This window comes from Phocoena sinus, chromosome 9 (genome assembly GCF_008692025.1).
Source record: "Phocoena sinus isolate mPhoSin1 chromosome 9, mPhoSin1.pri, whole genome shotgun sequence".
NCBI lineage: Eukaryota > Metazoa > Chordata > Mammalia > Artiodactyla > Phocoenidae > Phocoena > Phocoena sinus.
The window spans coordinates 77388412-77676769 of record NC_045771.1 but is presented as its reverse complement, the minus strand read 5'-3'; the positions used below and the strand labels follow the sequence as shown (position 1 = coordinate 77676769).

Below are 288358 nucleotides of genomic sequence, written 5' to 3'. Positions count from 1 at the left end.
TTTTTAAGCCAATACTAATGTACTGACAATTCTGAGGTCTGAAAAAGTATCTGAATTATTTCAGGTCTTAATTTATAAACTAAGAATTTGTTGATTCACGAAATTTCATTTTGGCCATATTTTCTTTTTAAAATTACAAATCAGTAATGTTACAGGAAAACAAAAATCATCAAGATGTGTTTGTGTATCAGAGTTACTTAAATAATAAACACTAATAGAGAAAATGCAAGAATCAAGCATAATTACTAGGTTATTTTCAAGAGCTCATCGAATTGAGATCATAATTATAGTGCTGTTTTAAGGCATAAATTTAGCATTCTTAATAAAGATGCAAGTTTTAAATGGTAACAGTTATTACTTACTTTAGATACAAATTTTTATGGTCTCATTCACTTTCTAAGCAGTGAAAAATTTCTATCTTTTTAAAGGATATCTCTCTGTGTCTCTTTTCCTCTCTCTCAATATAAGAAATAAAAGAGACCTTTGCTGTAGGCAAAAGCAAAGACTAATAATTAAATCAGATAACATTTAGGGATTTTCATTTGTTTTCCAAATTTCTTCAGGTAGTTCTTTATTTATTGTTGAAAAGAAAACTTGTGTATGTATTAACAAAAAGAAGGTAGAAATAACATGACTCCCCATCACCTCTTTCTGACGTTATGTCTCTTGCCCCGGGAATGAAGACTATCATGGGCTTGGTGGTTCTTCTTCTTTGAGTATGTATGGCTTTTGGTAGGACACTTGGTTAATGACTCTTCTTAGGCAAAGGATCTCCTCTGAGAATTCTTGCCCAAAAAGGAACTGAAAGAATAGACTGGGGTATCAAGGTGTTATCAAAAAAGAAGAGATATAGGACACTCACAGCCAGAAAACTCCTATAACAGAAACTCAGATCTTGTACGTCTCTACTTCTTCTCAGTCACATCTTATTTCTCATTGTTCCATTTCAGTCTAGGACTAGCAAATAGAGCAGGAAAGGGCGGTTTGTCCTACTACTATCAGCTCAATTAGTTGATTTTTCTTTGAGATATGTTCTTAATAGTAAATTGTCTCTTCCCTGGGTGAGACATTTTGACCATGATAGATACCTTTTATTTATGTTTTTTGGCCCAAATTTCAAAATCTGATTATTTATGAACATTAAGAACGTTTTAAATTTTAAACAAGGAAAAATAAAAGCATCTTGTGAGATATCCCTATGATACAGGCCACTTCCCTCATTAATCCCAATACCAAGATTAAGTCATCACAACTGCATTAAATACACATTACAAATTTTAATGATATTTTAAAGGCAAAGTCCAATTTAAACAAATCAAATATTATTAACACATCATGTGTGAAGCAAATTAATATGAACAATTTAGTGGGGCAAATGTTTCTTCATAAATATAGTTATCCCTGAGTTATAAGGGATCTTATTGTTATTGATAATAAATTGTACATTATTTAGTACCTGGAGTGCTCTGCACTGACTTTTGCATCCTTCTGACATATTTTCTCATACACATTTAAAATGTAAAGCATCCTAACTCTTTTGTATAAAATTATATATAAAAGCCATAGTCTAGTATATTTTAAGATTATATTGGTAAAGAAATGGTATGGTTAGCCTTTCCTACAGTAAAGGGAAAACAGCATTTATCTACATGTTACCAAAGTAATCATTTGAAAACTGAAAAAGATTTTTAATTTTATTAGCATTTTTAAATGGTTTTTATATATGAAGTTGCTCAATTTAAAATACCAAGATATTGGTAATATTGCATAGGATATCATCTACTTGGTATGGTTTCAGAATGGCTCCACTAGCATGTGTATTAGCTAAATGAAAATGGAACTTGTGTACTAGCTCTATTTCTAAAGGAAGGATGGAAGGCACTTTTCAAACACATCTCTCTTCCTGGCTCTATAGTAGGCTTTCACTTAAATGATCTAATTTAAACTTCATGATGCCTCTACCCTAATACACTGAAATAATTATCCACATTTTTCAGATTAGGAAACAATATTTAGAGAGACCAAGTTATTTCTTTGTGGTAATATTTATTATAGCTCTTGATTTGTTACTTATAGGCTAATGTTCCAACAAATTTAACCTATCTTACAAGAATGTATACGTATGATAAGCTAAAATAAATTTACAGTAAGTGAGGTTGAGGTATAGTAAAACTAAATGAAGTTATATACTCCAGACTCTAGAATTAGGATATACCTTCATCCAGGCCTTCAAGCAGGCAAGATTTAAAATATAGTCATTTATAGGACATAGAGTATCTACAAGTTAATAATAAGCAGTTGCTTAGAAAAGACACATCTAATCAGAGACTAAAGAGCAATTACCTTATTTTTGTAATCTCCTGGCATGATCACTATTTCTTACAACTCATTTAGTCTTATGATATTATACTGCCCTGGAACAAAGAATGGATATTTCAGCAGCAATCTATTAGTCGATGGAGAAAGAAGATGCTCTTCCTTTAGGGAAATCCTATATATACACTGAAAATAATGTTTTTGAAAAATATTTACTACCATAGAGAATGGTCAGAATAAATTGTTAAGTGGGAGATATATATTTCACAATCAAATGTTAAAGTGGGAGAATATAAAATGTATATTCTCCTACACTGATCATATGTAAGGTTTCCTATAAACTCCTTCCCAGATCTACCATAAATGCTTCTAATTTGCTCCTACTAGAAACCGAAGTAATGTCATTAAATAAGTAGTTAGATCATAGCTGTGTCCACCTGCAGCCATCAAGGGTTAAGTAACATTTGAATAGCATAACAAATAATCAAAATATATTAAGGTAAGATAAGCATGCTTAACAATTCTTTTTCAAATATAAGTCTTCTGTACTTTTTATTTCACCAAAAGAATGAGTTGGTAATTAACCTATGGTCCGAAGAGCTAAATTCCAATTTACCATAGTTCTCCATGACCTTAAGATGCACAAAAGCATAGCGCTTCTCAAGATAACGCATGTGTGCATAGATAAAAATAGAAATTAAAGTGTCATATGGAACATACCCTTCTTCCATTGATTGCCACTTGCCTGACAGGTCAGCTAGCTTCAGGCCCAAATAATTCATTTCAGGTCACTAGGCTAACAATTTCCAGTTTACAGTTCTCTAGTAAAAAGAATTCTAACACATTCCAGAAAATAGAGTACTACCTTCAAAACATTTTGGAAACCTGCAAAGTATAAACCAGACTTTTCATTAGTGCTGTAAAATTTAATGACACTTCCACTTATAATTGACTTTTTTTTTTTTTATTCAGGATTACAGTATCTGGCATCTATGTCTTTCACAACTTTTATCCCTTTATCACAGCTCATTAGGCACGGAAAAGGGGAGGTATGAAACATGAATTAAATGGCTTTACTGTTGGCCCTTTAGGCAAAAAAGACAACTCTATTCCCTAGAGAATTATCTAGACCCAAAGGTCAGTAGGAATTCTTTAGTTGTTTTTTATTCTACAGTATACTTAATATTTCCTACTGTCCTTGATAATTCTTCCTTGAATAAATATTATAGGACTTCAGCCTCATTAAATAGTCATGGCAGAAAAGCTGACGAACAAAAAAAGGACAAAGTAAAAAAATTACCACTGCTAAAATTTAATGTATGTCATTTTTTTCTAGCAGGCAAAACCGTATATATTTTTGCAGTTATACTGTAGATTTTTTTAGCATTTCCTCAGCTCTAGCAATATATTCTTCAATACAGATTTTAGAAGCTAAATATTATTTTGTTATATGGATGTATTGTTATTAAATAACTGAGGTTATTTCCATTTTTTGCTATTAAAAATAAAGCTACAGTGTGCACCCTTGTGAACATATCTTTACACACAACTGAATTTTCTCATAAATTCCAAGAATTTTAATATTTAAGTCAAAGCATGAAAAATTTTTTAAATTTGATTTCCAAAAGACAATTTTATATAGTTCCATCATTCCCTACTCAGAATGGCAGTATGAGAGCACCCTTTTTCAAGAAGTCCACCAAACAATAGACTTTTCTTTACTTTTGCCAATTTCATTGATAAATATTACTTCTCATGAAGTCATTTTCAGAAAGTGAAAACCTGTAAGAATTAATCTCCACCACAAGAAACACTAAAAGAATTTCTATAGGCTAAAGGACAAGGATATCAGATAGAAACTTGGCTTTACAAGAAGGAATGAAGAACACCAGAAAAAAATAACAACAGCCAGTAAATATTACAGGCCATTGAAATTATTATTCCTATACTTACACATACTTTTTGTTGTCTCCTTAAAGACATTTAGCCATTTAAAGTAAAAATAATAACAAAAATGCATTTTACAGAATATTTAGAAGTAAATGACAATTGAAAATATATTGTTATAAATTTCTTAAATTGTTCCTTAAGTAATAGAATTTTTAGTGCTGTATGAGAGGAGAGGATAGTAACAGAATTTTTAATGTATGCTGTAATAAATTAAATATGCATATTTTATTATCTAAAGAAACACCCCCCAAAAGTACAAAACAGAATAACTAAAATGCAACAAGATGAGATAAAGTAGAACACTAAAAATACATTTATATACCTCCAAAAAAAGACAAAAAGGAAACAACTGGAGGACAATGAATGGATGAAACCAAAACCAAAAATCAAATACCAATATGAAATTCAAGCGTGTCAATAATTACATTAAATTTTACAAACAAAACACTTCCCTTGAAAGACAGACTATAAAGTGGGATTTAAAAAGCAAACAAGACTCAACCATGGTTACTTATGAAAAATAAGTATACTTTAAACAGAAAAATATGACAAATTTGAAAGTTAAAAGACTTTTTAAAAAGATTTACCATGCAAGCAATGATCATAAGAAACCTGTTATACTATACTAATGTCTACCAAAAAGACTTGAAGATGAATAGTATTACCAGGAAATTAGAAAATATATTCAATGGGATGATAATAAAAGTACACAAATCAAAATTTATGAAACTCAGCTAATTCATCCTTAAAGAAAATGTAGTTTTCTTCTCCAATTTTTAAAATTGTGGTGAAATACACATAGCATAAAATACACCATCTTAATCATTTCAACTGTACAGTTCAGTGTTATTAAATATATTCATGATGTGCAATCATCACCACTATCCATCTCCATAACTTTTCATTTTGTAAAACTGAAACAGTGTACCCATTAAACAATAATTCCCCATTCTCCCTGCTGCCCCGCCTCTGGCGGCCACCAATCTACTTTCTGTCTCTGTGATTCTGACTACTCATATAAGTGGAATCATACAGTATTTGTCTTTTCGTGACTAGCTTATTTTACTCAGCATAATGTCCTTAAGGTTCACCTATTTGGTAGCATATGTCAGAATTGCCTTTTCTTTTTAAGGCTGAATAATATTCCATTGTATGCATAAACCACATTTTAGTTATCCGTTCATCTAGCAATGGATACTTGGGTTCCAACCATGTTTTAGTTATTGTGAATAATGCTGCTATGAATATGAATGTATGAATACCTCTTTGAGACCCTGCTTTCAGTTCTTTGTATTCCTTTTATTTCTTGCCTAACTGCTCTAGCCAGAACTTTAAGTACTATGTTGACTGGAAGTGCCAAAAGCCAGCATCCTTTCCTTGTTCCTGATCTTAAAGGGCAAGTTTTCAATTTTTCACTATTGAGTATGATGTTCATTGTGAGTTTTTCATATATGACTTATGTTACGTTGAGGTAGTCTCTGTCTATTCCTCATTTGTTGAGTGTTTTTATCATGAAAGGGTGGTGAATTTTGTCACATGCTTCTTCTGTAACAATTGAAATGATCACGTGGGTTTCTTTTCCTTCATTTTGTCAATGTGTTGCATTACATTGACCAATTTTCATATATTGAATCATCCTTGCATTCCAGGAATAAATTCCACTTGGTCATTTTGTATAATCCTTTAATACGCAGTTGAATTTTGTTTGCTATTATTTCATTGAACATTTTTGCATCAATGTTCATAAGGGATATTGGTCTCTAGTTTTCTTGTAGTGCCTTTGTCTGGCTTTGGTATCAGGGTAACATTCTTCAATAAATCTCTAGTTAAATACATTTTGATTTAAGTAATGCAGTAGAATATTTCTAGACATTAGAAAAACAAAGTTGACCTTTTCTTTCAGCCAAGATGGAGTAACAGTGACCAGATCTACCCTACCTGAATCACCAAAAAAAATACAAAGGCTTTCAAAACATCAGACATTAGGCAATGAAGACAATGAGATGACCTTTATGATTGTTCCAGCTTACTGCCAGGTATAAGTTTGCATGCAGTGACTCAGGGAGAAAAACCTGACAGTGTCCCTAGTGGGAGACAGAGCTGAGTGGCAAAGGAAGCTCGAGTCTGCAAATCAGAATAATGGAGGGGAGAGATGCACAGAGAGAGAACCCCGAAGATGTGCAGAGAATCCCTCAAATAACTCATTAAACTACTGTTCAGTGCATGAGTGTAAGAAAACTACCCACATCTGTGAGGAGGAGTAGGGAATCACCTGAAAGGATTACAGTAAACAGTGCTTGGAGCTCCCATAGGGTTGGGAATAATGCCTGTTGGCAACGACCAGAGTAGAAAACCTCATAATGCACAGAGCATGTAGTACTAACAAGGGTATTGCTTCTGCAGTGTGGGAAAATTAATTATAGACATTTAAAGCAAGACCCAAAGAGATCAACCTGTTTACATGTAACTGTACTCCAGAATAAAACCCAAGAATATTTTTAGAAATACAAAAATACCCCAAAAGGTAAATTTCACAAGGCCTGGCACAATGAAAAATCACATACAAAGACATCAAAGAAGCAGGAAAACACAACCAATAATGAAAAGAAGAAGCAATCATTTGCAACTGACCAAAAAATAATACAGATGATACAATTAGTAGATAAGAGCATAAAGTAGTTATTCTAACTCCATGCCTACATTCAGGACACATGAAGAAAGACTGAATACCTTTCCTCAAGAAAAGCAAAGGAGGTATAAAAAAAAGAACCAAACCGAACTTCTAAATATGAAAACATAAATGCCTGAGATAAAAATATACTGATCGGCTATAATCGCAGATTAGACATTGAAGAAGAAATACTGCATGAACTTAAAATAAAAATAAAATTATCCAAAGTCAAACCCAGAAGAAAAAGAAGAAAAGAAAGAAAAAATGAGGGAATTGTAAAATAACATTAAGCACTTAAAAATATATATAGAATTAGAATCCTCAAAGAGAGGAGGACTGAAGACTTATCTGAAGAAATAATGACCAAAACTTTTCCAAATGTGATGAAAACTATAAACACAGATTCAAGAACCATAACAAATAAAAATCATGAGAAACATGAAGAAAATTACACAAAAGCATATCATGATCAAACTGCTTCAAACCATCAATAAAGACAATGTCTTAAAAGGAATCAGAGAAAAAGCCACACAGAAAAAAAAGGTAACAATGACAGATTTCTCATCAGGGAAAAAAAAAAGCAAACTAGGAGACAGTGTTAAAGCAACATCTTTAAAGAACTAAAAGAGAAAAAAGTCAAGTTATAATTCTTAAACCAATGAAAATCTCTTTAATAAAGTTAAAATACAAACTTGTTCAGACATACAAAACCTGACAGAGTTCATCACCAGCAGACCTGTATCACAAGAAATATTAAAGTAAGGTCTTAAAGCAAAATAAAATTAAAAACATACACATTTTTAAAACTTCGGTCAAACAAAGCTTAAAGCAAGATCCAAAGAGGTCAACCTATTTACAAGTAACTGTATTCCAGAATAAAGCCCAAGAATATTTTTAGAAATACAAAAATACCACAAAAGGCAAATTACACAAGGCCTGGCATCCAATGAAAAACCACCAGGCATGCAAGGAAGCAGGAAAACAAAACCAATAATAGAAAAAATAATACAAAATATTCCAAAAGGTGGTAAACAGTGAAATACACTGATAACTATTTTAGAAAATCCTTTGACAGCTTCTTTAAAATTCATACATTTACCTAACACATGACCCAGATATTCTACTTCCAGGTGCTTACTCAAGAGGAATGAAAAAAGCACATGGCCACACAAAGACTTGAACCAAATGTGCACAGCTGCTTCATCAGTAACAGCCCAAAACTGGAAATAACCCAAATGTCCAACACCAGATGAATGGATAAACAAATTGTGGTATATCCATATAATGGAACACTATTCATCAATAAAAAGCAATGCCCATTGATATGCATATCAACATTTAAGAATATTAAAATAATTATACTGAGTGAAAAAGTCAGACCAAAACAAAGTTTGTACTATACGATTCCGTTTCTATAAAGTTCTAGAAAATGTAAATGAATCTGCAGGGAACAAAAGCAGTTAAGTGGCTGCCTGCAGGTATTGATTATGGAGAGCTATAGGAGGGAAGGATCACAAAGTAAAATAAGGAAACTTTTCAGTGAATGATATGTTCAGTTTCTTGATTGTAGTGATGCTTCCACAGGAAGACACATCTTACCAAACTGTTTACTTCAGATATGTACAATTTATCATATGTTATACCTCAATAAGATGGTTAAAAACCAAAAGACGGTCCATAGGTACTAATATGAGAAAATGTTTACTATAAATCAATGTTTTAAGTCTGTGAAACAAGATATATTTTATCATCTTGATTTTGTACAAAAATATAGATACATATACATGTCTGTATAAACATAGAAAATATCTGGAAATAAAGGTTTATGTTCACAGCAGGGCACACAAGGAAAGTAAAGAAGGATTCAGAAATAGTAGTAGATTGTTGCTTTATACATATCATATTTTTAAAAGGAAACTATTAATTTGACATTTAATTTGTAAAAATAAATGGCCTTAGAGAAATTAGGACTGTCTCATAAATTTTTTTAAACATCTGTATTGGAGTATAATTGCTTTACAATCGTGTGTTAGTTTCTGCATTATAACAAAGTGAATCAGCTATACATATACATATATCCCCATATCCCCTCCCTCTTGCATCTCCCTCCCACCCTCCATATCCCACCCCTCTAGGTGGTCACAAAGCACTGAGCTGATCTCCCTGTGCCATGCAGCTGCTTCCCACTAGCTATCTATTTTACATTTGGTAGTGTATTTGTGTTCATGCCATTTTCTCACTTCATCCCAGCTTACCCTTCCCCCTCCCTGTGTCCTCAACTCTTCTCTACAACTGCATCTTTATTCCTGTCCTGCCCCTAGGTTCTTCAGAACCTTTTTTTTTTTTTAGATTCCATATATATGTGTTAGCATACGGTATTTGCCTTTCTCTTTCTCACCTACTTCACTCTGTATGAGAGACACTAGTTCCATCTACCTCACTACAAAAAACTCAATTTCATTTCTTTTTATGGCTCAGTAATATTCCATTGTACATATATGCCACATCTTCTTTATCCATTCATCTGATGATGGACAGTTAGGTTGCTTCCATGTCCTGGATATTGAAAATAGAGCTGCAATGAACACTGTGGTACATGACTCTTTCTGAATTATGGTTTTCTCAGGGTATATGCCCAGTAGTGGGATTGCTGGGTCATATGGTAGTTCTATTTTTAGTTGTTTAAGGAACACCAAGAGTGCAAGAGGGTTCCCTTTTCTCCACACCCTCTCCAGCATTTATTGTTTGTAGAAAATTTTTGAGGATGGCCATTCTGACCGGTGTGAGGTGATACCTCATTGTAGTTTTGATTTGCATTTCTCTAAGGATAAATGATGTTGAGCATTCTTTCAGGTGTTTGTTGACAATCTGTATATCTTCTTTGGAGAAGTATCTATTTAGGTGTTCTGCCCATTTTTGGATTGGGTTGTTTGTTGTTTTGATATTGAGCTGCATGAGCTGCCTGTAAATTTTGGAGATTAATCCTTTGTCAGCTGCTTCGTTAGCAAATATTTTTTCTCATCCTGAGGGTTGTATTTTCATCTTGTTTATAGTTTCCTTTGCTGTGCAAAAGCTTTGAAGTTTCATTAGGTCCCATTTGTTTATTTTTGTTTTTATTTCCATTTCTCTAGGAGGTGGGTCAAAAAGGATCTTGCTGTGATTTATGTCATAGACTGTTCTATGTTTTCCTCTAAGAGTTTGATAGTGTCTGGCCTTACATTTAGGTCTTTAATCCATTTTGAGTGTATTTTTGTGTATGGTGTTAGGGAGTGTTCTAGTTTCATTCTTTTACATGTAGCTGTCCAGTTTTCCCAGCACCACTTATTGAAGAGGCTGTCTTTTCTTCTCTGTATATTCTTGCCTCCTTTATCAAAGATAAGGTGACCACATGTGCGTGGGTTTATCTCTGGGCTTTCTATCCTGTTCCATTGATCTATATTTCTGTTCTTGTGCCAGTACCATATTGTCTTGATTACTGTAGCTTTGTAGTATTGTCTGAAGTGCAGGAGCCTGATTCCTCCAGCTCCATTGTTCTTTCTCAAGATTGCTTTGGCTATTCGGGGTCTTTTCTGTTTCCATACAGATTGTGAAATTTTTTGTTCTAGTTCCGTGAAAAATGCCATTGGCAGTTTCATAAGGATTGCATTGAATCTGTAGATTGTTTTGGGTAGTATAGTCATTTTCACAATATGAGTCTTCCAATCCAAGAACATGGTATATCTCTCCATCTGTTCGTATCATCTTTAATTTCTTTCATCAGTGTCTTACAGTTTTCTGCATACAGGTCTTTTGTCTCCTTTGGTAGGTTTATTCCTAGGTATTTTATTCTTTTTGTTGCAATGGTAAATGGGAGTGTTTCCTTAATTTCTCTTTCAGAGTTTTCATCATTAGTGTATAGGAATGCAAGAGATTTCTGTACATTTATTTTGTATCCTGCTACCTTACCAAATTCATTGATTAGCTCTAGAAGTTTTCTGGCAGCATCTTTAGGATTCCCTATGTATAGTATCATATTATCTGCAAACAGTGACAGCTTTATTTCTTCTTTTCCCATTTGGATTCCTCTTATTTCTTTTTCTTCTCTGAGTGCTGCTGCTAAAACTTCCAAAACTATGTTGAATAATAGTGGTGAGAGTGGACAACCTTGTCTTCTTCTAACTTTGGGATTTTTTTGTTCTTCTTTCTCTAATTACTTTAGATGTGATGTTAGGTTGTTTATTTGAGATGTTTCTTATTTCTTGAGGTAGGATTGTATTGCTATAAACTTTCCTCTTAGAACTGCTTTTGCTGCATCCCATCGGTTTTGGGTCATCGTGTTTTCACTGTCATTTGTTTCTAGGTATTTCTTGATTTCCTCTTTGATTTCTTCAGTGATCTCTTGTTTATTTAGTAGTGTATTGTTTAGCCTCCATGTGTTTGTATTTTTTACAGATTTTTTCCTGTAATTCATATCTAGTCTCATAGCATTGTGGTCTGAAAGGATACTTGATATGATTTCAATTTTCTTAAATTTACCAAGGCTCGATTTGTGACCCAAGATATGATCTATCCAGGAGAATGTTCCATGAGGACTTGGAGAAAAGTGTATTCTGTTGTTTTTGGATGGAATGTCCCATAAATATCAATTAAGTCCATCTAGTTTAATGTATCATATAAAGCTTGTGTTTCCTTATTTACTTTCATTTTGGATGATCTGTCCATTGGTGCAAGTGGGGTGTTAAAGTCCCCTACTATGATTGTGTTACTGTCGATTTCCCCTTTCATGGTTGTTAGCATTTGCCTTATGTATTGAGGTGCTCCTATGTTGGGTGCATAAATATTTACAATTGTTATATCTTCTTCTTGGATTGATCCCTTGATCATTATGTAGTGTCCTTTTTTGTCTCTTGTAATAGTCTTTGTTTTAAAGTCTATTTTGTCTGATATGAGCATTGCTACTCCAGCTTTCTTTTGATTTCCACTTGCATGGAATATCTTTTTCCATCCCTTCACTTTCAGTCTGTATGTGTCTCTAGGTCTGAAGTGGGTGTCTTGTAGATAGCATATATACGTGTCTTGTTTTTGTATCCATTCAGCCAGTCTATGTCTTTTGGTTGGAGCATTTAATGCATTACATTTAAGGTAGTTATCAATATGTATGTTCCTATTACCATTTTCTTAATTGTTTTGGGTTTGTTATTGTAGGTCTTTTCCTTCTCTTGTGTTTCCTGCCTAGAGAAGTTCCTTTAGCATTTGTTGTAAAACTGGTTTGTTGGTGCTGAATTCTCTTAGCTTGTGCTTGTCTGTAAAGTTTTTAATTTCTCCATCGAATCTGAATGAGATTCTTGATGGGTAGAGTAATCTTGGTTGTAGGTTTTTCCCTTTCATCCCTTTAAATATGTCCTACCACTCCCTTCTGCCTTGCAGAGTTTTTTCTGAAAGTTCAGCTGTTAACCTTATGGGGATTCCCTTGTATGTTAATTGTTGCTTTTTCCTTGTTGTTTTTAATATTTTTTCTTTGTATTTAATTTTTGATACCTTGATTAATATGTGTCTTGGCGTATTTCTCCTTGGATTTATCTTGTATGGGACTCTGCGCTTCCTGGACTTGAGTATTTCCTTTCCCATATTTGGCAAGTTTTCAACCATAATCTCTTCAAATATTTTCTGAGTCCCTTTCTTTTTCTCTTCTTCTTCTGGGACCCCTATAATTCGAACGTTGATGTGTTTAATGTTGTTCCACAAGTCTCTACGACTGTCCTCAATTCTTTTCATTATTTTTTCTTTATTCTGCGCTGTCATAGATATTTCCAGTATTATATCTTCCAGGTCACTTATCCATTCTTCTGCCTCAGTTATTCTGCTATTGGTCCCTTCTAGAGAATTTTTAATTTCATTTATTGTGTTGCTCATCATTGTTTGTTTGCTCTTTATTTCTTCTATGTCCTAGTTAAATGTCTTTTGTATTTTCTCCATTCTATTTCCAAGAGTTTGGATCTTCTTTACTATTATTACTCTGAATTCTTTTTCAGATAGGTAGACTGCCTATTTCCTCTTCATTTGTTTGGTCTAGTGGGTTTTTGCATTGTTCCTTCATCTGCTGTGTGTTTCTCTCTCATTTTGCTTAACTTACTGTTTTAAGTGTCTCCTTTTTTCAGGTTGCAGCCTCATAGTTCCCATTGTTTTTGGTATTTGCCCTCAGTGGCTAAGGTTGGTTCAGTGGGTTGCGTAGGATTTCTGGTGGAGGGGACTAGTGCCTGTGTTCTGTTGGATGAGGCTGGATCTTTTCTTTCTCGTGGGCACGATGGCATCCAGTGGTGTGTTTTGAGGTGTCTGTGACCTTATTATGATTTTAGGCAGCCTCTCTGCTAATGGGTGGGGTTGTGTTCCTGTCTTGCTAGTTGTTTGGCATAGGGTGTCCAACACTCTACCTTGCTCGTCATTGAGTGGAGCTGTGTCTTAGTGTTGAGAAGGAGATCCCTGGGGGAGCTTTCACCGTTTGATATTACGTGGAACCAGGAGGTCTCTGGTGGACCAATGTCCTGAACTTGGCTATCCCACCCAATAGGCACAGGCCTGACACCCGGCCGGGGCACCAAGACCCTGTCAGCCACACGGCTGAGAAGAAAAGGGAGAAAAAAAGAAAGAAAAATAAAATAAAAAAGTTATTAAAATAAAAAAACAAAAAATTATTAAATATTAAAATGTAATAAAAGAAAGAAAGAGGAGAGCAACCAAACCAAAAACCAAATCCACCAATGATAACAAGTGCTAAAACCTATACTAAAAAAAAAAAAAGAAAAAAAGGGACAGACAGAAGGCTAGGAGAAATGGTAAAAGCAAAGCTATACAGACAAAAGCACACAAAGAAGCATACACACTCACAAAAAGAGAAAAGGGAACAACATATATATATATATATATATATATATATATATATATATATATATATATATATATAAAATAGGAAGAGAGAACCAATTCAATAAACAAATCTACCAATGATAATAAACTCTGAATACTAAACTAAGATAAACATAAAACCAGAAACAAATTAGATGCAGAAAGCAAACCCAAGTCTACAGTTGCTCCCACAGTCCACCGCCTCAATTTTGGGATGATTCGTTGTCTATTCAGGTATTCCACACATGCAGGGTACATCAAGTTGATTGTGGAGACTTAATCCACTGCTCCCGAGGCTACCGGGAGAGATTTCCCTTTCTCTTCTTTTTTGCACAGCTCCTGAGGTTCAGCTTTGGATTTGGCCCCGCCTCTGCATGTAGGTCACCTGAGGGCATCTGTTCCCTGCCCAGACAGGACAGGGTTAAAGCAGCAGCTGATTACGGGGCTCTGGCTCACTCAGGCCTGGGGGAGGGATGGGTACAGAATGCAGGGCAAGCCTGCAGCGCAGAGGCCGGCGTGACGTTGTAACAGCCTGAGGCGCGCGGTGTGTTCTCCTGGGAAAGTTGTCCCTGGATCACAGGACGCTGGCAGTGGCGGGCTGCACAGGCTCCTGGGAGGGGATGTGTGGACAGTGACCTGTGCTTGCACACAGGCTTCTTGGCAGCAGCAACAGCATTAGTGTTTCATGTCTGTCTCTGGTGTCCGCGCTGAAAGCTGTGGCTCGTGCCCATCTCTGGAGCTCGTTTAGGTGATGTGCTGAATCCCCTCTCCTCATGCACCCCGAAAAAATGGTTTCTTAACTCTTCGGCAGCTCCAGACATTTTCCCAGACTCCCTCCCAGCTAGCTGTGGAGCACTAGCCCCCTTTAGTCTGTTTTCACGCCGCCAACCCCAGTCCTCTCCCTGGGTTCTGACCTCTGAAGCCTGAGCCTCAGCTCCCAGCCCCGCCCGCCCCAGCGGGTGAGCAGACAAGCCTCTCAGGCTGGTGAGTGCTGGTTGGCACTGATCCTCTGTGCGGGAATCTCTCCACTTTGCCCTCCACACCCCTGTTGCTGCGCTCTCCTCCGCGGCTCCGAAGCTTCCCCTCCGCCACCTGCAGTCTCCGCCCACGAAGGGGCTTCCTAGTGTGTGGAAACCTTTCCTCCTTCACAGCTCCATTCCACTGGTGCAGGTCCCTTCCCTATCCTTTTGTCTCTATTTATTCTTTTTTCTTTTGCCCTACCCAGGTATGTGGGGAGTTTCTTGCCTTTTGGGAGGTCTGAGGTCTTCTGCCAGCGTTCAGTAGGTGTTCTGTAGTAGTTGCTCCACATGTAGATGTATTTTTCATGTATTTGTGGGGAGGAAGGTGATCTCTACATCTTACTCCTCCACCATCTTGAAGGTCTCTCTCTCATAAATGTTTTAACTCATTCCTTCTCATTCCTCATTTGAATTTCAACAAGTATAACAATTATTTTTTATTCCAAGGTTTGTAGTAATAAGGGGTATTAGTGATAAGTGTTTGCTTTTGCTAAGGTTATTGTTTAATTTTTACAGTTTAGTCTTGTAGTCTTGGCTACACTATATTCCTTAGATTCACAAAATCTTCTGAACATGAGGTAAATAAAAACAAAAGTAAAAATAATCATAAACTAAAACTGCCTAGAAATATAGCTTTTCATTTCAACTAGTAGTAAATTAAAATCTTAGTTAAATATTTAGACCCCGGTATATACAGATGGATTCCCTGTGTGAGTGAAATCTGAAATAAACAGAACAAAATAGCTAAAACAGCCAAAGTGTCAAATTTAAGGCTCAGAAATCTGGCTGCCTCTAGGGTATAATTGCATTTCTTTCCAGGGAACCTCACACCTTGAATTACTGAGAACATTGGATATGGTTTTTTTACCTTTATCTCCTTTTGATATGTAACAGACCAAAAAAAGAAGGAACTACAAAAAATGGTTCTATGACTCTTTACCAAAAACAACCCTAGGCTGACATTTATAGTATATAGGTCAACTTAAGGACACAAGAGATTCCTTATATATTGAAATAGCCAACATTTCAAAAGGCTTACACCCTGACAATGTTATATAATTCTTATAAATTAATAATGATTTTTAAGTGCCAAATCACCTATAGGTAACAAAAGAAACCTATGATTTCTGCCTAAAAAATCATTTTTCATTTACAATAACTTTGCAAAGTAATCAATTGCCAACTTAACCAATGAGTTGTAACAAATAGGTTTTGTTTTAAAAGTTCACTTGCAAATCTTACTGTTTGAAACCTGGAATACATTATTTTCTCTGCTTAAAAATAATGCTAGATTTAGCTCTAGCCAGGCCACTAAAGCCTACTTAGTGCCTAATTTAATACATATAGCATATTCTACAAGTACTAAAGAAGAGAAACACCATTTTAAATACTGATTTTCATAAATAAATAAATGACGAAGCTTTAACGTGGAACTTGAGAAATGCATCATCCCCTGCTAAAGTGATAGGTAGAACTTCCCACTTCCTATATATCCTCTCCCTAATACAAAGTAGAATCAGTACATAAAACTATGAAATGCCTTTATCTTGTTGATCACCTTTCTCTCCCAATAGAATGTTAGCTCCAGGAGGCCAGGGAACATACTAAAGGGACAGTTCTCAACAACAACAAAAAAAAAGGTGGGGAGAAGGGGTGACTGTGTGGAGTCAATGTTATGATTGAGAGTTTGAGCAGGAAATGATGATACAAAAGATAAAACTAAAGGAAAATTAGAAACTCCAGAAGCAAGAATCTATATAGAAGCCACAGTTCAATTATAAGGTAATGACTTCAAATTAGATTAAGTGAGCTTTAAGAAAAATAGAATGTACTCCAATACAGAGGCAAAAATGATTAACAAGCTGAAAGATAACAAGGGAACAGTAATGAAGACAAATGTGTGTCCTGTCCACAGGAAAAAAAAAAGGCAATCATAAACTCTAGGAGATAAAAACTGTGTAAGAAGACTGCTTTCAGCATATCATGCAAACTAAAATGTGGCATGCTTTTCAGCAATGGGTAGAATTCAAAAAGGAAAAATATATTTCAATTGGATATTAGACATAGGGATATACCTTTGGAATTCAGAAAACAGGATATAAGTTTAGCAAATTAATTTTCTCTTCCCTGAACAAAATTTGTACAACCATAAGCAAATTTTTGTGAGTTGTCAACGTTTAGAATTAACCTATAGACAAAACATCATGTTTAAAAAATAAAAAGAATCTGCTTTAACAATGTAGAAGTAAAGACATGTCTGACAAAAGTTAGTAGATAGGAATGGGGAAATTAGGAAGTCAAAATAACAGGAGAACTAATCACATATATATAAACCTATATATAAATCTCATGGTAACCACAAACAAAAAATCTGTAATAAATACAAACACAAAAAAGAGAAAGGAATCCAAACATAACACTTAGGATAGTCATCAAATCTCAAGGGAAGTAAACAAAACATGCTAAGTGAAATAAGTCAGAGAAAGACAAACACCATATGATTTCACTTATATATGGAATCTAAAAAACAAACAAATGAACAAATATAACGAAACAGAAACAGAGTTATAAATACAGGGAACAAACAGCTGGTTGCCAAACTGAGGAGAAAAGAAATAGGTGAGGGAGATTAAGAGGTATAAACTTCTAGCTGCAAAATAAATGAGTCACAGGTATGAAATGTACAGCGTGGGGAAGGTAGTCAATACGTGATAGCTTTGGATGGTGACATATTATAACTAGACTCATGGTGGCGATAAGTTTGAAATGTATAGCAAAAACGAATCACTGTGTTGTGTAACAGCAACTAACACAGTGTTGTAGATCAACTATACTTCAAAAACAAACAAATAAACAAATTCATAGAAAAAGACATCAGATTTGTGGTTACCAGAGGACAAGGGTGGGGAGGGGAGGAACTGGATAATGGCAGTCAAAACGTACAAATTTCCAATTATAAAATAAATAAGTGCTAGGGATGTACCGTACAACGTGATAAAGATAATTAACGCTGCTGTGAGTTACGTACGAAAGTTGTTAAGAGAGTAAATCATTAGAGTTATCATCACAAGGAAAAGATGCTTTCTATTTCTTTTACTTTGTATCTATATGCGATAGTGGATGTTCACCAAACTTATTGTAGTGATTACCTCATGGTGTATATAAATCAAATCATTATGCTGTACACCTTAAACTTATGCAGTGCTCTATGTCAATATTTTCTCAACAAAACTGCAAGAAAAAAATTTAATTCAAAATATTTTTCAAAGAACAGGAGCACTAATAGTCTCATAAAATGTACAGAGCCAAGAGGTACTGCCTACAATTGAAAGAATATATATATATATAATTATAGATACTCTTTATATTATACTGTTAGAAATTTCATAAAGAAAGAAACTTAGAAAATGATGGAATAACTACATTGGGGAGTTGGCAGGTAGAAAATGATAGAAGTGAATTAATCCTCTTCTACCATAACAGAAAAGAAATAATCATTTCTAGAACTGATAAATCAAGAAAGAGCAGTATAAGCAAACTGTTTCAAGATACCAAAACAAGGAAACAATTATAAGAGGTTGCCCGGCTTAGCATTTGATGTTTCTGTGCCATTTGATTTTTAACCATTTGTGTACAATATTTTAAAGAATATTTTATGTGATAAAGCAGAGATAACTAGTCCACATATACCCTCAATAACACATGCAGCAGGCTCAGTATGAGTTCTGCACAGGACTGTATGAGCCAAACTGTGATTTGCAATTCCAGGAAATCATAGTTATTTAGGTGCAAAGAATCACAGAGTCAGGGAGAGAGAAATGTTCTCTCGTATCCACAGAATCCAGTCCCCATTGATGAGCTGAGCACCTTTTTCAAGTATTTACCTCCCAATTATGGGATAGACACCTCTTCAGACTTTAAAGCCACAAGCAGCTGGTCAAACCTCTGAAGATCAGCCTCGCCCAGTCCCCGCCATAAAAGCGTTCTCTCTGGTTAACTGTTTCTCCATCAGTGTAATCTGAGCAGCTCTGTAGGGACTTTCAACTATGAAAATCAGGCTTGCTTCAGAGATGAGACAAACACGCGTTGTCTAGTTTTTCTAAAAGTAGAAAAATTTTTGGCCTTCACAAATATTTTTTAAAGAAACTATATATATATATATATATATATATGTTAGATAACTGGAAATATTAAAAAGGAAAAAAGTAGAGTAAGAGATAATGTGTTGACATGTTAGATGCATGTCTGGGGACTTTGGGGTAAAGGATGAAGGAAGTGAAGCAACTGGTCATGGAGGATCTGGAGAGAAACGGAATAACAGGGGCAGAGACCCTGAGGATAGAAGATGCCTGGTAGGCTTAGTACAGCTGGAGTAGAGTGGTGGTGAGGGGCAGTAATTAGAGACCAGGTGAGAGACATAATATGGGGGGTAGTGTGACTGGAGAGATAGGAACAGGTCATACTGAGCCTTGTGGGACAGAGTTAAGACTTAGGGTTTTACTCCAATGTTTAACCATAGTAAAAATTTGAGTGAATCCAAATATTCTTCTCTTTTTTAGGTAAATGGAAACATGACCATTTTCATATTTCTAATGTTACTGAAAGTATCCATTTTTAGAGTTGTTTACTAGGCTCATCTATGGAGTCCTCCTCTCCTGTCCCAAATCCGTATTGCAGGAAAATCGACCTGGAACACAGCAATTAAGCATTCAGATGAACAGCTCATTTATTTTGGCCCTGGGAAAATATCATTAATCAAATTTATGAATGCAATGAAATCACTTCTTCCATGTTTATTAAAAGTCATTATGAAAATGCTATCTCTGGGTTCAGCTGACAGTTTTCAACTTAATGTAGCTTTTAATCAATGGCAACAAAATCAATTATGTCACCATTGGGCACCTTAAGGAAGGTAAATTACTGCCAGTCAGAAAGTATTTTCCTTTGGATTTATATCCTCACAGATATAATTTTTTTTAAAAAGAAACTATAACCACAAAAAAGAGAGCAGAATCATGTTTTCCAGAGAGGTAGCGCTGTGTAAGGGAAAGCGCCCTTATTTAGGAGGAAAAAAAGCAGTCTGAGTTCCATGGTCTGCTATGTACCAGCAGTGTGACCTATGGGGAGGGGGAAGGGTAAGCTGTGACAAAGCGAGAGAGAGGCATGGACATATATACACTACCAAACATAAGGTAGATAGCTAGTGGGAAGCAGCCGCATAGCACAGGGAGATCAGCTCGGTGCTTTGTGACCACCTGGAGGGGTGGGATAGGGAGAGTGGAAGGGAGGGAGACGCAAGAGGGAAGAGATATGGGAACATATGTATATATATAACTGATTCATTGTGTTGTAAAGCAGAAACTAACACACCATTGTAAAGCAATTATACTCCAATAAAGATGTAAAAAAAAAAACAAAAAACCAAACAGTTTTGGCAGCAATAGAAAAAAAAAGTCACCTGATGTTGGTTAGCACCAGATTCTCATTCTTTCGAATAACTTCTTAAAGTTTTACTATACAATATAAATGTAAAATGGTATTAATCATAAATTACATATAAGTGTTTTTATAAGTATAGGCAATTATATTTTTATCACAGAACCTATTCATTTCCTCATTCAAATATTATTGCTCGCTTAGTGCCAATCAAACTTTGAAGTAAAGATCTTCATTTGCTTGGGAAATATACAGGTATATGTTCAAGGCAGGTGAAGGATGGGTGGGTAGATGAATGGACAGACAGATGAATTAATCAAATGATAGTGTGCATGAAACTGCTTCATAAAATTTAAGTGCTATTCCAATGTTGATTTTGAGTACTCACGTAAAGTATCCACCTGCCCCCACAATATACTTTTCTTTCTCCACAATAATGGGAGATAATAGATTTTAGATTTTTAAGGTGTCTTGACAATGCATTAATTAAATTAATGTTAAGCTACACTGCCGTCTTTTGAGGAAAGTTGATATGCTTTTCTATTACCCATCCCATTGTATTCAGTACTTTCCATCAGAGATATGATTAAATGACATTAAGATTCTCCAACTCTAAAATAGAAATAAAGATATGTCCCAATCTAAATATAACCCTCATGAACATTTCTTAGGAAAAAAAATTACAGTTAAAAAAAAAAAAAGAAACTCTCTTGTAATTTACAGGCAACAGAAATTAAATCTTATTGGCCTTATGCGTTAAAAGCCCTAAGAAATTAGTAGTCCAAAATCAATCCTCCTCAATTTCTTATTCCACTCAACCTCAACAGGGTGAATTCTCGATACTGGAGAGAAGCAGCCTTCAGAGGCCACAGCCTTGGTAATTCTTGTGGATACTCAAGACTGAATATATTTATCACTAAGTCTCTCATGAGATGCCTTTTTAAAGGGTCTAAAAAGTTAATAGGACATACAATATTATCACGGTATCTGTCCCATATCCATGAAATTTAGGGAAAAAAGCATTACCCATCTCTTAAAAGTTATCACACTCAATATTATGCTTCTAAATTCAGTACTCAATAATGCCAAGTATCACAGTAGAGCATCAGTGGTATCAAGAGAGGCAAGGTGGATAGAGAGAATTTTGGTGTCAGTCTGGTCAAAATACCAGTCAGTTTATCAGAGATGCTCAGAATCCACAGGCTGTGAGATTAAACTCAGTTCCACCAACGGGGTAATGATAGCAATAAGTCTATCAGGGGAAAATCATCCAACTATGCCATCTCCATCCTCAAGTTGCTTTTTCTGTATGTTTGTTTTTGCATTGTTTGGAAAATTGCAATATCAGCAGGCTCAGTCTTTTGAAGCCCTTTTTGTCCTATTCAATATACTTGAACCCTCTTAAAATTCGTTTCTCCTCTCACTTCTGTATTTCTCGCACCCCCGTGATGAATCAGCAGCAGCGTTTAATGATGCCACCTCCATAATAACTTGTAATGGATATTTTCATTCTTGTGCCTCATTAGCTATTACTACTGTCTCTTATAGAAAACTTAGGTTTTAAATCTGCCTAAGAAAGCATTCTTCTTCTTCCCCACAGATGACTCAGATAACTAATCATCAATAGATTTTTGTATTAAGTTTGGTGTTGATAATTGTGCCCTGCTCTTGGCAGCCAGTGAGGACGAGCAGTGCTTCTCAAAACAGTCATTTACATCACACCTGTTAGAATGGTTATTAGCAAAAAGACAGGTGCTGGCAAGGATGTGGAAAAAAGGGAACCCCTGGGCATTGTTGGTTGGAATGCAAACTGGTGCAGCCACTATTAAAAACAGTATGGAGGTTCCTCAAAAAATTAAAACTAGAACTACCATATGATTCATCAATTCTACTTCTGGGTATTTATCTGAAGAAAATGAAAACACTAATTTGAAAAGACATAAGCATCCTAATGATCATTGCAGCATTATTTACAATAGTAAATAATTTACAGTAGAAACAATATTGTAAACAAGTATTCAGAATAGTAAATAATTTACAACAGAAACAACCTAAGTGTCCATCAATGGTTAAAGAAGATATGGTATACATATGCAAAGAGATGCTATTCAGCCACAAAAAGGACTGGAATCTTGCTATTTGTGACAACTGGATGGATCTTGAGGGCCTTATGCTAAGTCAAAAGAGGAAGAGAGAGAAAGACAAATACCATATGATCTCACTTATATGTGGAATCTAAAAAATAAAACAAACAAACAAAAAAAACAAAACATCAAGTTCATAGATACAAAGAAGTGATTGCCAGAGGGGAGGGGATTGGGGATGGATGAAATGGGTGAAAAGGGTCAAAAGGTAAAAATTTCCAGTTATAAAATAAATAAGTCATGGGGATGTAATGTATATCATGATGACTAGAGTTAATAATACTGTACTGCACATTTCAAAGTTGCTAAGAGAATAAATCTTAAAAGTCCTCATCATAAGAAAAGAGTTTTTGTAACTATGTGTGGTGACATGATAACAAAATGTTTGTGGTGATCATTTCACAGGGTATACGAGTATAGAATCATTATGTTGTACACCTAAAATTAATATAATGTTACACGTCAATTATATCTCAGTAAGAAAAAACACTGTCTTTCCTAGTATTTCCCTTTGCAATTGCCTGCAACCACAAAAAGGCTCTTCAGACATTCTAACAATTCAATTTTTTAAAATAAACTTTATTATTCTAGAATAGTTTTAGATTTAAAGAAAAGTTGCAAAGATAGTACAGAGTTCCCATATACTCACACCCAGTTTCTTCTATTATTAACATCTTACTTTTTTTTTTTCAACCAATTGCCACACCTTTTCTTGGCCCCAAACTCTCGGAGCGCTCATCATCCTCCCTATAGCTGGATTTTCCTGGCACACGTTGAGTCTCGACCTTGGATCTGGCTGGATTCTTACATCATTTGTGCTTTCGCACGCACGGAGGAGGCTGCTCACATATACTACCTTTTAGGAGTGGGTAGAGATTTGCACACTGAGCCGCACGTGCTTAGAATGAATGAAACTGGAACATTCTCTAACACCATACACAAAAATAAACTCAAAATGAATTAAAGACCTAACTGTAAGACCAGATACTATAAAACCCTTAGAGGAATACATAGGCAGAACACTCTCTGACATAAATTGCAGCAAGATCTTTTTTGATCCATCTCCTAGAGTAATGAAAATAAAAACAAAAATAAACAAACGGGACCTAATTAAATGTAAAAGCTTTTGCACAGCAAAAGAAACCATAAACAAAACAAAAAGACAACCCACAGAATGGGAGAAAATATTTGCAAACAATGCAAACAACAAGGAATTAAAACCCAACATATACCAATAGCTCATGCAGCTCAATATCAAAAAAACAAACAACCTGATAGAAAAATGGACAGATCTAAATAGACATTTCTCCAAACAAGACACACATATGGCCAAAAAGCACATGAAAAAATGCTCAACATCACTAATTATTAGAGAAATGCAAATCAAAACTACAATAAGGTATCACCGCACACCAGTCAGAATGGCCATCATCAAAACGTCTACAAACAATAAATGCTAGAGACGGTGTGGAGAAAAGGGAACCTTCCTACACAGCTGGTGGGAATGTAAATTGGTACAGCCACTCTGTAGAACACTATGGAGGTTCCTTGCAAAGCTAAAACGAGAGACGAACTTCAAGATGGCGGAAGAGTAAGACTTGGAGATCATCTTCCTCCCCACAAATACATTAGAAATACATCTACACGTGGAACAGCTCCTACAGAACACCTACTAAAAGCTGGCAGAAGGCCTCAGACATACCAAAAGGCAAGGAACTCCCCACGTACCTGGGTAGGGCAAAAGAAAAAACACAGACAAAAGAATAGGGACAGGACCTGCACCAGTGGGAGGGAGCTGTGAAGGAGGAAAGGTTTCCACACACTAGGAAGCCCCTTCGTGGGCGGAGAATTTGGGTGGTGAAGGGGGGGAGCTTCAGAGCCATGGAGGAGAGCGCAGCCACAGGGGTGCAGAGGGCAAAGCGGAGAGATTCCCGCACAGAGGATCTGTGCCGACCAGAACTCACCAGCCCGAGAGGCTTGTCTGCTCACCCGCCAGGGCGAGCGGGGCTGGGAGCTGAGGCTCGGGCTTCAGAGGTCAGATCCCAGGGTGAGGACAGGGGTTGGCTCTGTGAACACAGCCTGCAGGGGGTTAATGCACTACAGCTAGCCAGGAGGGAGTCCAGGAAAAGGTCTGGAGCTGCCGAAGAAGCAAGAGACTTTTTCTTGCCTCTTTGTTTCCTGGTGCGCGAGGCAAGGGGATTAAGAGCGCCACTTAAAGGAGCTCCAGAGACCGGCGCGAGCCGTGGCTATCAGCGCGGACCCCATAGATGGGCATGAGATGCTAAGGCTGCTGCTGCTGCCACCAAGAAGCCTCTGTGCAAGCACAGGTCACTCTCCACACCTCCACTCCCGGGAGCCTGTGAAGCCCGCCACTGCCATGGTCCCGTGATCCAGGGACAACTTCCGGGGGAGAACGCACGGCACGCCTCAGGCTGGTGCAACGTCACGCTGGCCTCTACCACTGCAGGCTCGCCCGGCATCCGTACCCCTCCCTCCCCCCGGCCTGAGTGAGCCAGAGCCCCAGAATCAGCTGCTCCTTTAACCCCGTCCTGTCTGAGCTAAGAACAGATGCCCTCAGGCGACCTACACGCAGAGGCGGGGCGAAATCCAAAGCTGAAACTCAGGAGCAGTGTGAACAAAGAAGAGAAAGGGAAATCTCTCCCAGCAGCCTCCGAAGCAGCGGATTAAATCTCCACAGTCAACTTGATGTACCCTGCATCTGTGGAATACCTGAATAGACAACAAATCATCCCAAATTGAGGAGGTGGACTTTGGGAGCAACGATATATAGATATATATATATATTTCCACTTTTCCACTTTTTGTGAGTGTGTATGTGTATGCTTCTGTATGTGATTTTGTCTGTATAGCTTTGCTTTTACCATTTGTCCTAGAGTTCTTTCTGTCTGTTTTTTTTGTTTGTTAGTTTGGTTTGAAATACTTTTCAGGGCTTCTTATCATTGGTGGATTTGTTTTCTGGTTTGGTTGTTTTTTCTTTTTTTATTACTTTAAAGAAATTTTTTTTTTTTTTGCGGTACGCGGGCCTCTCACTGTTGTGGCCTCTCCCACTGCGGAGCACAGGCTCCGGACGCGCAGGCTCAGTGGCCATGGCTCACGGGCCCAGCCGCTCCGCGGCATGTGGGATCTTCCCGGATCGGGGCACGAACCCGTGTCCCCTGCATCGGCAGGCGGACTCTCAACCACTGCGCCACCAGGGAAGCCCTAAAGAAATTTTTTAATAATTATTTTTGTTCTTTATTTTAACAACTTTTTGATTTTATCTTTTTCTTTCTTTTTTTTCTCCCTTCTATTCTGAGCTGTGTGGATGACAGGATCTTGGAGCTCCAGCCAGGTATCCGGGCTGTGCCTCTGAGGTGGGAGAGCCAAGTTCAGGACATTGGTCCACCAGAGACCTCCCAGCTCCACATAATGTAAAACAGCGAAAGCTCCCCCAGAGATATCCATCTCAACGCCAAGACCCAGCTCCACTCAACGACCAGCAAGCTACAGTGCTGGACACCCTATGCCAAACAACTAGCAAGACAGGAACACAACCTCACCCATTAGCAGAGAGGCTGCCTAAAATCATAATAAGGTCACAAACACTGCAAAACATACCACCAGACATGGACCTGCCCACCAGAAAGACAAGATCCAGCCTCATCCACCAGAATACAAGCACTAGTCCCCTCCACCAGAAAGCCTACACAACCCAGTGAACCAACCTTAGCCACTGGGGGCAGATACCAAAAACAACAGGAACTATGAACCTGCAGCCTGCAAAAAGAAGACCCCAAACATAGTAAGTCAAGCAAAATAAGAAGACAAAGAAACACACAGCAGATGAAGGAGCAAGGTAAAAACCCACCAGACCAAACAAATGAAGAGGAAATGCAGAATAATGATAGTAAAGATGATCCAAAATCTTGGAAATAGAATGGAGAAAATACAAGAAATGTTTAACAAGGACCTAGAAGAACTAAAGAACAATCAAACAATCATGAACAACACAATAAATGAAATTAAAAATTCTCTAGAAGGGATCAATAGCAGAATAACTGTTAACTTCTGAGGCAGAAGAACGGGTAAGTGACCTGGAAGAAAAAATAGTGGAAATAACTACTGCAGAGCAGAATAAAGATAAAAGAATGAAAAGAACTGAGAACAGTCTCAGAGACCTCTGGGACAATATGAAACACACCAACATTCGAATTATAGGGATCCCAGAAGAAGAAGAGAAAAAGAAAGGGACTCAGAAAATATTTGAAGAGATTATAGTCGAAAACTTCCCTAATATTGGTAAGGAAATAGTTAATCAAGTCCAGGAAGCACAGAGATTCCCATACAGGAAAAATCCAAGAAGAAACACATCAAGACACATATTAATCAAACTATCAAAAATTAAATGGAAAGAAAAAATATTAAAAGCAGCAATGGAAAAACAACAAAAAACATAAAAGGGAATCCCCATAAGGTTAACAGGCGATCTTTCAGCAGAAACTCTGAAAGCCAGAAGGGAGTGGTAGGACGTATTTAAAGTGATGAAAGGGAAAAAACTACAACCATGATTACTCTATCCAGCAAGGATCTCATTCAGATTTGACTGAGAAATTAAAAACTTTACAGACAAACAAAAGCTAAGAGAATTCAGCACAACAAAACCAGCTTTAAAACAAATGCTAAAGGAACTTCTCTAGGCAGGAAACACAAGAGAAGGAAAAGACCTACAATAACAAACCTAAAACAATTAAGAAAATGGTAATAGGAACATACATATCGATAATTACCTTAAATATAAATGGATTAAATGCTCCAACCAAAAGACATAGACTGCCTGAATGGATACAAAAACAGGACCCATATATATGCTGCCTACAAGAGACCCACTTCAGACCTAGGGACACATTCAGACTGAAAGTGAGGGAATGGAAAAAGATATTCCATGCAAATGGCAATCAAAAGAAAGCTGGAGTAGCAATTCTCATAGCAGACAAAAGACACTTTAAAACAAAGACTATTACAAGAGACAAAGAAGGACACTACATAATGATCAAGGGATCAATCCAAGAAGAAGATATAACAATTGTAAATATTTATGCACCCAACATAGGAGCACCTCAATACATAAGGCAAATGCTAACAGCCATGAAAGGGGAAATCGACAGTAACACAATCATAGTAGGGGACTTTAACACCCCACTTTCACTAATGGACAGATCATCCAAAATGAAAATAAATAAGGAAACAAGCTTTAAATAATACATTAAACAAGATGGACTTAATTGATATTTATAGGACATTCCGTCCAAAAACAACAGAATACACATTTTTCTCAAGTGCTCATGGAACATTCTCCAGGATGGATCATATCTTCGGTCACAAGTCAAGCCTTGGTAAATTTAAGAAAACTGAAATCATATCAAGTATCTTTTATGACCACAACGCTATGAGACTAGATATGAATTACAGGAAAAAATCTGTAAAAAATACAAACACATGGAGGCTAAACAATACACTACTTAATAACCAGCAGATCGCTGAAGAAATAAAAGAGGAGATCAAAAAATACCTAGAAACAAATGAAAATGAAAACACAATGACCCAAAACCTATGGGATGCAGCAAAACAGTTCTAAGAGGGAAGTTTATAGCAATACAACCCTACTTTAAGAAACAAGGAACATCTCAAATAAACAACATAACCTTACAGCTAAAGCAATTAGAGAAAGAAGAACAAAAAAACCCCAAAGTTAGCAGAAGAAAAGAAATCATAAAGATCAGATCAGAAATAAATGAAAAAGGAATGAAGGAAACAATAGCAAAGATCAATTAAACTAAAAGCTGGTTCTTTGAGAAGATAAACAAAATTGATAAACCATGAGACTCATCAAGAAAAAAAGGGAGAAAACTCAAATCAATAGAGTTAGAAATGAAAAAGGAGAAGTAACAACTGACACTGCTGAAATGCAAAGGATCATGAGAGACTACTACAAGCACCTATATGCCCATAAAATGGATAACCTGGAAGAAATGGACAAATTCTTAGAAATGCACAACCTTCGGAGACTGAACCAGGAAGAAATAGAAATTAGGAACAGACCAATCACAAGCACTGAAATTGAAACTGTGATTAAAAATCTTCCCACAAACAAAAGTTCAGGACCAGATGGCTTTCTTCTCAAACTCTTCCAAAATATAGCAGAGGGAGGAACACTCCCAAACTCATTCTACGAGGCCACCATCACCCTGATACCAAAACCAGACAAAGATGTCAAAAAAAAGAAAGCTGCAGGCCAATATCACAGATGAACATAGATGCAAAAAATCCTCAACAAAATACTAGCAAACAGAATCCAACAGCACATTAAAAGGATCATACACCATGACCAAGTGGGGTTTATTGCAGGAATGCAAGGGTTCTTCAGTATACACAAATCAATCAATGTGATACACTATATTAACGAATTGAAGGATAAAATCCATATGATCATTTCAATAGATGCAAAAAAAACTTTCAACAAAATTCAACACCCATTTATGATAAAAACTCTTCAGAGTAGGCATAGAGGGAACCTACCTCAACAAAATAAGGCCATATATGACCAATCCACAGCCAACATGGTTCTCAATAGTGAAAAACTGAAACCATTTCCTCTAAGATCAGAAACAAGACAAGGTTGTCCAATCTCACCATTATTATTCAACATAGTTTTGGAAGTTTTAGCCACATCAATCGGAGAAGAAAAAGAAGTAAAAGGAATCCAAATCAGAAAAGAAGAAGTAAAGCTGTCACTGTTTGCAGATGACATGCTACTATACATAGAGAATCCTAAAGATGCTACCAGAAAACTATTAGAGCTAATCAATGAATTTGGTAGAGCAGCAAGATACAGAATTAATACACAGAAATCTCTTGCATTTCTACACACTAATGATGAAAAATCTGAAAGAGAAATTAAGGAAACTCTTCCATTTACCACTGCAAGAAAAAGAATAAACTACCTAGGAATAAACCTACCAAAGGAGACAAAAGACCTGTATGCAGAAAACTGTAAGACACTAATGAAAGAAATTAAAGATGATACGAACAGATGGAGAGATATACCATGTTCTTGGATTGGAAGAATCAACATTTAGAAAATGACTGTACTACCCAAAACAATCTACAGATTCAATGCAATCCCTATCAAACTACCAATGGCATTTTTCACAGAACTAGGACAAAAAATTTCACAACTTGTATGGAAACAGAAAAGACCCCGAATAGCCAAAGCAATCTTGAGAAAGAAAAACAGAGCTGGAGGAATCAGGCTCCCGCACTTCAGACTATACTACAAAGTTACAGTAATCAAGGCAATATGGTACCGGCACAAAAACAGAAATATAGATCAATGGAACAGGATAGAAAGCCCAGATATAAACCCATGAGCCTATGGTCACCTTATCTTTGATAAAGAAGGCAAGAATATACAGTGAAGAAAAGACAGCCTCTTCAATAAGTGGTGCTGGGAAAACTGGACAGCTACATATAAAAGAATGAAATTAGAACACTCCCTAACACCATACACAAAAATAAGCTCAAAATGGATTAAAGACCTAAATGTAAGGCCAGACACTATAAAACTCTTAGAGGAAAACATAGGCAGATCACTCTATGACATAAATCACAGCAAGATCCTTTTTGACCCATCTCCTAGAGAAATGGAAATAAAGTCAAAAATAAACAAATGGGACCTAATGAAACTTAAAAGATTTTGCACAACAGAGGAAACCATAAACAAGACGAAAAGACAACGCTCAGAATGGGAGAAAATGTTTGCAAAAGAAGCAACTGACAAAGATTAATCTCCAAAATTTATAAGCAGCTCATGCAGCTCAATATCAGAAAAACAAACAACCCAATCCAAAAATGGGCAGAAGACCTAAAGAGACATTTCTCCAAAGAAGATATACAGATCGCCAACAAACACATGAAAGAATGCTCAACATCATTAATCATCAGAGAAATGCAAATCAAAACTGCAACGCAATATCATCTCACACCAGTCATAATGGCCATCATCAAAGAATCTACAAACAATAAATGATGGAGATGGTGTGGAGAAAAGGGAACCCTCATACACTGTTGGTGGGAATGTAAATTGGTACAGCCACTATGGAGAATAGTATGGAGGTTCCTTAAAAAACTAAAAATAGAACTACCATATGACCCAGCAATCCCACTACTGGGCATATACCCTGAGAAAACCGTAATTCAGAAAGAGTCATGTACCAAAATGTTCATTGCAGCTCTATTTACAATCGCCAGGACACGGAAGCAACCTAAGTGTCCATGAACAGATGAATGGATAAAGAAGATGTGGCACATATGTACAATGGAATATTACTCAGCCATAAAAAGAAACGAAATTGAGTTATTTGTAGTGAGGTGGATGGACCTAGCATCTGTCATACAGAGGGAAGTAAGTCAGAAAGAGAAAAACAAATACCGTATGCTAACACATATATATGGAATCTAAAAAAAAAAAAAAAATGATCATGAAGAACCTAGGGGCAAGGTGGGAATAAAGACGCAGACCTACTAGAGAATGGAGTTAAGGACACAGGTAGGGAAAAGGGTAAGCTGGGACAAAGAGAGAGAGTGGTAGTATATATATGGACATATAAACACTGTAAATGTAAAATAGATAGCTAGTGGGAAGCAGTCGCATAGCACAGGGAGATCAGCTTGGTGCTTTGTGACCAGCTAGAAGGGTGGGATAAGGAGGGTGGGAGGGAGGGAGACACAAGAGGGAAGACATATGGGGATATACATATATGTATAACTGATTCACATCGTTATATAGCAGAAACTAACACACCATTGTAAAGCAATTATACTCCAATAAAAAACATTGAAAGTAAATAAATAAATAAAAGCTAAAATGAGAACTACCATATGATCCACCAATTCCACTCCTGGGCATATACCTGGAGAAAACCACAATTTGAAAAGATACATGCACCCCAGTGTTCACTGCAGCACTATGTTTACAATAGCCAAAACGTGGAAGCAACCTAAGTGTCCATCGACAGATGAATGGATAAACCAGATGTGGTACATATATACAATGAAATGTTACTCAGCCATAAAAAGAATGTAATGCCATTTATAGCAACATGGATGGACCTAGGGATTATCTTACTAAGTGAAGTGAGTCAGAAAGAGAAAGACAAATGTCACATTATATCACTTATACGCACAATCTAGAAAATGACACAAATGAACTTATTTACAAAACAGAAATAGACTCACAGACTTAGAAAACAAACTTATGGTTACCAAAGGGGAAAGGTAGGGGGGAGAGATAAATTGGGAGTTTGGGATTGACATATACACACTATAAGATATACACACTATATATAAAATAGATAATCAACAAGGACCTACTGTATATATAGCACAGGGGATTCTACTGAATACTCTGCAATAACCTATATGGGAAAAGAATCTGAAAAACAACAGATAAATGTATATGTACAACTGAATCACTTTGCTGTACGCCTGAAACTAACACAACAAATCAACTATACTCTAATATAAAATAATTTTTTTTAAAAAATCCTATAATAGTACCGTACATTTGTCACAAATAATTAACCAATATTAATATATTATCTAAAGTCCTTTCTTTATTCAGATGTCTTTAATTGGTACCTAACGTCCTTTTTCTATTCCATGCTCCCATGCCACATTACATTTAGTCTCATGTGTCCTTAGGCTCCTCTTGGCTGTGATAATTTCTGAAATTCCTTGTTTCTGTTCATCTTGACTGCTGTAAGGAGTACTGGTAACGATTCAACTATTACTTGAGTTGGTTTCTTTCTTTCTCTATCTGATGTCCTAGTAGAGTTTGCTGAGTTTGACTTCTCTCCATTGACTTTCCATGGGTCTTTCTAGTCAAGAAGCTTGTTTTTCTCACTTCTCTAGATTTTCTCTTCTGCAGCTACCCATAGTAAGAGATATAAAATCAGTGAGTCTGGGTCTGTCCAAATTATTTTGTCCATTTTCTCTTCTTTTGTTGGGTAATTCCCACCATTAGAACATTCCTCTTTAGACTGACATGTAGTCAAAGCCCCAATCTATTGTTGTTCTATCTGTGTCATCTTTGTTGTGCCTTCCTACAGAATATGAATTCCATAAATCTCAAGCATGTTCCCTCAGGACAAAGGGAACACCTGACTTCTGCTTGTAATTATCCACCAACTAATGGTATGAATATTTTGCACTCATATTCCTAAATTCCTCCTCATACATGTATCCAAATTTCCTTGTAACCAAATGGCATAGCCATCCCAGTCCTCCAGGCATATTGACGCGAGTATTCTTACAAGGAATTCTCCATCTTAAGCTTTTTTTTTTTTTTTTTTTTTTTTTTTTTTGCGGTACGCGGGCCTCTCACCATTGTGGCCTCTCCCGTTGCGGAGCACAGGCTCCGGACGCGCAGGCTCAGCGGCCATGGCTCACGGGCCCAGCCGCTCCGCGGCATGTGGGATCTTCCCGGACCGGGGCACGAACCCACGTCCCCTGCATCGGCAGGCGGACTCTCAACCACTGCGCCACCAGGGAAGCCCTCCATCTTCAGCTTTAAGAAGTTTTTCTCCACAGCCATTTGGATCCTGGTTCCTTAAAGCACAGTTATGTAATCCTGCTATTCTCTTTCTGTCAGAATTCTTTGAGTCCCAGTCATCTTTTCTGTCCTAGTAACAACTAAACCAATATTTCCCCTTTATGTTCTTTAGAGCAATTAGGCTCAGGTTCAATTCTTTCCTTTTTATATCTGACTCTCCTGGCCTTTAAGATCTCATTTTCCCCTTTACATTTGTCTAGTCTGTGAGCTAAAATATCAACTTTTCTAATAAGCAACTCTCTTTCTCCAACTCACTAAGCCAGTCTTCCTTTATTTTGTTTTCAGCTAATCATTCCAGTTGCTTTTTAATTGGCTGAAAAATCTTAATTTTTCTAGAGTTAAAAGCTACAACTTTTAATTGCCTTTTTAGACAGTGGGTTTGCAACAACGTAACTTTGAGCTATGATATTATCTTATCCCAAGAGGATAACATATTCTGTTCATTAAAAGAGCTTCCATTCATTTTTAGGTATTCATTCATAAAAATCTACCACATTTTCCTGGGAAAACCCATAGTTTGGGTCTGTGAAATCAGGATCCACAGCGAAAGTTTATTCAGCTAACAAGTCTCCAGTCAGCTTGAGACCACATAGTTTATTCCTACTATAGTTTTATTTCTTGGCCTTGAAAGCGGGTGACGTGCCATAGGGATGAGTAGAATGTTGGTCAGCTGGTCTAGCACTGCCCACAGCAGCCCTGGTACAAACAGCACAAAGCTAGAACCTCACTAGTATCCTGTAGAAAACGCAAAATTCAGATGCCTTGCAGTTTTAAAGCAACAAATATTGTTACTCCTGGCAAGGTCAGAAAGGACTAACCTTCGCTCCACCTGAAATACCAGGCCAAGCTGTGCCTATGAATCTCAGGGTCTTACTATAACAGTCTTACCTACAGGCATCTACATCCAGGAAGGCTGAAGTCACCTGCACAGCCCGAGTGCCTCTAAGGCACAGGTGCCTGTAGTCTTGCCTGAATAAAAACTGTCACTTTCCTGGGACAAAGTTATTATAGGTTTCGGTGACCCATCAAAGTCAAAATCCCACCTGGCCAATTTACTAAAGCCTGAGGCCTAATGTCACCCACCAAGGGAGCATGAGTTAAAAGCCAATAATAAAATTATAAAAAAAACCAGCCATATGGCATGCTGTACAGAGTTGCCACCTACCAAAGTCAAAAAACCATGACTCCCACATCTACTACTGCTTGGTAAACCAAAACCCTCTTGGATCATTTAGGGTCTCGCTTTGGTAATGTACCTCTATCTCCACAGTTCTCTTTCTTCCCAGCTTCTACTCCTTACCTATTTATTGCCAAGGTATCTGATCTAATGCACAAGATTCAGAGGCTTGCATATTTAGTATATAACACTCTTCCCCCCTTACTGAAGTTCAGAACCAACTGAGAGCTGATCCAAAGGTTAGGAGAATGGAGATGCCCCCTTTATTACTGAGGAAAACTGTTGGGGTAGGCAGTAACTTACACATGCAGCCACAGTGAACTCCTACTACTGCACCTCACGGTCGGGCTAGCTACCATGTGTTAGGGAGAAAAACAGGATACCATCTTCATCTAACTTAAAAAATGGGGTTTGTAAGGTGTGCCGTTATTTTACGCACCACTAAGAAAGAAATGAACCCTGCTTGTCATTTAAACTAGGACGTACCATTAGTCATAAGATATATGTTTATTCAGAGATGCTAAGCTATTTTAAAGATGTGTCTTAGCATAGAGAACAGACTTGTGGTTGCCAATGGGGAGAGGGGGGTGGGGGAGGGATGGATCAGAGGTTGGGATCAGCAGATGCAAACGATTATATATAGGATGGATAAACAACGAGGTCCTACTGCATAGCATGGGGACCTCTATTCAATATCCCGTGATAAACCATAATGCAGAAGAATATGAAAAGAATATATATAACTGCATCACTTTGCTGTACAGCAGAAACTGTATAACATTGTAAACCAACTATACTTCAATAAAAGTATTTTTTTTCAATGTGTCTTGGAATTGAAGAAATAGAAACAGGACCTGTACAAGCCGGCAGACCCCACACTCAATAAGGAGAAGCAGTCAGGCTGCATGAGCCCTTATCATCCCCCTGACGTGAATATAATGATGGACTCCTCTGCTGAGGAGCAGTGAGACAGGGCAGAAAGCGGGGCAGAGCTATCCTAATTCTTAAATGCTTGGCAGTATGAAGCAAGGAGAAAAGAGATGCCCTCACTCAACCAAAAACTAATGCTCTGTTTCAGAGAATTTGCAATAGTTACTAGACATGATGCCAAAAGTAATCTCGAAAACTTTTCATATGGGAAAAAGAAAAAACTTGTCCTTCATAGAAGAAAAGTTCTACAGGAAAAAAGAATCTAAATATGAAGTTAATATTTAGTTTTAAGGATTGGAAACAATATTACTACGTGGCAATTTCAATTTTAAGAGAATAATGAGAGCACAGTAAATACTTTGGAGCTGTTATTTGCAATTTTCAAGCACTGAACCAGCATTTTAAGCAATCAGTGGAAATAGGACCTAGAACTTGATTTTATCAGGACAACATCATTTCATGTTTTGTCTAATAAGTTTAATCAGTCCTGACTGTTCATTTATCTGAATGGTCTCATGGTAACTCTCCTTTTAAATCAGACATATTACAGTCTTAGTCTCTATAGCAAGAACAGATCGCTGATTTTCAGCTTTCAGTTGACTAAAAGCATGCTAGCTCAGTATTACAGATAAAGGGACACTCAGGAGCCTGATGAGAATGACCAGCAAAAGCAAATAAATTGCCGAATGATGATGGAGCCTGAAGGCGTCAGAGGTATTATATAAAGGCAATAGGGCTTCCCTGGTGGCGCAGTGGCTGAGAGTCCGCCTGCCGATGCAGGGGACACAGGTTCGTGCCCCGGTCCGGGAGGATCCCACATGCCGCGGAGCGGCTGGGCCCGTGAGCCATGGCCGCTGAGCCTGTGCGTCCGGAGCCTGTGCTCCGCAACGGGAGAGGCCACAACAGTGCGAGGCCCGCGTAACAGAAAAAAAGAAAAGCAATATTGCATGGTTGTCAAGCTCATCGCCTTTGGAGTCAGACAGACCTGACCTCTAACATTAACCCTACCACTTACTAAGTGGGCAAACCTCTTAAGCTCACTTCACTTCAGTTTCTTCACCTTTATAAAGTAATAACAGGTCCCCCGTCTCGTGATTGTTGTATGAATTAGAAGGCAATGTATGTAAACCACTAGCACAGTGCCTGACCCATACAAAATGCTCAAAAAAACAGAAATACTTAAAGAATATGAAAAGGAATATATATGTGTGTATTTATGTGTATATACATATATATTATATATATAACTGAATATATATTATATATATTATAATATATATGAATATGTATTATATACGTAACTGAATCAGTTTGCTGTACAGCAGAAACTAACACGACATTGTAAACCAATGAGATTCACAAATTCACCACAACTATTTCTGCAGGAGAGAAATATATAGCTCACACACGAGATGAAGAGTGTTTTCCAGTGTGGTAGTTATTAATGCAGTTCAACAGGTGTTTGAGGTCCTCTGCCTTCTAGACACGGGACAGAACTGCATCTCTGGCCCCCTTATAGTTTCTGGGATTACTTCTGCCCAGTGAGCTGTAAGTAGAATTTATGTGTGTCTCTTGCTGGTCAGTGCAATTAAATATTGATGTGGGACCCTAGAGATCTTTCTTTCCCTTTGCCACACTGGCAATGTTCCATATGGTGAGTGGGGGCTCCATCAGCCTGGATCCCAGAGCGAGGACAGCATAAAACAGAGCTCCTCGGCGGCTTCCCTGGTGGCGCAGTGGTTGAGAATCTGCCTGCCGATGCAGGGGACACGGGTTCGAGCCCTGGTCTGGGAATATCCCACATGCCGCAGAGCAACTAGGCCCGTGAGCCACAACTACCGAGCCTGCGCGTCTGCAGCCTGTGCTCCGCAACAGGAGAGGCCGCCATAGCGAGAGGCCCCCACTTGCCACAACTAGAGAAAGCCCTCGCACAGAAATGAAGACCCAACACAGCCAAAATAAATTAATTAATTAATAAACTCCTACCCCCAACATCATCTTTAAAAACAAACAAACAAAACAGAGCTCCTAGCTAGCCAGCCCTCAATCAACATGTACTGTGAGTGCTGTCTTAAACCAGTGAGGCTCGGGGATTGTTATTAGCGCAGCATAATTTAGTCAGCCCTGACAAACACACCTAATTAATCTCACCTCTAATAATCACATGTTTTTATAATTACACTGTCACAATATCAACCTTTACATGTCCTACATCATCCTTCTATGGTTATCAGGCCAAGCAGGATGTTGGCAATTTTGTTGAAGTTCATTCATTCAACAAATATGTTCCAGACACTGTGCTAGGTTCCAGGCAGAGACCACTGAACAAGGAGACACGGTACCTTTCCTCATAGTTCATTATGAAGTTGACTGACTCATGGGGGAAGCAGGAGATCATAGATATTAACCAAAAAGTTCTCTTAAAGTTTTGGCTTATTTAATTTTAAATTACATAGAGATCTATCATCACATACTCCCAATCATTACAGTCACAGTAGGTCTAGAATCTTATTAATTTCCGAAGTATCTGAAAATCTCATTCTATCACTCCTTAAAGCTAAAACTTACCTGGGAGAGGAAATCATTACCTGGTTAAGCCCTTAGTAGGGACGGTTTATTTGATTACACATTTTACACATGGCAAAGCTACTAAAGATAGAAGCCCTGTGAAAGACAGAAACTCAGCAGAATTTTGAAGGGGATTAAAGGTTAGGCATACAAGGAACAACCTAAATGTAGAGTATCCATAAGCACAGGGTGATTTGTGGTGAAATCGGTGAAGCAGAAAAGCATCATTCAGTGAATAAGGAGTAATGAGAGGCAGGCTAGGATCTCAGAATACATACTGAATTTAAAACCCATTCGCTTGACGGAAGTTCTGGTTTTACTACTCATTTGCTATACGACCTAGAATAAGTCACTTAACTTTTCTCTGCCTTAGATTCCTCATCTAGAAAATACGGACAGAGTTTTTTTAAGATAAAAAACTCAAAGAGTTTAAATCTAGGTAAAATCTAGATGAGAAAGCATTGTGAAAAAACAGAAGTGTTAGCCAAAGGAAAAATGTTAATATTTGGGAGTTTGGGATTAGCAGATGCAAACTATTATTTACAGAATGGATAAACACCAAGGTCCTACTGTGTAGCACAGGGAACTATATTCAATATCCTGTAATAAACCATAATGGAAAAGAATATGAAAAGGAATATATATGTGTGTATTTATGTGTATATATATATATAACTGAATATATATTATATGTATTATAATATATATGAATATATATTATATATATAACTGAATCAGTTTGCTGTACAGCAGAAACTAACACAACATTGTAAATCAGTGAGATTCACAAATTCACCACAACTATTTCTGCAGGAGAGAAAGTAAGGCAGGTCAATAGTTTCTATTCTATGATAAAGTGACAAGGCTCTTGAATGTTTTACTCTGCCGGAATGTTTTACTTTCTATGTCAACTAGCAGGGATACAAGGGCACTCCTAGAACCGTCACTCTTACTCACCTGCTTCCAATAATTCATTCCAATATCCATTATTGGAGTATTCCAAATATTCAATAATTCATTCCAACACTCACCTGCATTCCAGTAGTTCTTCAGTGGAAGAAAAAGGAATTGAGTTACAGCAGACAACAGAATTCAGAATAACTTGAGATGCACCTTCGAGAAGGACAACCAGCTGGAACATCATCTTGGGATCTGGGCAGAAAAAAAAACTTTGAGAAGCGCTCCATCAGCTGACTTCTCGGTAAGCCAAGAAGTAAGCTGTTCTTATTCAGCTGTTCTCTGATCTACATGTGTTCCTGGAACATCAGTTTACGAAATCATACTCTTAGAGTATAGATGGGCAAGAGCAATTTCATTATTGGAGCAATACCCGAAGGAATAAAAATAATTCATTTAAGGCAGAAAACGGGATTTGCACTTTCTTCTCTGCAAACCTTAAGAACCACAACTTTTCACTACGTTCTAATCATTGCAACTAATAAGAGCACATTAATTCTACAACTTTGGGAATCAAAATAATTATGCTTTAAGAAAAATAATGAATCACAAAAGTAAAGAATTGTGACTCACACATAATTTTATAAACATTTCCTCCAAAACTTTAATCCAACCTTTCTTTTCAGTCTGAGAGATTCTAATTTGAACAGTATGGACTTTAGATGCTACTACTAATTAGACATTCCATCTAATTGAAATGTCATGCCCTCAGTGACTGAGTCTCCACTACCAAACTAAACCAGACGATAAAAACAGCTGCCTAATTAAGGTTTTGACTCAATAACTGCAGCAAACTATGTTTTGCCTGAGAACAAACTTTCCTGAAATCTTGAATTAATTTTTTTAAATTCTGGACTAGAAATGACAGCAAATCTTAACATCTTACACTGACGTTTGTGTGGTATCTCCACCTAGAATCTTTCTTCTCTTAAGCTGTCTTCCCACTAGATCAGACAGAAAAAATTCTTTATTATACAGGAACATGATTTTCCTTATGGAAAAGGTTTCCCTAGTAGGTCCACTGACTTTCACATTAAAAAAAGAATGTGCTTATAAACCTGAAGTCATTGTTGTTCAAACATATAAAAGGTTAAAGGAGGAAATATAGAGATAGGGGAAGAAAGTTTTTGTTTGTTTGCTTTTGTTTTTAATGAAAAGGATATTTCCAAAGTAGCAAGGTAAAATAAATGTAAAAGCAGAATACTGTGGATCAAAGTAAAATAACCTGAAATATGATACTGAGAGCTTGTAACATCTCCCATGATCATAAGGGCCATGGTTGGAACTTTCCTAAAAATAAAGCTTATATTGATTGAAAGTATTTTTCTGGCTATATGCTCCCTAACATCCACAGCTATATTGAACTAATCTATCCTAACACCCAGCACAGAGCACACTGCCTGGCACAGAGCAGGCCCTCGATAAATATTTATTATTGAATGAATCCCCAAAACAGAACCACTGGAGGTATATCTCAGTGCACAACATTCATGCTTCAGGATTCAACACAACTTTTTTTTTCGCATACTTAAAATGCATTTAATATTTACTGAACATTCTCACAGATAGCTCTAATGGGCATCATTGTTTGGAATTTGTACGTATACCTATCAATACAAATAGTTTGCATTGAAAGTTAGGATTTTCTTTAAAAGGAAACATACTATTAGGCCCTAAAATCTTAATTGATCTATATTGCTTTCAGACAAAGAATGAGCCAGGTACTAAGATAGTTAGTAACAGGAAGTACAGTTGACCTTGACCCTAAAAAGTCACTTGGCCACAGGCTATAGAAGACCAAACAGTGAATGCCCTCAATAGGTAACCACAAAAATGTTCCCTTCCATAGATCTATTCGTGTCTCCCGGTTTCAAGTCAAAAGTTAGACTTGAATGATTGGGAATGATTGGGAGTTTGGGATTAGCAGAGGCAAACTATTATTTATAGGTTGGATAAACAGCAAGGTCCTACTGTATAGAACAGGGAACTATATACAATATCCTGTGTTAAACCATAATGGAAAAGAATATGAAAAAGTATATGTATATATATATGAATCACTTTCCTGTACAGCAGAAATTAACACAACACTGTAAATCAACTATACTTCGATAAAATTAAAAGAAAATTAGACTATGGGCTAGAACACTATCTCCAGCATAGAAATGGTTTAAGAGGGAAGCAGTGAGATTATTCCCAGAGTCAGACACTGTTGGCTGGCTGACCCAACTGCCAATTCCATTCACCCTCTTTCTCGATGCCTTACACTAAAGAGGCTGGAGAAGTGAATTACACACTTTTCCAACCCAATATGTAGCTAGGGGCAGTCACATGAAAAGGTCTGGCCACTTAGACATAAATGATAATATTACTACGTGGTTTTGAGAAAGATCGTGCATCCTATACACCCAGGGTGAATATAGCTACTCTGCTGTCCTGCTTATTCTTGCCTCCTGAGTAAGTGATGTGACAGCTGGAGCTGGAGCAGCAATATTGCAACATGAAGGAAAAAACAGAATGCTGGATCTGACAACACTGAGTCACTAAAGCAATACCAAAGCTGCCCATTTCCATAGTCTTGATATGTGAAAATAAACAAACTAGAAAAGCACTATTTGTTTAATCCATTGTTTGTTAGGCAATGTGTTAATTGCAACCAAAAAGCATTTCTAACTGATATGCTCCCCTTTCTCACACTTATGTATTTCAAAGTTTAGCCTTGAAGTGGAGAACGTGTGGAACAGTAGGCTCTTGTTGTGAGTCATTATATTCAAAGGCCATGAGCTCAGGATTTTCATTTTGATTAATATATAGTGGCCACTTCCACTAGGTCACTCTTGCTCCTAAAGGACATCTCTTTCATATTCCATCACGTATTTTTAATGATTTGTTGACATTTCTGTTCACCATTATCAGAAGTGAAATCTGCAAGGGCAGAGTCCCTCCCTTCTATCTTTGGTATCCTAGGCACTTGGCTTGGTGTCTGGCTCACGAAAGTTTCCAGTGAACGTTACTTGATTACATACATATGTACATACATAACTAATTGGAGCCTGCTCTGAACTGAATGGCTGACTTAGGGATGACCTACTCAGAATATCATCGCTTCCAGGTATGAAAAATAGATTTCAATTTTCAGGAAGGAAATAATCAACACAAGACCAAAATAAATAATACCACCAAAGATTTACACTGCTACCCTTCGCCAGAATCTCTGCGATTAAATTTATAGGTGATAAGGTAAACCCAGTTCACATGTTTTTCCTTCTTCTGAACTCCTTTTAGCATTTGCACTCTGAATCATTTATTGAGACTGGAGTCATGAGTCCAGAGTAAAAGCGGTGATTCTAACCACAAATAATCTGTATAAATTAACTCCCCCAAGCTGTGGCTATGCCAAGAGGCTTTCATTAACCTATAAAGCTCATAACCTTCATCAGATTCCATTATCCCTGCTCACCCCCAAAAACTTACTTTTAAAAAGACCTAAAACTAAAAGCGATTTGCTTGTCATGAAAATACAGAATTCAGACAAAACCCCTAGGAAGGAATTCCAACCATTTAATCTTTTATTGATCAGGGGCCTATTAAGCTTTATAACATGTCAGGAAATTTTAGGAATTTGAGACAGATAAGTGATTGCACACACATCCACTCCCCTCATAAAGTGGGTGAACCAAGTTAACAATCAATGAACCAGATAAATGAACCAGATTAACAATTGTAAACTCCTCTTACACAGAAATTTGGGAACACATGCTATATCCAGGACTCAGTTTACTCAGTTCTAAAAGTCGATATGATATTTTAATCTTTAAAGGTTAATTCATTCATTCAACAAACGTCTACTAAGCAAGTCTTCTCCAAGCCCCCCGTCGTCCACACACGCATCATCTCCATAAGTTCCAGCACACAGTGGTAAACACACAGCCATAGCGAAGCTTCCAGTTTAATAAGGAAGACAAAGAAACAAGTATCTGAATTTCTTGTGATGAGTATCTTCAAAGAATCTACTATTTTTAATATTTATTTTTGTTTTAAAATTTACTTTATTTTTATTAATACGTATTCTAATAATTAAAAATAAAAAACTTCCAAAGAAGCTACTTGTGGTTGATGGGTATTTTAATATTTGAACATTCAAGTTTAGAACCTTAATTCAGCTATTAACTATACAATATGCAGGACAAAAACGAAACACATAATAAACATCCAAGGATTCTTTTTTTTTTCCCTTGTGAAAATCAGGGGGAAATGCAAAAGAATCCAGAGTGCTGATCATATCATTTATACACCTAACAAATGAGTTTCATCATGCACCACAAAAACAATTTTATTCTTTTCTCACCACCGCCCTTGCCTTTCTTGCCTATGGAGCATGTTCGTCTCTATCCCCTTGGATGTCATTGAAAGCCAGAGCTCTGACTTTTAGATTGTTCCCAGATAAAAATTCCTTCCTTCTCTTTAGTACCAAAAGAAAAAACAGAAACAAAACAAAACAAACCCCACTAAACTCACATAGAATTAGGTTCCACGTCATGATCAAAATTCCAATGTCCATCTGAGTTAAAGTTTCTCCCCTCCTCCAGCACTGGAGAGGGGCAGGAGGGAAGCCTGCAGTGGGACCTGGCAGGCTGTCTCTTGTCCGCTCAGCCAGCTCTGCATCCTCAGCCTCCCTCCACCTCAATCAGGATATGAGTCCAACAGGTCAGAGACAGAAGACACGGCAGGACAAGAAAGGTCCTATTTGACCAGCGCTCATTTAGCACTGCTTTTTCCTGGGTTTAGTAAGTGTTCAAAGCTGTCTTTTCTTTCTTTTATTTATCTGTTTGTTTATTTATGGCTGCGTTGGGTCTTCGTTGCTGGGTGCGGGTTTTCTCTAGTTGCGGCAAGCAGGGGCTACTCTTCGCTGCAGTGCACGGGCTTCTCACTGCAGTGGCTTCTCTTGTTGCAGAGCTCGGGCTCTAGTCACGCGGGCTTCAGGAGTTGCGGCGCGCGGGCTCAGGAGTTGCGGCGCGCGGGCTCAGCAGTTGTGGCTCGTGGGCTCTAGAGCGCAGGCTCAGTAGTTGTGGCGCACGGGCTTAGTTGCTCTGCGGCATGTGGGATCTTCCCAGACCAGGGCTCGAACCCATGTCCCTTACATTGGCAGGCGTATTCTTAACCACTGAGCCACCAGGGAAGCCCTAAAGCTGTCTTTTCTAATCCTATTTTAATCAGTTCTTTGAAGACCCTTGGGCTCTGGGGGGATTTCTCATTGCAGAGTGTGACCTGATTCTGGTGAGGCTTTCGTGACTGGACACTTACTACCCTACTTAAAGCCCCTGGGTGTCTGTACATCACCTTCAGATTTCGCCCAGCCCCTCGTATATGAATTAGGAAAAGGTGCCTCCTCCAGACTGCTGAATTGCAGAAAGCACCCTCCCACCAGGTTGATGCAGCCCTGCACATAAGCGCTAGGCAAGCAGTTCTTTCTCACCCTTCAGCTGGGCGCTTTTCTGCAGAGCACAACCCCACAGTCACATAGCCGCAGCCCTGTGCCCTCCGCAGACTGTCTACAGGGCATTCAAAGTTTCTCCACCAAGCCCTTCTGGTTAGGATCTAAGCAAACACATCTGCTCTGTGTGCTCATTCCCCCCATACATAGTGCATAGAAAACCCGGCCCTTCTACCTGTCACAGGTGGCAGTGCAGTTGCCTGCCAAGTTCAGCCTTTTCTTTCAACCCTCGGGGAGACAGATCTACACCCAGCCTCTTGCATTGTATATTTTTCTGCTGTGAATTAAAAAGCAATCTATTACATCACCCTAATTCCAGGGGAACATAGCAACGGTTTCCATGAAGCAGCAGCACCCCTCACTGGAGCTGAAGTGAGGAGACAGTACATAACCTCACACACACACACACACACACATCCTCTACCTGCACATCCAGAGCACACCAAAAACTCTCTCGACTCCAATGTCCTACCTCTCTCAGCTTCTTGGACTTTAACTGTTTTATAATCCACATGGTTTAAAGAGACTTTGTTCAAATCCAGCACAGGGCATCTGGCAACTCTTGCTTTGGAATCTGGGGTAGTTGGCGCCCTTTGCCTTAGAGCTTCAGTCAAAATTAAGACTAGAATGTTTTCATTTTTATATTGTGTAACAGTAATTAAAATCCGAATTTACAGAAGATCCCAGGAGAAACATTTTGAAAGAAGTTGAAAAAAGGAATATTTATAAGCAAATTAAATGTAAATTTTAATATTTTAAATATGTGTATTATGTAGTTATAGAGATATGTGTATTAGGCCTCCAGAACTGATCAGTCCTATTCTGGAAAAAGGGTCATACAGAGGAATTTAACAGTCACATGGCAGATGAGCAAGCGAAGTCCGAGGCAACAGATACCTCCCAGATGATTAGAGGGTTCAGGTAGCCATATAATTTAATACCCAAACCTGACACTTTGGGGAAACAAAGTGAGCGCTGTGAAAACACCGAGCTGACAGATGTAAACCAGAACTGTTCCAGACAAACTGGACACCCCGTATACGAATCAAAATAACTGCACACTGCTGACTGGTAGTAGAAACCAGCAATGAAATTGATTTCTAAATTGAGCCAATCAGTGGACATTCACTCCAAGAGGAACATTAGTGAGAGTGATCAGAATGGGGACATGGAAGGCATTTTAATTTGTAATTAATGATGACAGCACGTCAACTCTCAATGTTCTTTCTGAGTGAAGGATGGTATGCTTTATGGGCCATATTCAAAAGGCATTATACCAGAAGTCAGGACACGAGCTGTAAAGGAACCTAAGAAGAAATATCATGATTAATCGTTCAAATAAATACAGTTGGATTAGTAAAAATTAATTAAACTAATAAAAAATATAAACTAGAAAGAGTGGTCTAGATGTCCAAACACGTGTGTTTGACTCGAAAAAATCTGATAAACATGCTATACCAAGGTACTTAAAACAGGGGACTAGAATTGTTTAGAACTGGAGCCCAGCTGGAATACTTAAGGGAGGATGGGGGAAAGGGAGAGATTTCATTTCCCAACTGGCATGCCCTTTAGCCAAAAGTGGTACTTTGGTTCCATCCCTTGAAGCTTTTAAAAGGAACTTGGAAACATACACACACACGTGCACAAACACACACACACACACACACACATCAAATAAACATTAAAATTAAAGCTATGTTCCCAGTTGATGATGAATTTAAGTTAAATTAAAAGGAAGAATTAAAGTACAAGACTAACTGCCTTCAATTAAACATTATACGCGGCTCAACAATTAAGATACCATTGATTAACTATAAACTAGAGACCAATAATAGTAACTAATAGTTAGCTGCATGCAGCTTACATGGTATTACTCCTCAGAATAACTCTGAGGGATGAGAAATTATCATTCACATTTTACAGATGATGAAACCCAGATATTGTGAGGTTAAGTAAACCTGTCCGAGGTCACAAAGCTAGGAAGTGATAGCAATTAGAGATTCAAATTCAGGGAGCATGCTTCCACCGGGCTGAAAAGCCCTTACGTTCATCAATTCTTTGTGCATGTGTGGGAGAGGAAAGAGGGAAAGTGTCCCATAAAGGGGAGATCTGGTCACAGAATGATAATTTGCTTCAGGATTTCAGCCTCTACACATCACCAACCTTAGTGTATTAAACAGCCTAGACAGAGGTTATGGCAATGCAGTTCAGCATATACATCAGTGCTTTCTTTTGTGTGAACACAGCTACTTTTCTTTTTCAGTGAGATCAAAAAATCAGATCTCTCAATTTCAGCTGCTTCTGATAAACTCTTGGAAAGGCAAAAGGGTATCTTCTGGAACATCCCGGGGGGCGGGGGGAAGCTGCCAACGTGGCTCCGTGTGGGTATCCGAAGCCCTTGCAGTGTATACACCTTTATCTTCTCCATTGTTGTGTCATTGCTCCTTGACGTACAGCTGTCTATTGGAAAGACACTGTGAAATCCTCTCTTATGAAAGTCAAATGTGTTTGTGGTAAGATAATAGTAATGAAATACAAAGGAAGAGTGACTTTGCTTCTACTTGGGCACTCCTATTGCATTCCACAAAGAATGGTGTCGGAAGGGGAACTTCTAGCATTTTTAGAGTTTCACTATTTAATAACATTTTAGTTTTTAATACATTCAAGTTTCTACTTTTAGTGACATTCACAATGGAATATACAAGCACACATGTCTTCTAAATAGCCTTGGCTCTGTAAAAGAATCACTGGTAAAACTGTTTCTGTAGTTTAGATGTTCTGGCTGGGTTACAAAAGCAAGCAGTTGTTTAACAAGTTAACATTAAATATTAAAGAATAAATGTAGCATGAAAGCATTAAGTTTAATTGTCTCTGGCTACATATAACTCAGTCTTTGGTGAACACAAAGTTAGTATATCAGGGTGGAAAAATTAATGACAGTGAAGTTTTGATTTTGAAATTAAACACAATGTATTTCTAAACATAGAAAGATGCCTGGAATTTTACCTTTAGGATTTTATCTGCAGCTCGGAGCCTATTAAGGCTATTTCCGTGTGCCTTTTTCTCTTTTGTGCCTACGTCACCGATTTAAGCTTTTTATTTATTTAATTTTAAGAAGAAAGAAGATGTTCTGTAGAAAGCATTGTGCCTGCTAACCACAAGTAGGACTAGAAAAGGACTAATGGGGGGGGGAGGGGCGGTAGGGTCGTTGCAAGCGGGCGGTGTGGCAACATCGGATGATAAGAGGGAAGATTATACAGCACTCCCCTGTAATCTTATTCCACCCAAGAAATTTGGGAGAATGCGAAAAAGCAGCAGCCCAGCATTCTTGAAGGGGCGTGGCTCCCCTCCAGGGGCTGTCCAATCGAATTCCTTCAGAGGGAGATACCCCGAGAAGATTGATGAGGGTTGCTAGGAAACAGGAGCGTCCCCCTCCCGCCTGACCCAGAGATTGTTCTGCACAAGCCCTCTCCAGGGGCTCGCAATGTGCAGCTGAGCAGCGTGCGGGGCAGAGCTGCACATCGGCCTCGCAGGCTCGCTCCCTCTTTCTCCTCCAGCATGCGGTCCTCCGGTTGCTCGGGGACCACAGGAGAGTTCTTCCAGGGCTGACAGTCCAGGTTCCCCCGCAGGCCAAGGGCTCTAGCAGAGCTTCAAAGTTAGAGCCGACGACCTCCCTGCCGCCCCACTCCCCTCCACCCAACCCCTCCGAAATTCACCAACCTTTGCAGGCACTGCCTAAGGCTTTCAAACAGACGTGAAGCCGCCAGCAAAACCGCCCTGGCTTTCTGTATAATAATCTGCTCGTCTAGGTACCCTGGCTCACTGAAGACTCTGCAGATACACCCCTGTTAAGGGAGGGAGGAAGAGGGAAAGGGAGGAAAGGAGAAAGAGAAAATGAGGAGAGAATGCCAGAAGGTCCGTGCCTCTGCCGAGAGTCCCAATTAGATGCGAAGAATTCAGCCTGGCCAAGGTGAAGGAAAGTTGCTTCCAAGCCTGGGAAGTGGGTTTGCCTGTACAGAGGAGAGGCACTCAGCTGGGAACTGCTCCCCTCCCCTCCTCGGAAGACCACTGGGTCCCCCCTTTTCCCAACCTCCTGCCTCTCTTCCCCTCCCACCCTCCCTTTTCCCACTCCCCACTGACTCGGAAGCCTGGATGCTCTACCACCAGGCAGTGGTCCAGCACGCAGCCTGGAGGGGGCGGGGGCAGGGGGCACTGTGACAGGAAGCGGCGCGCACAAGTTGGCCATTTCGGGGGCAAAATAAGTTCTCCCTTGGATTGGGAAAGGACAAAGCCAGCAAGCTACCTCTTTTGTGTCGAATGAGGAGGACCAACCATGAGCCAGAGCCCGGGTGCAGGCTCGGCCGCCGCCGCTGCCACCACGGTCAGCTCCAGTCCCTGCCGGGAGTTGGCGGTTCGAGGTAAGGGGCCCAGAGGAGGACGTGCCCCTCTGGAGGGCGCCCACTGAGGGCGCGGAGGCTCGGGTGCCGCGTGGCGCAGGCTCAGCCGGGAAAGTTGAGGCAGAGCCCGGACCAGTCCCTACCGTTCTGCCGGGGGTGGGAAGGATGGGGGCCAGAGGCAAGGTGGGTGTGCGTGAGTGAGAGTTTGTGTGTGCGCGCGCTCGTCTGTGTCTCCGGGAGGGAGGCAGAGCTCAGGGCACAGATCTGCGGTCAGGGTGCCCAGGGCTGGAGAGGTGGAGGGACTAACTAGCGCTCGCAGACGCCCAGGGAGAGCAGTCTCATGAGCCAACCACCTCCAGCCCTGCCCTGGGCTCAGGATAGGTTTCTAATCGGGGATTCCGTACGCTTTGTGCACTGGAAACCGTGCGACGACTGGCTGCCTCAAGGGCGGTTTCCTGTGGGTGCGAGGTTGCCAGGCGAGGTGGGCAGCGGTCAGTGGGACCTGGTCCTCGCCGTTTCTGGGAGGCGCTCTGCTGCCAGAGGCGGCCAGAGGTTTGCTCTCCTGCAAGCAGGTTTGGCAAAGATCCCTAACTCGATGTCCTTTGCTCCTTTTGGCTTGAGCGAAAAAATCGAAAAGCCAGACGGGGAGCCTATCTCTTCATCGATCCTGTTCCAGTTTCTTATCTGACAGTGAGATAACACAGAGAGGGCGGGAGATTCGCGATCCAGAAATAGACCAGGAAATAGATCCAATAAACTGGTTTCTTAAGGATTTCATTTAGATTTCCTTCTAGTTCCTTCCCTGGATTAGCAAACGTAGATTCCCAAAGGTGTAGCACTCTCAGGTAGATATCTTAAGGGGACATGCCCCTGCCTTTTAAGTATTTCAAAGCATTGTGAATTTTAACAACAAACAATAAAACTGTATACTTCTAATGGTCTGTGCTCAAGTGCTCAGCTAATTTACTAATAAAATTATTTATACTGTTATTTGAATAGTGATATGTTTGACCTACACAGCGAGATGGTTACATATCAGTATAGTCAAAGCTGAGATTACTGTGAGTTAAGGATCTCAGAAGCACTTCATTACTTTAAGTTTCTTGCCTTAAATTTATCTGTGCTACATGATCTCAGAAGTGTTCATTAGCGCTATGTTGTGTTTCTTTGGAAGAAAACAAAGCATCGATTTGTAGAGAAATATTATTCATTTTCCTAAATTTAAGTCTGCTTTGGATTATCTGATCACATATTTTAAGGCTGTTACCTGGACTCTAATTGTTCATGTAAATATATGTAATATAGGCAGGACAAAACCATTTAGACTGCCAATACCCTAAACTCAGGTAGATGACACACTTCCTACCAAAGGTGTTTAGGATACTCTATTTGTTAATACTTCTATAGTGCTATGCACATTTTCCTCAAAACAGCCCAAAAGAATTTGAATAGATTTTGGAAGTATTATACACCAGACTTTAATAAACTGATCTATTCCCTTCCATCATGTGAGTGTCTGGTATTTACAAAGATTTCTCACACCTGTAGGTTTTAGCTGTTCATCCTTTCAAGTTCTGATCACCCAGCGGGAGGTACCTGGGTATTTTGAATAGACCTGCCCTAAGGCTGCCTTGATTTCTGTTCAGAGTAACACAGGTGCTCAGGATGCAAACAGGAGAAGTCTTGAAATTTATATTTTCACAAATAAGACAATGAAAATTTCATAGTATCTACATTCATTGGGCTAAAGAGAATGATAAATGGTATAAATAACTTGTAGAATTGATAAGCCCCTCCTCCCAAAAAACAAAACCCTACTCATAAAACCTCTTGTTCTGTGAGCTAGATCCACGCCAAGGAAATGTGAAACTCAACTTGCAGAAAAGTATGCCAACACAAGGAACAGATTAAATTTGGAGACAGGGAGAGAGAGTCATCCCTTGATTTAATTGAATGGAATTTGTCAGACTTCAGAAATATCTAATCAATACATTGAGAAAAGGTATGGAAGGCTACCAAAAAAAGAAGATATTATAAATAATGAAAATATATCCTATGGTCTTTTTTAAAAGTTGCAGTGTACACATGAAAAGAAACGAGGGTAAGTCAGATGATTTACCCCTACAATTACCAAACATCAAAATGAGCCCACCTCTGATTTTATGTCACTGCAATTAAAATTGCTAAGTTAAACAAATGCAAAGATAGCATAAAATGCAGTGATCTTTATTTTTTATCAAACTTAAATTAATATTTTTATTGAATGAAAGAACTAGGATAATTGGCAAAAGGTCACCTGTCTCACTTCTCTACTTCATGACAGGTGATCAACCAGAACCACACAGAGTGAGGACAGTCTTATCTTGAAAGATTCCCAGCAATCACATTTTTACAACTTCCCTGGGTAACTTTTTCTCTTTCTCCTTTTATGTCAAGCTCTTTTTATCAAATTAAACCATTTTCTCTTTCTTGTCCATTCTAATAGATATCAGTCACAATATGGTCCTTGATTTCTTTCTCCAGGCTTGTAGCTACCTCCTGCCAAAATATAGTCCGTTATCTTGAGGATGAAATGTTTCATTTTGTTGTCCTGCACTCAACATGGTCCCAAGATACCATTAAACAAAAGCAAATTACTACCTAATCTCAGTATGCATTTATGCATGTTTGAATACGGCCCGAGTTCCAGGGTAAGACTTGTTTTCTCCAGGGTTTACTCCCCAAGGAAGTAGTAATGTTTACCCATAGTTGTCTCACTTTGCTATTTTACACTCAGTTTAGTGTGCATTTTTGTCTCTCCAGAGACTCTGCTAAATTCTGCATTACATGAATTTGTTGAAATTGCTCCCAAGAAGTAGCATAAAATTGTAGAAGATTATCCACCAAGACTGTACACATAAAATGAGTACAATCATAGTCGTCATGGAGAAGGTAGAAACTATTAGGTCATCCCCCTCCTTCTTCTTCTAATGTAGGCTTGGTCCCCATAGCACACCGTATTTTGGAGTACTTTACGGCAGTCTGATTTTAAATGGCTCACGTAATGACTTCTTCTAGCACCCTTGAAAGACTATTTCACAGTCTAATAGTTTTCCCTATCAAAAACTTTGTTGTGATATTCAGCCTAATGTTCCTCTGGTCCCATTTGATCTTGTTGCTTATCCCCTATTATGACCCCTCTGGACCAGTCCATTCTCTTGCCTGATTTACAGTCTTCATCCACCCTTTATACAGGACTTGTAAAATACAAAAGCATTATAGAGTTACAGGAGAGAACCCAAAGGTGACAGTTTTATATCTGGACATCTTTTCTAAATATTTAAGACACATCTTTCAGGTCATTCATATGTATGTGTGTGATTATATATTCCCAATAATTTATTTTAGTAATGTAAGTGTGAGGGAACTTTTCATCTCTGACATTCATGACCTATGTGAATACTGAAATAAGTAATGTTCTATGTGGGTGCACATTTATGAGACATTTTCATTGCAAATGTGATGTCAACAGAACCCTGTCAACGCCCACACTACAAGGGAGTTCTGTGACATGCTGGTCTGATGCTCCACTGAGCCCCAGAAGCTGCTGGCATGTAAATTCCAGTATGGAAATGAAAGTGATTTCCATAATTAATAGAATGTGCTAGGAATATAATAGTGTATATACTGATAGTTAAATGCATACATTAACATGATAGAGCAATTCTGTTAGAATATAGTAGCCCCTTCCTGCTAAAACAATCTGAAAAGCCAGCAGAATTAAGCGTGAATTTATCACTATGCTGTATCATGAAAAGTAAGCTCAAATCATGCATACATCAATATGGAATCTATTTAGATTTATATGGAGGTACCATATGTGAAGGTTACTTTAAAAATAGAAAAGGCTGAAATAACCACAAGAGAGGAACAGGTTTTCACTTTGTTCACTTACAATCTGGTTCCAAGACATCCTTGTGTAGGATTCCTTAAGAGTCTCGAGCAAGTATCTTGGTAGACTCACCATCCCACTCAAATGTTTCTTCAAGTCCCAAGCGTTGAAAGGCAAGTTCTGCCAGACAGTAGAAGAGTGATAGGAATCAGGAAACCAGCTCCTGGGTTACACTTGGCAAGTCCAGAAAATACAGAATCAAGAGTGAGGTGAATCAGCAGCTAAAAACACAACTTACTGCTGTTCCTTTACCGCTTGGTGATCATTAAGCTCGTATGTAGAAACATTTACATGGATTGTTAGGGAAACAAAAAGCAGAAGTGGCATTCCAAAACTGAATATAGCTTTAGAGGGATAAACTTAGACAGCATGGAACAAATAACTTTAAAACCAGTGTTCTCTCTTCTGAAGCCCCGAAGTGTTTTTATAGTGCCACTTACCACATAGTGGTGAGTACCCTCAAAATGATCTTCCTTAGAAACAAAGGGGAAATTGATTCTCTTGGTAGAGGAAAAGTAGGCCATTAATATTCTTGTGACTTCTCCCTGGGACCGAGGCATTCTAAGAAGTGTGAGTCTACACAGAATGTATTATGTCTCCACCAAATGAGTAACCTTTTTATTGAGCTGGAAATCGTACACTGAACTTTTAGGAACAGAAGAGAGAAAAAGATCTTGAAAACGTTCAAACAGAATCTCTACAAGCATAGACGAAAGCATCATATTTGGAAATAAGATCATATATAGTGAGGTATCTCCACAGAAAGCTCACGTTTTTATTCCTTATTAGAATTTACTTCACTATCATTGCCTCTGCACAATACTGCCTTTGCCAACCCGCCACACACACGCGACATTTCAGTAAATTCAGTTGGAAGAATATAAGTGTGCACCAGACGGAGAGAAAATTTCAAAGCCGTGATACTAGACACATAGTTTGAAAAAAAATTACAACTCGCGTATATGTAGCATGGGAGTAGTATCAAGAGTATAACGTTTTGATTAGATTACCCTAAAAAGAGATTAAAGAAAAGGTAGCTAATAGGGAAGCAACCAGTGAGTAAATATTATTAAGCACCTAGTATAAGCAAAACAAGATTCAGGACACACAAATGGGGACACATACAAAAAAATGTTAAAACACACGCGAACTCTCATAAACATGTTGAAGGTACTCCAAAAATCAAACTTGAAACTCTAGAGAAGACGTTACAGGAATTGTCAACTGAACAAAAAAGTCTGTTCCTTCATTTAAAAGATGGATTTAGATTTTAAATTCCATATATACATACTCTATCACCCTATGGAGACACTGTGCCGGACGCTGTAAGGTGATGAAACTCTCATAATGTCATAATAATAGATAATTATTGACAAATTGCCATGTTCTGAGACCTCTGCGGAAACATTGCATTACCTGATTTAATACTCACAAAAACCCTATGAGGTAGGCGCTATGACCCCCACTTAACAGAAGAGGAAATGGAGGCCCAGAGATACATTTTCTGCAGCTCGGATAGTTAACAAGGCAAGAACTAGAATTCAAAACTTACTTTCTTATCCCAGGTCCTATTCTGTTTACTACTAAGCTACCTTGCCTCCCAATTTATGTTTTATGCGGGACTTCATTTCATTCACCAAATATTTTCTGAGCTCCAAGGAGAGGGACATACTTTGGTTAAAAAAGAGAGACAGACGGACAGACATGGTGAGAGAAATGGAATCCGGAACAGAATTCAACAGGCTCAGCCTCTCTCCTCCCCCAGAGAGACACAATCTCTTCTGAAGGGTGAAGAAACACAAACAGAAGAAATAAACTAAGAAATTATTTACAGTTAATTAGAACGAAGGGGGAAAAAATGAGAATCAGAAAAGTCTGTGAAGAGGGTAGGTTTATTAACAAGCTGAGAAATAAACATTAGGTGTGAAAATGTGAGAGAAATATACTTCCTAGGGCCTGATTTCAGTCAATATTGCAATCTGCAAGACTAAATCCAGGGGGCAACAATACAGTCTCATAAACAGCCAGCCAGGAGGTGAATAGCATTTCGGCTCGTTAAGGCTAAAATGATGTTATTTCTCTCTTTATGACCTAACTACTTGCCACCAAGAAAATGAGCTGGTAAAAATGTTTTGTAGACTAGTACAAATTTGAAATTTCTTTACCCAGCTGAAATAGTCATTCATCTGTATCTAAGAAACTCTCAGCATTTCACACATTTGGGCGTTTATTCATAATATAGACAACAGCTTGAAAAAGGAAGGGCTCGAGGGTTTCAAATTTTAAACACACTAAGAACAAGAGACGCGAAGCGACCTGCCAGAGATTCCAAAGGCTCAGTCAGTAGGGTGGCCCTGGGAAAACCCACAGACCTCCTGATTCTCTGACCTGGGTGCTTTCCCACAGGCAGAAAACCTGATGTCTTGGTTGCATGAATTTGTATTTCATTTCAGACAACCAAAGAGCTGAAATAGGAGTCTTTACCTGAAAGTCTTTCTCTGATTTGGGATTTACCCTAGAGTATTTTATGGACATAAATCATAAATGGATATCACATATCTGTCCCTCCATCTGGTGGAAACAGTTTCTTTTGATTGTTAATAATACATAGCACATAGATTATTAGTAATATTGTGTATTTTGCTTAACAGTTTCCATGCACCATGTGTTGGTGAATATAACACAGCACAAACTGCTTTCACAAAATATGTCGAAATACATGCCAATTTGGGAGATGCCACTACAAGGTCAGAAATGGAATTTTTATGTCTCAAGGAGAAAAGGAGATCTGGAGAATATAATTAACAGTTTCTATTTTGAAGCATCTTATTTTTCCTAAAAAAGCAAAGACCCTCTACATGCTAATGCATTAATCCCAGTGATTTCTGTCAAGTCCAGATATACTGGTGACCAGACCATACCTCACTTCAGAATAATAAGGAGTCAAGTCATGGGACTTAGATCCTAACACATATCCTCCACAGACTTTGCTCAAGGCCTGCCCTTGGGAAAGATGTTTTAAAGAATGCTGGATCTCCAACTCCCTCCAAAAGAATCTCTTCCACTACCTGTCTTGGTTCCTTAAGTTCTCTGAATTTTACCTAAAGTATTTCACCCGAGAAATACAAATGACTATATATTTATAGGTCCATGTAGTTCACCAAACCTCCAGCACACTGGATTTAAAGGTTCATTTTTTTTTTCAGGAAAGCTAACTTCTTCCAGTTTGGTGTGGAGTGGCAGAAAGAACAATTATAATTTTTACGGATTTTACAAATTTGCCTAAGTAAAGCCCTTCGATGGCTATGATCTCCTGAACAAACATGACGCAGAAATTTGAGAGGAAAACAATCTTTCCTATAGTTATTGAACAAATGACTCCCTGCTAGGAAAGCCATTGAGGTGTTACAGAGTGCTCACCCTACCCACTTTTTTTCCTTCTAAACTTCTAAATGTGTATTTGTTGCTACGTGGTGTAGGTAGGGAATCTAATGATGATAAGTATGGTCCGCAGAGGGAAAGGGTTGGGATGTATGAACTAGGAGAGAAAGAACCCTGAGAGACCCAGGGCACTTCCCCTTCGCCCTTCCCTTCCCACCCTCACAGTTGGTGCACAAACAACAATCATCCACTCCCCTCCCTGTAAATAGTGTTTAGCAAATTATTGCCCAGAAGAGCCTACCTCAGAATCACCTTGAAGTCTACTTAAAATGAAGAATACTGGGACAGATGCATTCCGGACTAATTTCCTTTAGGTTGGGGTTCAGGAATGCATGTATCAAATATGTGCCCAGGTTGCTCTTATGTATACTCAAGTTTGAGAAACACTACTGTTTCTGTCAGCTCGGGCTGCTATAATATCACATCCATAGACTGGGTGTCTTAAACAACAGACATGGACTTCCCAATTCTTCACGTGGTGAAGAAAGAGAGCAAGCTCTGGTTTCCCTTCCTCTTCTTACAAAGATACTAATCCCATCATGGGAGCCCGCATCCTCATGACGTCACCTAAACCTAATTACCTCCCAAAGGTCCCATCTCCAAATGCCATCACGTTGGGGGTAGGGCTTCAACTTATGAATCTGGTGCACAGGGGTGTGGGGAATCATGGTACAAAATTATTCCCCACAGCACGTCCACTCTAATTAGATTGACCAGTGGCCTCAAATAAATTCTGTGAGCCTGAGAATTAATTAATTAATCAAGTTCAGCTAATAAAGCACAATCTCCATGACTTGGGGGAATAGATTCATTTTTTGGAAAACTCACACTGTTGTCGCTGCAAAGGAATTTTTCTTCTATTACCTAAAGGAAATTCCACTAAGAGAACGCAAACACGTACAATACGTATCTTTTGGATATTCTTATTAGGAAACTTCCTCATTTTTGACCTTTTATGCTGTATTTTGTAAAGGCAATACTGAGATGTTAGAAAGGGAAGTTACTGGTGTTGGAAGCGGATCATCGAGGAGAACATTATTTCTATCTCTGAGAATAGAAATGCTTCTAGTTTGGTAACTGCACCCTTAAAACTCAAATTGTCTTTGGAACTAGATCGTTGTGAGCTAGGGGATGTGGTGAAACGTTGTTTGGTCACAGTTATCCCTTTTGCCCTCCGGATCCGCAGAGCAGTAGCGAATGAAACAAAACAAAACTTCACTTGGCAACTTCTTAAACATTCTCCGCTCAGCTTCTACTTCATTCAAGTGACTGGTTGCTTAGCTGAAGCTAGCAAGCCTCACAAATACTGCCAAAGATAGTTTCCTAAGCAGCGTTCAGAGCCACATGGGAAAAATGCTGGAGAGTGGAAGGAGGGGCGGGCAGCAGGGGGGAGGGGGACGCTTAGGCGGGACCACCAGCTTTACTTCCTAGGGGGTCTAGGCCAACTTTTTGTTCATTGTTTTTCCACACTTAACAGATTTGCTGAAGAGAAAAGCAATAAAAAATAGACCACACCACCCCCCATTCTCCCAAACATTAAAAAAATTTTGAATTTTTAAAACATAGACTGTGGCAGGTACAAAAATGTCCAACTGCTGAAAGCTACACTGTGTCCCTTGCAGAGCCTGGCTCCCTCACCCCCTGTGATGGTTACAGTGTTTATACCTGATAATGGCACCTCCCCGGGACTCTTCCACTGACACAATAAATCTAGCTAAAGCTAAAAACCCATCACTACCCTACATTTCCAGATTCTAGAAGGGACACCATCATTTTCCCAGAAAGACGGTTCCAAGTCTTGGAATTGCCTATGACGTTTCCATTCTGTCTGGTTCTCTGTTAACTCCACCTTCATAATTCATCGGTACACTGTGTTCTTTTCTCTCCTACTACTGTCAAAACCTTAACCCAGGTTATCAGCACTTGCCTCTCAAACTTCTCTAACAGGTTATCTCCTCCAATCTCTCCCTCTTCACGTATTATTTACTTATCAGATATTTAATGAGTGCCTATTACGTGTCCACTCTCTATCCTACAGATGTTACAGCAGCAGTAAACAACCCCAAAAAAACAATTTAGAAGGATTTTTGTTTTCATTCAGCTTCCACTAAATAGTGAGAGTCAGGCAATAAAGAAGGGAACTAAGGTGCTACGGAGAAAATATAATGACGTGATGTAAGAAAAGGGGGAAAGTTGGAAAAGGCAACGTTACTACCAGATCTTGATGAATAACTGACTTTGCCATTCCATTCCTTGGTTTAAAAGGCATTAAAGATAAACTCCTTACTTAAAAAGGAAGTCAGAGCTTCCTAGCTTGGCCCTCAAGATCTTTTACAAGCAAAGATCTTGTCCTAATGTGTATTTCCAACCTTCCTTCCTCAATATGACCCTCTCCTTTCCTCAGATTTTACTCGGATTTCTTTACTCAGATTTCTCCCACAAAAGAGAACTTTGAGTATCTTTGTTAAGTCAGAACTTCATATAGAATGCACTTTCTTCTTCCTTTCTACAAACCGAAACTCTAAGGCCAATTAAAAATCTCACCTCATCTAAGTTCATACTAATGATGTTTGCATGTGTCTTACCAAGGCAATTTTTTTCCAAAATATTCATGTGATACTCATCAGCTGGGGGCTTGAATCATGAAATCCTGTTCTGTCCTGAGTCATAGGTAGATAGAACAGCAATTTGTAGGATAAAATCAGAAGGCGAATTAATTCTGTTTCACATTGCACCTTTTAAATGCATTCAGTGAGCTACATTACACGCTGATGTAATAAAACAAGAAACCTTAATTGCAAAGGAGTCTCCATTTGCAAACTTAGTATGCCTGAACGAATATAATAAATAAAACTTTGAACGTTAGAGTTGGATCTCCTCTTTGTCCCCAGAAGGAGCCTATTTCAGGTCAGAAGTTCAGAAAGAAAGCACAAATGCTCCTAAGGTTCTCTTCCACCCTTTCTTGTCCCTCTTACCAATGCAAATTCTGACTCTTCCAAAGATCGAGGGGGAAGGGTGGCCATAGGCAGGAGACATGGGAAACAAGTTCTTATCTAACAAGCTCCACAATCTCTGGGTGCCCAGATTTTTAAGGCTTACTCTCTCTTTCATAGTGTGTGTGTGTGTGTGTGTGTGTGTGTGTGTGTGTGTGTGTGTGTGTGGTGAGACTTTTTTCCCCTCACTGGGTATCTTCCATGCTGAAATATTAACATTAATTTCTCCCCTTCATATCTCACACTTTAAAAATAAGAATTACTGTTAAAATATTAATTTTAATCCATAAATTATACCATTTTCCTAAAGGCACTCTGCATCCCAAACAAAATAATGCCATATAAAAATTTTAAATTTTGGCATGAAAAGTGACATCAATTGAATTAAATACATCCTTACTGAATGTCCACTGTTTTCAAGGCACTGGGCAAGGTACTGAGGAGGATACAGAGGAGAAAAGGTTACCGTGTCTTCCTAAGAATGTATAATCTTATGAAAGAGATGAGCTATGCATATATTTAACTAAAGTAACAGGAAAATTCAGGAGCTCACCCGTGAAACCCTTGAGTGAGTAATAATACTTGTGGTTGGCATAACTATGGAAAGTACCATGAGAAAAATTTGCTTCTGTCCTGGACCTTGAAAAATGGTTAAGATTTCAGAAAATGGAGACAGCCACTGTAGACCTATGCAAGGGTAGAGAGATGGGGAAGGGGGAGCTCTTGGGGGAGCAGTGTGTGACCTGACTGAGTTGAAGAGTAGGGTGTATGCAGGCCAGGGGAAGGTAAAGCTCTGAGAGCATATGGAACAATGGCTAACATTTCTCCTGTAGGCCAAGGAAAGCCTCTGAAAGCATTTGAGCAGGGGAATCAAAGCACAATGTGAAGATAAATATGAGAAAATAAAGGTTTGGGAGTCAGGGAGATGAGTTGGGTCGTTATGAGAACAGTTCAGGTAATGATGGCCTAAACTAGGGCAGCGGCAACTGGAATAGAAAACACAGAATGAATCTGACACAAAGATAAATAGTGCCTCGTAGGTAAGAATTACCTGTTGGGTGAAAAAGTCCAGCCAAAACAATTAAGCTCGTCGTCTTTCTCCTTCTACAATAGAAAGGGGGTCATGCAATATCAAAGCCCTGGTTTAATAAAGGGAAAGGCGGGGAGGGTTAAAAGGCTATTTTTCAGGAACTTGGCTGGAAAAAAATGTAATATTCAAAGTACTGACGATTTAAAATCAAGACTTAGAAATGAAATCAGTACCTTCTACATGGTTATGATTTGATAGCATTTATCCACAGACTGCACGTTAAGCCACCACAGTCTCTCACCAGCCTCCTTGACTTTTGTCTTCCCCTTCTAAATCCATCCACCAGGCTAGAGCTGGAAATACCTTAATACAAATCTGAGCATGTTTCCCTCTGCTTAAAACTCTCCAAAAATGTTCCATTGCCCTCAGGCTAATCAAAACATGCTTTACCTGGCCCACTAGGATCTGCGTACGTCTCCAGCTTTCTGTCCCCTCCCTTTCAACTCACTCTTCTTTCCATCAAACTGAATGGCTTCAGTGCCTTGCCCTCTCTCTCCTCAGGCCTTCCCATAGCTGGGCAACTTCCCAGAGCCTGGGCACACTCAATTTGAATTTTCAGGGCTTAATTAGAATTCTATATCACTTCTGACCACCTATAGTATAATAGGTTAGTACTTGCTGCTGTGCACTCCGCAAGTTCCCTGTACTCCTCTTCATCATGCTTTACGATAATTGTCTATTTCCCCACTGGGGTCTGTAAGTACTAAAAAGACAAAGACCACGCCTGCTTATTCACAGCTGTCTCTCTGTTACCCAGCAGAGCAAATCACACATAGTAGAAGATCAATAAATATTTATTGAATCAACGGAGGAGGGGTTTAATTAAATCACTCTGGAGCTCATTTTCCTCATTTTAAAAATCGGATATTGATCTTTAAAATTCCTTTGAGTCATATAGTTCCTGCAAGTAACCTTTGTCAATAAAGAGGACGGAATTCAGCATCCCAAGTCAGAATCAGTATCCTACTATACTCAAAAAATCAGTGGGTCCTATTTATAAATTTATATTTTAATTGCTGTTTAAATAGGAAAGTCATTGGAGGGATGAACTGGGAGTTTGGGGTTAGTAGATGCAAACTATTACATATAGAATGGATGGATAACAAGGTCCTACTGTAGAGCACAGGGAACTATATTCAATGTCCTGGGATAAACCATAATGGAGAAGAATATAAAAAAGAATGTATTAAAAAAAAAAAGAATGTATATATATATATATATATATATATATATATATATGTATATGTCTAACTCAGTCACTGTGCTGTCCAGCAGAAATTAACATAACATTGTAATTCAACTATACGTCAATTAAAAAATAAATAAGTAGCAAATCATTAATAACAATGCTAGTGAGATGTTTCCCTATTCCTCAACCTGTCCTCATTCTGCAAACCTTTCTCCTCTTTACTGCACCTTAAACAGTGAGATCTGGGTGAAAAAGAGATAGAGAAAAATAACCATAAAAACTGAGAGTTGAGTAAACTTCCCAAGAAAGTCACCTTCCAGGCAGATTTCCTTGTCCCTAGAATTCTCATAAATGGAAACACATTTCAGACATTTTCATAAAAGAGGATGCAGAAATCTCATTTGGTAATACTAATTTCCACCAGCTCCAGTGAATAACACCTCAAGGTGTTCCATCTAATGCAATCTCGCTCACAATACTTCTCAAAAATAAAATAAATGTGGCTCACACACATATTCTCTACAGCATTTTTAGGAGAATTAGAAGCCAACTGTGAATAACAATAACTTTTATTGAATTCTTACTATATGCTAGGTACTGCTTATTTGCTTTAGTTATATTAACTCATTTAATCTGCAGAATAGCCATCCATATGAGGTAGGTACTATTATTATTCCCATTTTACAGAGGAGGAAACTGAGGTACTAACACAAGTTTACATAGTAACAACATAGGTAGGATGTGGACCCAGCAGGGTTAGCTCATGAATTTGACCAGTTGACTATACTGCTTCTTTAGTGAAATCATCCCCAAACTAAAATGTATAATATGCAAAAAACATTTGGAATAACTATCTTCTATTCCTTGATTTGAAAAACAATACAAAACCTGGTAACATTCTGAGCTCTTTGTGAGAAATAAAAATCAGTAGTATAGTCAGATATTGGCCCAATTTGCTAACACTATTAACAGAATATGTTTAACTGTTTACATTTATTATTTTCACGTAAAACCTTCTAATTCCAGTAGCTTGAGAGTCAGCTAAAACTAAAAGAACCACTTCTAAGGCCTTATTTCTTTACAGAAAATTTGTTCTTTTGATTTCTAGAATTTGCCCGCTCCTTGAAAAGGCAGAGTGACAATGCTTTTAATCTTTTTATTAGCGAGAGAGAATTTAAAGAAAAAAATCACTTCTCTTATTTTGGGGAGAAAGAAAAGATCTCAGATTCTTTTGTGTAAAACAAAAATAATTGATACATGGGTGAAACCAGTGGTCAAGAAAAGGCAACTGTCCTACTTTATTCCTTTTCCTGTCCATCCAGCTCTCAGAGTAGGTATCTTTACACGTATCTAATCCTTGAATTGATTTATTAAGCTGAGTTTACAAGCTAAAGAGGAAGAGGTCCAGAGGAGATAATTACAGAAACACAGATCAAGGGAGACAGCTTTGAAAGAATAGTAATTTTGCTTCTTGCAACTGACCTTAAATCCCTAGGAGGAGAACAGAACAGCTTAAAGCAACCTTTTCTCTCTATTCAGAAGTGATGGCGAATTAATTGTGCAGTTTAGCTGAACTTCACTTTCCCTTGTATCCTAGGAGGAGATCTCTGACAGACTGGGAATTTTTGCTTGTTTGTAATGTAAACTCAGTATCTAGAGGTAGTTCTTCACACTGCATGGGCTCACTGGAAAGCCCTAATTCCCAAAACAAACAAAGAGGGAAAGCGGAACAAAATAATCCACCAGCAAAAGGGAAAATAGAAAAAACAGAAAATAGAACGCTTGAAAAACAACCTTTATTTTGATCATTTGATTTTAAATAATGCCTGAGAACAATCCTGGTGACATCAGAAGTCTGACGACAAAATCCAAACTTGCTCATCAATGAAGGTGTATCCATTTACATGGATTCATCAGTTGCTTTGATTATAAAAGCACTCAGTGAAAATTTTGTCTATTTTTGGTATATCAACTAGTCCACGCAGGTCTAGCAAAAAGGAGGTTTGAGCGTTTGCTGATAAATAGCGACACTGCTAAGTACTAACTGTGAGAGTTAAAATTAGAGCATTACAATTCTAACTTCCTCAAATTGGATCTTTCCATGCCTGCACATACCATTTCAGTTAGGTAATATTACCCTTATGATGCTAATTCTATAGCTTCCTTCCTTTAACCATGACATTTTTATTCATCCATTCAACAACTGTTTATTAAGCACATATATTGAATTTGTACTAAGTTAGGCACTGGCAAGCAAAGACAAAAAAAATAAAAACACGGTCCTTGCCCTCAAAGATGTTTATTTACAATGATAAAACTCTATATTTTAAGTTTTACTTAAGTATGAGTGGCATCATAGTCTTTCATCTACTATTTCAGGCAAAATTAGTCAAAAAAGGCTATAGGGACTGGATCTGCTTCCTTGGGCTTTCCTGAAACAATGCCAGAGGCTTAAGAGTCACCCCAAGCAAAGTACCTTTCCTGTTTTCTTAGTACCAAGGTTTGCTTAATACTTTTATAGAGGAAAAACATGTTGCAATGTAAAATACAGAGGTGACAACTGAGGGAATGCTCTAGGGGTCGAGTCCCTGATATCTTGGTATGTGTATAACCACCTCCATTTACTTTAACTTAGTATATTTTTGGCACATCAGTCTATTCTTCCCAGAAACTTGGACTAAGCACCTTCTGTACGCGCCTGACCCTGCAATAAGTGCTGGGGATCTGTATATTTGACCTTCTGGTCCTCTGTGTGGAACTTAAAATAAGTCACATGGATAGTGTCTCACTTATTAATGACCATATGCTCAGGATTTTAAAAAAATTCAAGATGTACTCAATGGAGTGTAGACTCAAAGAACCATATTTTCTAATGTTCTTTTCCTGAGGTTAGAAAGAATTTGGTCTAATTAAGGAGGCACGGTAGTCTCTGACAATTAAAAAAAACAAAGGAATCTGAATCAAATGGCACTGGAAAATGTACGTGGGCCAGTTTGAATTTCACAAAATTGCTGCCAATGTTGTTCTGAAATTGCAAACTGTGCTTTTTAAATGACTTATCAAAAACTGTTAAACCAATCAATAAGTCAACGGAGGCTAGAAACCACACTAGCTAGCAAATTGACTTACTATCTATTATAATTCCTCCATAAAGCAAAATAGGCACTTTCCTTTCACACTTTAAGGTTTCTACAATTGTGATTTAATTCAATTTATGTGCATACTTTATGTAATAATTTTTTTTCCAAAAGTTATTCTTAAATTCACGGTGAATCTTACTATGGAGGGCATCAGAGCTAAGGAAATACATTAGTTGCAAGCACGCTAACTGCCTGTCTTATAAACTATATGTTCTATAATAACTGCAAATATCTTAACCAAATTTACTTTTAAATGCTTCACACTTTGCTACAAATGGTATGATAAACTCTTTTCTTCCATATACTTTCAAAATCCAAAATCACTTGCTTTGAAACACCTCATTATCAGAGTCAGAAATTGTCTCTCAATCCCTTCATTATCCCTGCTTGAAAATAAGAACAGTGTCTTATTAACCTCTACACATTTCTTGTAGGGAAGGCCATAACCTGGTTGTTTCTATATCGCTGGAGTCTATAATAGTGCCTTAAAAATAGTAAATGATTGTTGAATGAATAAACGATAGGCCAGAGGAAGAAATGTAAGAATAAACACCTTGGACACAATGAGCCCTCAATAAATGTGTTGAATTATAATGAGTTGCTTATGTTGACTGACAGGGTATATTGCCATAATTCAGTGATAAAGTTTTAATATTCTTCTGTAGTGGTTGCCTTTGTACCATAAAGAGGAAATTAATAAATGCTAATGATTTTAAACTTTATGTTAATACTTAACTTCATGCATAGCTAAGGTGTGTATATTTAAGAGCCTTAGTATTTCAGTCTTTTGTTCAAACAGTCCTGTCACATACCCAACAATTTTTGTGATACTGTCTGTTAAAGAACGCCTCCTGAGTAACCTTTATCTTAAAGATGGATTTTTGAAGATATAAACTTATGAAATACAACCTTCTCAGAGACTACTTTCTGCACATACTCTAATATTAAATTATTTTTTAACGTGTCCTTACCTTTATACTTTATCGTCAGCCCATCTAACCCCCAATAGTCCTGAGAGCCAAAACTAGCCTTTTGTCTCTAAACTGAACTTCTCCATTCAGATGCTTTACCAGAGTCTCCCATTTTTGTTGAAGTTTTTACTCTGTTGAGTTAAAGCAGCACACTGAATTCAAAAACTGGCTCAAATTTTGGGCTAGTATGAAGAAATATATTTTAATACAACAAATGAAGTTAAACAGTATTTTTTTTTTTTTTTTGCAAATGTTCAGAAACCTCTCACTAGAAATTCAAAATGTATTTGGAAACTAGTTATTATCTGATGGCAGAGACCATTTTACCAACAATATCACTTTGAGTAATAAATGTAAATAGGGGAAAATAGAGGATCTCAGACCAAGTCCTAGAGACTGCTATTTACAGGTCACGCAAAAAAAAGGACCAAAGATACACTGAAGCAGTGGTCACTGAGGTAAGAGGCAAGCCAGAGAAAGTAGTGACCATCAAAACAAAGAGAAGAAAGTTTTCCCAGAAGAAGGCTGTGGAAAACTGTAGTGATGCGGCTTGGGAGGGCAACTTAGCTGAGAAAATGTATGGGACCAATGCTTTGGCATCTTGATCCTAGAAACGATTGAGATCAGTGTGTTTAGCATCTTCAAAGCCATTAGAAATTAGTGTGGACTAGGGAGACAGAAAACTGTTTGGAGAAGACTGAGTTGAAAATTGGATTTGAGGAAGTAGAAACAGTGATTACTCCTCATTCGTACAGTTTTGCAGTAATGGTGGGCAAGGGAATGAAATAGTAGCTGGAGGAGAATGTGGGTCGAAAGGAAATCTATAGCTCTTCAATAAATACAATATATTGTGTGATTACAATATACCAGTACTGTCGGTATATGCTGAGGGGTGTCCTTATCCTAAGAACAGTGAGAAATCATTCAAGTACTTAAAGCAGAAGTGGGGCCGTTCATTCTTTTATTTTAAAAAAAGCGCTCACTGAAATCCGGAGAATGGATGAATGGATTGAGGTCTGAGGGGTCGGACTGGATACAGATTGACCTGTTAACGGGACTTTGGTAACTGTGCAGAATGCAGAAGATGGTAGTTTGGGCAAAGATGGCAGATGCTGACATGATGAGAGGGAGAACGATTTGGAGAAAAATTTTAGTAGTTAAAAACTGAAAGGATGGTGATACATGGGTTATGGATATTACATATCACCTTGATGTTTATACAGTTGCTCACAATGAATCAAGCCATCAATCAATAAGGATTTATCGAGTGCCCACTATGACAGCAATCTATCATCCCTTTTACGGAAGGCTCGAAATTATTTATGCATTAGAAATAGAGATCGGATTCTAGACATTGTTTATCTCAATTGTTTTTCACACGCTAAAAAGAAACAAGCCATTGTTGATGAATATCCATTGTGTCCTAGGGATGTGGGGACAAACAGTGCATTCAGAAGCTACACGAGGCTCATCCAAAAGGGATGACAAAATCATCTCTACCCAGCACAGCCTGCACAAGTACGGTGCAAGCTGATGAAAGTTGCAGTTGGCTGAGAAGCCCATCAAGGGTGAATCACCAACACCACTGCAAGACTCAACAACACACCCACCTCCTCCTGATACCGGAGAACTAGTAAACCCAAAGTCACACGTATCATAAATTCCGCTCTTAATGACTGAGGGGCAGTGACAGCATTAAACTTGGGGAGGCCTGGCTAGCATCATACAAACATCAGTGAGAGTGACTGATTTTAAAATATATATTACAAAGATAAACTTTCATGCTTCTCTCCCTCAACTCTCTGGGAAAGATGGCTAAGACTTCACAGTAAGTCTAACGAGTCTTACAGTACAAGAATTTTATTCTCAGTGTCAGTATTGATTATGGTAGCTGTTAAAGTCTGCTTAGAAGGACACATTTTTCATTAGTCAAACTATTATCTGATACATGAGGAAATCAATTCTGTTTTCTTCCACTGTTACCAAACCGAATATATTTAAGAGAGAAAACACAGTGAGGAAGACGAGCTCCACACCTGATGCTGGGAGAACCTGCTGTGAATACCGATTCTATCATTTGTAAATTGTGCTATCCTGAAAGGTATACTGAATCTCTCCAAACCTCAGTACACTGTCTACCTCACAAGGTTGTTCCGATCAAGGAAGGTAACAAATATAAAAATACCTGATAGGGCCTGGCACTTAGTAGGTGCCCATTAAATGTTAGGAGAATCTTACCAAGGCTGAATCACCTCCGCCCCGACAGTAATATCCACTCACATAAGATTCTTACTCTTCACTCTAATAGTAACAGGACCCCGCTATCCATCTGACTCAACTTTCTTTTTATAAGCCTGTATGGATATTAATTAAAATAGACTCATTCATCAAATGATTTCCACTTATCTTTTTGGAATTTTCTATATAGATCCCTCTATGAATTTTATAGTCTTCTCTATAAACCATATGTTCTATTTCTTATGTTGATGAAGATTATATGTGTGATCTAAGTTTAAGAAAATGAAGATTTCATATAAATTATCATTTGGTGGAGAAAGCAAAATAATGCAGAATATTTCTTGGCTTCTTTCAGGCTGAACTGCTGTAGCTTCAATAACTTCTGCACTGCAGTGATTATGAAACTAATGCGTATTTTTAAATGTTAACTCAGAGTGTCAGACGGTACTTATATTCGGCAAAATCTTAGGAGGAACAAGTTTGAGGGCTAACAAAAACGTGGGCTGTTAGACATATTTTCTGTTATTCACATTTTATGAAGATTCTTTAGCCTCTAATCATTTTTATCGAAATTGTACTGTAATCTTTACTTTCTGAGAAGCGTGAAGTCAGAAATAAGAACTTGAGGTTAATGTTAATTACAGGAGCCAGTTGAAATGTATTTTAACAAAAGCATAGATATTGAAAGTCAAATAATTCCTTAGGGATTTTCAGCTTCACTTAATAGGCAGAGGAAGCTAGGATAAAATTTGGGGAATTAATAACCCATCTTATAGAGACAAAGAATCTTGCATCTCACAAGCACAATGATCTGATTAGCTTTTCTTTTCTCTACACTAACTCCAGAAAATGTCTTATTCATGGAAGCAAATGGAAAGATGCTTCAAGAAATCACACAGCTTCTTTACAGCCAAAAACACGACTCTATTCCCAAAACATCACCTCTCAGCTTAACACAACCTTAAGAAAACTCAAATAAGCTCTTTACAGCTAATACGTATAATCATCAATATGTTTGTGGTTTTCTTTGTTTTCCATCTAAACCCTGAGCAATGCTAAATGAGGGGTTTTATATTTAGAAGTGAATATCCCTCACTGGAAGACAGAACTTGATATTTTTGGAGCTAATTTTGTTTTCTTTCTTATTCTCATTCCCCAATAGCCCTTCAAGTTTCAGAACCCCTTTTTTCTAATGAATTGTAGTATCCAAACCAGCTATTTTGGGGGTTTTTTAATAAGAAAATTAGCTTATTCATGAAGCACATTTTACTAAAAAGAGAAGATGAAGCTCACTGGTGAGCTTAATGATATTTTATCAGGGCAAATTAGGAAATGAATTCAGAGTTGCAGCCCCCCTGACGAGCATACTCTTACCTATTCTCACTATTTGTTTATTCCATATGGATACCTGTTCCTGGCAAGTGATCCACTTAGTGAATTTCTTGCCAAAATTCACACCAGATATTTTGTTGTATAACTTAACTACCCAGAATAAATCTTTGACGCTCAGGTTGTCATAGGAGACAATGAAATAATACGAGTAGGAACATTTATATAAAGCGTATTTCTTTCCGGAAGTTTGATCTCTTTTTGAGCTCAGTACCTCTGACAGGAAGGAGGCAGCAGGAAGCAACTTATCAAATCAAAGACTAGTGGATCTTCTCTAGTGCATGTGTCAAAATCCCCCAAAATTGTTTTGTAAAATAACTGAGGTTCCACATATCCCAGGTAACTAACAAGGCAGTACTTTCACATCTGCCCAGAATAGGAGAGTTGCCTGACTGGCCCAGATTGTTACACAATTAAGGACAGAGGATAGTGGATGATTCAACTAGGTTCTTAAAGCAGAAAGAGGGGGAAATACCTGTGTTTCGTGATATATGATATCAAGTAGTGAGTACTTTGCTTTCAGTTAAGAAAAACCAGTGCACATCCCAGTTAGAATCCTAATTTATCCTTTAGTATTTTCCTTAGCCTGCTGTGCTAGCCACATTTTTCTGATTTCATCAGGTAGAGGAAGGTTATTTCAATAGACATTTAGCAAAGTTTTAACCCATCATATCATTGATGTGACCTATTTTTCAATAGAGCAAGAGCTTAACGTTTCAGCCACCTTTGGGGAGAGTGGAGGTTCCGGCTGCTTTATTCTGCTCTCTGAGGATGCTCCCCAGAGCGGGGAGAGCAGAGGCAAAACTGAGTATGCTCAAAGCAATGGGCCACGCATCACTCCTTTACCTTGGCCCCAGACTTTATATCAAAGTCACCTCTGCCTAAGCCCAAACCTCCAGGAAACTTTGAGGCAGCTTTCAGCTTCTCAAGTGCTCTGCCCCTGAGAACAGAAAGGTATGAAGTCTGTTATAACAATTGGCATTGCTTTTTGATTGCAAGCTACAAGTACCCACCAAACCTTTCCGTCACTTTCACCCAATCAGTAAACAGTGGGCTCTTTTTTTTTTTTTTTTTTTTCTCACTGTTGTGGCCTCTCCCGTTGCGGAGCACAGGCTCCGGACGCGCAGGCTCAGCGGCCATGGCTCATGGGCCCAGCCGCTCCGCGGCATGTGGGGTCTTCCCGGACCGGGGCACGAACCCGCGTCCCCTGCATCGGCAGGCGGACTCTCAACCACTGCGCCGCCAGGGAAGCCCAACAGCGGGCTCTTTAAGCAGACACTGTAGGGAGCCAAACTGATGGCTTGGAGGGAAATTTTGGTAGCTAATCAGAGCCTTTCTTTTCCCGTTTGTACTTTTCATTCATACCGCCCCTACTTCCCCCACTCCATTCCCCCAACCCTCCAAGTCTGACCCTGTTTGGTGAAATTCTTTTGCCTGGTTATAGACACAAATTAAAGGCAAGTGACTTCATTAGATTCTTGACTCAGGTCTGCCTGCCATATTGTTGTTGATCTGTTTTTGCATGTCTTGGTGATTTAGGAGCGTGTTATAATATGCTGCTTCAAATATTCTCCTGAAAAGTTTTTTCCCTACTACTGCTTTCTTAGGGTGCTTCTGGTTTCCAAAAAACAGCTGAAATGACTAAATATTTTTTATCATATAGGCCATCAGTTATGAACCAAGTTAGGTAATCAGCAAGCTTGTTTTCACATGAAAATGTACACACCTTCGGTCACACGCAGGCCAAGTTTTAACTATCAGGGAAATAATCCTCCTTTCATTCATATTGGCTTTAAAACGGTTTAAATTAATTCCAATCACCCTTTCCCCACCCCACTGGATGGGTTTAACACCCTTTGATGCTGTTGTTTGGGGCTTTTCTCTCACATGCTAATGAGGCATTCACTTTGCAACTTCACATAATCCCTGGACGATTCTCACACTTGCCAATGACCTCTTCTTTAGAGAGCAGTAAATCTTAGAGAGCGGAGGAGAGGGAAGTGAATTACTGGACTAGTGTACACCTACCCTGAAAATAGATTCTGAAAATAGATTCGCTCTGGAAGAATAACTGTTGCTGAAAAAGAGACTCCTTCCTACCTGTCACGTACAGACTGTCCACGCTGTACTCAGAGCAAACCACGGTGGATTTTCTGCAGCCTGGTTACTCACCAAGTGGTGATTTCAGAAAAAGAAGGAAGCCTGTCTCCCGGGAGCCTTGCGTTATCCAGTGGATATTCCTTGAACATGAATTTTACAAGCGTCCAAAGACTAAGCTACTGCTAGCGCTCGCTTCTTCACAATCATGGCTGAAAAGCCTTGATTAAGCTGGGTAAAAGGTGAAATATGGGGAAAAAATCTCATCTTTCTACACCAGGGAAGTGAGTGTATTCTCCACGGTGTCTCCTGAGGCTCTCTCCATACCTTCCTCGAGCAACTTTTGGAAAATACCTAGATGGAGGCGATCCTCCCCAGTGGAGAAACGGAAGATGCTGAAGCAGATGCTGAAGCTGAAGGTGGTTAGCATCACCTTCAAAAGATCTCCATGGCCACACACTGCCCCCCCAAGGATGATTAAAAATCAGGACCACTGGGGTTGGGAGCCAGGCATCGATATTATTCAAAGCATGATTCCAATGAACAGCCAAGGTTGAGAAACATGACATGACAAACCAGGGAAAGAACAAGTATTGACAACCAAGAGCACGGAGACACAACAGCTGGCTCCGCTGCTGAGAGCGCCTCTGTTCAACACTGTCCACGTTACATCTCTCTCTTGTAGGAACACGTCTGCTGGGTCTACAGCAAGAAAATCCTCACACTTGCCTACTCTTCTTTACACAATTCTGTTTTCCAATGTTTCCTTGTGCCCCATAAGTGGATCCTTACAACACTTAGCTGTGAGTGACTATCATTGTGGCACGATCCTTATTTCGTCTTCCAAAAGGGCAACCATAACTAGTAGTAACATCGCACAGGTAAATATTTCTTAAATAATAATTGAAATTTCTTAATGATCATCCAATTTTTTCTTATATCTTCTCCATCTCCTTCTCTTCCATCTATAAACATGCCCAATGTTTTAAAACGATATCAAAAATTCTTCCTGGGACTGCATATTCCTTCAACTCACTGCTCTCTTTTTACCTTTAAACATAATATAAGAGCAGAGCTACTTAGTCTCTCCATTTGTTATCTCCACTTAGTCTAACACTGTATTACTCCTTAGCTCTCTGTCATTTGGCTTCTGTCCCCACCACTCCACTGAATGATGTCTTCCTAGTCCTAGATTAACAATGAACTCCTAATCCAACGATCACCAAGGCCAACAACTCCTCCTCACTTCTAAGGCTCCTGAAACACTCTGTAGCACTAGTTACTTTAAATCATCTTTTAAACCACCCTCATCACGCTGGTTTGTTTTCTATTGCTGTGTCATCTTTTCCCGATTTTGTCCCCTTCACCTAAGTATTTTACCAAGTTCTCTCCTCCATTCTCTTTTCTTTCGGTACCAAGGAATCTGAAACTAAGGTCTACAAAATTTTGTGTCTATGTGTCTGCACATTTTTCTGGCAAGAAGATGCATACCTTTCATCATATTCTCCAAGGATTTCACAACTCAAATAGGGTAAACAATTCATAATAAACTCACTCAGTTGGGAATCTTATCAACCCCTGTGGCCTCAACTATTAACTTCTAAGCCGATAACTTCTGGGGCTGTAGCTCTCATCTCCCTTCCAAACTCCAGGTTTACATTTCCAAATGTCTGTCAGGCAATTCTACAGAATGTACAGGTAGCCCCTCAAAAGAATCACACCCTACCTCATCGACCAGCGCCTCCTCAGGACTTTCCTATGTCTTTTCATGGAAGTCTCATGTTCCCATATGCCCAGTTATATGGCCTTGGAAAGCTAAAACAAGTTCTGTGCCCACATCTTAAATCCAAAAATCCATTTGGTTCTATTCCCAAATGGCCTTTTGAATCCACTCCTGTTTCCCACCTCATTTGGTTCTATTCCCAAATGGCCTTTTGAATCCACTCCTGTTTCCCACCTCTTCAGTCATCATCCTGTTTCAGGACGTTATTTCCACTTAAGTACCATATCACTAGAGTCCTTAACTTGTCAGATTTTCCAGCTTAGTTTATCCCAGGCTCCCCATCCTACACCCAACTTTCAAATCAGTTTTCCTAAACTTCTACCCCAATTATGTTTTTTCCCCTGCTTAAAGTTTTCAGTGACTCCCAATTTCCTACTGAGTTAATTCAAGCCTTCAAGCTCCTTCACTGGGTGGTCCTAATTTACATTTCCACGCTCATCTTCTAATTCCCTTCCACACTCGACAACTCCCCATTCTCAGAAGACAGTCTGTATTTCCATTGCTTATATTATGCTCAGGACAAAATATACACTCTCCCATCACTTCCTTCAAAAATCCTACTCATCCCTCAAGGTTTATCTCAAATGCAGCCTTCATGAAATATGTTCAAACTTCTGAGTGAAATACAAAATATCTTTCCTTTTATTTCTTGGCCAAAAAAAAAAAAAATTTAAAACCCACTTAAATCTAATGTCACCCAAACCAAAATAAGTTCTTTTTTTTAATCCCTCAGCTTCCTACATGTTCCCTCCACGTGTTTCTGCAACCATTTTTAGTAGCACGACTTACTTCCTTGTATGGTAACTATGTATCCTCAAGTATCAATCCTTCACCAGCTTTTCAATATTCAAGGGTAAATAACTTTCTTCTCATCTCCTTATCCGTTGAAGTTAGCACACTATCAAACACATAGTGGGGTGCACAATTAATCTTAAATACCTCTCAATTATGTGATTTTAGCAAATGCCGGGCCTGTATTTTTGTTCCTAATAAAATCAGTATTCAGTTTCCTAATTCCTCCCCTCTACGCTCTCACATGTTATTTGAGAGTAGACTCCATCTTACTCAGCACATTCTCAACAATGTCTTCCGAAATGAACTGACTGATTTAGGTTATTTGAGAAAACTTAGGATGTGTCAACACTGGGAACTGCTTTAATCTAAAGGTCTCAGTACTACTTCTGTTGCCGAAAAACCCGGCCTCTGTTCACGGATGCTGAATAGAAATACGGAGACAGAGCTTTGGAGGAGTGGAAAGGAATAGCTTGATTACTTTGCCAGGCAAAGGGGGCCACAGCAAGCTAACGCTCTCGAGACTGTGCCCTGCTTCCTGGGAGCTGGAAGAGGTCTCATAGTTTTAGGGTGGAAAATAGGGCTGTAGATAGGGATTGGGTTCATGTAGCTTTGAGTTCTCCTTCTCCTCCTGGGGGCACTGAGATCATTAGGGCTGGCATCGCGTGATTCCAGAACAGGTTCGGGTGGTCCTCGAGGTTATCACTCCATGACATTCCTTCTAGAATGAAGAACACTCCCAGAGGAAAGGAGTGTTAGGCAGTGCTGTCTTGGAGGGGTAAACACCAGGTGCATAGTATAACCTTAACTAGAGGGCAATCATTCTCAGAGAGTGATTAGACAAGAAAGAGAGGGGGGGATTAAAAAAGCATCCGCAGGTTGAGTGGGTGGAGAGAAGAAGGGCTGAATAAGGGCTAACATAATGGGGGTGGTTCAACTAGCTTCTGCTACAACACTTCCAATCCTTTCGACTTTCTCACTTTCTGGTTCCCGTGTCAACTGCTTATTGTAGGGGAGGAAAAAAAACTTTCCCTCTCTGCTTCCAGGATTTGGAATGAGCTCCCCTCCCATAATAAAAAGAGAGATTAACAGGAGAAAAACAGACAGAAGTTTAGTAACAGGTATACCCCCCTATATACATAGGAGATACCCAGGAAAAGTGAGTAACTCCCTGAAATGGCCCAAGCCACCATCTTAAATACTATCTATAGTCAAAAATGAAAGAAGATGTTAGGGGGACTAGTCATGGAAGGTTGCCAGGAAAAGCACAGTCTACATGAGTAAGGCTGTTATGCAGATTTAAATTAGTTGCCTTCTCCATTGATGAGAGTTTCTAGAGATTTAGAATCATCCTTCTCTTCCTGGTAGAGACCCTTATAAATAGAGATTTCCCTCATAAACGTAGATGTTTCTTACAAGAAGATAACTTCTACTCAGTTTTCCAAACTTCTCCCGTGTCTTCCATTTCTTAAAAATAACCTACTCAAAATACTGAATATAACAAAGAAGCACGTTTGGGGGTGGTATATTTTGTTCCCCTTCACTCATCAACTTCCTGAAAATTCCAATCCTTAATTCATTTCTCTCAGTTTATTAGCCCTGCCTTAACCCTACTAGTTGCCTTCTTTACTCAGTCTGAATGTTTATGGTTAATCAACTCAACCATTCTCCTACTGGCACCCTTGATTCCTTTATGTCCTTATCTATTTACTGATCTCACCACAAAAAAAAAAAAAATGCCCAAGGGACATCCAGGCATGTGGAACTACTGGAAACTAACCAACCAACCAACCAAAAAACCAACGCTTACCTTTATTAAACAAGTTTGACTTAAATAGAAAGAAGCCTTAATTTTCCCACTGCTGCCACATGTCTTGGGATTTTTGTTGTTATTGTTTTCGCTTTGATTTGATTTGCTTGCTCCCTACCCCCACCCCTGGATAAAACCTCAGCCAGGTTGCACAGATCTTCTAATCAATGCTAGGTAATATAATATCTAGTCCATTCTGAAGAGCATCCCATCCAGTCCAGTCCAGTGTGAAATCAATTAGGCAAATATAAAGCTTCTTCCTTCCTCCTCTCAGGACTGTTGACACATGAGAAGCCCTCAGTGAAGGAGGAACTGCAGTTAGCACCTTTAATCTTCCTACCCTGCTTCCTCCCTCATTCCATAGGTCCTGCCTTGGCCCTTCCGTAACTGGGCTGAGGTAGGGATGTAGGGAAAAGAGGCAAATACGCAATAAAAGTCTATCTTGGCAGGAACATTTGGGATTGGGCATCACTTTCTTTTGTGCATAACGTTTACCCGAAGGTGACTTATGGGGCACATGTGCAGTTTCCACTGAAGACTGTGCTCTTGCTTACCCTCCCCGACTTCACAATGGGGATGTCTGCAGCTTCCTGGATGTGGCAGTACCTTTCCTCCAGATGCCAGCTCATCCGAAGTGGTTGCTTAGGGCAGGGTTCCTTTTAAGGAGACCACGGGTTGGCTCCCTTGTTGGGGAACACATCTGGTACATGGGAAGTACAACTTCACAGCACGAGTAACGGAGATACAACTAGCTCTCAAAGCATCCCACAGTCTTGCTGTTTTGCCAGCTCCAGCCAGGTCCTTAACTTCTGACTGTGTCCCCGAAACTGTAGCAGACTCAGGTCAAGTTTTCTGGGTAGTTTTGTCAAATGCCTTTTTTTTCTCTTGGCTTATAACATGCAGAAGCACCCTACCTCTCTCCATGGGTATACTGAAAGTGGTCAACACACTGACAACCAACAGTACTCTCTAAAAGAGAACCTCTTCTTCACTGTCTCCAAGATCAACAGTGACGCCTCTCTTAGACTGAACAAAGTTGTCCAACTGAGGCTTACAAAACCAATTTCACAATCTTTTAGCCTGTCTTGCATAGATAAGCTGTTACCTATAATATTGTTCTCAGCTTTAGGGCTGAAGCCAAAGTGGAACAGGAAGAGCCTACGTATATAGGCTGTAGATATTGTCCTATTTCCCTACTGGGATCGCTTACTTCAAAGACATCGTCTCCAAACCTCAGCTGAGTAGTCAGCATTCATCCATTCATTAGGGAATCCATCCATTCCCCTAATTGCCCTTGCTCATCTCCTTCTTTGTTTTTCCTCTTTAGTTATTCCAAAGCTTCTCTTCTCTATTCGATTGTTATCGCCCTTACCCACAGCAGGTGATCTCGCTTCCTACTTCATCTGGAAAACTTGTACCATCAAGGATGATTTCTCCAATTGTCCATCCGTCTCAAAACTTACCTAAGTCACACCCATTCTTGCCTTTTTCAACCCAACGTCAAAGGGTGAGGTTTCCTATCTAATGTCTAAAACCAAACCATCCACCTTGTCAGGTTTCTCTGACTACCTCTTCTCATTTCCTTTATGCCTTCCTATCATGTCTTTTCTATGCCATCTGCTTCCAGGTTGATTCCTCAGACAATGGCTTTTCTCACCCTATATACCTTTCTTTTTTTTTTTTTTAATTATATTGAAGTATAATTGATTGACAATGTTGTGTTAATTTCTGCTCTACAGCAAAGTGATTCAGTTATACACATATAGATTCTTTTTCATTATGGTTTACCACCGGATATTGAATATAGTTCCCTGTGCTACACAGTGGGACTTTGTTTTTTTATACACCTTTCTTAAATGATCACTTTTGTATTTATCATTTCAGCTATTGTCCCTATGTTGATGATTCCTAAATCCCTATTTCTTCATTGATAGACCTGTTCTGGACATTCCACCCGGACATCTCATAGACATCTCAAACTCCGTGTCCAAAACTCAATCTACTCTCTCTCCAAAGATATGTTCCTCCTCCATGGCTCAGAACCACCATCCACCCAGTCCTGCAAGCGAGAAATGCATGAATCAACGAAGAGCCCTCCTTCTATCTTCACCTCTCTCTATTTAAGCATCCGCCAAGTCCAAGGGATTTTTAACTCCTAATGTTTTTTATATCTCTTCCCTCCTAGCCATCTTTATCTCCCCTAAACTATAACTTTATTATTTCTAACCTCAAATACAACAGCCTCCTAACAGATGCAGCCTATCTGCCTGCATTGAACTTCTGTTCTTCTCAAAAGCCATTGCATTAATCTATTGTTGTAGAACGTGTTACACCAAAATGCAGTCACTTGAAACAACAAGCACTTATCATCTCACACGGTTTGAGAAGGTCAGGAATTCAGGAGCATCTTCACTGTGTGGTTTTGGCCCAGGGTCTCTCCAGAAGTCGCAGTCAGAGTCATTTGAAAGCTTAACCAGGACTGCAAGATCCACTTCCAAGATGGTCTTCTCACATAGCTTCTGGCAGCAAGCCTCCGTTCCTTACCATGCGGGCCTCTCCTGAGGCTTCCCAATATCCTCACAATAGGGCAGCTTTCTTTTCCAGAGCCAGTGAATTTATTACAACTGCAAATCTATCAAATCTATCACCTCACCTACTGGAAATCTAAAAGATGCCTCTATCACCCACAGGCTCCAAAGTTTCTTTACATAGCTTCTAAGACTCTCAATGATCAGAACCCTAAGTATATCTACAACTTCAGTCCCCATCACTCTTTCTATATAATATCTTTTGAAAACACTAAATTGATTTCTGTTCCCTAAACACTATGTTGTATCTTGATCCAAAGACTTTTCTCAGGCTACAATTTCTGCAGAGAATTTCCTGCCCTCTGTAACAGACTAAATTATATTTATTTATTTAGACCTAATTTATCCATCACCTACTCTAGGAAGCCTTCTTAGAAATATGACTCCCACTTCCAGGCTCAGGACTCATCTTACTTCCCTATCATTATCATTGTTTTCTATTATAATAACCAATAATAACCAAGGCATATTCTCTTTATACGAATAGAATATAAGCTTGCTGAGGGCATCATATTACTTCTCTTGTGTCCCTTCTTAAATTAGGGTAACATTAGTTGCTATAGTAGCTCCTAAAATCTCACTGTGTATGTGTTTTGATGACATACTTCATTCTCAGGGCTTCTTGAAGAACCAAGAGTACAATTAAGGTGGGCTGGCCTTTGCTGGATAGAATAATCATCCCTCCTGGAAAGATACTAGCTTCTTCAAGTAGGATTTATAGACCTAGGCCAGCCTCTGTAGAGAACCAGAAGTGGTGAGCCATGCTCAGTTACAAGTCTTTAAGCAAAATAGCACATCCCTGATTCCAGAATGTTTTGTGTCTGCCCGATTTGGCAGCCTCAAGACAACCAGAAGGTGAAACTCAAGTAATCCTAGGCTGAGAACCAGAAAAACAAATCCAAGTGTACCAAAAGCTAATCTCCTACCAGGGGCCCTAGTAAAGTAGTACTAACAACAGACAGACAGAATTGGGCTTAACATGTCCTAGGTAGGCTTGCAAATGGGGTTAGGAATGAAGATGAACAATTGTGATCAGTGTTCAGAAACCATTAGGCTAAAGAATTATCCTCTAAATAGAACAATGGTTATATTGATTTCTTGTCAAACTTGTTTTCCCCATTTTCTGGGTAGACACCTAAATCTCAAGAAAATATGAGGAAACCAAGATTCTTCTTGCTGAAGGAAGCATTGTATTTATTTCAAATTTTCCCATAAATTTAGATGTCTCAGAATTTTTTCCTCTGAAATATATTCAAGGAAAAAAAATTCCAAAAATAATTCATTATATAGACTTTTTTAAATATTAAGATTTAAATTCTCTTTAATTTAAAAATGATCTTTATTCTGTTAATTCTTTTAATTATTAGAAAGACACGAGAGGTAAGTATTAAAAAACAGAAGCAGCAATAAATAAAGGTCTCAAATATCAAAAGAAGGACATGACTGCATTAAGTACAGTATTGTCCCAATAGGAGGGGAAAAAAACCTTCTTAAGCCTTAGGTGTCTTTTTTTTTTTTTTAAGCTAAAGCCCTCAGCAGAAGCCGTATGAGTTTCATCAATATGTTTATATCATTCCAAGCCAAGAAATTCTGTAAAGATTACCAAAGTATCTGATGTAGCTTCTGGCAAGGGATAAAGTACATCTCACAGGGACCTTGAAAAAAAGTGTCTGCTAGAAGAGTTGTTGATCTGATCAAGAAGATTTTAGCTTAAAATATGAAGAGGAGAAAAATACCCCGATAAAAGACTGAATAGCACAGAAAACAATATATATAATCATATAAAGAAACTAACATCAAGGAGGAAATACCAAGTAAGTCTTACAAAAGCAGCAGCAGGATATGGAAAATGTGAAAAATACATCTTCAAATCAATATACCAAGGCAGAGAGAATAAATCTAACAAACATAAATTTTGTTTTGAAACTGTGAAAATCTCACAGGTGTATTTTAATTTCAACAGTGTCACTAATGATGAGAATATGTAAATTAAAAGATATACCTTGTTAGAAAAAATTTAAATGGGTCACAGATTAGCTTCTCTTTTAAGAAGATGCAGACAATCACTAAAAATCACAGACGTAACGGTGGAAAAGTAGCAAAATTTACTTGGGTAAACATAGAAGAAAAGAGGCAGAAATGTTATTGGGTGTTGAGCAGAAATGTAGGTAACAGGTTTAGATGAAGTATACAAACAAAGCTTTTCTAATAAATCCTTGCACAGAGGTGGGATAAAGTAATGACAAAGAGACATTGTTTATCTTTTCATCTGCTGGAAATCTGTTTTTGGTCAAAATCAGAGTATCTAATATAGTCATGCCTTGATTTTGGTCACTCCTGCCTCTTCTCCAGCCTAGACCTTCACAACAGTAGGCATCAAAACCTTCAACCAGCATTCCCAGCCTCTTACAGTCCCTAAGCCAGTCTTAATTAGGAAAGATCATGTATATGAAATTCAGACCCACCAGTAGCTCTAAACCCAGTGTTGACAACTGGCTGGAGCCCTAGGTATCTGGCCTAATTACTATCCTTGAGTCTTCTCCAACCCATTCTGCATTTCCTCATTTATAGGACTCGATTTTCACTTAATCGCCAATTACCACCAAAGGCCCTACTTGGGACAAGATTCCTAGCTTAAGCTCTAAACCAGTGGGCACCTTGACACCTTATAAAACTGTATCTGTTAGGAGGAGTAGTCCTAGACCCCTGCATTTCTAGTTGCCAGCCAATGCCCTGCTTAAAACTGAGAGAACAATCATATTAACTCTCCTAAGCATTGTCTGGGGACTCTATTCCCCACACTTGACCAAACCATGCTTTGTAGTTCCAGATTTCTCTCTTGCCCCACTGGCCTTCTGCTGAGGTCAAGCACGTTTTGTCACCCAGCCTGTACAACACAGGTCACTTGCTATTAACTTGCTCTTTTAGAAGACTACAGAAAAACAATGTATTTATCTGGAAACGAGGGTATCCTAAAAGAAAATTGCTAAGATCTTTATCAACTCTAACAGTTTACTATTCTGTAATTTTAAGTTTGGCTGAGAAGGAAGAACTCACTGGGGAACTGATGTGTGACTCTGGAGAAGGTAAATATATCAGCTAGCCAGATAAATAAACTCTAATCTAGGAAAGAATGTTTCTGAAATTTCAGAGAAATAGCAGAAGACTTTTAGATGAAAAAAATGGCTCACTAGGGATGAGAAAATCTAAAATTAAATTATGACTGTACAATTTTAAATAAGCTCATAAGAAAAAATAAAAATCATTGAAATAAATTATTATTGCTGGGCAGAGAACTCTCTAATATCGTGAGTTTTTTTAAAGCATAAGAATATTCAACATAATTTTATTTGTAAGAGCAAAATATTACAAGAGTCTACATTTCCCAAAAAGGAGACTAGCAAGTGAATTTTAATGTATGTAACAAAATATTTTGAAACAATTAAAATGATGTTGTATATAAATGTTGCATGCTATGGAAAAAATCTTACAAATTAAAAAGGCAGGATAGATATATGAATATGGCCCTAACTAAAGAAGACATATGCATAAAAAATGAGGTATGTTAATATATGAATCACTATTATTTCTAAAAATGAAGTATGTTAAGATATGAATCACTATTATTTCTAAGTGGTGGAATTGCAGTTGATCTTTATTTTTTATTTTATTCTTTACACTGCTCTCTGGCCTTCAAACTTCTTCACTAAAGATTCCTTTTATAAACAGAAATAAAAAGCATTTTAAAGGCCATGTGCAAAATGTGGAAAAAGGAGCCCCCAACTACAAATAGAATACAAAAGAACAGTACAAACCTTTAAAAAGCAGTGTCAGGAATGCAGAAGCAGTAACTCAGGCTTATGAATAATGCTAAGGAAGATGAAGAGAATTTTAAAAGTTATGTTTAAAACAAGAAGAATGAACTCTAGTCATTCCTCCAAACAGAGCGGGTCATGTTAACATTGCTTCTTTTTCTCTGTCCAAGCAAATCATCACAGTAAAGGACAGCACGTGGCTAAGTGTGGGATTCCGGGGCAGCTAAGAATACTGTCAGGAAGCACCTAACTCAGTTAAATGATTTCATGTCTCCAAGCTCAAGAAATTTTACTGTCTGGAAGGAATTTACAGATATAATCATGACATACCAGACACTGTCTCTGAGAAATCACAGCAATTAGGAGAGGTGAGAAAATCTGGAAATGGACAAATGTATATCCATTTATCCAACAAGGACAAATATATATCCATTTCTCCAACACGAGATGTATTATGAAAACCATATATAGCGATCTTAACATTGTTTTGAGAATAGACCTTTAAGGAGATTCTGATTCCTTAGAAGTTGAGTCAGAATATTTGCAGGGTAAGGCAAATGCAGTTAAACGTAAAATGTTGTTAGTAGATCAATATTTTATCAAAGGTGAAAAGAATATGGTATGATTCCTAAACTCCTTTCTAATTCGGAAATTCCATGGTAAACAATGGTTTTCTTGATTTCACATGGCATTTGGAAGTCTCTTATTATCAGTGAAGGCAAGATGGATGAACATAGACTAGAAAATTACAAGCTAGAAAAACATATTAATGGCTGGAAAAATGTCCCACATCGTGTTGATTACATCATGTAGCCCTTGATTCATTCCCCCTCTGTAGTGACTCGCCATGGGACTCTAATCTCTTAGCTAACCACTTTATACGATCAGAATGATAAATACATAGACAACACGCATATAATATCTATAGAGGTTAATTTGTAGAAGGAAATATGTCTAAATCAATTAATTAATCTGGATTCCCAAAGATTTTGATAATTATATGACAAAGCGAACATACACACATACACATAAATATTTTTATTAAATATAAAGAGCTGTGCCTTTTTTAAAAATAAGTTTGGAAAATACAGGATGAAGGAACTTCATTGTTAGTATTTCCCATAGAAAAGGAAAGGCCTGAAGATTTTAGTTATCTGCGTGGTCAATATAGCCAAAAGTATGATCCAGTTGGTGGGTGATCACACTGAACTAGGAATGGAGGAAGGAGGGGCAAGTAACAGGCAATTAACCAAATCCTACTTCACCCACGTGGGCAAATGGACACAGTAAACAGCCAGTATTTTTAAAAAGAAGATACGGATCTTTATTGTTTACAGTAAACTAGGAAGAAATAGAAAGAAGTGATGGTGTTGGTGCCAGTTGCCCACTCCCTATTCCTAGCCTTCCCCCCGACTCTCCCTCACCCATGCCCTTGAACCTATCCATCAGAAACTGGATCTTCTGTTTGGGTTGTCTTTCCCATGGCTCACACCTTATTACCTTATGACTCTCAAAACATACCCAGAGAAGTTCCTATCTATTTATTCCAGGGACTTATTTTTCTAAGGAAGGCAAAGTTACCTAAAAATAAGAATCAGACTCTTTTGGTGGCGAGATCAGGTTAACCAGTGCAGACACCTTTATCTCTAACTTATTTACTCAAAGCCATACATTTAAAACAAAATATACTCAGGGTGAACTTTCTTTCTTTTACAGGGTAAGAAAATCACAGGGTAAGATAATTACAATACAATGTTTTTAAAAAATCAAAAGATTTTTAAAAGTAGACTTCTTCTAATGGAAATTGCACGTGCAGAGCAAGGAAGGCAGTGGCGCCCCCATCCTCTGCCATGTCCTACTGCTCAGCCAGTATTCTGAGCACATCTGCTTGCTACACTTTGACAGGCATATGAGGTTCTAGAAATAAGTCATCATGATGAACAAGCACATTGGAACCACAAAGCATGAGGACTGCTGAGGAAGCTATGGTCATTCATTGTGAAAGAAAAGATCTAGGAGGAATATCATAAGTAGCATAACACATTTTAAGACTCACATGTACTTGCTATTAGCTTTATTCAGAAGACCTCCAGAAGGATGAATAGTATTAATGAGCAAAACATATGGGAAAGTTGTAAAGAACGATCTTCAGACAATATGGCGTATTTTAATAAATATAAAACACAAACCTCCAAGATTTAGTCTGAAGAGTACAGATTGATGGATGATACGACAACTAACAGAGCACTACGGCCTCTACTCTCCTAAATTTCACCTTCCCCTAACAGTTCTTTTCTACTTCTTTCCAGCTGCCTCCACAAGGCAGGCTTCAGGAGGTCTCTTCCAAGTTTAATCCACCCTACTTTAATACACAGTATTGGACAAAATCTTTTTTCCTTAGTGTAATTTAGACAGATTAAAGCTTTTTTTTTTTTTTTTTTTTTTTTTTTTTGCGGTACGCGGGCCTCTCACTGTTGTGGCCTCTCCCGTTGCGGAGCACAGGCTCCGGACGCGCAGCAGCCATGGCTCACGGGCCCAGCTGCCCCACGGCATGTGGGATCTTCCCGGACCGGGGCACAAACCCGTGTCCCCTGCATCGGCAGGCGGACTCTCAACCACTGCGCCACCAGGGAAGCCCCCAGATTAAAGCTTTGTTAAATACTAAACGGTTGCAGAGGAAGAACGATCACAGAGAGTATAAGATCTGTATAAGTAAGAAGCCCAAGGTTCTGGGCTCACGCAGCTGGCCTGTTCTCAGAGCTCCCACAACCCTACCACTAGACATGCTCTGAGGAGTTAGCCATACTTGAGCCACCAAGGACAAACACAATTGCATAGGTCTCTCTCTTTGACCTCTCACAAGTCCTTGCCTGCCTATACGTAACAGGCACTATTGTACCATTGCCCTTGGCAGCCCAGATCCAGAGAAACAAAACACTCTCTCCTCTCCACCTAGGGTCTCTCTTCCTATTTTCCAGTGCAATTCACGATGCAGGTCCAATACTCAACTACATCTTCAGGCAGTGCAATTAGCATAGCATATGCACACCAGGAATAGCACCCCCACACAGTAAACAGGATGCGTTCTCCTCTCCGTACCTTCCATCAGTTAGAGCTGTAATGAAATCATACAGCAGACTCCCCTTTATAGAAAGCTTTGCAGCACAAGTTATAGGACCCACAATTCATTTATATCAGAGGGAATCTCCACACTGGCCAAGAGGATTAAGCCATCTAGATTAATTCTAATATCCTGTCAGTTTTTAGAAACTAAGATGAAAAGATACCATGTCTCATCTGCAGTTCCTTTTTCTCCGGATATTTCTTATACCATGTCACATTCATGGAATTACAGAGAAAGAATACGACGTTGATGTGTCCTAGCATCAATTAGTAATAAACACAGTCTATTTTTATGTGTCTACATTATTTATCAATGGCTCCATTTTTATTTTAGGGAAGTTTCTGGTGGCCAGGGAGTAGAGTAGGGTGGGAAATTCATGCCAACAGCAGCTGGCAAGCATAAATGAATGGAGTAATGGCCCAACATCTCACATATGCCTGAGGAAATATTATAAATTCTCTGGTAGACATTTGAATTCTGGGGTAATATCTTTCCTCTGGGTTTTCCTGGTTTGAACCCTGTCTTCTCTTTATACTCTTCTATTCTATCTCCATGATTTCAACGAGCACAGAAACACTGACAAAGCTGAACCAAATGTAGAGCTAGCCCTGAATTTCAAAGAACAAATAACCCATTTGAAAGCATAAACTTAGGTTGTACTCACAAGAAAAAGAGTTCTTGTTGTAAGTAGGTGGTGTGTAATGTTCACATACCTGTGTCAGAAGTGAAGAATCACAGGTAATGACAAAGCAACCTATGTAGATCAGTGACACTGCCTCAAGCTGACAGCCCACACCAACAGGCTCACAGCCTCAGTGGTTAGTTCATTCATTCTAAACTGGAAGTCCAGTATCTTTGAAAGAAAAACAACTTCAGGATTTTTTAATAACCAGACTGAGTGGTTATACAGTTCTCACACTTAACTAGAGTATTTGCAGAGCAGAGAGTATAACATCAACATATAGATATGTATAGATACACATGTACATACGCATATACATATATCTATGTACACATGTCCAGATATATGATATCTGTTTATCTATATATCTATAGATATTTCATATACATCAGTATCTGGTGTCACGAAAAAAGCAAAAATATAATGTCACAAAAAAAGAACTAAAATATAATGCATGCCATAAACATGACTATATAGCATTTGCATTTTATACGAAAGCCATTACAATATTACATAATCCACAGCTTGTAAGGGTTGCAAGTCTATGCACCCAATAAGATCAAATAAATGACAAAGAAAGTAATGACCGTTGGATTCAAGTTAGTGCATACTTAAGAGAAATTCTGCTTATTATTTTTGGTTTGGGATTGTGTTTTAGTTTCCACTTGCATTATTTTTTGTTTCGGGAGAATTCTGGTGCAGCGGTATGGGAGTGAGGAAATCAAAGGCATACTGTCATGAAGTAGAAAATCACACAGAACATCCAGAAACCAAACCGAGTTCAATTTTCACCTGAAAAGAGGTGAACTCTTTATTCTCTGACTACACTCTTGGTTACTCATCAAGCATTTTTATCATTCCTTCAACCACGGTTTACTGAGCTCTTGCAATGTGCCGGAGAAGGAGATGGTCTAGAGATAGAAGGTAAGGTTCCTTCTCTCAAAATACTTAGAAAGAAGATAGTTCAGTAAAAAATGAAGCTCCAGTGTGATAAAAACTATGATAGAGGTTAAGTCCAGAGTGCTATTCCAGCAAATAGGAGAGACGGCTAACCAAAACTGGAGGAAATGTTATGAAGGCTTCCTGGAGGATGTGACTATTAAGCTTATTTTTGAAGGCTGAGTTGGCCAAATAGAGAAGAAAAGTCAGTGTTCCAGGTGGATGAAGAGCTAGTGCACTGAAGAGCAGAGAGTGCAATTCAACAAGGAGAGAACTTTGGTGTGAAGCAAAGTCGAGCAAGAGAGAAAATGGAGAAAAAGTTTGTTTATACCTCCTGTGCTGAGTGGTTTAATTTTTACCCACTGAAGAGTCAAGACATTAAAGGAGGTGGCATTTTCAGATTTGCCTTTAAAAAATCATTCTGGGTAGCAGTTTGGAAAAATGGATCACAAGGGGGCAAGCCTGATGTCTGGGAGACTTGAAGTAATCTACATGAGAAATGATGGGGTTTGAACTGACGATGGCCATGGAGATTTATGAGAGCCAAGAGATTGCAGAAATATTCCTCAACTGTGAAGGACCTTCATGACCGAGTAGATGGAAATTAGCGGGAGAGGAGAAGAGGAAGGAGTGCCTTGGGGGTCTTGCCATAACATTCACTGAGATGGAAAGTGTAGAAAGAACTGAAGGTCTGGAGGTGGCGAAGACAACAAGTTCACTTTGACGTAGGTTGACATCGCAGTGCCTGAGGAGCATACAGATGGAGATGGATGCCAGGCAGTTGTACAAACCAATCTGGAGCCTAGAAGAGATATCTGCTGATTTGGGGGGCATCAGCACATGGAATATCACTGATTGCATGAAGCCTTCAACAGGTGCTGTGTGAGAGGTAGGTGCCAGGAGGTTGAACACGGAGGACACAGCCTCTTGCCTAAGGAGAGTCCAAAGAGATGGGAAGACAGCCAGGAGATACAATGTCACCGATACCAAGGGAGAGGGGATTTTGAAAAAGACCTGCTACGGCGCAGGCATCGTGCCAGACACTGTGGGGATTCACCCAGAGTAAGAGTCTCTGCTTTGAATGAGGCCATAGAGAAAGCACGTGCATATTTAATCATAATACAGGCTAGAAAGTGACAGATACCTTTAAAAAATGGTTCAGATTAAGTGTCCAGGAGTTCAGAGGAGGGAGCAGCTATTGCCTTTCCAAACACAGAAGAGATACTGCAGTGGCTGTTGTATGAACACACAGTCATGGTTTTTAGTTTATATGGTATTCTTCAGATCTTTACTTAACCGCTCTTTTTTTCAGAAATCTGCTTTCACTATTATAGCTGCAAGTAATCTCTCCCTCCTCTGAAGACCTAAATATTGCATCTCAATTATGATACGTACCACATTCTCTGAACTACGGGATTTGCTGTTTTCTTATCTGTTTTACCAGATAGTAAAGCTCTTTGTGGTCCCAAACTCTGTGTTATCCGCCTTGGGACTGCTCTCCCCTTCCCCAGTGCGTGGATCAGCCCCTCACAGCATGATAGCCTTGCTCTTGGAGTCACTCAGACCTGGACTCAAAGTCCATCCCAGCCAGTTGCTCAGCTATTAGCTTCTTGACAATTCACAAACGGTTAACGTCCACTAAGCCACAGTTTTCTCAACTGAAAGTGGGAATAAAATATTCCACAGAAGAGGGCTATTGTGAGAATTAAATGTGATAATGTTTCTAAAACTACCCAGGAAATTATTTGGCACATGGTAAATATTCGGTAATGGTTAGTTTTCTTTCAGTGTGTAGTGTGTAACAAATAAATGCCTTCAGAATGAATACATGGGTGAGTGAACAATCACACGGGGACACTTGTTTCTAACAGTTTTCTGACTCTTTTTAAATTCTTGAAACACTCACAACCTATTATAGCTAGGCATTCTCTATATCCATAATTTTCTTCTTTTCCATCAAAATTTTATTTAAAATTCCTAGAAATTTTGCCTTCAGCTACACTTTTTCTCCTTAGCAGTATCTGAGAAATTAGACTGTGAAGTGGGCTGATTTCTTTTAGTAAAATTTCTAAGTAGTACGAAAATCAGAACTATGGTAATGGTGCTTTACCTAATCAGAGAATCAATTATTAATAATATCCTATTCTTCAAGAATTCAAGTTAATTGAGATTTTGCTGAATATTTGCATTCCTGTGCAGAAGAGCTAAGAAGCCAGGCAGCCGGGTTTTCGTGACATTGGGCAATTTCGTGACATTGGGCGATTTATAAGGCCAGTTTCCTCATCTGTTAAATTATGGCAATAATCGACATCAGAGAGCTGCTACAAGGATTCAATGAGTACGTGCTTACAGCACTTGGCACAAAGTAAGCATAACATAGATGTTGCCATTTACTTCCTATGCATTTATTCACACTTTGCTGCTTAGTGTTGCCTTTTATGTTCAAAGTTACAGCTAGGTTCATCCTCAGTATCTAAAACACCTCAATTTGCTTCTACTTGCAGGGTGTCTTCTAGCCTCAATTAATAAACTGCAGAAAACAAAATAGAAAGTGGTTTAAGGTTTATCAAATTATCCGAAGATTTCTTCAAGTACCAATTAAAGCAGCAGAGACAGTTGGCATGACATACATTGTTTCCTCAAAAGTGTCCTTAAATGAAGCTTGGAGAACATAATAAACGTGTTTTTTCTTGTTTTCTTGCTGTTATTTCATATTATCAGTAAAGATTATAGAGCTCAGTTTCTAATCAGAAGTCAAATAAGACAATGGAAATAAAGCATCATCCGTCAGAAAAACAGTAAAGCAAGCCCTGGTGTTCCTTGTAAGGGCCTGAAACAAGCTCTGGTGCTCTCTGCCCTCTGCCCCCTCCCCTCCCTCTGTCTATATCAGACAGATCTAGATACACAACCTACTGTATGATTTGAGCTAGTTAATTATCCTTTCTAAGTCTCAGTTTCTTTGTCTATAAGATTGAGAATAACTACTTCAAAAGCTGCTGTGAGGGTTAAATGAGATAATACGGTTAAATCCCTGAGCAACATACCTGGCAAACAATGAATGCTTAATATATGTAGCTTAAAAATAATAACGCTCAGTTTCAATAATGAACAAGATAGATTAGTTATGCCAGACTAACCCTCACACTATAAACAATTAAAATCCTGGACAAAATATAAAAAACAACTGTTCGCAGTCCCTGAGGCAACTAAAGCAAAAGCAAATTGAGAGGCTACGACCCTAAAGGAAGAGCCATACTTCATGTGGGTGTTTTCTCCGTAGACTCTCCCCAGGTTGCACTGGCAGGGGATAAAGCTGAGTCGGGAAGAAGGGGTCTTACTTCACCGAAGAGACAGAAAGTCAGAGTGCAGGGCTGCCGGAGAAGCTGGAGGTTAAGGGGCAAAATCCAAGAAAGAAAGGAGCCCAGAAGGAGGACCCAAAATCTGGTTGCAAATTTTTCTCTAGTGGTACATGGGAAGGAGCTTTAAGAAACAACACAACAGTTGGGGCACGAGGTTGGGGCAGGTATTCTAGAGATGTCTCATGCTGGAAATACAGAGACTGGTGTATTCAAGCCCCTCCAAATTAGAGGGGCTGGGTTAATACATCAATCTTTGTGTTGTGAACCCATAAAGCCTCACCTAAAAGTAGGGCAAAGGCAGGCATCTAAGAGACTAACCCACGGCCACTGCACCTGAGTGGCCAAAGGAAACTTGATACTTAATTTGATGTCTATAAAATTCAGCGTTCATTCGAAACCAAGGCTTGCTAAAAACAGAATAAAATCACTAGAAGCCAAAAGAAACACAAAGAATTGAAATAGATGTCCAGGTGTTTCAGATATTAAAATTATCTGACGGATTTAAAAATAGTCATGATTAATATATTCAAGTAAGTAAAGAGGTGGATAGAAAATTTCAGTGGAAATGTGAAATCCCTAAGGATCAAACTGAAATTCCACAACTAAAAATATAAAAATTGAAATCAAGAATTCAGCAGATGAGTTCAATAACAGATTAGAAAAAGAACAGATAATTTAGTGAACTGAATACATGACAATAAAAAGTGCCCAAATTAATGCCTATACAAGAAAAAAAAGGATAAAAAAAAATAAGAGAAATGTAGGATTCAAAGAAAAGGTCTGGCATACATGTCATCAGAGTACTTGGAGGAGAAGAGACAGAAAAATAAAACTTAAATATTTGAAAAGTACTGCCCAGGAATTTTCCAAAATTAATGAAAAATGTCTAACTTCATATATTTGAGATTTAAAACACTGTGCAAATACTAAGTAGGGGAAATATCGATAAGGCCACACTTAGGCACATTGTAGTAACACTATTAAAAATCAAAGCACAGAGAGCAATTAAAAAGTACCTAGAGTGAGGTAGTATATCTTCAGTAAAAGAAAATATGTTATCTTCGGTAAAAGACAAAAACTAACATTGACATCTGACTCTTCAGTAGAAAAAATGTAGAAACAATGGCAATGGGCTGACATATTTTAAATGCTGCAAAAAAAATACTGCTAACCAAGAATTCTGCACTTCTCAAAATATTTTTTTTAAAATGAAGACAAAATGAATATATTTTTAGAAAAATAAAAACGGAGAGGTTTTTTTTACAGGCAAATCTGCACTACAAAAAATACTAACAGGACTTCTGAGACTAAAGGAAAATGATCTCAGAGAAACACAGAACTTCAGGAAGCCTGAAAAAGAAAGGATATATTTATGGGTAAAAACTAAGTGCATACTGACTACTAAAACTAAAATATATACGGTTTGCCCTTGAACGACATGGGTTTGAACTGTTAAAGTCCACTTACCAGTAGATTTTTTTCAATAAATACATATTACAATACTACGTGATCCAGGGTTGGTTGAAATCGTGGATATGAAGCAGCAGATATGGAGGGCAGACTATAAAGTTATACATGGATTTTCAACTGCATGGCGGGGGGACGGGTTGGCACCCCTAACCCCGAGTTGTTCAAGGGTCAACTGTAATGTCTTGTGGAATTTACAAAATAGAGATGTAAATATAATAGAAATCTATATAAGTGAAAGATATGACAAGATTAGGACAAAAGGTGGAAGGGGAGAAATGGAATTAAATGGCTGTATTTAACATGTTCAGGAAGTAGTAAAAGTATGTTGTAATCAATAATGTGACCAGTAAAAGAGTAACAGAAGAATGTAAAAGTTAAAATCTTAAAGCAATTTAAAAATGGAATAATAATGAAGAATGATGAATTGATGAACATAAATGAAGCCAAAAAAAGGAGGGAAAAAAAGATAAATGACCAATAGTATAAATACTATGGATAACAAAACGGTCCACTTAAAAGAGTTAAGTTAGTGGTTATATTTAATGTAAAAGGACTCAACTTTCCAATTAAAATAGAAAATTTGTCACATTAGATAAAAAACAAAATGCAGGCATATTGTATTTATAAAGAAACTTTAAATGCATGGGCACATTTGAAAGTGAAACATAGAAGTAGAAGTGTGAAAATAGATGTACCATGTAAATATTAACCAAAAGAAAAAATGATGTGGCCATATTAATATTGGACATAGATCTTAACTAGAATAATAAGATATAAAGATGCATGTTTCAATGTAATAAAAGGGTTAAGTCCATAGGAAACTATAAAATCACAAATTTGTAAATACTTAATAGCATAAATTTTTTCAAATTATATAAGGCAAAAGTTGACAGAACTAAAGAAGTAATATACAAATCCACAGACACAGAGGCAACTGTAACACACTATTTTAGTAACTGATAAAATAAAGCAGACAAAAAAAATTAGTTAAGCATAGAGAAGTTTAGAACAACATTATTAACTAACTTGACCTAATTTGGTTTATAGAACACTACACCCAACAACTGTAGAATGAATATATATATATATACATATATATTATATATAATAACATTTTAAAAGATAGTTTTTTAAATTTAAAATGAGGATCTTGTCTTTTACACTCACAAAGTATTAAGAAATAAAAAGAAAGTTATAGGTCAGTCTTTCCAAGAATCTAGCATACCACGATATAGTCTTGAGCAATTAATTCTGTTTCTGCATTTATTCAAAACCTTGAATTCTTAGGATTTAATTCTGAGTCAACTCTATTATCTTCATCCCAACAGGCATACATTTCAGTTACAACATGTGGAAAGTCACCAATAAACTTCTGAGATTTTAAAAAAGAGGGGGGAGGGAGAGCCAATAAATAGATAATTCATTTATTCTAAAGTTAGTCCCATTTCAGACAAATGCTATCTTATTATAAGATTGAATACACTAATGAAATGGAGTAGAAAAATTAATTATAAATAGTAAGAGCCTACAGATAAATTTATAATGAAAAAAGAAATGCTACATTTTTCCTCAAGAAAACTGTTGCTTACCACATAACTTTGAAAGTTTTGGACCAAAATAACTCTGCTGGGATAGCATACTGTTAATATTTTACACTTATTTAGAGAAAAAGTTTGTGACAAATATTTTTGTATAATACAAATACAATTTGAAGAAGATATAAGATACCAGCCAAAAGAGTCAACGAATGGCTACAAGATATAACTTTTGAAATAAAAAGAGATTCTCATTTTTAAAAAGCAGCAGTGAGAAGTCACCCACACGGAAGTCTCTTGATGGACCATAGATATTAGAAAATCTGAAGCTTAAACTTAATTAGCTCTTCCTAAGAAGTCTATCACTAGCTTATTAGTTTTTTTTAATAAAAGCCCTTATATTTTTGCTCATAAATAAGTTTTTTAAACATCTGACAGACTATACCTTGTTAACTTCATCATCCATCATTTAACAATTATCCACCAAGTGTATTCCATGTTCTAGGACTGAGCTAAGTGTTGGGGATAAGATAGTGAACCAGAAAGACTTTGTGAGTAAAGTGAATAAAAATAACAATAAATTATGGAAGTACAACAAAGGAGAAAAACAAGTTTGTGAGACATAAGCTAACGACAGTAGGCAAGGGACCTGTTTTGGATGGAGGGTCACAGGAGCCATTAGTGAGGTGTTGACGTTTGAACAAGGAGAGTGGGGAGTGTCCCAGGCAGAGAGATCAGGCCTTACTCGAGTCAGAAAAGAAATTAGTCAAGGGAATTTCCTGGCAGTGCAGTGGTTAGGACTCGGCGCTTTCACTGCTGGGGGGTCAGGTTCGATCCCTGGTCGGGGAACTAAAATATCCCACAAGCCCTGCGGCATGGCCAGAGGAAAAAAAAAGAAACAAAAAACGAAATTAGAGAGTAGTCAAGGAACTGAAAGAAAGCCTGTGGGACTAGAGCACATGGAGTGAGGGGAAGAGCGGGCTGGAGTGAGTCATCACCAGGAAAATTAAACGAAGTAGACAGATTCAAAATGTAGATTTTGTGGGTAGACTCAATCACCCTTGCTGATATACTACAAACAGGGGGTGAGGAAAAGGGAGAAAAGAAGGATGAACTCATAAATGTCTGCCTTGAGCATCCACGCAGATAATGGTACAATTTACTGGGCTTAAGAAGGCTGGATGTGAGGGAAGAAAGGGAAAGGACAGCTTTGCAGAGTGGGGATCAAGAGCCTTATGGTGAACATGATAAATTTTAGTGAAAAATATTGAATTTAAGAACAAGAAGGCTTAGGTGAGAAGCGTAAAGAGTGGAATTTGCATATATAAAATGAGAAATCATTCTGAGGATTTCAGAAAACTTGACCCCATTCCTTCCCTTATATGTGTGATTTGCCCTTTTGTGAAACACAGAAGGCTTCGGTTGGATATCGCAAAATTTTCAAAGAACAAGGAAAGGGTGTTAAACCTTTTTCAGGAGTAATGCCCACCCTTACTCCAAAGAAGAGATCAAACATTAAGGAAAAGTCTGAAAACGTGGCTGTAAGAATATACCTGAAATATCTGCACCATTTTTATTTAAATGTATGAAGGATGTGGGCAGAATACACACATTCAAAGAACTGCACCTGGTTATATGCCCACTTTATTTGCATAGCAGCATATGGGGGATTTTCTTCATTCCTCATGGACAAAGAGGGGAAACTATCTTCCATGAAATTCTAAGATTTTGAAGTTATTATTAAGATGAAACTTCCCAGGGGAGGCAGTTTTGACCTGACAGGATTCCCATCTGCAGTATTCCCATATTGTCGGAGGGTTACTTGTCTTTTCTCATCCTTAAGACTAAGTATTTTAGTATTTCCATTTCCTCTCCCATCAGAGAGCTCTGAAACAAAAGCTGGGAAAGAAACTAACATCAAAAAGAGGACAAATTCTTTCAAAAATCCTTTACTCTCAAAAATTGATCAGCTAGAGCTAAGGAAGAACGTAAAATGCTAACTCAAAACCCATCCTAACATGTAAGTTGCTTTTCTTGAATGCAAAAATTCCCATCATTTTCCTGGATTATGTGTATATTTTAAATAGTGTTTCACCCTGGGGTTTATTATGTGAGTTTTGTTTGTTTTTATATCCATTTTGCCAAGTTCCTTAATGTGTAATTTTCATGGATCTAAGTAGCAGTTATTTATATCTCCTACTACAATAAACTACTGATTTGTATAATAGTAACTATTATCTTAATTGAATGTTTACTGTGTACTAGAACACTGTTCTACAGTATTTCATATACTGTTTTAATTCTTATAACTACCCTATGAAGTAGGCATTATTATTACTAATTCCACTTTATAGACAGAGATAAACAGCTGTTAAATCTCTTGCTCAAGATTAAATTATGTATCTAATAAATTGCTTGTTCCTTATTCACCAAGCGTACTTGTGGCTGTTTAATTAGACTTTGGACATAATGTATTTAGGACACTAAATATAATTTTAACATTGGCTTACAGAAAAGATAGGAAGATGAATCTATTATGTAAATCATTATCTAAATTATATGTAGTCAAATTGAATTGTGTTTTTTATGTTCCACTGATTAAGATCATAAAGCATTCTCCCAGTTGCAGAAAGGTTTTCTCATTCGTATATACTATACATATATTCATCAAATTATCGAGAACTTACTATGTATTAGAGTCACTTAGCATACTTCAGTAAATAAAACAGACAAAGATCCCTACATTCAGGTATCTTACATTCTAATGGAGGAAGATGAATAATAAACATATTACCTAGCTTAACAGGAAATTAAAATAAGGTGATAAGTGCCATGGAAAGAGAAAAAAACAAAAGGTCAGAGGAAAGCCATCAGTACTGCTAGGGTACAGGAAGCGGGGTTGCAATTTAAACAGGGCGGTTAGGATGGACCTCATGGGGATACTCAAGAACCATTATCAGCAAAGTTCTCTCCAAATAATAATACATAATAATAATCTGTCTAAAAGCGCTTTCAGTTTTCAACGCTACTGTTTGTCTCATTGGACAAATTAAATATATATTGAAATAGGACAGAAATTGTTACCTCATAAAGGAAATGAGGTTCTGTAAGTTTAAGGAACTGATGTTTTCTTTTTAAAGCAATTTGTGGCCAGTTGAGTAATGAGTTGTAACATTACAGAGTAAAAACTTCTTAAAGTCAGAAGGAGCTTTAGTTCATGAAACAGCTTGACCCCGCTAATGCTTGAATCGGAACTTTCTAATTTTAGGGGAATGGGAGTATTTTTACCAAGTCCATGGAAAATTACGCCAAATATTGTATGTGTGCGTGCACATCCACACACACTTAAACATCAGATGGATTGAATATATGTGTTCATAAGCATCCATGTATAAAGAACATACACATAAGTATGAATATTTGTTAAAAAACAGATTTGCCTGATTATTGCAAAAATAGAGTCATTGACCTTGGCACCATAAGGAAGTTTACTAAAGACCCATAGATCGTGTATCACATTAACATATCTTACATGGATCACTTAATTTTCTCTGAAAATTCCGCTCTTCCTCTACCACCGTTTCCCAGTCCGACAAACAAACATCCTAGATTCCTCCCTTTATCACACCTCATATCTGTTTGGCACGTCTTGTCTCTTCCTCCAAACCAAATGTAAAATCCAATCACTCAGTTCTCACCATCTCCACCACCGCTCTGCACCATCCTTCCCATTTCTCTTCCTGCTTCCACTCTTCACAACTCTCCCCATACCTTCACACATTCCATTCAACAGCCATTAGCATGTCGAAGTGTATAATTTTCAAAAAGCTAAAACCATAATTCCGTATAAATGTAGAATCAACACGCGTCAAAGATTTTCAGCCAATTAATGACAGAACCAGTATTTTGAAGCTGGTTCACAAGATAGCTGGAGAAATACGGCATACGCGAAAAGCATACTGAAATAAGTTTGCTGATTTAGACATAAAACTGGTTAATGTCCTATAGTCAATGAAACTATAACCTCTGGGGTTACTTTTTTTACTGTCAAAAATCACTCGCATCTCTAATGGACAAAAATCTCCAGGTTCACACATAATGTCACAGAGTCGGGGCCCTAAACAAAAGTAGAAAGAAGGTCAAACAGAGATACGTTCCCCCAGAGAATTAAATAATCCTTGAAATGGCCTACTGCACATCATTCCCGTATAATAATCAAAGCACTCAAAGCCATCCTTTGGCCTTATTTCCAAGTTTGTGATAATTTTTCATAAATTAGCATAAATCAGATTCCATCCCTCTCTATTTTAAAACTCTTCTTCCTAGAATAAAATACAAATTTCCTACCATGGACTGCAGAGTCTACATAAGCCGGCCCTTTGCATCTTTTCTACTCAGCTCCTCAATCATTATGATCCTGCCACACTGATCTTGCTGTTCCTCAAACATGCTTTCTTCAGCCTTATACTCTTCCTTTTCTCTCTGCCTACTGCTCTTACACCAGATTTGGCAATGGCTTGAATCTTTGCGTCATTCAAGTCTCCGCTCAGATGCCCACGTGTGCACACATACACAAAACCACACTGCCTCAACATCCCATCCCATCACTCTTATTTTTCTTCTTAGAGCTCACCATGGTATGATGTAATAGCATTTCTTTATGTTTCTACTTGTTTATTTTCGATCTCCTTTCTTAGAATATTAAGGAATTTTTGCCTCTTTTATCCTTCAAGGTATCCCTAGTACTTTTAATAGTGCCTGTTACATAATAGGCACTCAATAAATTTTTTTTTAATTTTATGATTGAAGTCGCACAGACACTAAAGAGCACAGACTCAAAAAGAAAATGTTGCTTTCTTAAAACATTGTTTCTTATTTCATAAGAGACAAAAAAATTAAAAAGTAATTCCAGAAAGCAATAGTAAAGCAATGCCATACCTGGGAGCAGGACAAGGGAAGGCACATTGGGTCAGGACACGGAGACTGGGCCGATGCACCACGAAATGGCAGAAAATCCAGGCAGCCCTCGGCGGCTGAGGATATGAACAAATCCAGACAGGTGGGCTTTTGTCATCGGAAAGGACTGTCTGATAATGGGTATCATAGAGTAGTGGACATGGATTAAGGGCAGTTTGGGGGTCAGACCACTATCATTCATTGAGAACTTGCTCCGTATGAGGCACTGTACCATGCACTTTGGCTATGCTATCTCACCTAATCTTCATCAAAACCCTGTGAGGTGAGTTACGTAACACCTATTTTTAAATAAGAACAAGGCTCTAGGAAGTAAAAGTTGCGTAGGACTAGTTAAGTGGCACAGTCTGCATTAGGACATGGATTGGTTTGAAATCCATGCACTTCATACTGATCTTTGCTGCTCCTCACTAGCCCACCCTCCCCGCCACACATACACACAGCAGGAGATAGGTGCTCAAGCAGGGACATTTTATTTTTTATTATTTTTTATTAAAGTATAGTTGGTATACAATGTAAGTTAGAAGTGTACAACATAGTGATTCACAATTTTTAAAGATTACACTCCGTTTATAGTTATTATAAAACATAGGCTAAATTCCCTATGTCATACGATACATCCTTGTAGCTTATTTATTACAGACATAGTAGTTTGTACCTCTTAATCCCCTTCTCCCATCTTGTTCCTCCCCTCTTCCCTCTCCCACTGGTAATCACAAGTTTGTTCTGTGAGCCTGTTTCTTTTATGGCTAGAGTCATTAGTTTTATTTTTTAGACTCCACATATAAGTGATATCAAATAATATTTGTCTTTCTCTGTCTGACTTATTGCACTTAGCATAATGCCCTCTAAGTCCATCAACATTGCAAATGGCAAAATTTTATTCTTTTGTATGACTGAGCAGTATTCTACTGTATATATATATATACCACATCTTCTTTCCTTTTAATATTTTTATTTGAAAAATTTTTTAATTTTTATACAATTTTTAAAGGTTACTTTCCATTTGCAGTTATTATAAAATATTGGCTATATTCCCCATGTTGTACAATACATCCTTGAGCCTATCTTATACCCAATAGTTTGTACCTCCCACTTGCCCACCCCTATATTGCCCCACCTCCCCAACTGATAACCACTAGTTTGTTCTCTGTTTCTGTGAGTCTGCTTCTTTTTTTGTTGTATTTGCTACTTTGTTGTATTTTTTAGATTCTACATATAAGTGATATCATACAATATTTGGCTTTCTCTGTCTGACTTATTTCACTTAGCATAATGCCCATCCATCCATGTTGCTGCAAATGGAAATTTTTGCTCCTTTTTATGGCTCAGTAGTATTTCACCTCATCTTCTTTATCCATTCATCTGTCAGTGGACATTTAGGTTGCTTCTATATCTTGGCTACTATAAAGAATGCTGCTATGAACATTGGGATACATGTATCGTTTTGAACTACTGTTTTTTTTTTTTTGGGTACACACCGAGGAGTGGAATTGCTGGGCCATGTGGTAGTTCTTTTTGCAGTTTTTTGAGAAACCTCCATACTGTTTTCTACAGTGGCTGCACCAATTTATATTCCCACCAACAGTGAAGGAGGGTTTGCTTTTTTCCATTCTTACCAACATTTGTTATTTGTGTTCTTTTTGATGACAGCCATTCTGACAGGTGTGAGGGGATATCTCATTGGGGTTTTAATTTGTATTTCCCTGAGGATTAGTTATGTTGAGCATCTTTTCATATGCCTGTTTGCCCTCTGCATGTCCTCTTTGGAAAACTCTATAGGTCTTCTGTCAATTTTTTAATCAAGTTGTTTGGTTTTTTTTAATGTTAAGTTGTATGAGCTGTTTATATATTTTAGGTATTAACCCCTTATTGGTCATATCATTTGCAAATATTTTCTCCCATTCCATAGGTGGTCTTGCTTTGTCAATGGTTTCCTTTGCTGTGCAAAAGCTTTTAAGTTTAATTAGGCCCCATTTGTTTATTTTTGTTTTTACTTCCTTTGCTTTAGGAGACAGATCCAAAAAAATAGTGAGTGCTATGATTTATGTCAGAGTGTTCTGCCTATGCTTTCTTCCAGGAGTTTTATGGTTTCTGGTCTTACATTTAGGTCTTTAATCCATTTTGAGTTTATTGTTGTATATGGTGTTGGCGAATGTTCTAATTTAATTCTTTAACTTGTAGCTGCCCAATTTTCCCAGCACCACTTATTGAAAAGACTGTCTTTTCTCCATTGTACATTCTTGCCTCCTTCATCATAGATTAATTGACCATAAGTGCATGAGTTTATTTCTAGGCTCTCTAGTCTGTTCCACTGATTTATGTGTTTGTTTTTGTGCCAGTACCATACTGTTTTGATTACTATAGCTTTGTAGTATAGTCTGAAATTAAGGCGCATGATTCCTCCAACTCCATTCTTCTTTCTCAGGATTGTTTTGGCTATTCAGGGTCTTTTGTGTTTCCATACAAATTTTAAAATTATTTGTTCTAGTTCTGTGAAAAATGCCATTAGTATTTTGATAGGAATTTCACTGAACCTATAGATTACCTAGGGTGGCATGGTCATTTCAGCAATATTAATTCTTCCAGTCCATGAGCACAGTATATATTTCCATCTGTTTGTGTCATTTTAATTTCTTTCATCAGTGTCTTATAGTTTCGGACAGGTCTTTTATCTCCTTACGTGTGTTTATTCCTAGGTATTTTAATCTTTTTGATGCAATGGTACATGGGATTGTTTCCTTAATTTCTCTTTCTGATAGTTCGTTGTTAGTGTATTGCTTGTCATTAGAGTTCTGTGAATTAATTTTGTTTCTGCACCTTTACCAAATTCATTGATGAGCTCTAGTAGTTTTCTGGTGGCATCTTTAGGGTTTTCTATGTATAGTGTCATGTCATCAAGCAGGGATACTTTATGATGAGGATGTCCACCTGTAGACTGCAGAAACACAGACCATGGACAAGGGTTCAGCAAGAAAACTCAGTGAAGCTGAGTGCTTGAAAGAAACAGGGCAGGATTATAGCCACCAAAGTCATCAGGGCCAGAGAAAAAGGTCAACTCTTAGAAAAATAAGAAGACAGGATCCTAAAATTCCTATGAGAAAAAAGGGCTTGATCACAACGAACGTAAGAGCTCAGCAACAAAAACCAATGCGTGATGTTAGAGCAGAACCGTCTTGGGATTAATATGCAACTGCATTTAGAATTCCTGAAATCCCTCACAACCATAGCTGAGAATGGTCCCTGGCCTGCCTTGTGGCATAACCCCATCGGTAGCACACAAATAATCTCAGAGAAAAAGGGGACCTAGGAAAAGAGCTAGACTCTTATAAAAATTCAGTTCATTGCAATGACTATCTTTTGGGCACCTACTCTTTACAGAATATGCTGGACCTGACAGCACCAAGCAATAAAAACTATGTTCTCTGAGTCTTTTAGCCACAGCTGAGCTTTGAACTTGAAGAGCATGTTGTTCAATAACCACATTGCCTATTTTCAAGTCATTACACTGGAAATGAAAGATAATCTCCCTTTCACTACAGCTCTGCTGTTTCACATAGGTAGTTGTGCATTAAGTTCATCAATCACTTCCACACTATGAATTCCAGAGGTTTTCGTTCACACTCGGTCACAGAAGACCACTGAATGATAATAAATGTTGTTAAACCAATATGGATTGTGGAGGAGAGAAGTTAACTCTTGATTTGGATTGACAGCAGTTATTTTCCTCATCTAGATGTATGCAGTTTTGCAAATAAGAATGGGATTTATCTGTAACAACAACTACCCAGATTATTCTCTCTGAAATAAACTCAGGCTTGAAAATCTGTCCCTCTGCATAAAGTTCTCTACTTTTGTACCAACTTCAAAAATCACAAGGAGAGACAAAAGTGAGCCCAGTTTTTCCTTCCCTCATCTGTTTAAAAAGAAAAAAAAAAAGACAAGGCATGAAATGGAAGAATTACATTATAAGTATTAAACACTGATGCAGGGTACATTTATTTTTAAATATTTGATTTCATTTAAGAAGTAACTCTTTTATTTGGCTGTGAAACTTAGGTCATTCTTCAGGTTCTGCTGTTTTCCTGAGGAAAACTGCTATCCCAAAACAGTGCTTGCCGTCTACTGAGCTAGACAATGACTGCTCATCTACGGATTGGTGGGGATATAACTGGTATCTTCACTTCCTCACACATTATGTTTGTTCACAGGCTACTTTCATGTTAATTCTTTCCAGAGCACTTATGTTGGGTAATTAAAGAAGATCAAGGGTCCCCTTCCATGGCTACAAAGTTAATTGCTGCATTCAGAGAGCATCTGCAATGGTGGTTTGTGTCAATGCTTATCAAGTCCTTAAAGGTATTCATTTGCTTGATTCCTGGACAAATCACCTAAAATAAAGGAGTCCATAAATGTACTTCAATTACCTTGCTGATTTATTTATCCCTTTTTCCCCCAACTGAAGTTCACTGAACTGCAGACAAGAAAGACAATGAAATTGCTGGTGGATTAAAAATAGAGAAGTTGTCATGGAAAATGAACTCTTTCCTTTCTCCTATAAATAGATGAAAGATTTTGGAAAGGTGTTCATTATAAGGAGAATATAACTTGAGAGCTGGATGAGCAGATTTTGGTTCAATTCTGAAAATTAAAATTACATAAGGCCTGGAATTAAAATCTTTCTATTCTGTTCATTTCTGCATTTATCTCTTACGTTTAATATGGTAACACGATGCTACATTGTGAAAAGGGTACAAGGGACAGACAACATAAGACCAGACTCTGCCCTCAAGCAGCACAGGTAATTTTTACAATTAAAAACAATAAAATGAAGTATGACGACTAGAGAGGACTGCAGTAAATATAACAAAATTCTGAATTTGTAGCACTTACCAAAATGATTTAGAGAAGAGTCCCATACAGGGCATGGGACAAAGACACCTAGATCCTAGCCCTGCTCTTAATAATGTAGCAACTTAATCTTCATCAAATGAATTGAGTCATTCACTCTATGAATGCAACACATTAAAGGGGAGAAAGCTGAGCTCTGGCTTCAAATGATAAACTGTCATTTACTCGCTTTGATACTGTAAGCAAGTTACTTAAGGCTTCTAAACTTTGGTTTCCTCATCAGAAAAATGGGAGTAATAATGCCTACCTCAAATAACTATAGAGCAGATTAAAGGAGATAATATAGATAATGTGGCAGCTTTATTCGGTGTTCAAAAAAGACAGTCCTCTTCCCCCAGAGAACACAATACCTGAATCTAAGGCAGGGACCATTAAGAGAACCATGGTACACTTTCAAGGTGTAGAAAAGCAACAATGAAAGTCCTCAGAGAAAACCAATATCACCCATCATGAATAAAACTTTTCATACAAAAATAGAAAACTACTTATTACTTTAACTTCCACTTATAAAGAGCAAACAGACCTGTTGGAGTAGGAGTCTGCTCTGCTATCAAAGCTGATTAACTAATTTTCTATAAACACTTGCTGCTCTTCTGTTTAAAGGGCAAGTTACCTCCTGCCCTCTGTCGCTTCTTTGCACCTAAGTGCTCAGTCTGTCTGAGGTAGGCTGAATAATCCCCTACCCCACGTACACACACACAAGATGTCCACGGCTTAATTCCCGGAACCAGTGAATGTTACTATACACGGCAAGAGGAACTTTGCAGATGTGATTAAATTAAGAATATGTGATGGGGACATTATCCTATTCAGATAGACCCAATGCAATTACAAGGGTCCTTATAAGAGGGACTCAGGAAGATCAGAGGGTGGAGAAAACCACGTGACAACTGTAACAGATTGGAGTGGTGAGGCCACAAAGCAAGGAATGCCTCTAAAAGCTGGAAGAGACAGGGAATAGATTTTCCCCTAGAGCCTCTGGGAAAGAACCCTGCCAACGCCTTGATTTTAGCCTCATGACACTCATTTCAAATTTCTAATCTCCAGAACTGTATGACATTTGAAGCCACCAAATATGTAGTCAGCTATTACAGTGGCAATAGGAAACCAATACACCATCAATGCATCTCTACACTGTTGACGGCTCATCTGTTCTATAAAGTTGAAATGCATCCCTTGCTTTTGGCTCTTCTGTATTAATAATGATAACAGCAACAGCACATGGCCTTTACAGAGCTCCTGAACTGTGCTAGACACTGAGTTAGACCTCTTACCTACACTGTGCTATATTAAACCCATTTTACGGATGACACAACGAAGGCCAGGATTCCAGCCCAGGACTATCTCATGCCAAAACTCATTATTTTAACCACTATGATCTTCTGGATCTCCTCCCTCTATCCCATCTTCTCTCCCTTACTCTTAGATCCCCATCCCATAGGTGGAAATCAGGGGAAAGATGCCTCTTTATTACATTTCTCCGAAGTGAGGTTTTTAAAGAATGAAGACCTTGACCAATAACTGTGTGTAAACAATGATGCTATTTTTAAGGACATATACACCTAGAAAAAGAGAAGGAAGGGAGGAGAGGAGAGCAATGCATAGGGAGGGAAGAGGAGAGAAAAGTTTTGAAACTCTATCCCCAAATAAACATCATCGTCTGCTCACACGCAGGGGTTTTTTAAGTTGAGAACATCTTGAATAGGTGAAGAGAAGTAAGGATATACATAGTGTAGGTAAGCATAAACCGAAAAAAAGACATAAATAGACATAGCTTGTAGGCCGAACTAATGGAAAAACCAACCTGACTCAAGCAGCCAATTTGAATTAGGAAAGGATAGAAAGTTTGACACAAGTAAGTTGAGGTCAGTTTTCTAAGAAGCTTAACTGCCAAGAGGAGCTGAGACCTGATTTGTCAGAGGATGGAAAGCCTTTGTTCATTCTTGGGAGGGAGTGTGAGAAAATGAGAGGTATTTTTTTATATACAATTTTTAAAGGTTACTTTCCATTTACAGTTATTACAAAATATTAGCTATATTCCTATGTTGTATAATACAACCTTGAGCCTGTCTTACACCCAATAGTTTGTACCCACCACTCCCCAACCCCTATATTGCCCTGACCCACCTCCACTGCTGACCACTAGTCCATTCTCTGTATCTGTAAGCCTGCTTCTTTTATGTTATATTCACCAGTTTGTTGTATTTTTTAGATTCCACATGTAAGTGATAGCATACAGTATTTATCTTTCTCTGTCTGAGCTATTTCACTTAGCATAATGCAGGAGGGGTTTTTTGCTTTTGTTTTGTTTTTTTTTTAAAGGAGATGTTGGGGGTAGTTTATTAATTAATTAATTTATTTTTGCTGTGTTGGGTCTTCACCTCTGTGCGAGGGCTTTCTCTAGTTGTGGCAAGCGGGGGCCACTCTTCATCGCGATGCGCGGGCCTATCACTATCGCAGCCTCTCTTGTTGCAGAGCACAGGCTCCAGACGTGCAGACTCAGTAGTTGTGGCTCACGGGCCCAGGTGCTCCGCAGCACGTGGGATCCTCCCAGACCAGGGCTCGAACCCATGTCCCCTGCATTAGCAGGCAGACTCTCAACCACTGTGCCACCAGAGAAGCCCAGGAGGGTTTTTTTTTTTAACCTTTGCCTTTTCCACACGATCTTCCTAAAAGTTTAAGATCAGAATTAAAACTAAAATGAAGATAATTTTTTAAATGTTTAAAGTAATTCAATAACTCTTCCTGATTTTAAGTTCCTAATTTAGAGGTAATAAACAGTACTTAAATTTTAAATGATTTTTCGACTAAAAAACTGAAATCCTTTGCAGGCATACTTTCATAGACTATGCACAGTGCACCACATGATATTTATCCATCTTTGAGAGGCAATAACTCCCTCTGTGGAATTATAAAGCTCTTTTAAAATAGGCAACAGCACTCATCTCTGATGCAGAAAATGTTTGGGGACAGAAAAGCAAGGGAACTGACCCGAACTCTCCTGACTACTTTATCTATGTCTCTCATTAATCCTTAAATACTACAGGAGAATTTATTATCTCCATTTTACAGATGAAGAATCCAAGGCTCAGAGGATTTAAGTAACCTGACCACTCTTATAGATATTAATAGAAAAACTGAATCTGAGCTTAGAATATGTCTATTCCATGGCAGAGAATTAAACTGAAACAGACATTTTAGTTGTAATTTCCTGTTCTCCATTCATTTCCTATAATAACAAACATTTTGATTACTTGAAAAAAACAATTGAACTAGGGGACTTACTGATTTACCAAGGTTTCCATGGCCCTTCCTCTCTGAAGCAAGTATTAACACATTTCTGTGACAAAGAACTATTGTGTCTGCACCACCATCTACTGTTAACATTTTGAGAGCAAAGGGTCCCTAGAAACATCCTTTCAGAGAAAACTTAGAAATAAGTCCCCTCCCCTACCATAGCTCTTCTACCTGGCATCAAAACTCCTTCCCTGAAACCTCTTAATTTTTTTTTAATTTAAAAATACCTGGAACCCCACACTACCATATATAAAATAGATAAACAACAACGATTTACTGTATTGCACAAGGAACTATATTCAATATCTTGTAATAAACTATAATGGAAAAGAATTGAAAAAATATACATCTACATATGTATAACCGAATCACTTTGCTGTACACCTGACACTAACACAATATTATAAATCAACTTCAATTACAAAAATATACCTGGAACCCTAAAGCATAAATGCACATTTTCCAATTTTCTATTCAAACACTGGAAAAAAATGGTGAATGCCTGCTGAAGTGTTAGTTAATAACTGATTAAGACTTTTGCAAACCAGAAGAGCCCTTGAGAACACTTCTCCAGAACAGGGTCTCGGTGGCTTTATTTACAGCTTCCTCGTCTTCTAAGTGTCCTAAGACAGTTCCATTTCACATTCTGTCCTATCTTCCTTGTTAAAGCACATGTCTTGAGATTCAGAAAACGTGGCCCCCCCTAAAGGTATGTTTCTTTACGAGGAAGCTGTTCAGTTATGTAAATGTGTTGAGGGCATTACCCAGAGAAGGGGCACTAATGAATTCTCTACGAGTCTCTGAAGATCTTAAATCACATAAACAAAACCAGAGATTTTAAAGTCAAAAATGAACATTTAACCCTAAAAGAGAAATACAGTGGGAAAAGGCATTAGACTGCTTCAGGAAAGTGACCCTTGAGCTGTGACCTGCTTATTAATTAAGAGAGACTGACATTCACAGAGAGAAAATTCGCTCAAATCACATCAGCTACCTTAATAGATTCAGTGGAATTTTCTCTCAATCCACTTGATTAGTAGAGGCTGAAACCTACCAGCTTCTACGGGATGGTTATATCGACTAAAAAAAAAAAAAGCACAACGTGAGAGTTACGAGTTAAGTTTTATTTGGGGCAAAATGAGGACTATAGCCCGGGAGACAGCAATTCAGATTGCTCTGAGAAACTGCTCCAAAGAGGTAGGAGGGAAGGTCAGTATATATGATTATATATGCGATTTTGGTGAAGGGGGAATACATGCAATCAAGCACATATTTTTTGCAGAAGGTTTCTGCTAGTCTCGTGAAGGTTACTGCTAGTCACGAGGAGAAGACGTCACCCTGGAGGATTTTAGTGCTTATTTCGATATGAGATGCAAGAATTGGGCTCATAAAATTGTCTCCTGAAAATATCTGTCTGAAGACCTGTTCTGCCAGTTTTTGCCAGAGCACAGAATGCCTCACTTCTGATCTCCACTCTGAACTCCTTTCAGGGGGTGTTGAAAGTAAGCAGCTGCAACAGCTCATAATTTAATCCTTGTAGAGATAGATGGTAAGTGCCACCTATCAAATTTGTAGGTGACAATTAGAAACAACATGTATTCATCTGAAATCTTCACTTCCCTACCCCTTATGTGGGAATGATCATTCCCCCAGAACCTGACTCTGCATGGTTCTTTGGCTGTTTATTCTGGTGGTTTAATAACTGAGCAACTAGCACCCTTAATGGCTACTCCTAAAATACCATCTCCCTACCTAAGGTCATCATCACGTCTCCCACGGAATGACAAAGCATACTGATAGGAGCCATCAAATGTAATACCAGGCACAAGGAACAAGCAGGTGTTTTAAAAAGCACAGAGTACCTACAGGTGGCGGTATTAGAGGGAATCTGTATTTTCTTTTCGTTTTCCTTTGTTTTCCAAGTTTTGAAAATGCTTTACTTATTGAAGAAAAAAAAAGTTATTTTTTAACAGAAACATAAATTATACATTCTATCCCATGCTGAAATAGAATGCCAACAGAGCTCACTACAAAGTCCAGTTCAGCCAAAATTTAACAAAATGGTTTTGGAGGAATGTGGTCAAGGGAAAATTTTGGTGTCGAGAAAAAGGTCTGTGTCATGAGGTGAGGAGAATCAGCATTTCCAAAGGGGTGAAGGGGGTAAAAAAAAAAAAAAAAAAAACACATGGATCATTATTAACATCATCATTGTTTGGGGGCAAGAAAAGCTTGATCTGATCCAATGTTAATTTTTTTTTTTTTTGCGGTACGCGGGCCTCTCACTGTTGTGGCCTCTCCCGTTGCGGAGCACAGGCTCAGCGGCCATGGCTCACGGGCCCAGCCGCTCCGCGGCATGTGGGATCCTCCCGGACCGGGGCACGAGCCCGTGTCCCCTGCATCGGCAGGCGGACTCTCAACCACTGTGCCACCAGGGAAGTCCTAATTTATTATTTTTGAGAGTCCTCGGTGAATGCCTGTGCTGCCAAGATCTCTGGTTGATGGGAAGCTAAGAGTGCAGGCTTCACTGCATGGTGTTCATGAACTTGGTGAATTTACCACAGTCCAGAGGCCAGATGTATTCTGCAGATATTTCCCACACACTGAGGGCAAGTCCACCTGTAAGTGGGGCTCCCGTTAACCAAACTCATGAAACTGATGTGTAAGAGTCTGACGTCATTTCATTAATTCGCAAAAATAAACAATGGTCTTAGAGACCTAATTCTACACAACTAGCCCAACTGATGCTTTTAGACAGACCTAATCAGGGGTCCAGTTCATAATCAGAAAACAACATTTGGTAGCAAGAATTCAAAACTAAGATAGGTAATTAAGGTATTCATTAAAAGCCAGTTTTCAAATTGCTCTGCAGAGCCCCTTCAGTTTCTGTTGAAATGGTTAATATGGGAGGTTTCTGTTCTAATCTTTAAATGCGAAATGAAACTAGAGCCTACAGTCTTATTTTCAAATTCTTGGGAGAAGCCTCACGTCAGTCCCCAACTAGTAAACACAGCTTTAATTTTTCACTCTAATTTGCCCTGTGTTTTAATTAACAACCCTGAAGCTGCCGTGGAAAGTGTTTTCTACCTTTCTCAGTCTAAGCAAAAATTGCCTCACACTATTTGGTGAAGCCAGACAGTTCTCTTATTTATGTCCCAATATCTTGACACAATGCAATTAAGGAAGCTAGAAAGTGGAGCACTAAGCAATACTGGGATGGTTTTCCTAATGTTTTCCAGAGGATACTGGGCATTTCTATAATAATGTAATGTGACTGGGGTCACTCAAAAGAAATGATTGTTTCTACTGTCTTATGTCCTTCTTGGTGGCTGGGAGAAAAATAAATACTAATGTTCTGAGATAGATGAATTCAAAAGCATTCAATTTACTTGGTAGCATCAGTGCCATTAATTTATCCTCTACTAATTTGGAAAGTATGATTTAACCTGAGATTAACTGAACTTAGATGCAATAAAATTACATTTAAATTTAACTATTCTATACTTATGAATTTTTGTAATCCCAGACACAATCCAATTTCATAAAATTTTATTACTATTCAAATCATAAATATATTCTGTTACGCAGAATTCAACTGGAAAACACAGGTTTTCATTGACACTGTTTCTCATCCTAATAAACTGAGGCCTAGTAAGAAATTAAATAAAATTAGGTAAACAATGCCTACTTTACATGCATTTTATTATATTCTTATTTTTTTGAATGTCCAACAAGGTAACTCTTGCCTAGGATATTATAATAACCAGAACAACAATTTTCTTATCTATTGGATAAGAGAAACTTTACAGTAATAGAGAAGTGAGTCAGAAGAATGAATTTAAGGGCCTCAGAACTCAGAATCCAGAGACTCAAGTTAAAGGTTAAAGTCTTCTGTATAAAACAAGACAAACTCGGATTGGTAGAGACACTGAGAATGAAAAAAGTGGAGCAAATCTCCTCTCCAGTGGTCCTCAAGTTTAAAGTAGTTTATGTTTGGTTTTATTGTACACTGTCGCTAAGACTGTTTCTCCTTTATTTTCTACGTGCTATGTTTGCTTTGTTTTTATTTATTTTTTTAATTGAAATATAATTGACTTACATTATATTAGTTTCAAATGTACAAAATAGTGATTCTCTATCTTTATTCATTACAAAATGATCACCACTCAAGTCTAGTTACAATCTGTCACCATACAATGTTATTACAGTATTATTGACTCTATTCCCCACGTTGTACATACATTCCTATGACTTACTTCTTTTATAACTGTAAGATTGTACCTCTTAATCTCCCTCACCTATCTCCCTCATCCTCCCATACCCCTTTCCTCTGGCAACCAACAGTTTGTTCTCTGAATCTATGAGTCTGTTTCTGTTTTATGCTTGTTCATTTGTTTTGTGTTTTAGATTCCCCACAGAAGTGAAATCAAACAGCATTTGTCCTTCTCTGTCTCACCTGTTTCACTTAACATAATACCCTCTAGGGCCATACATGTTGTCACAAAGAGCAAGATTTCATTCTTTTATGGATAATACTCCTTTTTATATATGTATAAAACAATTTCTTTTTACATTCATCCATTGGTGGACACTTGGGTTATTTCTGTATCTTGACTAATGTAAAAAAATGCTGCAGTGATTATTAGTATGCAAAAACATTTTCAAATTAGTGTTTTTGTTTTCTTCAGAAAAATATCCAAAAGTGGAATTTCTAAATCTTATCGTAGTTCTATTTTTAATTTTTTGAGGAACCTCCATATTCTTTTCCTTGATGGCTATAACAATTTACATTCTCACTGACAGTGCACTTGCCAATACTTGCTACTTGCTGTCTTCTTGATAATGTCCATTCTGACAGGTATGAGATATTAGTTATTTCACTGTGGTTTTGATTTGCATTTGCCTGCTTATTAATGATACTGAGCATCGTTTCATGTTGACCATCTGTATGTCTTCTTTAGGAATATATCTATTCAAGTTCTCTGCTCATTTTTTAATCAGATTGAGTTTTTCTTCTATAAGTTGTATGACTTCTTTATATATTTCGGATATTAACCCCTTAATGGATATATCAATTTCAAATAATTTCTCCCATTCAGTAGGCTGTCTTTTCATTTTGTTGATAGTTTCCCTCACTGTGCAAATTCTTCTTAGTTTGATGTGGTCTCATTTGTTTATTTTTGCTTTTGTTTCCCTTGCCTGAGGAGATATATCCCCAAAAAAGTCATTAAGACCGATGTCAAAGAGCATATTGCCTATGTTTTCTTCTAAGAGTTTCATGGTTTCAGGTCTTACATTTAAGCCTTTAATTCATTGAGTTTATTTTTGTGCATGGTGTGAGAAAGTTGTACAGTTTGATTCTTTTGCCTGTAGCTCTCCAGTTTTCCCAATGCCATTTATTGAAGAGGCTGTCTTTTCCCCATTGTATATTCTTGCCTCCTTGGTCATAGACTAATCACCCATATAAGTGTGGGTTCATTTCTGGACTCTATTCTGTTCCATTGATCTATGTCTGTTTTTGTGCCAGTACCATACTCTTTTGATTACTATAGCTTTGTAATATACTTTGAAATCATGGCTTGTTATGCCTCCAGCTTTGTTCTTCTTTCTCAAGATTGCTTTGCCTATTCAAGTTTTTTTGTAGTTCCATACGAATTTTATGATGTTTGTTCCATTTCTGTGAAAAATACCATTGAAATTTGGATAGGGATTGCACTGAATCTGAAGATTGCCTTGGGTATTATGGACATTTTAACAATATCAATTTTTCCAATCCATGGGCACAGAATATTCTTATATCTTTAGTTTTATTTCTAGGTATTTTATTGTTTTTGATGAAATTTTAAGTGGGATTGTTTTCTTAATTTCTCTGATAGTTTGCTGTTGGTGTATAGAAATGCAACATATTTCTGTATATTAATTTTCTATCCTGCAACTTTACTGTATTGATTGATGAGTTCTAATAGTTTTCTGGTGGCATCTTTAGGATTTTCTATGTATTGTGTCATGTCATCTGCAAACAGTGACAGTTTTACTTTTTCCTTTCCAATTTGAATTCCTTTGATTTCTTTTTGCTGTCTGATTCCTGTGGCTGGGACTTATGATATGATGTTAAATAGAACTGGCAAGAATGGGCATCCTTGTCTAGTTTCTGCTTTTAGAGGAAAAACTTTCAGCTTTTCACCTATGATATTAGCTGTGGGTTTGTCATTAGTGGCCTTTATTATGTTGAGATATGTTCCTTCCATACCAAGTTTGATGAGAATTTTTATCATAATGGGTGTTGAATTTTGTCAAATGCTTTTTCTGCATTTTTTATCCTGGTCCTGGACTTTTCTTTGTTGGGAGTTTCTTGTTACTGATTCAATTTCATTACTGATAATTGTTTGTATTTTCTATTTCTTCCTCATTCAGTCTTGGGAACTTACATGTTTCTGTGAATTTGTGCATTTCTCCTAGGTTGTCCATTTTATTGGTGGTTAGTTGCTTGTAGTAGTCTCTTATGATCCTTTGTATTTCTGTGGTGTCTGTTGTAACTTCTTTTTCATTTCTGATTTTATTGATTTAGGCATTCTTTTTTTTCCTGATGAATTTGGCTAAAGGTTGATCAATATTGTTTATCTTTTCAAAGAACCAGCTCTTAGTTTTATTGATCTTTCCTATCTTTTTCAGTCTCTATATTGTTTATTTCTGCTCAAATCTTTATTGTTTCTTTCCTTCTACTAATTTGGGGTTTCATTCTTCTTGTTCTAGCTCCCTTAGGTGTAATGTTAGGATGTTTGAGGTTTTTCTTGTTTCCCGAGATAGACTTGTATCACTATAAACTTCCCTCTTAAAACTGCTTTTGCAGCATACCAAAATCAATGGATTTTGGATCATTGTGTTTCTGTTTTCTCCAGAAAACTTTTATCTCCAGGTATTTCTTTTATTTCCTCTTTGATTTCTTCAACAACTGATTGGTTGTTTAGTTGCATATTGTTTACCCTCCATATGTTTGTGCGTTTTGTAGGTTTTTTTCTTGTAGTTGATTTCTAGTCTGATACCACTGTGGTCAGAAAAGATGCTTGGTATGATTTCAATCTTCTTAAATTTATTGAGATTGTTTTGTGCCTAGCCTATGATCTATCTCCAAAGACTATCCATCCATCTGCTCCAACTGATCTAATGTATTGTTTCAGGCCAGGGTTTCTTTATTGATTTTCTGTCTGGATGATCTATCCATTGATGTAAGTGGAATGTTAAAGTCCCCTACAATTATTGCATTACTGTCAATATCTTCTTTTATGCTTGTTAATAATTTGCATATGAATTTAGGTGCTCCTACGTTGGGTGCATATATATTTACAATTGTTATGTCTTGTTCCTGGATAATCGCTTTATCATTATGTAATGTCCTTCATTGTCTCTTGTTAAGTGTTTGTTTTAAAGTCTATCTTGTCTAATAAAAGTATTGCTGTCCCACCTTTCTTTTCATTTCCATTTGCATGGAATATCTTTTTCCATTCTGTCACTTTGTCTTTGCGTGTCCTTAGATCTGAAGTGAGTCCCTTGTAGTCAGCATATGTACGCATCTTGTTTTTGTATCCATTCAGTCACTCTGTCTTTTGATTGGAAGCATTTAGCCCATTTACATTTAAACTAAGTACTGATACATATCTATAATATTTATTGCATTTCGTTAATTGCTTTCTAGTTGTTTTGTAGTTCTTTTTTGTTCCTTTCCTCTTTTTTTGCTCTCTTCCCTTGTGATTTGATGTCTATCTTTATATGTTTTGATTCCTCTTTTGTGTGTGTGTATCTATTATAGACTTTTGGTTTGTGGTTACCACAAGTTTCATACATAGCAATCTATATATACATACATATACGTAGATTATATATACATGATTAAGTTGATGATCTCTTAAGTTCAAACACGTTCTAACAAACTCGCATTTTATTCCCCCTGCTATGTTTAGTGTTTTTGACATATTTTACATCTTTTTTGTTTTGTGTATGTATGTTGTAGGGAGCCCAACTATTGTGGGCATACAGGTGGGGCTGGCCCAACTGACTGCCAGGCCTTTTCTTGTGTAATAGCTGCTGGCCTCCTGTGGGCAGGGCTGGCTTCCAGTCTGACTAGCTGAGTGGCCTAGGGGCCACTGGGGCTGGTGTCAACCCTTTGGTAGTTGGAGCCAGGTCCTGGTATAGCTGCCTGTGTGGCCTGGGTAGGGCTCAGTGCTGGTGCCAGCCTGCAAGTAGGAAGGGCCAGGTCTGAGGGCAGCTGGCTGCAGGACCCAGCAGAGGGGAGGACCAGGGCTGGTGCCCACCCACTGGTGGGCAGGGCTAGGTCCCAGTGCTAATAGGTTAGAGGGAGAACTCCAAAATGATACTTGCCAACACAAGTGTCTTCATGGTAGACTGGTAGAAAGAGATCTCCAAAATGGCTGCTGCCAGTTTCTATGTCCCCGGCGGGGGGGGTCTCAGTTGCCCCCTACCCCTCTGGGAGGCCCTCTGAGATCACCAGTGTCTTACCCAGGCCCTTTACAATTACTACCTCTGGGTAGGGACTCAGAGCATGTGAGACTTTATGTGTGCCCTTTAAGAGTGGAGTCTCCATTTCCTATAGCCATCATGCTCTCCTCCCATAAGCAAGTCCTGTTGGCCTTCAAAGCCAAATTTTCTGGGGGCTCATCTTTCTGGTGCAGGACCTCCAAGATGGGGAGCCTGATGTGGGGCTCAAACCCCTCGCTCCTTGGGAAGAACCTCTGCTATTGTGATTATCTCCCTGTTTGTGCTTCCCCTACCTGGCAGGGAGTATCTTGACTATCCCGTTTCTGACCCACCTACCCATCTCACTGTGGTTTCTTTACATCTTTGGTTGTGGAAAATCTTTTCTGCTAGTCTTCAGTGCATTCTCATAAAAAGCTACTCTTTAAAGCGTTATAAATTTGGTGTACCCATGGGAGGAAGTGAGCTCAGAGTCTGCCTACTCTGTTATCTTGGCCACATCTCTCTTTCCTTTTGTTTTCAAGTTAAAGTAAAATAACTTATTTCAAATCACCCATAATTTGCCCAACTACTTTATCTTCATGCAGTGTTTGCTAAATCCAGTGTACTCAAAGTGGAAAAGATATCCAACTATAATGACTCAAACTTATTCACTGACCTTTAAATTTTGGACCCAACAGTAAAATTCTCATGGGAAACAATAATCTATACATCTATAAATTTCACACAATTTCCAAGAATGTCCACTTGTTTTAAGGGTATATTTGCTGATGCTGAAGCTAGGGTTGGCTTCCCTGAATTAAAAAGAAGTACGCATTTTACAGAAAATTGACAACTCATTTGTACAGATTTTCCTTTTTGTGTATCACATTATATCTCCACAACAGTAGTGTAAGGGCAACATAATAGAGTCACCCCCGCTTCATTATACTGAGGACACAGAAGAACTGAGAGACAGAGCCTTTTCCAAGATCACACAGCAAGGAAATATTTGACAGAGCAAGGGCTAGACCTAGGTCGTCTAGAAAAGCCCTTTTCACAGTTCTTATTCTCATGAAGTAAAAGATACTAAGCCTATCTGAGTGAAGTAAGTATGAGGCCATATAACAAGAGAAAAGGAAAAAGAGATAAATTCCTAGATTATCTAGGAAACTGTCTTAATCCTTTGCTTCACTCCTTGGCTGAAACACTGAGAGCCCCAGGGATGGTAAAGGTTGATCGAAGTGGCTGGAGAGGACTGTATCACTGGTGGGGTCCATTCTTCTGGGGACAGGGCACACTGTGCTCTGGAAGAGGACCATGAAGTCAGGCTTGTATGAGCAGCTGCATATCCCTGCTAGATGCCCTCAAGAAGCAAGCTTTCAATGTTTATTTAGACACATGGAGAACACAAGGTTCTCGTATTTTCAAGAATCTAAGATTCCTAAAGAGTGCTGATGGGTATAGGATTCATAGTCCAATGAGGTTCTGATAAAGATCAGAAACATGAGCTGAAGCTCAGCTTTAGACTCCTTAAAGAACTCAATTTTTTTCCTTTTGCCAATATTCTTTACAAAACCCAACCCTCTCTACACTGTAAATCAAAGACCAGGCAAAAGGGAACAGAATGATCTCTATGTTCATCTTACCCTCTTTCTTTTCTTTTAATCTTTCTTTAGAAAGCATTTTGGCCCTTGTTTTTACTTGGGTGCCTGGCATTGCTATCATCTGAACCCATTTCCCTAAAACAAGAAAAATGATATGGGGCCAGGTTCAACAGTGAGCCTATGTATCAAAAAGTAGCTGATGTGGAGAGGCTGTGGAGAAAAGGGAACCCTCTTGCACTGTTGGTGGGAATGTGAATTGATACAGCCACTATGGAGAACAGTATGGAGGTTCCTTAAAAACTAAAAATAGAACTACCACACGACCCAGCAATCCCACTACTGGGCATATACCCTGAGAAAACCATAATTCAGAAAGAGTCATGTACCACATTGTTCATTGCAGCACTATGTACAATAGCCAGGACATGGAAGCAACCTAAGTGTCCATCGACAGATGAATGCATAAAGAAGATGTGGCACATATATATACAATGGAGTATTACTCAGCCATAAAAAGAACTGTAACTGAGTTATTTGTAGTGAGGTGGATGGACCTAGAGTCTGTCATACAGAGTGAAGTAAATCAGAAATGGAAAAAAATAGCATATGCTAACACATATATGTGGAATCTAAAAAAAAAAAAAAATGGTTCTGAAGAACCTAGGGGCAGGACAGGAATAAAGACGCAGACATAGATAATGGACTTGAGGACACGGGGAGGGGGAAGGGTAAGCTGGGACGAAGTGAGAGTGGCATGGACATATATACACTACCAAATGTAAAATTGATAGCTAGTGGGAAGCAGCCGCATAGCACAGGGAGATCGGCTCGGTGCTTTGTGACCACCTAGAGGGGTGGGATAGGGAGGGTGGGAGGGAGGGAGATGCAAGAGGGAGGGGATATGGGGATATATGTACACATATAGCTGATTCACTTTGTTATACAGCAGCAACTATCACAACAATGTAAAGCAATTATACTCCAATAAAGATGTTAAAATATATATATATTAGGAGGAAAAAAAAAAGTAGCTGATGGTAGGGACACTGAAGTTATTCTTCTGGAGAAAAAATCCGGCAAAACAAACATAAGAGAACAACCTCCTAGGAGATGATTTCCCACAAGCTGTATAAACTTTCTTGAGCTAAACAAATAATCCTAGAGATGAACTTTTGTTTTCCTATTTTGGGGACACATCGTAATGATTACCTGTGGTTTTTCCTCCCTAAACCTTGACAATGAGACAAAATATGTTTTTCATTTTTCCTAGCTGAATGTCTTGTAAAGATATTTTTGGAATCTGAGCTTTTCCCTTGTGAATGATTTTATAAAATTTAATATCGATTGTGTAATCATCAGATCTGAATTTATATCAAAGCCCAGACCCTCAAACCATGCCCAAGAAATTCCACCCTGAGACAGGCAAAGCCTTTGTTTGTTAAGGACCACTTTTACAATAGCCCACTCCCCTATGTATCTTAATACTCCACTGCCTCAAAGAGGTGGGAGAAGCTGCCCTGTATTAAGTTGCTGTAGGCAAGTTTCATGAGATTTCAAAATATTTTTAGGATTTTCTCTCAGACAACACTCTTGAAATTCAACCTCAGATTATGGAGCAAAGAGATGGAGTAGACAGAAGAGAAAGAGCTATAACTGTGTGCTAGGAGAGTTAGCTTGTCTTCACAAGCCATAGAAACAAATCAGAAGAAGACAGCAGGGCTTCCCTGGTGGCAAAGCGGTTAAGAATCCACCTGCCAATGCAGGGGACACAGGTTCGAGCCCTGCTCTGGGAAGATCCCACATGCCGCGCAGCAACTAAGCCCGTCCGCCACAACTACTGAGCCTGCACCCGAGCGACAACTACTGAGCCCGCATGCCACAACTGCTGAAGCCCGCACACCTAAAGCCGGTGCCTTGCCCTTGCCGCAACCAGAGAAAGCCCGTGCGCAGCAACGAAGACCCAACACAGCCAAAAAAAAAAGAAAGACATCAGTGTCCAAGTAAGACCTTGGCCCTCCTTGGTTGTGTAACTGGGACAGGTCTAGCCATGGGGGAGATCCAGGTTTAAGCAGTTAGCAGCAATTTGCTCAGCTTGGCTCAGTCATTATCCTACAAAGATGATTTCTCAATGTCTCACCTCTTCCCACTTTTTTTCACCTACCTCTTCTGAAATTCCTGGCCTCCTCTCACACATGAAGTGTCTGAGTAGCCTTACCTCAAACTATGACTTTAATTTGGAGCAGGGAACCACTTACCCCTTAAAGAGAAAATGATGGTTTAATCAAAGCCTCATTTGAGAAGAGCAAGACCTTCTGCCTGCTTCACACCTCTGCTCAGGAGTGAAATGTCATTTGGGTCTTATGGGATACCCATATCCTGTATTACAACTGCAAGGAAAACGAGGAGAGAAATTTCCACTTTGTTCTCCAGCAATGTGCATTCATTCATTCATCCCCATTCAACATTTTTTTTTTTTTTTTGCGGTGAGCGGGCCTTTCACTGTTGCGGCCTCTCCCGTTGCGGAGCACAGGCTCCGGACGCGCAGGCTCAGCGGCCATGGCTCACGGGCCCAGCCGCTCCGCGGCATGTGGGATGTTCCCGGACCGGGGCACGAACCCGTGTCCCCTGCATCGGCAGGCGGACTCTCAACCACTGCACCACCAGGGAAGCCCCAAAGGCAACCTTTAAATACTGTTCATAAACATACCAAAGGGTAACATCAAATACTTGGAAGTTTGCAGTACAGCAAAGAACAAAATGGTGATTTATTTAATTTTAGTCAGTCCAAGATTAATTTCATGAATTTTACACCTAAAGGCTTCTGATTGCTATAGCTCTTACTGTGAATAAATTTTGCTCTTGAAAACTGATAATTAATTCTTCCACCTCGGAAGACTGAAAAGCCTAGCCTTCTGAATCCATTTACATGGAAATTAACATTCTTTTCTCCCGTTTCTTTGAAATTTCTTCAGAGATTACCTTTCCTCATTCAGTTCTGACTGTACCAGAGAGCCATTAATATAGTTTCCTTTTCTCTAGATTCTCAAAGGCTTGGGGTTTAGAGAAACCTCTAGTGTGCAAAAGTCTGGAAACTACGGACAAGTCAACCAATGTCAAAGCTATGAACGAATTCCTTTCATCTTGAGAACACTGTTTAATATATTGTTAGGCTAACCTCATGTGGGCAACTATTTCCTGGTCAACTATGTTTGCTCTCTCCATACATGCAGCAGCACGCTTCTGAAATCAAAAAGAGAGATTTAATAAGGGAGCCGATACATAACACAGATTATATTTTGATATGCATAAGGGCTTCCCTGGCGGTCCAGTGGTTAAGACCCCGTGCTTCCACTGCAGGGGGCACGGGTCCAATCCCTGATTTGGGAACTAAGATCCCGCACGCAGTGCAGCACGGCCAAAAGAGACAAAACAGTAATATTTTGATATGCATATGGAGCCTGGTAGGCAATGTTAACATACCAGTGAATGTTAGAAAACCATTTGCAATTAGATACTCCAGCTACCGCTTTCTTCATTCCTTCCTTCTTCCTTTTAAATTGCCTTGCCTTTTTCTTTCAATGCCATTTATTTTTCAATCTTTGGACCATTTATTTTCCCATTAAAGTGAAACACAAAGAATGGGTTTCATTACACCTCAGACAAGAGATGTGCTGGTCGATGGGCACCAACATATAGGTTCCCTCATTGGAGAGCTCAAAGTCATCTCGATTTCCCATCTTTGAGACAGATTCTTCACAAAGGATAAGTGATTTGAAAATCAAACAGTCATTTTACTGAAAGAGGGAGCTAAGGCTGATCTGGCAGCATGGTCTAAGGCATCTCTACACTGAGAAGTAAGCAAGAAGACAAAGGTCTAGAAGTTGTAAAAAGAAAAAAACTAAAAAAGGCATACTGACCCATGTCCAAACACATATACTATCAAATGTGGCAATAAAAAGGACACCAGAGTCTTTTCCTTTGTTTTGCATACATCTTTTTGAGAAGTTCCTGTTTGGCCAAACTGTTGCAAACAAGAAGAAAACATGTGAAATAAATAGAAATCATTCTGTCAAGTTTCTAATTTTTCTTTTTGAGGTGCCCTAACAATTTTGTACCACCAGGCATACAAGGCATAAATATCATCTGCTAGATCTCATCTCACTCCTTTGGAAAAAACTTGTGTCTAAACCATGAATTTCTATTCTGTTTTTCAAGATCACAAGGCAAGATTCTGCTGATGAAGTTTATTAAAATATAAAACTGGAAGATGAGACTACAAAAGACTAAAGCAAACACAAAAGTGGCAAAAGTACCAGAAATGCTGCATTGGACTTCAGCCCATCTGAAGGACATCTACTCAGGATGATAAAACTTATCCTTTGCTCACACAGATCTCTGGACTATTTAAACCAAAAATTGTACATTATAATTCTAAGGATAAAGTGAAAATTACTAAGAGAAATAATTTACAATGACTTCATTGAAATGGTAGACCATTTTCAAATCTGACATTTTTATATCTCGGGATTCTTTTTATCCTTCATGATGACGGCACAATGTAGTGCTAGAAATATTCCTTAAAGTTGAAAGTGAACAAAGCACCTCCTTTTTCCTAACTCGTTAACTCCATCAACAAAATGATATCCAGATTTCCTCTGCCATTTGTAAGCTATCATGCTAGTTGCTAAGAGTTTAGCAGAGTCTACAGTCTCAAGAAGTTTATGATCTAAAAGGACAGAGAGGGCTTCCCTGGTGGTGCAGTGGTTAAGAATCCACCTGCCAATGCAGGGGACACGGGTTCGAGCCCTGGTCTGGGAAGATCCCACATGCCGCGCAGCAATTAAGCCCGTGCACCACAACTACAGAGCCTCCGCTCTAGAACCCATGAGCCACAACCATTGAGCCCGTGCGCCGCAACTATTGAAGCCTGCGCGCCTAGAGCCCGTGCTCCACAACAAGAGAAGCCGCTGCAATGAGAAGCCTGCGCACCGCAACAAAGAGTAGCCCCTGCTGGCCGCAACTAGAGAAAGCCCGCGCGCAGCAACGAAGACCCAATGCAGCCAAAAATAAATAAATTCATTTTAAAAAAAATAATAAAATTAAAAGGACAGGGAGGATGGACATGTCATAGGCCACACGTGTTGCATGTCCATTACAGATGCTAAGAGCTCGGAGGAGGGGAGATCACTTCCAGCTGGTTTTGGTCAAAGAAGCCTTTATGGAAGGGCTTATGGAAGGCAGTAGCTATTTTCAAATGAAACAGAGGGTGATACAAATCAAACTGATGACACTACTGCAAAACGTAGAGTCAAAGAAGTACAAGGGTCACATGGGGGCCGATGAGCCTGGTAGTCAGGTGCCCAGTAGGTAAATGAGGGAGAGATGAGAGGTTACTCTCAGACTCCAAGGCGGTGTTCTTGAACTATGGACATTGACCATAAGCCAGTGTGAACAATAAGGGTTGATTTCTTCAATTATCTTCTTTAATTATCAAATAATAGCAGTATTGGAAGTAAAAACTATTGTAAATCAGAATTTCACCACCTTAACAAAAGAAGTATTTTCATTCCTTTGTATTCCCTTCTAGGGATTTGTCCATATGGCTGAATATTTTTACCTAGAAGTTGTCATACAATTTTGCACTCAGACTTTTCTCACTGAACATTCTAACATCGAATATATCTTTGCTGCTTTTTAAAATCTTCTTTTGAGGAAATACAGTTCCCTAGAAGACAGAATCAGACCTGCAATAGCTACTCAAGATTAAAAGCAGACACTGAATTTTATCTCAGCAAGAGTAGCTAAAAACAGAAATTATTTCTTGATGAGTTTTTAGAAATACACTTCTCTGGAAGGTCCTTAAGCATATGGCACACGCTCCACGTCTTGAATTTCCCAGAGCAACGCTGGTAACAGAGATTCTGTTCTACTGTCTTTCTCCCCTCTCTGCCTCCCCCGTCCTCCTCAACTTCAGCACACTCAGACTTGTCAGATTTATCTTGATTCTGTATTTTTAGCAAATTGTCTTGAATCCAAGTATTCCCTCACTTACTTCAGTGTGCACTCAGGCAACTTTCTTAACCTCTCTAAGCCTTAGTTTCATTCTCTGCAAAACGAGGATAATACTAATACGTGCTCAGAAGATTGCCGTGATAAATCAAGGAGGGATTCCACGAGAGGCACTGTGTATCGTGGTTCAAAGCAGACTCTGAAACCATCCTGCCTGGATTCAAAACTGTGTCCCACTCCTTGCTATGGGATCTTGAGCAGGCTGTCAAACATCCTGCCTCGGTTTCCCCATCAGTACGACAGGAATGATAACAATACTGGCATCTAGGTACTCCTGTCTGTGTTTTTATGAGGAACAAAGGAGTCAAGTAGCTTGGAATTGTGCCTGGGACATGCTAGGGCTAGGTACTTTTTCATCAGTACTATGTAAACTGGTTGGCATACTATTTAGATCAGGTTAAACAGCCAACAAGTGGTAACTATAGATATTACTTTCTAGTATTCAAGCAGAATAGTTTTATCCTCTCTGGTAATCATTAGTTGTTTTCATTCACTAAACCTGAGGGACATGAACCCAGTTAACTTAACCAAACAATTATATTTACCAAGTGCCAGGCACTGTTATAAGCACTTTACAAATAGTTGCTCATTTAATTTTCACAAGACCCCTATGAAATAGGTACTGTTGTTTCTTCGACTTCACAAATGAGAAGAGCGATTCTTGTATGTCACTGAGAGACTCCACGGCAATGAATCCGTCCCAGTGCTAGCAGCTGATAGAGCTGGGATTCTAACCCTGGCTCTCTGGCTCTAGAACCTATGCCCTTAACCATGGCACTATGTAGCTTCCAAGAAAGGAAAACATTCAACCCATAGGCCCTTTTCTCACGCATTCTCCCGTGTCACATGCCAAGCACCGTAAGCCCCAACTTGACGTGGAAGATCCATGGGAATAAGGTCTCTAAACATTCAGGCTCCACGCCCGGTGGCCTCTCTGGTTTGTATCGCCAGGCTCCTCCAAGCCCCCCATCCTGAACTGGCCACACAGTTTAGGAGATGTCTGGGAAATTCCAAAAACAGAAGGCAGATGAGAAGCAGTGGGGCGTTTCATCTGTGAGTATCTTCACACAAGGATCTAAATGCTGAGTGAGGACACGTTGCCCTCCATGGAGAAGAGACCAGCTCCTGCAGGCCGGAGCTCGGCATTGACAGCCACCACTGGAAAGGAGGTAGGGAGGTTGCTAGCTGGGACAGACTCCTGGCAGAGGACAGACACCCCATCGACCCATCCAACCCAGAGCTGGCTTTAAACACGTTTCCCCTCAGTACTATGCAAGAGCTTGCCCAGTCCACTACTGGAGGAAGACAGCTAAAGAAATTCATCTAGAAGCAAATCAGTTTCGAGGTAAAAAGGGCATAACTCCTAACGATGAATCATTAACGAGCCTTCCTGACCGGAACGTGACTGAGACTGGCCAGAGTCTAGTCGTAGCAAACCTTCAGAGTTTAAAATATTGATCATCTTGATTTAAAGGTTTTGTCTCCATAAAAGCAGAGTGTAGGAGAGTTCCTTGACAGTTTACTAGATACCTCGAACCTCAATCCTTCCCTGTCTCTCTCTCATATACACACACAGTACTATTCAAAAACAAATGTCTTAGCAACACGGATGGACCTAAAGGTCATCATACTAAGTGAAGGAAGCCAGACAGAGAAAGATAACGATTATATGATATCTCTTAAACATGGAAACCAAAAAACTAAATAAATAAAAGAAAGAGAGAGAAAGACAAATGAGCTTATTTCCAAAACAGAAAGAGACTACAGACATAGAAAGAAACTTACGGTTACCAAAGGGGAAGGCAGGGGAGGGGAGGGATAAATTAGGAGATTGGAATTAACATATACACACTAGTGTATATAAAATAACCTACCAGCACCTACTGTATAGCATGGGGAACTATACTCAATATTTTATAATAACCTGTAAGGAAAGAGAATCTGAAGAAGAATATATACATGTATATGTGTGTGTGTGTATATATATATATATATATATATATATATATACACACACACACATATATACATATATATAACTGAATCACTGTGCTGTACACTTGAAAGTAACATGACTTTGTAAATGAACAACACTTCAATTTAAAAAAAAGAAATAACAAATGTCTTAATTTTTAGCCTTTTTAAAAAACTACAGAGGTTACTTTGCTTCAGTGCCTGAATTATCACCTAAGTGATATACTCAAGGTCTCATCTTTCATTTATAGTGAACGCAATCCTAAGCTTAGATTTCCCATGTGCTATGGTTTGAGTGCGTCTAGAGTTTGGCCCTGCTCTCCCCATTCCAGACCCTGGGTCCTAATCCCCAGTGCTCTCTGCATGCTGAGGTTTCTCACCTACTCCAGTTCTCTGCCTCCCTTCCAGTCCCTGTAACTTCAACCAGCACCTCTGCCCCCCTAACCCAACCTAACCCAGCGGCTCCACAGCTGCCCCAGACATCTGTGCTCCCCACCCATCAGAACCCACTACTTCCCAGTTCCCGCCTCTCAGAGCATCTCATCACGGATCCCATGAGAGACTCTGCTTCTGGGCCCTCAGCCTGGTGACCCCTGTGAATCGAATTCTCTGGCATACCCAACCAGGCTTCCCATTTGACTGTCAGGTTCATATTGCCCTTTTATTTCAACATTCCCTTAACCTCAGGAGACAAACACCCCTTCTGTAAGGCCCCAGTCCTGGGGAACCTTCACAGCTGGGCCTAAATGAGTCACCTTTCCTCCCATCTCCCACCAAAGAAGGACGGCCCGGCCTCTGAAAGCAGCTCAGACCTGTCAGTTAGGCAAGTCTTCTGTTTTCCTGAGGGGACACTTTAGACTTTGAAATGGTATCTTATTAGTAGGTATCAGAGTAAAAAAAATAAGTTCTATAGACCTGGAACTGTTGAGATTTAAACAATTAGGATACATATCTGAGTTTTACCATAAATGTCTATTCATTGAAAAATTCAAACCAAAAAGGATATTCTAAGACTGGGTGGAGATGGGGAGACAACGGTAGGATGGGAGCATGGAAAAAGGGTGAATTATCTTTGGATGGTTTCGCGAAAACAGCATTTGCCTTCCGAGGTGTTAAATGCATAGACGAGCAAAGGAAATAACCCATTTAAGGAACCAACAGCATAGAGTATCCTGGTATTAAAAAACAGAACTAGCATTTCATATTATCCTGCAATTAGAAATGAGCATTTTCTTCTATCTAAAAGCCAGTTTTGAGCATGGCCTTGTACCCATAGTTGTACAATAATTGACAGACCATTCGTTCATAATAAGAACAGGCTGGGAATACAGCTTCTATCTTCTTTTATTATCCTGGTAATTAAATTCACTTATAGTTTCTTTTTTTTTCATAATGCTAATGCAACCAATTAAAAATGTAAGTAATATAGTCCACTTGTTTTGTTCTTTGAACTCCCCAGCTATGGGCTGGTAGGAGCTCTGGGAAGTGTGGCCTCATTGCAAATGCCGCCTATAGTTCAGAACCCAGTAGGAGGGGAACTTGGTCAATTATATTCCCTGTATTTGGAAGTCTGAAAGGTTCATTCTCGTTGCTGCCACAGAAATTAATCCATTAGCTCAACATCTGGACATTTTCTACGTACTTAGAGCTACTTGGCTGGAAGTTGTGGGAGATACAAAGATGGTTAAGACCAACTTATGCAACCCAGGCCCAAGTAACTCAAACATGAGGCAGACGTTATTTTTGTCCCAAATGAGGCAAAATCAAAGGGGGTCTACAGCCCCTGAGTGTGGCCGGGATACTAAGGCAGGCCCATTCCTGGGAGACATGGAACTCCTCTGACAGCCAACAACGACTCAAGGGCCCCCGGACGGCCTTGCTGAGCCCTCTTACATCACACAGGGGTCAAGGGCACACCCACCCAATGGCTTTTCTTTCTCTCCTTCACTGTGGATCAAACTGGCACCAATCTGCACACCCCGTGCAGCATTTATTATTTGTAGGCTTTTTAATGATGGCCTTTCTGACACCAACAACAAGGACCTACTGTACAGCACAGGGAACTAAACTTAATATTTTATAATAACCTCTAAGGGAAAAGAATCTGAAAAGGAATATAGATAGATAGATCTGAATCATTGTGCTGTATGCCTGAAACTAAACTAACACGATACTGTAAATCAACTATACTTCAATTTAAAAAAATATGAAAAAAAAAAAACTGGTAGCAGTCTGATGAATTCCCCTGCTTTATCCAGCTAACTCCCTGTTTTTCTCACACAGCTATTTCCCCTAATAAAGTGCTTGCACATTTAATCCCATCTGGGCCTCTCTCTGTCTCTCAGAGGACCAGAACTGTCAATTTCCTATCTGACATGACTACCCATTTTTCCTGAGCTTTCCTTTTAAACTCTATGCTGTGGAAACCTTGCCTCACTGAAAGCTGATGGTTAAAGTTGCTGCTTTAACAATCAGTTCAAATAAATACAACAACAATAACTGTTAACCTTCTAGTGTGCAAGCATTCTCTCGTATGACCACAGGAGAAAGACGTGACCATTATTCTCATCTTTCAAGAGGAGAAAAAGAGATTTCGAGAGTTAAGAGACTAGCCCAAAGCCACCCAGTTAATAAAAGATAGAGCCAGGACTTGCAAAAACAAAATCTATGTTCATGGCCTATCTTTTTAACCACTATACAATGCTGTAAGTAATTAACCTCCTAAATCAAGTATATTTATATAAGTTTGCAATCTCTGCACCTATTCAAAATTTGCCAGGGTTCACCTTATTGTTTGCTCAGCTATTCTCAAAGTGCCCCAAAACTCCCAAACAGTCTAGGATGAGTGCGGACACTGCACATAGCCATGATTCAGGAATACGTTTTTGCTGCTGCAGACATTCCTGAATTTTTCTTTGAACAAATAAACTTTGAGACACAACCATGTGCCAGGCATTGAGCCATGATAATAAAGAACCCTCTTCTCTCTTTAAGGATGTGAAATTTTTAAAAAGAGGAGTCCTATTTGAGCTCAGGTTCCACTCCTAAAGGATTCCCAACTCTCGACAACCATTTTACCACCTGATGGTCACAAGAACTATTTTTGGATCAAATTCTCCCCTCCTGGTCCCATTCCTATAACTTTCTCTTGATTTAGAATCATTCCCTTTAATGAGTTTTCCCTCTGTCGGGACCCTGATGATTACTGTATTGGTCAGAAATAGCTAGTTAGAACAGAAGGGTCAAGCATTTCTCCAGCCCGCAGAAGGTGCCATTCGCTGCTTGTCAATCACCTACATGAGGACATGCAGAGGGTCAAATATGAATGGGAACAGCTGCTGCTGAAGTCTCAGACGCCAGGAACCATCCCTTGGTTACCTTGATTACATACTGCACAGTATCAAAATAATCTGTGACGAAGCAGTGGAGAACAATGGAAAGATGGGCTCTAACAGCAGACAGACTTGGGTTTGCCGCCTACTCTACCACTGACTGAGACCACAGCAGATTACTTAACCTTTCAGAACCTCCATTTCCTTACCTGATCTTTGTGAGAACTAAATGAGGCATTATAAATGGGGGCTCAGTAAATGCCTCTTACTATCACCACTAGTTCCCCTCCCCCGCTACCAGGTTGTTGGCTCCTTCCAGACCCATTTCCAGGTCATAGAGCCTCAGCACATAACACAGTGCCCAGCACAAGACAGATGTTTAGTAAATGTTTATAGAATAAATGAATGGATGGTCTGTAATCTAGACAGTGGGCCCTCCAGATGAAAATTCCCATGGTGACCTCCCAGACCAAATCTATCTTCATCCGTGATTCATAAAAGCAATTCTAATAACTCTTGGGCCTAATTCCAAGATTCCAGCTTACTCGAAAAGGCCAACGCACATAAGTTTAGAATACAAAGAGAAAATTTTGATTTGTCACCTTGCGATGGCATTTAAGCATGAAAGGCCTAAGGACTAGGGGTGAGATAGGGTGTGACAATGGGAAAGCCAGGGAGATTATAAGGGAAAGAGAAAATATATGAAAGCTATGGTAATTTCATCTTGAAAAGGGGTTCATTAAAAGCACAGATTTAATAAATTATAGTAGCAAGCAGTTACATGGCAATTTTCATCTTCAAAGCTCTGGATCAACTGTCATCAAACTCTCTTTCCATGCAAATGAGGAATACTGATACCATTTGAAAGCTGGATATGTGGAGATAGAGACTCAAATACATTTCCAATGGCACACAAGAAACGCAGTACTGGTCAAGATGCATGTCCAAAAAAACAAAAGATGGGTGTACAAACTTAGGCTCATAGCACTGGACCTTCTTTGATCATAAGATGTAAAGAAAACATCAATTCAGTGGTGGGGTATAAGAAAGAGACGAGAAAGAAAGAGGAGGAAAGAGAAGAGATAAATAGAATAGAGAACATTTACTGAATACTTACGTTCCTAAGTATACTACATGCATTATTTCATTTACTTCTCAAAGCAACCCTTGGTTTGGGTATTACTGTGAGAAAACTCAGGGTAAGAAATGCTAAGGAGTTTGTCCAAATCAACCAGTACACGAAAAAGTTGAGATTCAAACCCAGTTTTGTCTGGCTATACCAGGCAGGAGTGAGCACGTGTGTGGGCATCTGCCCGTTTGAGTCAAATGAGATTGTGAAAGGGAAACACTCTGTATTATAACCCAGCTGGCCTCTGTTCCAGATGTTGTATGCAGAAAGAGTTTCTGCTTGTTCATTTACCTAATATTAGGCTTAGAGTTTGCATAAAGCAATTAGGAAAAAAAAAAATCTCCAATTCCCCTGTTGGAAGAGTTGGAGTTATCCCAGTCAGGAAATATCAAACATTTAGTTTCACCTTTCATATCCCACCACTGTTGAAGGGATTAATGATTATTCCAGATTTATAGATCAAAGATTGATTTTTTCCAGTGTAGGTAGATGTTAGAACATAGAACCCTTGAGTTGAATGATGTGGGTTCAAATTCTAGTTCCCCCACTTGTGAACTGTGTGTCCTTGGGCTGGTTATAGTTATATCCTGCCTCAGTTTTCTGATCTGTAAAATGGAGCATAATAGTACTACAGATGTCAGAAGGTGATAATGAAGATTAAGTGTCAATACATGTTCAAATACATAGTAAGTGCAAAATAAAAATTAGCTATTAGTCTTCTTACTACAAAGTGCATCACTTGCTTAGTTCTTAAGTCTGGTTCTCTCATTTGTGGACTACGCTAACGCACCCACAAAGTCTTACTATCCACCACAGAACAGACTGGATTCATTTTAGTTTTGATCAAAACGAGATGTCACTGCCAAAGAAATGAACTTGATTGCCTTTAAACACCATGTCCCCATGGTGGAACATACCAAACTGTTCCCTCTTACTTCCATTCAAGTATGTGTGAGCACTGACTTTTATTTCAATTCATAATGGCATTTACAACCTCCAAGCTGATAGATACAGACAGACAGCAGAATAATGATCAGCAAATGGCTATCATTTGGTCTTGTTTCATTCTCCTGTCCACTTTTCTTCATCAATCTCTCCTTACAAAGGAGAACTTTTGCCTGCTATCACTGATACAAATTGATGAAACTATTATCAAGGTATTTTGAAGTGCTTCTTGTTCACTTAAAATAATATGAACAACGGCTTCCCTGGTGGTGCAGTGGTTAAGAATCCGCCTGCCAATGCAGGGGACATGGGTTCGAGCCCTGCTCCGCAAATATCCCACATGCCGCGGAGCAACGAAGCCCATGCGCCACAACTACTGAGCCCGCGCTCTAGAGCCCGCGAGCCACAGCTACTGAGCCCGCGTGTCACAACTACCGAAGCCCGTGCTCCTAGAGCCTGTGCTCCGCAACAAGAGGCCACTGCGATGAGAAGCCCCCGCTCGCCGCAACTAGAGAAAGCCCGCACACAGCAATGAAGACCCAATGCAGCCAAAAATAAATAAATAAAAATAAATTAAAAAAATAATATGAACAATAAAAAGAGCATCAAGTTCTCTAAAATGTAGGGGTACTGGTGTATGGCTAGTCGTTTCTAAATGCCTCACCTTCTAAAAGCAAACCGGCGCAATGGGAAATCCTTCGAGTTACTTAAAGGCACAGAGAAAAAGAGTTTGTCAAAGCTTACTAAACTCTAGGGGGGGAAAGACGGCCACAGAGGAAAGGGCTTTTGAAATATTAAAGAACAGGTAAAACTCTGCAGAACTTTTGGTTTCCAAAACACAAAGGGAATATTCAGAACAGGAAGAAAACACCAGAAAGTCATTGTAAAGCAGTGCACATATCACCTTTCCAGTCAGTGACAGTAAGGGGAAAATACAGGATCAGTTTAAAAAAAAAAAAAAAAAAAAAACCTCACTAAGGGTATTTTATTGATGTGCAGTCATTTGCTAGAGACCTCTTAATTCTCCTGGGTTCCTGAAACCGTCAGAAATTCTACAAGTGTCAATAGTTTTGTATAAGCAAAAGGAATGTCTTCATTGCTGACTGTGATATTTTAGGCTTTACATATGCCTTATTAGGATTCTTTTAAATAAAATGAAAATGTCAATCTGCTACCATTTACATTCCTCAGCCTATCTGACCTTAAGTCATTATTTCAGGCTGGTATTTATCTTAGGGTTGTAAAGCAAGCATTCTCATCCATGCACGAATTCCACATTGCAGTTTATCTCAACTAACCACCACCTAAGATTTGAATGTAATGACCTAGTCAATTAAATAAACACTGGAAAACAAACAGGGCATTGTTTGGTTTCAGATTTATTACAATCTGACCCTTTGAATAAGAATGATACATGGTGTGTGTGGGGGAGTGTGTGTGAGTGAGTGACAGAGACAGGGAGAGAGAAGGGGAGGATTTAAAGGACACTTCCACATCTCTCTGGTAAATCTAAGACATCATTTCTACTAGAAATAGTCCTTTGGTTTCCAAACACTTGAGACTAATTGCTGGTTCGCCAGGAGAGGATGGGGTATTATCTTCCCACCACACTGGGTGCTGAGTACCATTGTCCTGACATTCTCCCAGAGCCACCTCCCATTTATGTGAAGGTGAGTCTCCCTAGTGGCAGAGATTGTGTAGAGAAAAGAGCATAGATCTAGAAATCAGGACAGCTGGGGTCCAGGAGCATAAATGCTATTAATTAGTTTGTGACCAAGGGCAACTCACTTAACCCCTCAAGGCCTTGACGTCCTCTATTAAATACAAGCAGCTGGAATAATCGTTAGTGGAGAAACCTCAGAATTTTCCATTTCTTTGGTTTGTCAGGACTGTTGTGTTGATAGAAAAGCTGAGGGCCTCCTACGTTCTCCAAATGAGATCACAACTGAGCCACCACTGCTTCTGAGCCCTGAATGGCACAGGCTGCCTGGAGGTTGAATCAAAAACATTTCTGAATTCATGTGGAAGGGGGCAATGTCAGCAGCATCACGGTAAGCGTGTTGGATTTGACGTGCCGGTGAGGCACCAAAATGACGGTGCCCTTGAACAGTTGGTGACAACAGCTTTAGGCATCAAATGATGAATGGAAGCTGGGCTAAAGGTAACAAGTCATGGGAGTGGACGACAGTGAACTTGAAGAGTGAAAATGGAACACACATGCAGACACACACACACACACACACACACACACACACACACAGATATAGAATACAAAGAAATAAGAGAAAGTTGGAGAGGCGATAGTCTGGGGGCCTTGGCCGTGCACTGAGATGCGTATGACAGAGCCTGGCCCCTCTTTCTGAACTATACATCCACTCCTCAATTTGTATTCTACCACAGAGAGCCGCAACAGAGCCAAGCACAGGGGCAAATCACGTATGAACTAGCACAGTGCATCACAGTGTATATCACAACTATTCAACACCGAAAACAGCAGGTCCACACAGGAGGCTCTGTGTGAAAGTATTCATTCATTCGTTCATTCAATACTCATTGAGCACCTACTATGTGGCAAGTATTTTTCAATACAAGAAACCTAAGTGAGCAAAACTCTGCTTCTTAGCACATACCTTGTGGTAGAGAAAATCCGACCAGCAATAAAATAAGCCGGCCCTGTGTGCTATGAGAGGAATTAGAAAGTTTGTAGGAACAGGGAGGGGGCCGACATAAGTAGTTTGGTGAAGCCTTTGCTTGTCTCAGGCCTCAAGGGGAAACTGACAGTCTACCATATCAGCTGTTGGGGTCACTGAAATGCTCCTTGCTTACGCACCCATATTCATGCTCACTGGCTATATAGACAGCTGTCCTCCAAGAATCCCCATTGCTCAGGACCAAATCAGTAGCAAATTAATCCACTCAGCACAAGAGTTCAAAAGGGGTTATACAGGAGCTTAGTATTTAACAGATGAAAGCTTCCAGCATCCCAGCCTTCATGCTGGTTTGTTGATGAGTTTTTAATTTCTTCCGCATGGCCTCTTGGATGAAATACCAAGTAAGGGAAAATCTAGGAGGCATTTATTTGACCCCTAAAAACCTGGAAATTTCTGCCCTTCCCTGACACACATAAAAAAGGGAATCTGATCAAACAATATCTCCATATTTTTTTATACATTTTCCTCTATAAAGGATAGCTTTTCATTTCATAATAAATAATTTCATCATTGCTCTGGGATTCCAGTTTGGTACTTCAAATCTTAAACTTAAGCCACTGGGTTAAACCTAAAATTAAGCATGAAAATATATGCATACTTGGATTTGAGCACAACACTCCACTATAGCATAAGATTTAAGAGGAACCTGAAATCTCTCCCTGTTAATGCACCAAAAGGTTAAATGTCTAATAGATATTTATTTCACCCATTCTTGTAATGACCTTATCATCTCCTTAAGACTTCTATCCTACACTTATTTGGTCAGAAGAATTGTCAGAGTTGTTTGTGAAAAATACAAATTCATAGCTCCTCTCTGCTACCACCAACTGTCATTCATGATATCTAGAATTATCCTCAGAAAGTACTTTTTTTTTTTTTTTTTCGGTACGCGCGCCTCTCACTGCTGTGGACTCTCCCGTTGCGGAGCACAGGCTCCAGACGCACGGGCTCAGTAGTTGTGGCTCACGGGCCCAGGCGCTCCGCGGCATGTGGGATCCTCCCGGACCAGGGCATGAACCTGTGTCCCCTGCATCAGCAGGCGGACTCTCAACCACTACGCCACCAGGGAAGCCCAGAAAGTAGTATTTTTTAAAAATGCTTTTTATTATCTAGCAAATGTGAGAAAGATTCCTCTTGGTGATGTATGAAGTCTGTCTGTTAGACCCTTAAGTTATTACGTAGCTCTGCATGAACTCATCTGTGCCAGGACTTGCCACTATCTAGTTAATAAATTCACTACTTTATTCTGGAAGGCACTGCTGAGCACGTGATACGTGTCAAGGACTATATGTGAAGCTACAAGGGTGGCTAGGATGCAATCCCCACCCCCAAGGAAGCGGCCTCTAGGCAAGCTCTAACTTGTCCATGACGCTAGAAAAATGGCTCAGAAACAAAACACCCCAAGTGTGAGTTACCCGGAACAGGAGGCTCCCATTGCACTTTTTTCAATGCTGCCTACATTGAGAGGCGCTTACTGGTAGTCTTAAAATGCTAGTTCTAAGGTCACAGAGCTCATTAATTAAGAGTCAGGACTTCTGGTCTTAATTCAATTTACTTCTACTACACTGCTATTTACCCATTTAAAAAAACTACCTAGAGTTTAACTTTAGTGCAGTCATAACAGCTCCAAATAACAGAACTACTAACACTAGTATTAGACAAATAATAGTAATAGACAAATAAGAGAACTACTAATACTACTAAGCAAATGAAATTTGATTTTGTACCTGAAGCAAAGTACTTCTTCCAACAGCAATAAAAATTCACAGGGAATATAGAAATTGTGTTTGTTGAATGAATCCCAAAGAGGTCATCTCTCCATTATTCTCAATATAGGCAGAACTCTATGCCCTATAATATCTCCAATTGAGTTCTACATTATTAAAAAAACAAAATTAAATAACATGAGGAATATGGTTCAGATGATAGCCATAATGAAAATTAAAAGGAATGACAATAACACCTGTGAGAAAAGGTAGACGAAATTGGCACTGGCAAGTCTAGAGAAGAGCAGGCTGGGAAGTGATGCTATCCTTCTAGGACATGGGACGACACTGCACACAGAATGGTGACTGGCTGAGCCCCACTGGTACTGACAGCAGGAAAAAAAGAACGGGTCTAAGTACTCATTCCTTTCTTAGAGCTAACCTTAAAAGGGAGTTGAATGGATGCTAAGAGAAGTTGCTAAACATAGGATTGTATTACCAAAATAGAGTAGGAATAGTCATTCACTAAAGGACTTTCTACTACCAGAGTTTTTTTTAAAAAACTAAACATATACTTGCAGTTCATTGTGGGGATGTAAGTTGTGGTACGGTCCAGTGCCTGGGGCCACAAGGCTGTACTTTGAAGGAGCCTGAAGGTGTTGCTTGGACGCTTAGTAATTAAATGACATTTGGTCATCACCATTAAGCAAAGAAAACACTGAGGGCTCTGAGGATTTTGCTCCCTACTCCTCCCCCCCACCCCTGTAGCCTTTACCTTGTTCCCCGGCTGTGCTTTCACATCCATGAGCATCTTGGGCGTGGTAGACTGTACCGAGCTGTACTGCTTTCTTGAACCCTCCTGGCTGATGTATAATGCAAGATTTGTGTCCAAGACAGTGTGTGCGGTAGCAAATGGATTTTAAATCACAAGTGTTTACAATTATAGATCAGCACTGCAGGTCATTAATTATACATGAGGTAAATCTACAGAGAAAATGCATTTTTTTTCTAGACTTCCTCTAAGAGGTGCTTTGGTCACCATTTCACAGGAATGGATAGGTCGTGTGTGTGTGAACCAATGGTATCAAGAAAGTATAAAGATAAATAGATTAAATAGATCCCTCTGACACTGCTTGAAAACATATTAGCCAAACGGTTCTTGATTCCCTCTACAAACCCGGAGTCTATCAAACTGCTTCCTTCCTGAGAGATTGCTCACTAGCACTGACTGTCTGGGAAAGAGTTAGGAAATCATTTTCCAGGCAAAGTGCTAATAGCTTTCATTAGCACAGAATGTAACCGCCAGGTTTCAGAGCTCGTATCATCTCTCTGTATAGCTTCTAAAAAGCCTTACTTGAAGACACAATCTCCATGTTGTACAATCACCTTCCTGGGAGCTCTTTTAGTGTCTTCACATTGGAGAACTCAGCAGCAAGTAGCCCAACTCCCTCCTTGCTGGGAAGTTTTCCTAAGTGAGGACTAAAATCCGTTGAATCTCTGTTCCTCGAATTCTAATGTGCATTTCAAACACCTGGGGATATTGCTAAAGATGCAGATTTTGATTCAATAGGCCTGTGATGGGGCCTAAGAGTCTGTTTCTAGCAAGATCCTAGTTAATGTCTCTGCTGCTGAGTCAGGGAATACACTCTTGAGTGGCCAGAGTTAGATGGTTCGAAAAAGCCAATTCAATTTAGCATTCAGTTAATGAGCACCTGTTCTCTGCCAAACACTGTGTTGGGTGTGGTCTTCCAGAGTTACATCAGTAGAAGAGTGCAGTATTATTGAGAGAATTTAGTTCAGTTAGTGTGATGGCATTCACAGCGTTTCCAAACTTCTCCACTGACTAAAAAAAAAAAGAAGAAAAAAATCTCCTGAGGCATCCGTTTAAAGTTACTCAGTAGAATTAAGGTGAAGCCTGAATAATAGCATTTACCAGGTGATTCTATCATTGGACTGGAAACACTTCTTAGCATCCCCAAAGGTTACAGGCATTGAACCTGACTAGATCTTAATGTGTTTCTTCTGCTTAATTGCTCTAACTTTGGTTGAGTTTCTTCACTTCTCTCCATCTTAATTTTCTTACCTAGAAAACTGAGGTAATAAGACTATTCTTTAACAATTGGTTTAAGGATTCAGTGAAATAATACGTATAAAACCTAAGCACAGTGCCTGACACATAGTAGGTGTTTCAGTTACTATGGCTGTGTAACAAATCATCCCAAGCTTAGTGCCATAAAACAACCACCATTACACAATGCTGTGGATTCTGTGGGTCAGGAATTTAGAATGGGCACCACAGCGTCAGGGTAGTCAGACTTTTGACGTGGTACCTCAGAGCTCCAAGCATGAGGTCAAGAGTGAGCAGGGCAGAAGCTGCTTCTCAATTCCTGAGCTAGCTTCAGAGGTCATGCACGTCACTTCTACTACATTCTGTTGGTAACCACAAGCCCTCCCATCGGCAAGGGTAGGACGATCAGACTCCACCTATCAAGGAGAGTAGCAAATCTCACGGTAGATGAACATGCAGGATAACCACATTTGGAAAATAAAGTCTGCCATGCAGGCAAACATTATTTCTCTCCTTCTTGTGGGCTAGAAACCTATCAAATAGTTGTACTATTGTGACATCTTCGACTCTACACTTGGGGGGCAAAAACTCAGTCCTGGGTCCTCCAGAGACCCCTGTTTAACCGCATCTTTCTTTGTCTAACTGCATCTATGTCTACCTCTTAGTCTAAGAATGTCTCCAGCAGTTTCTAGTTCACAAGCACAGCTAAGTATATTGAGAGAGGCCCTTACCCCCAAGTGCGGAAAGTGATCATCTCCTTCAGCCACAGGATTTTGCAGATCACGGCAGAGCTTTTCCAAAACAAAAGCCCGTTCTTCCTCATGAGCTGCACCCAAACGCTGTGATGGCAAGGGCCCCATCTCTGATCAGCCTCCATTGTCTAGATTGGGGTTACATTGCAGAATGTGGTTTGGAGTTGGTACTCCAGCATGTTTCAAGATTTCAGTTCCATTCTTTGTGTTCTCACACCACTTCTTGTCCTCTCCAGATTCTTTACTGAATCTAGTTCATCATCACTAATCCTTCCCTCCATATTTCACCCATTTGGACATTTAATAGCCTATTCCGCTTATCCAGAACAAGAGAAACTACAATTCTGAAAGCACCCCTTTCCACTCTCCTTCCTCATGTCAAGTAAGTTACTTTCCAAGTACATAATTAAACATGAAAGTACTAAGAGACATTTTAATGGCAAATTTCAGAATTCCTGCTCCAGTTAACTGTTTACGTTCTCTGTGTACCGCAACTGGCAACCTACTGCATTTTGACACAGTCATTTTCTCTTGTACCACTCTTCTTCAAGGAACTGGTCAATATTGACGATTCTGGAGTCATAACTATGTGTCAGGGGCCAGATCTGAGTACTGGGAATAAGGAACAATACTGAAACAGACAATGAAGTGTCTCTTTCGAAGCTGCAGCCAGGATTGAGGCAGGGGAAGCAAAGACCTGAGTGGGAATCAAATTTAAGTGGTAAACAATACGTCAAGATCCAGCCAAGGATAAAACCTATAGATTAGGAGAGAATCCAAAATGAGTAAAACAGAGTCTTCTTTTCTAGGAAAATTAAGTAACGTGCATGAGGAAGGCAAGTGCAAGATATAACATGAGGCAGAAGGTGATGTAGCACAAGGAAGACATAAGCAGATTCACAGGAAATTTTAATGCAAGGCATGTCATTATAACCAAACAAGACTATGTCTGAGGAGAAAAACTCTCTGGAAAGACATACAAAGTCTGTTATGGTCCCTAGATGTAACTCCTCCCCCTGCATCCCTCACCCCCATTCACCAATGCTGCATCCCCTTGTTTACCTAATTCTGAAATCCCACCAGTCCTTGAAGACGCCCTTCAGGCATCTCTTTCTCAGAAGCCATTAGTTACCGGTCCCCTGTGCTCCCCTCAGCGTATTATACATAAAGCTGTCACGGTACATATGCCAGCGCCTCTGCACTTATCTGTATTTACCCATCTTCCTCATCAGCCAGTAATGTTCTTGACGGAAGAAGCTACCCTCTTCCTCCTTCCCCCTGTATGTTTTGGTACAATGCTTGACACCTTGTAACACTGACCAAATGGATGTTGAATATATAAACGAGAGTCTGAAATCAGGTCAAAAGTCTCATCAAAGTGAAAAACATTTTAAGAGAAAAGGTGGTGAGACGTTACTGTTTTTCACTTCACATAGGTCAATGTATATGAGTGTGAGTGTACATGAACTAAACTAGGAGTCTACATACTTTGGCCTGTAGACCCAATCTGGCCCACCTCCTATTTCTGTACAGGAAGTTTCACTGGGACACAGATATACCTACTTGTTTCTGTATTATCCATGGCTGCTTTCATACTCACTGCAGAGCTGAAGAGATCTAACAGAAAGCATACGATCTGCAAAACCAAGAAGATATACTATCTGACCCTTTACAGAAAAAGTTAACCAGCCCGTAACGATGTGTAATGTTCAGAATGATAAAGTATAAGGTCTCAAAATGGCATGTTATATCCTGCAGACAATTTATATTGGTTCAAAAAAAAAAAACCCATTTTTCCTATGAATAGCCCTCCATGTACTTTCTAACTACTTTGTATTACCCTGCTCCTACCCAGACCCTATTCCATACCTGCTACCTCCATTACTTACACAGTCCCTCACAGTAGCCACTGTACAAAGAATGTAGACTCTGCCCTCTAGGAACTTAGAATTAAGACACAAAAAACTAACTAGTAGGAACATCAGCGGTCCCTCTGCCTTGCACAGACCACACAGACCACCAAGGAGAAAGTGTATGTGACAGGAAGGCAGTTTCCATGGATTACCGATAAAAACATTAATGAATTCGCAGCGACATGGATGCACCCAGAGACTGTCACACTAAGCGAAGTGAGTCGGACAGAGAAAGACAAATACCATATGATATCACTTACATGTGGAATCTCAAAAAATGATACAAAAAAACTTATTTACAAAACAGAAACAGACTCACAGGCATAGAGAACATACTTATGGTTACCAAAGGGGAAAGTGAGGGGGGATGAATTAGGAGTTTGGGATTAATAGATACACACTACTGTATAGAAAATAGATAAACAACAAGGACCTACTCTACAGCACAGGGAACTATATTCAGTATCGTGTAATAACCTATAATGGAAAAGAATCCAAAAAGGAATATATATAATGGATAATATATATAACTGAATCACTTTGCTGTACACCTGAAACTAACACAACATTGTAAATCCAATTTTTTAAAAGCCAGGTCCTTGCAATGTGTAATGAGCCCATGAGATAGGCCAGAAAAAAGATGAATGAAAGTCAAATATATTTGGACTACTCATAGTTTTGGCCATCATTTTTTCAATCTACTTGCAGCAAACGTGCACAAACTTGACTGCCTTGAGAACCTGGGAACCAGTAGCATTCAGAGATTCATCCCCTTCTTCCCCAGGCAGTGGGGCTGTTGAGCACATCAACGAATTAAACTCATCCAATCAGCTATCAGGTCTGAGGTCTTCCTGAGCCCTGGCTCTGGCACTCTGCCCTCCAACTGAGCTGACAGCCCTTCGCATCATCTTCTCCCCTCCTCCCAGCAGGCTTCTGCTGGTCCCATCACTTGTGAGTACACAGGTGTGACTTTCCCCATATGTTTACTGTCCCTCATTTGCCACACACAGAGCAGGGCATGCACGTCCACATCTGTTCCATTGGTCAGGATTTTATTATTTAGCTAATAAGCAGGCAATGAAACTGGTAAGGTAACCGCAATTAAGCCCAGGCTTCGCACCACTGCACACTTCGAAATGCAGTGGTGGAGATACAGAATTATTATTACAGGGTTTATACTGATACACAGAGTCCAAAGAAACTTAATTCCTTCGCTTCCAGAGGAGGTTTTTCTGCTAGGCTATCTTTTCCTAGTATAAAAATAGTACCTTCCAAGATAAGGAGTTTACGGTTGTCACAGTCAATTTATTCCCAATGAAAGCGGCTCTCTTTATCTGCTCTGATTCTATCTTCACAGACTGAATTTGGATGCAGTCACCCAAAATTACTTCCGGTTAGCTTCCCATTGTGAAATCATTTTTAAGCAGATTTTTTTAGTTGAAGAATGCTGATGGCCTATGTAAGTAACAAGGCCTAAGAGTTTCTATACCTTATCTGCACTGCCTGGGTTCAGATCCCAGCTCTACTGACTTCGAGCAAAATCATCTCTTCCCATCTGTATACCTCATGTCTTCACCTATAGAATGATGATGATATAGGGCTTACCACATGAGCATGTCAGAAGGATGAAGTGAGTTAACATACCTAATCTAACACTCTTAGAATAGTGCCCGCCATGAAATGTGTGCCAATAGTATTCTTTCTCACTCTAGATTCATCTCTATTTTTCTAGAGAGTATCCCTGTGCTACACATTGTTCAGCATAAAAGTGACCCTCTCCTTAATGGCAGAAAAATAATTTTGAACAAAATGTTGCTTTATGCTTCTGATTCCAAGCACACTGTTTTCTGTCGTGGAGAAAAGCTAAGACTTCTAAAGTGTTAACTTTATACTTTTTCATTAGCAATGGAGCCATTCACTTATGGCTCATATCTTGGTTGTCATTTAAAGGAAAACTATGATTTCACACATACATGTATAAAATTATATATACGTGTATGTATATGAGTTTTCCAACAGACTCTGGGCAAGGTATCTGAATATGTTACTAAAGAACAACAGAAATAATTCCACAAGCCACATGGAAAAAACTCTTTCCCATCATAATTCTCTCATTGCTTTGATCATATAAGGTCAAGTGCATTCTTTCAATAACCCAGAATATCTAAATTACTGTTAAAAAACTGTGTGTCTGGTTGCCATAGAGGAAAGCTATTACAAAATATGATGGGTCTCACTGGAAAGCAATGGCCCAGTATTCCTGTCTCCTAGAGGCTCATTTGTATAGATCATACATGTTACTCCATTTATTTTGTGCACTTTCATAAGGAAAAGTAGACTTTTGGAAATCACACTGTGTCTTTCCCCTTAATAACTCTAGAAACCATCTAATTTCTGCCAATTTTTCAGAAACGACAGAACTTCGAATCTTTCCTGAACCTTCAAATGTATATACACATGAAGAAACACACTCCAAAAATAATTAAATAACAAGTATTGGTCAGACCGACTTTCTTCCAACCGTTTTAGACTCCTAGATCTTAAAAATGGGCTGCTTTGCAAAGTAGCCTACACCCCTTGCTTTTACTTTTTCATCACTTAATCCCTAAACCTTAGCATTCTATCTTCCACTGTAACTACTGTACAGAAAAAACAAAAAATCCTTTGACGGTCATTAATGGCAACCTAATTGCCAAATACCAAATACTCATAAAATGGCCCTCTCCCTGCCCGCATCTTCACTAAATCCACCGAAACAATTTGATAATCATTCATCACTACTAGATCATGACGAACTCGATTCTATGATGACACTTTTCTGAATGTTCTGGCTCTGTCACCTAGCCTGGCTGTGCTTTTTACACATTCCTTCACATCTAGGCATTCCTAAATTTCCGTCTTTGACCTACATCCCGTACAATGTCATCTCTCTCAGTGAACTCATTTAATGCCATGGTTTCAATGATTACCTCCACAAGCTGGATTCCGTTCCCACCCTCTCGAGAACTATAGCCCAGATTTCCAGCTATGTCTTGTATGCTACTGATGAAATACTGGCTGCCCAAATTCCAGAACTTAACTCGTCATGTCACCTTCCCTTCCCAAAACAAGCTCCTCCTCCTGAAGTTCCTCTTTCTGTTTGTAATTCCATCTTTCTTTTGGTCACCTGGGTCTGAATCACCTTTGATTTTTCTCTCCCTCTACTCAGTACAAAAATCAACTACCGAATTCTTTTTATTTTTTCCATGAAATGACTCACAGTTACAACCCTTTCATTCCAGTTTCTAGGACCACCACCACCATTAACTCCCTCCTGAACTTCTGAACCTGATTCCTAACAAGCTCCCCACCCGAGCATCTCTCCACACTGATCTACCGCGTACATGTGTATATGCAAGCTCACTCATGTATGCACTGGCATTAACGTCCTTCCCGGCTCCTGGCTTCCATGTTGTTATTCCAATGTAAGAAAGTCTTGCCAGGAGCTAACAAACATGATGCCTACGTTTGTCTTCTATGTGAGTCTGTTTATGTTTTGTATATAGATTCGTGTGTATTATTCTTTTGATTCTGCATAAGTGATATCCTATTTGTCTCTCTCCGTCTGACTCACTTCACTTAGTATGATAATTTCTAGTGCCATCCATGTTGCTGCAAATGGCAGTATTTCATTCTTTTGGCTGAGTAATATTACAGTGTATATTTAAATATATATACACATATGTATGTATGTGTGTATATATATATATATCTATATCGCGTCTTCCTAACCCAGCCATCTGTTAATAGGCATCTGGGTTATTTCCATGTTTTGGCTATTGTAAATAGTGCTGCTACAAACACTGGGTTGTATGTATTGGAAAGTTTAAATTTTAAGATGGGTATTACATTCTGTACGGACAAACTTTCAATTATTTAAAATATATATACTGAGACCCTTCCATATGTAAGATATACTAGAAGACACAACAATGTAATTGGTAACGCCCCTGACCGTAACGCGTCTACAAGTTAGCAGAGAAGGAATAAAATGAGTAACTGTTTTAAGGCAATGTGTACTAGGTGTCTTAAGAACAGAAATGTCAAAGTCCTATAATGTCAGGACTCAAGTACACCCAAGTGTGGGGCAGATCCAAGCTAGAGGAGAAGAAAAATCTAAGGCATGTGAGAATGAGGGTTAAAGAAATGAACCTGGCTACAGAGGCAGTAGTTCACATCCAAATGGCAAGGCAAGTTCAGGTGTGGTTCAAACAGAAGATTTTAATTCAGAGACTATACCTCAACAGATACGGCATATAAATAATGATACTAAGAACATAAACAATAATAGCAGCTAATATTTTTGAGCATTTACTGTATGGCAGGCAATGTCCCAAGGATTAACTAAGTTCATCCTCCCAACAGTCCTATGAAGTATTACTACTACGCTGATTTCCACATGAGGAAAGGAAGGCTTAAAAAGTTTCAATTACTTTTCAATGGTCACTCAGGTAGCAGGAGTAAATGGTAGCCGGGGACTAGGAATTAAGCACCTCTTAAAGAAAGGTGGAAGATCATCCTGGGTGACCATTTCACAGAATAGAGAAACAGCTGAATTAACATCCAGCACCGCACTCGCAAAAGCACAGGGCTAGTGTGATCTGGATAAGTGCTATGGACTCCGAAGATAGCATGGGGATCCAGACTGAGAAGGAAACAAATGCTGAGCAACAAAAGTGAGGCAGAAGAGTATATAAAAGATTCCACAGGGGAAAAAGGGATGCGGAGACAGTAAAGGCTGCGACTTAGAAGCTCACTCTCTAAAACACTGGATTCCCAGTCTATGGAAAAAAGACTGAGCTTAAATCCAGAAAATGGTCGACTTGAGGCTCTTGTCATTCTTCCCTCCTGGAAGTGCTAGGCAGACCTAAGCCTACAGATAGGAGGCATCTGTCACTCCAGAGGGGTGGGTCACATTTTAGAAGTGCACCCACATTGAGTTATAAAAGGGCCTCATGGATGAGAGTTGAGTTGGGTATTCAAGAAGCAGAAGAGCTTGTGAAGACTGGGCAAGAGAAAGGGATTTCTAATGAAGCAAAGATGCAACAGGGAAATAGGACAGCAGTTTTGTTGAGACCAAGTGTTTATTTAGGAAGGTAGTTCAAGAAAGTAGGGGTTGGGAACTCCATACAGCATCTGGTAGGATAAACGGTGCCATATATAGTTGAGATAGTCAAGAGTCATTTTCTTCTACCCCTAACTACTAATTGTTCAAGAATGATAAAAGGACAGGTTAAACACCCGCACAGCATGAATTATACAGTGTGCCTCTTTCTAAGGCCTTTGATCCCTCCATCACCTCTATTTCTCACTGATTTGAGCCATTTCATTATTTTTTTTAAATAGATGAACTTTATTTTTTTTTACATCTTTATTGGAGTATAATTGCTTTACAATGGTGTATTAGTTTCTGCTTTATAACAAAGTGAATCAGCCATACATATACATATATCCCCATATCTCCTCCCTCCCTCCCACCCTCCCTATCCCACCCCTGTAGGTGGTCACAAAGCACCGAGCTGATCTCCCTGTGCTATGCGGCTGCTTCCCACTAGCTATCTGTTTTACGTTTGGTAGTGTATATATGTCCATGCCACTCTCTCACTTTGTCACAGCTTACCCTTCCTCCTCCCCATATCCTCAAGTCCATTCTCTAGTAGGTCTGTGTCTTTATTCCCGTCTTACCCCTAGGTTCTTCATGACCTTTTTTTTTTTTTTTTTTTTGCGGTATGCAGGCCTCTCACCATTGTGGTCTCTCCCGTTGTGGAGCACAGGCTCCGGATGCGCAGGCTCAGCGGCCATGGCTCACGGGCCCAGCCGCTCTGCGGCATGTGGGATCTTCCCAGACCGGGGCACGAACCTGTGTCCCCTGCATGGACAGGCACTCTCAACCACTGCGCCACCAGGGAAGCCCAACATTTTTCTTTTTTTCTTAGATTCCATATATATGTGTTAGCATACGGTATTTGTCTTTCTCTTTCTGACTTACTTCACTCTGTATGACGGACTCTAGGTCCATCCACCTCACTACAAATAACTCAGTTTCGCGAGCCATTTCATTATTGAATGAGTTCTTTTTCTGGGAGAGGTTCCAGGCAGATAGGAGGGGACACTAAATCCATCGGCTCTGCTGCTTGGTAACAGTTCTGCCATTTGAAACTAGGGGTTAAAATGAAATCTGGAGATTACTTCTGGATTCGGTTTCTCTCCCCTATTTCTCCCCATCAATAACACGGAATGAGTCATAAGCCATAAATCTCTTCACAGACATGTTAGGGTTAGATAACTCCAATATTTACTTGCAAAGAAAAAGAACCTCATCCACCCATAAATGTCACCCAGGAAATCTCTCTACAGGCAGCTTCACGCCGGAACAACGCCCTCTAACGATGTCCTTCACAGACAAAGGTACACACAGAGATGTATTTCCATTCATGACTAGTTGGGGATACCTGGTAAAATTCTTCTCGTCCCCCTCTCCTCCTTTTCTCCTCCATCTTTCCTCGCTGGTCATTTTTATTTGTATTTCCACTGCCACAGCTCCCTCCTCTTCCTCTCCCCCTCCACCCTGCATCCTCCCCCATCAACACGCACACTGGCTCAAACAGAGCCACAGTTCCCTTATACACACACTCCAATGTATTTCCTTCCACTATACTCAGTAGAGAATAATAGGTGACACTGCAAAAGCTTTTCTCAAACCTACCATGTGTGAAGGTTTATCATAATTACTATCAGGAATGGTCTCACACATTTTGTTAAACTGACTGGAGGGGAAGGAATAAAGGGGGCAGGGAGGATGGTGTTTCTCTATTTGCATACGAAACTGGATCAAAGTTTCAATGTGATATGAGGCTTCATCTACAAGAGACCACGCGGATCTGAAGAGAAGCTATGTTAAAATAGCTGGGATGGGAAAGAGTGAGCACATGTGGTTGATGATGACAACATGATTGCCCTGCTGTTGCCCCGTGTCCTTTTCAGGCCTCGCTCCTCACTTAAGCGCGAGCCACCTGGCTGTCAATCACCGCACTCCTCGGTACAAGGAAACTCTGTGTGAAGCGTTAGTTGTTATGAACATTACACATAATTAGAAATTTTATAAGTCAGACAAAATAATACCCCAGTGGCTAGCATTACGCTAAGATGTTTCACCTGCCTTCCAATCGACGGTGACTTCTAATTCTTCAATATTGTTTGTCTGCTAAATATTTGCTAATATGCATGCAAACCATTACTACTACTGTAGCAATAATACCAATACTAATACAATAATACTAATACTAATATCTTGACCTGTAGCAAATCCATCAAATATATTATTTTTTATATCTTTCAGCGTCTAACTTGCAAGCACTCATTCGGCCTCGCGACCCTTTGCAAAGTAGGCGTTAGTCACCAAAACTCACAAATAACAAAACCAAGTCATGGAGCTACTAGTTCATTGAATTCTTAGTTCATACAACTAGTAAGCACTGGAATGTAAGATTCTCATAAAGCTGTCTATCAATTTGTTTTAATACACCACACTGCCTTCCACAAATAAAAAGAAATCTGGTAATGGGACTAAGCAATTACCATTTTAATGTAAAGGCTCCGAGGTGCCTATTTTCATACGACTAATAGTTATAATGCCCTGCAGAGCACTTCCCGATTCCTTAAAACACTCTCATAAATGGTATGTCCATCCTCAAAGCATCGCGGGAGGGAAGCAGCACCGGCATTGATCACATTTTACAGACAAGGAAACTGGGTTTTAGAGAAAAGGAGGTTTCCCCGAGGCTCCGTGGTCATTAAGCTGTGGAAGCACAATGAGTCTGCAGGTCTTCCCAGCTTACTTTCCCCACTGTGTCTAAAGCAGCTGTGAGCTGAATTAAGTTTCAAATTCTGCCTGATTTGTCCTGATATGATACAGTATGATATGACGTGATGATATGTAATACAGAAGAACACTGAGATAGTTCTGAAGAGCATGGGAGAGAAAGCTGATGCATACACGCTGATTCTTATGGTGGGGGTGTGAGCATCCTTAGGGGCTAGCAGGTAGGTGAAGGTGCAAGAGTCAAGGTGCTCTCCAGGGACCATGTTCTAGTTTATCCTTCCTGCAAGCAGGTGGTGAACCTTAACTCATTAAGGAGGGAAAGAAGGCAAGTTCTACATCAATCTGATTGGCATCCATGCCAGAGTTTGTGACATTTATTAGTTTGATGGAACAAACAAATCCCATGAGGGATAATGTCCCAACACAAAAGGAAGTTATATTTTGCTCCAGTAAATTCCACTTGCGTATTTTTGATGGAGGGATAGCGGTCCCCCAAGCATGATCCAAAGAGACCCACGTACTTGTCATGTATGGCTCTGCCGTACTTTGCGGGTGGCTTTCCAAGGTTCCCGTGCTTGCCTTCAGTTCAAGGGAAGGAAAAAGAATGTGGAGGCTATCTCATGAGTAGGTTTACAGAAGCCATATCCCACTCATTTTCCATTGGCTGAATTCAATCACGGGAGAGAGGGATGTATTACATTCCTGTGCACCAAGGAGAGGAGAAACTAGATTTGGTGAATAACTAACACACTTTCCCCGAACTCTACCAAAATTTGCCTGTGTGTGTTTCTTTCGAATTGAATCCACACCTAATGAAATTTTCCTAACAGGCTCATCAGGAAAAGTCATCCTTATTTTTACTCTTGTGACGGAAGTCCTGAAACACTGTTATTAAGGCCCATAAAGAATAGAAACCATCCAATTCCACTTCAGAAATGATAGTTGCTGTGGTTCTTTCATAAATAGCTATATTCACCTGCTAGATCAGACTTTAGTTCCGCATGGAAACAGAAATAAGCATAGCCTTGGGCTCAAAAGGATGGACTTAGTAAACGGAAAGTTCCAGATCTGAATCCTGTGGTGTTTTTTTTTTTTTTTTTTTTGGGGTACGCGGGCCTCTCACCGCTGTGGCCCCTCCCGCTGCGGAGCACAGGCTCCGGACGCGCAGGCTCAGTGGCCATGGCTCAGGGGCCCAGCCGCTCCGCGGCATGTGGGATCTTCCCGGACCGGGGCACGAGCCCACGTCCCCTGCATCGGCAGGCGGACTCTCAACCACTGCCCCACCAGGGAAGCCCCTGACTGTGTTTTATGGGTGAGAGCTAATGTTTAATAAGTGCTAAGGACCAAGCCAGTTCTTAGCACTTCACGTGTATGATCACAGTTAACTTTCACAACAACAGTTTCAACGTGGATCTTATGGATGCTGAAACAAGTTTAGGGCCTGCTTCACTTGCCCAAGGACACAATCGAATACAGAACTGGGCTCAGACCAAGAGCCTGAGACTCCAGTCCTGTGTTTCTCTCGCCCTTACTGAACCTCTCTGAACGCTGGCTACTTCACTTGTAAAACAGGACTAACCACACCTACTTCACAGGTTTCTTGCAAACAGTAAATGAGCAAGTATGTAACACAATGCCAGGCACATAATGAAAGCCTTGATTTGTTAGTTATTATTAAGCACAGTAAATACTGCTCTTTCAGCATGAGCTCCAATCTACCGTAGTTTACTTTGTTCACCTTCAAAAAATATATATCTGAGAAGAATCTAATAGAAATATTCTTTATGACACATCCATTCGGCACACAGAGATCTCCAGAAATTTACCAAGGGGCAGCTTTTCTAGTAGTTAATAAGGGTTCACAAAGCCTCTGCAGGGACAGGACATGATACAAAACAAATATGATCTTTAAAACGTCTATGGAAGAAAAGAAGATGAACTATATCGGTAAATTCATAATGAAACAGTCAGCATTGCCTGATCCCTCAATCTATAAGCTGGCAGGCCAGACAAGAAAGATAAATACTCTCGTTATGATTTCAGCATGCCCCACTTCATTCTGTATGAAATCTATGGTACTCATTTTCCCCACCACTTAGATGCTCCCTTGTCAGTTTCGACACAAGAACATTTCCCAGCTTTAGAAGTTCTGCTCTGCTGGGAATATTTTGTAGGCAGCAGTGTGGCAGAGCAGTTAGCATCCCTGGTTGAATGGCAAGGAGCCAAGGGCAGGAAGGATTCATATATTTATTTCTTTAGGATGCTCGGTGCCCACGACAGGGATGGACGGAGAATAGAGGGTCGGAAACTAGTGATGGAGTGACTTCCCACTGACTCTGTATCCACAGTCATTCCCCTTCCTAAGCTGACTCCTCTGCTCCCAGAGAGAACAGAAAATGAAACCATCCTGGGAGACGCCAAATTTCCCCATTTTTGGCTCAGCAAGTAAAATGTATGGATGCTTTTGAGCAAAGTCAAGGAGAACAGAGTGTGATGTTCATGGCAGTGGGAGGAAACCAGTCTGACTAGGGCAAAGGTCACTTTTTAGAATGTGAGCTACACAGCTGAATTCATGTATCAGGTAATGACAGAACTTGAAAGTCAAATACAAAGCCAGACACTGTGCTGTTCATTATCTCACTTAACTTTATTTCATCTTCACAACTTTCCTGTGAAGAGGATGATCTTGTCCGCATTTCATGGATGAGTGCTCAGAGAAGTTAAATGATTTGCCCAAGATCACAGGCTTCACAAGCATCCAAGCACAACTCATTTTTATTCTGAATCCAGTCTCCTGAGGCAGTAGGCACTGGAGTATACTGGAAGGTTTTTGAACTTGCCAACTCAACGCCTTATAATTGCATGATCCATGGGACTGAAAGTAGCCTAGAACACCATATACTTCCTCAGAGTTACAGAGTGTACCTACATTTTAAATCATACCACCATTTCCTGACCGCACATTTATCAGATCATGGGGTTGTAGGTTAAGGGCAGGGGAGGCACACTTGGGCCTTTCATTCTGCGATACCTGTTATACGAACGTTGCCCTTCCGACCCATACACCGTGTAGTTGGATCTCCCAGGAACCTCTCGTCTCCTTAGTCCTCTCACATCTTTCCTGAACACTTCACATAATAAATCATTTAACTGCCATCAACTCAAGGTTCTACCAACAGACCAAAGGTAAACAGCGAGCCAAGAAGAGCTGGCTCTGATAAAAACTGATGGCCAACAATGAGGAAGGTCAATAAACTGAAAACAAAGAATATAGAAAGGCTTTGGTAAATCATCACTTCCCAGTGAGATCATACCCACGCTATCCAGAAACATCTGCCATAAGTAAGGATCGTAACGAAAGAGCTAGAAAGTGGCTATGCTTACAGAGCAGCAGCCTGTAGCCTTTGAACCACTAGAATTAGATACTTCCATCGATGTGATGGGCTGCTGACTGCGCCCAACCGAGGACATGGAAGAATCAATGGATAAGGAGTGGGATATGGCTTCTGTAAACCTACTCATGAGATAGCCTCCACACATTCTTTTTCCTTCCCTTGAACTGAAGGCAAGCACGGGAACCTTGGAAGCCACCTGTAAAGTATGGCAGAGCCATACATGACAAGTACGTGAGTCTCTTTGGATCATGCTTGGGGGACCGCTATATCCCTCCATCAAAAATACGCAAGTGGAATTTACTTGAGCAAAATATAACTTCCTTTTGTGTTGGGACATTATCCCTCTTGGGATTTGTTTGTTACATCAAACTAATAAATGTCTCACAAACTCTGGCAAGGATGCCAATCAGACTGAGTTCGAACTTGCCTTCTTTCCCTCCTTAATGAGTTAAGGTTCACCAGCTGCGTGCAGGAGGAATGAACTAGCACACGGCCCCAGCAGGGCACCTTGAATCTCTTTCACGCAGGTCTCTGGGTATGAGCTACCTGTGGCGCATTCAGCCAAAGGCATCACTTAAACTTGAGGAAACAGCTTTAGTCAGAGCTGACACCCCAGCAGTCTTTAGAAAGCTAAAGGAAAAATCACAAATCATACATACTTCTGTCTCTAGGAAGCAAAAAAAAGAGAAAGAATTCCTACATTGATTGATGATAATTAACCCTTAATCAATGCAGAGGTTAATCCACGTATAATTTATAGTCTGCCCTCCACATCCACAGTTCCTTCACATCAGAGGATTCAGCCAACCACAGACCAAGTGATACCACAGTATTTACTACCGAAAAATATCCACATAGAAGTGGACCCACAGAGTTAAAAGCCACATTTTGCAAGGACCAACTATATAGACATATACCAACTTGCCACATTTGAATGGAATTAGAAAGTAGAAGGGTCTTAACTTTACCTGAAGGGAATGAACTAAAAGAGCGATTCTCAAAGAGCTGTCCGGGACCAGCAGCATCCACCTCAACTGGAAACTTGGCGAGAAGTCAAGTTCCTGAGCCACGCCAGATCTCCTTAAATAGAAACCCTGTGGGCGGAGCCTGGCACTTTGTGGTTCAAGGAGCCCTCCAGGTGCTCCTAATCATGCTGTATTTGATAACTATTGAACTAAGACGACCTACGTGCACCTTTTGACCTCAGCTACAGTGAAATCAGAGCCAGAAGTATACACAGAAGAAAGGAAAAGGAGATTTATTACCTAGGGTACAAGAGTCAATGATTAAGTCCTTTCTACCAGTTTTGCATCCTTCCAGAACTTACATATTTTCATTTCTTTCTTCAGTTTCCTCATCTCTTAAAACGGGAAGAATAATGTCATTTAGTCCACCAGGAAACTGTGAGGATTAAACCAAATAATGTTTGGATTCATAAAATGTGCCTGACACAATTGTGAGCATTCAAACATATTAGCTATTATTAAAGTTCAAATTAACGCTAAAACCAAAACATCCAAACCTCAAGAAAATGTCCACAAGGATAATCAAATTTATGCAAACCAAACATAAATGAGAAAATTTACAAATCAGGAGGAAAAAGCAACCAAATACAAATGAGGAAGAATAGTACAGCAACTATAAATGAAAAACTGTACAAACTGGGGAAAAAAAGAGAAAATTTCCCAATTGTGAAGTGAGTAACAGCTGGAGAGGTAGTTAATGAGATCTGATAAGCACTCCATTAGTCCGGCTTCAATTTTGAGGAGGAAAAAGTAAATGTAACCTGCCTTTGCTTGGAATAACTCATTCTGGGGGTAACTCATGCTCTTTTAACCTGGAAAATCAAGACTGGGGAGCAGAAGATGAGATAAAATACTCCACAGCAATACTGTGTTGGTTCAAAAATGGCCACCAAGTCCATTTAAAAAGCAAGAATTTTTGACAAAAGAAAACTTTCCAAACAGCAAGCTTTATTGCCAGTGAAAAACATAAGACCTAAACAGAATTTTAAAAAAAAACAAAAAAACTCTGCCTATCCAAAATCAAGTTTCAGAGGAAACTTTGTAACCTGAAACCCAACTGAGTTTTTTTTAAGCTCACAAGGAAATTTCAAGAAATGATTCAAGATTCAAAATGCAAATTATGGCAGAAGTAAGTGAGAGTCGATTTCAGTGAAGCAAAACGCTTTTAAAAATTCTTGCGTTATTTCAAAAATCAATCGTCTAACTGGCTGAAGGCTTGGAAAAGCGGAAAGAAGCCCTTTTCAAGGACTTCCAACTCATTGACTTCATTCATCCAGAACCTGCCCTGATTGATCTGTCATCTTCCGCCCAGGGCAATAGAAATGATTTTCACTTCATCCATTCGTCCCTGTGGTGTTCTATTCTTTAGTGCATTGTGAGCATGTCAACTGCAGAGGTAGAGATCAACCTGTACAGTTCATGTCTAATTCAACCTTTGCAGGCACATGAAGGCAGAAGTATACGTATATGTGTGGATTGACCTTGGCAGTCACGCAAAGAGAAAACGGTCATCTTGATCCCACCATTTTCCCCCTCGTGCTGTGTTTTCCAGAGCCCGCTCCTCCCAGACCTTGTGAAAGCATAGAAACAGTTCATGCATTTAAAAGAATAAAGTGGGCTTCCCTGGTGGCGCAGTGGTTGAGAATCTGCCTGCTAATGCAGGGGACACGGGTTCGAGCCCTGGTCTGGGAGGATCCCACATGCCGCGGAGCAACTAGGCCCGTGAGCCACAACTACTGAGCCTGCGCATCTGGAGCCTGTGCTCCGCAACAAGAGAGGCCGCGATAGTGAGAGGCCCACTCACCGCCATGAAGAGTGGCCCCCGCTCGCCACAACTAGAGAAAGCCCTCGCACAGAAACAAAGACCCAACACAGCAAAAGTAAATAAATAAAATAATAATTACATCTGCAAATATCCTTTAAAAAAAAAACAATGAAGAGTGTATTAGAGGGCAGAGATAAGTGTGTTACAGAGTTACTCAGAAGAACAGGTGGTACAGGAAGTAAGTTAATATCTGTAGCCAACTATGTTGAGTTATCCACAAAGAAAGGTGTTTCCAAAGACGAGCCAGGGTGAGGGACAGGAGAGTTGAGTTCCAGTTTCAGCTCTGCCCATTTGCTTTGCTACCTACAACAAGTTAATCCTGCCTCAGGGCCTCTTTCTCCATCTTTAAGGACAAAAGAGTAAACTATATCAGTGGTTTCCAAATCTGGATACTCACCAGAAGCCTTTAACTGTATTTCTGGGCACCACCCCAGATCTTCTTCATCAGAATCACAAGAAATAAGGCCCAGGATATCTATTTTCCAAAAAATTCATTTCTGTCATGGTTCGATTAGATGATCACTAAGGACCATTTTTGTTTTATATGTTGTATGTCCAGCATTGATTTGTACTCCAAGTAAAGAACAGAGAAGAAATGCCTTTTACCATCAAAAAACTTTAAATATAATGGGAAGCAGTACTCCCAAGCTGTTCCGGTTTCCTATAAATGGGAAGCAGTACTCCCAAGCTGTTCTGGTTTCCTATAAATGGGAAGCAGTACTCCCAAGCTGTGCCGGTTTCCTACTGCTGAGTAGCAAATCACCCAAAACTTAACGGCTTAAGATGATGGCATTAATTTTCCTCATGAAGCTGGAATTTTGCCAGAGCTTGGTGGAGACAGCTCACCTCTCCTCCACCTGGAACTCTTACACATGGTCTCTTCATGTGATGCTCAGCTTCTTCCCAGTAAGGTGTCCGGGCCCTAAAGGTCAGCATCCTGAGAGAGGAAAATCAGCAGCAGCGGGAGGCCTTGTCGCTTTTACACCCTGAGGTCACAAAGCAGCTGGCACTCCCACCTCATTCTCTTCATAAGGAAGACATAAAGTCCCACCCGGGTTCAAAGGGATGGAAAATAGACTCCGCTCCTTGGGAGAGTAGCAAGGTTCTGGAAGAGCATGTAGGACCAGAAATATTCTGGGAAAATATAACCTGCCACACCATTGAATAAAGCAGAAGACGTGTGGCAGAGAATAGGGGAGGATGGTAAGAAATTGGACTGGAAAGGCACAGAGTACCAGAGTATATATAAAAGAACTTGAAAATCAGGAAGAAGAGTTTAAGACATGCTTAGGTAGGAACTTGAGCCACTGAAGGGTTTTGAGCAAAGATTTCTTTGAGCAAAGGATTCTTATGGAATTCCCCCCTCAAAAGAGATCCATATAGGAAATAAAGGTGAGCTTTGCAAAGCGCACTAGGGAGTGTGTTATAGGCCTGGAGAACTGAGCTCTGTTTCTTCTCTGTGACCTCTCTCCGTTTCTACAGCTATCAATTAAAAAAAGGGGGAACAGTGGGAACACTTTGGGTATCTACCACATGACAGACAGTTTGAAAGTATTATCTTGTTTAAACATCACAAGAACAATCAGAGTTTAATATTATTATCCCCACTTTCCAGATGAGGAGACTGAAGCTCAGAAATGTTAAATAACTTGCCCAAAGTCAAAGAGCTTAGAGTCCACACAGCCACGATTAAAACACAAGTCTGGCTACGAAGTGTGGACTTTCTCACTATGTCATGCCAGATGGCCTCATCATTTTGAAGGTGGAAATTATAAAACATTATGTGTGTCATGCAAAAATATAAATGATGTAGTAGTTTCTCTCTATGTATGTTTTACTGTCAGGCAATGGAAACTGAAAGCAACAGAAAGATTCAAATAATAGTTTCCGCTTTGGGCTTGGAATAAGAACTTTTCTGAGAGAAAATTGAAAGGCAGGAGCTAAATTCCAAGTTACCATGATCTGTAAGATGTACATCCTCTCCCTCACCACGCACAGAGATGCACCTCAATGATTCAGAAAAGCATATCCTCTGAAAAATCCAAAGAAAACTTCAATAAAGCGGAGAGAATCTGTAGGGATTGCATGGTCCTTCATTTTTCCCTTTCTACTAAAAACAGTGTTGACGTCTCTTTTTTTTTCCCCTTTTGAAATCGCATTATTTTTCTTATTCTGAGATTCAATCTGCAACCTTGACCACACCATACCCCTGTGACCAGGGACAAATCAGAAGGTTGACAATGCTTGTTTTTAGAACTTTTACAGCAACTATTCACCCCTAAGTACTTAAAATGTCCTCTATTGACTGAAAAAAAAGTTTGTAATATTATTCTTGCCAGTGGAATCTATATTATAATAAGAGACTCATGGGTACAAAGAACAAATCTCATAGTAGAATTGAAGGCTTAGTAAAAGGCTGAGCACTATCTCATTTAAGTTTCCAAACAACATGGGGAAGTATGATTAGCATTATCTCACAGATGAGAAAACGGAGACAGCAGGAGCTGTTTAAGATCACATTCAAGAATGCTACAGCTTTTCTTCAAGGAGGGCTAAAGCAGACGCGGGGAGCCAGAAGATCTTGCCCTCCGTAGCAGCCTAATGTCATATGGATGTCTCTCCCAGACAGTCTGGGCCCCTGCAAAAATTGCAAAGAGCTATGCTGTTGATTCTCGTCTGCAATGGAGAGCATGAAGAACTTCCCACAGCTAGGCCCCAACAAGAGGAAATGGTGCCCATAGGATCGTGAGGCTGAGAGGAGTTGCAAAGAGAGCCCCCAACAAACCACTTGCCAACAGTTTCCACTAGGGCATCGGAGAGGATTCCAACCTTCTGTTCCCATAGCAACATGCGGGTCTGGATGAGCACCACCATCTCAGAGGTAAGAGTTAAACTACGAGGTGTGGCGACATTCTGGTGCGTGAACAGATGAACGAGGAGCTGAATGTACCACCAAGGAAGTTACAAGAGCTCTAGCATGGTGACCAAAACAAGTGCAGGGGTAGATTCTCTACCGTACAGAATGGGAGGTGCCTTACGAAAGATACCCCAAAACTCCCTTGGAAGCATATGAATGGTGACCAGCAGAAGCAGAAACGGGCTCTGCTTTATTCCTCAACGCCCAGGCCCTTGGACTCCTAGCCAACTGTTCATGTTGGTTCCCTTTGCTGTGGCCAAATCTGGGTACACTGGCTGTCTTGGCATTTCATGGCCCAGTGTGATAAGCGGCTGATTTATGTGGAGGAGAAAAGCCAGGCTTTCTCATTTGCACGTTTTACCTTATGGAACTTTCCTTTCGATCTCGTACCTCTCCCTGGGCTGGCATTTGGGTCATTTCCTTCTCCAGTTGGCTTTGTCGAACAGCAGCCAACAGCCTGGGCGTTTGGCCACAGCAGAGGGCCAGGCAATGCTTGACTGAGATAAAGTGCATTGACTTGGCAGGTGTGCCCAAGGCCCCTGAGGGCAGTGGGAGGTGCGCTTTATCTAACCATTCACAGCCGTGCTGCTGGGGGAGAATGGGGCATTGGCCCAAGGATAGAGAGAGGCCTTTCTCATTTTAGCACCGGGCCTACCTTGGAGAAGCCAGACTTAGGTTTAGAATGCCTCCAAACCTGGCAACTTGCACACCAGAGAATCTGACTGAACAGTCAGGAAGGTGAAAACAATATACTCAGAAATCTTCCCCAGACACCTGCAGACACCTTGGATCAAGGACTTGCTGCCACCTCACTCAGTGACCTTGGAGAAGCCACATGGGTTTGCTCTGCCTCCAATTCAACATGACATGAATGCCTTCCTACAGAGCTGCTCACCAAGAACTTAGCAGACTAAGAAAAACAACCTTTGGAGTGAGAAGTTTTTGGATGAAATGTGCTATGTCATTCTGATAGTAAAATGTACACTTACCCATTTTTTTTTGACATTCACGGCTAGGAGGAATTTTTTAAAGAGGGGTCATATTGGGCTTCCCTGGGGCGCAGTGGTTGAGAGTCCGCCTGCCGATGCAGGGGACACGGGTTCGTGCCCCGGTCCGGGAGGATCCCACATGCCGCGGAGCGGCTGGGCCCGTGAGCCATGGCCGCTGAGCCTGCGCGTCCGGAGCCTGTGCTCCACAACGGGAGAGGCCACAGCAGTGAGAGGCCCGCGTACCGCAAAAAAAAAAAAAAAAAAAAAAAAAAAAAAAAGAGGGGTCATATTTCCAGAGTTTCTAAATGAAATCTATAGTTTGACAAAAGCATGGGAACTTTTGTGTAAAGTTGAAGATAAAACGTACACGTAGGTGAGCGCACTGAGGACAAAGACTGTGTTTGTCTCCTCCACCTCTGTATCGAGTGCCTGGCATGTAAGTGCACTGATTAATATTGGCTGAAATGAATGATGGAGAGGACCAACTTGAACTATAGGGATATGCCTACTCCCATACTTAAAACAAAGTAGGCCCTCAAGTATTTTTATTTTTTTTCTTTTTTCCTTTTTTCCTCCCTTCCTTTTTTTCCAAATGTTGCTAAAAATACAAAGCTGTTTCTAGGTAGGCAGCCAACATTAAATATCTTTCAATGATCTTGAGTTCCTGAGAATGTTTTTCTAATGTTTTCTTCATCTGGCTCTCTAACCTTTATTTTAAGACTAATTTGTTTGGGTTCCATCTTTTTTTGAAGGGCATTTTGTATACTTGGGGAAAAAAAAAAATCAAACCAGGCAGTCAATATCAAAACACTGTCCAGTAAAACTGTGGGGCATTTTAAAAAGAAAAGGGAAGAGATTCAGGCAAACAGACTAAGTCACTTATAAGGGTAAAAAAACCAGATTGACATTACACTTTACAACAGCAATGGTTTACCAGAAGACAATTGAGTAATATATCTAAGTTGCTCGAGGAAAGCAAATGTAAGCTAAATATCTCCTGTCCATTCAAACTGACCTTTAAGTATAAGCGCCACAAAAAAGAAAGAAAACTGTCGTGAACATGTAAGACTAGGATAAATATTATTCCATCAGCACTTCCTGAGAACTGTTCTGGAAAATGTGCTTGTCTAGAATCCGGAGAGGCACTGGCAAAAAGAATGTTATTGCCCGTTGAATATATATTTACCTGTAGAACTGCTTTTTGTTTAATTTTTGTATGATAATTTCATAAATTGCTACTTTACTAAATTCTTTTTGTTTAGAGCAGTTTTTCCATTGATTCTTTTGGGAATCAAGCAAATAGAGATATTTTTACTTCTTCGTTTCAATTCTTGTACCTCTGTGTTTGAGTTCCATCCTTGGAGGGGGAAGAGGGTGGACAAATGAGAGAATGGCAGGATAGGTCTAACGTAGCCCTACACTGGGACACAAAACCAAAAACGTGACTAGTAGAGGGTCAGCCGTGTACAGAAAAAGATATATTTTTGAATGACTTCCATAGACTTCTATACTGTATATGAGAGGAGAGAGAAGTGTTGTTAAGTAGATAGACCTCTAGAATTCCAGAAATATTTTTCAACCTTGAATTTAGGATGGAAAACAAAATGTGCAAGTAAGAGAATACTGGAGAGACCATTCAGCTCAACCCTTTGGTTCTATACACCGGAAAACTAAAGCTCAGAGGCTCCCCAAGGCCACATAACTCATCAGAGTCCAGCCATGGCCTTCATCACATTTGTTTCACCTTCTAAGCCAAGATGAATCCCTAGCCTGGTGCATGTGCTAAGGCCAGATTTCACAGGGCTTATATCACTTTACTCAAAAGGAATATTGGACAGAGAGCCAGTAGTACTTTTAGTGATTTTTGGGTAAAGCAGACCATTTGGAATCAGCTTCTTTGAATAATAGGGTTGGCAAACATCACACAACTTTGGCCTGACAAGAACTGGAAGGAGACAAGTGTCTCAGACGGGCTTCAGATTCTAGTGTCAACTCTGCATTGATTTTATAGGTCAAGTACAGCAAAGACCACCAACTCATTTCCATGGAGACAACATGCTCAGAGGACCTTTGAAGTCATAAACTGAGTTCTAGTCTTGGCTCTGATTTCAAGCGATTTAATAATGCAGACGAGACCACTCATGGCTTCAGGTCCTCAGAGGAACTGCAAGAGACATTTTGTGAGTCCACTTCCACATGTAAGTGTCCATGATTCCATTACACATCCCACTACCCTGAGAAAAATTCCAGCAGACACCCTTGAGCCACGTGGTAAAAAGTTAGCTGTCACATCAGCTTAATTAATTTTCACTCCACTCAACAAAACAATGCTTTATCCATAAAATGTGCTCTCCTTTACAGTTTCTAAACCCTCCCTAATATGTCTCAAAACAGAAATGACAATGGACCCTCTAATATCTTAGGGGTCAAAAAGGATTTTAAAGCCATTATTTCAGGAGAAAATTGACAGGGGATTTTTTTTTTCTTTTTCGATCATATTTTCTATGAGCTCATTTTATTTCCTAAAAAGGCTTTTACATGGGCAATTGTGATATTTAATATCTTTCATCTTCTACATAAATCAAAGCCTCTTTTTCCTTATAGGTTCGGTGTGTTCTTGAGCTCCCACTCATTTGTCTACACCTTAGGTACTGAAGAGGTTTAGCCTCAATTACATTCAACAGAGTCCAGGTATAATCTCAGCAGAAGGACACAAACAGATAAATGAAAACCTCAGGCAGACTCTGTTGGAATATCTTGGTACCATCAGCTCCGGTTGCCATTTCTACTCAAGCCATTTCCTGCTTCAGCAGCCCACCCTGGCAAACATCCTAAATGGCTCATTCTCTATGCAGTTTTAAAATATCAACACAGTGAGGGTAACTACCATCGACCATTTTTGTTAATGGTTTCTTCAAGACCATATCGCAGTCCGATGAACATGGAGTGGTTCACTGTGGTTGTTCTAAAAGCATCTAATAGGATGTAATTGGAAGCAGCTTCGACTCACTTACAAAACGCTTGCTCTGTTCATTGTGATTTCACAGCCCACTAAGCAGCGCAGCCCGGAGCTCACGTTTCTGCGAGGAACAGTCAACACTCCGTTAGCCCGCCCTCTCCCCTGTTGTTTTGCCTGTCGCCCTGCGGTTCACCTCACCTTTTTCAAAAGCTCAGCAGACAGAAGTAGTTGCCTTCCTCAAGACAACATCCTTTTTCTTTTTCCCTACCTGGCAGCAGACAGCCTGTGGACACATCTATTATTTTCCTTTTTGCTTTTGTCTTAACCTTTCACTTGTTCACCATTGTTCTCAGAGCAACAGCATGTGGCCAATACACACCTTATGTTTCCTACAGCTAGCTGCCATCCATCCTTGCGACTTAACAATGGAAGACCTCTTTGTCTGCCTCGGCTTACCCGGCTAGTATCCCTGACTCTTTCTTTAACAAACTGTCCCCTCAGCAAGTCACAGCATTGTCTAACGGGAGGAAAATCTCAGCAGGAATTCCAAATCATTTGTGGGAAAGCAACAGGTCTCTGTGTAGAAGAAGAAAATATACTGGAAGAATCTAGCAGTGCGTTACATCCACAGAAATAGGCACCACATGCGGACTAGATTTCATCCAGGGCAAGAGCCCTTAACTAAGTGTTCAGTCAAGATCCTAAAATAGGGATCTCTTTACCCCATGGGATTCAGATTCTTCATATGAAAAATTGAGAAGATCAAGGGTCAATGTGGACTATTTCTAAGGCTTTCCTATTGAAACATCTTATCATCTACAAATACTCACACATATTAAAAACAAGAACACGAATAGTGATGCCAAGGATAGTGGCTATTTGGAGGAAGGGGCAGTGGAGCTAGTACATTAAGAGGTATGAGACTTCCCTGGTGGTCCAGTGGTAAAGTATCCACCATCCAGTGCAGGGCACGCGGGTTCGATCCCCCTCAGGGAACTAAGATCCCACATGCCGCGGGGCAACTAAGCCCGCGCGCCACAACTACTGAGCTCGCACGCCTCAACTAGAGAGCCTGTGTGCCACAAACTACAGAGCCCACACGCCCTGGAGCACACGAGCCACAACTAGAGAGAGAAAACCCACACGCCACAACTAGAGAGAAGCCTGGCGCCGCAACGAAGAGCCCACGTGCCACAACGAAAGCTCCCGCATGCCTCAATGAAGATCCCACGTGCGGCAACTAAGACCTGACACGGCCAAAAACATAAAGAAAATAAATAAATAAAATATTTTTTAAAAATATGAAATTTTTCATGGAATTAGGCTACTGTCCTGTTCACTGATTGTCACAGAATCCACTCAAAACCCCATAAAGAACACTTATCTTCTTTTGACTCACCCATGTCAAAGATACCTTCATTGTTCTTGACTCTCAACTGTCAAGCCTTCACAGCTCCAAAAATGCATCCCAGGGGAGTATGAGAGGGCAACTTTGTTTCGATCAACATGGAAACATCATTGAACACACTCAGATGCTAAGGTTCTAGTGAGGGATTTCATATAAAGTCCACGCAACATCAGTAATATTTAAGGAAATCCATATGCTCATTCTTTGTGCAGTTTTAACTAAAGGTGCTATTTCTCGTCAATAAAATCAGAGCTCAGTTTCTAATTCTTACTACACTACAAGTTTCCGACCTAATGAAGAAATAAAGTTTTTGAACAAAATCTGCTTTCCCTGGGTATTCAGTTTTCCTCTGGGTGTCATGTGACATACCATCCTTTGGGTAGCATCTGTGTGTCCCACCGCAGGCCTTATAAAGTGGCGGCCCTCCCACTGTGAAATGGGTCACTGGCAAGCTGTGGAGGGGATGCTTGGCTAGTTCAGCATCTACAGCACTGGGATAATTTTGCAGGAATTGCAGACAGGAATTGCAGTTCAGGGCTTTTGAAATTCCCCAAGGTTATTACTCGATGTGTTCGCTAAACAGTAAGGTGGAAATGGCTTGTGCTAAGCCACAAGTCAAAGAAACATCTGGACAGTGGATGGACTTGGCTCCAAAGATGGCCATGGTGAGAAGGCTAGTGGGTGCCAGGTGTAGAAACAAATTCATGTTCAAAGGTCCCCTCCCTAGTTAGGATCATCTCCAAGAGTCACGGCCTAGAAGAAAGGGTCTCCTGAAAGTAAACTAGAACCCGTACAGACTTGAGACAAAATATTTTGAGGCAATAATACTTTAGGAATCTAAGTGAAGCAAACACAAATGAATTCAAAGAAAGAGAAGCACAAGAAAGACACTCAAGCCACTTGAAGGTGTCTTACAGTTCACGCTTTTCTTATCTGTTCCCTGGGATATTTGGACACAATTCTCAAAGGCAGGGAGTAATAAAAGGAAGGCCGAAGAACTGGGAATCAGACAGATCTGTTCTACTGCTCAGTGACCGAGGAGTCCTGAACAAGAGGTGCTGAAGTCTGCCCCTAAACCAGCCTTATTCATCTATTTACAACAGAAATCTTGGGAAGAGTAAATGAGCACAACTTACAAATAAGCTCAAAAAAATGTTAACTACATTTTCCATTCAGGAATGAGGATCTAGTGAAAAAGAAAACTGCGATTTACTGTAAAGTGTGAAAGAAACGAGAAAATAGTCGTTTATAGCCAACAAATCATTCTGGCGTACCTGCTACGTGTTGCCTGGCAATACATCATCCATCGCTAGAAGAGACCATACTAACCTACACAGATCTGCTAGCTCTCCTAAGTTTAGCTACGATAACTGGTTTATTCAAAGCTTGCCAGGAAGAGTGTCCAACAGTTTACTTTATGACCAATAGCAGGCTTGACCAAACATGTGACACAAACATGTGTCACAAGTGACCAAACATGTGTCACAAGTGACCAAACATGTGACACAAGTTCTGTCTAGAATAACGCAACTGGGACACATCAAACGATGGAGACTTCGCTAAGTGCCATGAGCTAACCAACTGAATTAACTTGTCCAGACTAGAAAACTATGCTGAGCTAAGAATGACAACAGAAAGCATCAAATGTTATGTTGGTGTTTCCTAGGAGCTAGAGAAAATGGTCTGTAAAAGAGAAGAGAAAAGAAGTGAATGGGTAAAGTGATTGAAACTGGTGATGCTAACACTAAACTCAGACTGACAGGAGATGTCTGAATCTGTTCAAGTGACCACAGGTAAAGAATACAAGTTTAGAGCAGTATATTGAATAGACTGAAGTGGAGAGAAGACAGGTGTGTGAAGTCCAACTAGAAGGCAGCTGCGGCAGTCAGAAACAAAGATCAATAGAAGGTTGATGTCGTCTAACAGTAGCAACAGAGAAAAGAAAGCCAAGTTTGGAGCTAGTGTGATCAAAACAGCAATCAGGATTTGGTGAAGGCTTGCGCATAGAGAAAATAATGGGTACCTAAAAGATGGGATGAGAAGGATAATTAAAATCAACTTTCCATACAATTATTTGTGACCTTTTTAAATATGAAAGCTCATGGTAACCAAAAACATGGAGCATAGGGACGATAACAGAATCAGATGCCTGGAGATATATTCTCAGGACAGCTACTTACTCACATTTTGATCTTGGGCCATGAATTGGTCTCTGTGGGCATCAGGTTTGCACTTGTCTAAAATGGCACCAGGCATCACAGAAGGCAGGGTGGTCAGACTCAAAGGTTAACTGCCTATGGAAAAGGCAGTGGTACCTGCAGCCCTTGGAACTCCGCCAGGTGATTTGCCCATCGTACCTTGAAATGGTAATCTATCACAACCTGTGGGGGAGAAGCAAACGATTATGGCAACGAGGGCAGGAGTCTGGGTCCTCATCAGGTTTGGCACATTGGAGTGCTCTGCCAAAATCCATTTGGTTTACATTCCAAATTTAGCTTTTGATGGTTATCATGGTCTCAAGAAACCGTATTTTTACTGTACTTAGCCAGGATGCTGTCCCACTCATCCTCGTAAGCCTTAGAACCTACCAGAGGGCCTAGCATGTAATACATACAGTAAGTGATTTATTTTAAAATGTTAAACAGAATTTATTGAACACTGGAACATCAGAAAACCAAAGATTAGTTCCCTTTGCTTTTCAGAACTCAAACTATGAAAGCCTCAGTTGCCTCACTTCACAATGCGCCTGAAGTTCAGCTCCTCTCACTGGAGCTCGCTGTTCACCTTTCTGGTCCGTCCAGCCTGAGCTGTTAAATTGCAGGTACCGGGCTTCCCTGGTGGCGCAGTGGTTGAGAGTCCGCCTGCCGATGCAGGGGACGCGGGTTCGTGCCCCGGTCCGGGAAGATCCCACGTGCCGCGGAGCGGCTGGGCCCGTGAGCCATGGCCGCTGAGCCTGCGCGTCTGGAGCCTGTGCTCCGCAATGGGAGAGGCCACAGCAGTGAGAGGCCCGCGTACCGCACAAAAAAAAAAAAAAAAAAATTGCAGGTACCGACTGTCAGATTGCTTATGACTGGTGTATGTGTCAATTACACTCCGATTCCTGGTTTTTGCTTAAATGCAGGAAGGAAAACAAAGTGCCCGGCTTCCTATTATAATGAGAGGGCGGACTCTCTCTGCATCGCCCACACTCACTCTCGATAAAGTAAGTCACCTCATTTTCCACCAGGGCCTCTCACCAGGCATTAAGGGATTCTCTCAATAGGGCTGGTGTTGTGAAAAAGCCCACAGCTGTAAGTTTATGTCAGTACCCCTGTGGCCAATTTATCATAAAATCATTTTAAAAAATGAGCAGCCGCGTTCCCCACTCTTACTCACTTTAGCCTTGCTTTCTCTTTTTAAATTTTCACTGAAGTGTAATATACATACACTTCATCCGTCCTAATTGTGTATCCATCATAATGGTGCAGCTTGATGAATTTTAACAAGCTGAACACTCCCCACCCAGATCAATAAACAGAAAGTTACCAGCACTCAAGAAGCACTCCCATGCTTCTTCCAGTCATTAACTTCCCACATCCCCAAGAGTGAAATCCATCCTCATCCCCAAGAGTGAAATCCATCCTCTCCAACACCAAGCTAGATGACTTCAGCTTGGTTTTGGCTTTTACATAAGCAGATTCATACAATATGCACTCTTTTGCGCCTCGCCATCCCTTTATTGCCTGGGGAAATGGGTCTTTATGTAACAACAGAGCACCAAAATTTCATGCTGGTAACTTGGGCAGTACACAAGGAAAGCAAAGGAACCCTTGAGGCTGTGTTATAGGAAGACTTTGTGTTAAACTTGGTCTTTTTTTTTTTTTTTTTTTGTGCGGTACGCGGGCCTCTCACTGTTGTGGCCTCTCCCGCTGCGGAGCACAGGCTCCGGACGCGCAGGCTCAGCGGCCATGGCTCACGGGCCCAGCCGCTCCGCGGCACGTGGGATCTTCCCGGACCGGGGCACGAACCCGTGTCCCCTGCATCAGCAGGCGGACTCTCAACCACTGTGCCACCACGGAAGCCCTTGGTCTTTTTTTTAAAACACAGATTAAGGTTGTTAGAACCAGTTTAAAAGTTCAAGCTACCCAAGAGACACGTGAGTCCAGCTAGTTGAAAACCTATGACTCGAACTACAGCTGTGTGTTAGCAGCTCCCCGTATTTGGATGTAGACTAAGACAGAGGGATCAGTTCTCCCTGAAAGGCAGGCAGGGACTGGCTACGGGGGCAGAAGGCAGTGCAGACTTGTTGGCACAGGCAGAGTAGTTGCCGTGGAATTTAAAGACACCATTAGTACAGCCACAAGGTCCCAAACCCTCTGTAGCTGAGGCCCCTAATGCTTGTGGGATCATGAAAATTAAGACAGTCTTGCTGGCAGAATCTTAGTAACTATCTGCTCTTGGCTTATGAGTCAGTTAACGTCCTAGTCCGGATTGACCCAGAGTAAGAGGTTCCCGGCACCTCCCAATAAAACTCAATATGACAGGAGAGAATCAAGGGAGCGGGGATGAAAACAGGTTTTTCAGAAGAAGCAAAATAAACCAATTGGCTGTGAGCACCCTGCGTCTTTTTCTTAGGTGCTCACTTTCCATCTTCTCCAGGCATTTTCTGGTCCTTAGCACACATAAACACTGAACAATCTAGAATTCACTGGACATCTTAGAAGTTAGGGCCCACCTTGCATCACTCAGGCAGCCAGCAATTCCCCAAGGTGACAATTCTCCTTAACATCAGCCAGGAGAAAGACAGGATGCCTGAGGATTAGTACCAGGTGGTCTGTTCACTAAAGGAGGAAATAGACTAGGTAGTTAAAGGTATCCAGTCCTGGATCAACCGTAGCTTTGAACTAGAGGTGGTTATATGGAGAGCCCAGAATACCTCCCAAATTCACTGGAGCCGTTGATAAATTATCCTCACTACTACCATTCTAATAGTAGCTAACAATTATTGAGCTAATGTTACATGTTAATTATTTCATTTAGTCCTAAAAACAGCCCCACGAGATAGGTGCTAATTTTGTCTCCATTTTACACATGTGTAAAACGAGGCAGAGAGTGGGCCATATGCTAAGGCCAGGAAGTAGATTCCGACATTTGCTTGACGACAGAGCCCACATTGTAAAACAGTGGCTTTCAAGCCTTTTCTTTCTTTTTTTTACCATGACCCAGAAAGAAATTATTTTACGCTGTAACCCAGAACATACACGCATACACACATAAATACACATGAAAAAAGTTTTAGAAAATCATATTCACCCTTACTCCATGCCTTAGATCATTGTTTTGATATTTACTAATATATTTTAAACTTTTCTATTTCCTTTTAAGATGCTTATTACAACTCACTCACATATTTCATGACACATGAATAGCTTGCGATCTGCAGTTAGAAAAACACTGTCTAAAGCATTATGCTGTACTGCTTTCCCAGGCTCTTCTTATTTAATTCTCTAGGAATGGACTTTACAACCACATGGTTAAATTTACCACCAGTGGTGTGCTGCTACACGTTTAACAACTAGATCTTTGGGACTTGTGAAGGGACTGGTTATTAACATTTGCTGATTTCTGCACCGTAAATACTCCCACCGTGGCCAATTTGAAGCTATCAACACGACATCGCTGAACACGGACTGGGGAAGAAATATGGATGAGTGGCTCATGAGAGCTCATACCAACCAACTAAAGCACACCAATACACTTCCCCAAAATTTCCAGCAAGAACTGAGAGAATAGGTTTTAAAGTCATGTCAGTGACTGGAAGGGTTGGAGATGATTTGTCAATGATAATTAATTGCCTATTTCATGGCAATTAGTCTAAGCCCACAACCCCACAGTGTCTAATATATAAATCCAAGTTGTTTCTATTTAAGCATGGGGTTCTTAGCTGTTATAACTTGAAGCATATTAATCAGGCCCTGATACTTCATTGTCTGTACACTGAGGTATCTAAAATTCCATGATTAAAAATGTTTCTCTTTTTTTAAGCCCATGTTTTGGCCCATTTAAAACTCTGACCATTCCTAAATAGGTAACAAAGTAACTTGCATTAATGTGCTAAAAACCGATGGCTTAATATATCAGATGACTTTATTTGTAATAAGTAAGAGAAGTGAGAAAATGGGAATTCTGATAAGAGTATGAAGGAATGGATGGCTTTGGAGTAGTTGCATTTCTAGGAAAACCCATCATAAATAGGGTAACACAATGGAAACCATCACAAACCCTGGTACCATTTGAGATGCAGGACAGCATCAGGCATCTGTGGAAGGGCATAACTGAGTAGGAGGAAAGTTACAGGATTAAATAAAATAATCTATTTAGAACATTATAGTTTCTGGCACACAGTAGTGGCTCAATAAATTTTAGTATCTTTAAGGAAGGGTCTATTCAGGAATCATTTAATGAAAAGTGACATAAAACAGATTCCAAACTGACATAAGCAAAGAGGAATTTATCACACATAACTGGGAAATCTGAGCTGGATTAAATAGCATGTACAATACTGTCAGGTCTCACTACTTCTCCATCTCTTGGCTTTGCATCTCAGACAGGCTCTTGCCTCATGGTGGTATGGTGGCTGCCAGCAGCTCCAGGCTTACATCCATTCCTCTACGTCACTCTGACAGAAAGAGGATGCTTTTCTCCTGGTGGTTCTAGAAAATGTTCTCACATGAACCCTGGTTAGCAATGATTTGGTCACAGGCTCATTCTGGAATGAACTGCTGCGGTCAGGTACATATCACACTGGTTAGTCGTGTGTGTCACAAGCCACCTAGCAAGCCAGGAATGGATTCACCTTGCTTTATGAACATAAGTGTTGGTTCCCAAAGGAAAACTGTAGTATGGTTTCCAGAAAAATTGGAAATGGATGTTAATCCATCAAACTACAAGGACAAATCCAGTTTTTTTCAAGCTGATAAGAATTCTGTTTAAAACTGAAACATTCCCCAAATTTCCAACATCTTATTCAGCAAGTCAATTCAGGGGTGATATGCAAAAAGCTTAACAACTGGCATCAAGTTAAGAAAATGAACAGCAACCACAACTCTTGGAGCTGGAACCTAAAGCCCCGACTCTGCCAGAATTGAACACTTTTCTAGCTGGGCCATGAAGGAATTGAGGGGGGCAGTGGGGGAATGAAAGTAGTCAGGGAAGTGGAGGAATATTCAAAGGGCTTGGTAGCTTGACTATTCACCACCTGGATGAAAGTACTTCAATATTTTAACAACTAGAACAACTATACCAGTGTGTACCACCAGGGCTTCAACCTTGACTGAATCTATTTGCAGCTATATCATAAAGAAGAACGTGCTGTCAGCTATGACCCATCTTACATTCAGAAGCATCGCCTTTGAATTAAGAGACTGTTCTTTTAGCAGAACAACAGAAGGGGCAAAAAGGTTTTCCACTAACAAGATCTAGGATAACTACTGGGCATATATCCTGAGCAAACCATACTTCAAAGAGACATGTACCACAATGTTCACTGCAGCTCTATTTACAATAGTCAGGACATAGAAGCAACCTAAGTGTCCATCAACAGATGAACGGATAAAGAAGATGTGGCACATATATACAGTGGAATATTACTCAGCCATAAAAAGAAACGAAATTGAGTTATTTGTAGTGAGGTGGATGGACTTAGAGTCTGTCGTACAGAGTGAAGTAAATCAGAAAGAGAAAAACAAATACCATATGCTAACACATATATATGGAATCTAAAAAAAAAAATGGTTCTGAAGAACCTAGGGGCAGGACAGGAATAAAGACACAGACATAGAGAATGGACTTGAGGACACAGGGAGGGGGAAGGGTAAGCTGGGACGAAGTGAGAGAATGGCATGGACTTATACACACTACCAAATGTAAAATAGATAGCTAGTGGGAAGCAGCCGCATAGCACAGGGAGATCAGCTCAGTGCTTTGTGACCACCTAGAGGGGTGGGATAGGGAGGGTGGGGGGGAAACACAAGAGGGGCAGGATATGGGGATATATGTATATGTATAGCTGATTCACTTTGTTATAAAGCAGAAACTAACACACCATTGTAAAGCAATTATACTCCAATAAAGATGTTAAAAAAAAAAAGATCGAGGATAAATGCAAACATATACACACAGGGAGAAGTAAAATCAGACTATAAGATAAACCAAATAATATTGGAATTCATCTTTTCTTACCATTTTCTTACCATTTTTTAATTTGTGACAAATATAATTTTCATGAACTCATCGTGACAACACTTCATAGTTAGACTTACTCTTCTACGTTAAACCACATATTTACCATTTCTGGTGCTCTTCATTCTTTCCCGTTGATTTGATTTTCCATCTGGTGCCATTTCCTCTTCCTTTGAAGTAATCCCTTTAGCATTTCTCTTCTGTAAGTCTGCCGGCAGTGAAATCTCTCAGTTTTAGTTGCCTGGAAAAAAAGTTTTTATTTTACCTTCATTCTTGAAGTATATTTGAACTAGAAGTAGAATTCTGGGATACTTAACCAGTTTTTTCCCAGAACTTTAAAGATTCCATTGAATCATGGCCACCATTGTTTCTGATGAAAGTGATCCCTCATTCATATTGTTACCCACTAACTGGGCTGTTCCACGACGTTTTCAAAGTTTTCGCTTTATTTTTGGTTTTATCAATTTGGCAATGATTTGCCTACATGGGTTTTATTTGTATTTATCCTGCTTAGGGTTTGCTGAGCTTATTGGTTTTATAATCTTACGTTTATCACCAAACTGGGGGAATTTTCAGCCATTATTTCCTCAAGTATTTTTTTCTTCTTCTTCCTCCTCTACTTATGAAATTCAGATTATACCTGTGTTAGACCACTTACTATTCAAAAGAACTCTGAAGCTTTAGATAAATTTTTTTCAGTATTTTTTCTATTAGGTCAGATTAGATAATTACTTTTCATCGATCTTCAAGTTTACTGACTATTTTGCCATCTCCAATCTGTTGTGCTCCCCTACATACACCCAATGAAGTTTTTATTTTAGATATTTACTAGATAATTAAATATTTATTTTGGATATTTCCTTTTGTGTTCTAAACTTTCTGCAGCTTTTTTTCATACTTTCAATTCTCTGCTGAGATTCCTCATCTACTCATTCATTTTTTTGAAGTCTTTGAACAAATTTATCTTTATAATAGACTATTTAAAGTCCTTATCTGCTAAGTTTTGGGACCTTTTTCTAATGAAGGATTTCTCTCTTTACTTCAGGTCCCATTTTCCTGTTTTCTTACATGTCAAGTGATTTTTGGTTGTATACTGTGGAATTATATTGCAGGCAGGCTCAAGTATGTCAACTTCCTTTAAGAGTTTTCAGTTTTGCCTTAGCAGGTACTTAAATAACTGTGGATCATTTTAGCTGTGTTAAGTTTAGTTTTATTCTTTGTTAAGGCAGGTGTATTTTGGATGTAGTCCTAGGGCATGCCCCTTATTCCAGAGCTTGATTCTTACTCATGGAGGGTAAACTTTCTGAGAATTTTATTGAAAGTGCAATAATGCCCAGTGTGTTCTCTCTACTCCAACTGGGCTGGAACTCCAATACCTCTCTGTATGTATGACCTCTGATATAGATATTTCCCTCTCAACCCTGTTGCAGGAAAATGATCTCTGCCAGGCCTCACTGAGTCTCACTCTGTGTATAACCAGCCTAACCCTTGCACAACACAGACCTTAGGCTCACCATTTCCATGTGGCTCTCTGTCCCACAAATTGCAACCACTTCAAAAGCCAAGAACTCTAGTCTCTGCCTCTGCAGAGACCAATATGGCTGCCACTGCACCATGGCAGAAAAGCACTCCCAAGCAGAATGTTGGGAAATAGGGTAATCATGGCACCTGCCTTGTGTGATTCTTTTTCTCAAAGATCATAGTTTGCCTTGTATGTTTTGTCCAGCTTTATAGCTATTTTCAGCAGGAGGGCAAATCTAATACCAGATATTATGACATGGCCAGATGAAGAAGCTGGCTACAGATACTCTAAAGAGTTCATTTAGCACCAGGCAAAGATAGTGCTGTTTCAAACATTTTACCATTTACATACTGAGGAGAATTTGATAGATGGGGGTGAGATTTTTGCGGAAACGTGTGATATGCATTCTCTTTTGTAAGATCTGATTGGAAAATAATTATTAAAGTCTTCTTAAATCCTAATTCTGTATTTACTTTTCACTACTATCTTGAGTAATTTGCCTACTTTCTCTCTCTCTCTACTCAGGAAGCAATAAGAGTTAATTCATTGTGCAAAACACTTTGACATTATTCAAGAGGAAGGACAGTATACACACAGGACATTGCTAATAATATACACTTGATGGATCATATTGTGAATAGGTAAGAATGTTCTCCTGTGAATAATATTCCTCCATTTCTTCCCCTTCACTATTTTGTCCAGAGCTAGAAGGAAAGCTTTTGACAAACCCAGTTTCTGTACTCTCTGTTCACACTGACAAACCTGTAATTTCTAGTAGACTTGGCAGCTTCTAAGAGGAAAAGGACAAAGGTGCACTGCAGGGGCTTTGGGGAGGCTCCAATTCCAAGGCTGGTAATGGGGTTAGGAAACTTGAGGATGAAAAAACAGCTGAAATAACAACACACACACACACACACACACACACACACACACACACACACATGCATGCACACACACAGGAAAATAATCCACCCTTTGATATTTACAAAAATAAAGATTGACTTTGAAGGGAAATAAATGAATCTTTAATATAATATATATTGAATGACCAACCCAAGTTAATATTATTGTTTAAGTAAATTACCAGCAATTACCCTAAGGACCAAAGTTTAGCATAACTGTCAACGTTTTCCTACCTCATAAAGACACTTCCCCCTAAATTCAGAAGATAAAGGAAATTGGAGACCTGATGTTTTGTGAGGTGGGGAGGGTTGTCCAAGGCCATTTAGTGAAGTAGGCATGTCTCCTTTAGGCAGCATCAGCATCGCCTTCTGGCTCCATCATCCCAGTTGGTAGTGTCCCCCTCTTCACTGTAGTCACGTAGGGTTCCTGGGCTTCTTTAATCTTCTCTATGAATAAAACAGGCTCACAGGAAAGGGGCTGATCAATTTGTTCCCAGTTCTCGACTTAAGTCTTTGGTTATTTGAAATCTTTTATTTATGGTGGGATTTCAAGCTTCCTCAAACTAGAGCAACTTGAGAGAAAGCAGAACTATCCTCCCTAACTTCAAATCTTAATACATAGGCCTGGCCTCCACTCTTCTGCCTTGTCATTCATACTTTCATGGAACATAACCTGTTAGTTGGTGTGCTATTTTCCATTCCTCCTAATCTCTCTCAGAGGGACAATGCATTTCCTAATCTTTCTAATTTCTCCAAGTGCTCTCAACTTTTCCAATTTTACTTTATTTTTTCCTTAAAAATCAGCAATTTAAAGGAAAGACCAGAGCTACTGAGGCCACATTTCTCTAGTGCCAAAGTTGAATCTTGACCTATGATAGCATCATTTTGAAAAAAAATAAAACGCATCTTTTCAGCTGTCTTCTTTATTCTCTGAATGGAATTTCCAAATCATTTTTCCAGTCTTCTGATCAATCTCTCAAAAACTTAGATGCTATTTAGAGTTTATCATTTGGCAATAATGTACATTAGTTGCTGTGGAAAATACAACATTGTCTAAGGCATTGACCTTGATATCCAGTAGCTTACCATCTACTGAGGAAAGAAGAACAAATTCCAATTGTTAGATTTCAATTTTAAATAACTATGTAAATAAATATGAAACAAAATATGATCATCATAATAAACATAGCACAAACTATAAGGAAATTAAGCAAATGGAATTAGGCCACCTTACAGCTGAAGTAATACAGAAGGCTTACAAGGAATAGAAATTTTAAGCTAGATCTGCTAAGAATGATTGCATATTAGTCAGTTTCTCATAATAATTTCTTAAACGAAGTAGAATGGTTCAGTGATACGTCCTGCTATTAAAAACGCCAGTATGGCTACAGCCTCTGTTTACCCATTTGAAAATGGTAGTCTAAGAACAAAGGCCATGTCTCTTGTTGCCTACAATTCTGGCAGCTGAAAACTTTATAATCAAATGTATAGCCAAACTGTACATGCTAGCACTAACCCTAAATTTTCTCCAGATCAGTTGGGTGTGTGGGCTTTGATAACACTCAGAAGCCTTTCAGCAACTCAAGGGCTTATTTCTAGGAAAGAGTAAGAGTGGTTCTGGCATTAGATCACCCCTGGATAAACTACTTATTCGTTGAGTCAAACTGGATTGCATTTCCCACACTAAGTCCCTGGGCAAAGTCAAGAGAGGAAGGAAAATATGTATTAGCATATGCAGAATTTAGAAATGCTTCCTGCCCACATCTTTCAGGGGTTATATTCACAGCAAACCCCTAAGATTCTATTAATGCACCAATTAATAAAACACTAGTGAGCAGGTTGCCTACAGAGTGGGCTACACATGCTTGTTTATGGTGGACACATCACTCATCGTCTCTGAATGGAGAACTTTTGAGTGCAGAGCTGCAACGCTCTGGCTGCGTATGAAGGTGGCTGCAGTAGGGAGTCTGTTTATCTGGGGAACGTGCTGCTGGCTGATTTATAATGAAAGGAACCTGAAAAGAAGTAGTGGATGCCCTTTCCCACAATCCGATAAACTGTTACACAGAGAGAAACAGTTGCCTTGAATTAAGCGTGTTTGTCTATTTTTCAATGTTAAGTTTTAATTTCCTGTTCGTTCAATTTCTTAGGGCTTCATTTTAAATAACGCTAAGTAATTTTAAATTATGCATGCCCCTACCTACAGTCTTAGTCATTTCAAATTCTGCTTTAAGGAAAAGGTAAATAAGAAAATATTAAGACTGTATTTAAACATTACTGTAACTGATTTTTAATTGGTAATTCTCTAAGACTGCGTTAAGTGCTACTTAAAGACGCCCTGTCAGAGAGCTTAAGGAAAACTATTTTACATGATGTTGTTAGTCAACTTGTTTTTAAGTTCTGTATATCTAATTTTTAAACGTACGTAATATATGTAATATGTCATGAATTGCTTTTTGAATCAAGCACTTAACAATTACCATGTTAAAGGTAATTGCAAACTTATTGTGAAGATTTTCACACATGGTGGAGATAGTCGGAAGAAACAGAGATGAGTACGTTTCCATCACTCTCTGTATAAAAATATCCAAACATTTAAATTATTTGACAGCAGGCATAATGTTCATTTGTTTACAATTAAAGTTTCTATCCTAGGTATCCAGCTCATGGCCCAGCACACACAAAGTAGGTGTTCAATAAATATTTGATGAGTGAATGCGTCTCTGAAGCTCTGAAATAGGAAAATAGGCATGTTCCTTATTTAGTGTTCTCCCGACCGAAAACTGAAGTAAATGTAGGTCAACTTGAGGCCACATTTTTCTTCGCTTCTCACAGACCCGCCTCAGCTACAACTTTCAAATTCAAAGGCAGCATTCTCTCCTGCATGTATAAAAAGTACTACCTGCTGGCAGTCCTACCATCAAAGAGCATAATAGGGGAAGATCATTTGGGATGATTAGGTGGGTAATAAAATAAAACAACTGATTTCTGTACTTTAATTCCCACTTGCTATGCCACAAATAAAATAGTAAAGAGTCATTTGCAAACAGCATTATCATGGATCTGTGGATTCCTTCAAGAAATATTTATTGAATATCTTCTGGGTTGCAGATACTATGCCAGACCCTGGATACACAAAGATAAATAAAACACAGCCTCTACTTGTGAGACAGATAGACTGACACATACTACTTTCAGCATAATGTGATGTTTCATTTGAAGTCTTCTTTGGCTAAGAGCATCCTCTTAAGCGAGAATTAAGCTTTCCATAGACTACACGGTCATCTTTACTCTTTGTGTAGTCAAACTTCCTTCATATTCAAGAGATAGCTACATTTTTTATAGATAGATGGTTAAGACTGTGTTGTTGATGACCTTCTTTTAATTAACTATTCTCTTTTATTAGGCACATAAAACAATTATTTTATGAGGCAATTTCAGCTTCTTTATCATTAGCGATAATGATCACAGTGTCTTTTACCTTCCATGGCAGTTTTGCTTCAAAGGGAATTGCACATAAAAATCAAAGAGGGACCAGAAACTGATATGAGACAAACAAAAAAAATTCTACTACAGTAGAAATGTTAGTGATCTGAATTTCAACCTCTTTAAAAATTATTATTATTGGATTTTCTGGTGCCCTGTGGCAGATATCCCAGAGAGGCTCTAGGTTAACACCAAGCATTCCAATCACTGCCTCTCCTGAGTGCTGAGGTTCACACCTAAACAAACAAAACCAAACCCAGATGACTTGTGTGTGTCAAGAAAACAGCCCTTCACTTGCCCCATGAAAAAGGAATAGAAAGCATGTGGAAAGCCAGGTTTGAAAGGGCACTGCTAACAGGAGAAGGGAGAAATGTCAAAAATGTTGAAGTAAACACTGAACTAGTTCCTGTCTGTATATTTTTGCTGAGTTTTGTTTTTTCCTTCAAACCTTACAAATCCTAAAAGTTGTGCCATTTCATTTATCCTTAATGAGCAGACAAGGAAAGAAATAGCAACTGTAATCATAAAACATTTCTTGAATTAGCTACAGCAGGAATATTAAGCAGGAAGTAAACAATTTGACTGGGGAAGGAAGATAGGAAAAAACCCTTGGCCTTTCCCGGTACTGACTGTAAGGTCTTAGATGCTAAGTGGGCGCTTACCAGACAAATGGTATAGAAGGGCATTCCCAGGAAGTCGACGGGCACGGTGAACAGAAAGACTGGAGAGCTTGCCAGGTTCAAGATCACGGAGCGTGCCAAGACCAAGCCCATCCTTCAACCTAGAGTCAAGGGGAAGTCAGTACAGATTTACAGGAGATGGGCACTGTGAACAGCAATTAAGATTATACATCAGATAGAGCACTTCCTCCAATGGAGCACCATTCAGATCGCTAACATTTCCTAGTACACCTGAGAGCACACCGGTGGTGTGCCTTTCAGGCATCCTGATTGAGCCGGGGAGCAGCCAGGAGAGACCCCCCCCCTCCCTCCATAACACCTCACCAATACACAGTCATGCACAGAAGTGGGAGAGCAGACAGGCACACATGACCACACACACGAGAGCATGCAAACGTGCCCTGTCAGGAGACCGCTCCAGGAGTCCCTGCGCTACCGTCTCTCACCTGACTCTGAATGGAATAAGCTTACGTCACCTAGGGGCCAAGGGGGTGGTCAAACAGAGTGGCTGTGCTGACCGATGTTTGCTCTACTGCCAGGGAGCCGGGTGTCAAGAGTACAACACTAGGTCCATTGGTTCCTGTGTGCACGCGACCAGACAGCTCCGCACCAGCATTTTAGAAAGTTCCCTGGAAAGACCCCAGGGGAAAAAAACATGCTCCCCCCGGAGGGCTTTGCCTGACTCCTAAAAGATGCACATGTTCGAGCCTATCATATAAAAAGAAGCTTGATCTATGAAACTGTCCTGAGCTCCAACGTCCTGTGCAAACCCCAGAACTCATGCTTACCATGCTCCCTGAAATGTGAGGCCCGTGTCAGGAGCTGCCTAACCCCAGCTGGAAGAGACAGCCACCAGGCATCGCACCTTCTCCATCACTGATGTCACAACTATGTTACAGGTTATGCAGTAACAAATTTTAGAATTTTGCCCTCGAGGAAGGTTATCTTTCCCTAACTCACAAAACGGTGCTTTGGGGGCTGGCATCAGCTCCCTAGGAATCTATTGCTATGGTCCTGCTAGAGATAACGAGAGCCTGGCTTCGTGGGTAAAAGAAAAAAACAAAAAAGAAGGTGGCTTTGAAAGATGTTCAGCAGGTAGATTCTACAGAACTTTGGGGATAATGGGAAGAAAATAGGAAAGGTGGAAATGGGAAGGGCTCTCCTGTGCAGGTTTCTGGCTCGAGAGCCTGGGTACAGAGAAGAACCATTCACGGAGATAAGGGGGAGTTTATAACAGGTAGACCCTGAGGGGTCAGAGGGATGTGTCCCTTGAGCTGTTTAGCAGGCAATTAACCTAGGAATCAGTTAAGTGGTCCTTGAAACTGTGAACACTAATTAAGGTAGCCCAGGACAGCGGTGGGGCGGGGAATCTGAGATGTAGTCAGACATGCAGCATGAGAACAGAAGCCTAGGAAGTCGGAACACGGAGAGAAGAGTTAAGATTTCGATTAAGGTCGAGTCAAATGAGGATTACAAAGGGTTAAAGGAATTAGAAACTAGGAGATCAGTAGTTGCTTTCTCCAAAACCATTTTGTTAGAACAGTGGGGGCAGAACCTTGGCTGCAGTGACTGAGAGCATCTGGGGTGACAGCAAGTGGGGACAATACTGCGGACAATCCTTGTGAAGACGTCAGCTATGAAGGGAGGACAGGGCTGTGGCAGCAGAGATGCAGACAGAGGGACAGAGTTACCATTGTGTGCTGTTTTATTTCCAAATGGAAAGGGAAGAGTGGGTGAGAAGGAGTTGTTTACAGTTGAAAGACAAGGAATAAAGACTCATAACCAAGCTGCTGCCCTACCAATAGCAAAGTAAATGACTCAGAAGAGGGAGTGAAGTGAACTTAGCATTAGAAAACCCAGGGTCTGAACACTAACTCCCTTCTAAGTACACATTGTCAGGTCACTTTATCTCATTAGTCCTCAGTGCCCATTTCTGGGAGGTGGGACCACTAAGAGCTACATCACAGTGTGTTGTAAGGACTGGGCGAGAATACTTGCTGGGAGCGTGCCTGGTGCAATGGTCCATGTGTGTTTAGCAGATGGTAATTTGAGTCATTATCCCACCAAAGGTCTGAATGGAGACCATCAATGTAATCACTGCTGCTTTCTTTACCATTGTTGTTCATTTAATTTTTATCATCTCTTTAGGAACTTGCTGACAGCCTCTGCTAGCCTGTTCCTCGCTTATATGAAGGACAGAACAAAGATCCAGTTTGGAAATGAGAGAGGAGGACTAACGCACAGCATTGGTTCCATCCACTGATATCTCCCAGAGGTACAGATACGGGATTAATGAAGATGTTGACAAGACTACAAGTTCTTACCTTAGCTTTGTTTTCAAAGGGACTTTTACTTTCTTTAGGGGACCATAACTTTCTGAGGAGGGAGATTAAAATAGAAGGTGACCTCGTTTTAGGGGGCCTATTTCCTATTAAAGAAAAAGGCACTGGAACTGAAGAATGTGGGCGAATCAATGAAGATCGAGGGATCCAACGCCTGGAAGCCATGTTGTTTGCTATTGATGAAATTAACAAAGACAATTACTTGCTCCCAGGAGTGAAGCTGGGGGTTCACATTTTGGATACATGCTCCAGGGATACCTACGCATTAGAGCAATCACTGGAATTTGTCAGGGCTTCTTTGACTAAAGTGGATGAAGCCGAGTATATGTGTCCTGATGGATCCTATGCCATTCAAGAAAATATCCCACTGTTCATTGCAGGGGTCATTGGCGGCTCTTACAGCAGTGTTTCCATACAGGTAAGATTGACAGTGCTGCTGGTAAAACACTGTACCTCTTTGGTTTTATGTCTTGGGAGAACAAGAGGAGAATATCCTAAGAGCTTCATCAATGGATGATATTAGCCATGCAATTGTTCATTGCTATGAGTCTTTGATAATATAGGTTTGCAGACAGAACAGTACTTTAGCAATGAAAATTGTTTAGAGATATATCAGGTAGCTACTGTAGCATAAAAAGCTACCCCAAGATTCAGTGACTTAAAACAACAATTACTGCTTATTATAGTTTATAAGTCTGAAGACTGGCTGGAGTGAGATGATGAAGGCTAATAGGTTCAGCTGCAGGTCGCTCTGCTCCCAGTTTGTCCCTTATCCTCCACCTGGAATCAGTGAGCTAGCCCGGGCATGTTTTTCTCAGAGTGATGACAGAGATGCAAGAGAATGCAAATTTAACTGTACAGTACAGGCCCCTCCCAAGCTTCTGCATGCCTCCAGGCAGAGCAACTCACAAGGCTCTGCCCAGAATCAAGGAGCCGGGAAATATGTGCTTACCCACAATACACGTGCCGCTAAGTTACATCACAAAGGATGTGGATACACGGCAGAGTCATGATTGGAAGTCATCAATACAATCAAGCACAAGAAAGTACAAAATCGCTGAGCTTTATACTTTTCCACACTAATTTTTCCCCAAGTATTGTTTTATTCAGAGATAAATTATAAACAATTTCTCGTGGTATAAACCTGAAAATGTATGCACAGAAGCCAGATAATTACTACCAAAGGAGAAAAAAACAGGGAACAATTTAGCGCATAACTTAAACTAGATAAAAAGTTGATAATTGGTTCTCATCATTTTGTTACGGAAAGAAGGAACGTATTAGTCAAACTCTTGCAGTGCTCACAGGGTCACAGAAGTAGAGGTGGAAAAGAGCGGAGAATTCATCTTCCTCAAACTTCCCAAGACCCAGAAGTATTGGTTTCAGGAAAACTCCCATTGGTAGGTAGCACATGAATTAGAACTCAGATCTTTTGTGCTTTGGGGCTCTTTCAACTGTCCTATGTGATTTCTTTATGTCGCTTCAATATTTTCCTGGTGAATGCGGCAGTAATAAAAGTCCATAAGATAAGAGTCACATATTGAATACTTTGCCTCCTACCAAATGACTATAATCAAAGCCCCAAGCGCTAAAGGAAGTCATAATACACACACGTTGTCTGTATCTGTCGCCAACCACTTAAATTGGTTCTATTTGCACTGGAGTAACCTTATTTCTATATCAGAGATTCGTGGCATTTAAAATTCTACCTGCAATTCTGTGCTGTTCTAAATGACTACTGCAAATTTCTTTCCTTCTACAGTGTACACACTCATATTATGAGGAATTAGGATAATTGGTTTTTCATAAACACCCTTTGACTTCATTAGATGGATAGAAAATACTGCACATCTCAAAGCATATCATGTTAATTTTGCCACTGTTTCTATACTTGGATCAGGTAAGATGGAACTTGCTATTTAAGAAGAGAGAACTAAAATAATGTATATCTGTCATACTTCAATAATACTTTCACCAGATGAGTGCCAAACATTTTATAAATATTTATATTATACTCAATATTACCACTAGTAAAGGATTACACGTATGTCTTTCTGACCTTAGTTTCTCCCAATGCAGTAAATAGCACTCCACAGCAGATGTGTAAATATCTATTTATCCAAAATAATTAACAAACTATGCTAATATAATTTTAATCTAATTTTACTTTCTTATTACCTACAAACTCCTCAAAAGAGGTCAGGTTATCTTTAAAAAAAAAAAAGTAGGTTATTAAAACCCTGCACTTGTTCTCAAGGGAAAAAGCCACTTCTTAATCATCAAAGGACCTGGCTTATTATTTCACTTATCTGGTCCATATCACTATAAAGTCACAAATGCTGATATGGTTTTTGTCTCCACAATATAAATAAAGAAACCAAAACTATCATGCTATACGGAAAAGGTTTTGGCATCAGCAAGACTGGGGTTTGAATTCCAACCCTGGCATTTACTAGATTACCTGTAAAATAAGGAAAAACCATCCACTTTAAGAAGTTGTCGAAAGGATACACTGAGAGAATCCGTGGGAAATGCCTTACCAAAAAACTAACAGATTCAATAAACAGTAACTATTATGGCCCTAAAATCACAGGAAAAAGCAGCGGAAGAGCCACATCTAACAACAACTCCGTGGCCAAGCAGCCCCATGAAATCGTTGCTGGTTCCCCATGGGCTTCATCCATCAGTTAATCTGTATAAAGCTCCTTGTGTATGTCCTGCCCTGTGGCAGGGGTTAGAGAGACCCCTGAAGTCGTAGAGAACACAGCCTTGACCTCGAGGAATGTGAATTCTGGCTGTGGGTACAGTACTATCATGAAATAACAGTGACTACAATTCACAATACATTCGTGGGGCTCACAAAGTAAGAAATGACCTTTAGGAAGGTTTTGAGGATGACTGAGAGAATGAAAGTTGCACTAGAGGAAAGCTAATTGAGCCACAGTGTAAATGAAAGGCTGGATCTGAGGAAACCCATCAGAAAGATATGGCAGATGTCTGTGCGCAAGAGGACAAAGACCTTGACAGGAGTAAGGGGATGAGCTAGAGAAGAAAGGAGAGAGAGGGCTTCACTCCCCGCTCCATTGTCCTCAGGCGCTCAGGCTCTGATTAGACCTCACGCTGGTGCCCTCGGCCAAAGTAAGCAGGGAGGTGGAGCCATCTGTCTACACACTGATCTCCAGGCAGCCTTCCAAGGAACCCTTCGCCACAGGGCCTTGCTTCCAGCTAAGCACCATGAACGAAGAGGTCTTAGGGGCTCTTATATCGCTGAGAATTTAAGAGTGTTATCCTTGTGAAACACATGTCTTTTAATAAGAATCCTAAAAAAAAAAAAAAGAGGGCTTCCCTGGTGGCGCAGTGGTTGAGAGTCCGCCTGCCGATGCAGGGGACACGGGTTCGTGCCCCGGTCTGGGAAGATCCCACATGCCGCGGAGCGGCTAGGCCCGTGAGCCATGGCCACTGAGCCTGCGCGTCCGGAGCCTGTGCTCCGCAACGGGAGAGGCCACAACAGTGAGAGGCCCGCATACCGCAAAAAAAAAAAAAAAAAAAAAAAAGAATAGTCAACCGCAATCCAAAGCAATAGATTCCTAACGGTGATTTTAAGACACTCTTGTACACAAGTGAGAGATATTTTCAAAGAGAGGATTTTTCTGGGAGCCCCTCACACTCACATACTTTTGTTCCTGGACTGATTCTGATCCTCTGCCCTGGTGTCTGGTAACCGTGGTGACAGTGTACAGCTGGTAGCCGCAAAGATCCACGCCCATCAGTCACCTCTGCCATCCATTTTAAACTACTTTGGACTTCCTAAATATTTACTGGAAAACGCCTGTGCTTGAACTAAGCTGGGGGAAGAAAAGAGGGTTAAACTGTAGCAAAAATCTCCTAGTACAAAATCCACCACACAATTTCAAAGATTCCACTCATCTAATTGTTGCACCAAGTCCCAAACCACAGCACAGAGTTTTCAGTCACAAAATTGTCTCTTGAGAGACAGAATGATCAAGAATGATAAAATCTGTGCATCTTCTCTTTTGTGGTTGGCTCAGTTTAGACGTTATCATCTCCCCATTGGGCCCGAATAGCTTTATTGGTGGGAATGCTTCAGCAGGCACTTTTCTCTCCCGTTTCTGCTTCTCTCATTGTCTTCCTACTAAAGAAGAATGCTCCTAGAAATCAGCAGAGGAGATATCCTCTGCTGTATCAGTTCATACAACAGGCAGTTTGCAGATAGCGAAAACTGCGGGAAAGGAGAAATTCTTAATGATTTGCTGAGTTAACCTGTATCACCATTGATGAAAACCGGGACATTTTCCCAACACTGTTATTAAGTAAGACAAACCACTCTGTGGTGGTCCCTCGTCTAAAGCAACGGGACTGATTTTTAAATTTGGTAATCAAAAAAAACTAGCATCAAAATCCTTCTTTATTAGCAAATAGACGTGGGGTCTATTCACCCCCTCTGGTGAATAAGCTTCTTTTCAAAGCATTTTTAAGACTGTATTCTGCTCTCTTCTATAAGCCTGCAATCCACCCACTTGGGGGAAAGTAGTATTTATTCAGGAAAAGAATCAGGCTGGTTGCCTTTAGTGATGCAATTGTCTACATGGTACTATTTTGAAACAGTGTTTATGCTTGTGTTCTTGCAAACAGACTGTAGTTAGAGCTCCTAAGATGTTCAGTCAAAACAAAAAAAATGTCTCTTGAGATGTTCCCCCAAATGTTCCTCACTCCTTTCAGAGGATGTATTATTTCCTCAGTCTTTCTTGCCTTACCAAAGCGAAGTTCAGCTGCAACAAGAGGACAGGCATTAATTGACCCAGTTATTGTTGCGTCCCTGAGCGTTAAAGTGACCTCAGCGACAAAAGGGTATTTGGGTTAGATAGCTCATAAAAAGGGCAGAAGAGAGCCTTGAAAGGATCTTACTACCTCTTTCGCATGCTTGGGAAACAGACCCTTTTTCAGAATTTTTAGCAAGAGCCACATCCCAGGAACTCCTGACCCTGGGAGGTGGCCATTATATCATTTATCATGACATGGATTTGGACATGCCACGCATTGCTCACATCATGTCTCTGAGAAGAATAACTCAAACTAAATCCCTTGCAGTAAGTTTCCCAGATTTTATCTACATGGGGTACAAAGAACGGCCCAAAAAGACACTTGCCACTCTATTATTCCTCCTCCACCTAATTCCACAGTGTGAAAGTGGACCTGTACTGGTCAATTTGTAGTAAACGTCGCCCTCCCTCAATGATTCATTCGTCCTTTAAATTCAAAGGCTGTGGGGAAGAGTCACACGTGAATTGTTGTTCTTATTATAGGAGCGTCAGAAAAAGAGTTGAAGGACTCGGGGTTACAAAAGGCTTCATACGGTTAGCTGTGTCTGAGTATCAGATAGACTACAGAGGGCAAAATAATGCTTTTTCTGTGGATAAATAAATTTAACCTAGAGCAGAGTGTCTCAACGTTGTCACTACTGGGCTGGATACTCCTGTTGCATGGAGCTGCCCTGTGCATTGCAGGATGTTTAGCAGCCTCACTGGTCCCTCCCCACTGGACTACATGCCAACAGCACCCTAAATTGTGACATCCCATAATGTTCCTATACACTGCCAAATTACAAAGTTATCCCCCTTTCCCTCTGACAATCACTGATTTAGAGCAGGGCCTATTCAGGGCCAACATAAGGAAGAGTTATTAGAAACGATAGTCCTGAAGGACGAGGCTGTAAGGAAATGAGTCCTCGGTCACTGGAGTTTATTCAAAGAAAAGCTGGCCTGTAACTGAGGAGACCGAAGCAACATATTAGTATCTGAGCTATGTTGCATTTAAGGGCGTTTCTTAATTTTATAATTATACGTCGCTCAAGCAAAATACTCTATTAGGATGAGTGATTACAAAGGCAGTGTCTAAAACACGAAGCAAAATAAATTACAGACTCTCTTCCATCAGGATTAATTTGAAGAAGTCCAATCGATTGTTACTTCATTTGATTATGGTAGTATTTGTGTGAATTTGGTGAATCAAGCATCTCGACTGTGTACTAATTACAACTAGGGCACTCATAAAATCATTCTTCATCAGAAAATAAGCATTTATTAAGCTTATATATTTTAGGTTCGGCAAGAACACTATATGTAGACACTAGGTAATGTGAAGCAGAGAGCATGCAAAATAAAATTTATAAATATTATTACAAAACAGAAAACAAACTTAGGATTACCAAAGGGGAAAGGGGGGGCAGGGATAAATTAGGAGTTTGGGATTAACAGAGACACACTACTATATATAAAATAGATAAACAGCAAGGATCTACTGTATAGCACAGGGAACTATATTAATATCTTGTAATAGCCTACAAGGGACAAGAATCTGAAAAAGAATATCACTTTGCTGTACACCTGAAACATTGTAAATCAACTATACTTCAATAAAAAAAATTTATAAATAGTAGACATCTTATAAGCCCCTGAGGCATCTATAAGCAAATGAGGAAATATCAAATCCATACATAAAACAGGTACAAGTGTAAGACCGGAGAATCAGCTGACGACAGAAGTCCTAGGAGACCAGAGAGAATGATAGAATGAGCAGAAAGGAACGGAGGTGAAGAAGAAGAAGTCTTTTAGATCCGTGCGAACAGAAAGCCTGCCTTTGAAGTGTCCCTGGAAAGTTGCTTCCTCGTCTACCGATGTATACTACCTGCTCATTCTTTCCTGAAAAAGGAGACCAGTGTTTCTTCCACCTGAAATGCACTGTCCCTCAGCTGTGTGTAGGCCTTGCCAAATCCTTCTCTCCTTCAGTTCTCAGCTCAAACCCTATCCCTTTTGTGAAACGCTGCCCAAGCGCCCACGACCTAAGCACACACTTCCATTACTAGCTTATTATCCTGCTACATGACCAGAAGGCATCCCTAAGTGAATCTTTAGGGATGGGTGTTGCAGATCACACGTGGGTTGCACATCACAACCACGACCTACCTATTCCAGATCAGTCTGGAAGACCGTAAATGAAAAATCAGCGTTTTCCTACAACAGAAAACTGTGTTTGATACAAAAGCCAGATGACGTAGCAAAGTGAGCTTGTGGGACAAAAGTCCCCCCACCCTCCCCACCTCCACTGCCTACGCGCGTGCCACAAAAGGTGCTTTGATCTGAGAGTAGCAAGGGTTCCACTCCACTTGTCCTTAGACTGACTATTCCCAGAGACAACTACCTGAGACTCAGCATAGCTGGGCACCCAGGGCCATTGCAGATCAGGTTAGAGCCCCATCCTTACTCTAATCAAGCTCTCTGCGGTCTCTCCACATAAAGAATACGCAGAGTGTCGAACAGGCCAGATACCACGCTTGGAGCTAACACAGAAGAGAAGGAAACATGATCCTGTACTTAAGAAAAGCAGGGTGACAGCATTAGAAATCCATTTATCAATCTATCTTTAGTGTCTCTATCACTAGAAAAGTAAAACTGATAGCTGCCTTTAATGAGTTTAATATTGCAAATACAACAATCACAGCACGGATACAACTACACATTTTTACCGTGCCTTTTTAAAAAAAGTTCAGCTCAGTGATTACAACTCCGGATGCAGACTACCTCAGATTTATTTGATCCTTCATTACCTCTCTCCTCGTGTCTAAGACTGAGATATGAATAGTACCTCTTTCACTGGGCTATTGCATGAATTAAATGAGAAAATACACGAAAAACAGTAAAAAAATAAATAAATAAATAGTGGTCCACACATAATGAGAATTAAACATTTTAGATTTTAGTAGACATTATCTATTAGCTTTTTTAACTTTTAACATCTGCAGTGCAAGAGGAGTCGTTCCAAGAGGAATTGAGGTTCATGAAGGTCAAACACCTAGTTCAAGCTTCTACCACTTTACAACATTAAAATCCGGATAGCTTGCCTCCGACACTGCCTCACCCCCTCACGTAGTCTAAGCTTCAGAAAAACCCGACTCAACAGTTATCTCTGATAGAATCTTTTATTTTCTTCCCAGACTTTTCACGCAAAAGCAATTTCACCAAGCTGTTGTTTTGAAAACTCTCTCCATTGCTCCTGCTCTCCTCCTCCAAAAAAGGGCAATGCTGTTCAAGGACTTTATCACAGAGAGAGAGGCAACAGCAAGAGCAGTTCAAAAATGCTTTTGTTCAGCCGCATCGCACAGGGAGATCAGCTCCGTGCTTTGCGACCACCTACAGCGGCGGGATAGGGAGGGTGGGAGGGAGACGCAAGAGGGAGGGGATATGGGGATGTATGTATACGTGTAGCTGATTCACTTTCTTATACAGCAGAAACTGACACAACACTGTAGAGCAATTACACTCCAATAAAGACGTGAAAAAAAATAAAATTAAATTCAAAAATTAAAAAATACAATAGCTAAGGGGGAAAAAAATGTTTCTGTTAACACTGTTTCATTGTAGAAATTTCTCGCCAGATATAATTATCTAAGATGCACTATTTCTTCTCCTTTGCTTTGGAGTTAATTTATTCCTTAATTAATTCTCCTTCTGTCATGTGTTTATTTGGAAACTACTCGTGAAAAACAAGAGGTTATACTCTCAGGACTACTGTCCACAGGGCAATAGAATGGCCCATGGCTGAGAACCAGCTTCTGTGGTGGTCACACACCTGTGATGGAGGTCATGAGATGAAAACCAAGGGACACAGGCATTCCTGAAAGATCAGCCAGTGTTTTATAATATGATTACAGATTAATCAGTAAGCTCATCGATGTAGGACTGCTGACACGTTCAGTTAAAACAAAGTTGTGATTTTGCTTTAACGATACAAAGTTCTCTTTCCGAATCACCATTAAACGTGTGTCTTTTTAATGGGGCAATATGTACCAGGCTCAGTATTTCAATATGCAAAGAGCCAACACTTAGCAGTTTATAATAATTAAAGTCCATTGAGTTAATGTAATAGAAGTGCTTTTACTGGTCTGAGAAAAATGCAGTTGAAAACTTACAGAGTACTTTTCCAATTAGTGGACTTGGAAAATCTAAGAATATGTTCCCAAAACACCTGCAGTAAACTCTAAGTAAACGTTGCTACTCCAGGCGGGATAGCAGTGGGACTTTGAACACTGAAATTGTGCTGTCGCTATTTTTGACATCACCACCTGGTATATTATGGAAATCCCTCTGTTACTAGTGACAAAGTCTTGATTCATGCCAGCTCCTTGACTTTACATTCCCGCAGAGGGAACTGTAACACAGGGGAAAATACAATAGGCAGAACACCTTCAAAAATTACGTTCCAAACACAGACCAGATTTCCTTGGCAAGCGGTCAGAATGGCAAAGCATCTTGAGACACTCGCCATCACTTAATAGGGTCGAATTTGCAGGGCACACATCCCAGGGGCTAGCCGGCCCCTCCCAAGCACTGTGCGTCCAATTTGGGTAGCTGCCATTAGGTTCACAATGAGCCCTCAGAGAATACAAACCATGCAGTTAAGCTTTCCCAGTGTGGAAAACAGATGTGATGGAACACATAATCTACAATTTGTTCAGAATTTTTCTACAAAAAAGTAACTTTCCATCGAAATAAAACCACCATGTGCATTAAGCACATATTACCTATGTTGACACAGTCGTTTTAAGGAAGAGTGTTTATACAAGATTTAAAGAAATGGGACAATAAAGACAGGTTGGTGCCATCCAGTGAATTTCAACTGTTATCAAAGTTTACTTACCTGGCTCTCACTTTTTGTTTCCACCTTGAAGAAAGGCTTCAAGCTCTTTTTTCTGAGATGCTTCCAGGAATTTAAAAGTTCGTTAGACTTTTTATAGTCTCCAGGGATGAAAATTATTTATGACCTTCTTCTTTCCAAGAAGAATTCAAGGTGACCTGTAATGACACAAACAGGAGAACAAATTAAGACCTGAGTACTTGAGTAATTACCACCAACCAAATAAATGGTTTTAAGTGGACTCAAACTTTATTTAAACCTCTGATCCTGTCCTTTCTATTATTAACTGACTCACTGTTATTGGGATTACAAGGTCCCTGGCCTTCAAGAACTCACAGCCTGAGTCGGAATGAATATGTCGTCCATCTGATTACCCTTCCCTGACTCTTTCTTTTCAAGTTGGATGTCATCCACTGTGACCTTTTTAGAACATAATTGTGGTCATGTCATTCCCTGAATTAAAAATTTTAATGTCTTTTTTATCTCTTAAAGAAGAAAAATTCAAACTCTTTAGCATAGCGTATAAAAAAGCAGTGCAGCCACAGTCCTTCTATTTTTCCTCACCCTGCTAATCCCTACAGGGCACTGGGTACCCTGATAATATTGAACCATTTGCTGCTCTTAAAGCAAAAGCGCATTTGCCCATCTCTGTCTTTGTGCTCTTTTTTCTGCCTGAAAACTTCCTCTCCCTTCCTCTGCCTGATAACTGTTCACACTCTCTTCAAGATCAAGTCTAAATGTTACTTCTACGTGGGAGCCTGCCATGACTCACCCGAATGTGCTCCTTCACCTGTGTTTTAGTATGAGTACGTGTACCCTTATCTCAAAATTTTATCCTTGTTATGTTTCTTTGTCCCCAAGAGACTACAGCTTCCTAGGAGATAGTGGGGATACATTACTCAGCTTAGGACAACCTAAATTTGAGAATAGCACCTTGTATAATGAGCACTGATTGAAGTTTGCTGAATGAATGACTGCTGGCTTAGCCATTCTCATCACCTCCAATACTTTTCGAACATTAACTATGTGCTAGCCAGTGAGTTAAGTGCTTCACATGTGTTATCACTTAATCCTTAAATAAATTCATAAACCAGAAACTACTTAATCCCTTTTTACAGATGAGAAAACTGAAGCTTAAGGAATGAAAATAACTTGTCTAAATGTATGCAGCTAATGAGAGAAGGGGTTGGTTTGGCTCCAGTCCTACGCACTGAATGCTTGTACTACTTGCTTTTGTACCTGCCAGTTCTGTTGAAGTAATGAACAGTTAACAGGAAAACCATCAATGACATAGTTCTATTTGCTACAAATAATACGGTATATAGCCCTCTGCCCTAAATTATTGCAAAGGACCTCAGAAATAAATACTAATCTTTTTTTTTTTAATTAAGCTACAGCCCTTAGCTCTTCCCACGCTTACCCAACCAACAGCTTTTGGACCTTGGTTAACAGTCAAAAAGGATAGGAGTGCCTTTTTATTGATAGGACTAAATTTATCATATTATGTTATACAAGGGACTTCAGGGCCACAGAAAAATATGGATTAGTTAACTGTGGCTCTGTTAAATCCTCAAGAGGCATTGTCAAAAATCAATATCCAAGGCACTAAAGGATGCGTTTTTAACAGGTCTGTTGGTGTCAAGTTACCCCTGGAGTCATCGTTTCTCAGGTGTCACTAGCAGACACTAATGCACGCTGGACCAGATATGCCACAGACCTGATCTTACTGTCAGAGACTGCAATTCAAGCCAGTTCAGTTCCATGATTTCTCTTGAAAGTTAATTCATGGGGGTGAAGGAGCAAAGAGCAGATACAGGCTGATTCAGTGGGCAAAATACCATCTCGTTCCTATTCTAAGTACCTGCTAAGTCTAGCTGGAAGCAAAGTCACTCCTGAGATGGTGCCTGTTAGTAAGGGAGAAAGACAGACCCTTGTCGAACGTGCGTTTCTTACGATGAGAACCTGACATGTCTGATGATGCCAGTCTCCCGGAAAAATGCGATCCAAGGGATCCTATATGGTCTGCATAGCAGTTCAGCCTCAGTGATAAGCGATGAGAACACCAAAATGGCTAACCTTGCTATTCATAAATTCCTTTGTCACAAAGGAAGAAAATGAAAGTGTCTGCCTATCTGAGTTGCAAATCACAGGTGTTGAGTGCAAATATTTCAGGAAAGGGAGGGATAGAAATCAGGGTTACTGAAAGCCATTTATGAAGGCTTCTGCCATGACTAAGGAGTCCTTTGTCTGGAACGTCCCTGCAAAATCATCAGGACTGAGTCATACCATTAATGGGAATGGCAGTGTAAATCTTTGACTAGAGCATTTTTTGTGCTCATGGCATGTAAGAATCAGTGGCTTCTGCAGATTAAACTGAGAAAACTGGCATTTGCTACCCTCCATTACATGATTTCCTAAATCCAGATTAATCTCTGACCTTCAAACATGGGCTCCAGTCAACTCTTTTCATGTAAAATATTCCCAGATGTGCTGTAGGCAGTGTGGTCCAAAAAAAAAAGTGACTAATCCTTTCTGTGATAACAATGTGATTGGCATCCTTTATGGGCAGATAACTCATGTGATGGGAACAGCTTGAATTCCTCAGGCAGTTTCTCAACAACACATCACCTCCAGTTTCAGTTTAAAATCCAAGCCAATCTGGGATTTTGTACAGCTAACAGTGCCGCTTGATCAATCTGAACAGGAGCGTCACTGAGGTCTCTTCCAAGCATCACAAGTTTTAGAACTGGCTTTAGGTAATAACATGGGTTATAAGGTAGCAGATGGTTTAAAGTACAGTCAAATTTGTACAGCACTCTTCCGGGCTTATAAATAATCACTTAATTAAAAGAATGAAACAAAGCCATCAGCACTGCATGTGTGATAAAACTATTAAAGGTGTAGGCTTATTCTTAGAAAACAGCCCCAAAGCGGTATGGGAATAGCGTCGAATGCAAAGGCAAACCCATGGAGGTTATTATCAAGTCTCCTAATTCCCAGGACAGCAGCAACGGCTTATTTTTCAAATGTACACAGTTCAGCTTTGCAGATAGCATGTTTCTTGGACAATCACCTTAGTGGGAAACTTATTTCTACTGGACACTAGACGTACATACGCCTTTTTGTCTTCTGCTGAAAAAAAAAAATGTTTGGCACTGTGTCACCACAGAAGGCATGACGCTCACGTTTAAAATGGATACATCACGGATAACCTGAATGGGAAGAGTGACCCCAGGATGTGGGAGTTCACAGGTGACTCTGAATTTTCCAATTCATATTCCCTTTTTCCACAACCTCAAAGAATAGACTACCCGAGCTCTTTCCCATAGCTTACATTCTTTTTTTCCCCATGATCGAAGCATCACTGAAATGAAGCATGACACCTGGAATTCTAAAGAGTCCCCGTGACTTGCTGAAAAATGTCGGGAGAAGTAAAACTCCCCAATAAATTGGTCTTTAACTCAACATTCCCAGCCGTGAATAAGGATGGTTTGGATGCCTACAGTAGCATCACTTCACAGCTGGCTACTGATTATGGGAAAGACATTCCCAAGAAAGAATAAGAACTGAGCAACTGATGTGAGCGCTGAGTGTGTCCGGTTGCTTACGTATCTTGTACATGACTCATTTGTCTCCAAGAAAACCTTACCTTATCAGCAGAGCTAGTAAGCGTTCATCTGATGAAGTCTTCCCTTTGGTATATGTTTATATGATTCCTACTTTAGGTTTATGTGGTTTGAGGACTAAGGCTCCATGGTAAGGCCTTAGTTTGTCTTCCTTAAGACAAAAAGGCACCTTTGTAGCTCAAAGGAAATTGGTGCACTGGCCAGATCCCGTTGGGGTGATATTGACTTCCTTTTGTATATTCCTAGTTAGTTACGCAGAGATAATTTGGAGAAATCGGTTTAATGGTATGAAAACCTTTGCTTCAGCTACCTCAAGGTCTAAGCCAATTGTCTATGTGTCGTCTCATTTTGGTGAAAACTTGACAAGGATTAATGAAGGATCCACACTGCACAGAATATTGTTTATAGGTAGTGTTTGAGAGGAGCTTTACACTGCTTGCTGGTGGGTAGCTAGTTTGGGGGCGGGGGAGTTCCCACAGAAACCGTATCCTTGCAATTAGGAAAGGTCACATGAAAGAGCAGGAAGCTATCAACTCATTTATCATCTATTTAACAAACAATACAGAGCATCTCTCTACTCTGCAAGGCATCGAGCAAACAGAGATTAACAATGTTCATTCCCTGTTTTTCAGAGTTTTCACTCCAGTAGAGGAATTAGTGAATGATCTAGAAGTAACCATACACTTTGATTAGTGCCATGAGGGAAATACATAGAGGAGTGACAGAGTCTCAGAAGATGGGCACACAACTTGGCCTGAAATGACAAATCAAGGCAGGTTTCTCAGAGAAGGGGCCCTTGAATGGATTCACTGAACACACAAGTGGTAAAGGTCATTCTAAGCACAAGGAACAACACATGCAAAGGCACATAGAATTGAGGAAATAACTATATAGAGAAACCCTATAGAGTTAGTTCATTTGGAGGGGAAAATAATGGGAAAATGGTAGCAGAAGTTCAACAGCATGTACCATTGGTTTGGTGGACAACTATTGCTGGTGGAAGCCATCTTAAATGACTCCAGCTTAAAACCGCGAAAATGGGACAAAGACAAAAATACTCATTTCAGACCATAGCATCTACTGGAAAATGTAATAGTAGCCAGCCAAGCCTAGCACCTTAAGCATTTCTCCTCGAGTCAAAAAAAAGTAATACATTTGTGACTTGAGAGGTTACAGTGAAAACATTGCACAACATAGTCTGGAATAAATTCAAACCACCCAGAAAGTGGATACCCCAAGGTGTTTGAACATTGAACATAAAACTATAGTACACGCTACATGCAGAAAGGGTGTCTGCAAAACTTGTATGTGGCCTCTCAGGCCCTAGGAAACAGGCTCTGCCATAAGGTCTTGGTGTTTCTCACATAAATCATAAAGCCAAACCTGATCATGATATTTATAGCTTGAAGCTTTCAAACTCCCAGCTGAAATGTCCCCTGGTTTCTTAGACAACTAGACAACTAGACCATCGCTAGATGGTCAGTCAGTAAACAAATGTCTATGGAACCATCTCAAAGTATAGACTGACAAATGAAAAAGTATACTTTTTTTTTTTTTTTGCAGTACGTGGGCCTCTCACTGTTGTGGCCTCTCCCATTGCGGAGCACAGGCTCCGGATGCACAGGCTCAGCGGCCATGGCTCACGGGCCCAGCCGCTCCGCGGCACGTGGGATCCTCCCGGACCGGGGCACAAAACCCGTGTCCCCTGCATCGGCAGGTGGACTCTCAACCACTGCGCCACCAGGGAAGCCTGAAAAAGTATACTTTTGATAACAAGGAATGATTGCTCATGGTCCTCCAATCAAGGAGTTAGTGCCTTGACAGGTGAAAAAAGACAGACATACTATAACTTAAAATATATCGTTGCTATATTGTAATGAGAGGAATCCCATACGGCAGAGGCTAAGAGCTTGAATTACGGAATGGATCGAATAAGTGTGGGAAGTGGAGCATAGTGTCAGATGCCTGGGATCAGATTCTGTCTCTATCACCTAGGGGCTCTTCAGCAGGATCCCTAGGTGCTCTGTGCCTCAGTCCCTCAATCTGTAAAATGGGATAATGGTAGTATCAGCCTCATAAGATTGTTATGAGGATTAAAGAAGATAATATATCTACAACAGTAGATCTAAATTCATATATAAAGAGAGCAAACCGCTTAATAATCCCTCTTGGACTTTAGCCCCCCTTGGATTTTTGGTGGACTTTTGCAACATTCACCTTTGCATGTGTATCCTCATTTTTTTCCTAGTTTTCTTAGCCTTTCTTCACTTGTGTAATTTTAACTTAAATCCACAAACATACATCTCTCCCTATGTAATACCACCTTATTGCCAGAGGAGACTAGACCTTTGGAAAAATCAAGAGACTGGGCTCTAATCTTAATTTTTTGCTTATTGGTTGTGTAAAATTTGGAAATTCACTTCACTCTGTGAGCTTCAGTTTCCTCACCTATAAAGCAAAAGGCTTAGATTATCTTCATGGCTTCTTCTAGCTCTAAAATGTAATGATCTTATAGCTTATTTATATCTTTTTCCAAAGTCATTGATAAAAATTTAATCCCACTTGACCACCTCATACAGACTTTCTTCCAAGCTGTTCTCCTTTAGTATATTTAACTTTTTCACCCAATTCCTATCGTTTTCCCTTTTTCACAAGAGTCCAAGTAATGTCACCAAAACCCGTTGAAGTCACAGGCCGTGGCTACAACTCCTCCCTAAATGGTTCAACTAATGTTGAAAACACGCTAGTGAGGGGCTTCCCTGGTGGCGCAGTGGTTGAGAGTCCGCCTGCCAATGCACGGGACACGGGTTCGTGCCCTGGTCCAGTAAGATCCTACATGCCGCAGAGCGGCTGGGCCCGTGAGCCATGGCCGCTGAGCCTGCGCATCCGGAGCCTGTGCTCCGCAGCTGGAAAGGCCACAACAATGAAAGGCCCGCATATGGCAAAAAAAAAAAAGATTCTAGTGAAACTGATTCTTAGTGAATCCATGCTGATTCCCTGTAACTGTCTTGTTCATTTCTAAGTGCCTGCTTGCTCTCTACTGGAAACTCTATTTTAGAAAATTACCAAACTGTATCATGGTTATTGATTTATATTTATTCCTGATTTGTACTTGCTGAATTTGCCCTTACTCCTCCATTTTTACCCTCTGACAGTCCTCCCGTTATTGGTTTCTCAGAAATTATTAATAATGATTATCTAATATAATCTGCAATATCTTCCAGAACTCAGAACTGGAGGCAAACTTCATTGATTATGGGCTTTTCTTTTGGTCTTCTGTCCTACTTGGGTGTGAGAGAACTTTTTCATATATTTGCTTCACCATTTCCAGGTTAGGAAACATTCTCACTTAGGAGCAAGAAAGACACTGGGCAGTGTCTTTCTTTCACTCTTGTGGAACCAGCTGTCTCATCCAGCGATTTTATCTCTTCTCACCACACCTTTTCCTAAAATGTAATTTTAAAAAAATAACAACAACAAAAATCACTCCATTTTCACATTCTGTGCTTTAGTCTCCCTAATCCTCACAGGTTCCTGCCAATCTTTTACATTGTCCACGAGGCTGCCCAAGGACCTAACACACCTACAGCTTTCATCCTCTCACTAGTCCTTTCAACATTCAAATGCCCCATTAGAGCCTAGCAACCCAGTGGCTTCTTTGGAGGTCTTGTCTCTTCTGTCTTATTGAGACTATTATGTGTTGTCTGAATTATTTTCTAAGCCTTCATATTGCTCTTAAGCTATATACCTTTTTATTAGAGTTTCTAACCATGAGAAGTATATCTTGACTTTTCAAGTGTTTTTTTCCTAAAGGATATAACTAGATCTTTTTTCCTTCCTCCACTCCTACTAAAACTATAATTGGGTAACTTTCTGCCAAAGTCCACATTATTTCCCCATCCTAAAATGATCTTTTATTTTTAAAATTATGTCCAATGTAGGAGTCCCCTTATTTCTTCATGGTTTCACAGAAGAAACCATATGGCCAGTAAAGTAAGTCAGGAACATTTCAGACACCCAGTTTTTAGGCAAATGACACAGGAAACACCCAGCTAACAATTATCTGGCTATCCCCCAACCCTAGTTTTAAGTTTTATGTTAAAAAGGACACTCCTAATAGCAATTAGGTGATCCATGGAGTAAACCACAACACTGCTTCAGTTCCTCCCTCCTGTCTTTCTGTGTTTCAGACCTCAGATTCAAAGTCACACAGAAGACAGCAGACAGGAGGTTATGAGAGGACAGCCAGGGTCCTTAAGGTCAAAAGACCTGCTTCTGAATCTTGATTTTGCCCTCACTTTCTAATCATATCATTATGAAGAAGCTTCTTCATCTAGCAGAACTCAGTTTGTGCATCTCTAAAATGGAGAAAACAGTATCCATCATAAAAGGCAGTTGTGAATATCAAAGGAGAAAATATACACATAAATACCCAGTACATTAGCAACTGGTTTTACAACAGTATAAACATTTTGAAAATGCACAAACCAAGCAAAGAACTTTATTCTTCTCTAGAAATCAGGTTGGGGTGGGTGAGGGAGGGAAAGGAAGGGAGATTTATAATCTGCTGATTTCTGTAGTATTTACTTTTTACATTAAGCATTTTTACTCTTGTAATCTAAGGAAACTAGTTTTAAAATGAACAGTTCACCATGACAAAAGGACTTCAACACTTTGTTCTATCATTCATTTGCAGCACATGTATTTCTAATGTAACTCTGAACATCACAATTTTGACTATATGATTGCTCCATGCTATCTAATATAGGAAATACAATCGAGATTATACTTACTCCTTTATGAGTGTTCCATTCTCATGTTTAGCTCACTAAATATGCCTCCTTTTTCTAAAGTAGGCTGTAGTTTCCTCATTAAACACACACACATATAACTATTCTTTTAATTATTGAAGTAGAGTTGATTTATAAAGTTGTGTTAGTTTCAGATGTGTAGCAAAGTGATTCAGATATATATGTGTATATATATTCTTCTTCAGATTCTTTCCCATGATAGGTTATTACAAGATATTGAATATAGTTCCCTGCGCTATACAGGTCTGTATTATCTATCTTATATACAGTAGTGTGTATATCAGATAACTACTCTTAAAATGATGGCAATAGTTGCAGTTTTATTCTAACCCACCATCTTCCCACCCATGCTACAGCTCACTGTGCTCCTTCGCAGCCCAGAGAATCTTCTCCATATTTCCATCATTCTATGGTTACTTCACTGTCTTGTACAGTCTGCCTTGTTTGTAAATTGTTCTCAGATATCCTGGAGGGGTAGAATGAAGCCACAGGACCCTATCCGTCAAAAGACAAGAACTTTTTCCTTCAGCAGCTTTTCATTACTCATATCCCTCCGGGAGAAAAAAGTTTCAGCAGTTTAGGACCCTTTCACTGTGTTTCCTAGATGCCAGAAAATGATGTCTCTGGGCATTTTTCAGGGGCTTTCATTCTCTGCCTCCCTGAGGGGTTCAGGTCCTGATGAATAGAACCTGAAGATTAGAAAACTGTAGCATCCAGAAGAGATGGCCTCTCCAGTGTCACCCAGAAACTCGAGAATCAAGCCAAGCGCATGCACAGACAGGGCTCTTATCACCAGTCTGCCACAGTGGTACTTACATCCCAAAGAAGCCAGGTACTCAGTACAGAAGTGATGACAGTGCTGGCTCAGGGCCATCTCAACCAGGCTAAGTAAACAAGCAACACCCCCCAGCCCCCGTTCAAATGAACCAATAGAGGTCATTTTGTTCAGGGTGTCTAGGCGTGAGAAAAGAAAAAGTAAATGGCATACTAGCCTTCATCCATCCACTCACCTCCATTCCCCAAAATTCACTCACATCCTAGGATATATATTAAAAAAGAGTCTTTACCAAATGCAAAAAGTATCTGGATCCTAAATTTGCATTATATTGTGTGCTAAGCGCCAGATTTTCTTGCTGTTCTCTTTGTAGTTACGTGAGAGGTACCAGGATTTGAAAAGACATGGAAAACATTTTTGATAGCTCTAGGCTACATTAAGGGTTGGTTTTAATAGCAGGCCCGATCTCTAAGAACATGCCATGTGGCCGTGTATGAATTTGGCTGTTGGTTTCTGTTGCCAGATGAAATGATGATTAATCAGGACTCAGCTGTGAGTTGTTTGATAGTACTTGTGCTCTTTGCTAACAGCTGCTTATTTCAAGCTGTGCTTCCTACATGTCAAATATAAACCTGAAACCACAATTTCCAGAAGGGAAATTTCAAAGTACGCAGAGTATATTGGAATATTCAACGTTGTTTCCAATTAAAGTCCACTTAGTATATTATGTAACTAAAGTCAGTGAAAAGATAGAAATGTTCAGAATACATGAGGTAGGTAGCCAGGAAAAACAAAAACAAACTTGTTATTAGATTTACATATAATCTGTGTATATATTTTAAAATGTATAAATTTCACAAATACTCTAAGTATAAAATGCTCCTTGATACGCTAGTGTCACTTTCCTTTTTTATTCTGTAATAAATAAAAACAGTGAAATATTATTGACAGGTAAATAACAATTTTACATTCTTTATTCGAAATAAGTAAACATTTTAAAGTAAATGGTTCTTTTTTTGACCAGGTCCTCGACACTTCCTTATTTGCTTTTTAATCAAAAATATCATAAGAATAGCATTTGTATCCTTGGACTATGTATACTCCAAACAGAAACAAAACGTTGAAAAGGCAAAGAAAATGTTGGTCAAGCCCGTCAGAAGTTTAGAAAGGTATATGCCTAAAATTTGGCATGCACCAAAAAAAAAATGGATATTTTTTTTTGTTTTGGCTTAACCTAGATAATAAATGTCTAATGTGGACTGTCCATGTGGCATACAGTTCCCAAATTAAACTCTTTCAGAGACTGCTGTTTTTAGCAAAAGAGGGGGAAGTGAGAATTAGACAACACCCAGCCTCTTTCTATACAACCGCAGCCAAGTTGTCTAAAAACCTAATTGGGCCAATTCACTGTAGTTCATTGTTAGACTGAGTTATAAGAGGACCCCAGAAACTTAAAACAACTTCACTGGGACACCTGAACAGGATTGATCCTGGTCCAGTGTCTATTATAAAGTCTAGGAGAGAAAGAGGAGTGCCCTTCCCATTTCTCTGTCTTTTCCCCACCCTTGAATTACCTGTTCGGGACCTACTCCCTAATACTCCAAATACAGAATCCAGGGAAGTATCTGGCAAAGCGTCCAGAAAAGCTTAGCGATCTAGAGGTGAAAAGGGAGCTGGGTAAAGGCCTGCTATCCTTTATCTTTCATGTGCAGTCAGTTCCCTCCGGGTTTCTAAAAATGGTACTTCCCCTGTCTCCCTCCCTCAGGTGGCCAACCTGCTGAGGCTGTTCCAGATCCCGCAGATAAGCTACGCGTCCACCAGCGCCAAGCTCAGCGACAAGTCGCGCTATGATTATTTTGCCAGGACCGTGCCCCCCGACTTCTACCAGGCCAAAGCCATGGCCGAGATCTTGCGTTTCTTCAACTGGACCTACGTGTCCACTGTGGCCTCCGAGGGCGATTACGGGGAGACAGGGATCGAGGCGTTCGAGCAGGAAGCCCGCCTGCGCAACATCTGCATCGCCACGGCGGAGAAGGTGGGGCGCTCCAACATCCGCAAGTCCTACGACAGCGTGATCCGCGAGCTCCTGCAGAAGCCCAACGCGCGCGTCGTGGTCCTCTTCATGCGCAGCGACGACTCGCGCGAGCTCATCGCCGCCGCCAGCCGCGCCAACGCCTCCTTCACCTGGGTGGCGAGCGACGGCTGGGGCGCGCAGGAGAGCATCGTCAAGGGCAGCGAGCACGTGGCCGACGGCGCCATCACCCTGGAGCTAGCCTCCCAGCGCATCCGCCAGTTCGACCGCTACTTCCAGAGCCTCAGCCCCTACAGCAACCACCGCAACCCCTGGTTCCGGGACTTCTGGGAGCAGAAGTTCCAGTGTAGCCTCCAGAACAAGCACAACCACCGGCGCCCTTGCGACAAGCACCTGGCCATCGACAGCAGCAACTACGAACAAGAATCCAAGATCATGTTCGTGGTGAACGCGGTGTACGCCATGGCCCACGCCCTGCACAAAATGCAGCGCACCCTCTGTCCCAACACCACCAAGCTGTGCGACGCCATGAGGATCCTGGACGGGAAGAAGTTGTACAAGGATTACTTGCTGAAAATCAACTTCACAGGTAAGCGAGGAGCCTTTAATCATCTTCTGTGGTGCGAACAGTGAATCAAAGAGGAATCAAATACCTCTGCCCCCGACTCAGAAATCTTTTTTTTCAGACCTACACAAGGGGCTCAAACTGTGAAATATTCCAAGATGCGATACAATGGCTTTTTGATGTTCTTACTTATTTTTGAGTGAATATCTTGGCTGGTACACCACATGAAATTGAAAGGCCCCCTAGGCTGCACTGATATGTGGTAGCTGCCTAGACGCGGGCCATGCCACATTTATTCTCTTTCTTGTGATTAGCTGTAGGATATGACACGTGTGATATGGGCATTTAATCTTCTTTAGCAGAACTGACAGCGCTCTAAGGAACATAAACTTCCAAGCTTTCCTTTTGGGTGATTTGACCAAAAGAGTCTCATAACTTTCTCAGCGGGGGAGAGAAAAAAAGTCACTCTTCCCAGAGCCTAATTAGGGAGGGAGAGGGAAAGATACTCAGAGCATGGTGATTCCAGGCATTTGAGTTTATGTCTTCTGCTGTACAGCAACATTTCCATGTCAGTATTAAGGGCTGTGGATTTTCTCAAATGATGTTCTGAAATGAAACTGTTTTCCTGGGAGCTTGACTTTAAGCAAACTGAAGACTGATGGAAGTCATTCTGATACAGACGTGAAATTCCAAAGGTGTATTCAAAGTGGCTCTTGCTGCAACTTCATTTCTTTATAAATATGGTCTAAACATTTCTCAATATAGCACTGTGTTTTGATGCACTTCTAATATATAAAAAGCAAGACATCTTTAGAACTGCATTCTCTTCTAAGGTGCATGTGATATCAGTGCATTAAGATACTAGTTTGGGGGATTTTAGCTTAATCCTCAATCCTAAAATGGTAAGTAATATTATTGGGCACAAAAGATTTTGATGCCAAAAATATTACAATGATAAAATGCTTTCATTGTCTAAATTGCTAATCATCTCCCATGCCACTAGGGCATCATTCTAGTCTGCAGAGTCTGTTTCAATTGATTTATCATCCAAGACATGAAAGTTTGTATGCTCAAATCATACTACCATTGGAGCAAGTAGCAGTTCTCACATCTCCCTTACAGATTTGACTCAGAAGTCAAAGGGCCTGAAAAATCACTGGTAGTACTGAGAAAAGACCTCATGACAATTGGCTCCTATTCTAGAACTCTAACCCCTAAACTAGCCTTGAAAATAAGCACAAAAATTACCAGACTGCATTTTTGCACATCCTTTCTTCATTCCATCCAGAGGGAGCCAAAAGTAGCAGAGATCAATTATGTCAGTATTCCCTGCTATTCATCTGATGGATACCATCTTTATCATTAGAATGACCACTGTAAATGTTAAGATTAAAACTTTCCTGTGCCCTGTACTCCCACAGGTATATTCCATATAGGAATGTGTGTGTGTGTGTGTGTGTGTGTGTGTGTGTGTGTGTGTGTTCCACATATTTATTTATTTATTCAGGATTTATCTCAAAATCCCAGATCATTTCACACTGACATCTCCAGGATATAAGACTGCACCACAGTGTCAGTAAAAAAGAATATCTTTACTCTAAATATAAATGAACTCTCAGGTATCTATAAATAGCATCTACAATGCACTTAATTCTTAAAGATGAATAAGATTAGCACCCTTCTCCCCTTTCAAACTAACCTTGGGGTAACCATTTATCTTTATGCACCACAAGTATTAATTAACTCTGTTATTGTAGTTCATTACTCCCTAGGATGCAAATAGACAAATACATCCACTCATCAACAGCTAATAAAAAGAAACCTCTTGGATTTCAGAGAGCCTTTACAAGGTGTTTTCTGTAAGCAAAGTATTTTCCTTCATTTCACTGACTGAGTCTTAAATGGCAAAGAAAAGTGAAGAAATAAGGCCATTATTTGGATAAATAAAACAACAGAATCTTCTTTCTTTTTTTATTTTTGAATTTTATTATATTTATTTTTTTATACAGCAGGTTCTTATTAGACATCAGTTTTATACACATCAGTGTATACATGTCAATCCCAATCGCCCAATTCATCACACCCCCACCACCACCCCCACCACCACTTTCCCAGCTTGGTGTCAATATGTTTGTTCTCTACATCTGTCTCTCAAATTCTGCCCTGCAAACCGGTTGATCTGTACCATTTTTCTAGGATCCACATACATGCATTAATATACGATATTTGTTTTTCCCTTTCTGACTTACTTCACTCTGTATGACAGTCTCTAGATCCATCCACGTCTCAACAAATGACACAGTTTCGTTCCTTTTTATGGCTGAGTAATATTCTATTGTATATATGTACCACATCTTCTTTATCCATTCGTCTGTCAATGGGCATTTAGGTTGCTTCCATGACCTGGCTATTGTAAATAGTGCTGCAATGAACATTGGGGTGCGTGTGTCTTTTTGAATTATGGTTTTCTCAAGGTATATGTCCAGTAGTGGGATTGCTGGATCATATGGTAATTCTATTTTTAGTTTTTTAAGGAACCTCTATACTGTTCTCCATACTGGCTGTATCAATTTACATTCCCACCAACAGTGCAAGAGGGTTCCCTTTTCTCCACACCCTCTCCAGCATTTGTTGTTTGTAGATTTTTTGATGATGCCCATTCTAACTGGTGTGAAGTGATACCTCATTGTACTTTTGATTTGCATTTCTCTAATAATTAGTGATGTTGAGCAGCTTTTCATGTGCTTCTTGGCCATCTGTATGTCTTCTTTGGAGAAATGTCTATTTAGGTCTTCTGCCCATTTTTGAATGGGGTTGTTTGTTTTTTTAAATTTTAAGCTGCATGAGCTGTTTATATATTTGGCAGATTAATCCTTTGTCCATCGATTCATTTGCAAATATTTCCTCCCATTCTGAGGGTTGTCTTTTTCTCTTGCTTATGGTTTCCTTTGCTGTGCAAAAGCTTTGAAGTTTCATTAGGTCCCATTTGTTTTTTTTTTTGTTTTTATTTCCATTTCTCTAGGAGGTGGGTCAAAAAGGATCTTGCAGTGATTTATGTTATAGAGTGTTCTGGCTATGTTTTCCTCTAAGAGTTTTATAATGTCTGGTCTTACATTTAGGTCTCTAATCCATTTTGAGTTTATTTTTGTGTATGGTGTTAGGGAGTGGCCTAATATCATTCTTTTACATGTAGCTGTCCAGTTTTCCCAGCACCACTTATTGAAGAAACTATCTTTTCTCCATTGTATATCCTTGCCTCCTTTGTCATATATTAGTTGACCATAGGTGCGTGGGTTTATCTCTGGGCTTTCTATCTTATTCCATTGATCTATGTTTTTGTTTTTGTGCCAGTACCATACTGTATTGATTACTGTAGCTTTGTAGTATAGTCTGAAGTCAGGGAGCCTGATTCCTCCAGCTCCGCTTTTTTCCCACAAGACTGCTTTGGCTATTCGGGGTCTTTTAGGTCTCCTTACAAATTTTAAGATTTTTTGTTCTAGTTCCATAAAAAATGCCATTGGTAATTTGATAGAGATTGCACTGAATCTGTAGATTGCTTTGGGTAGTATAGTCATTTTCACAATATTGATTCTTCCAATCCAAGAACATGGTATATCTCTCCATCTGTTGGTATCATCTTTAATTTCTTTCATCAGTGTCTTATAGTATTCTGCATACAGGTCTTTTGTCTCCCTAGGTAGGTTTATTCCTAGGTATTTTATTCTTTTTGTTGCAATGGTAAATGGGAGTGTTGCCTTAATTTCTCTTTCAGAGTTTTCATCATTAGTGTATAGGAATGCAAGAGATTTCTGTGCATCAATTTTGTATCCTGCTACTTTACCGAATTCATTGATTAGCTCTAGTAGTTTTCTGGTGGCATCTTTAGGATTCTCTACGTATAGTATCATGTCATCTGCAAACAGTGACACTTTTACTTCTTCTTTTCCAATTTGTATTCCTTTTATTTCTTTTTCTTCTCTGATTGCCGTGGCTAGGTCTTCCAAAACTATGTTGAATAACAGTGGTGAGAGTGGACATCCTTGTCTTGTTCCTGATCTTAGAGGAAATGCTTTCAGTTTTTCACCATTGAGAATGATGTTTTCTGTGGGTTTGTCGTATATGGCCTTTATTATGTTGAGGTTGCTTCCCTCTATGCCCACTTTCTGGAGAGTTTTTATCATAAATTGGTGTTGAATTTTGTCAAAAGCTTTTTCTGCATCTATTGAGATGATCATATGGTTTTTATTCTTCAGTTTGTTAATATGGTGTATCACATTGATTGATTTGCGTATATTGAAGAAGCCTTGCATTGCTGGGATAAATCCGACTTAATCATGGAGTGTGATCCTTTTAATGTGTTGTTGGATTGTGTTTGCTAGCATTTTGTTGAGGATTTTTGCATCTATATTTATCAGTGATATTGGTGTGTAATTTTCTTTTCTTGTAGTATCTTTGTCTGGTTTTGGTATCAGGGTGATGGTGGCCTCATAGAATGTGTTTGGGAGTGTTCCTTCCTCTGCAATTTTTTGGAAGAGCTTAAGAAGGATGGGTGTTAGGTCTTCTCTAAATGTTTGATAGAATTCACCTGTGAAGACATCTGGTCCTGGGCTTTTGTTTGTTGGAAGATTTTTTTTTTTTTTTTTTTTTTTTTTGCACTATGCAGGCCTCTCACGGTTGTGGCCTTTCCTGTTGCGGAGCGCAGGCTCAGCGGCCATGGCTTATGGGCCCAGCCGCTTCACGGTATGTAGGATCCTCCCGGACTGGGGCACGAACCCGTGTCCCCTGCATCGGCAGGCAGACTCTCAACCACTGCACCACCAGGGAAGCCCTGTTGGAAGATTTTTCATCACAGTTTCAATTTCATTACTTGTGATTGGTCTGTTCATATTTTCTATTTCTTCCTGGTTCAGTCTTGGAAGATTATACCTTTCTAAGAATTTGTCCATTTCTTCCAGGTTGTCCATTTTATTGGCATAGAGTTGCTTGTAGTAGTCTCTTAAGATGCTTTGTATTTCTGCAGTGCCTGCTGTAACATCTCCTTATCCATTTGTAATTTTATTGATTTGAGTCCTCTCCCTCTTTTTCTTGATGAGTCTGGCTAATGGTTTATCAATTTTGATTATCTTCTCAAAGAACCAGCTTTTAGTTTTATTGACCTTTGCTATTGTTTTCTTTGTTTCTATTTCATTTATTTCTGCTCTGATCTTTATGATTTCTCTCCTTCTGCTAACTTTGGGTTTTGCTTGTCCTTCTTTCTCTAGTTCCTTTAGGTGTAAGTTTAGATTGTTTATTTGAGATTTTTCTTGTTTCTTGAGGTAGGCTTGTATAACTATGAACTTCCCTCTTAGAACTTCTTTTGCTGCCTCCCATAGATTTTGGATCGTCGTCTTTTCATTGTCATTTGTCTCTAGGTACTTTTTGATTTCCTCTTTGATTTCTTCAGTGATCTCTTGGTTATTTAGTAACGTATTGTTTACCCTCCATGTGTTTGTGTTTTTAACGGTTTTTTCCCCTGTAATTGATTTCTAATCTCATAGCGTTGTGCTCAGAAAAGATGCTTGACATGATTTCAAATTTCTTAAATTTACTGAAGCTTGATTTGTGACCCGAGATGGGTTCTATCCTGGAGAATGTTCTGTGCACACTGGAGAAGAAAGTGTAATCTGCAGTTTTTGGATGGAATGTTCTATAAATATCAATTAAATCTATCTGGTTTATTGTGTCATTTATAACTTGTGTTTCCTTATTAATTTTCTGTTTGGATGATCTGTCCATTGGTGTAAGTGAGGTGTTAGAGTCCCCCACTGTTATTCTGCTACTGTCAGTTTCCTCTTTTATAGCTGTTAGCAGTTGCCTTATGTATTGAGGTGCTCCTATGTTGGGTGCATATATATTTATAATTGTTATATCTTCTTCTTGGATTGATCCCTTGATCGTTATGTAGTGTCCTTCCTTGTCTCTTGTAACATTCTTTATTTTAAAGTCTATTTGATCTGATATGAGTATTGCTACTCCAGATTTTTTTTTTTTTTTTTTTTTGTGGTACGTGGACCTCTCACTATTGTGGCCTCTCCCGTTGTGGAGCACAGGCTCCGGATGCACAGGCTCAGCGGCCATGGCTCACAGGCCCAGCCGCTCTGCAGCATGTGGGATCTTCCCAGACCGGGGCACAAACCTGTGTCCCCTGCATCGGCAGGCGGACTCTCAACCACTGCGCCACCAGGGAAGCCCAACTCCAGCCTTCTTTTGATTTCCATTTGCATGGAATATCTTTTTCCATCCCCTCACTTTCAGTCTGTAAGTGTCCCTAGGTCTGAAGTGGGTCTCCTGTAGACAGCATATAGGTGGGTCTTGTTTTTGTATCCATTCAGCAAGCCTGTGTCCTTTGGTTGGAACATTTAATCCATTCACGTTTAAAGTAATTATTGATATGTATGTTCCTATGACCATTTTCTTAATTGTTTTGGGTTTGTTTTTATGGGTCCTTTTCTCCTCTTGTGTTTCCCACTTAGAGAAGTTCCTTTAGCATTTGTTGTAGAGCTGGTTTGGTGGTGCTGAATTCTTTTCGCTTTTGCTTGTCTGTAAAGCTTTTGATTTCTGCATCGAATCTGAATGAGATCCTTGCTGGGTAGAGTAATCTTGGTTGTAGGTTCTTCCTTTTCATCACTTTAAGTATATCATTCCACTCCCTTCTGGCTTGTAGAGTTTCTGCTGAGATACCAGCTGTTAACCTTTGGGAGTTCCCTTGTATGTTATTTGTCAGTTTTCCCTTGATGCTTTCAATAATTTTTCTTTGTCTTTAATTTTTGCCCACTTGATTACTATGTGTCTTGGCGTGTTTCTCCTTCGGTTTATCCTGTATGGGACTCTCTGCGCTTCCTGGACTTGGGTGGCTATTTCCTTTCCCATGTTAGGGAAGTTTTCGACTATAATCTCTTCAGATATTTTCTTGGGTCCTTTCTCTCTCTCTTCTCCTTCTGGGGTCCCTATAATGTGAATGTTGTTGCATTTAATGTTGTCCCAGAGGTCTCTTAGGCTGTCTTCATTTGTTTTCATTCTTTTTTCTTTATTCTGTTCCAAAGCAGGGAATTCCACCATTCTGTCTTCCAGGTCACTTATCCGTTCTTCTGCCTCAGTTATTCTGCTACTGATTCCTTCTAGTGTAGTTTTCATTTTAGTTATTGTATTGTTCATCTCTGTTTGTTTGTTCTTTAATTCTTTTAGGTCTTTGTTAAACATTTCTTGCATCTTCTCGATCTTTGCCTCCATTCTTTTTCCGAGGTCCTGGTTCATCTTCACTATCATTATTCTGAATTCTTTTTCTGGAAGGTTGCCTATCTCCACTTCATTTAGTTGTTTTTCTGGGGTTTTATCTTGTTCCTTCATCTGGTACATAGCCCTCTACCTTTTCATCTTGTCTGTCTTTCTGTGAATGTGGTTTTTGTTTCATAGGCTGCAGGATTGCAGTTCTTCTTGCTTCTGCTGTCTTCCCTCTGGTGGATGAGGCTATCTAAGAGGCTTGTGCAAGTTTCCTGATGGGAGGGACTGGTGGTGGGTAGAGCTGACTATTGCTCTGGTGGGCAGAGCTTAGTAAAACTTTAAACCACCTGACTGCTGATGGGTGGTGCTGGGTACCCTCCCTGTTGGTTGTTTGGCCTGAGGCAACCCAACACTGGAGCCTACCTGAGCTCTTTGGTGGGGCTAATGGCAGACTCTGGGAGGGCTCACGCCAAGGAGTATTTCCCAGAACTTCTGCTGCCAGTGTCCTTGTCCCCACGGTGAGGCACAGCCACCCCTCGCCTCTGTAGCAGGCCCTCCAACACTAGCAGGTAGGTCTGGTTCAGTCTCCTATGGGGTCACTGCTCCTTCCCCTGGGTCCCGATGCGCACACTACTTTCTCTGTGCCCTCCAAGAGTGGAATCTCTGTTTCCCCGAGTCCTGTCGACATCCTGCAATCAAATCCCGCTAACCTTCAAAGTCTGATTCTCTAGGAATTCCTCCTCCTGTTGCCAGACCCCCAGGTTGGGAAGCCTGACGTGGCGCTCAGAACCTTCACTCCAGTGGGCGTACTTCTGTGGTATAAGTGTTCTCCAGTCTGTGAGTCACCCACCCAGCAGTTATGGGATTTGATTTTACTGTGAGTGCATCCCTCCTACCATCTCATTGTGGCTTCTCCTTTGTCTTTGGACGTGGGGTATCTTTTTTTGGTGAGTTCCAGTGTCTTCCTGTCATTGACTGTCCAGCAGCTAGTTGTGATTCTGGTGTTCTTGCAGAGGGAGTGAGAGTATGTCCTTCTACTCCGTCATCTTGGTTCAGGCCAAGAGCATCACCCAACAGGATCTTCTTTTTGTCTCCTTGTTCAGTTACTGACTTTGATTCTACAATTTAGTTTGGCTGTGCAGACCTGACCACAAAGTGCTATTTTTACCTTCTCAATTTGCTCAAAATTGCCAATCATTCTCCATCTCTGAAGGGAATAGAAGGGTGAAAAAACAGACTCCAACTACAGAAAAGAGGGAATTTAGACCAGCCACCAGGTATATATGCATAGCAGTGAGACTTGGACTAGAAAATGCCTTACTACTGGAGGATACTGAGATGATGAATTAGCTAAATATGTATACTAAATAATAAGGCTAACCTAGTCAGCTATTGAAAAGCACGTCTGTTTTACATTTTTTTTCTGAAGCAGTATCTCTGATTTTCTAACTTGAATATTGAGGTAGTGGACTAGGCACAATAGTGAACGCTTAGCAAACACTACACAATCTTTGCTCAGGTCAGAAAAGTCCTCTTCCAGCCAGCTGCCTGTAGTCCATGCATTTACTCTGGGATTCTTCTGACAGACAGTTGTAGCCAATGCCCTTAGAGCTCTAGCCCTCTCAGGATGGAAGAGCTAAGCCTCCTGAGAATACTCCTCTGTCCCTTGGTATATCCCTACTAGCAAGTTCCAGCAATGGCCACCATGAGTATTCCTTGAAGTTAACCCAATATGAATATTCCTTTTGCAAAAGAGATTTGGCAGAAGTATGCTTTGCTAAAGTTTCTTCTAAACAGTAAATTCTCCTGGTGTAAGATCTAACGACATCTCTAGACTCATCTCCTGCCACACACCCAGCATTCACCCATCCTTCCATTAAGGAACTACTTGTAGTTCGCCAAGCACGCGCCTTTATTTTTGCCTTCGTGCCCTCTGTCTATGCTGTTTCCTCCACCTAGAACACTCTCACCCCAGCCCCTTCTGCCCTATCTAGCACCTTCACTTATTCCATCTCAACTGCTACTACCCTGGTCCAAGCCAGCAACACCTCAACACTGCATCCCCAGAATAGTCTCCAAATTGATTTACTCTTAGCCACCTCCAACACAGCCACAACACAACAGCCAGGATGCCCTTTTATAGTGTAAGCCAGAGCGAGTCACTCCTCTGCTCAAAACCTCTTAGGGAGTTCCCCCATGTCACTCACAGTCAAATTCAAAGTCCTTACAGTGTTCTACAAGGTCCTACCTGATCTGCCCTCCCCCCACAATCCCTTGCTGCTCCTCTGTCATCACCTTTTACTCTCCCTCTTGCTCACTTCACTCCAGCCACCTTTGTTTCCAAACTTAGGGCTTTCCCACCCCCAGTTCCCTCTGATTGTAATGCCCTTTCCCCAGACATCTTACTTCCGTCAAGCTTTACTTAAACCCCAGCCTCTTATTGAGACCCACCTGGCAATGCTTCTTAAGACTGCAACTCACTGCCTCCAACCCCACCACATGTGCCCTATTTCCCTTTAACCTGCTCTACTTTTATTTACTCCATGATTCTTTCACCTTCTCTCATACCACATGAACATTTTCATGTTTATTCTTTATTGTTTGATCTTCACACTTGAATATAAACTCCACGAAAACAGAAATTATTGTCGGTTTTATTCACTGATGTAGCCCAAGCATAATTGATATTCAGTAAATATTTGTTGATTATAAATAGCTCTTAACACCCAAATTCATATTTCCCTCTCTATCTCCTTTACTAGATTGTGAGCTTTTTTCAAGGCAGAGAACATATGTTTCATCTTTGATCTCAAATACCCAACACATTTTCGGGTACAGAGTTGCACATTATATCAATGTTTACTGAAGGAATACAGAATGAGAAAAACAGTCGATAGATTTATAATGTGATTCTTCTTGTGAAAATTAGATGTGTATTTTTTTCATTAACAAATTAATTTCAAGAAAGAAAAGTATGTGCCTTCTAGAATGGCTGGCTTTTTTTTTAACCTAAGCACCGTCTCCATTAGTTATGTTCTATCTTCATATTTGAGGCAAAATTAAAACCAAAGAGCATTAGCAGTGGATCTCTTGTTTGTCCCTGTTTTATAGATGAAGCCCCAAAAGTGAAGGTGATTTGCCCAAGATCATCATCTGGTTAGTGGCAGGGAACAAGGTTGAAATCCAAGTCATCAGATCCAGTGCTGCTTTTATATGTAACCCAAGAACTCTGGGAAGTTGAGGACTTTGATCCCAAACACCTAACACAGTTTCTGACATACTCTCGCTATTAATGGAATGTTTATTAAAGGAATGAAAGACGATCAGTAAATGAGTTCAAAATAGGTTTCTTCTGTGCTCCTCTTTATTATCCCTTTAATGCTCCTGGGACACTTTCTCAATTATTTGGAGCTAAGGTGATTCATAAAACACCCAAACTTTGGAAGGTGAGCCTCAGACTCTACACCTTAGGATATTAAAAAAAAAAAAGCTTCAAAGCATTTTTTATTAGTAAAATTTCTCCATCTGAAAGAGCCATGTCACCTTGAATTCTAAAATAAATATTTAAATGAGAATTATGTTTCGTGGCATGAGACTTTTCCAAATTATTTTGAATAAAATTCCATGCACTTACCATGTAAAAGGAAAGCTTAAACTACCCAAGGCAGTTCCAGACAGAGGAAACAGAGAGGGCTATTAAACTTTTAAAGAAATGCAATGTCACTGTCATTTTATGTGTTCACAGTACAATATAACCTCTCTCACTTTTTATTCTGAGATGAGTTCCAGAAAATGGAATAGACTAAAATCATAGAGTTCCAAAAGGCCTTCCTGAAAGATGAAACTTGCTTCTACTCCTCACTTGACAGAGGTGGAAATTCAGGATGTCAGCACTAAGATCTTCACTTACTGAAGCACATAAAAGTGAACTCAACTGTCAGGTGACGTGGTAACCAGAGTGCACCCAAATGAAAAGAAATAAGAAAGCACTCCCACTTACTGTGCATACTGCCAGAGGTGCTCCAAGACACAGCCAGCGTCCAGGATGCATTATGTTAGGAATAACACTCAAAACGTTCCTTCGCGTGATTTGCAGGCCTGGCTTAAAACGTTTGAGAATGGAGAAACTGAGAATTTTACACAACAGGAAATTTCTCCAAGATCACATAGTAAATAGGTGACAGAGCAAACCATAAGGTCCTGAATGTAGCCAGTGATTCCAAAGATAAGTTTAGACTTTATGCTGGGACCTGGGGACCCAACAGTTAACAAGACACACGGGGTCCCAGCTTCATGGAGCTTATACCAGCAGCCAGTCCACAGAACAGTCTCAAAGTATAGAAGCAGAATTAGTGGGGCTGCATAAAAAAGAATGAAATAATGCCATTTGCAGCAAGATGGATGGACCTAGAGATTTTCATACTAAGTGAAGCAAGTCAGACAAAGAAAAATATCATATGATATCACTTATATGTGGAATCTAAACAAATGATAGAAATGTACTTATTTACAAAACAGACTTACAGACTTAGAAAACAAACTTATGGTTGCCAGAGGGGAAATGTAGGGGGGGTGGTGTGGATAAATTAGGAGGTTGGAATTAACATATACACACTACTATATACAAAATAGATAATCAACAGGACCTACTGTATATAACACAGGGAACTATACTCAATATTCTGTATAACCAATATGGGAAAAGAATCTGAAAAAGAATGGATATATGTATAGGTGTAACTTTGCTGTACACCTGAAACTAACACAACATTGTAAATCCATGATACTCCAATACAAAATAAAAATTTTAAAAAAGAATTAGTGGGGCTGCAATAGTAGGGTCTTGCCTTAAATTTTGTGTTCTATTTTGGTTTTGAGTTTTGCTTTGGATTGGAAAATCATTGTGTATCTTATTTCCAGAATAAATCTAAGTTCAGTGAACAAATCTTAATTCAAGCCTTATTCCCAAGGCTTGAATTGTAAGTGAAGAGGGCATCTCCTTGTTACTGCTGGACCTGGTAGTCATAATGGGCTGGATAGTAGGACACAGCTGTGACAGGATTTTTGCTCATTCGTTTGTTAGTTGCTTTTCTTTCTCTACTTCTTTCTTTCTTTCTTTTTTTTGTGTGGCACACTTATCTCCTCGTACCAGCAAAGAGACAGACTACTGAGATCAGAGGCCCAGAGCCTCACGGAGATGGTCTAGTTTTGTTCTTATGTTTACAATTGTCCATACCTGAAAGAGGGGCAGAGGCAGAAAATGAGTAGTCCAGCCTTGCTGCCCCATTCACCTCTGCGCCTGACTCATTCCCGTCGGTAGAAAGTTCACTCCTGGTTGGAGGGGTAATCACAGAGCACAGGCTGAGAAGGGCAGATTTTCTGGGACACTGCACTCTAAGGAATATGTGTGAGCTGGCCCCAACCCAGCAAGGCTCTCCTCTTGAAAAGTCCAGGGCCATCCAAGGCACAGCGAGAAAGCCAAAATGGTAATGGCCACATCTTTAGATGAATGGGCTTTGAAGTTCCTGAAAGAGCAAACTGCTCTTGATCTCGCTTCCTCCCCTGGAACATTTGTAGTTCCCACAAAAGCACAGAAACTTGTTCCAGCTCTGCTGATCAAAAGCATTTTCAAAAACGTAAAGATAAATATCCTGTACTTTTTTTTTTTTGCCCCTTTCTCTCTGGTCAGCTTCCTGGGGTCACCAGAATAAGATCTAAACCCCCAAAGGACACCACTCATGAGATTTACTTATTTGTTTATGCATTGTGCATCTGTGCTTTGGTAGCCTAGAGGCCTGAGAAATGATTCTCATTGTAAGGTCACACAATGGAGAACAGGAGCCTCTGGAAAGCCTAATTTTCCACTTTGGCCTGAGCTTTCTGCTACTGCTGCTTGTTATTATGATCATATGGTTGTTACTGTTATTACTATGATTATTATTTCATAATCCTTAATTTTTTTTGATCCACTTGAAAAGCCATCCTGTCTGTGAAGAAGAAAAACATAACCATCCCCAATAAAGTATGAAAGAAACGGATTCTACCACCTTGCTAATTGGAAAAAAAAAAGTACAATGAATATGCTGTTTCCTCTATGTGTCCAGACTTTGGGACACTGTCGTATATTTACAAGGACATCATCAATAAAGGTGTCTGGAGGCTGAAGAAAATATTCAGAGCATTTTTTTTTAAATATAACTAACCATCTTCAAAAACAAGTTTAGCCTACATTCGTGACCTTTGGGACACACAGTATTATCCCACAATAACCTAACCTTCTAAATGCTTCTAATCACTGGAAATATGATCACAGTTGAGTTGAAAACACGTGTTTTTCCACTTTCATATATATTTCTGCTAATATTCATCCTCAACACAACACTGGAACGCCAACATAGAGAAAGGAAGTATTTTCAGTGGGTTCAGAAAAAAAATCCTGGCTAGGGTGGCAATCATATACTGAAATAGAAGGCTGTTCTCTAAGGAATTTTAAAAGATTAGACTGTCATCTAATGGAGCAACTGATTATGGGAAGTCTCCCGGAGTTGGGTTTAGTAAACCGTCCTAGGAACCTAGCAAAAGTCTCATCATGCCTGAGCAGGGAGCAGAGGTTCCAAAGGTTAAGGAAACTGATGTTATGTGCTGAGGTAGGCACTGAGGAGATGGCAAAGCAACTCAAGGACAGGTCACTCTTCTGACCTCCCTCTTTATTTTCTTTTAACTCTTTATTTTATACTGGAGTATAGTTGATTAACAATGTTGTGATAGTTTCAGGTGTACAGCAAAGTGATTCAGTTATACATATACACGTATCTATTCTTTTTCAAATTCTTTTCCCACATCGGTTGTTACATAATATTGAGCAGAGCTCCCTGTGCTATACAGTAGGTCCTTGTTGGTTATCCATTTTAAATACAGCGGTGTGTACATGTCAATCCCAAACTCCCTAACCATCCCTTCCCCTCACCCTTCCCCCCTGGTAACCATAAGTTCATTCTCTAAGTCTGTGAGTCTGTTTCTGTTTTGTAAATAAGTTCATCTGTATTATTTCGTTTCAGATTCCGCATATAAGCGATATCATACGATATTTCTCTTTCTCTGTCTGACTTACTTCACTTAGTATGACAATCTCTATGTCCATCCATGTTGCTGCAAATGGCATTATTTCATTCTGTTTAATGGCTGAGTAATATTCCACTGTATATATGTACCACATCTTTCTCTCTTCCTCTGTCGATGGACATTTAGGTTGCTTCCTTGTCTTGGCTATTGTAAACAGCACTGCAATGAACATTGGGGTGCCTGTATCCTTTTGGACCATGTTTTTCTCCATATATATGCCCAGTAGTGGGATTGCTGGGTCATATGGTAGCTCTAGTTTTAGTTTTTTAAGGAACCTCCATACTGTTCTCCATAGTGGCTGTACCAATCTACATTCCCACCAACAGTGTAGGATGGTGACCTCCCTCTTACTTTAAACATTTACCAAATGTCCACAGTATCTTTAGTCACTATATGTGACATCACCAGGCAAGAGTCATCCTTCATCCTTCACATTTTTTCCCCAAACACCTAGCATTGTACCTGAGGTAACAAAGACACTCCACTTAGGTGTGTTTCATTCCAAAACTATGATAGCTAAAGGATTCTTTTCACTGTCTAAGATAAATTAGAATTTGATAAGGTGGCAGAGTCCCCAGAAGTTATAGTACTAAATAACATTTCAGAATATTCAAATATTTAATTCCATCCAAAAACTATAAACAATTTTACTAGCACAGAGTTCACCCTATATTAAATTTGCAAAATAACATCTCAAATACAAATTTATGTTCAGCCACAAACTAAGCCACTGACCCAAGTATGATTAGATGTTCTAAGACTGGCCATTAATATTTTTCTTTATTATTTAAAAAAACATTTTCAGCTTACTGTGATATAACTGACATACAACATTTTGTAAGTGTAAAGTGTGCAACATGTTGATTTGACATACATATATATTACAAAGTGATTACCATGATAGCCTTAGCTAACACCTCCAACCCATCACAGAATTACCATTATTTTTTTTGTGGTGACAACATTTAAGAACTATTCTCCTTGCAACTTTCAAGTATACAATACAGTATTATTGGCTATAATCACCATGCTGTATGGATACATTAGATTACCCCCAAACTTATTCATCTTATAACTGGAAGTTTGTGCTCTTTGACAAACATAATTGCTGTATTAAAAAATAGTATAATTTTGAAACTTTTCAGAGAACCTTTGGTTTTCAGGGTGAATTAGTGTCAGGTACAGCAAAGGATGCAAAAAATGAGTAACTAAGTCCTTTCTGCACTCAAGTAGCTTCATGACTAGTAAAGGCAGTAAGAGAATATAACTTACACCATACAGCATATTATCTTTGGCATTTTAAGAGAGGAACAAGTAGAATAGTGTGTAGGTACAAAGGAGAAATCAACAGTGAGAGGAGTTTAGAAAAGGCTTCCTAAAAGACATAACACTGGATATGACTAAGATTTCATTGGAAGTGGAGAAGGGACAAGAAGATTTTCCAGGTGAAGCAATCGTTCCACACCAGCATATCGATAACTTTTTAAATGTGTCATTTCTGTTTAACTTGCATTAAATTCAGACCTCTTTTGGAAACTAAAATTAAATAGTCAAGTATTGATCTGATTTTTTAGATTAAATCTGAAATGTGCCTTTTCAATCTCTTTCTATAAAAATGCATAAAATGTTCCCAAATCACATTGTTTGTGATCACCATCCTATTATCTTAACCCTGAACTTCAGCTAAAACCAGTAAAGTGTTAATCTGAAGAAGGGATGAAAAGAAAAAGAAACCAGAAATTATTGATTGCTACCTGCCCGACAATAGCCATTTTATATTTCATTCATTAATTCTCACCGAAATCCTGTCAGCTAAGTAGATATTATTTCCCCAAGTTTAAAGATTTAAATGAGACCCAAAGGAATTAAATCACTTTCTCAAATTTGCAAAGCTAAGTAGCGTCCAAAGCCAACCTAAGACTGTTTCCTAATCGCACACGATTTTCCACTATTGCTTACAAAGGAGAAAAAAGTAAGTTTGTACCGAGAAAAAGGAGGCGGCCCCATTGTCACTTGGCTCAGCTTACTGTGTACAGCTGCAGTTATAATAAAAAATTGCTCCAAAATGCTCATTATCCCAAAATGAATTTGTTAACTCTTTCATTAATTGCCATAATGGTGTCATCAATAAAGCATGACTCTTAGCTGAAGCCTCCGATTATATACTTCACTCCTTCCTCTGAGAGCATCAGATTGCACTAGATCAATATTCATGATATCACACTGTTATTTCTGAGAATCAATCGTAAATTGCCAAAAAAGAGTAATCAGCCTATAGGTCACTGTGCCTTAAATGCTCTTTAAGACTGCATTTTTCTTTCCTGTCACCCCATTGTCTCATTCTAATTATAAACCTTAATACTTAATTAAAAGTAAATTGATAAAAGAAAGTGGGAAAATACTGGGTCCGAAACCCTTCCAGAATTTCCATCCCAGACCATAATAATTTTGTGGGTTGATTTGTTTCATGTATTTGCATGTTTTTCCTGTTGTGTTCTTATTGTTGGGTAGTGGTGGTTGTTTTGTAGCACACATCACATGTCAGGTTTTCTTTCTAAAAAGTTTTAATATACCTTTGGTACTTTCAGAAATTACAACTTTTTATTTTTAAGAATTTTTCTGTCACAAAATTTGTTTTTAGGTTATCCGATCACTGATGATCACATGGTAGCACTCACTATACCAGCTTCTTGGGGTACTTAAAAAATCTTCTCTGTCCCTAAAATATTATAGTCTAATAAAACCTTAATCTTTGATTATCTCAATTTTAATAAAAATAGAAAACCAAGAAAATTTATCATGTCTCAATCATCAATAAACAAGCTTTTGGATAATGAGGTTGTTTATATCCTCTTCATTTTTATTCATTAGAACTCTGTGTCAACTCCAGAAATATTTTAAACAAAACAAAAAAGCCATATATATATATATATATATATATATATATATATATATATATACACACACACACAGGTATACACACACATATATAAAATGTTTCTAAAAGGAAAGCAAGAGTGCCAACTTCCAGAGATGAGTTCCTTCACTGCTTTTGCCTACCTAAATTCTCCTCTAAGTATATCCCATGGATAATCCCTCCTCCATTTAATTCCTCCCTTTTCAGTGCAGAAATTTATTAAGTTCTTTTTCTGTCCTTTTTCTTGCAAGGGTCTCTTACTGCTGAATTAATCCAGTAGCTAAACAGTGTAAAAAAATAATGTAATGGAAAGTCTACTTTGTTTTATTTTTCTTTAGAACATTATATCATAATTTTATTTAAAATGCTGCAGCAATATTTAGGATTCTGACGGACACTTTTAGAAGTGCAGTAAGATCAATGCATTTGAAAACAGAAGTAAGAAAACAAGAGGTGGATATCCCAGGAGTAGATATCCACTCCTTTTTGCTGGTCTCTTCAGTTTAAATTTAGTCATCCAAGCTATTAGACCAGGGATTGAATGAATTAATACAATTCCAGGAGTGCACAGGCTCATCCCTTTTTACCATGTCTCAAGCCACAGTGTGGCAAGGAGTTTAGTTTCTTGTCCCTCATGTTTGATGGCCCATCACAACAGCTCACTCAGTCAAGAAGCTAAAAATGGAGACTTTGCCAAAAATTCAGAACCCTAAAATCCTAGTAATAGTTGTGAAGATGTATGTCATTTAACACTATTATTTTTAAAACACTTTTAAACACACTATAACTAGATCCTATGAACTAGGTTGAGTAGATGTTATTATTTATCATTTTGTAGGTAGGGAGAGGTGAAGTCTCACCCAAGGTCAAAGAAAAAGAACCCCTCCTGGATTAGAATTTATGTCCTTTGATCATTATTCAGTGGTATGTCCCCTCAACTTCCAAGGTAAAGGCAATATAACAAAGCGGACAAAAATGTGACTGGAGGCAAAACCAGCCTGTTTATGTTCGTTGTTGGAGATTCTCTAGAGATTATGAGCACTAACCCGAGCAAGAGACTCTAAATCCACCGAGTTCATATTCATTCTGGATGTACCACTGCATGGCTCTGTGACTTGAAGCAAATCCCATAGCCACTCCAGGACTCATCTGTTAATATTTTAGAAACACTACAGATGTGTTACATGCCAAACAGAACTAGCAGATATATGGCATTTTTGTCCTTGACCTTTCATATGAGTAAGGTGTTCCTGCATCTGGGAGGATTAAAAGTTGGGGTTGTAGTTAAAGAGGATGGCAATCCACATTCCACTCACACTGGGAAGACTTCCTGAAGGAAGTGGACTTCAAAACACCAGGTCAGTTTCATGTAGTCATTCAATATTAATTGCTGACCTTCTGTACATCAGTCCCAGCTCCAGACGCTAGGAATCAAGCAATGAAACTAGGAATCAAGCAATGAAACCTAACAAAAGCCCTACCCTTGTAGAGCTGATGTTCCATAAATAAGCTAGCAAATACACAGCATGTCACATGGAGGAAAATCAAGCAAGGCTAGGGGACTATGGAATCCCAGTCGTGTGAGGGGGTAGTTGCTGTTTTATATAAGGTGGGTGGTCAGGGGAAACTTCATGTAGGACCTGGAAGCAGGGGAGCAAGCCATGTGGACACACGGGGGAGAGCATTCCCAGGAAGCAAATAACAAAGCCTGAGGCGAGAGTCTGCTTGAAGTATTCAAAGAAGGCAAGGAAACCGAAGCCGGGGTGGCTGTGGGTGGAGTTAGCACAGAAGTAGAGGAGGTGAGGTCAGAGAGCCAGCGGGGTCCAGATTCTGGAGGACCTTTTAAGGATTTTGGCTTTTACTCTGAGTTAGATTAGAAGCCATCAGGAGGCTCTGAGAGAGGTGACAGGAGCCATAGAGAAGATTTAGAAGAGAGCACATTTTAAAAGTATGATTACCCATCCGAAAAGCTAATAAAGAAATTTAAAGAGGCCTGTCAGGGTTGGTATCCTAATACCTATCTTCTATAAATTCGGAAGATTCTAAGACATTTTAATTTCACAAGAGTAAACCTTTTGTTAAAATCTTCAAAGTACTCAACTAGAACCAGAATCCATTCTATTGTACACTACCAACAAAGCACAGATGAATTTACTTTTCATATTAAGTTGTGATTTTTATACTCCAGACTCAAAACTGGACAAAAGTACTTACCCAAATAACAACGTGTTTCTACAGAAATTTGTGCTCTCTCCAGCCAGACTTCCTACCATACAACTTTTGATCATATCTACAAAAAGAAAAAAATCACAGAGCAATGCTTGCTTAGCCCTGAATGTCATGGTGATAAGAGGATATTCTTTTCTCTGCAAACCTGTCTTCCCCACAGCACAAGGCCCCCACTCCAATTGTGCGACTCGAGTCAATCCTCAAATTGTTCTGGCCTCTTGCACTTCCTGTGCATAACGGTGATAGTAAGGTGGCCTACTTCTGTCCCCATAATATTTATTATTAATGATAGGACCATCATAAAATGTTACGGGCTTCATTGATCAAAGTATTAAGTCATTTCTACTACAATTATTGAAGCATCTTTCTTACGTCAGACACTGGAAAGGGGACAAATAAAAAGATGTGATTACTACCCTTGAACAACCACTAATCAGCTGCAAGAGGCAAGCATATATCTTGGAACATAACGTGAAGGCAGGATACAGTAAAGGCTATAAGTATTAAGGCAATAAAATCATCTGTTTGGTACTTTACATTTTAAAAACATACTTGTACATATAGTATCTCATTTGAGTTTTGTACCGTTTGCAAATGAACTGTGCTTATTAAACACAGTGGAAGGTAATGCAAATTTCAACTGGGGATTGAGAAAAGAGGATTAGCTCAAGAAAGCCCTCTCAAGAGGAACTTGAAGAGTAAGACATTTTAAAATTGGGTAAATATTTGCACAAGTGTAATATGTAAGACACCTTAAAAATCCCCAAGCTAAAGCCATTGCCTTCTCACCCAAGGATGGAATCTCTTGCTCTTTGGTTTGTGATGACCTTGGATTTTCTATTCTGGGGAAAACTGCATAGATTATGGCCTGTGATGGTTTATTCAGTCTCACTCCTTGTCAAAAGGTCAAGATACTAGAAACTTCTGCTCAATGTTTCTTAAGAAAAAAAACCTGAAACTCCTTATATGACTGTGGTCATCATCAACATTCAGGGACCTAGCAAGCACACACTTTGCTTTCAAGAGCAACATTGGTATAAAGTGAAATTTCAAAAATGACATTCTGCTAGAAATTGATAAATACTGCTTTTATCATGAAGAAAAACATTGTTGATGTATCCTGTGTCATCAAGAGTTTCATATTCTGGTTCTGCTTCACTGATAATGACAAGGTAATCTTGCTTGGTTCCTCCAAACTGGAAACCACTTCACATAATGTGTTGACTGAAAATATTCCCTCTGTAAGTTTGGAAATGTCTTCTTTCCCGAAGCCAATTTTTTCTTAATAACTTTGTCTAGAAGGTAACCCTAATTGAAGGTTAACTGCACATAATCAAGTATTGTGATATAAATGAAATACACTGAACAGAGAATCAGGAGATGTGAGGTCTGCCCCAAGTTGTGACATTAACCAGCCCTGAAGCAAGTTATCCAAGCTCTCTGGTCCTCAGTTATGTCATATATCAAATAAAAGAATCTTTCTTGAAAAGAACCTTCTTTTTTTAAAAGAAAATTTTAATTAAAACCCTCATTTCTCTCCCTCTCTCTCTCCCTCCCTCTCTCTCTCTCTCTCTCTCTCTCTCTCTCTCTCACACACACACACACACACACACACACACACATATCACACACACATACACCCATTGGAATAAGTTCTCATGTTTTTTTCACAAAATCACCACAGAATAGTTTTATTTTATCTTTTACTACCACTGAAACAATGGATCATTTTCCCCACTTCATCAAAATTTCATCGAGTCAATACTGTTTCTCATCCTGTGGGAGTATCTTTAATCGACCCTGGCCAGTATGTCATTTTTCCTGTTTGTTTGGAGTTCAAAATAAAATTGCCCAGAATATCCATTTTCATGTGAATTTCACCATAAGGGAAACAGCAGGTAAGAAGTAGAGAAGGCAGACCAGGAATTGACAGCAACTCATTTCAACCATAAATTTTTGTTTATAGCACATGAGGTGCCATCTGATTGCTTTATAAGCCATCATTAGAGTAAACGTTCATGGTCAGGGGCAACAGTAAATTTACTGAAAAGCTGGAAAAAAAAACCATGTAGCTTAATGTCTTCAATTTTTTTTCAGATTGCTAAAATAAAAAATCAACTTTTGAACTTTAAGACATTTTTAACTTGTCCTAAAAGAACAAATAAAAGCAACTAAATCATTCTATGAACCATTTTTTGTTTCCCTAGCCTAGGTATTTGATTTTCCCTTCCTGCGTGGTCTCCACTTTCCAGGAAGTGTCATCTCCAGGGACTGCTGAAGGTAGATTAGTGAGAGAGATTCAGCAGTTTAGATGATACTCTTCTACCTACCTGATGCCTCCATGGCAAATACGAGGCAAAATAGGCAAAAACTCTGAAGGATGTTCTTGATGCTACCTCACATCCATCTGATCCCACATGCTGGGAGGCTTCCAGAGAACTCCCATTGAGCGGATTCTTTTAGCAAAATGGGATGGAACCTTCGAGATTACTCAAAGTTTTCAAGCTCTTTTAAAAAATTCGCCTGTTTCTTAAACGGTATTATACTAAGAAATACAATATTGAAGACAGATAAAAGTGGAGTCACCTGGACTGAATTCAGAAAGCTCTAGGAACCCTGACGCCCCTCTGATAGCCTGCTTCCTGTCCCTTCCTTCTCCTCAGTTCACTGTACTCATGTGGTAGACGAGAAAACCAGAGACATATTTCAATCAATAATAGAAAGTTTCTATAATAAATATATATTCCACTGATATATAATATAGGACACATATAATAGGAGCTTCCCTACTTACAGATTTTAAACTTCTTAATTTTTATTCAGATTAGCGAAGTTATGATCTGGAATAAAAATTCTACCCACTCTATCACCATCGAATGAGGGCATGAGCAGTTGCACGTGGCCATCATGTCCACAACCACGGTACTTTGTTACTTTGAAGTGTCTTCATGAAAAGCGTTTACCCCATTTTGAAAGGTTAAAAGTAGCAAGCATGTTAACAGCTAGTAAGGAGATATATTTGTAAGAGAAAAGAGATGTGAGATCATTTTTTTAAGTGTTGAGAAAAGTGACCAGTTTTGCAATGCACATATGAGATCAAGCATCCCTGATCAAGTTCTGCTGACTCTCACAGACAGAATGACTCAGAACGTGGGGAAGCCCACGTCCTTGTGCTGATACAGTTGTGCATCAAGAGACAAGGAGAAGCAACCGACCAAAGAGGGGAAACTCTGGAGTGCGGGGCTACAGAATTGGTAATTTATCTCTGATGCCTATTAACCTTGTGACGATTTGTAAAAAAGATGTTAAGATTCTGATCAAGTACCAAAAACTGACTCTTCATAAAAGCATTGCTGTTGAAACTTCCGTCCCAAGTCACAGGTGGTTCGTTGGTTTCAAAGCCCATGTGAATCTAAACAGAATCAAAGTGAGCATTCAAGTTGTGAGGGAGAATATAGCTGCTGAGAAGATCCCCAGAGCATTCGCAGGGAACATCAAGGATAATTCCATCCCAGCAGATTTCCGGTGCAGAAAAATCGGTCTATTTGGGAAGAGAATAATATGCCCATTTTACCACTTCATATGTTTAGTAAAAATGATGGGACTGTAGGTATAAACTCCCCTCAGTCACTTTGGACTTAGGAACAAAGGATTTATGGACAGCTTTTGGGAGTCTAGTTATATTACAGAGAATACAATATTCATATATTTTCATATTATAGAGAACCAGTTTGCTGTACACAATGAAAAAATAAATTTGTGAGTAACACTAAAACCCCCTTATCTTGAATGATTTGGTCTATCTGAAGGGCACTAAAATTTTTACTTTCCTTTGGAGATACAATTTGGTTGACAGAATGAAGTCTAATCACAGTGGCCCTCATTATTATCAGAACTTCTTGAGTTATTTCCAAGTTCTGAGATTATTTTCATTTTTCCCCCTAATTCAAAAATACAACATAAAAATAAATTATATTGTGTTTCAAGTCATAAAAATTTCTACTCATCTGCTAAATGTGCAAAATTCTCCCCATAAAGCTAATTAACTAGATAAAAGGTCCATATCAGGCTTGAAGCAGTTCCTGTCTCTAAGGGCCTAACTCAGTAATTAATTATGTTTCTGAGAGTCTCTGAAAACACTTTTCCAGCTTCCTGGGTCTTTAGAAATGAAACATCTTGGGATTCATCCAAAATATCTTAATCTCTCAAGTCTGCTTAGAGTCCGGCAAGTTCCTACAAGGAAACAGAGCTAAATGTGAGTCCTTTATATCCTCATCGTTTAATCAGTTATTTACCTCAGGGTTCAGATAACGCCAACTGAATTTTTAGTCAACCTCATTTTTCAAGCATTGTTAACATTCAAGTGGCCGTTCATTTGGGGTCAGCTTAGCACATTGGCTTGGTTGAAATCAAAGACATTAATAAAGCATGAGTTAAGCACTGAAAGTGCAGAACAAATAAACAGATGTGCTGTTATTTAGTAGGCCACATCTTGGTCCCTACTAAAGTTCCAAATGTTAGGTAGGATGTGGATGGACATGTCCTACTGGCCAAGACTCTGGCAGCACCATCATGTTAACTTCATTCCTCTATTGAGGAAAATACTTTGGCAATTGAAGACCTCCCAAGAGATATGGCATTTTATCAGCTAGAACCCTAGTTGTGTGTGAGCTGCTGAGGGCAAGATCCTGAAGGAATGTATATGGAGAGGGGATCTAAAGGAATTGGTACCCAGGAGGGAGGAGAAAGCGAGGATTACCTTCCCCACTGAATCATTTTGCCTAGCCCTCTACTTTGGGCTTCCCCCCAAATCCAGACCAGATGGCTTTTTAAAGCTCCTCAGGGGAAAGTAGACTATAAACCATCTAAGCATAATCAAAAGATGTGCACAAATGACAGTGATTTTTTTATAAAGCCCATGCGTGCCTAGGTGTTAGCACCTCAAATTACATGGCTGCGTCACTGTCACAGTCTGAATGTACTCGTCCCCTCTATATCGTCTCCAGATTTGAAAAGCTTTCAAGTTATTCTTAAAGAAACGAGTAATATAAACTTCAAAAAACAACTAGTAGAGGATGGGGTAGATAATATCAGAAGATATACACCTTCCTGAAGATACAAAGCTACCCTCCAAGGACTACTTGAAATGAAATGTTCTTCCCTTTCCCTTGGAATTTCATAGTGTCACCCTAACAAAGCTGAAGAGAGTTGGAATTTTTAATTACAGGCTCCCTTGCCATGTTTACCAAACAGCAAGTAGCCCTGAGGGTGGAGTTAGGCAGTTTAAAGTCATGTTTTAATCTCCTTTGTAATTGCAATTCGATCGCTGGTGTAAATTACCTAGTAGTCTTGCCACCTTCGGTGCCAGCCATTTCCCAGAGTGCATAATTTTGAATTAAAAGGCTGATATCCATCCAAAAGCTTCCCAGAATGTTTCATGGGCTCAGTGAATTATGCATTAAACAGAATTCTTTAAAAAGAAGGCAAGAGGTTCCTTTGATGTCAGCTAGGCTTTTTCATCATATTATGGACTATTAATTTCTAGAGTCTCTTAGAGGTTGTTTCTTGAAATCTATGTTCAGTTTAGGACTTATTACTGATCTTTCTCTAACCTTTATATTTTATTTTAACAGCATCATACATCACCCTGAATATGGCAGGTTCTGGCAGAAACCTGGTGGTTAATTTCCTTGGGGGGGGGGGGGGCGGGTGGGGAGGAGTGAGAAAATGACAATTTGCTGCAAACACACCATCTGCTGGACAAAACGTGTATATCCTTTTAGGAACTTGCCTGCAGTTCGGAAAATGCTTCAAAAGCCTTATATAGGATAAGACCAATTAGGGAGATGAGATGTATATGGGGGATCATCTGTGGGGCATCTCTCAGTTGTATTCAGGTGCCAATGGCCTCCTTTGAGGATTGTTTCAACACCCCGTAAGAGACAACCATTGGTTGGTATGTTTGAATTTGAGCTATATTCCCTATTCAAATGTAACATTACAGGTTGTAATAAGCAAAATTGACCCTAAGAAAATAAACAGGACCTCTCTTATGCAAAAGGATATAAGGACAGTCAAGTTTCCACCATCACGTGCAAATGCAGATTCTGGGGAAATTATTTATGTTTTACAGAATTCCACATTACTATTCTCCTTTTTTTTCCGTACACGAAGCACTTTGAAATTTGTCAAGAGCTGTGCTTTTCTACACCCTTATAAGCTGGGTGAATATACACTTTATCGTTCAACACAGACACTTCTGAGAGTGAAAGAGAGCACTGCGAATAATTACAGCAGAGCAACGTGCATAATCTGGGACTGTCCTGGGCTAATTCAGAATAAAATGTCTCTCTAGTCAGAGGTGACCCGATCTCCTCACAAACAGAAACCAACTCTCAGTCTCTATCTACTGCCGACTGATGTTAGAGAAGAACAAAAATTAAAAGTTGAAATGATCCAGCACAGTGAAAAGGTTCCAGACTGAGGCAGTGAGGAGAAAATCTTGCGTTTTCATCACAAGTAGGTTCAGCATTGAAATTTTTCGATTCTGTTTTTCATGCATTAATTCATCTGTGGCTAAATACCATGGGAAAGGCCAGATAAAGTTTCATGAGAACGTAGAAGGGATTTAAGTCCCTTCTAGCTGAATAGATACACTACCTCGTGGAGGATGCAGAATTTTGAAGTGAGCTTTGAAAGACAAGCAGGATGTGGGGAGTGGGCACTCCAGTAAAGACAGCAGCTTTCAATAAGTAATGGGGCAAATAAAGAAAAGTACAATGCTTCCCCATCACATCATTAATACTGCTTTTTCACAAACATTTCTTGAAGCTTACTAAGTATCAAACACTCTTGGACACACTGATGGATAAAACAGACATCGATTTTTACCTTCAAGAATACACAAGCTAGGGCTTCCCTGGTGGCTCAGTGGTTGAGAGTCCACCTGCCGATGCAGGGGACACGGGTTCGTGCCCTGATCCGGGAAGATCCCACATGCCACGGAGTGGCTAGGCCCGTGAGCCATGGCCACTGAGCCTGCGCATCTGGAGCCTGTGCTCCCCAAGGGGAGAGGCCACAACAGTGAGAGGCCCATTTACCGCAAAAAAAAAAAAAAAAAAAAAAAACAGGCTGGTAAGCAGTAGGATTTGAAGGTATCTATTTCAGAGGCCATTTCTGAATTAGAGACAAATTTGGGAATCATCGGCATATTTAAACTGACAGGAAACAGATAAGATGGCTTAGGGAAAACAATGTAGAGGAAAGAGGAAAAGGCACAGAAGCAGACCTGACTTACTCTAATACTGAGAAATAGGATGAAGAAATTCTTGAAGGAAAAACAAACACAAAAAGTTAGCTGGTATCGTAACAATTTTTTAAAAAATGAGTAAAAGGATCATACACCATGATCAAGTGGGGTTTATCCAGGGAATGCAAGGATTCTTCAATATACATAAATCAATCAATGTGATAAACCATATTAACAAACTGAAGGAGAAAAACCGTATGATCATCTCAATACATAAGCTTTTGACAAAATTCAACACCCATTTATGATAAAAACCCTCCAGAACGTAGGCACAGAGAGAACTTACCTCAACATAATAAAGGTCATATATGACAAACCCACAGCCAACATCATTCTCAGTGGTGAAAAACTGAAACCATTTCCTCTAAGATCAGGAAAAAGACAAGGTTGCCCACTCTCACCACTATTATTCAACATAGTTTTGGAAGTTTTAGCCACAGCAATCAGAGAAGAAAAAGAAATAAAAGGAATCCAAATCAGAAAAGAAGAAGTAAAGCTGTCACTGTTTGCAGATGACATGGTACTATACATAGAGAATCCTAAAGATGCCACCAGAAAACTACTAGAGCTGATCAATGAATTTGGTAAAGTAGCAGGATACAAAATTAATGCACAGAAATCTCTGGCATTCCTATACACTAACGCTGAAAAATCTGAAAAAGAAATTAAGGAAACACTCCCATTTACCATTGCAACAAAATGAATAAAATACCTAGGAATAAACCTACCTAAGGAGACAAAAGACCTGTATGCAGAAAACTATAAGACACTGATGAAAGAAATTAAAGATGATACCAACAGATGGAGAGATATACCATGTTCTTGGATTGGAAGAGTGAACATTGTGAAAACGACACTACTACCCAAAGCAATCTACAGATTCAACGCAATCCCTATCAAACTACCAATGGCATTTTTCACAGAACTAGAACAAAAAAATTTCACAGTTTGTATGGAAACACAAAAGACCCCGAATAGTCAAAACAATTTTGAGAAAGAAAAATGGAGCTAGAGGAATCAGGCTCCCTGACTTCAGACTATACTACAAAGCTACAGTAATCAAGGCAGTATGGTACTCGCACAAAAACAGAAAGATAGATCAATGGAACAGGATAGAAAGCCCAGAGATAAACCCACACACATATGATCACCTTATTTTTGATAAAGGAGGCAAGAATATACAATGGAGAAAAAACAGCCTCTTCAATAAGTGGTGCTGGGAAGACTGGACAGCTACATGTAAAAGAATGAAATTAGAACACTCCCTAACACCATACACAATGATAAACTGAAAATGGAATAAAGACCTAAATGTAAGGCCAGACACTATAAAACTCTTAGAGGAAAACACAGGCAGAACACTCTATGACATAAATCACAGCAAGATCCTTTTTGACCCACCTCCTAGAGAAATGGAAATAAAAACAAAAATAAAGAAATGGGACCTAATGAAACTTCAAAGCTTTTGCACAGCAAAGGAAACCATAAACAAGATGAAAAAACAACCCTCAGAATGGGAGAAAATATTTGCAAATGAAGCAACTGACAAAGGATTAATCTTCAAAATTTACAAGCAGCTCATGCAGCTCAATATCAAAAAAAAACAAACAACCCAATCCAAAAATGGGCAGAAGACCTAAATAGACATTTCTCCAAAGAAGATATACAGATTGCCAACAAACACATGAAAGGATGCTCAACATCACTGATCATTAGAGAAATGCAAATCAAAACTACAATGAGCTATCGCCTCACAATGGTCAGAATGGCCATCATCAAAAATTCTACGAACAGTAAATGCTGGAGAGGGTGTGGAGAAAAGGGAACCCTCCTGCACTGTTGGTGGGAATGTAAATTGATACAGCCACTATGGAGAACAGTATGGAGGTTCCTTAAAAAACTATAAACAGAACTACCATATGACCCAGAAATCCCACTGCTGGGCATATACCCTGAGAAAACCATAATTCAAAAAGAGTCATGTACCACAATGTTCATTGCAGCTCTATTTACAATAGCCAGGACATGGAAGCAACCTAAGTGTCCATCGACAGATGAATGGATAAAGAAGATGTGGCACATATATACAATGGAATATTACTCAGCCATAAAAAGAAACAAAATTGAGTTATTTGTAGTGAGGTGGATGGACCTAGAGTCTGTCATACAGAGTGAAGTAAGTCAGAAAGAGAAAAACAAATACTGTATGCTAACATATATATATGGAATCTAAAAAAAAAAAAAGGTTATGAAGAACCTAGGGGCAGGACAGGAATAAAGACGCAGATGTAGAGAATGGACTTGAGCACACGGGGAGGCGGAAGGGTAAGCGGGGACGAAGTGAGAGAGTGGCATGGACTTATATATACTACCAAATGTAAAACAGATAGCTAGTAGGAAGCAGCCACATAGCACAGGGAGATCAGCTCGGTGCTTTGTAACCACCTAGAGGGGTGGGATAGGGAGGGTGGGAAGGAGACGCAAGAAGGAGGGGATATGGGGATATATGTATATGTAGAGCTGATTCACTTTGTTATAAAGCAGAAACTAACACCCCATTGTAAAGCAATTATATTCCAATAAAGATGTTAAAAAACAAACAAAAAGAAAAAATATCTCATTCTTCTCTCCAATTTGGAAATGTAGGTAGAGCTCATAAGAAATGAAGCTTGTCAAGGTGTAGATCAGATGTAGCTTTAAGTTTCCTTCTTACCCAATAATTATCACAATAATTTTAAACTTATGAATACCTTTCTCCAAGGAACCCTAAATGCTCTGTGTGTCCCCTCTAATGTATTTCCCTAGGACTGTTACTAAATTATAAAATGATACATTATTGAAAATTAAGCAAAAACATTATTACCATCTATGCTATATTCAGTTTTAGATTTCCCGTGGGGAAATACTCAGTTCTACCTTTTCACTTTCAGTGAGGCATATCAAAGGAGAGCTACAATTCCAATCTTATTTATGAATATAAAATTACCTCGAAATATAGCTCAGTCATTCTCCCCAACTCCCTCCTGTATGGTATAACCTGTCATGCTGTCCATCATTTTTTAATGAATCTTATTCAATGAGCTCTCTGGGGCCTGCTTCTGATTTCTCTTTATGTTAACCTTTACAGAAAATTTAAAGTGTAACTTGGGCTGGAGGTCAGTGCAAGGAACAGCAAATATTTCTCAGATTTCCTGAGCCTAGTCAGAGTTCAGCTGTTGTCTTGTTAGGCTTTGGTGTTCATTTGTCCACTCAGTAAATATTTAATAAGCATCCAGTACATGTTAGGCCCGGTACCTACACATTGAGGCTAGAAAGGTGTCAATGTCTACCCTCAAGAAAGTTAGAATCTTTTGGCGAATACACACGAGTAAAGAGGTGACTACAATACAGCGTGATAAATCTACCCTACTTTGGACACAATTAACCTTTCACTTATTCATTCCTGTTGAGGCTTCTATGGCTTCTATTTCTGTTCACAACACTATTCTTCTACGACTTCCATGATTCCATACCCACTTTGTCTTCTCCTTCCTCCTTGGCCCTTCTCTCTCAGTCTCCTTGGCAGGCTTCCTCTCCTCATCCTGTGTCCAGACTCCAAATATTGGGATGCCCAGAAGCTCCATCCTACCAATCCTCTCTGTATAGTTATCTCATCAAATCCCTAACATTGAACATCATGTAATGATGATTCACAAATGAATTTTCTCCATCCGTGACCTTTCTGCTGGTATATGGAACTGTATATTTAATGACTTCTTTGGCATCTCATCTTGGATAGCCAAAAAATATCTCAAGTTTAGCATATCCAACTCAAAGGTCTTTATTTTCACCTCTCCTCCCTGCACCAAAACACACACACACACACACACACACACACACACACACACACACACGCAAAACCACTCCTTTACCAATTTCAGTTAATGGTACCATCATCTGTTTATTTAAATAAAATTTTATAGCCAATCAAAGATTGACTCTTTTCCTCATTCCCAATGTTCAGTTCATGGTGCCACTTCAAAAGATATTTCCTAAATCTGACCACTTCTTACTGTCTGTACTCCTCTTCCAAGCCATCCATCTTCATCTCTTGCTTTGATCCCTGAAACTGGAGCTTAATGGTTTTCCTTGTCTCCAATCTTATGCTCTTAGAGTTCATTCTCCACATAGTAGCCAGAGTGAGCTGTTAAAAATGTAACTCTAATCAGAATATCCTCTGAACACTTTTCATTAATGATAGAATAAAATCTAAATACATTACCGGGGTCCATAAGCCCCTATAGGATCCAGTCCCATGCCTGCCATGCCAACTTCATATCTTGCACCACTTTTTTTTTATTCTCTCTGCATGAACCACACTGGCTTTCTTTTGTCCATCAAACACTCCAAGTGTGTTCCAACCTTAGAAACTGTATTTTCGGCTCCTTCAATCTACAATATTCTTCCTCCAGAGCCTCGAATGTCTAACTCCTTCCTGTCTTCGAGCTCAACTCAAATGTTACTTCCCTGAAGAATCCTCCCAACCATCATGACCCGTCATTCTCTACTCCATTACCTTGCTTGACTTTTTGTCATAACACTTACTGATCACAATTTGAAGTTAGAGTATGTGTTTGGTTGTTTGTTTGTAACCCACTAGGATAATCTCCATGGAGGCAAGGATCGTAGGCATGTTGTTCACACGTTTAGACTTAGCATCTGCTGGGTGCTAGACAAATACATGAATCAATTCAAGTTAGAATCACATACTATGAGGATATAAAGGAGTGTCACATATCCTAATTTGGGGGGGACGCAAAAAATAATACATGTCTTGAGACATAAATAAGGATTAGTAAGAGGGAGTCAGGTTAAGGAAATTACATGTGCAAAGGAAAAAAACACAAGAACGTGGAACTTTCAGGGAGTGGAAAATGATTCGGTACTCACAGAGCACAGAGCTTGAGAAGGATGGTCTGGGACAGAAGTAGTGGGGACACACGGGGAGGAGGAAAGAGGGGGAGGGAAGAGTTAAGCATCTGTTAGAGAAGTAAAAGGATCGCATTGTCAAAGGCATCGAGGCTCTTGTTGAGGAGTTCGAACTATTTTTCATGAAGGCAAAAGCCCACTGAAAGGTTTTGATCAAGAGGGGACCTAGCAAATATGGTTCTAGGAAGATTGTTCTTGCCACAGTGTGGAGAATGGATTGGGGTGGCGAAGGGATGGAGGTGGTCTCAACTAAAGTGTGGAAAGTCACTTACTAGGCTGAAAAGGCTCCTTCCCTGGAAGTCCATAAATGTAGTCTTTCTGAGCTGCTTTAGTAAATGAAATAGTAATGGAACCCGCCTCACGGGATGCTCCTAGAAGTCAAAGAATTAATGCATGTGAATCAGGGAAGATGGAGAGAATTCAGGGTCTTTTTTTTTTTTTTTTTTTTTTTGCGGTACGCGGGCCTCTCACTGTTGTGGCCTGTCCCATTGCGGAGCACAGGCTCCGGACGCGCAAGCTCAGCGGCCATGGCTCACGGGCCCAGCCGCTCCGCAGCATGTGGGATCTTCCCGGACTGGGGCACGAACCCGTGTCCCCTGCATCGGCAGGCGGACTCTCAACCACTGCGCCACCAGGGAAGCCTGAATTCAGGGTCTTTTAAAGTTTCCCAACCTCTCCCTTCACCCTAATTAAAAAGATGCAACTTTTTAATTGCTCACAATTAAAACTCACAAATATGGTCTCAGAAGTTATTAATGAATGAGAAGCTCAAAGCAATAACACTAAATCTATCCAGAGACATTTATACCACAAAAGCAACTATCCGGTATGCAGCCTTGAGCCAGAAAGGGAATTTGGATCTACTGACACAGACCATGCACTACACACACACACACACACACACACACACACACACACACACACACACACCACACGGCTGTCTCCTTAGACATTCTCTCATACTGCAGACTGCGGTATTTCTAGTCTGGATCACTGCTTTCCATGGTGACAGGAGAAAAATGAATTCCTCCTCAAATGTCCCATTTATAGAAATTTTCAAATCACACTCTGAAGGTGTTTGCTTATTTTGCCTAAAAGCCCTGGTTGTCATTCCTAATCATTCATTTAGCAATGATTGAAATGCTCACTATGTGTCTCTTACTGTGCTAAATAGTAAGGATGAATGAGACATGGTTTCTGCCTTCAAGACAACTAAATCAGCATGTGAAAATCACGGTAGATGAACTCAATGTTTATGGAAGCACCGTGAACAAATATGTAAACTGGACTGCGGAGCCAAGATAGCATAGACCATAGTTCACAACGCAGGTGCTGGAGTCATACAGACCAGGGTTCGGTTCTCAGTCATTCACATACTAGTCTCATGACTCAACCTCTTTCACGCTCACTTTCCTCATCTGTAAATATCAATAAGGACCCACTTTATCGGGTTAAATTAAATGAGATGATGTATGGAAAGCACAAGAGTGGATACCTAGCACAACTCAGATAGATGCATACGCAGCAGTAGTCATAAATATAATTTATGATTCCTTCCTTACGTGAGTATAAGAAGGAACTGTTGAGAAGGTACTAGAACAAGGGCATTTATTATTCAGTAAAAGAAGATGCATGTCTGCCAAATGCCTCAATGTCCAGAAGAAACCTGCAGGCATAGTCACTTCCCAGCAGCACCTACAATCCAGAAACTAGACACAACAATTAGCAATAAAAGAGGAAGGTCTGACCCAGCAATGCCACATGATGTGGTCGGCTTCCTGGACATGCAGGTATATGCTTTTGACCGTGAGCTTCTCTTCCTGGCACCAAATCGCTATCTCGTTGACCAGACCTCTGATGGGTACTGGGCAAAGACGCCGTAGGGGATCCCCCAGCCACCACACAGTGACCCCAAAACATCTGTCTCCAACTTCATTGCTGTACGATGTATCTGCCTGCAAACTGTATCCCTGCCGAGCCTGCTCCAGTAGCTCCAACTACTCCACTAGAAAGAAGACTTCACTTTCTGTGGCAATTATCACAGCCAGAGATACCTGACGAATTCATAGGATGAAAATGAAAAAGAGAGTAATAGCTGTCACTGTTTGTATGTCTTTATGCATGTGTGGGAAGCAGTAAATCTCAGGAAAAAAATAGTCTTCCAACTCTCCCCTTTATTCCTGCAACAAAGTTTTTGCAGATTTCTTCTCTCTTAAATCATACATTATCAAGTGAAGCTTTGGGGGGGAAAAAAAAGGACTTTACATTCATTCCAGTTGCTACCTTGAAAACGCTATTGCTTCTTGCTTGAGCTTCAAATGAGTTACCATATAGTACATTTAAGGACAATCAAACACCCGAAAGCCGGCAAAAGAAACGCTCCAAGGACAATTTTGAACCTGTTTGAAGAAAAGTATTGAAAACTGACCACTGTAGCAGCAGCAATCAGAGATGGAGGGGCTGAGGTGAAGCTGATACCGGGCTGCCCAGCAGGCCCAGGGCTACAGACACATCACAATGGCTATGATAAGCAACCAGACAATGAACTCGCCTCCAAACTGCAATTTCTGCCGTGCAATTACTCAGAGGCCTTTGATCAAAGGTGTATAGTGTTCTAGCCCGTGAATGGCAAAAGCACAAGTCATCGCCACCTCCTTCCAAAGCTGTCTGTCATTAACTCTGCAGTGGAAAGCACTCGCTATAGTGAAAATAGTCAAAGCCAAAAGAGAGTAAAAGACAACGCAAACAAAAAACGAAGCAAACCCACATACACACACACACAAATCCCTTTCCACTCCACGCTCCGCAGAAGGTACTCTGAAATCAAAGTAAAGTGGGATCTGCCAAACTCTAGGTAAACCTGGAGATAAGAAAGAGTCCCCACTGCCCCCGAATTTATTCTCCCCACCCTTCCAAAAATTATGTTCCCAGATGACCATATTCGATCCCATTAACTAGAACAAAGCCTTCATCTCCTACAATATGATTGCAGACTTTTACAAAATGAACATATGATCGAACTCTTATAGTGATTTCAATTTATACTCCAGTCTCTGTAACCAATAATCACACCCTTTCTGGGGGGAAGTTTTGATGTGGAGAAGGTTTCTGGCTCATAACACATGGAAAGGGTATAAATGTTGTGGGAAAGAAAACTAGGTAGTCACAATTCAATGGGCATTCAATGCCAATGCCTAGAAATAGCTATGAGTGTGGCTAGTCCTGGTGGGAATAGACCAGACCTGCATTTAGGGCGTGGCCAAGGGCTCTCCGATTTCCATCTGCATCTCAGCCTTGGTCTTGCGTGGAGAGGCGAGGCGGTGTTACCGTCTCTCTAAGTCATTATCTTAAAATAGATAATGGAAATGAATTAAAACCTTAAATTGGGTTTTTGCAAAAAATTCATTAGGTACTACATATTAAGTACCTTATTCAAGCAGAAAATCTACTTCATTTCCAAACATTTTTCAGTATTCAGAGGAAAGCTCTGAAGCGTTAACCCTAAATATACAGTTTCTTCAGAGTGTTGTGACCATATTTATAGCACCATAATAATATACTATAATAATATATACTATTGCCATATATGTTTATAAGGATTTTATCAACTTATCCGCTGGTGTTTGGGGAGGTCCCTTGCTTTCTACCTCATATTATTCATTCTTTCTTTCTTTTCCTGGTTCCTTTATCCATTCCTCTGGAACAGATTTTTAAGTGCTAGGTACAAAGGTTTTAACAATTAATAAGACAAAAATCCCTGCTATCAAAAATTTTATAGGTTCTCTGAAAGAAAAGGACAGATAGGAAAGCAGAACCAGAACAAACTCTCCAAAGCAGATGCTTCAAGCCTCCCAGGCTCTTTCTTCTTCAACATCCTCAATGCCCACCTTCTAGCAAAAAGTCTACAGAGGTGCGGAGGGACGAAGTTATGGGCTCTTTCTTCCTCATTTCCACAGCGAAAATTATGTCCTGCAGATGAGGTCTAACATCTCTTCACTACTTCTAGCTTTGTGTGTGTGTGGGGTGTGTGTGTGGTGTGTGTGTGTGTGTCTGTGTGTGTGTGTGTGTGTGTGTGTGTGTGTGTGTGTCTTGACACCCAGTTCTAACAGAGGTAGGTAAGGTTTCACGGGGGTAGGGTGGGATTCAGCTAATTCATAAGCAATTTGCAAAGTTGGAAAGGAGGACAATATTACAGATAATATACTCAATGGTATCAGGCTGAATAAAGAGCAAAGTGCTTTTTAACTAGAAAGAAACAGATTATGCTATAAACACGTAGGTGGTTTTAGTCTAATTTAGGTCAATGCAGTCTGCAATCTAAAGAACTATGGTTCTCAGATTAGCTATGGTTCCTATCATAATTACTGGAACAGACCTAAGCCATCCACTAAGGCTCAGAGAACCAGCTGGCTGACAACACAGTGGCTATACAATGGCGGACACTGATTCACTCACTCATTCATTCGTTCATTCGTTCATTTAACAAACATTTGTTGACTACCTAGCAGAGGGCAGACACTCTAATAAACAAGCCTAGAGTTATGGAGCCTGTCTATACACTAGACACTGTCCCAAGTACTATCAATAATGCTCCCAGGAATCCTGTGGGTCACTGAAACACGAGTAAGTGAAGTAACCAGTAAGTGATGAAACCAAGATTCCAATGTAGGCAGGCAGGCTCCAGGGAAAAATGAGGCATGACACAGCCCCAGTTCACGTGGGGCTCTCAGTATAGACGGGGGCCCCTGAGCAAATAAACAACTTATTGACTGTGAATCATTCTCTGCTAGAGGTGTACCCATGGGCTCTGGAATCCCAGAAGAGAGTTCACATATGGTCAAGCATCATTCTCCACCCACATAGTTCCTTCATTTGCTCCCTCTCTCCTCACTTTGAAAAGAAAATCAAATTTGAAAATCTAAAATTTTCTTTCTAACTTAATAGTACTTTTTCCCTTTCCCTTGATAGGTGTTGAGGTAATTACACCTGGCTTAAAACAACTGTTTTTCAAGAACCTATTCTGTATTAGGCATTGTTTGAGGGGTGGAAGTTCAAATACTTCAAGTATGTATTTGAACTGCAACTCCCGCCAACCATAGCTGTTTTCTCATTAAGGCCCAGGGTTGCCTGGTCTTTCTCTGTTTCAAGAGATGAAAAAAATCTAAACTTTTCTCTCAATATTTTAATACAGGATGCTAATTCAGGTGTTTTGAAAATACAGTGAAAGACAAATACGATGTATTTCTCAGGCTGATCTTAGCCTATAGATCTCAGGTTACAATTCCTGTTTGAAAGTTACTAAAGTTTGGTTTCTGCCCTTGAGGAGCTCAGAACATAGTCATAAGATAGTAATGGAAGAGAGAGACAGAAAGAAATTTTATATGTGAGAGAAAGATGATAAGTTCCAAAGAAAAGGAACATTATACGTCACAGAGAGGAATTACACTTTCGGCTACGATCCAGCAAAGGGCAGCTGACGCAATATTTGTGCTGGCCTTGAAGGACGTGAGCAATTTTACAGGCACTTACGGGTAACAAAGGGCATATGAAGCACAGGGACGGGTGAGTTAAGCTGCACAGGTGGAAAATTGCAGGCTGCATCATGGCAAAGAGGAAGCGGGCTGTTAGGATTTCTTCCGGGTTGTGAAGGGATAAAGTGAAAGATACAAACGGCGAGGCAGACTGGATTCTGCAGGACTGTGGAATTCAGTGTGATACTTTACTCTGTAGGGTATAGTTCCAAGATACACCAATACACAAGATGTTAGGTATCCTTCAATAAAGTAAATGAAACAGAGTTTGGAAGTCCAAAACTTGGGGAAAGGCTATATACCATATCCATCTCTGGATGATTCTTGAAACAGATTCACAAGTTAGATGCTCTAAGAACTGACTCTTGCATCTAGTAATGAAATCTCTTTAGCTATGTTAACCTGGCTTATTACTTGATCACAGAACTTTTTTTTCTTAGAACATTCGTTTTTACCCCAAAAGGAACTAAATAAAATTCCATCTGTGTTGCTGGATGCAACAGGAAAGCCATTTAGGCCTTCATGCCATGGAGTGATGGGTTACTGGTGGTTGTGATGCCTTAAAGACCTTGTAAGAGGAGTGTGAACCAGGAAAAAGGGGAGAGACCACGATAGAAAATCAACTAGGAGGCGATTACAATAGTCCATAGTAACAGTAACGGTTTTCTATCATGTAGCGCTCCCTGTGTGCGCCAGATATCACACGAGGTGCTGTTCATCTTGTACATATTGTAATGAGAGCCAGAATTAAGGTGAAAACAGCGGTCACTATCCAGTTTCAGGGAAAAAATAGATCAACCAGTATTCATCACCTCCCTTCCCATTGTCTCAGCTTCCTCTATAATGTTTCCCTGCTGTTTTTCCCCTAGCACAGGTGCATGTGCCCTGTAACTGCATTTGAAAGAAAACAAACATTTAACATTTGAACGCCGCCATTAAACCATTTTTCCAATAATTGAGATTCATTCCCCTCTCTTTATTGCTCTCTGCCCTTTCTTTAAGATATGTCATAAGCTAAAAACTAACAGGGAAAATCGGTCATTAACTGTGCCAAATCCTACTTTCTCCTTTTCTTCTCCTGGGTTCTAACACATAAGGATCAACAGCTAAGAGGAAACAAACTTCCATTTTTGTTAATAAGTGAGCAAGTGCTTGATCTCCTTCCCACACCCCTCTCCCTACAAGACTGCTCTGATATTATAGCTAGAATACTAGGCAGAGGCCAGAAGCAGAAAAAAGGCTTTGGTTTCCCACAAACCCTCTCTAAATAGCCGGATCTTTAGAGCAGATTCCAAGCCTACTTATCCAAACATCCATTTGCATGAGGAGTAACTATCAGGACTTCCTCTGCCCTCCCCCACCCCCCCACCCCCCCACCCCACCCCTCCCTGCCCCATACAGGGGGAACAGAGAGTTTGGAGGAGGGTCAGAGCTGCTAGGAAAGGCCACCATGTATGCATAGCCTGGAGACCAGAAGTGCAAACATGGGCATGAAGATGGCCCAGGCCGGCCATGAGAGGTTGGTCCCTCCATCATTTGGCCATGGGAGGGAGAAGAGTACCTTCCTGCCTCTCTTCATCGCTGCGATTCTGCCAATTAGGGAAAGACAATCCATGAATGTCGGACTTTGCCAATCACATCCGCAGATTCTCTCTTGTGGAGGAGAAAGATAAGATGGAAAAGGTTGTAAACTAAGGAGCAGAAATTCCCCTTTCTTAGGGCTGAGGGTAAAACATGATCTGGGAACAAAAGCATTCCTTTTTCCCCAAAGGATATTATTTTAGGAAAGACGGACAAACCTTCTGCACAAAATTCTTTATCCACTGAGATATCAGATTCCATCATCAATAATGTATCCATGATGGCCTTTCACATTGTCCTCTGACTATGATCTCTTTCAATATGAATAGCCCTGAAAGGGGTAACCTAAACAGAATCTAGTACAACACTTTGATGGGAATTGGTTTTGCCTAGGGCTACATGGGGAGCTGGGGTACTGGGAAAAAGTAGGCATGCTCAGAAAAAAAAAGAGGAAGAAAAAAAGGAAATGGAAGAGCCCCAAGGACACTTGTGTCTCCTTCATAATTACACACCTGCTTGGATACTGATATGCAAATACTATCATGTTCTCCATCGATTTCAAGGATGACTTTGGGTAAAGTCCTGGATGGTAACAATGCTCCAACCCCTGGTTTTTCAGTAGAGATACCATCTGGGAAATGTGGGAATTTATGCAAGAAAATTATATATATATATGTATATATATATGATTTTGTAATAGATAAAATTAACTTGGTGATAGAATCCTAACATCACTTAAGCATAACAATTATACATTATATATAAGTATATATTAATATGTTATATAATAAATGCTATTGATACTATGTGTCTATATTGTCTAATTATATCATTGATAATTACGTATCTATAATATAATTATAATATAAGGGATATGTTAGAGTTCTATTAGCAAGTTACTTTAATCTACTTTATTACTTTTAACACAATTGGAGGAAGAGTGGAAGACATCTGAATTAAAATGATTTCTGAGGTTGATTAATTTCTAGGAATATTTTCTAAAAAGGAATAAAATAACCAGATTTATGATACCCTTTGCAGCCTTATCTTTAGAATAATTCAAAATAGAAATTATGGCACAAATTGGTGTGAAAACGTAAAGCAATTACTTTCAATTTTGTCACCTTAATTATTTCCAGCGGAACAGAAACCCTTTCAGGGAGATGTGGGTTTGGAATTTTTAACAGTGCGTGAAAGTGCTTGATGCCCTGACAAGGTCACTTAAAATATGGGAGTTCAGTGACGCAGCCCTCTCAGTGAAGACGAAGACCCGGCTACCCTACGGCGGCTGAGGAAAAACATGACAACGTAACAATAGACCCGCATGCTGGGAGGAGAAGTAATTGATTTTCCCTGTATTCTCTTTGCAGGATACCACACAAAGAGTCAAATGCGTGTCCAGACATGCATAAGGCAAGAGACTAGAAATTAATTTGCTGCCCCCATAGAACTTGCAGTTCCTGCATGCTTGCTTATCTTTGGAAGTTCATCCTCGAAGGCTGAATAAAATTTCTGCTGTTCAGCTTTTTATAGGAAGTAGTATACTGTTTGCTTAAAAATGGAAAGCTCGTTTTATCAAGTATTCTTGCGACCGCGATCATGTTCTTCAGAATAGTAGCTCTGCAACTATTTTTCAAATGAGTTTTTTTTTTATAGTTCGCACTGCTGACTTACTATCACCTCTCTGGAAGGGATTTTCTCAGCCGTTTACACCTTCCGTCCATATCACGTTTCACTCTCCTGCAGGATCTAGAACTAGAGTCCAGCAGGCGAAGTGAGTTAAGGGCAGGACAACGGGAAATGGGTGCCTTCTGTTTTTACAAAGTCATGGTCCTATACTTGCATCCAACTTTGTTTTCGGGGAAGCATATTTTTAATCTATGTTCTACTACGTGACGTAGTCACCTTTAAAAACATGAGGACAGATTAAATTTGTCCTCAGAATTCACAATTTCTTTTCACAAAATTGAAAACCTTTGCAAACCTGTGTTGCAAAGTCACAGTGTTCTTGGGTGCTTAGGTTTGTGCCAGAGACATGACATTAAAGGGGGAGAAAATTCCCGCAGGGACCCCCCTTCCCGCTTTCCCCACCAGCAGCTCTCCTTGCTGTGAGTCTGCTCTAAAAGGGTCTACGACACCTACCCTGCGACACGCAAGAGAGTGCTGCTTTCCTACAAGGTGATTGACGGCAAGGAGACACCCAGCCAGGGTGACTGGTTTTTCAAAAGGGATAAAAGGAAAATCACGGAGATCTGTATGAAATGGGGTCTGTGGTAGAGGTGAGAGGAAGGTGAGGATGGGGGTCAATAAAGCTGTTGATGAACATGAAAAGGAGAGGACTTCAAAGAAGGCTGAAAGGACTTTGTAAGCTGGTAATGACTGTAGGAAGAAAAAAAAAAAAGACTAGACAGTCATAACCTCAACATTAAAACACCAATAAAGAATTTCTCTGGCATGGGTGTTTTCAATTTTTAAAGAGGTTTGAGATTATGAAAATATTTCTAAAACTCCAAACAGGTATTACCCTAGACCAGGGTTTCTCAGTCTTGGCACTGTTGACATCTGGGGCCGGATAACTGTTTGTTGTGAGGGTGTGTTCTGTGCCTGTGGACTGGTTAGCAGCGCCCCAGGCCTCTACCCACTAGATGCCAGCAGTAGCCCCCGCCCTGAGCCATAACAACCAAAATGTCTCCAGACATTGCCAAATATTTTTTAGGCGTGCAAAATCACCCCTGGCTGAGAACCACAGGTTTTTTTAACCTTGGCTGCATTATAATACATTAAACTATCAAAACACAAGTGCAAGCCCATTTCCTAAGATTGATGTTGAATCGGGCTCTGGTATGGCTCAGTCACCGGCATGTGTCTGAAGTTCCCAAAATGATGCTATTCAATCTAATAAGTCTAATCGTGAGTTTAGGAAACAATCAGCGAATGCCTACTACGTGCCCAGCATTGCCTTAGATCATGAGAGCACAAAGATGAACGAGACATTGTTGTCCTTAAGCCTCGAGAGGCTTAGGATCTAGTGAAGAGATGGACACACAGTAGATACTTTCCCAAGAGGTACTCAATTTCCTTAAAGTTAAATGTTCAGGACACTCTGTCAGCACAGAGGAGGAACTGGTAGCCTAATGGCACAATGTTTGAGATATCACTACATTCCCACCAGAACTGCTAAAGTTCAAAAGCAGCACCATTCAGGGAGTAAAGCAACTGGAGCTCACATACGTAGCGGTTTCACTCCTGCATACATGTACAAATATTTGTACACTCGTACACCTACACACACACACACACACCAGAAATGCACACATGGATTGGAACGGTCACAGCATGTAGGAGATGCTCTCTGTGCCTCTCCCAAATCCCCTTAGCACTCTGTTCTCATACATGTCAAGGGCTTCCTAATCTGTGACCCTCTGCCAGGCAGCTTTCTCTGGCCACAGGGCCGTGCTGTGCCTTACCTAGAGCAGCTGAAAGGCCTGAAGTTACAAACCCTGGAGCAGCCGTCAACCAATGACAAACAAGAGCTGTTCCATCCAAGCTAGTGAGTAGCTGTGGTATTCTGTCCCAACCCCCATTCTATGCTCTCTCCCAAAGGACCCCAGGGAGAATGAGGCCCACTGGCGCTCATCCACATACTCTGTATTGGATTCATTCCTGTCTATATCTTATTTCTCCATTTCCCTATAAACTCCTAAATCAACTATTTGAACCCAAATCTAGTCTTAAGGTTTACTTCTGGGATAACCCAGCTAAAGATGCAGCATTATTCATATAAGCTAAAGACGTAAAACAGAAAATACGCGTCCATCAACAGAAGCATGGCTAAAAAAATTGTGGTACGTCTATAGACTAAAATGCCATACAGCGATAAAAGTAAACCAAATATACCTCAACACTACTTGAATGAATCTCACCCAACTTAATTTAGAGCAAAAGATATTAGAAATAACATAATCCATACTTTATGATCACTACATTAATCTAAAGTTTAATATCAGGTAACACTTGTTCATGGTCCTAAAAGTATGATGGTGGTTATCTTTGGGAAGAAGGAAGGGTAGAACAGGAACAAGGGGACTGGTAATGTTCCCTCTCCTAACATCCATAATGTCACATAGGAGTTTTCACTTTGTGATAATTCTCTTATTTCTACCCTTTTTCTGTATATGTATTTCCATTAAAAGTTTTTAAAAATCTCATCATAGGGCAACGTGAGAAAAGCAGTAGATGATGTAATGGAGATCAGGACTTGGGAAAGAAAGAGTAGAAAAAGATGTGATAGTTACATGAGCTCACACTAAAGAGGGTCCCTAACCAAAGATTCAGGGGCCACCGTGAACCTTCCAGCTAAAATGAAAAAAATAAGCAAAGACAGGCCCTAAGCCTGCTCCCCGAACTGGGGTTGAGGGAGATGGGAATCTCACTAATTTCCACTCACTGCTATTTTCTCTGTGCCTTGCCTCCACACTCTTCATTCTTAGTCTAAGAGTAGATTGTTCCTTTCTGAGCTGCCTTGAGTGCTTAACATTTCAGCCATAATATGTAGATTCTAGGTAGGGAAACCAGTAAAAAACATAATGAAGCATCAGAAGTGTTATCTGTGCTAACTTTTCAGGAGAACTGAAGAGAGGTCTTTACCAAAGTCTTAACACCCTAAAACATGCTTGTTCTTTCGATCGCTTTTCTAGAACACTCACTCTCGCTAGCACCTTAGGTACTTATCGAGCATTTTTCATGTGTGAGACAGCACCTCAACATCTAGATGGTGCTCTGCCCCAGAAGCTACTCTCAGTTGATAAATAACCATGGAAACGCTTCAGCAATTGTGTTCCTAATCGGTAGGTAAATTAATTACAGAGAGCTGAGGGTTCATTTTTATTCTTTCCTGTCTTCCTGCCGCATGATGTCTGTAAAAGATTCTGTTGGCTCTAGCCAAAGGATTTTGATTTCTTCACCCCTTGACCCCTAAACAAGGTCTTTCAAAGGAAAAGCCATTTTCTGTCTTCTCATCTATGTATTTATTCCAATCCATCAAAATAGTTCACGGAAATTTCACTGATGGCCCGGTTGTAAAATTGGAGCCATACTGCTGCTGGTAGCTTTTGCAATCTTCATTAGTATTTATGGATGTGAACCCAAGCAGCGGCAGTTATATTCCCATTACTGAGAGCCTATTAAGAGCCACGTTACTGTCCTACCTTAATTGGACTTCTGTCTGAGAGGAAAAAATAACTGATTTAATTTTCTCCTGCTATTGACCTATGATATTTGTAAGGCATAGACTTGCCTTGTCTCTGTGAAATGAGCCCTAGGAGGGCTGGTCACCTTGGTACAAAACTTCTCGAATAAATCCATTTGAAACTGGGGTCAGAACTAATTGGTTGATGAGCTAAACTGAGAAGTCATTCTCCTGACTCAAGGCCAGATCAGGTTCCTTCTGTAAAATGAGGACCTGATTTTGAGGCACTAGGGGCAGTGAAGCAGATTTTGGAGAAGGTTCTAAGTCTTTGTGAAAAAAAACAAAAAACTCTCCGCCATCTTTCCAGTTCTTCCCCCGACCCCTTTAGTTTGGGTTTTTTCATGCTGTTACAACAACAACGAAGGTGAAGTGATTTACTTTTCCATGTTGAGTGATGCTTGCTCCCTTGGGGAGATTCAACTGGAGAAATAGGAAACTCCAGAGCTTCCTGTACAGCTCAGCTCCAGAGAACCATGCTTCCGGTTCACTGGACTTGAACTATTTCCCAGATGAGCCGTCTGACTCAGAGGCAATGCTAAGCGCATCAGGAAGGCGACAGGATCAATACTTTCACGCTGCTCTGTCACTTCAAGTCACCCCAGCAGCACCTGAGAAAGCGCTGGGTTTTCCTACCTGCCTCTTGGGCCGGTCGTGTTTGGTTCAGCATTCCGGTACAGGATGACTATTCTCCGTTGTGAAATATTTGACCGACGTGGTTTACCTTTTTCTTCTAGGTTCTCCTTTCATTCTTTTTCCTTCTAAGTATAGACATAGCAGCTCTTTATTCCAAACTACAGATCAGGACACTTCTGCTGACAATGGATTTTTGTTCAAAATTTGTAATGTGTTCATTTGAAATACTTTAATATGCTTTCTTGATTTAAACGATTTAGACGCTAGACCACATTTTGTTAGATGTTTAATGAGACAAATTTAGTAAGGGGAAAATTTATATTAAAAAACAAAACTCCACCAAAGGACTATTTGCTTGTTCACCACCCACCTGTCAAGCACTTGTGATAATATTTGCAGCAGTATCATTTTCCTAATTTGTTTACTTTGCAAGCTGACCTAGCTCAATTATTCTTTGCACTTTTTTCAACTTTATAATTTATTTTTATCAAAAGTACATAATTTTTTTACGTGACTTTGACAAGCTTATGAGAAAGAGCAAGAGTCTCTTGTCACCCTTTCCCAGGCCAAGTTCATTCAATTATTTACTTTGACTCTTTTGATAATGTCCTCCATTTTCTCTTTCTGTCTTTCTCAAAGGTCTGTTGGTTGACTGTTGAAATTCCACAGAATGTTCTCAATTTTTTGTTTTATTTTCTACTTTCCTTCTCAGCATTTTTGTCAAAATTTAAGAGTTTTCTCAAATTTAACTTTCAATTCTTATACTGAATTTCTATTTCTGCTTTCATTTCCAAAAGTTCATTCTTGTTCTCTGAATGTTCCTTTGTAAGGATAGACTGTACCTATCATACACGCAGCATCTTTTCTTATCTCTCTGAGCTCATTATTGTTTTAAAGCTTTCGTCTTTTGCTCCCTTCACTGCCTCTATTCTATCCAAGTTTCCTTTTCTGATGGTTTCAGTCTTTCTCTTTCAGGTTAGAAGTTTACTCAAATATTGGTGATCCTTGACTGTAAATGTATGTTTTCCTTTTTTATTATTATATTTTGAATAGGTAATAAAATCATATGCTTCAAAACACAAAAAATACATAAAAGAATTTGGTAAAAATTTCCCTCCCATCTTTGCCATGCATCTGCTCGCTTCGCATCTCTTGCCATTGATAGCTGCTATCCCTGGGCATCCTTCCAGAGTTCCTTTATGCATAGAAGAGAAAAAAGAATAGATTCTTCTGTTTTCTCCATTTACATAAAAGATAGCATATTAAATGTTAAATTAACTGTATTATACTTTGTTTTACAGATAATCGTGTGACTTTTAGATTTTTTTATAGCTTCAAAATATGTGCAACATAGAACACTTCCTCATTTCTCTTCAGAGCTGTATAGCATTCCTTGTCTTCAGGTAAACTGGGTCTATTTATGGATATCTCATATAACTCCACTGGTTCTTCTCCATGCATTCATGATTCAGGACAACACTGTCTTAATGAGCGAGGCATTATAATATGTATTAATATCTGGTAGTGCTAATGCTCCCTCACTGCTCTTCTTTTTCCTGGCTATTCTTAATGAATTATTTTTCCATATGAACTTTGAGGTCAACTTTTTTTTTTATAAAAAGTTGGAATTTTTATTGAAATTTATTATTTATATATTATTACTATCATCATTATTATTATTAAAATCAACTAAGAGAGAATCAAATACTATCCAAGAACGTGGTATATCTTTTCACTGATTCCAGAATCAGTGTTCACAAAGGTCGTTCACTTATTTTGTTAAATTTATCCTGAGGTTTTTTTAAAATTGTTTTTGATGCCATTTAAGTGGAATGTTTTCTTTCTGATTATAATTTGTATATATAAACTAGTTTTTCCAATATATCTTAGCAAATCTCTTAGGAATTCATTGTATCAACAGAAGCAGTTGATCATTACTACATTCCCAGTCCCCACATGGGAGAGTCAGGAGAAGTAAATCTTGCAGCATTAGTCCCCTAGAATGACAAGATTAATTAATATATTTTATTTGTGTCTGGAATAGTATATCCTCAAATTTTAATTTTTATATACTTTTATTATGAAATACTAAACCATACAAATAATATACTTAACTCAGTGCAATTTATGGAGCACAACAATAAAATACTCATCCATGAAAAACACCCCATCCAAACAAGAAACAGAATGTAATAAATTGGCATCCACCTTTGTGCTCTTCCCTATCCCATCCTTTGCATACCACCACTCCATCCCATAGGCACTATCCTGAATTTTGTCATTATCATTCATTTACTTTATTCATTACCATTCATTTATCACTTCTGTATGTGTTCCCAAATGATACGTTTAGATGTGTTTATCTTACAACTTAGTGTTATCTTAGAACTTTATGAAAGTGGAGTTACATTGTCTTTTTGCACATTATAGCTTTTAAAATACATTTACCTGTTGTCACTTTAATTTCACAACAATATAATATTGTTAATAATGCACAAAATAATTTGTTATTGCTGTTGGAAACTGGTGTTGATTCCAGTTGGGTTTTTTTTTTTCACTTATATACGGTACTACCAACATTCATTTACATGTTCCTGGTACATATGTGCAAGAATCGTATAATGCGACAAAACGTTCACAATTCGTTAATTCTAGGTGATTGCAATCAAGGTGATTGCAATTCTAGGTGATGCAATCATGTCCATTATACTTTTCTTTCATCATTACTGTAGCTTTGAAATTTTTCAAAATAAAAAGTTCAGAAAGTAGTTGACCTAGCAATCCCATTCCTGGGTATATATCCAACGAAACCTAAAACACTAATTTGAACCCCAATGTTCATAGCAGCATTATTTACAATAGCCAAGACATAAACAACCTAAGTGTCCATCAACAGAGGAATGGATAAAGAAGCTGTGGTATATATATACAATGGAATACAACTCAGACATTAAAAAAATGAAATTTTGCCATTTGCAGCAACATGGATGCACTTGGAGGGCATTACACGAAATGAAATAAGTCAGACAGAGAAAGACAAATACTATATGTTATCGCTTATATGTGAAATATTAAAAAAAAATACAGCAAACTAGTGAATATAATATAAAAGAAGAGAGAAAACACTAGTGGTTACCAGCGAGGGGAGGGGCAAAATAGGGGAGGGGTGTGGGAGGTACATACTATTAGGTATAAGACAAGACTTAAGGATGTGTTGTACAACACAGGGAATATAGCCAATATTTGTAATAACTGTAACTGTAAAGTGACGTAAAAATTGTATAAAAACAAAAAATTAAAACCTAAAAATAAAAAATAAAATAAAATTGCCACTAACAACAACAACAAAAAAGGTAGGAAGGAAAAAAAACTGATGAAAGTCTACCTATATTCTGCACCCACTGATTTAAAATAGCCTACAGAGCAACAGCCAGCTCTACCCACCACCAGTCCCTCCCATCAGGAAACTTGCACAAGCCTCTTAGATAGCCTCATCCACCAGACGGCAGACAGCAGAAGCAAGAACTACAGTCCTGCAGCCTGTGGAACAAAAACCACATTCACAGTAAGATACACTAGATGAGAAGGCAGAGGGCTATGTACCAGATGAAGGAACAAGATAAAACCCCAGAAAAACAACTAAATGAAGTGGAGATAGGCAACCTTCCAGAAAAAGAATTCAAAATAATGATAGTGAAGGTGATCCAGGAACTCGGAAAAAGAATGGAGGCAAAGACTGAGAAGAGACAAGGAATGATTAACAAAGACCTAAAAGAATTAAAGAACAAACAAACAGATGAACAATACAATAACTGAAATGAAAACTACACTAGGAGGAATCAACAGCAGAATAACTGAGGCAAAAGAATGGATAAGTGACCTGGAAGACAGAATGGTGGAATTCACTGCCACAGAACAGAATAAAGAAAAAAGAATGAAAACAAATGAAGACACCTTAAGAGATCTCCGGTACAACATTAAACGCAACAACATTCACATTATAGGGGTCCCAGAAGGAGAAGAGAGAGAGAAAGGACCCGAGAAAATATCTGAAGGGATTATAGTCGAAAACTTCCCTAACATGGGAAAGGAAATTGCCACCCAAGTCCAGGAAGTGCAGAGAATCCCATACAAGATAAACCCAAGGAGAAACACACTGAGACACATAGTAATCAAATGGGCAGAAATTAAAGACAAAGAAAAATTATTGAAAGCAGCAAAGGAAAACTGACAAATAACATACGAGGGAACTCCCATAAGGGTAATGGCTGATTTCTCAGCAGAAACTCTACAAGCCAGAAGGGAGTGACATGGCATATTTAAAGTGATGAAAAGGAAGAACCTACAACTAAGATTACTCTACCCAGCAAGGATCTCATTCAGATTCGATGGAGAAATCAAAAGCTTTACAGAGAAGCAAAAGCTAAGAGAATGCAGCACCACCAAACCAGCTCTACAACAAATGCTAAAGGAACTTCTCTAAGTGGGAAACAAAACAGAAGAAAAAGACCCACAAAAACAAACCCAAAACAATTAAGAAAATGGTAATAGAAACATACATATTAATAATTACTTTAACGTGAATGGATGAAATGCTCCAACAAAAAGACACAGGTTCGCTGAACGGATACAAAAACAAGACCCATATATATGCTGTCTACAAGAGACCCACTTCAGACCCAGGGACACATACAGACTAAAACTGAGGGGATGAAAAAAGATATTCCATGCAAATGGAAATCAAAAGAAAGCTGGAGTAGCAATACTCATATTAGATCAAATGCACTTTAAAATAAAGAATGCCACAAGAGACAAGGAAGGACACTACATAATGATCAATCTGAGAAGAAGATATAGCAATTATAAATATATATGCACCCAACAAAGGAGCACCTCAATACATAAGGCAACTGCTAACAGCTATAAAAGAGGAAATTGACAGTAGCACAATAATAGTGGGGGACTTTAACACCTCACTTACACCAATGGACAGATCACCCAAACAGATAATTAATAAGGAAACACAAGCTATAAATGACACAATAAACCAGATAGATTTAATTGATATTTATAGAACATTCCATCCAAAAACTGCAGATTACACTTTCTTCTCCAGTGCGCACGGAACATTCTCCAGGATAGATCACACCTTGGTTCACAAATCCAGCCTCAGTAAATTTAAGAAAATTGAAATCATTTCAAGTATCTTTTCTGACCACAACGCTACGAGATTAGAAATCAATTACAGAGAAAAAACTGTAAAAAACACAAACACATGGAGGCTAAACAATACATTACTAAATAACAAAGAGATCACTGAAGAAATCAAAGAGGAAATCAAAAAATACCTAGAGACAAATGACAATGAAAACACGATGATCCAAAACCTATGGGAGGCAGCAAAAGCAGTTCTAAGAGAGAGGTTTATAGCAATACAAGCCTACCTCAAGAAACAAGAAAAATCTCAAATAAACAATCTAACCTTACACCTAAAGGAACTAGAGAAAGAAGAACAAACAAAACCCAAAGTTAGCAGAAGGAAAGAAATCATAAAGATCAGAGCAGAAATAAATGAAATAGAAACAAAGAAAATAATAGCAAAGATCAATAAAACTAAAACCAGGTTCTTTGAGAAGATAAACAAAATTGATAAACCATTAGCCAGACTCATCAAGAAAAAGAGGAAGAGGACTCAAATCAAGAAAATCAGAAATGGAAAAGGAGAAGTTGCAACAGACACCGCAGAAATACAAAGCATCCTAAGAGACTACTACAAGCAACTCTATGCCAATAAAATGGACAACCTGGAAGAAATGGACAAATTCTTAAAAAGATATAACCTTCTTAAACTGAACCAGGAAGAAATAGAAAATATGAACAGACCAATCAGAAGTAATGAAATTGAAACTGTGATTAAAAATCTTCCAACAAACAAAAGTCCAGGACCACATGGCTTCACAGGTGAACTCTATCAAACATTTAGAGAACAGCTAACACCCATCCTTTCCAAACTCTTCCAAAAAATTGCAGAGGAAGGAACACTCCCAAACTCAATCCATGAGGAAACCATCACCCTGATACAAGATACTACAATAAAAGAAAATTACAGACCAATATCACTGATGAATACAGATGCCAAAATCCTCAACAAAATACTAGCAAACAGGATCCAACAACACATTAAAAGAATCATACACCATGATCAAGTGGGATTTATCCCAGGGATGCAAGGATTCTTCAATATACGCAAATCAATCAATGTGATACACCATATTAACAAACTGAAGAATAAAAACCATATGATCATCTCAATAGATGCAGAAAAAGCTTTTGACAAAATTCAACACCCACTTATGATAAAAACTCTCCAGAAAGTGGGCACAGAGGGAAACTACCTCAACATAATAAAGGCCATATATGACAAACCCAGAGCAAACATCATTCTCAATAGTGAAAAACTGAAAGCATTTCCTCTAAGATCAGGAACAAGACAAGGATGTCCACTCTCGCCACTATTATTCAACATAGTTTTGGAAGTCCTAGCTACGGCAATCAGAGGAGAAAAAGAAATAAAAGGAATACAAATTGGAAAAGAAGAAGTAAAAGTGTCACTGTTTGCAGATGACACGATACTATATAGAGAGAATCCTAAAAATGCCACCAGAAAACTACTAGAGCTAATCTATGAATTTGGTAAATTTGCAGGATACAAAATTAATGCACAGAAATCTCTTGCATTCCTATACACTAATGATGAAAACTCTGAAAGAGAAATTAAGGCAACACTCCCATTTACCAGTGCAACAAAAAGAATAAAATACCTAGGAATAAACCTACCTAGGGAGACAAAAGACCTGTATGGAGAAAACTATAAGACACTGATGAAAGAAATTAAAGATGATACCAACAGATGGAGAGATATACCATGTTCTTGGATTGGAAGAGTCAACATTGTGAAAATGTCTATACTACCCAAAGCAATCTACAGATTCAATGCAACCCCTATTAAATTACCAATGGCATTTTTTACAGAACTAGAACAAAAAAATCTTAAAATTTGCATGGAGACACAAAAGATCCCGGAGAGCCAAAGCAATCTTGAGAAATAAAAACGGAGCTGGAGGAATCAGACTCCCTGACTTCAGACTATACTACAACGCTACAGTAATCAAGACAATATGGTACTGGCACAAAAACAGAAATATAGACCAATGGAACAGGATAGAAAGCCCAGAGATAAACCCATGCACCTATGGTCAACTAATCTATGACAAAGGAGGCAAGGATATACAATAGAGAAAAGACAGTCTCTTCAATAAGTGGTGCTGGGAAAACTGGACAGCTACATATAAAAGAATGAAATTAGAATACTCCTTAACACCATACACAAAAATAAACTCAAAATGGATTAGAGACCTAAATGTAAAACCAGACACTATAAAACTCTTAGAGGAAAACATAGGAAGAACACTCTTTGACATAAATCACAGCAAGATCTTTTTTGACCCACCTCCTAGAGTAGTGGAAATAAAAACAAAAATAAACAAATGGGACCTAATGAAAGTTAAAAGCTTTTGTACAGCAAAGGACACCATAAACAAGAGGAAAAGACAACCCTCAGAATGGGAGAAAATATTTGCAAGTGAATCAACGGACAAAGGATTAATCTCCAAAATATATAAACAGCTCATGCTGCTCAATATTAAAAAAACAAACAACCCAATTCAAAAATGGGCAGAAGACCTAGACAGACATTTCTCCAAACAAGACCTACACATAGCCAAGAAGCACATGAAAAGCTGCTCAAATCACTAATTATTAGAGAAATGCAAATCAAAACTACAATGAGGTATCACCTCACACCAGAGTGGGCATCATCAGAAAATCTACAAACAACAAATGCTGATGAGGGTGTGGAGAAAAGGGAACCCTCTTGCACTGTTGGTGGGAATGTAAATTGACACAGCCAGTATGGAGAACAGTATGGCAGTTCCTTAAAAAACTAAAAATAGAATTACCATATGATCTAGCAATCCCACTACTGCACATATACCCAGAGAAAACCATAATTCAAAAAGATACATGTACCCCAATGTTCACTGCAGCACTATTTACAATAGCCAGGTCATGGAAACAACCTAAATGCCCATTGACAGACGAATGGATAAAGAAGATGTGGTTACATATATACAATGGAATATTAGCCTTAAGAAGGAACGAAATTGGGTCATTTGTAGAGACGTGGATGGATCTAGAGACTGTCATACAGAGTGAAGTAAGCCAGAAAGAGAAAAACAAATATCGTATATTAACGCATATATGTGGAACATAGAAAAATGGTACAGATGACCCGGTCTTCAGGGTAGAAATTGAGACACAGATGTAGAGAACAAACGTATGGACACCAAGGGGTAAAATTGGTGGTGGGCGTGGGGTGGTGGTGTGATGAATTGGGCGACTGGGATTGACATGTATACACTAATATGTATAAAATGGATAACTAGTAAGAACCTGCTGTATGAAAAATAAATAAAATTCAAAACAATTAAAAAATAAAATAGCCTAATGAAAAATAGTGGCTATAAATGACCCAATTTCATTCCTTTCTATGGCTGATTAATATTCCATTGTATATATGTATCATATCTTCTTTACCCATTCATCTGTCGATGGGCATTAGGTAGATTCCACGTCCGGGCTATTGTGAATAGTGCTGCAATGAACATTGGGGTACATGTGTCTTTTTGAAATATGGTTTTCTCAGGGTATTGGGTCATTTGTAGAGATGTGGATGGACCTAGAGTCTGTTATACAGAGTGAAATCAGAAAGAGAAAAACAAACGTATATTGACGCATATATGTGGAATCTAGAAAAATGGCACAGATGAACCTGTTTGCAGGGCAGGAACAGAGACGCAGACGTAGAGAACGGAAGAGTGGACACAGGAGGGGAAGGGGAGAGTGGGATGAATTGGGAGATTAGGATTGACATATATACACTGCCATGTGTACAATAGACAGTTAACGGGAACCTGCTATATAGCACAGGGAGCTCAGCTCTGTGCTCTGTGATGACGTAGATGGGTGGGAAGGAGGGGGGGGGAGGGAGGTCCAAGAGGAGGGGATATACGTATACATATAGCTGATTCACTTCTTTGTACAGCAGAAACTAACAACATTGTAAAGCAATTGTACTCCAGTTAAAAAAAAGTGCCTATATTTTGTAAAAGCCAGAGCTAAACTCCTCATTTAGGCTCTTTAAAAAGCCTATCAATGCTCTGTATATTCAAACGATTAAGAAAAAAATGGGAATTGAAATATTATTACCAGATTTTCATGAGTAGGAATCAATATCAGAATTCTTATGTTACATCAAGCTAAGTTTGTTTATTCTATGCTTAGAAAAGAGGCATTAAAAATTTCAGGTATTCTGGGCTTCCCTGGTGGCGCAGTGGTTGAGAGTCCGCCTGCCGATGTAGGGGACACGGGTTCGTGCCCCGGTCTGCGAAGATCCCACATGCCGTGGAGCGGCTGGGCCCGTGAGCCATGGCCGCTGAGCCTGCGCGTCCGGAGCCTGTGCTCCGCAACGGGAGAGGCCACAACAGTGAGAGGCCCGTGTACTGCAAAAAAAAAAAAAAAAAAAATTCCAGGTATTCCTTTTACATGTTACAAATAAGTAAAATGTTGACTATTTTAAAACATTTTATATCAAGTGTTAAGACCCTAGATGTGTTATTAGTTTTGTTATTCTCAACTAGGCCACCAGTCTGTTCCAATATTCAGTTAATGATATCAGATGATTTCCATAAAAGATTTATAAAAGGAATGTTTTACATCTTTAGTGTTTATATTATTAGCTCACATGCCAACGATCTTACCAATAACCCTCTCCGGCTCAGATTACGCAAAACAACCAGTTTTGTCACCTTTCAAATATATTATTTTTAAGAAACTTTATATTCAAGAATAGCTGTGAAAATAGTGAAATATTTAAAGCTATAAAACATATTTATTTTACAAATCTTTTCCAGAATGACCTAATAACATCCACTGAACACTGGTGGAGATGGACTGTGTAGTTGAGAATAAAAAAAATTAATAACACATCTGAGGTTCTTATACTTGATGTAAACTATGTTAAAATATTCAACATTTTATTTATTGGTAACATGTGAAAGGAGTCTCTAAAATTTTTAATGAAAGTTTTCTAAGCATGGACTAAATAAATTTAGTTGTCTGTGATCTAGGAATTGTGGTATTGATTCCTACTCCTGAAAATATAGCAATAATGTTTCATGTTTCCTATGTTCATCTGTTCTAACATATTAAAACATAGTCTAAAGCTGTAGTAGTTGCAAAAAAGATCATACTGCCGTGGAAAGAGAAACAACAAATAACAGAGAGAAATGAATTATCTCACAATTTAGTATCTGGCAAATGTTATAAACCAGTAGAAAATGATCAATTTATTTAGCATTTTTACAGTTATTTATAATTTGTTATTTATATTATAATTTGTTGATTAGGAAACAGAGTCAGAAAGGTTAACTTGCCTAAGGACATACAACTATTAAAAGGCAGAGATGACAATCACACATAGTCCATCTAAATCCAAAATCACGCACTCATCTACGACTACAGCGTGTCTCGCTATGAACTTGAAGCCAATCCCCAACTGCAGTAGAGACACACACAGACATAGGTGATGGGTTTGAAGAATGTGGCAGAAAGCTAGGTGAAGTTTAGGAAAGTCAAATGTGAGATAACAAGATCACTAAAGGAAAATAAATCACAATAAGTGAGGAATAAATGTGGCATATTGAATTACATTTGCTAACAGACTTGATATATATGGTACAACACATTACTGGAAACACCAAGCCTGACACTCCAGGGGCATCTATGCATCCTATGTAGGCAAGAGCTGTTAGGTGAAATGTGAGGTTTTCTTTTACCAAGGACCCAAGCAACTCATTGAGGGACCCTTTCCTCCATAAAATAACTAGACCCAAGAAGAGGAAGCTGTTTCCCGCTGGCTGGAACAACATGAGCCCCAGAGAAGACAGGACGGAGCTCAGGGAGGAGGTAGTAAAGACAGCAAAGACCTGCAGAGTAAGAGACTGCAGTGTCCTGCAAATTCCCCTTTCTCATCCATAGCTGTAGTTGGGCACATCAGCTAAGCCACATTTCCCAGCTGCTCTCGAAGTTGGGTGTGACCCTGTAACTAATTTCTAGTCAATAAATGTGAATAAAAGCACGTGCCACTTCCAGGGTTACACTTTGAGGAAGCAGGTGTACCTAATTCATACTCGTTTTCTCCTTCCACTGCATGGATGCCGATGAGAAGGAGGCCCTAGGAATTGGTACAGCTTCAAGATGGAAGGAACGTGGGTTCCTGAATCACTGTGTGGAGGAGAGATACCCACCCACCAAGACCTTAGCCTACTGCACAAGGGAAAAATAAACTTCCATTGTGTTTGAGCCCTTAAACAATTTGGGGTCTATTTACCAACAGAGGCAAGCATACCCTGACTAATAAAGATTGTCTGTGCATCAGAGACATCAGCCTCCTTCTTCTACGTTTAAGGAAAGAGTAAAGGTCGGCAGTGTGAAATAGTAGACACAGAGCAGACCAGAGAAGGTGGCATAAAAATGGTGAACAGAATGGCAGCTGATGTTGGCAAGAGAGACATGATGAGCAGCAGCTGGAAGAGAGAGAGGAACCAGAGATGCTTAGAGAGGCGATCCTCTTAGGCACTGGCTATAAGAAAGGGACAGGGTTGAGGGCTACCGATCCTGTACAGTCAGGAACAAACTTTAAAGCAATTACCTAGCTTCTACTGTAGGTGCCTTCAGAATATTCAGGTTGTATATATGTGGATAGGAGTATGCTATACACAGACACATGCAAATATGTAGTCAGAATGAATAGCCTCCAAAACACGAAAATACTACAGCTGAAGGATTATGGATGAGTGTTCTTTTTTTCTTTCCTTCTGAATTACCTAAACTCTTTAAAAGAAACATACCATCCATTTATAATGAAAATTTTTTTCTTGATTTGAAGGAGAAAAATTCCTCCTTTTAATTATATAGCTTCATGAAAATATTTAATTTCTGTACATAAATATATAAATACGTAATAGAGGTGAGATTCGAAGTTTTGTCCAATTCCTATTGTGGAGTCTTTCAAGGAATGAATATTTATATACCACATAAAATATGAACACCTGTTCACCGGTTTCCCTGTTAAATAATCAGCTCCTTTGAAGGCAGACACCGTATTGTACTCATGACCATCACTGGCACTTGGCACACAGGAGGCACTCAGGAATGTTAAGCGAGTGAACTGATGAATGCTTGAAGACTCCAGTAGCTTTTACTATGTAAATTCAATGGTAATTGATAAATTATCTCAGCCTTGGAATCCCTGTTCCCTGTTATTTCAGTTTTGCTAAGTGTACGATATAAAGTCATTGACCGATCACACTTAAGACACCTAAACAGTGTTCTTTTTTTTCTTTTCTTTTACTTTACATGTCGCAGCTCCATTCAACCCAAATAAAGGTGCAGATAGCATTGTCAAGTTTGACACTTTTGGAGACGGAATGGGACGTTACAACGTGTTCAACTTCCAGTACATGGGCGGCAAGTATTCCTACCTGAAGGTTGGTCATTGGGCAGAAACCTTATCAGTAGACGTCGACTCTATCCACTGGTCCCGGAACTCAATCCCCACGTCCCAGTGCAGCGACCCCTGTGCACCCAATGAAATGAAGAATATGCAACCAGGGGATGTCTGCTGCTGGATCTGCATCCCCTGCGAGCCCTACGAATACCTGGCTGACGAGTTTACCTGTATGGATTGCGGCCTTGGGCAGTGGCCCACTGCAGACCTATCTGGCTGCTTTGACCTTCCTGAGGACTACATCAGGTGGCAAGATGCCTGGGCCATTGGTCCAGTCACCATTGCCTGCCTGGGTTTTATGTGCACATGCGTGGTTGTGACTGTCTTTATCAAACACAACAACACACCGTTAGTCAAAGCATCGGGCCGGGAGCTCTGCTACATCTTGCTGTTTGGGGTTGGCCTGTCCTATTGCATGACATTCTTCTTCATTTCCAAGCCGTCACCAGTCATCTGTGCATTGCGCCGACTAGGGCTGGGGACCTCCTTCGCTGTCTGTTACTCAGCCCTGCTGACCAAGACAAACTGCATTGCCCGTGTCTTCGATGGGGTAAAGAATGGCGCTCAGAGGCCAAAATTCATCAGCCCAAGTTCTCAGGTTTTCATCTGCCTGGGTCTGATACTGGTGCAAATCGTGGTAGTGTCTGTGTGGCTCATCCTGGAGGTTCCAGGCACCAGGCGGTACACCCTTCCAGAGAAGCGGGAAACAGTCATCTTAAAATGCAATGTCAAAGATTCCAGCATGTTGATCTCACTTACCTACGATGTGGTCCTGGTCATCTTATGCACTGTGTACGCCTTCAAAACGCGGAAGTGCCCAGAAAATTTCAACGAAGCCAAGTTCATTGGTTTTACCATGTACACCACATGCATCATCTGGTTGGCCTTCCTCCCTATATTTTATGTGACTTCAAGTGACTACAGAGTAAGTCTCGGAATGGTTTCTCCTTTTCCTTCTTCTTGTATCCTGCCACTGTTTTGGTATGTCAAATTTAAAAGAGACTCCTTTTATTTCATCTCAGCAATTAGGTAGCTAAATTAGAAATGCCATCATGAACCACCATATTGTATATGGAAATTAATTCAATATGTTTTAAAACATTTAATTAGTGCTTGCTATGTGGAAAGCATTGTGCTAGGCACAGAGAGGAACATAAATGTAAATGGCATGGTCATTCAAGCAATTTATAATCTAGTGGGAGAAAAGTATAATACACACACACACGCACCCACGCACGCACACGCCCCTTAAAACTTTTAATTTAATTTAGAAAGTGAATGCCAAGATAATAAGACTTTAAATTAGACACGAGAGGACCTGGCTACCACAGATGGATCTGTAAATTAAAGCAGAGTTGTAACATTAAGCCAGGATCAGTTGAAAGATCTAAAAACTTTTCACTCAAGCTTCAAATAAGCATCATTATTTCTCTAAAACAAGTTAAAATACGATATTTGTTATACTTTTTCTACAACTTTACTTCCTGTAGATGTGGTAGAGGTATGTAATCCCTGAATCGGTTAAAACTTTTACTGTCTATATCCAGGTAACCTAATTAAGTCATTACTCATATAGTCTCCAGTAATATTTAGTTCAGATTTCTGGGCTTCAATATAATGACCATGTCTCCTGAAAGAAACAGTTCATGATTCCATCAAAATTTCTCAAATTGTTGAAACCATCAATCAGTTGCTCTCACATTTATAATTCTCATTTTCGTATCGCCCAGTGAGTGAGTATAAGAATATTTCCCTCTTAAGGCAATTGGTTTTTATTCTCTATATTTCTTAATTCGTCATTAAGTTTTCCAGAGGCCTTATGGTTTCCTTGTTACAACATGATTTCACAAAGTAAAGTGCCTCTGTAGGTTGGAATAGTCCTCAAATGTTTCTGTTTATCAGCAGTTCCTACGTTACCAAGCTCTTGAATATTGCAGCTCAAAAATAAGACAAAGCTACTTAAAGCCAAGAGATCAAGCGACTGGCAAAGCTTGATGTGTCTAGTCTAGTAAATTATCCACAACGTTGTGACTCAAACCTATGGACCACATTAAAGGAGCAGCAAGAAAAATAAAGAATATACATTCAATGTTGGGATAACCGTCAGGCTTTCTATAAGACTACCTATAAAAATTTTTGAAAATCTGTCAAAAGAGAAGACATCAGAACTAAATCAACAAAATCAAAGGTCAGATTATATGCACACAGGAGTTCGTGCCTTTCTAGTGTGGGGATTAAATGGAGAACTACAGCTAATGCATTTTAATGCCCCCAATTCTATCTTTTGTCTTTCTATACACATCCTCCTCCTATAGCTCTGTAAGGATTTTTTTTTCAGTTCTTAGGAAGCCATCCTTAGTAGACAGGACTTGGGGTATTGGAAATGCAAAATAGTTACGTTATTTGTTCTATCCTCACATATGATTTGAAACTATTCATTCTCAAAAACACTAATGAAAAAATAAAACAAAAATACTACCGAGAATAAAATTTAATTTTATTGAATAAACTAGCATTTATTCCTAAAACATAAAAAAATGACTTCTTCCTTTAACATGATAGCAATATCATGATTAAAAGAAATTAGCTGAAGATACCAGAAGTTTTACCACATGGCAGAAGTTACAAGGAAAATGGGGCAGAGGTTGTACAGTTGAGAGTTTTAAGGGCTATGCTAATTAAGGCAATGAATCCTACAGAGATCATCTGAGGTCTCACTTATCCTTGCAAATAATCCCAATCCTCAATTTACAAAAGAAATGAGACAGTAGACCAGAGCCTCCAACACAGAGGTTTTCATATTCAACCACACATTGTTTCAACTGGGTAGCTTTGAAAAAAAATATTGATACCTGGGGCACAGCCCCAGATATTCTGATTTAATTGGCCTGATCTGTGGCTTAGACATCAGGATTTTTCAAAGCTCCCCAAGTGACTCTCATTGGCAGCCAGGATTGAAAATCGCTGCTCTAATGAATCACATGCTCTTCTTGTCCCACAGATATCTCTAGTTTGGCCTGCACTGTTTTGAAATTCTTTGAAATGTCTGCAAAAGTAAGAAAATTGAGAAACTGTACATAACTATCTAGATTCTTGGCTTCTCTTAACAAACTAAAACATGTGGACCCACAATTAGCTGGCTGAGTAGTGCCTATGCCTCTAGACAGAGCCCTCTCACTCCTGTTGCCCACAGCTCCCACCAGCCCCTGAATTCTTATACCTGGCTACCCTCACGTATGAATCTGCATAGCCCTATAGGTATTTGAACCCAGGACCCTTGTTTTAGACTGTGATTTAAAATTTCCTGGAGGGAAACCATGTGGCTCGGATAGAATCAGCAGCATTAGAAAAGTACCCAATAATAATCTAAGTACCAGCATCAGGAATTTGGCCATCGGTCAACAAGGTTTATGACTCAGTACTTTGCCACCCACTGGGAGTCATAAAACAATATAAAGCACTATTCTAGTCTTCAAAAAGCTTACATCTCAGTTGGGAAAACAATAACAAGCATGAACGAATTCAAGATTAACACAGAATAGTTTATAATTCAATTGCTGATAGAAACTCTTAAATGCCTATTAGTTTCAAAAAAGAGTTGGATCAGTAAGAGCTTGGTCTTTCCAGGAATCTCCTTAAAGAGGTGGGATTTCATCCTGTACCTTGGTAGGAAAGTACAAGTAAGGTAGTTAGAGTATATAGGGCCTACAGGGAATATTCTTGAGGCAAACTAGAAATGAACCAAGAAGAATGCAATAATGTCGGTCGTGCTCAAATGGAAGATAGGGGGAGTCTAGTGAGAAATTAATGGGAACTGGCAGCTTGGTCAGATTATACCAGGTAGAGGAATTCATTTAAATAATGTTTAAGGGCTTTGAGGTCTTGTGATTTAAAAATTTTTCTTGTTTTCCTTTGGTTGGTTGTTCACTTGGGCAAAAAGTGACATGATTAAGGCAAGAGGGAAAGAAAGGAACTAAGTCTTCCTGACCAAATTCCAAGACCTTATTCTACCAAGTGCTTTGCATACATGAGCTGACGTTATTCTCATTAGCACCCTGGAAAGCGAATTTCATTATCCATTAGAAAGATGAGTAAACAGACTCAGAGGGCAATTAACTTCCCAGGTGGCACAGTTAAAAAATAGTAGGACTAGTTTTTTGGATCCAAATCCATGCCTTTCCTACTATATCACACATTTATCTATCCTTAATATGAAGAATGGACTTGTAGGAGTAAAACCTAGAACAAGCAAGACTAGTCAACGCTGTAAGAGGCATCAAGACGGAGCGAGCAAAAACTTGGGTAAGAATCCAAAACTTCAGAGGATCTTTGAGAAATATCCAGGCTGCCTCCTTCTGTATCACAACAAAACCATCCCAGAGAGCGTAAGAATCAAACACCGAGTCATCAGGGATCCAATACATAGTTCCAATGGTGTAAAAAAAACTAGGTCACATTTGTGTGGAAAGTTTACCATAAAAAGTATAAATGGTAATTACTGAGTATTTTGTCCATTCATGTCTTCCAAAAGTATCTGAGCATTTATTATGGGCCTTGGGGATACAGCTATCAACACAGACAAGCCCCTCCTCTTTTATAACTTACAATCTGGTGGGGAATGAGAGGAGCGTAGAGATGGTGAGTAAAGAATTAACAAGTGAAAGTTCAGGATAACTCATGCAGTGGTGAGTACTGTGACGGAAGGGAGTGGGGTTATGCTACTGGAGTGCTTCCCAAACTTTAAGGCGCATCCACCTGGGAATCTTGCTAAAGATTCTGATTCAGTAAGAAGGGATGAGGCCCAAGGCTCTGGATTTCTAGCAAGCTCCCAGATGATGGAGATGCTGCGAGGCAAAGGACCGTACTCTAGGTAACAGGATGCTGGATTCTTACTGGGGTTGGTGCAGGCAAAGCATTTTGCCTAGGCAGACTTGGAGGTGACTTTAGAATTTTTACAAGGTTTAAGTACTTGCAGAGAAATTCCAATTTTCCCATGTTGACTATTTTGAAGATTTAAAGAAATGTATCACATCTCATTCTTTCAAAAAGTGTTTGCCACCCCTACTAGTGACTATTTCATAATACCCTACCGAAAGATGGGAAGGAGCAAACCAGGGGAATTCTACCCGCTAGACAGAAGAAACAGCAAGTGCAAACACCCCTAGGCAAAAATGTCTTAGAAAAGAAAGGTGTATCTGGCTACAGTTTAATGAGTAGATGGGAGAGTGAGTTTATATGAGAGGTAGGCGGTTGGGAGGGTGGGCAGCTAGACCACATAGGACTTTATAGGCCATAGCAAAAAGTTTAGATTTCTGTTCTCTATGGAAAAAGAAACCACTGAAATACTTTTAAATGGAGCAGTTTAATGATCTCATATTTTGTGATCTCACATTTTAGGAAAAAACAAAAATCAAGCTGCTAAAGACAACGTACGACAGAAAGGAAAAAGCAGGGGTGGGGAGAGCAGTTAAGTGACTGCGATAGGTCAGAGATGATGGGGGCCCGAGCCAAGGGTAGGATGTCAGTGATGGAGACAGAACCTGTGAAGGACCAAGAAGGGTTTTTAACCCATCCCACAGTCTAACAGGTTAGCCCGCCACAGTTTCGGGGATGCTGACAGAAGACCTGAGACTCCTAACTCAGAAACAAAGCACTTTTATTACCCGCAGCCACCACTGTAGTCAGAACTTCAGCATTTGCGTAGGTTGCGCGAGTCCCAATTTCCAGTAGGCAGTGCAGAGTGGGCCCGGTAACACGTGCATGAGCAGTCGTCACGATGGGATCAGAATTGCTGACTTTTTGCCTTCACTTTGAATACATCACAGCCCAGCACTGTTACCGATCCTAACCTTATTTAAAAGGTTGGTATTGTGTTCATCGTAGGCTTTTAGCATGAATTTTTATTTTTAAAAAAAACTGCAGTAAAATATTATTTGTTTTGGGGCTTCCCTGGTGGCGCAGTGGTTGAGGGTCCGCCTGCCGATGCAGGGGACACGGGTTCGTGCCCCGGTCCAGGAAGATCCCCCATGCCGCGGAGCGGCTGGGCCCGTGGGCCATAGCCGCTGGGCCTGCGCGTCCGGAGCCTGTGCTCCGCAGCAGGAGAGGCCACAACAGTGAGAGGCCAGCGTACCGCAAAAAAAAAAAATTACTTGTCTTGATTACTGAGTTTTGGGTGCCCCCTTAAATGTGTATCTCAAGCAAGTTCCTCATTTGCCTCATCCTGGTCCCAGCCCAGCCTTCTTCCTAACAGATCTGGGTAGGATGGTGACTTGGCTGTCTGTAACCAACAGAGCATAAAAATTTGAGTTCTTCCCTCCCCAGAGTTTCCCAGCATACTGGGTCTGGTGCATATGGATGGCAGCCACCCTTGGGGATGGGGAGACATTGTTCCTATCCTTCCTCTCTTCTTAAGGCAGCTGCAATCAGGATGGAGAGAGCAAGGGAGGATCAGGCAGCATGGACATCTCCATGCCAGGAAGGAAGGCACATTTGCTCTGTGTTTCAAGCATGCAGAAGCTACGCATGGCTCAACCAAACGAAGGTCCAATGTTTCTGAGCACCCAAAACCCTGAATTGAATGGCAACGTCATCATTACTGCCACTGTTCATTTCAGTTTGGGGGACCCCTTGACTCAGAGGCCAGAGCCAGATATCGGCAGCTATCTGCCTGGGCCACGTGGTTTGCGTGTTTCAGCTCGCTCGCCACTGACTTGCACAGACAGCAGCAACTTTTTTCAAGGAGTTCATCTTAATCCAGGGCATCTGCTGTCTCATCGTGGTAACATCTCTTAGCGTCTTGCCTGGTTTTAGCCTAAGGCCTAAGCAAGCTTTCCAGGGCTGCAGCTGACTGCAGGAATTCGTCCAGATTTCCTTGCGTCCGTCTCTCATTCTTTAGTGCAGCACTTCTGTCAGCATTTTCAACCCAATCCAGGTCAGGAAGAGCCCAAATACCGGTCAGTGCGTCATCTCTGGCTTCCCAGAGCATTATCCTGCTTCAGGGCCATCTGACAGAGAGGGCCAAAGCTCCTTTTCTGCAGCCAGGTTCCACTGTAAAAAACTGAGACTTCTGTCATCGCAGAATGGATCTCAGTTTGGCGTGAGAGACTATACCAAGGGATGAGCCCTAAGAGGGCCTAGCTGTTGCCATTCTTCCTTCACAAGCACTGGTCGCCCTCTTCCCTCATTTCCCAAGGGAGCCAGCCAAAGTTTAAATGACTCACCTGGTCTCTGCTTCTCTGAAGGCTTCTCTTTTCAGTGGAGGGTCAGTGTAGGTGCTTGTCTCTGCAACTTTTATGTGAAAAAAGAGTAGAACTTTCTGCCCACCAAGGACCTGAATCAGAATAGGGAGGAAATCCACGGCACCCCCAGAGGTGAGTCAGCAACAATTTCAGTACAGGTCTAGCAGCTCTATCCGAATCCACTTCCTGTTACTCAGCCTGCGAACCACCCCCCAAATCCTCTTCTTTAAGGACCATAAAGCGGAGCACTATTTATTGCCTGGTTGGCCGTACAGTTTGGTCAGCCTGTTTGCTACGGATCCCCATGCACCGCTCTCAAGGCCTGTTCATCAGCCTGTGAGGCCCTCATCCTTCCTCTTTGAGAAAGCCTTTCCGATCTCACTGTCACAACTGTCAAAGACCGAAGAGTCTGAGATTTTACTTGACTGATTCCAACTTAACATGTTAGCTTGCCACAGTTTTGTTGACGCTGACAAAAAGGACTCTGACTCAAAGCAACGGCAGTAGGCAGAGTTCCGCACTGGCTCTGGTTACTTGAGCCCCACTTCCCATAGGCTATGCAAAGGACACCATGACCACGGCACAGTCAGCGGTGGCATTACAGGGAAGAACAGTTAGATTGGGGAACCTGAATCTTCTCCAATGAGTGATATGCTGGTCCTTTGTTCCACAGGCACTACCTCTATCTTCTAGGGCTCTTTGCTATAAAAATACCATTGAAAAGAAAGTCCAGAGCAAAGGCAGTCGGAGCCGCTGCTGGAAAGACATACAGAAGCCCAAGAGACCATACAGGATTATCTTCCAGAAGAACCAGAACTTGCTATTGGATTGGATGTGTGGGTGTGAGGGAAATGGCAAAATGAAGGATGACTCTCAGGTTTTTGGCTTGCACAAGTGGGTAGCATTTGGTGTCACTTAAATGGAGATACCTGGAGGAAAGGATCAAGTTCTGCTTACATATTCATTCTGATTTGCCCACTACACATCCACAACAACATGCCAAGATAGCAGTTGAATGTATAGGTCTGGAAGCCCAGAAGATAAGTTGGAACTAGTACTACAAAGATGAATACCATCCACATAGGAGGTACTTAAGCCACGGAACTCAATGAGATGGTAAAGAGAAGAGTGCCCAAAACTGAGTTCTGAAACACTCCAGCACTTAGAATTCAGGTAGAAGAGAAAAAGTCAGCAAAGGTAACTCAGACAAGGAACTGTCCAGTGAGGGGAGGATGGATCCAGGAAGTGATTAACCATGTCAGGTGTTTCTAGGAGCTTGAGGAAGATGAAAACAAAGCAGCATGGGCTGGGAGTGTTCAAAGACGCAGAACAAATAATTATAGATAAATACAGACTCTTTATAGTGTGAGTTATAGAGGGAACTGGGCAACTGAGACTATGAGGCTGATACTTGGGCTTTGAAAAAAATTAAAAGGTATCAAATTTAAAGCGGGTATACTGAAAACCGTGCAGCATAAACTATGACCAAAATGCACCTTTAGTTATGCTTCCCTGTGTCCCTTTAGTAGTTAGTGAGATTAGTCACCCCTCCACCCCTGGATGGAAATTCCAGTGGATACATCCAAACACTGACTGTTCACCTTATGTGAGACACCATCCTAGCGCTGGGGATGCATCAATGAATGAAAACTCTCACGATCTTGGTAGGCCCATGAATTTGTGTGCCCTTAGGTGACATAAGGTCCTACAATAATTTTCAAAGGAAAAATGTCTCTAGTAGGAAACTGAAATGCCTTGTCCTATGTAGTTATCAAATCATATCATGACGTAACATTCAGTATCATTTTCTCCTGAGGTCTGGCCTGCCTTGGAGCTGCAGTGGTTGGCTTCCCCTTTCTCCCAGCTCACACTCCCCAGTCCACCAGTTGCTATGTCCCTCTCAGGCCCGGTTAGAGAGTAATAAGGAAGAAGTAGGATGGTTCTTACATAACAGGATGACTTTATGATCTCTAAGTCCGCAGTGGCTAAAGACACATCCTTGGGATAACCCAGAAGATGATTAAAGGGTGCTTTCACCTGATCATCAGGAAGGTCCTGCTGGCCTTTTTCTCCCGCAAGTCCTTGAGTTGGCTGGCAATTCACTACTCTGAGTCGCCACAATCCAGCTACTCCCCTCTAGCCTCCTTCTGAGAAGGACTCCAGGCCCCTCCATATGGGCCCTAGACGACCCACAATGGCTCACCTTTCCGGCATACCACTCCCGTAGCGTTTGTTTTGATAAATTTTTAGAGTAAAGGACTATCTCAATACATCAGCCAGTCTCCTTGCTCTGCTACAAAAGTGACTAGCCATTTCTCACCTTCTAGATTTTCAAGACAGGAATCAGGCTCCCGGCCAGAGCATCCTCCCAACCACAGAAAAACCTCAAACCTTCTGTGAAGGGCCACAGTGATGCCCTCCTCTACAAGCTTTAAGTGAAGAGATGGACACAATCCCCCTAAGGGGTGGAGGGCATGGAATTCACAGCACAGCTTTGGGCCGAGATCTCCTCACAGAAGCCTCCCTTCTCCTCTCCTTGTAATGTCTTAAAGTATGTGAGGAGTTTCAAAGTTATAGAAGGTTTTCTTGAAAATGTGCACATTTGAACTTGTCTCACCCTCACTGGGATATCTGATAGCTTTCACACTGGCACCACGGTCAAAACCGAGGCAGGAACAGCACAGTTCTAATATCATATTATACATATATGTAAGAAGAAAAATTACGTCAGTAATGGACTTGCTATAAATAACATAGTTATGATTTATCAAGGCTTTTCCATCATGGAATTAGATAGCAGACTTTTCTGAGAAGCTGACAAAAGAGAGAAGAGCCTGAAACTGGGGACCAAGTTGGAAAGCACTGGAGTGGTTAGGGGAGCAAGAGCTTTAAGATAATGAGGAGAGGGCTTCCCTGGGGGCACAGCGGTTAGGAATCCGCCTGCCAATGCAGGGGACACGGGTTCAATCCCTGGTCCAGGAAGATCCCACATGCCACGGAGCAACTAAGCCCATGCACCACAACTACTGAGCCTGCACTCTAGAGCCCACGAGACACAACTACTGAGCCCGCGCACCTAGAGCCTGTGCTCCGCAACAAGAGAAGCCACCGCAATGAGAAACCCGCACACCGCAACAGAGTAGCCTCCATTCGCCGCAACTAGAGAAAGCCTGCACGCAGCAACAAAGACCCAACACAGCCAAAAATAAAATTAAATTAAAAAAAAAAAGATAGTGAGGAGAGATTTACTTTCAGCAATTAAAGTAAAACCAGAGTCTGAAGAATTATGATACAAGCGTAACCTGATTTTTTAAAAATCAAAAACAGAAAGAAGTCTTCTAAAGTTATGTGGCTCTTCCAGTTAACTGTTCAGTTTTCAGCTTCCTTTGATTACAGAAGAAGGTCAGACACTTTAGGGCATGAGAAATGATTGCTATCTGGTAATAGCATCGGCTGGGGAAAAAGGAAAAAGAACTTTAAAATGACTCTAGGATTTACCATAGTTACTCTGACTAGAAACTGATAGAAGAAATAATTAATTTCCATTTTTCATACTGAAAGTGATTAAATATGTAGAATCTAATTTGGGATTTTCCAGAAAATCTATGGGAGCTGAAGCCAGGATAAATGAGGAGAGCGGAGAAGATGAAGAGTGCGGGCAAGGGAATGAAAAGAAGAGATGATAAAACCTAGTTCTGAGGTTTGCTTTCAGGGGAAGCAAAGAGGGAGCAAGGGAAAATTCTCTGTCAAGGATGGGTGCATAGAAGCCTGGAGAACAGAAAGATGGAACAGCGAGTACCTGATGTATCAAAATTCCAGAGAGATGCTAATGAAATAATTAAAAGAGTAGGTACCCCGGAAGAAAGTTGATAACGTCCCCTAGTGTTGAATAGGGAAACCAAGAGCTGATAGAGCTCCCAGCAAGAAAGAGAAATGGAAATATGAAACAGGACCAGATTTGTTCATAATACAGTAAACCCTAAACAAGCCAAGTTGATGGACCCAAATGATCAGTTATCTGGTCACTTCATCATTGAATATTGATATTTTACTCTTTAAGATTCTGCAGAAATATCTTTATACAAAGTAAAGAGGAAAACAAACAAAACAAGACAAGAAAATCTGTGTGAAGTCTTGGCAAGCCTTCAGGACACCAAACACAGAGAGTGTTTGCTTACAAATCCTAAGCAATGTTTCCATGTGCATCCCAAGCTCAGAAGATCCAATATAATTGCTGCATTGGTTTGGCTAGAGTAAGAACAGAACTGTGGATGATTTGGGTTTTTTCCGTTTGCTCTTTTTTCAGTGCTCTCTTGAGTTGGCCACTGTATTGAATTTATAGTCAAGACGCTTAACTAGGCAATCTTTTCTTACAGGTGCAGACAACGACCATGTGCATCTCGGTTAGCCTGAGTGGATTCGTGGTCCTGGGCTGTTTGTTTGCACCCAAGGTGCACATCATCCTGTTTCAACCCCAGAAGAATGTGGTCACACACAGACTGCACCTGAACAGGTTCAGTGTCAGTGGAACTGGGACCACGTATTCTCAGTGTAAGTATGGAACTTGACGCTGACCCCTTCATATATAGTAGGGAGCAGGCTAGAAGGAGAAGCAACAGACATAGACAGAAACAGGCAACACACGTCCATCCCCATAATCAATCTCAATTCAATTAAGTGCTGGCTTGATCACTGTGTGCCAGGTACTGTGCTGGGTGCTAAGGATACAGTGATAAGCAGAAGAGGTCAAGGTTCGGTTTTGGCAGTACGTGGTCTAGCAGGGATGACAGACATGAAATCCATAAACACAAATGGGATTTTTGACCAAGTTGTAGAGCCAGAGAACCAAGTTTCTAGTCCTGACTTTGCAACTAGGTCAACAGGTAACCTTGAGCACATCACTTTACTGTTTCCTTCCTTAGTTGGCCTAGAGGGTTGGACTAGACTGGTGCTCTGTAAAGTATGTTCTGTGTCACACAGATGCCGAAGGTGCTACATAAAAATTCAAAGAGGAAGATAAGCAAATAAGGTGGAAAATGCTACATCCTAAATACCCACTTGGAAGTTCAAAGCACCTCCTTTGACATGAGCATGAAAAAGGTTTTTCAGACTCTCTACAGCAGGGAAACCTGTTTCACTTTGTTATTTACAGTCCCTTAAAAGTAATTGATCACAGTAAAATCAACTGCACAGCCCATGGAATACACTTTGGAAAATACTAGAATAGATCTTCCTCCTATTTCAAAGACACAATGTTTTTTCAGCCGAGAAGGCAGTGCTAACTGAAAGATACCAGGGTAACTCCCAGCCAGAATTCTCTCACCTCCTGGCCTGCAAATATCTGCAACAGTAGCCTTGGAGAATCATTTAATTCTTTAGAGGCATCTAAAACACAAAGGTAGCTAAAGGGGACAACCTTTTAAGCCATTTCCAGCTAATCTATGGTATAAAGTAGGAGAAATGCACTGACAGAAGGATGAGGGGGAAGGAGGGGAGAGGAAGGGGAAGGGGGGTGGGGGGAAGGAGGCCTGGAAGTGACAGAGACAAATGACTACTTCACAATTTTGCCCCGAGCCGATTACAAAGGAAACTTTGAAATAGCTCAGCGTCACAAAGTGAGCAATCGCATTAGTGCCCCAGTTTCTCCAACAAAGTGCACAATTTTATAGGGCTGCCCTTTTCCTGGCAAACAAAGGGAAGACTGATGGCTGACAGCACGTGTTCCGTGATGCGCTGTGTATACCACTGCTGCGTCTCAGCTGCTATAGAGATGGAGACCTTATTGCATTTTCAGCTAAATTTCCAGGTGTCACGAGGGCTGAGTCCCAGGACCTGGTAAAACTTGTGAAATAATTTTCCTTGAACCTTAAAGAAACCTGCTTATTTCTTGAGCAAACAAATCTCTTTTCCAGCAGCTGAACTATAAAAGCTAGCTACTCCAGACCAGAAAGAACTGGCATATAACTAATAATAATAACTAATAAAAGCAACAATAATACAGCTAAGAGGAACTATCATTCATGGTTTCCTTTGTGCTGGGCATTGTGCCAAGTACTTCATACATGTGTGCACATGGGATATAGCTTATTTAACGCTCACAACTCTTGGGGATCTACCCAAGGTCACACGTATTGAAAGTGGCAGAACCAGAACTTAAGAGCCAGTTTCTCTGATTTCAAAGCCAGGGCATCAAACCACCGTATCGTGCTACTTCATCCAGAAAACAAGCCGGGAAACTTCCCATGAACTACTTACTTGGTAGACTTTCCAGGGAGAACAAAAGGAAAATTACCCTAGGCTATGCAGCATGATTTACCTCTGGGCAGAAAGAGTCTTGTTGATAGCTTAGAGCTCTTCTTGGCTGTTATTAAAACAATTTAGCCGGGTTTCCCTGGTGGCGCAGTGGTTGAGAGTCCGCCTGCCGATGCAGGGGACACGTGTTCGTGTCTCAGTCTGGGAAGATCCCACATGCTGCGGAGCCTGGGCGTCCGGAGCCTGTGCTCCGCAATGGGAGAGGCCACAACAGTGAGAGGCCCGCGTACCGCAAAAAAAAAAAAACAATTTAGCGGAGTCCCTAAGTCTTCCACAGACACTTTTCAGATCCCATACGTCCGAACCTCAGTAATTTAGATATGGTGGCATTTTCTAATGTATGTACTAGGAATTAATAAATTCCTGAAGAGTTAACAAGGACACTTTACCCAATGGAGTCTCCCCTCAGAATTTCAGAAATGTTCATTTACACAAAAACAATGTACTGCAACTGCCATGGGCCTGCTTAAGCTGTCACTCAGTATCTAATCTGCTAGTGGCCCAACTAATACTTCAAGGTAGGAGTCTATCCAGCCCAACATTTTAGGACTACTTTGTTACTCAGTGAAATTTAATTTTTTTTCCTTAAAAAGGTCTAAATTTCGATCTCATTTTCCCCACAATTTTCCTCTAATTAATCCAAATCAAAGAAGTGGCAGTAAAGTAACAAAGTGAAGTATTTGAGTGGTATCTCTAGGCATTTCGAAGTGCGTAAGTAACGAATCCATTGATCTTTTATTTTTAATTCTTTATCTTTAACTCACGATAGTTTAATATTTGTGGGCTCATCTTATCCCATGTGTACAAGATATCACAACTTCTATTTTATAGGTGAGAAAATAAGAGAAGTTACTTCTCAAGGATATACAATGATTCAAGAGTTGACACTGGATTTCCTGACTTGTGATTAGTATCCTTCCTATTTTAATAAATTGGAACCACTGTCATGAAATTCATTAAAGTCATTAAATGCCTGAATGCCTTCTATACACCAGAAATTTCTAAGCACAGTGGTGAATAGGACAGAATCCCTGGTCCCAGGAAGGTTAGTGTCCGGGGCAGTGTTTTTCATACTGTAGAATGTAATCCATTAATGGGTCATGAAATTTATTTAGCATGTCTGACCAGCATTTTTTAAAAACGGAAATAGAGGGATTTCCCTGGTGGTCCAGTGGTTAAGACTCTGCACTCCCAATGCAGGGGGCACGGGTTCGACCCCTGGTCAGGGAACTAAGATCCCGCACGGCGTGGCCAGATTAATTAATTAATTAAATAAAATAAAAGTGACCTGGACATTTAAAAATAATAATAATAAAAAATATAAAAATAAAAGAGAAGAGAATAAAGTATCTTAGAGTGCATCATACGTAACAGGGTAAATAGTATTTCACCAAGTTTGCTCAAGTTTACGTATGGGTACCAGGTTCAGGTAAAATATTTATTTCTATGAACTGCAATCAAAGATATTTGAAAGCCACTTGCCTATGGGATCTAGTTCTATGTATAAATGTGTTACTGACCCACTATGATGAAAATTTAAGCAACTGGTTTCATATTTCAGTGCCTGTTTCCTCCATTATAGATTCAGCTCAATTAATATCCATCTCCCTCCTAAATACTGGGAAGTACGCTGTTTAAAGAATCAAGAAAAATCCTTAAACCGCTCTGCATTCATTAAGTACAGCGTATGTTTTTCTCAGGTTGTACATAATTTATGTTCTTCTGGTTAAGTATTTGCAGGCATTTTATTCCAATGGATTATTGTTCCCAGTATTGCTGCTGTTTTTCTGACCTAGTGCCTCCAGAGGTAAAAACAAAAACCCCATGTATGGACGAGAGTCAGCTGGTATAGCAACGGAGTTACCCCCCCGCACAGACACATTTAGTTATCTATTCCCTCATAACGAACTTCCCCCAAATTTAGTGGCTTAAAAGAAATCCCTTTTGTTATCTCTCTTGATTTAGTGGGTCAGGAATTCAGGCAAGGCTTGACTGAGCAGTCCACGTGCTCTGCAAGGCCCTGACTGGGGTCCTTCTGTGGTGTCAGCTGAGACTGAACTGATCTGGAGGGTCCACAGTGATTCACTCTCATACATGGTGCCTTGGTGGGATGCCTCTCCACATGGGACCCAGACAGCATGATAGAGCCCATCCAGATTCAAGGGGAGGGAGGCAGACTCCACCGCTCAAAGAATTTGTGACCATTTTTATTATGTTACACTCTCCAAATCCCAAATCCAACCGGTACCGCACTCTTAGCAGGGATTAAGTGACGTGACGCACTTAAGCTTATGCACTACCAAGAAGTCACCTTGACTGGAAGCTGCGGCCATATTAATTCAGGGTTAATTCTCTGGCGAGAGAGTAGCAGAGATACCACATCACTTTGGAGTCTAAGTGAGCTCCCTGACAGCAGCTAAGGTGGCTGACAGCAGGAAGAAGTTCAGTTAGCGGGTTTTAAAATCTGAGCAGTTGCTCCAAAAAGATAGAAAAGCATGGCCAAACTCAGAAGCAGGCATGGAAGAAAGAACATCGTTCAGGACATCTTGGAAAACTCACCATCTGAGAAATGTTTACATATTGCTGTATGCAAAAGAGACCAATTTTAGTTGTATCTGATTAACTACATACAGTGGGAATCAGAATAATAAAAATGAAACAGTAATTTTTCTCCACTAAGTGTACCCATAGGCCAGTTGTCCCCAGTATTTGTGTATTAGAAAAAAAAAAAAACTCTTTGAAATGGAGATTCCCAGGCCCCACCCTTTGTATCATGGGGTCTTGGTAAAGGCCAGAAGTGTGGTCGGTAACAGATACTCCAGCTGGTTCAACAGAGATGGTCCAATGAAAACGGTTTGAGAACCTTGGCCCAAACCATCCTGTCTGCTTCATCCACTGCTATCAGTGCAGAGCAGGGAGCTCCACTTAGATGCCCTCAAAGAGAAAGGAGGCCCTGGGTTCAGAGAAGGAGAGGCCCTTGAAGTCCCATCCTTTGCTTCATGATGCCAAGAGTCACATTCCGGCACAGTCATTTCCCCCATTACTGTCCGAACCCTCCACAGAAGGCATTTCTCCCATAGAAGCACCTGGCCACTCAAGAAACATTTACTGAAGGTGGGAATGCACCTTCCAATAGCAGTAGAACTCAGAGACCCTGAAATCCTAAGTTCATATTTATAATGCTGCTCCCACACCCACACACATAAGTAAACATCCTTTGTATTTGGAAGAGGAAAAAAAAGAAAAAGAGGTCATTCTTTGTTTTGTTCAGCTTTAGAAGCAAAGGAGTTTCCCACAGCTGACTCCCAAAGACAGGCAATCAAAAACGTATGCTGAGAATCTTAGCATCTGCAAATTCAATGATTTTTTCTTTTTTTAATTAAAAGCCTTCCCTTCAGCACTACACCTGACAGCATCTTGCTCTACCAGCATGGGTGCAGAACGTAAGCGAATGGCGTCATTTTGAGGGAGACAAACTGGATGCACACGTGAGGTTTGGCAGCATAAAACGCTATAGGCCCTGCGCAGGTCAGAATATTGCTGACGCTAATATGGGTTTGCATCAGCGTAGGCTGGGGGGAGAAGAAAGAAATGGAGTGTGTCCAACAGTCTTCAGAGCTATTATGTCCCCAGACGTGGTCCTACAGGGATGTGTATTTCCCTTGCTCACGGTGATCATTCAGATGTATGTATGTCATTATCATTAAATCAGCCAAGAGGCTTCTGCTAATTAATGATGCCCAGATTTGGGTCCCGGAGGAGCCATGGGCATATGGAGATTGATTTCCTCTGCCACAACCTTATTCGGAAAGTCACTTGTCTAGGTGGTAGTGTGCGAACTGCTCAATTAATAGAATTATTCTTTATCACTAAGCATTTGCACATTATAAAAAGAAAGCAGCAGTCTAAAAAGATCGAGGGGACCGTCTTCTAGTTTCACAGTATAATTTGCCACAGAGCTTTAGCAACAGAAAGCAAGTGCCTGAGGACAAGCCTTTGCATTGATCAATGGCCAAGCTTTGAAGATACCCCAGTTGGCTGGGGCAAGCCACTGTCCAACTCTGAACAGGACTTTATTAAAAAAAAAAAAAAAGCACGTAATGCCAAGTTTCTTCTCTACTGTGCTAGTCCAGAAAAACAGCATAATACACCTGCACTTTACAGTTCAGGGAGTCCCATGATGACTGGCCAGCAAATGAGGAAGTTATTCGGCAACCCAGAATGAAATGAACGTCTTCTTCGCCACAGGCATAAGTATATTATAAACATAAATCCTCTCTGACCAACGTAGGAAGAGCCTAGAGTTGTCAGTAAGTTGAGCCATTTGCTTCCAGGCAGAATACATCTAGTACATCCAAATCAGATATATGTCAATCCATTTTCCCTTAAGAGAGCAAAGTCCACAGCACGCCTGAGAACCTCATTCTTTCTATTCCCTTTCATTCCCTCATTGAGGATGGGGGGGATAGTCTCCAGCTATGATAGGTAACCCTATTATACGTTAGGAAATTGATGTTTAATACCTCTCCTTCTTTTATTTGACATTTCCATTTACTTCTCTCACAACCACTCTAAAGCAACCCTTAAATCATTTTCTCTTTACCTCTACTATTTTGCTAGGTTTTCCCCAAACAGCTATAGCCCACCTTCTTTATTACACAGCCTGGAGCTGGAAGGGATGCTAGGGATCATTTATTCTAACAAACACATTTATAGATGAGAAAACCAGGGTCCCATCTATTAGGTACTTTAAGGAATTTGATAACTGAAGTCATAGATAAAACTCTCAAAAGCTGCTCTATGGCTCCTGTGGCCTCTGGATTTTCTGCCCCAGCTCAGTTACAAAATTCATCTCAGAGACTATTCTTTTTTTTTTTTTTTTGCGGTACGCGGGCCTCTCACTGACGTGGCCTCTCCCGTTGCGGAGCACAGGCTCCGGACGCGCAGGCTCAGCGGCCATGGCTCACAGGCCCAGCGGCTCCGCGGCATGTGGGATCTTCCCGGACCGGGGCATGAACCCGCGTCCCCTGCATCGGCAGGCGGACTCTCAACCACTGCACCACCAGGGAAGCCCTCAGAGACTATTCTGACAGTAAGAATCTTAGCATCTGCACATGCAATGATTTTTTTCAAGTTAAAAGCTTTCTCTTAAGCACCACACATGACAGCATCTTGTCCTACCAGCCTGAGTACAGACTTGTGTTCCTCTCAAAAGCCCATACCAGGGAGTTCAACAGCATAAATCATGTCTCTTTGAGCCCCCGGTGATCCCCACGTCCAGGCTGCACACAGACAAGGTGTGGCATTGATATTCCAAAGAGGCTACACACTAAGTTTCTTAGAAAATGTGATTTGATGAAGACAAATGAATACAGTTAATGTTTATGTCAGATATAATTTCTCTCATTTCCATAGTTTTTTAAAAGCATCACTTTCTTGAATTACATTACATTGTACAGTTTCTCTTCTGTATTGTACATTAGAACAGAATGTAAACACAGTAGCTCAAAGAGAGTCCCTAAACCAGCGAGTCAGGTATTGTATGAGAGATACCTATAGTCATCTGCATTCCCACATAACCCCAAATTTATTAACGCCTTTGGGAACAGGGTACCGTGCTGAGAACTATGTATATATGTCAATAAAAAAGAAAATATGTATTTAATCAAATACTGCCCATACATTGATCTCAGATGATCAAAACCTTAAAACAAAGCAAAGGGTCTAACCTCAATTTATTATATGCTATTTCTATGACTTCATTTTTAGTGAAATTCTCTGGAGGACATCTATAAATGGAAATATCTCTGCGCCTATAGCAGGAAAATGCCTACTCATATGGAAAAAAAATTTTAACATTTCTGCCTTACCTGGAATAATTTCAGAGAGTTTGGGAGAGAAACCACTAACCAAGTAAATGTGACCAATTTGATGGATAATTCACTCCTTCATTGAAGAAATTTCTGTGCCCAGGCTCAGCTCTAGGCACTGGAGATGTGGTAATGAACAAAACAGACCGACTCTACACTCACGGTGCTTGCATTCTAATCGGGCAAGAGGGGGCACAGACAGACAAACCGACAATGCTTAATAACTCAGGTGCTGATAAGTGATGTGAAGAAAATAATACGGGACATAGGCAAATAAGGTGGACTGACGATACAGAGAGTTCCTGTTTTTATAGAGTGGAAGGAAGTGATAAGGTGACACTGAACAGAGACATGATGGAAACGAAAGAAGGGAGCCAGGCCGGTATCTGGGGGAAAGACATTCCACGCAGAGGGAACAGCAAACGCGAAGGTCCAAAGTTAGAAGAACATCTAAGAGGCCAATGAGGCTCTAGGGAAATGAATAAAGGTGAAAGTGACAGGAGATGAGGACAAAGATGGAGCAGATCTTGTAGGATTCTGCAAGTCACTGTAAGGACTTTTACTTTTCTGTTGCAAGAACTGAGAAAACACTTGAAGGGTTTCATCGGAGCTGTGGCAGGACCTGACTTTAAAAGCACGGTTTTGGCCGTGTGGGCAGAATACAAGACAGCGAGTAGGCAGAGACCTCATTTAGGCGGCTACTGCCTAACCCAGATGATGGTGGCTTCAATCAGGTTGGTAGCAGTGGAAGCTAATACAGCGTGCAGATGCTGTGGATAACTGGAAGGTGAGGCTGACAGGATCAGCTCCACTAGAAAGGAGGAGTGATTAATGCCTGACATTATTTGATTAGAGTTTAACCCTTTCGGCTTCTGATTTGGACCCCTAGATGTCGTAGCACTTATAGCTCCTATTAGTTGTTTGAGCCTTGAGGTGAATGAGTTTCTGCTCCTCGCCTGAAAACACATTTGGATAGAAAAGAGGGGAAACAGGAGATGTGAAGCAACTAAGAGGATGTGGGAAGAATGAAAAATAGGTAGAAGAGTACAAAAAAATGTTGAGTCTTTTTATTTAGAAATTATTGTGCATCCAACTTTGGTACTTCTTGGGGGAGGGAAGAGAGAATAAAAGAACACGATTGGAAAGGACCGCATGATGTGGCAACAGTGGACTGAGGTATTAAGTTGAAGATCAAGTGGCATTTCTGTTCATGAGGTAATTAAGTTGCATCGCGGTCTATAAAAAGGTACATGCCGTATTTTCTCTTACCATGAATCCTGTCTCCTAAGAAATGAATCACTGAATGAAGAAGTCTTTGCTTTCATAAGTTCTAACTCCACACTTGGAAACTAAATCTTATGTTTACAGATTTCTATCCAACATCATAATGAATATGATTTCCTCTTAAGACTACTAGTAACAGTTTAAGACAATTACTTTGGTCATAAAGGGGGAAACACCCCCTGAGAATCTAGCCCACTTTTATTAATAATGGATTCTCAGTCTCCCACTGAGAAATCTCTGACATAGCAAGGCTACCAAACAAGTGGCTGGCAGTGTCGCATCTGCCCAGACAACATTATCAACACGTATACTTCTTTTGAAATGGGACCAAGGGGCCCTAGCACAGGTAAATTAAGGTGATGAGTAAAAAACCAGGTTCAGTGACAAAGCAGGAGGACAAGGCAACAAATAACGGATGGAAATTGTATTCCATGACCACAGAATTAAAACATCTAAACAAGCAGACTTGCTGGGAGAAATTATTTGGGGTCACCAGGAGCGAGGAAATGGAACAGATGGAAACAGACTGGAATGTCTTTTCTGTTTAAATGTTTGTTTTATTTTTTTCCAAGTCTGATCTATTACACAGAGTAACACACTGATTCTCAGGAACCAAGTCTCAGTCACTAAATTGACTAACAGACTTGGCATCCATAAGAATCTATTAAATAAATATGTTTAGCCTTGATCGAGGGCCCAGTTAGAAAAAATCGGGTCATTTTCTCCAAAGCCTGGCCAGTCTCTGCTTCACTGGTACAAGAAAAGTGGATTTCACGGTGCTAGACAAAGCTGCCCCTTGGCTGCATTGATCTCTAAAGCTTCACCAAGTTTGTGAAGCAAAACGTGCCTTTTGATGGGTGTGAATGGTCCTTCTGTGGTCAGCTGTGGAATTTACTAGGTCTTTTACAGCTTTTTACATAGCAAAAAGTACCACGTTAGCCTAGAGTAACAGTGGCTACTCACCCCCCACTCCCAGAAGAGCCAAAAATAAGCCTGCACACCTCTTATTTCTGACAGAAAGGATGATTACAGAAATCTGCCTAACCTCACTTAAGAAAATAGGTTAAACTTACGCCATTAAAAATCTCGTGAGAATTTCATTAAACTCATAGAGAAGCTCATCACAAACGCACACACGAAAATGACGGCACTTCCCTCTTCCACGTATTTTACTACCTTGGGGAATAACAGATGGGCTAATCCAGGAGCATATGTAAAATATTTATGAAAGGCAAAGTAACTGAGATGGTAAACTCATAAAACAGTAATTTCCTCTGCTATATTCAGCAGCACGTACCAAAACGAGAATATTTTTTTACATAATAAAAAATGCACTGGCAAAAGCTACAGATGAAACAGAAGAAGAGAAGCAGAAAAATACAAGTTACAATCCCCTTCAATACACTAAAAAGTGTTTAGGGGAAAAAAATACCTGCAGAGTCTTGTGGGGCTTTTTGCCGTTGTTATTCTTTGCAAGAAGACCTTGAATTTGCATTGTCTTCCCCTCAAAGAGTTTAGACATTCTAACATAGGGTGTTCCCTTTAATGTCCCTACAAAGCAGGTAGGTTATTCCAGGTTATTCTGTAACCTTCCATAATGATGTCCACAGGGCGTTTAGTAGAAGATTATGTGACACTAATAAGCTTGAGGATCTTCTATGTGGCTATCTGGGCAGCCCGTGTACTTCTTACCTACGTGGTCAAAATATACCCAATTTTTAAGAACTTAGAATGCAGTCAGCAAACAAATCACAAGTGCACGCTTAAGAACAGAATTACACTAAATTCCAGAATAGTGCGGGGAACATCGCAGTAGGTTTCTGACACCATCTTTAAAAGTGCAGGTAGAGAGGGGATTAGACTAGTTCAAGGTCGACAGCAAGGAGCATTAACACACTAATCCCTGGTTCTCCTAGATGTACCCCCGTGACACATCATTCCTCTTCAACCTCTGAAAATGAAAAACCTGCACAGAAATAATAAAACCTGATCCTGGAAAAGATGAAGAGCTTAGTCCAAATGTCAAAGGCAGCATGCCCGCTATGGGATGCTCACAGCCCCAGCCAGTTCTTTACAGACGTGGGTGATGGTCGAAGCCACCATGTGGCTTGAGAAGTAGAAAGGCCAACCTGCTCCAAAATGAGGCCGCCGAAAGGCCTCACGTTTGCTGGTCATTTCTTCAGGATAATAGATTATTTCTTTCTTTAAACTTCTTGGTTCCCCCATTCTTTGAAAGGCAACCATTCATACAATCATTCAGAAAATATTTATACTGTGTCTATTCCATGACCAGCAATAGGGATAAAATAGTGAAAAAGACAAGCAGAGCCCCAGCATACTTTCTAGTCAAGAGTATAAGACGTAAGACACTAAGAAAGAAAAAAAAAAAAAAAAGGCAAGGAAAAAACTCAGCTTTAAAATGGGATAACGTGACAGAGAGAAACTGGCTGGTTACCTCAGACTAGGTGGCCTGATGACAGCCTTTTTCAGAGGGTGACACTTCACACGTGGATGACAGGAAGGAGCCAGATATGTGATTAAGAGAGGGAAGAACATACCTGGCAGAGGCAACAGCTATTACAAAAGGCCAGAAACTGAGAAATAGGTATTCTGTGTTTGAGAACAAAAGCAAAAAAAGCGTAGGGGCGGGAGCACAGAATTAGGTGAATTCAGAAAGATAGGCATGGTCTGAATCGTGCTGGGATTTATAAACCACAGTAAGGAGAGCACAAAGAGAAGCCACAGGAGGTGTGTAGGTAGGTGACTTCCATTTAAAACTACTCTGGCTACTGTATAGAGAAAGCATTGCCGGGAAGCAAGGGTGGACGCGGAGACCCCAGGAGTGCAGCTATTCCAGTGGCCAAGAGAGAGGGAATGCTGGCCTGGACCGGGGCGCTGGATGCAGAGACAGAAGTAGTTGGGAGATGGAGCCTGAGTTGATGGGACTCGAGCATGGGTTTGACACGCAAGGAGAGACAAAAAAGGAAAGAAGCTTAAACGTTAGACTTTCGGTTTGGATAACTAGCCAGATGGTGAGACCATTCACTGAGGAAAGGAAGACTAAATGGGGACAGGTTAGGGAATCAAAAGTCATGTGCTGGCTACTTGATTTTGAAATGCCTATTAAACAGCCTCATGGAGATGCCAAGTAGACAGGTGGTTACAAGGAAGCTGCAGAGAACTCACATATTGAATGGCCAGAAGCATTGTTTGGACTCCGTTTCACCTTGTTCTTTCTCTTGCCTTACCTAGCTTTGATGAAGCGAGAATTAGATAAAGTATACTAAGAAGCTTTGCAAAGAATAAATTAATGCCCTCGCATTTGGAATTATTATCACTATCACCTTCCATCCAGCATTTATCTGGCACACACTGTGTCTTCATTGTAGAAGTTTCGGGAAATGTGGATTATGCCATCCCTGTCCCCCAAGATACTGCAGCTTTTAGTGGGCTCATACCGTAAAAGAAGCTGAACCTCATTCTAAAAATGATAAAAGGAAAAAAATCTCCAAAAGCGTTACCATGTCACATGACTCCACTGTAACCTTAGGCAGCCATACAGACTTGACTTCTTCTCACAAACCTAGACAAGTAATCAGTGCAAAACTGAGAGGCTGGAGTTCCCCTCGTTGGGGCGGTGTCTGCTGAAAGACTTCAGTGTCCCAAAGATGGTGAATGTTCCCCCACTTAATGCCACATAGTATCAAATTTCATACTTAGCTTTTCCTTCGCGTTTAAAGAAATTCCTATGAAAAATGCAATTTCATCGAGCAAGGATATTTCCGCTAGGATAGTGAACATGAACACTTGAGCATGACATGAAATTAGTTTATCTGATTATTAACCAAGAGCTATGCCCTTGAAGAATGGGACAGCTGACTGGGCAGCCTGACCTGCGCTGTGGTCAGGTAGCCAAGAGGGTCAGCTCCTCACAGGCAGAGTGCGTCCAGATGGACAGGTCAAGCGATGGGACGTCATCAGCTCCAAAAGGTAATGTGAGGCCGTCGCTAACTGATTCTCTTGGCCATACACTTTCATCCTATGGAGGATGGGGCTCCTTGCTTTTGTTCTCATTCAGTAAAAGGAAAGAGCTTTCAGGGCAAAACAGGTATCACCTAACTGTCCCTAGATTTCTCACAAAAACGAAACTTTTGTTTAAAACAAGTTCGGAGCTAGGAATTTTATCTAGGAAAACGACAAGCCATAAAAAGAATGAATATACATATCTGTATTATACTCACACCCTAACACTGTCATCACTATTGTCACTAACAAAAGCATCATCCCTTTGGAATGTCTCCCTGTCTGCAAACTATTATGAAATTGAAGTTCTTCGCACCACAGCCCTCACTAGAATTTTCACTGAGGTTATCCACTGAACAATGAAAGTATAGCAAACCATTCTCTCAGGCAGTAGAGTTCACAGATGACTTATGGCACTATGTAGAGACATCCCTGCCCAGAGAGAACAAAATTAATTCAGGTACTGAAAATAGTAATTAATTTAACAGTCTAAGGAAACTGCAGTGAGCTTTCAATTTTGCACACTGTATTTTAACCAGTTGAAAGATTACCAAAGCTAATTTTAAACCCACAAGTGGCTTCTTTCAACAGTGATTATGCTTATCAACTCTCTCCAAGAGGTACGACAGTAATGGAGGTAAGTTCCAGGATACAAACTAATTTTGAGCAGAGCACGTTTAGAAAGTTGACCTACTACAGCACTAAATCACCTAGCATTTTCCAAGGCCAAGTTAAAATGAGTTTTTCGCTTTTAACTAGTGTCTAGGATTATCCATGCCAGTAGCTCTGTGGCCCCCTTGATTAATCCAGAATTTTCTGTCCTGCTCTGTTTTCCAGCCTCTGCAAGCACGTATGTGCCGACGGTGTGCAACGGGCGGGAAGTCCTAGACTCCACCACGTCATCTCTGTGATTGTGAATTGCAGTTCAGTTCTCGTGATTTTAGGCTGTTAGATGAAAGTGCTCACATGCAGCTCCGGAATGTGGAAACAGAGCAAAAGAACACCCCTAGTACCTTTTTTTAGAAACAGTACAATAAATTATTTTTAAGGACTGTACAGTATATAGTGACGTGCTAGAACTTTTTAGACTCATTTTAGTGTCCCTATTATTAACAAGTCCCCAGAACATGGAAATAACCATTGTTTACAGAGCTGAGCACTGGTGACAGGGTCTAACAGGGTCAGTCTATTAGAAAATACAGTGGCGATATTAGGTAACTTTTTTTCCTATGAAGTTTTTTGTAGGTCCTTGTTGTAACTAACTTAGGATGAGTTTCTATGTTGTATATTAAAGTTACATGATGTGTAACAGGTTGTTTTTCTCAGCACAAAGTAAAAAGCATCTGTATTAATGCAAAGATATTGGGAATAAAACCTTCAAGGTTTTCCAGCATGGTGGATAATGGCTTGTACTTTTTTAAAATCATTCCAGGTAATTTGAGTATGTTGACTTTAGACCATTTCTACTTTTTTAATGTCGGAAGAAATGATCTAACCGTGCTTCTCTTCACATCTAGATACACTGAACACAAGTTGTTACCCTACGAGGGAGCTGTGAGCAGATGTAGCCTTCTTTGCAGATAGCATGATCAGAATTTGACTGATGACAGCATAAATATCAGGGGATTACAGTGGCCAGATGATAATACCCTTGTTGGTTTCTTTAAGCCACATCTGTACGGCAGCCCAGATTTTGCCCAAATATGGCTCTGAGGCAAAGAGAGGGTTCCTCCATCCCTGCATTCCTCTGATTGCAGAGGCTGACCTGCCAGGGGAGGTTTGATGGCTCTCATTTCCCAAAACAACCTTAATTCCTAGCAAGGAGCCTGGGGAAGCATCTTGTTGTTCCATTGGAAAATCACCCTCATGGTTCATAGCTGAACGTAGCAACAAAAATGTAGTACATCTTCTTTTCCAATGCTTTTCCAAAGTCCCAAGAACAATGCTCAGGTATACAGACTCATCTCTAAACCTGAATATTTTACTAACCTAAATAAAGGAGCCAACAGGGAAAGCACGGATAAGCTAAAACTGGCTCATTCTTACCAGCACTGTCCTTTTTCTCCTGGTAAACCCTTGAGTCACGAACCATTGATTAATGTAGAAAACTTCGCTGAGTACCTATCTGGTAGGTCCTGCACCAGATACCATGGACAGAGAAGGTATTCGCTTCCTGTTAACTCATCTGACAACTTAACACGAACTGGGTGGCTTAGAACAACAGAAACTGACTCTCAGTGTCATCAGGGCTGCACCCTCTTAGCTGCAGGGGAGAATCCACTCCATCCCTCTTCTAGTTTCTGGTGGCTGGCAGCTTCCTGACATCAAATCAGTCTAATCTCTACGTCCACCTTGATGTCACCTTCTCCTCTGTGTGTCTCTTATGAGGACACTTGTCATTGGATTTAGGGCCCACCGGGATAATGCAGGCTGATCTCATTTCAAGATCCTTAATGACATCTACAAAGGCCCTTTTTTGAAATGAAGTACCATTAGGATGTGTACGTGTCTTTTAAGGGGCCACTCTTCAACCCACGACAGAGAAAAAGATGATTAACACATAGTTCTTGCCTTTAAGAAGCAACAAGACTGGAAAATATGCTCATGAGGGAACTGCAACTGAGGAAGGAAGAGGAGGCTATGAGGGACCCACAGGCTAAATAACCAGGGCCTGGTTAACCAAGACTGGTACTACATTGAAAATATTCAGAAATAATGAGCAGGTGCATAAAAGCCAACAGGACTGGCCTTGAAGGAAATAAAGTGAGGAGTCCTATGTTAGAAATTCTCTTCTTCCTTCTGGATGCATTTGAATCAGCATCCTCATCAATGTGTCCAAAACTCACCAGATGCTCAAAGACGGCAATGCAAACAGTCTCTAAACTCTCACATTCAAAGAAGAACCCGGACTGGGGGGGAGTGTGTGGGGCAGACTTAGTAACAGACTCAACAGCACCAGATGGCAAAAAAGAAGTCTGTTGGCCTTCCCTGGTGGCGCAGCGGTTGGGAGTCCGCCTGCCGATGCAGGGGACACGGGTTCGTGCCCCGGTCCGGGAAGATCCCACATGCCGCGGAGCGGCTGGGCCCGTGAGCCATGGCCGCTGAGCCTGCGCGTCCGGAGCCTGTGCTCCGCAACGGGAGGGGCCGCAACAGTGAGAGGCCCGCGTACCGCAAAAAAACAAAAAAAGAAGTCTGTTGTGACAGAAACTGGCAGGACTGCTAGATAAGTGTACTCCGAATGCGTATCTACTCAATATCAAGGCAACGGCAAGGCTGATGGAGAGAAAACAAACTCAATCCACTGACGGGACGTGACAGGCTAAGGAAGGCAGAATCAGTTGGGTTGTTCAGAGACACAGCTAATGCCTAAAGTAATCAAACGGATCATGGATCTTTGTAAACAAGACAATTGGGCTGTGGGTGAATCCCGAGTGGGTGTTTCTGAGAGCTGGGTTTCCATCTATGGCCGCTCTATTTCACTCACTGCCTTTGCACTGAAAGTGCATGGACCGACAGCTCTCATCACCTTTTTCTCCCCTGCCTCGTACCGTGTTTCCTATTCAAAAGTGCATCCCCTAACGTGTGATCCCTAGAAGTAATTTTGTAAGGAACTTGCAGCATCTGTATGGAAAATAGCAGCTATAAAATCTTTTTCACATGAGGCATTTCAAACAAATAGGTTTTGGATTGATTCTTTTTTAACTCCAGTAATGGCATTTCATTCTCTCAGAATATAAAACTCACTGAGCCAATCCATCTTTGCAAACACATCCTGAATTTAAGGAACTCAAGCAGAATGCTCTATCCCACTCATAAAAAACATATCAGGACCTAATGTTATGGTTGATTATTGTTGGATTCCTGAGAGTTTACCGTTTCTAGAACACTCCGTGTCCTCTCTAGTTCAAGTATTAATAGATTCTCTTGCGCACTCGGGCTTCTCATGGTAAAATAAAAAGGTCCCATTTGCAAAGTGTGAGGCAAGCTGGTTTGCAGTCCACACAGAGGACAGATTAGGAGAGTGCCTGAAAGGAGTTAATTCAGCCAGTGTCCCTTTACAGTATGCACCCCACACTGCCCCTCAGCTCGCCCCCTCTCTATCCACGCACCCACCATGAGAGTTCTGGGTGCCAGAGCTCTTCAGCAAAGGGCTAGAAACATGGAGAAGCCAAGAAAAGTGAGGCGCCAGGAAGATGGAACATCAGTATGGATTCTAACCTTCACAGCCCTAATAAGGCCCAAACCCGTGAATAAGGCAGTTATCACTCCTGTTCTGTGACAAAAAGCTTAGATTTGCACAGTTGTCACTGGTTGGACTCATTCATTTAAGCCAAGCAATGGTAATCTGAAATCAGCCATCTGAGATAGAGGAAATATTTACTCCCCTCCAAACCAAATTTACCAATATCCACAAGCTATTTTAGACAGGGCTCTTCATCGAAGAGTCACTGTTCATAAGATGAGGAAAATTCCGGCAAATGAAAAGCCAAACTGGGACATTTCATTCAAGGCGACTGGAGGTCTGTTTCTTGAACCATCAATCACTGAAGGAATCCTATGTGTCTTTTGCAGCTCAGTCAGTCTTAAAATAGGATTTGGTAAATGTGTGTGGACTGAGGTGTGCCCAGCCTGAACACATGCAATGGACCCTCCGGGGCTGGCAGGGGACCCTGCTCCAGCGCCAGAGCTCAGGAACCTAGGCTGACACTATACGCATCAATATACACTACTTCCACATAGTTACTTGGAATAAATCTGTACGTAAGATTGAATATTATCTCCAAATCCAGTTACCTTAGCAACAAATGTTATAGAAACTACAATGAGAAAAGACTTTTAAATCAATTGTGCTGGTTGACTTTGAACCAATTCACTTGTTTTAGTTTTATCATTTCCTAATCAATATCCACAATCAAGTCCCAGAACTATAAAAGGAACTCAAAAGAGTACCTAGCTTGGTCACCTGGTGAGTGATTAAATCATCAAGGGAGGGGGATGGGTTATTTTTTTCTTGATCCTCTCTAGAGACTTGAGAAACTTTGAAGGTGTAAACTCCTAAAGGGCAAAAAATCTGTGCAAACAGATTCTTCCAAATAGTTTTGTTGGTGGGTTGTAGTGACTAAAACCAGTGGTCAACGAACCACGGCTCACAGGTCAAATCCTAGCCTAGCATCTGTTTTTATAAAACCTGTGAGCTAAGAATGCTTCTACATTTTTAAATAGTTGGGGGAAAAAATCAAAAGAAATGTAACATTTCATGACAAGTTTCCACGCACATAAAGTACATTTATTTTGAATGCAGCCACACCCATTTGTGTATTGTCTGTGGCTGCCTTCATGCTACAATGGCAGAACTGAAGAGTCGCAAGAGACCACATGACCTGCAAAGTTGAAAATATTTACTATCTGACTCCTTCCAGAAAAAGTTTGCTGGCCTCTGATCTAGACAATTGCAATAGTAACATCATTTAATATCAATTGCAATAGTAGTATCAATTAATTTTTAATTATTCGCCCCTATCTTTTATTTCCTTCATTTATGACCCTAAAATGAACTCATATGAAAATGTTAAACCAAAATAAAATCCAGCAAGTGTGTAATCTCTGGCCACTTACTGTGAAGGTGAACTCCATTTTAGCATCCAAGGAATAAGTCAGGTGTTGGGATTTTTTTCAGTTTACTCCCCTTGAGTCCTTTTCTTTAGGGTGACCTTAATTTAGGACTTGGGCATGTAAACCTGAGATGATGTTCATGGTCAGTAGAAAATAGATGTGAGGATATGTAAGTCCTCTGAAGAAGTTCTACTCTATACATCTTCACTGTCAAAAGGTAAATGTCAGCAATACACTGACTTTAAACATGCCGATACAATGAAAAAAAGTAATGGAAAGTGTCTTGACTGTGTTGAGACCTGAGTTCAACGATGAGGACCTTTGAGACAGAATCAGATCAAGGAATGGGCCAGATGAGGCAATTTATACTTTTCACCTACTAAAACATCTGATTCTTCTGTATTGAAGAAATGTAAACTGGTCCTGTCTGCACTGAAGTAGACAGCACTCTTAAGTGATAATAAAAACTCTAATGCAACTGGAAACACCCATGAACAGATAAACAAAGTGTAATTCCACCCTTCAATGGACTATTACTTGGCAATAAAAAATAACTACTGCTACCCACACCAACATGGATGAAACTCAGAATCATTATGCTGAAGAAGCCAGACATAAAAGACTACATTCCTGCCTGACTT

General features: G+C 39.8%; 1 protein-coding gene across 2 annotated transcripts; it reads left to right on the top strand.

Annotated features, from left to right (window-relative positions):
• Positions 1-48471: 48471 nt before the first annotated feature.
• On the top strand, positions 48472-283497 carry GRM3 (glutamate metabotropic receptor 3). Of its 2 annotated transcripts, none has more exons than XM_032643200.1 (6): positions 48472-48631; positions 178178-178789; positions 199060-199915; positions 257236-258302; positions 268992-269166; positions 282942-283497. In XM_032643200.1, exons 2-6 carry the CDS (start codon positions 178322-178324, stop codon positions 283013-283015), a joined length of 2640 nt encoding a protein of 879 aa, XP_032499091.1. In that variant the 5' UTR covers positions 48472-48631; positions 178178-178321; the 3' UTR covers positions 283016-283497. The 2 variants fall into 2 exon arrangements, with proteins under 2 accessions (XP_032499091.1, XP_032499092.1); XM_032643201.1 differs by having other exon boundaries at positions 48524-48624.
• The last annotated feature ends 4861 nt before the right edge of the window (positions 283498-288358 follow it).

Coding starts and splice junctions, on each gene's coding strand:
- GRM3 (XM_032643200.1), top strand. CDS start 178,322: ATGAAGATGTTGACAAGACTACAAGTTCTTACCTTAGCTTTGTTTTCA. Junction 178,790..199,059: donor ACAGCAGTGTTTCCATACAG/GTAAGATTGACA, acceptor TCCCTCCCTCAG/GTGGCCAACCTGCTGAGGCT. Junction 199,916..257,235: donor GCTGAAAATCAACTTCACAG/GTAAGCGAGGAG, acceptor TACATGTCGCAG/CTCCATTCAACCCAAATAAA.